The sequence below is a fragment of the Eurosta solidaginis genome, chromosome 5 (genome assembly GCF_040869045.1).
Source record: "Eurosta solidaginis isolate ZX-2024a chromosome 5, ASM4086904v1, whole genome shotgun sequence".
Classification (NCBI taxonomy): domain Eukaryota; kingdom Metazoa; phylum Arthropoda; class Insecta; order Diptera; family Tephritidae; genus Eurosta; species Eurosta solidaginis.
In genome coordinates, this window is record NC_090323.1 from 159,313,568 (window position 1) to 159,601,925 (window position 288,358).

The 288,358-nt window shown below is 36.0% G+C and overlaps 1 protein-coding gene across 5 annotated transcripts; it reads right to left on the reverse strand.

Moving 5' to 3' along the window:
- Positions 1-29,397: 29,397 nt before the first annotated feature.
- On the reverse strand, positions 29,398-226,112 carry bab2 (bric a brac 2). Of its 5 annotated transcripts, none has more exons than XM_067792379.1 (5): positions 225,747-226,112; positions 209,558-211,894; positions 37,979-38,039; positions 37,380-37,807; positions 29,398-36,422 (listed from the first exon to the last, which is right to left on the reverse strand). In XM_067792379.1, exons 2-5 carry the CDS (start codon positions 211,787-211,789, stop codon positions 35,478-35,480), a joined length of 3,666 nt encoding a protein of 1,221 aa, XP_067648480.1. In that variant the 5' UTR covers positions 211,790-211,894; positions 225,747-226,112; the 3' UTR covers positions 29,398-35,477. The 5 variants fall into 5 exon arrangements, with proteins under 5 accessions (XP_067648480.1, XP_067648479.1, XP_067648478.1 ...); XM_067792378.1 differs by having other exon boundaries at positions 225,570-226,112; XM_067792377.1 differs by having other exon boundaries at positions 209,558-211,855; positions 225,386-226,112.
- Positions 226,113-288,358: the final 62,246 nt, after the last annotated feature.

The following is a 288,358-nucleotide window of genomic DNA, read 5'->3' on the forward strand; positions in this document are numbered from 1 at the left end:
ATAAGTCGGGGAACACCAGCAGTGCTGAGACCAATCTACAGATCTGAGTAGGATCTATAGACAGGCTGTAAAAAAATTGCGGTAAGAATCTGTAACTTTTTCTCGAAAGAATGTTCTGAATACTTTAAAGCCAATATTATGTTTTCAGCAGCTAAACACATGTACCCCAATAGCCAGCCGGTAGACTCGGCGCTGCATAAAGCAATTAGAAGTATAGAAAAGCCTTTCCATAAAATGAGTATTCCAGGGCGTTTTCCAAGTTATTTTAGGAGAATTCTGCAGACACCAACTGTCACGATGGTTCAAAAAGCAAAACGCCAAGTCCACCAGGCATCATTGATCATAGTTAGCGAAAGCCTGTCAATAACACGGTGCTACAGTGATTTATACTTTACAAGTGACCTAGTGTAGGTTGTAGGCCTTGACGAGTGCATCATGATAATGTGTTTCACAATTGTCTAACATCCCCAAATTGTCAAGTTTATGTCTAACAAGTAAGGAAGGCTAAGTTCGGGTGTAACCGAACATTACATACTCAGTTGACAGCTGTGGAGACAAAATAAGGGAAAATCACCATGTAGTAAAAAGAACCTAGGGTAACCCTGGAATGTGTTTGTATGACATGTATATCAAATGGAAGGTATTAAAGACTATTTTAAGAGGGAGTGGGCCATAGTTCTATGGATGGACGCCATTTAGGGATATCGCCATAAAGGTGGACCAGGCCTGACTCTAGAATTTGTTTGTACGATATGGGTATCAAATGAAAGGTGTTAATGAGTATTTTAAAAGGGCGTGGGCCTTAGTTTTATAGGTGGACGCCTTTTCGAGATATCGCCCTAAAGGTGGGCCAGGGGTGACTCTAGAATTTGTTTGTACGATATGGGTATCAAAAGAAAGGTGTTAATGAGTATTTTAAAAGGGAGTGTGCCTTAGTTCTATAGGTGGACGCCTTTTCGAGATATCGCCATAAAGGTGGGCCAGGGGTGACTCTAGAATGTGTTTTTACGATATGGGTATCAAATTAAAGGAATTAATGAGGGTTTTAAAAGGGAATACCCCTTAGTTGTATATATGAAGGCGTTTTCCAGATATCGGCCAAAATGTGGACCAGGGTGACCCAGAACATCATCTGTCGGGTACCGCTTATTTATTTATGTAATACCACGAACAGTATTCCTGCCAAGATTCCAAGGGCTGTTGATTTCGCCCTGCAGAACTTTTCCATTTTCTTCTAATTAATATGGTAGGTGTCACACCCATTTTACCATTTTTGTTTCTAAAGTTATATTTTGCGTCAATAGATCAAAACAACTACCATGTTTCATCACTTTTTTCTTATTTGGTATATAATTATGGCATTTTTTCATTTTTCGTAATTTTCGATATCGAAAAAGTGGGCGTGGTCATAGTCGGATTTCGGCCATTTTTTACGCCAATACAAAGTGAGTTCAGATAAGTACGTGATCTGAGTTAAGTAAAGATATATCGATTTTTGCTCAAGTTATCGTATTAACGGCCGAGCAGAAGGACGGACGGTCGACTGTGTATAAAAACTGGGTGTGGCTTCAACCGATTTCGCCATTTTTCACAGAAAACAGTTATCGTCCTAGAGTCTAAGCCTCTACCAAATTTCACAAGGATTGGTAAATTTTTGTTCGACTTATGGCATTAAAAGTATCCTAAACAAATTAAATTAAAAAGGGCGGAGCCACGCCCATTTTGAAATTTTCTTTTAGTTTTGTATTTTGTTGCACCATATCTTTACTGGAGTTGAATGTTGACATAATTTACTTATATACTGTAAAGATATTAACTTTTCTTTTAAAATTTGACTTTAAAAAAATTTTTTTTAAAAAGTGGGCGTGGTCGTTCTCCGATTTTGCTAATTTTTATTAATCATACATATAGTAATAAGAGTAACGTTCCTGCCAAATTTCATCATGATATCTTCAACGACTGCCAAATTACAGCTTGCAAAACTTCTAAATTTCCTTCTTTTAAAAGTGGGCGGTGCCACGCCCATTGTCCCAAATTTTACTATTTTTCTATTCTGCATCATAAGTTCAACTCACCTACCAAGTTTCATCGGTTAATCCGTATTTGGTAATGAATTATCGCACTTTTTCCTTTTTCGAAATTTTCGATACCGAAAAAGTGGGCATGGTTATAGTCCGATATCGTTCATTTTAAATAGCGATCTCAGATGAGTGCCCAGGAACCTACATACCAAATTTCATCAAGATACCTCAAAATTTACCCAAGTTATTGTGTTAACGGACAGACGGACGGACGGACATGGCTCAATCGAATTTTTTTTCGATACTGATGATTTTGATATATGGAAGTCTATATCTATCTCGATTTCTTTATACCTGTACAACCAACCGTTATCCAATCAAATTTAATATACTCTGTGAGCTCTGCTCAACTGAGTATAAAAACCATTTTTCGTCTCCTGGGCGCACTCTAACAATCATAACGTCTTCATGTTTTAAACGATTTTAGATCGCTTTACGGTTTACGGCTTTATGGAAAGAAGAAGATTCAAGCTTTAAGATGATATATATTTGTTTATACATTATACAAAAATATTGGGACTTTTTCCAAAAGTTATCTAAGATTTACCATTTTTTCCCCGCTTTTCACAGTTTGACGTCTTTTCTATGTAACGTATCATAAAAAAAAAATATTTTTTTACATTCATTCTGAAAGAACTATTTAGCCAGAGTAAAAAAGTTCTGGCTTATCAAAATTGGTTAATAAATGTTTAAGTTACGACGATTATTGTAAACAAGGAAATTAATCAAAAAATTCTATCAAGGTCTGAACTCTGTTAGCTGCTGTGAATGAGATGTATGTATGTATAAATTGAAAATATTTTCATACCTTCCTTGATTTTTGCGTCACTTAGTTTAGGAAACACGGCTTTCAAGTGCAAAAACGCCTTGCTGTTTTTGTCAAGTCGTCTTCTTTCCAAAACCGTAAAGCGATCGAAAATCGGTTAAAACATGACGACGTTATGATTCTTAGAATGCGCGCAGTAGGCGAAAAACAATTTTTAGACAATAACTTGAAAATATGCGGGTGACAATCTTGAAACACATTATCATGATGTACACGCCAAGGCCTACAACGTATACTAGGTCACTTGAAAAGTGTTTCGAATTTTTTTTTTTTTTGTAGCACTGTGTAATTAGTCCCATTGCTCAGGCTTCAAGTAACCCTTCTTGAGAAACACGTATAAGATATTTGGAAATAGTGTTTGATGCTTGATAGAAAATTTTTCCTGAGGATAAATTGAGCCACCAGCGGTGCACGTTAGCGAATGCTCGCGTTGACGTAAGGTACGTAAGGTTTATTTACATCCAACCCATAGATGTTGTGGCAGAGAACATTGGAAAAACATACGAGACGAGAATCAATAAATCAGGACAGCTTAAGCGAAAGTCAGGTAGCCATAATAGTAAAGTCTCTTCTTATATTGGACTTACAAACCATCTTCTACCATGACTGCGTTTCTATGTGTATCTGAGAGGCAGAGTTAGTGCAAAGATACGGAAATGAAGGATATACGTTTGATTCAATTTTAAAATCTGGAGAGAGAGAGGGCGAGTATCACAGTCGTGGAAGGGAGCAAAGGGAGTGGGAAAGGTAAAGGAAAACAAGAGAGACTGGCAATGTGGTCCATAAGACAGGAAAGGCGAAGATGAAAGGAATGTAAAGAAAGTGAAAGAGAGGCGTGCGTCATGTTTTTAGATAGGTTGAATCCAGAGTTCGGGCAGAGCAATGTCTGCCGAGCTTACAACTTTCCCATAATTTTGAAAGTAATTTTAAGTAAGCCGCTTTGCTAAGCAAAATTATTTGGTAATGCCTTGAAAAAAAATGGAACAAGTTAAAGTATTAGCTATACACAAAATTTGATATAGGGGGCTGCGAAAGGAGGGTAAAATCAATCATTCGACCACAGTGCTGTGATGATTGCCTACTCCGCCTAGCACACCGAAGGACCTGGGGCAAGCAGCACCAAAAATGTATAAAACATGTTTTCCAATTAGACAATTTTTTCCAAGCAGGCTCGCCAGTATTTTGGCAAACACTCCGAAGGTATTTCTGTTATCTCTACTAAGAAATGCTTCTCAGTGAAAATTCATTTGCTTTGCAGCTACCGTTCACGGTCAGCATAAATCAGGTATGTCCCGTCCCGCCAACGAAGCAAATGGTAAAGAAGCTCGGCTTAAATCTATTCGGCGTTAAATTGCGCCAAGTATTTGCTTATTTCTTTTCAACCACTTTCAAAGTTAATGTGATAAACTTTATTATGTTCAACTGACAAAATTTCTAAATTCTTTTTAAGGAAAAACTCTACTCCATTTAAAAAAAAATATTGCCAATTAGATGATGAATACTGCTTAAATGTTATCAGCTTTTAGTAAAAGTGTTACCATTCTCACTTTGGCAAGTGATGTTACGTTTACAACTGAAGCATTCTCTATAAATCACCACAATGTCGCTATATTCATGCCTCGGCCCTTTAGATGATGGTGCAACGCTAAGGCTGTCCCTAATCTCACCAAACATGACGTGATGTGGCATTCTTCGCATATCTTTTGTAATTATATTATAGAAGAAATACATTGAGGGGTGTGGGGACATAGTTTATTGGAGTGTATGAACCTCTTACAACATAAATGCCTTCCACGAGAATCATCTCAGGTCCCTGACACTCTCGGACGTCAAAACTAATCAATATATATATTAAATATAATATCTCATTTCCATCCCAAGCAATGAATGTACAAATTTATATACAAATCACATTCATTTAAATTATTATTTTTTCAAGAAATAACCAATTTCTTTAGCACGCACGAACGCACAAAAAATAATCAAAATTACAACTAAAGTTCTGCACAGTCACAAAATTACATTTGGGAAATTTTCGCTGCCATGCTAACATCAGTACGTATACTACAACATAGATACTATTTATGTACAATGAAAATACGTAAAAATATGTCTTAGCATAAGTATGTCACAAAATTCGTATCAACCTCGGAGTAACCTTGAGGAATTCCCTTCAAAGACATCTGCACGCATATACAAAAGCACTCATTCATTCATTAAACAATGACATTCACTCTAGCATATGAGTAAAACGTCTAGCAAGATACGCATAGTCACAATACTAAGCACAAAAGTATATCTACATACATATGTGTAGAGATGTTATAGTGAGCTATTGGTATGAGCATGTCTGGTAGACTGTCTGCTGCTAAGACTTTAGCATTATTGTTGCTATGCTTGACTTCAGTTCCTTTTGTAGGATACTTGCTTAGAATGAATGTGTTTGCTACTACACAGCCATCTTCCCAAAGGCACCTACGTACTTCTTGCTTTTGCTTTTCTTACAAACAAACACCCACACAGACATTATTATTGCTTGTGTGAAGGGAATTCGATTGCTTATGTGTTTTCTGCCACAAAACAGATCTCAGTGCTATGAGCATTTACCAAATGTTGGCATGAATGAATGGCTATATGAATGAAGCATATTACTCTAACACTTAGGTCACAAGTAAGAATATAAATTTACATACACACATACAAATATATGTAATTACTTTGATAGTGAAATGCAAACACAATAACGTCTAACGTAATCTAAAAGCAGGAAACCCGAATCAAAATACTCAAGAAAACAAAATAAACACATATATATAAATATATATATTATGGTGGGTCGGTTTGTATGGACGAAAGTTAACCGATATCGCGCCATCGATTTTTCGATAGGATTTGGGCTCAGGAAAAAAAGTTTCACTACGCATACCCAAAAAAATAATTTTCGAACCTGCGAACTTTTTTTCGCCTTTGATTTTTAAGGTTTTTTTTATGACCTACTAAAAAAATATTTTTTTTTTTCAAAAAACTGTTATCGCCAACGTTTTTAGCGGACATTTTTGGGTCGGGCAGGGTATACATGAAAATCTTACAATCGAATGAAAATTATTTTAGTAAGTCATGAAAAAAACTTTAAAATTCAAAGTCGAAAAAAATTCAAAACAGGTAAGGAAGGCTAAGTTCGGATGTAACCGAACATTACGTACTCAGCTGGGAGCTTTTGAGACAAAATAAGGGAAAATCACCATTTAGCAAAATGAACCAAGGGTAACCCTGGAATGTGTTTGTATGACATGTGTATCAAATGAAAGGTGTTAATGATTATTTAAAACGTAGGGGGCCTTAGTTCTATATGTGGACGCCTTTTCGAGATATCGCAATAACGGTGGACCAGGGGTGACTCTAGAATGTGTTTGTACGATATGGGTATCAAATTAAAGGTATTAATGAGGATTTTAAAACGAAGTGGTGGTAGTTGTATATGTGAAGGCGTTTTCGAGATATCGACCAAAATGTGGACCAGGGTGATCCAGAACATCTTCTGTCAGGTACCGCTAATTTATTTATATATATCATACCACGAACAGTATTCCTGCAAAGATTCCAAGGGCTTTTCATTTCGCCCTGCAGAACTTTTTCATTTTCTTCTACTTAATATGGTAAGTGTCACACCCAGTTTTTTCCAAAGTTATATTTTGCGTCAATAAACCAATCCAATTATCATGTTTCATCCCTTTTTTCATATTTGGTACAGAATTATGGAATTTTTTTTTCATTTTTCGTAATTTTCGATATCTGAAAAGTGAGCGTGGTCATAGCCGAATTTCGGCCATATTTTATACCAAGATAAAGTGACTTCAGATAAGTACGTGAACTAAGTCTAGTTAAGATATATCGTTTTTTGCTCAAGTTATCGTGTTAACGGCCAAGCGGAACGACAGACGGTCGACTGTGTATAAAAACTGGGCATGGCTTCAACCGATTTCGCCCATTTTCAAAACAGTTATCGTCATAGAATCTATGCACCTACCAAATTTCACAGAGGATTGGTAAATTTTTGTTCGACTTATGGCATTAAAAGTATTCTAGACGAATTAAAAAAAAGGGCGGAACCACGCCCATTTTGAAATTTCCTTTTAGTTTTGTATTTTATTGCACCATATCATTACTTGAGTTGAATATTTACATAATTTATTTATATAATGTAAAGATTTAAAATTTTTTGTTAAAATTTGGCTTTAAAATTTTTTTTTTAAAGTGGGCGTGTTCGTCATCCGATTTTGCTAATTTTTATTTAGCATACATATAGTAATAGGAGTAACGTGCCTGCCAAACTTCATCATGATATCTTCAACGACTGCGAAATTACAGCTTGCAAAACTTTTAAATTACATTCTTTTAAAAGTGGGCGGTGCCACCCCCATTGTCCAAAAGTTTACTAATTTTCTATTCTGCGTCATAAGGTCAACCCACCTACCAAGTTTTATCGCTTTATCCGTCTTTGGTAATGAATTATCGCACTTTTTCGGTTTTTCGAAATTTTCGAAAAAGTGGGCGTGGTTGTAGTCTAATTTCGTTCATTTTACATGGCGGTCTGAGATGAGTGCTCAGGAACCTACATACCAAATTTCATCAAGATACCTCAAAATTTACTCAAGTTATCGTGTTTACAGACGGACGGACAGACGGACGGACGGACGGACGGACATGGGCAAATGAATTTCTTTTTTCACCCAGATCTATATTTATCTCGATTAGTTTATGCCATTACGGATTACCGTTATGCGAACAAAGTTAATATACTCTGTGAGCTCTGCTCAGCTGAGTATAAAAATGAAATTTCGCAGGCTCGAAATTTATTTGTTTGGGTATGCGTAGTGGAACTTTTTTTCCTGAGCCCAGATGCAATCAAAAAATCGATAGCGCAATATTGGTTAATAAATCGACCCAATCTAATATATATATATGTACATATCAGCACATGTTAGGAGATGATTTCAAATGGCAATTTGTATGAGGTCGATGTTGTGAGGAAGAAACGTGTGTAGTATTTGAGGACCATAATGCTCTTTTTTGTATATATGCCGTATGGTAATGAAGGCATCGTTTTGAGATTTACTGGTTACAATAACAACTAAATATATGAAAATTGTAAGAATAACAAACATACCACATACCATACAACATAAACATACAGCAAAGTACAAGTGTATATAGCACTTGAAATTTCTCACTTTCACTTTCGTTCTACATACTATTAGTATGCTCTATATTTTGCAAATTACTTATCTCTGGCAATTTCTCGGCACCCAATGAAGAAAGCAGAAGCAGACAGATAACAAACAGCAAGCAATGTGCTCAGCAGAGTAGTGCTACACATATACATATATGGATGTTATTTTCCCTATGCCATTCACTTACTTACATTTATGTTAGCAAAAAGGGCAAACCTAAATCGAGCACTTGCCAAAACTCAGACGACTCCTCATGAGAAGTTTGATAAGTTAAGCATTTCAGGGACTGCAGTTTCTACAAATGAAGTCAAGGTTTACGTTTGTACATACAAATATACAAGTGGTATTTGCTATATAGTTTGTGGTTACATTGCAGCATGCAACTTGAGTAGTGATTCTGTAGATATGTAAAGATATTTGTTTGTACATTTGCAGCATCATGCAACTTGTGCAATGTTCTTCTTCTTCATGTGTATTGCACGCAACGCCGATTGGCTAAGGTTACTCATACGTCATGGTGTTTTCTACTAGATTATTTTTATAGGCGTACAATCACATTTACGCTTATACAAACTTACATATATAATTCCACTTCGAAGTTGTACATTTCTTACTTACATTTGTGGTGATATGAATATTTGCATGAGTATGTCTATTTTTACGAAAATAATAAGAATGCTATTACTCAGCTTGATTCTAAGAGAATTTATAAACGAAAAATCAGATAAGTTATTGTAAGCTGTGATTTTTTGAGGTTAGGTTCGATTGCGTTGAGAGGGAGTACATGAGAAAATCTCATACATCCACTCAGAGATATCTTTTCCATTATGATTATCCTCGTAGAGCGCATAATGGGGGCACAATCTTCCAAACAGATACTTCATAAACATCCTCAATAATCTCTTTATTTTCCCCTATGAACCTAAGTAGGAATATAATAACCATGTTCTTTACTTCCCCTAAACCGTCGTCAAACCACCAGAGGATTGAGATAAGGTCAAAAGTCATATCGTAAATTAGCCTAATGACCACTTCAAATAGCCACAAACCCAACTGAAGTGATGACCACAATAAATCGCCATAACACCATTTCACGTGGTCACAAAGTCAATTGAAACAATGTCCATATGAAATGTTCACAACGTCAAATTTGAAATGGTTAAATTGTCAACGATATTGACATTATTACCTGCTTTAACTGTAACGTTTTATTGTTTACGCAAATTGCTTTATTGTGTGCGTTGGGATGGAAAAAGCCTAATGCGCGACAATTGCTATAGTCGCTGCAACCGTTTGTCCGTGAACTTAAAACCTCCCCATTTGGAACCGTCGCCCAGCCGAGGACCGCTTTCGCATCACTTCAGTGTAGCGTTCTATATTCCTCATTTTTTAAGATACTTCTGTTGCTCCCGTTTCCAGATCCCGCTTTTTGGTTCGGGTGTGATTTCAACGAAGTTGCTGATTTGTTGCCACTCGTCTGGGCCGATCAGCATTTTTGCTTTAAAATTTTTGAAAGTGATTTGGCCCACTCTTTCCTCGGGTGATTATCAGTTCTTTATTGCGAGCATTTGAAGAATGTATGTTAGGCATCACCCTCGTCTGCATCGCCATGAACGCATCATGTCTGGAGAACATTTGCGTATCGTATTCATTTACCTCGCCAAAGCTTCCGGTGCTCCATGATTCAACATCTGTTGTTAGTTTCTCTGTCCATTTTCCTTTGTTAATTTTTCCACCGTTATTGTCACAACCGAAAAGTTTCTTCCTGCGTCTGTCACCCGTATGCTCTTCTGGTTTCGATAACCTTCTGCTTTCCAGTGCTAATAGGTCGATGAGGATTGTTCCGCTAGTCACTTGTACGGCTGGTTATGATACAGTGCGTTAAACGGAAGTTCATTTTCATTTGCCCATTGTTCATTTTTTCACCGTTCTTGGCGCAACCAAAACGTTTCTTCCCTGCTTCCGTCAACCATTTTTTTGCTTCCCATAACCCCATTTTTTCAGGTGGTAAGAGGCCGATGCGGATTGTTCTGCTAGTCATTTGTACGGCTGGTCCTGATATAGTGCGATTACCGGAGGCTACTCTTAGAGCTGTTGTTTTCTTTATAGCTGTTGGAAGCTTATTCAATCGAATAAAAAGATATTTATTTTAATTAAAATTTTTGAATGCGACCCCTTTTCCTATATTTGGATCCTATTTTCGGGAAAAATTGGATAAAAAACTGGCTTGTGATGGCGTCCCCCAGAGTAAGTAAGCCCCTTACTAGAAGGCATGTCCGTCGCCGTCGCGTTGACTCCCATAAATCATAAGGTTGTTGTTACAACAAGGAAAATCGTTCCTTTCCTATCCAAACATGGCCGTAATAGCCTTGAGACAATCGCCTCGGCTTGCAAGTTAGATGCTCTAATAATTAGTGGTAGTCGTCGTCGTTCATATTCTTGTCCCTATATTTTTCTGAGTTATCCTGTAGAGAAATTAATGAATATCTCAATATTTTGTATGACACTCGAAGGGCTTGCGCGACAAAAACATCACCCTTAAGCCTCATTACACCCCTTGGCACTTTTCGTACTTGCACACTTACCTTCTTTCACCCCTACTTATTTATAATTTTTCCCATGACCTTGTCTCCGATATTCCCATAGCGCCATTTAGGTAAGTTTCTTCACCAGAAAACATGCACACACTTCCAGTCATTCAGCAAACCAATTTCCTTGCCGCACAAACACAAGCAATGATTACCTTAACACTGCACAACGGACATACGTACGTAATTTGGAACTAAATTTGTATATGTGTGCATGTATGAATGTATGTGATTACTTTAGAGGAACTCGTAGATTCACCCTCATTGCCATATTTAGCATAGACTTTGTTAAAATTTTACTTGCCGCACTGTCTTATGTACGTCTGTCAATTTTATCTTGTAGGGTGTTGAGCTGTTAAGTGGCAGTAAGCAATTGTTTTCTTTAACGAAAATCCAAAAACAATAACAACTTGCTGACTCACTTGTCTCGATAAGATTGCGTCGTTTGAGAATGTCTGTAGGCTATTCAAAAGCCACAATAGTAATGCTTAAAATGAGTTGACCAACAAAATCTCTGTCCGAGAGCGTAGACATGACCTTGACAAATTGCTGCAACAACAAAAGATGTATATTTCCTTATAAGTATGTTCAAATGTATTTATATTAGCATATAAATTCTAGTCTCAGCTTCGAGATTGCCAGACTCCTACTGAAATCTCTTATCAGTCAAAAGCATTCTGAATACGCTTTTATGTGTGTGAGTGCGCTTCAAACCAACTGCCTTTGCTATATTTCTCTGATGACAAAGTCAATGGTCAGAGCAGCAATTATAACACAAAGTTTTGCATAATGGGTCAAGTTGGGTTGTAAGCCCACGCACGAGCACTTGAGCATATTATATAGAAATGTGTGTGTATGCAAAGTTTATTAATTTATATGAACAGTGTTGAGCAATGAAATGTAAACTAATCAACAACAACTCTTGAGAAGTAATGCATAGTATAATAAAAGAAGCTTCTAAGGCAAGGCCTTTGCACACAAAATGTACAAGAAACTGTATTCCATTTCGGCATTGTATTGACCAAACGCAAATTCGTTACTAGTGTCTCCATCTCCTGCGATATTTTAATCCAATCTATTCTGCATGGAACTTTTTGTGCAGTTCCGGATGAGTATAGGAATATATCCATTATATTTATCATAACAGTGGCTGAAGATTATTTTTCGTTGTATGATAGACAGCACTACGCTTCCAAATTTTGTTAACCACGCTAGGCCATTACTAGGAAACGCGATCAATCCACCGGCAATTTCGTCTTCCGGTACCTTGCTATGTCCGGACACTTAAACCACTGCTAGCATAGGTACTGAAAATACGGTTAGTGTTGGGGTTGCATAAACTTGCACTCCCAATTTACAAACTGTCTATTATCCGTCTGAAAAAGGTGTAAATAATAAATTTCTAAGTGTGCTCCAAATATTTCCAATTCCTTCAAGACGATGTCACAGTTTGTATCGAAGGCTGCCTTAGGAATCATTGAGCAGGATACATGTAATCTATTTCCAGCGACCCAACTCCCGAAGTCTAAGACCCCTTCGGTTTTAATATCCTTAACAAAGAAATCGCCCGGTGATTAATTGCATATCACGTGAAAAGGCGTCATTTAATCGATTTTCAAGAGTTATCTAAAATCTTGGATTTTCCTTCCACTGGTTAAGAGAAATACTTCTGTATTTGGGTTTTTATCACTAATCCCTGCAGTCGCAGTCAAAATAGTTTCCTCAGGTATCCCAGCATAATCCTGCCAATCACGCTGGGACAAAAGCCCGTAGGCTATCACTCTACCTAAAATAACTCCAAGTAAAGATACCCGAAGAGGAAGATAAATAGGTATAGGGAGTAAAAGAGGCGGAACGGTGACAGAGTGACGGAGAGGTAAAAGGAAATGAAGACGAGGAGGGTTTTTTATTAGAAAGAGAGATGTAGAATGAAGGAAGAAAGCAGGGATGGAAGATGGTTAGGTAGAAGCAGAGGTATAATGCAAAGGAAGAGGGAGAGAAATACGGGGAGAGCATTTTAAGGATACACTAATGAAGAGGAAACGAAAGAAGAAGAAGGAGAAAAGATAGGAGGAAAGTATTATTCATGACCGATAACCCAATAAAATGGGAAATTTAAATAGATACCGCTTTCAGAAATAGTTTTTCTGCGACAGCAATGCGCCGGAAAAATAATCGAAATAGTATCGCAGTGTTTATTTAAACAATCCCAAAATAATACAAAGCAAAATATACCGAGACTTTCTAAAATAATCCCAGAATGATCGTTAAATAGTACGGAAACTAGCTCGAAAAAGCCCTGAAACTGATATTCAGATGGTATAAAACTGTTCGGAAATGTTCCCCTGTGATTCGGAAACAATTGTGGATTTGTCCGGGAGTGGGCCTAATGCAATTCTAAAATTATTCCGAAAACAAACTCGAAAACAATACTAAACAGTACTGATATAGCAGTTTAGTTGGTTTAGAGTCATATTAGTTAGCACAAATTATTTTTATAAGTTGGTACTGTTTTGTTTAAAAAAAAAAAAAAAGGTTGACCCCACTTAGAAAAATTTTCCTCTAATTGAAAAAAAACTTCTTTCTAATATTTTGATGTTGCTTTGCCCGGGCGTGAACCCGAGATCTTCGGTGTGGTAGGCGGAGCATGCGACCATCACACCACGGCGGCCACTTTGTTTATTTTAAATATATAGTAATTAAGCGTTTTATTAGTTAAATAAGTAAGAGAGCTCTTTAAGGTTAACTTTCCTGATAAAAGCACTCATATTTCACAATACTGTATATATAACAGTTAATTCACTCATACAATAACGCATCCGTCTTTCGGTTAAATCTCAGTGCACATTCATGAGAAATAGTCATATTAAATCATTTGCCTTTGGCAAAATCTGTCAACACTGTTGGTGGTGGTATTGCTGCTGATTTCGTTGTTTTTGTTGTTGCTCTTATTATCCTTACCATTCTCAAGCTTGCCTACAACGTCTCTATATTCTTGTTTACAAATCATCTCACACTTTTGGCTGCTATCTTGTCTTGGTACAGGAATTTAATGCTCGTCCACCAATTCAGTGATTCCCTTTGATTCATTCACTTACTCAAAGTCCCTACCTCGGCTGGCCGTTTATAGCAGCGACAAAACAATTTAACACCAGACAAGGAGTAAAATCAAATGAAGTTGTTCCAAGCGAAACCACAACGGAGATTATTTACTCGCAGATATACTATTTAGTTGAAGACGATGAACGGAGGACAGTGCAAATCATTGCTGGTCACACACACAATAACAAAAGCGTTGAATATAAGCAACAAATGGTTATCAAGTTAACTTAACGGTTTTGAGTTTATCTCATGCTATGCTTATTTTGTTTTGCTCTTATTCTTATTCCTGGGCATTTGCCGTTCACTTCATTACTATTTAGTTGGTTGTTGACTTCATTCTGCTTCATTGTTCTCGGCGTTTAGTCAAGCGATTGTTTCATTCAATTTACACTTACCACTGATGCTCTGCTTAAACTTTGTCCTTTTGCAAAATTGTCGTGTACTTTCCCCCACTCTTTAGCTTTGCATTAATATTTTTATGCTTAGCCTTTTTTTTTAGCTTGCGAAAAAGATTATGAACAACAAATTGTTTTTAGTTGGAGAAATTGTTTGCGGTCGTTTTAGGTAGAAGTAATGTATATGATGGGGCATTCCAAAGTGACGGGAGGGGCATTTTAACTAGACTTAGCCTCAGATAATTAAGATAATTTCTCTTTAACTAGTAACTTGCAATGTTTTTATTATTTGTTGTATATATTTTTATTTCTCATAAATAATTTTGCAATTTCTATGTCAAAATTTAAAAACCATAGTTTAGCAAGAATATGTCTTTATATAAGGCGATATTTTTCGCTCATTTTTGTCCATTTATATAAAAGAAGTGCTTAACATTTTTTTATTTTATTTTTATGTTCCCTTTTCTTATATTTTCTCAGTGTCTTAACATATCTGTTAAGTTTTACGCTTGTAGCTCAATGAGAACTTACATACAAATTAATCCCAAAATTCCCCCCGCCCCCCCTCCCCCTTGGTTGGTTTGATTTTTCTAAATATCTTATCCCGTGCGCCCCTAGCGAATCTTTTTGCACCGTGTCATCGGCTTTCATCGCCCTCTGAATTAAGTTTGAAATTTCAAGTATCTAGCTCATCGAGAAGTTACCTAAAAGCTGGTTTGGAAATTTTCAAGTTTACGGTTACTGTTTAAGTGACTTAAACTATAAACATGTTTCTTTTGTTTTATAAACATTTTTTTGTGTTTGTTTTATTAGCCATTGAGTGCGCTTGTAATTCTCAACTGGTTAGTGAAATATTCTAAAAACATAGTTTAAAATTTGTATCCCAAAGCGGGATTTTTCATAGCAAAAGAAGGTGGCTCGAAACGCACTCAATACTTTAGAGCCGAAGTTCTCACCCCAAATAAATACATAAACGGTCTAATGGCGGGGTTTTCACAGCGAAATGAGGAAATTTTTCACTCAGAACCCAAGTGCTCCCCCCAATTAAATAGATACAAAAATGTAACAGGTGTATAGCGACCTCTGTTCTTCTACAAGAACAAACATATAATATAAACATATAACATAACATACAGTCCACTTAAATAATAAATGGTATAAATATAAAAAACTATTCGCCCTCCGAGCCACCAAAGCTTAGATAGTTACTATAGGCGGACGCATACTAGTACGCCTTAATCTTTTTAGTTCTGTAAAGTATCTCTATTACTAGGCTACATGCCAAAAGGATGGAGAGCGGTTAATACCATACTCTTACGGAAACAGGGTAAGCCGAAGCAGCTTTCGGCGTCCAATTGAAAAATTAGCAATACATCTACTTATATTAAATACACTCTATCAGCAATTTTAAAGAAAGTGAGTTTTAGATGGTAACATTATATCTAACTAACCTTTAATATATGAAACTAGCAGACCCGGAAGGCGTTGTCCTGCCCTAAATTTGGCCTATCTGCAAACATTTTAGTAAGCTTTTTCCGTCTGACTCTGCCCTCCCCCCTTTTCACTTTTTCCTAATCCTTTTATTCACTCTTCCCTCCGCCTTTTTCGCCTCATCTATCTCCATCTTCGTCTCATTCTATCTCCTTGTCAATCTCCGTCTCTCTTTTCTCTTCTCTCAATTCACTTCTCATTCTTCTGCATCCCTTATTGCCTGTCCCAGAGGGTGGTATGTATTTTATTCCAGTCCCAGTCCCAGTCCTACTCCGAGTCTCAGTCCGGGTCCCACTCCGAGTCTAAGTCCCAGTCCTAGTCCTAATCCCAGTCCCAGTCCGTCTCTGGATAATATATTACACTGTACTAAAGCACCCATCAACAGCTTTCATTTGATATCCATATTGTATAAACACTGTCCAGGCATTCACTGGCCCACGTTTTGGTCTATATCTCGAGACCCTAGTCACCCAGGGGTATGGAAATTACCCTCTACTAAAGCACCCATAAACAGCTTTCATTTGTTATCCATATTCTATAAACACATTCTAGGGGTACTCGGTCCACGTTTCGGCCTATATCTCGAGACCCTGTACGTCGATCGCAACCAATCCTATTTAGTAACCACCGCGTGAGGTTTACGCAACTTGTGTGAAAGTTTGAACAAAATCGACCGACGCATCTCTGCAAACACCGGCGACCAATTAACACACATTTTAGCCTTTCTTTTTATATATATACGGGCCTGTTCTGGATTTCGATTCCCACCAATTTGGTGTTTGGATTGGTGTTCTGAATTTCGATTCCGACCAGACTTGGTCGATTTGAAAAGTTTTGCCTCTGAGCAGTCGGAATCGAAAGTAATTAGCTTATTAAGCACAGATAATTACATTATTTTTCCCACAAATAAGTTTTATTAAATTATTCATTTTATTTGGAAGATTTATAACAACTTTTTGCTGGACTATTTGTTTATTTAGTATAACAAATTTTAATTTGAAAATTCCTATCAAAAATTTTCCAAGCTAAACAAAGGATTCTGGTCGAAAGGAAACCAGATTTTTATTTTTCACACTTCACTATAATATTAAAACGAAGTGCAGATTTTCGTTGCTTTTGAAATTCGGCTTAAAAATTGCACATGCAACAACTAAAGACTCTCCTGAATTAAAAATTGGCATAGTACCTCTAAATCGCGGGCCTCCTCAGAACGGGGTGCAAAACAAATTCAAAATCGGTTCAGTAGTTTAGGAGTCCATTTGCGCCAAACATAGTGACACGTGATTTCTATATATTAAGATTAATGCCAACTTTAAAACTTAGCTCAAATGGTATTAATTAATTCCCATTTTTAAAACTTCTCTATCAGCAAAAATCTTTTTTTTCAAAAGCAAAACCCCCCTCGGCATACATTCTTATATCCAGCTATATCTAAGCATAGTAAATTATAACTTTAATCGCATGACATGCAATGAGTGCAATGGTGTAACAGGGCCCAGATAGACATAAACTGCCGGATATCAATATTATCAATATCTAAAAATATTTTGATTGCGCCAGGTCCGTCTGTCTGTGCATCCTTGATTTATGTTTTTGATAATACCTGCCTTGGGAATCAATATCATGGACTTCGATATGGAACTATAGCGCTTTGCCCACCATTTGCAAGGCATCATTCTCAAAACATGGTTCGACATAAACGCAGCACCCAAAAACCAATATTTTCTTTGCTCTGCAATAGCCTCTATCAACAATACTATTTATAAAAATATGTTCCATTCGAATAACAAAAACCTCGATCTGACTTAAGCTAAACTCCCTTAGTTTGGAATAAAAAAAAACTGATTTGAATACACAACGTGGTCTTAAATCTTCCATTTGAGTACTTTGTCTTATTAGCAATTTACAATATAGCTGCCAAAACGGGTTTTTGCAACAAGAGGGTAGTGAAGTTGAGCCGACGATAGTAGTAGTCGATTTCAGTACCAGATAGGAAAATCAGACAAACTGTTGATCATAGAAATTTGTTCTCGAATACACAAAGAACCATCACATATTAACTCGACGCCGTGGCGTTTGTACGCAAGAGAAACTCTCCATTAGATATTTAGGGCGATATTGTAATTTTTCTACTTTTAATTCTGGTTCTCAAGTAGAAAAAGTTCCTCACCTTTTCGAATTTCTATCCATTAACAGTGACATGGATGACGTGCGGATCGCCTTGCATCGTGCTTGACATACATTTTTTTGACATTGTATATATGAGTTAATAAATTGAATTGAACGTTACCGCGTGGATGCTCATGTTAAATTTTCTAGGAATTAGTCGACATTTGTTACTTTAACTTGCCGAAATGATATGAATGAGATCTTTTAATCATGTTGGTATCTATGCCTTCATCAAAAGTGTAGCACATATTTCGAAGATCACAGGAACTTGAAAGAAAGAAGTCAACTGATATACTGCTGGAATTTTTTATATAAATTAGCGGGACGGGACCCGAATGTTTTATTCCGTATCTGAACGGCATCTGCCAGCAAAAGGTCCCCTGTTCACCCCACTTAGAAAAATTTATTTTCCCACTTACTAATTGAAAAGTTTTTATGTAGAGATTTTGATGTAACTTACTTCGGGCCTTAAGCTCAGGACCTTCGGGCCACCACGGCCATCGCATTAACTCCTTCAAAGATAGGTCATACTTACCATCATATCTTTTTATTAGTGACCCTCAAACATATCAAGTGAAGAATTATTTGTTATATGGTGGCAATTGTTCACCGCCAACGACAGCTACATTTTAAAGCTACCGCTCTTTTTCATATCACAGAACCGGCACTTGTTAGTCTTTATGTGATACATCATGTACCAGAGTTTCTTTGCTTGCAGGGTAACTAGAATAGTCAAATAATTAGAATAGTCAAATATTTTTCAGAAGTCATAAACTGTTCTTCACAATAGTCAAAAGTACTTCAGAAAACATAATATGTATTTCAGAATAGTCAGTTTTAATTCGGCAACCGTAAGTCGCACTTCAGAATGGTTAATTGTACCTAGTACAGAAACCGTAAACTGTATTTCAGGAGTTGTACTTTAGAACCCGTAATGTTTGACAGTGGAAGCTCAACATATTTATGCTGAATCAGAAAATGCTTTTAGCGAACGGCAAACCAATTTTCTCCTACGTTCATTCAACACATTTTACGTTCTACGCAGTACAATCTATGGTTTCTGGAATATAATTTCCCGTTTCTGAAGTCTAATTGACTATTCTGAAGTCCATATTACGTTTTCTAAAGTACAATTGATTATTCTGAAATTACGGTATTTGAAGTGCAACTTACTACTCTGAAGTACATATTATAGCTTCTGAAGTACAATTGACTATTCTGAAATCAATTTTACGGGTTCTAAAGTTCAAATGGCTAGCCTGTAGTATATTTTTCGTTTTCATAAGAACAAAAGGAAAAGGTTTTGTTCAAAAAAGGGGAAACTTGTACCAAAAAAAATGTAATACTCTAGTTGAAAATATCCAGGCATATCTTTTAACTTTTCGTTTTCCCGGCGGAGGGCTTAAGAGCAGTTGTAAGGTGGTCAATAGCTGATTGGTTTGAATACAGCATAGTTTAATACTGCCTCATTATATTGATTCAGTATTGAGTTCATGCGAAAGGATTATATTCGAGCTTTATTTAACTAACTGTAAGGCGCGATAACCTCCGAAGAGATCTAAGGCCAAGCTTCCCTTCCAATTTGCGTCGTGCTCCTCTTGATTTTCCCTACAAATTGGCCTGACGGGACTCCGAACGGCATCTGCAAGGCAGATGTGTTTTCACTGAGAGCTTTTCATGGCAGAAATACACCCGGAGCGCTTGCCAAACACTGCCGAGGGGCGACCCCGCTTAGAAAAATTGTCTTCTAATTAAAAACCTTATTTCTAAAATTTTGATGTTGCTTTGCCCGGGGTGCGAACCCAGGGCATACGGTGTGGTAGGCGGAGGACGCTGCCATCACACCACGGTGGCTGCCAGCTTTATTTAAGCAACTAAATAATTGAAAATAAAACTATTACCGGCGATGGTTACTAGGACATGTTTCTGAATTTCACTTCTTCATCAGCTAGCTTTTCGGGAGCTGAGCGTTGAACTCGAATCTCCAACATTCATATCAGTGCAAGCCTTCAGCTGCTAAGCCATATGAATGTCCGTCCCGTTCTTCGCTGTACAATTGGTCTCTAAGAGTTGCCTTTTTGTTTATATTCCTTTTGATCACCATGTAGGCACATACACTCTGTATGTAGTTTATTCCTAATGGTGTGGATATGATTTTTAGGCGCGCTTTTAACCATCGCCGTTTGTAAACTTACAATTTTTCTCTAATATCGATTACAAAAACCATTGTATAAAGCAATATGAGCACAGCTCGCTAATTAAATACATAAAAGTACTACGTTTTTTTGTGTTTTTTTTTGTTTTTTTTTTTTTTTTTTTGCGAAAATAAACAATTTTTCTAAACTGCCAATGGCAGTGATTTGGCGAACATTTCGGGTATATTTTTGCCATTAAAATCTCTCATGGCGATTCAGTACCGTGAATTTGTAGGAAAAAGTAAAAATTTCCGACGCGAATCGATCAGAAGCTCGCGTCATATCTTCTGGGTGGTGTATCGCGCAAAGTTCATTCATTCAAAGATTAATTGGCACTTAAGCGCCTGCGCAATTTCGGCCGTTGCGCAGTAAGTCATGCCAGTTATCCGAGTTTTGCGATAACTTACGCCAACCGGAATCACAAATGTATCGGTGAAGTCTTCATCACATTTCAATTCATATTCTGCTTCCAAATACGAGTATCGGTAGATATTACTTTCTTGGCCAAATCTACTTCGTATATTCGCATCACATGACCTGGACAGCGAAGCATTCGGACTTTTATTTGCTCCAGTATCTTCATGTATGCATAAAGGTCATGCAGCTGGTGATTATACCGTCTTCGATATATGAAGTCAGCATTACATACAAGTCCATAAATCTTTAGAAGCACATTTTTTCTTGAACACGCTAACGGTCACCTCATCATCTCCAGACACAGTCTATGATTCCGAGCCAAACATATATCAGGACAGGCATGACGAGCGACTTGCAGAGCGTGACATTTTTCATGAAAAGAAAGCGTTATGTTCTATTCCTTAGTCCAAAGTAGCAATTGTTGGTTTTTTTTCTATGTAGGGAACAGTTTTACGGGCTCGAATTTGTATACATCAATCGTGATGTAGTTGCCAAAGCGCCATCACGGCCATCATGCAAAATACTTATTTATATACTTTTCATGAAAATGAAATGGTATATTAAGTTTGTCAAAAATCTCAAAATTGTAATCCGTTAAAGGAAAAGAAAATGATTAGGACAACGATCTTAGTTAATTCAGCCATGTCTGTCTGTCGTTCTGTGTGTTTGAACGCAAGATATTTCCTCAATTTTAGAAATATGTTGATAGGATTCGGTTAGCGTGTATATTTTAATGCCCGACTGGATCGGACCACTATAGCATATATCCTCTTGAAACCGACTATTCAGAAAACAGGTGTTTTCGTCATACCTTAATCAATTTATTATATAGAAGTTTCAAATTTCACCAAATGCTTTCGTTTATGACGAAAAAATCGTTGAGACCATATTATTTAGGTAAGGAACTTTTCGTCATTTCTCGCCTCATTTTAACAGCTTAAGGCTTAAAATTTCTGTATATGCACAGTTTGTTATTTGCACAGTACACTTTGTATATTAGCTTATGCCAAAGCTACACTTTTTGTTGTTGGCGGTTGAATGTAAGAATTGGTTTGGGGCAATTCGGAAAAGTGGCTCAACAACAAAGGCATGGTATGTGTTTGCAAGCATGAGTTTAACTCTTGTGGGAGTGTGAGTTCGAATCCCATTCACGGGAGATATGGCTTTGAAGAAATTATCAAGGTGTACTGCTGTCATCTTGTCCGCCCTGTTGTCAGGTTGTTTCTGTAATTGCCATTCAATTAATAAATAAAAAATTATTTAAAAAAAAAATGTTTCAATACTTTAAAAACTATCAAGGGCACTCCCGCTTAATAACACAGATTGAAATCATTGGCAAGTTCTTTGTATTTCTATAAATAAAGCAAAGACCAGTGGTAACCGACAACAACAAAAGCGTAGCTTTGAAACAAGCTAACATACAAAGTATGTACTGCGCAAAGAATAAACTATGCAACAAAGGCAATTTGGAAAAGTGTGCACACAACAAAGGACTGTCTTTGACTGAAGGTGTTTGTAACAGTTCAACCATTGCAAGAGTGCCGGTTCGAACCCCATCAAGTGAGAAAATACTTTCAAGAGATTTACATGTTTTAATCGAAACAGCTGTAGCCTTGTCCTTGCTCATGTTACAAAATTCATGAAAGGTTGTCTTATATAAGTGAAAATTAACAAAGCTTAATTTAATTGAAGGAATTTCATAAAAATTGGCGCTACTATTTTCGTGTTCGCTGCTGTATATGTATATAAGAACGATCATATGAACTGGCAAAAATAGGGGCCAACTTTTAAAGTGGCAGCATCGTTTCCATGGACTTTAAAAACATATCTGAGGTCACGAGCGATAAAAACCTAAGTCAACTCAATAAATATCCAACATACAAAACTTTCGCTGCCAAGTTTCATAGCAAAAGTATATAACAACCAGGGTTCGTATTTGCACACTCATATGCGGTACATTTGCATATTTTTCGCTCAGGCAATCAGAACAAATTTTTAGCACGCAACTCATTTGTGTGCTGACTCGAGTAAAGCACATTCACATGTATGTGCTTTGTATGTATAATATTGTGGCGAATGTTGACATCACTATGCTGTTAGTAAATAATCGCAACAACAAAACGCAGCAAGTAGCGACACTTACGTACAAGGCAACGAAGACTTTCCACACACATAGCCAGTAGCTCGAAGTGAAGAAATATCTCAACCCCACATGTAGGCATCAACCAAATAAGTTATTCACACATATACACGCATATGGCTATAAGAAAAGCTAAACTACAAATACACATGTACATATATAGCTGGTAACCAAGCCTGAGACACAACTGTTCGTGAAATTACTAGACCTTAGGAGAAATGGGTGAACGAGAAACCCGAGAGTATAAAAACAGTGCAAGATTAGGAATCAGTTAATAAATTTGATTTAAGCACGCTATTAGTTACGAAGTGAAGTATAATTGTGAAGTTCTTTCAAAGTAATATAAATAAAGACAAGTTTGCTATACTGAATATTGGAGTTATTTATTCGGTAGTTCAGCGATTCCAAGGATAGCAGAAAGTGCATAATAACCAGGATTTCCCTAAACTCGTTACACTATTTATGCTGTGTACAAAAAAAATTTGAGTGGTTTGAGCAGTTTTCTTTAAAAATCATGTACACCTAATTTATGCTGTCATTCGGAAACAATAAATAATAGTGTAAAAAAACTAAAAAAAACACGCTTTAATAGTTAACCGAACTAAAAAGTAGAAAATAATTTTCAATTAAAAAGAGTTTATATAACAGTAGTAGAAGGTCAAGCAATCATTTATAGTTAATCACTTCAAAATAAAATTAAAATAGAATTTAAGTTATTAACAGAATAATTTGACTACATTTCATATCTTTGCTCTCAGATAGTTGCCAATAGAATGATTTAACATTCAATTTCAAGCACCCCCCCCCCCCCCCCGCTTTTTACTGTGAATTAAATTATCCTGTTAATAACTTAAATTTTATTATAATTTTATTTTGAGGTGATTAACTATAAATGATTGTTTGACCTTCTACTACTGTTATATAAACTCTTTTTAATTGAAAATTATTTTCTATTTTTTAGTTCGGTTAGCTTTAAAAGCGTGTTTTTTTTTAGTTTTTATACTCAGTTGAACAGAGCTCACAGAGTATATTAACTTTGATTGGATAACGGTTGGTTGTACAGGTATAAAGGAATCGAGATAGATATAGACTTCCGTATATCAAAATCATCAGTATCGAAAAAAAATTTGATTGAGCCATGTCCGTCCGTTTGAGGTATCTTGACGAAATTTGGTACGTAGGTTCCTGGGCACTCATCTCAGATTGCCATTTAAAATGAACGATATCAGGCTATAACCACGCCCACTTTTTCGATATCGAAAATTTCGAAAAATCGAAAAAGTGCGATAATTCATTACCAAAGACGGATAAAGCGATGAAGCTTGGTAGGGGGTTGAACTTATGACGCAGAATTGAAAATAAGTAAAATTTTGAGCAAAGGGCGTGGCACCGCCCACTTTTAAAAGAAGGTAATTTAGAAGTTTTGCAAGCTGTAATTTGGCAGTCGTTGAAGATATCATGATAAAATTTGGCAGGAACGTTACTTGTATTACTATATATATGCTTAATAAAAATTAGCAAAATCGGAGAACGACCACGCCCACTTAAAAAAAAATTTTAAAGTGCAATTCTTACAAAAAATTTAATATCTTTACAGTATATAAGTAAATTATGTCAACATTCAACTCCAGTAATGATATGGTGAAAAAAATACAAAAATAAAAGAAAATTTCAAAATGGGCGTGGCTCCGCCCTTTTTCATTTGATTTGTCTGGGATACATTTAATGCCATAAGTCGAACAAATATTTACAAATCCTTGTGAAATTTGGTAGGCGCTTAGATTCTAGGCCGATAACTGTTTTCTGTGAAAAAGGGCGAAATCGGTTGAAGCCACGCCCAGTTTTTATACACAGTAGGTCGTCTGTCCTTCCGCGCGGCCGTTAACACGATAACTTGAACAAAAATCGATATATCTTTACTAAACTCAGTTCACATAATTACCTGAACACACTTTGTATTCGTATAAAAAATGACCGAAATCCGACTATGACCACGCCCACTTTTTCGATTTCGAAAATTACGAAAAATGAAAAAAATGCCATAATTCTATACCAAATACGAAAAAAGGGATGAAACATGGTAATTGCATTGGTTTATTGACGAAAAATATAACTTTAGAAAAAAACTTTGTAAAATGGGTGTGACACCTACCATATTAAGTAGAAGAAAATGAAAAAGTTCTGCAGGGCGAAATCGAAAGCCCTTGGAATCATGGCAGGAATACTGTTCGTGGTATTACATATATAAATAAATTAGCGGTACCCGACAGATGATGTTCTGGGTCACCCTGGTCCACATTTTGGTCGAAATCTCGAAAACGCCTTCACATATACAACTACCACAACTCCCTTTTAAAATTCTTATTAATACATTTAATTTGACACCCATATTGTACAAACACATTACAGAGTCACCCCTGGTCCACATTTATGGCGATATATCGAAAAGGCGTTCACCTATAGAACTAAGGCCCACTCCCTTTTAAAATACTCATTATCGCCTTTCGTTTGATACTCATAATGTACAAACGCATTCTAGAGTCAACCCTGGTCCACCTTTATGTCGATATCTCGAAAGGGCGTCCACCCATAGAACTAAGGCCCACTCCTTTTAAAATACTCATTAACACCTTTCGTTTGATACCCATATTGTATAAACGCATTCTAGAGTCACCCCTGGTCCACCTTTATGGCGATATCTCTAGAGTCACCCCTCTCAAAAAGCCGTCCGCCTATAGAACTAAGGCCCACTCCCTTTTAAAATACTCATTAACACCTTTAATTTGATACGCATATCGTACAAACAAATTCTATAGACACCCCTGGTCCACCTTTATGGCGATATCTCGAAAAGGCGTCCACCCATAGAACTGAGGCCAACGCCCTTTTAAAAAACTCATTAACACCTTCCATTTGATATCCATATCGTACAAACAACACATTACAGGGTTACCCTAGGTTCATTTTCCTACATGGTGATTTTCCCTTATTTTGTCTCCATAGCACTCAACTGAGTATGTAATGTTCGGTTACACCCGAACTTAGCCTTCCTTACTTGTTTTAAACTATTATTTATTTTTAATTTTTTAGTTCAAGTAATTTTAAAAGTTTTTGTCGGGAGTGATGAAACCTTGAAACGCCAGCGGTCCATGGATGAATCCAACCCCACGGCACCGAAAAGGGCCAAGACGCAGGGAGGCTGGACGCGGTCTTTCGACGAAATTGTCAAGGGTCGGCAGATCATTGGCATTATAGACGAGAGCAGCGAAGATGGCAGGATCCCGAAACAGCAGTGGAAGTGGATCGAGGCCGCGCTCGCTACGGTGGTCGTTAAGGTTAAGGAAGACAACCCTGGTCCACCGCCATCTTACACCGATGCAGGGTGGTTCCAGGACAATGCCAAGTTAATTGGCTGTGACGACGCCAGGTCGGTAAACCTCTATAGGGCCGCCGTCACGCTGATAGGGGTGGTATATCCGGGTGCGCGCCTCAAGGTAGTGGAGGCGCGTGATATCCCCTCACGACCAGGGGCTAGAGCCTGGGTTCCAGTGACGCCAACGGAACCAGCTTACATCCTGGAGCTGCTCCAGTCCAGGAGTACAACCCGACACAGGTTCGGAAGTCAACCCGGATAAAACCGAGCTTATCCTCTTCACGAGGAGGTACAAAGTACCAAATCTTACACCGCCAAGAATTGGGGGTAGGTTCTTAGCGTTTAGCGATCAAGTCAAGTATTTGGGAGTCATTCTCGAGTGACCATATAGTGTAGCGATCCAAGAAGGCAGCAACAGAGCTGTTCACCTGCAAGAGGGCAATTGGCACCTCCTGGGGATTCTCCCCTATGGTGACCGACTGGATTTACACAGCCATTGTGCGCCCGATTCTTCTTTATGGTGCCTTGGTCTGGTGGCCTGCACTAGCTGAAAGTACCTATCTTAAAATGCTTCAAAAGGTGCAACGGAGTTCGGAGCTCTGCATTACTGGGGCTCTCAGCTCCACTACAGATTCCGTTGTATACATACATGGATACATAGATACATAGATAGATACAGGCCAAGCTAATAAAAGCGTGTTAAAAAGGGCTCCAGTATGCTCTTTCGTAGATGTGCCATGCCTCCACTTCTATCATTAATGGAGGAATGCGTTTTCGCATTATGTGCAAGGTTTCAAATCTATGGCAATTTGGGGTGGTAATAAGTTCAATTGACCTTATGTCCGTTAACCTTATGTCACCCCACCATCACATTAATGCATTGTCATCGAGCCTTGATACGTGTGCAAAGTTTCAATCAAACTTATGGCCATTCAAAGTGGTGATAAGGCCAATTGACCTTATGGCCGTTGACCTTATGTCACCACACCATCACATTAATGCATTGTCATCGGCCTTTGATACGTATGCAAAGTTTCAAATTAATCAGACTTCTAGAAACCGGTGAAAATTAAGCTCAAATATTCCGTTACATACAGGCCAAGCTAATAAAATCGTGTTAAAAACAAATATCATACGTTCATTCATGATGAAATAATAAAGGTGATGTCAACAACATAACCTCACTTTTAAGCAGCTCTATTGCTTTCATGGATGTATTTTAGAGTAGCGAAAAAGGGGAAAATTTGGTACTATTACGTACTAACTTTTTGGTCTTAATTCAGTTTTTGTACAAAAAGAAAAATCGAAATACCCTGTGCAACCAGTAGCCTAAAAAAATATATCTTCAACTATCAAACGGATTGGGCTAACTTAAGCCAGTTAACTGGCATAAGAGGTGAAATTCTAAAACAGCAGAAAAAATGATTTCCACAATTTTTAAGCATTTCTGCCTTAATAATTCTCATTCAAAAAATTCAATAGTAAAATCCGATTGATTATATATACATATGAACTTTTGTAATTTTTCTGGACGTACGACGGAAAAGAATAAGGAAAAAAATTAAAATTTCGAGTGGGTAGCTAAGTTATATATTGTTAGGGATTCCTTTATGCGTTCAGCTTCGTCTTCACATTGGAACATTTGCAGTGGTAGTGTTAACGTTGATGCCGGAGCAAAAGTTCCCAATCTCAACAGCCTTTAAGGTTAGATGCCCCTTTCGTTGACTGAAATAAAATAAATGGCTTTGATATCCTCAAATAAACCTATCACTATTACTAGGAATTCCCGCCTAAATGTAATTTAGTTTACTAGAAATTAACACTATTGCCTACTTCTGAATACGACAGAACAGTAGGCAGGTGGAAACGATCTGTATTCGACGAAATTCTGAGAGGATAGAATTTAAGTTTATGCAATTTATGAGTTGAAGCGACTTCTAAAATACGTCGAAGCCACATTTTCATAATCGTTGAAGGCTCTGAGGTGTTGATTGTCCTAAATCCAGGGCCGTTTAGTTTCTGTGCTTGCTTTTTTGATAGCCCACAGAAGAAATATTATAAGGAACAAAAAAGTTTCACAAAATTATTCTGTTTTAATCCTAAAAATCTATCGTGCGGAGGTATAGGGCCTCTCTGGCTTCTATAATTAATCTCAATGTGGACATTTGCTGGGTCCCTGGGCACAGCGATATTGAAGGGAATGAGCTCGCGGATGAGCTGGCTAGGAAATGTTCCGATTTAGACATAAGTTAGGTTATCTCCTGGAGAGAATCGAGGAATATGAGAAAAGGACAACGAACTTGCAATGGACCAAAATGGTTGACTGCGAAGTCTCAAGGTCCTTATGGCCATGCTTGGATAGGAAACGCACCAGCTTCCTTCTCAAACTGAACAAATCTGCGGTAAGGGTACTTACGGGTATCATCACAGATCATTGTGCTATCGATCCAATTCCCCGAAGGTGGCGAAACCCAACAAGGTCCCTTTGCAGCAGCTGCCAGGTTGAGGAGGAAGAGGGGTCGATCTTCCACTTTCTCTGCCTATGTACGACGCTTCAAATAAGAAGGCTCAGATTTATGGGCTCACGGTTCTTCGACAGCCAGGTAGAGGTTGGGAAGTTTGACGTCGCGCTTCTTCTTGGGTTCATCAGGGAAAGCAATTTGTTCGTTGAGGACAACTTGGCGGTAATGGGGTTAAACGAATGTGCCGCCACCCTGCACTTACTGAGGGCACTCACAATGGACAAATATGTGTCCGAGTGAAAGTGTGGGTAACACCCACGCACGCGCTCTTAACCTAACTTAACCTAACCTAATCTTAAAAATCGGCAGTAATACTTTATGCTCTGCCTATTTCCTAAGTCATCTTGGGCTGTTATCTTTTGTTATCGCAGATAAAAAATAAATAAATGTAAGACGCGATAGCCTCCGAAGAGATTTGAGGCCGAGCTTCTCTTCCAATTTGCGGCATGCTCCTTTTTAATTTTTCGTACAAATTGGCGGGACTGGACCTACTTATTTCATGCCGATTCGTAACGGCATCTGCAAGGCAGATGATGCCTGACACGGAACATTATATGCATTCCACCGCTCTACGCCTTGCCAATAATATTGCATGAAGCTCCAGGAGATTTTGAGTGACTTGTACTAAAAGCAAAAGCACCTTTTATTCAAACGGGGCTTACCGGCACATTTGCATGATCAGTTAATACTTCTGAGATCAGTCACTAAAATCTTTTTTACTATCGGACTTACCAAAAATTATCCCAGTAAGTTAAAATCAATTATTCAGTTCTTTTATATTCACGATTAACTAAAAATATTTATTCACCTCATTTTATTTGTTTGCACGATTTTATTTGTCGTTTTATTTTTATTTACTTATTACTCATATTACAATAATTATCATTAAATTATTACATTGTATGCATTACATTATATGTATTATATACGTTACTAATAAATACTATATTTTGAAGTATTTGTAATGTAGATAAATTTAGTCATCACTAAGATCGATAGTAAATACAAAAGTCAATAAACATAAATAAATTTGCATAAAATATTTCTTTCAAATATGAGAGTGTAAATAAGTAAACATTTTATTGGTAAACTATTTTTGTTGCATATTTTGCGTGTGTGTGGGTGTGATACACACACATTATAAGTGAATTCATAAATTATTACAAGTGCGCTATTGCACAAAGCATGTATGTATGTATGTAAGTAGGTATGTACTTACATATGTATTCATACATACGTACATTTTTAAGCAGTATATGTGTAAGAGTAAATATATATTTATTTGTTTAAGTATACTTATGGGTATATTTGAAAAGCCTACATTAGTCGAGGTCACTTAAAACTACTTAAATATATTTACTTAAACTTTTTTATTTAACATTAAATTTTTATACAATTTTAAACATAATTTGTACATTATTTACAATAAAAATATATAAAATTTTTTTTACGACATCTTTAAAGACTAAGCTGCGTTTGAAGGGACTAAATTAGAAAAATTAAAAACTAAGACATTTGATATTTAAATTTATATATTGAGCCGAAAGTATTTTATTTGGTGTTAACACTATATTTTGGCTTAGCTTGTGAGTGAATTTCGGCAGAGCTTGTTAAATATAAAATTTTAGAACCAAAATGTATATGCAATAATATTTTGAAGTGGTGCGCTAACTGCGAATTTATCTGAGTCAAATTTTTTTATTACGTAAAAGCTTTTCTGTAAGTTTTCTTGAGAATATTGACTGTTTTTGAGCGTCACATTTCCGGTTGTTGGTTTTATTTTTAATAATTTTGATAATCTTAAATATCCAGATAATTATTTTCTTTTGCCACCACATGCAAACATCGCCCCTTTCTTTTTCCGTTGGAATCAAAACGTCTTTTCGAATGATGAGTTTACTTCGTAGCTCATACCGTAGCGACGGTAGTTCTTTATTCGTTTTGCTGATTTTCTAACAGTCTGCAAATTTTTTGAACTTTATTAGAACTTTTTTTCGTAATATCTGGCAAAAACTCGCTTCGAAATAGCTCGGTTTTATTACAAATTTCGCTGAAGATGGCACCGAAGGCCGAAAGGATTTTGTCTCCGTGTTTAATTTTACAAGGAATGTTGTAAAATTTTTCTAATTGAAATTCAAATTCAAATTTAAATTAATATTGAAATTGAATTTGAAATGGATGTTGAAATTGAAATTTATTTTAAAATTAAAATTGAATTTGGCTTGTTCAGCTTTTCAAAACTGCGACTTTTAGGCATGAAATGAGTTTTAATATTTTATTTTTTTTTTTAATTATATGATTCCAATTCCATTTGTCACATCCGCCACAAAACGCTGTCCTCACCGTCATAGCCAGATATTTAGTTATAAAAATTTCAAATTTATTAAACTATCGTTGGAGGAAAAGTTCCTTAGGTTTGATGAAAATCATATCAACATATCCTATTCCTCACTTAAGTATACTCTATGCATTAGAATTTGATTGGCGTTTGTTTTACAAGTGAGAAATTGCATTTTTTTTAACTTGTTTAACACAAACACGACAAAAAAGTTATGTGACATCCAAATACCTCAGATTAATGCAACAAAAAATCGATTTTATAAAGCTAGATATGTCGTTCTTCTTTTTTAACAAGAAAAACTATAGACAATACATTGTTGTGAGATATTCCACCTGGGATTTTATAGGAATAAGTCTACCAAAGCACAGAAACGCAGCCGAAATTGGATATCGTATTGCGGTACAAAATAGCACGTCCAGTAAAATGTGATAAAAATAAAATTAAAATAGTGCCAGGGTTGTAATGGAAGTGAGCTTTTTTCATACCACCCGGAATCGGTACCGAATTCGGGGTCGTAAGCAGTGTACAAGGTATACATATCTAGTTTGAAAAGGATAATAAAAATAAATGCAATCAAGAAATATATACCATTTGATATGATTTACTTTACAATCCGTGCTACTCTCCTTTCAGTGTAAAAATGTAGTGAAAAACTAGTTCAAAATATTTTCGATTTTACTTCGCCACGACTTCCTTATTAATCCATTACTTTCCTAACCAATAAACAGTTTATTCAACAGGTAGGTAAAAAAAAATGTTACCACTTGTACAGAGTATCTCAAGCAGTAGAGTGAGGTCATAGTGCCACCAGACATACAGATTTTCAAAATTATAGTTGATAAATTTTTTGCCCAATAACTCGCTATCTAAACCATTATCATGTTTTGCTTTCATTACAAAGTTGACAGTAATGGGGCTAACCGTTCCTGCATTACAAAGCGAAAGCTGTGATCTACACTATCGTCATCCTTGATCATTAATAAATGAACCAATTTAATTTTGCGAAGTATCCTGTCCATGCGGCGCTTTCTCAACAATCAAGTTATAGTTGAGAACGATTTAACAACGAATGGGTGAGTTCGCTTTCAAAACTTTGTTTAAAATTTGACGTGTTTCAGCATGTATTTTTTGAGTGACCAATGAATGGGCATTTACTATGGATTATTAATGAGAACTAAAATTAGAGGAACATTTTTTTAAGTTTCGCCCTCTATTTTCGCGACTTATGTACAGATTATGTATGACGCCGTAACATTTTGCGTAGCAGTCCCTCACATTCATAGTTACCACTATATAGTTAATTCATCAAGGCATTTAGGTTTACTATCAGTCACTGAAGTGAATGAATGCTCTTATATGACAGGAATTTTATTTCAAACGAGAAATAAAATAATTTAAAAAAATTTAAGCTAAACGGTTTTATTGAAAACAATACTTGCATGAAGTAATAATAAAACTAAAAGCTAGAAAATAATTAGGTAGGTCCTATGTACTAGTCACCACACTCCTCATCAATCTAGGACGTTGATCAAACAATTACATAAAAGCGTTGATCGCGTGGAATTTCTAAAAATGTGAACCTTATTAAGGTTCAGTTGGTCTTATATATAACTATCAATAGAAATTTGACGCGCCCAACGCTTTTATTTAATTGTTTGATCAACGTCCTAGATTGATGAGGAGTGTGGTGACTAGTACATAGGACCAACCTAATTATTTTCTAGCTTTTAGTTTTATTATTACTTCATGCAAATATTGTTTTCAATAAAACCGTTTAACTTAAAAATTTTTTTTATTATTTCATTTTCAAGTTTTTAGTCTTTATTTAATTGCATATTATTTCTCATTATATTTAGTTCATTTAGTGACTCATTATTAGTAGGACTCTTACCTGACAATTTGTTACAATCTAAGTCCTCAATACATAATCCTTCCAAGAACTTTACTCGACTTGGCGCCACGTATGCTTGTCCCTCCAAGAACTCCAAAGTATTTTGATGTCACTTCTACAGGACTGTATGTAACATTTGTTCCAAATATGAGCCAAATCGGACCACAAATACGAGTATTTTTAATATTTCAATCCTTGCGCCACCTGGCGGGGATTTTTTTATATGTCGCTTTCTGTTCCTGTATGTAATATGCGTTCCAAATATGGGCCAAATCGAACCAAGAATACGATTTTTTTTAATATCTCTATCCTTGCGCCACCTAGCGGCGATTTTTTTCACATGCGGCTTTCTATTCATGTATGTATTATGTTTTCAAATATGAACCAAATCGGACCACAAAAATGTTTTTTTTTTAATATTTCGATGCGCCACTTATTGGATTTTTTTTTCTTATTATTGCCTTATCATCGGGTTCTGAACTATATTCCAAGTTTCAAGCTTGTAGCTTATCGTGAAGTTACCTAAATTTCAGTTACAAAATTGGTGCCGGCCAGCCAGCCACCCTGTTAAGTCAAGCTAAATAAAACCGTTTAAAAATCACTCGTTGCTCACTTACTTAATTGGCGCTTAACCGTTTAAATGGTTATGGCCATCCAACAAAGCGCGCCCGTCGCTTCTTCGCTCCACCAACTGGCGCCAATTGGTAATACTAAGGGAGTTTAAATAGTTTTCTACCCGATCCTTCCTTCGGAGTGGGGGCCGCCCTCCTCCTCTGCTTTCTTCGCCTTTTCCGATAGAAACACTTTCTTAGCCGGAGCGTCGACTTTGATTCGCATAACACGGCCCAGCGTTATACACAATTCGCCCCTTAGTTTGTTAGTGAGAACTTAAGTAATGTTTTGCGGCACAGGAATCTTATAGCGCTTTCCTTTCTGTGCAAGGGTTGTAAATATATATTGTTCTTTTCTGAAAAGCAGGCAACGCCTTTACGGGATATTTCGCCCTTTTGTGAAAATTGATACCTGATCGCAATGCAAAAGCGTTACACTTTCTACCCTGCATAAAATAACGATTAGGCAGTGTAACGCTGGTAAACCAGCTGAACGTGACAATTTATTTTAGTATCGTCATAAGTTTTGAGCGAAGAAAATTGAAATGGAGGCAATTATTTTAAATTTTTATTGTTTATTGACAGCGCGCTTGTGAGAATCAGCTGATACACATGGTAGCCATTTATTTTATTTTCATGCATTACGAAAGTTTCCCCCTTTCAGTGGTAAGAGTAACTCTATTAAGGGTTTAGCATTTAATCTATTATACAATACCGAATTCTGTGCACATTGGAAGAAGAAAAACATTTTTTCTTTTTTCATACCACCCAAATGCCTATTGCAACTAACAATTATATTATTTAAAATTTTTTTTATTATTTTTGTTTTATTTTTGTTTTTATTTATTTTTTTTTTTTTTTTTAATTTAAAAACTAAAATGTATGATTTTTGCAGCACACTTACATATATCCTTCATATTAATAAAACGTACACTTAAAAATCTATTCATACATTTAAAAATGCTCAAGTCTATTGGTTTGAAAACTTTGTTTTTCTTTCTCTCAATTAATATAATACACACACACTTTTTTTATATTAAACTAAATACTACATTTTATTGAGGCGTAAATATACAAATATTGCAATTGTTGGAAAAACATATACGTAGAAAATAAATTCTTTTATATAATACATATTTTGTGTGTTTGTATGTGTATTTGTGTATTATATAATTGTTTTTTTTTTTTATCATATAACGAGATCTTATGCATGTATGGGAATAATATTTAAACAAATTATTTTTTTTTCTCTTCAAATCGAAGCATATGTTATAATTCTATAACTTTATTTTTTCTTTTTATCCCTTAATTGCTTTCCATTCATTTTCTACGCATTCTTTTCTTCCCTGTTAAATATTTTTTTTTTTATTTTTATATATTTTTTTCTTCCTTGCCACTCTTTTTGTTATGCTTTTACTACTAGCTTATTCTTTTTCTTACATATATATACTTTTCCTCTTTCTTCGACCTTTGCTCTTTTGTGTGTTCTTCTATTTTCTTTTTCTCGCTTTTCCTTTTCCTTCTTTATTTTATTTTTTATGTGTGTCTCTGGTGTAGTTATGTATGTATTTGTTTTATATTTTACAGATTTTATACACTATTTTTCGAACTTAAACAAATTTTTATGTATATCCTACTTGTATAGCATAATTATCAGTGCTTTAACCCTATGTTGCCTTAGCTTTATGTTCACGACTTATCTTTTTTAAATACTAAATCGTTTTAACTGCATTTGGTGTGAGCTCTTCAGCTCTACTTTTCAAATAATCTTATAGGCATAATTGTGTATATGTGTGTGTTTGTCTATGTATTAAATGTCATCCCTAAGTCTAAAAACTAACCCATATATATACGTTGGGGTTAAATAACAGTCAAAAATTATTATTCTTAAATATTCTTTAAAAATTCTTCGCCAGCTCCTAAAACATGCTCTGTTTCCTATTTATGTCTACATTTCTTCTTTTTCATACACAAATTAGTAAATTATTGCCTTGCCCTTAACTTGGAACGCTTTCTCTTTATTTTATTTCTACTTTATACTTACACACACACTCTCACTAAATCTTCCCCACATAATCTTCCCGCGTGCCCCACTATTTCTTATTTAATCTTCATTCTGCACCTCAGGTGTCGGTTGATGTTCCAATTTAATTTTCATAAGTGGTGATTCACGTGTCGGTGGATATGCTGCACCTGCACTAGCAGCACTTTCGGCATTACCAAAGAATTCACTTGGAAAGAAATCTTCAAAACGCGGACTTTTATTGACAGACTTTTGCAGCAAACCATTAGCGATTGCTTCAAAGTCAATACCTGGCGGTAACGTTTCAGCAAAACGTTTGTTGAATGTGTAATTGTTCGCCCCTTGCTCCTTATTTTTATAGTGAGCATAGACAGCTGCTTGATCTGCAGCAGCAGCAGCAGCACCAGACATTTTTTGTCCACCAACAACGCTACCACCATTACCGCTAGCACTACTACTGCTACCACCGCCAGCAGAGCCTACCGAACCACGTGATTGATTACCATATTGACGCGCTTGCATTGCTTCTTTCAATTCTCGTTCACGATCACGATCTCGTTCGCGATCTCGCTCTCTTTCACGCTCACGTTCCCTCTCTCGTTCGCGTGCATAATTGGCACTACTTTGCTGATGCAATTGGCTAACACGTTGTGCAGCTTGCGCTGCTGGCATTACATTCAAACCGGGTATACCCATTAAACCGAGCGCACTCAAATCGGGCATACTATCGGAAGTGCGTCGTGCTTCGCCTTGTTGTTTAGCATTCGCTGCCGATACTTGATCTTCAATTTCGGAACGTTGTAGATACGCAGGTGATTTGTACATATTCATTGTTTGTGAAATAGGTGATTGTTGTTGTTGGGACATTAATTGTCGGCGTAGCGTTTCGGTCATTGTGGATAGGGGACTGGGTGAATCGGGCGGTGCAAGTGCAGCATTTTGTGCGGCTAATTTAGCGGCGTTATGATAACCATTAGCTGCAGCAGCAACGACAGCTGCATTACCAGCGGCGCCAAATGGTGATGCCTGTGGATAAAGTACAGAGATTTGGGAGAAAAGAGGAAGACAATTAGGAAACTGGGAATAGACGTTATAAAATGCGTATGTACTAAATATAGTAAATATAGTGTAAAAAACCGTCGTCTTCAGTGCTGTCATAACCGTTACACTAAAGATCCGTATATGCGTTTCCATAGTCTATGTTTTACCTGCATTTAGTCATAGTCTGAGGTGTAGCCATAGTCTGTCTTGATCAAAGTCATAGCCTTAGGTGCAGTGAAAGTCGTAGTCATAGTTATAACTAATTGTAGTAAAATTTTCTGGGATTTTCGGTGTCGAAGTCATGGCTATACTGTGAGCCGTTGTTAGTTGAAGTCATAGTCATTGTTCTCATCGTAGTCATAGTCAAAGCCATTGTTCTAATTGCAGTCACAGTTAGGTGAACTCATTTTTAAGTAACTTTTTTGGCATATACATACGTTGTCTGGATCATAGCCCTTATTCTAGACTTAGTCAGTTAAGATCTTAATCGTTTTGATAGTTTTAGTCGTAGTCATGATTAAATTGCATTTTCGTAATCAAAGCAATTGTTCTAACCACAGTAATTTTTGTAATTTTAGTTACATTTTTAGTTGAAGTGTTTTAGTTGTAGTAAAATTTTATTGCATGCACTTAGTCGAAGTCAGCGTCATTTTTATAGTTCTGTTCATAGTTATTATCTTTATCATTGCTATGCTCTTAGTCTTAGTCATAGTTTTATTAAAACTGTGTTGATTTTCGTAGTAGAAGCCCTAGTTGCAATCGTAGCCGAATTTTTATAGTCGAAATCTTAGTCACAGCTCTAATTATAGTCATAGTTATAGTCATAATGATAGTCTCATTTGAAGTTACAATGGTAACCAGTTTTGTGGGTAGTTGTAGTCAAAAATGTATTTAAAAGTTCCCCCGCAAAACCTAAGCATACAAACTCCTCCCCAAACTTACAGCTTGCATTTGTCCATTTGCATAAACATGACCCAAGTCCTCTTTAATTTCACGATAATCTCTGAATACTACCGCTTTTATAACAGAACGTATCAATTCTTCTGGCCACATTCCTAACAGAATGCGTTGTGGACGTCCGCGTGCTTTAGGTCGTGGATCGGTACCGCCATCCAGTGATGGACCCAACATATTATGTACCCGATTCGCATATAATACGAATGTTGGATAGGGTATATCATATTTGCGCGCAGCTTGCGATAACGAAAGTCCCTCTTTCAATACGCTAAATATTGCTTCGGCCATTGCTTCGGGACGCCACGACTTGAGTGGCCCACGTTCACGAAATCGCAATTGTTGCACAAGATTTTGTTGATTTGTATTCCAACATTTTTGCCACATCGATTGCAATTGATATTGGTAACTATCTGCTGAGACGAAAGTGGGAGGACAAACAAAAATATTGCGAAATTTGAATTTCTTCTTAATTTTAAGGGAAATTAAGGACAGTTGTTTTATTATTGAAATAATGAAAAATGCATAGTGCGTTAAAGTTTTTAAAGTCAATTAAAATATATATATATATATATTTTTCAACTAACCGGTTACTGAAGAGCTTGAGGCACCACCCATCCAAGGATGTCCGCTTTCTATCATTTTAGCCTGCAAAGATAAAACAAAACAAATACATAGTTAGCTTTTAATTCAGAATTGATATGTTTTTAATATTGGATCAAATATTTCTAAAACATGTATTAAAAATAGAATATAAATTATTATCGTATAGAAATATCTTTTGTAGCCACAGAAGCATCTTAATATATAAAAAACACCTGTCACAGGTTTGAGGCCAATGGACTCCTAAACTACTGAACCGATCTTGAATTTGTTTTGCACCCCGTGTGTAGTTTGATCTAACTTGAAATATAGGATAGGTCATATCTCCGTTTATGGTCGCAATATTATTTTATTGCAAATTTTTTTATTTGTTTATACGTAATATTAAAATGTTACGTATACGCAGTGGTACTCATATATTCAGGTAGTGCGGATATACACACTTCCGTGTAATTGCTTGGTGTTTAATTAAACAACCTGCTTATCAATAAAAAATATTATAGCGAATGATATCAAGTATAGCACATCAGCAGGCCCGCGATTTAGAGGTACTATGACATTTTTTTAATACAGGAGAGTCTTTAGTTGTTCCACGTGCAATTTTTAAGCCGAATTTCAAAAGCAACGGAAATCTGCATATCGTTTTAATATTATAGTGAAGTGTGAAAAATAAAAATCTATATATATAAAAAGAAAATCTTAAATGTGTGTTAGTTGGTCGCCGGTGTTTGAAGAGATGCGTCGGTCGATTTTGTTCAAACTTTCACACAAGTTGCGTAAACCTCACGCGGTGGTTACTACAGGTACAGGGTCTCGAGATATAGGCCAAAACGTCGACCAGTGAATGCCTAGACAGCGTTATACAATATGGATGTCAAATTAAAGCTGTTGATGAGTGACTTGGTACAGAGTAATATATTATCCATAGACGGACTGGGACTGGGATTAGGACTAGGACTGGGACTGAGACTCGGAGTGGGCCTGGGACTGGAATAAAATACATACCACCATCTGGGACAGGCAATAAGGGATGCAGAAGAAGAGAAGGAATTGAGAGAAGAGAAAAGAGAGAAGGAGATTGAGAAAGGGATGGAATGATACGAAGATGGAGATAGATGAAGCGAAAAACACGGAGGGAGGAGTGAATAAAAGGATTAGGAAAAAGTGAAGATGAGGGGAGGGCAGAATCAGACGGAAAAAGCTTATTAAAATGTATGCAGATAGGTCAAATTTAGGGCAGGACAACGTCTGCCGGGTCTTCTAGTATATAAATATAAAAATGCCATTAATAAGTTTATGACATTATAGCAATTAGACGTGTTATAACACTTTGTGAATATCCTCAAGTACTGTAAACCGAGAAATGCTTCAATTCTCTGTATAAATGAGCTGAGTAAAAACCGAAGTAATACGGCGTTCTTTAAGTCTCTTTGAAATATTTTGTTTCAAAAATTCTTTTGAGTGATCTTTCAAGAAAGGCCTTATTGACTAGAATTTTATTAGTATAATATATCCCAATAAGCAACGAGTGAATTGTATTTTGCCTACTTTGAAATTCTGGATGAAAATTCTGTATTTAAAATTTTTTTAAATATTGTAAGATTGACGCGTTTTTTTTTTTAATAATATTTATATCTTATCGGGATTTCGGTTCTGATTGGGTCTTTTTGGAATTGAGATCGTAATTCGGGTCGTACATGGATGAAGAATGGAAGGAATTGAATGGTTTTTATATTTAGTACTTCGGGAATTATGTATTTTATCAGGTGTATGCATATGAAACCGGTATTTTTTATTTAAAAAAAACACATTTTTTTCAAGAGAATGGTAACGAATATTTTATTCAAAGTAAGCGCCCTCGCTAGCTGCACATTTTGACCACCTCTCAGGCAATTTATGGATACCCCGCCGAAAAAAGTCTTCGTTTTTTGAAGCAAACCAGTCATCGAGCCATTTACCAACATTTTCGTCAGAAGTGAAGCGCTGTTCGCTAGTTGTGTGCCCCATCGATGCAAAAATAAGTCGGATGGAGCCAAGTCTGGTGAGTAAGAGGGGTGGGGTAGCGGTTGCCAGCTGTACGACTCAACCAATTCCCGAGTCTGTTTTGTTCGGTGTGATGGTGCCTTGTCATCGAGAAAAATCACCTTGTCATGCCTAGTTTCATATTCTGGGCGTTTTTGGCGCAAAGCACAGTTCAAATTGGCCAACTGTTGTTGGTAACGTTGACCATTAACACAGTTTCGCCTGGTTTTAGAAGCTTATATGGGATTACACCACGCTGATCCCAGAAAACACAGAGCATTGTCTTTTTTCCGAAGCGATTTGGTCTTGGGGAATATTGTGCTGGTTGGCCATGGTCCATATACGATATCTTGTATTTGGGATTCACGAAATAAATCCACTTTTCATCGCCAGTAACGATCTAATGCAAAAACTACTTTCTTTTTTGTCTGGCGAGCAGCATTTCACATGTTGTTTTCCGATTTTCCTGCTGTCTGTCGTTCAGCTCATGTGACACCCATCTTCCGCTTTCATGATCTTTCCCATGGATTTCAAACGTGTGGAAATTGTTGTCTGGGACACATTTAGTTGCTCTACGAGCTGTCTTTGCGTCTGACTATCGTCTTCATCCCGCAAAGCCTGCAATTCAACGTTCTCTAACAATTTCTGTGGTTTGCTGCGGTCAGCGATTCTCACATCAAAATTACCACTTTTAAACTTGTTGAACCACTTATTATACTGCGTACGACCAAGAGCGTGCTCTCCGTACACTGCGACAAGCATTCGATGAGATTCTATCGCCAATTTACTCAAATGGAAGCTGAAAATGAAGGCTCCCCGCAAATCGTTGTTTGAAGGCACGTATTTCGACATTTTCAAGAGCGAAAAAAATACGATGGTGTATGAAACTTGAAATGTTTGGTATTGGATATTGTTGACAGACCATAAGATGTCAACTAGCGCCAATGTTAAGTTTTGACTTTTCCTACAATTGTGCCTACTGATCGCTAGATGCCAATACCGGTTTCATATGCCTACACCTGATAGTTAAGGCAGTTTTAATAATTCTAAATTCTAAGCTATTCAAAAATATCCACAAAAGTAATGCTAATGCCTTCCTATAGTACTTGCAATTCTATGTATTCACATACCAACTTCCAGCAAAAACTTTAATTACATTTGCGTGCTTTGGTTACATTTAAAATTAATGAATGAATGGACACTTAAGACAATAGTACATTTACCTATATAATATTTGCTATAACACACACACACACCTACACAACCAACATTAGTAAACTAGGTTTTAGCTTAGCATTGCAAAATAGCTGGCAGGCAAAACGCTTGAACACATTTTGTGAATTTCCTTACTTTTTTTCTTTTTTTTATGAGAAACGGAAGTTTTAACTACTATTAAAATTCACATCCGCTACCACAAATCCCATGCAATCTGGCATCTTTGCAAGGCAAAAATGAGTAACGAAAAGCAAACGAATAATATGCAAACAGAAAAATACATAAAAATAATGCAAAGAAAAAATATATATAAAAAAGAAAGATATTTGCAATCGCACGATTTAAGCAAGTCATTCCAGCGCCTGGCTTCAGCGCCTAAAAGGCTGCATTTCCGTTTTACTAAATGCTAAGCAATGTGAAAGCTAACTTAAGCGGCATAAGCCAGCGAGCGCGCGTGCCTCTTTCACTTTAAAAAACACACGTAAAATTAAAAAGAATAATTGTTATGCTTACAGCTCAATTGTTGCATTGTTTTTTTTTTTTTTTTGTTCTTTCACTCAGTTTCACAAAATGCTGTTTTGTTTGAAATTTATTAATAAACCCACAACACATTTGCATATGTACAGTGCACAGACATACAAGAAAAAATGGCAAACAAAAATTAATTCAGCAAAAAAGTCTTTGGTAAGGAATACTAGAGTGCAGAAATAAAGGAAATGGCTTAGTGAGGAAACAACTAATTGCTTTTAAATAAATCACTCGCTATTCTCGTCGGATAAACGAAAGCCAAATTGTAGGTGGTTGAAATTGTGTAAGATTTGTATAGATGGAAATAAGTAGTGGTAAACAGTGGACAATTTTGAGATGCTTAGGAACAAACTTGTATATTTGTAAACATATTTTTGCCTTTCGTAATTATACAACTCTATATTGAATGCTTTGCTAGTTAAGAATTTCAAATGTAATGTTTTCAAATTCTCTCCCAAAATTTAGGAAAATTTGGCGTGAAAGATGCACAATGGCCAAAATTGTTGAATCGAGTACTAAATTCCATTTTATGGTATTTTTATGTTTTGTTTTAATAAAGTTATCGATTCGAGACTAAAAAGTTATCGATATCATATAGAAAAATGTTCATTTTTATTGAAAAGTGGTTGATATGCTTTCAAAAATTAATCGATTCACTATCGGCAAGTTATCGATAAATTATGAAAAAATTATCAATTCGCCATCGAATAGTAATCCGCTTACTATAGAAAAGTCAAAGATTATGGAACAAGAAGTTATGGATATGTTATCAAAAGGCTATCTATCGTAAAGTTATCGATTCGTTATCGGAGTGCTACCAATTTGTTCGGTGTGTTATCGATCTGCCATCTAAAATTCAGCAATTTTGATGCTCGGGCTATTTTTTACTTCCAAGTCGGTTGCTACCTTGTAAAAATTCCTCAAATCACCTCTCCAATTTCGCGATAGAATTGAGCCATGCCAGTCTAAAATTTCGCATTATACATATAACTTGAATGGACGTCCTATCTCAGCATAAAGGCAATTCATTGTGAGCTACGATGGTGCGTTTATGAAATAAAATAAAAACTTTTGTGAAAGACAAATCTGCAGCTGAGATAGAAATAAAAATATTCACATCAACTGGTGGTGTCTCAGTAACCTCTCTATTAAAAACCCACTAAATGTAAAAAACGGTAATTTTTCGGAAATTTGGAGGCACACTCGAAGTGTTTTGCCTCAAGTTTAACTTCGCTCATTTCGAAAATTTAATTTTTGGTTTCCTTTATGTATGCTAATAACATAATTTGCACAAAAAATTTGGTTTAATGCATTGAAAAAAATTTCGAGTATTATACGCAACCAACTCAGATGCACAAGGAAGCATTCATGTTTGCAAACTGTCGTTCTTCCATACAATAAAAGGCAATGTATAAACGAGGCATGCCAATCAGTTGATTTGCAGCATTGAAATTGTAATACGGTTTCTCAGAAGTCCCCACTAGGGCAGCCAGTATCATTTGAATTGAGTTGGTGGATACGAAAATAGAGATTTACAAATTAAAGCTCCCTTACTACATTCAACAAAAGTATGGAATTCTTCAAAGATAGTTTTAGTAATTATTATAGCCACTACAATTTCTGCTTAAAACAATTACGTACGCCCACTGTGCAGTGACGCAAATTAAAAAAAAATTATCTACTTTTCCAACGTCGCTCTTGTTGCATGTTGATCAATGCTAATCAGCTGACATAGGAGAGCGCGCATACGCTTGAACAAATTTAAATATCTATGGATTTATATTTTTGTATATGCAAGGAATACTTGCCCTGCAGCCAAAACAACTAGTTGAAAACTAAGGCACAACTAGTAAGATCTGCAAGCCAATTTTTCAGATAAGTGTATTATTCTAAATTCTATAATTGTACGTTTTGATAGACTGCTTGGCATGAAATCGTTAATGCTTAACGAAAATCAACAATCAACATATTTTTCTCTCATTTCTCCACTTTATGATCAACTAACACATAATAAAATATATATAAAGTGCTAGACAATTCCCCAATCATTCGTTCGTGGCTGGAAAACAAGCTACATACCTAAAATAATATTTGAGCATGAGGCAAAATATAAAGAGCATGGATTCACTGTACGCGCCAGTTGATTTTTGACTTTTACATTGTTCGAAGTAAGCTTAACGTAAAATGAGGGTACGTAGCACGCAGGAAGTTAGACTAGAGACCTAACTTTTAAAAACAAAATATTTTTGATGTTAAGACGTTTTGCGGTTGGTAAGGGCGAATACAGGATATAAGCGTAAGGGTAAGTAAGTCTCTGCCCTATATATAGCAGCGTTAATATTTATATGCAAACGAAATCAGACAGCAAAATAATGGATGTTTATTAAAGGTATGGACGATTTATCGATGTGGGAAAGAGGTGTTATAAATTTGCTATCGATATTTGTTATCTATGTGTTAAATATTTTTATCGACGATTTGTTATCAAAGAGTTATCGATTTACTATCAAAAAATTATCGACTTTCTATCAAAAACTTATCGATTTGTTGTCAATAAGTCAACGATATAACGGAGTAACCATGACACTCCGATGGACGAGTAATCGATTTGGGAAAGAGGTGTTGGAAATTTGATATCGATGGCAAAGGTTATCGATGTGTTATAGATCTTTTTATGGAAGTTTTGCTATTTATGTTATCGAGAATTATCGATTTGCTACCGCAGTGTTATGAATTTGTTTTCGGCGAGATATTGGTCTGACATCGGAAACGCTAGGTATTCTGTGCAAGAATTATCGATTTACTATGTAAAAAATATAAAATTACTATAGAAAAGTTATTAGTTTTCTATCAAAACTTTGTCGATTTACTATCGCCCAGTTATCGACATGATATCAAATAGTAATCGAAAATTTATCGATTCAAATTTTTATTGGCACGTAATCAATTTGTTATCGAAATTTTATTAGTTTTCTATAAAAAAGTGTCGATTTCGTATGGAAAAGCTGCCGGTTTATTATCGAAAAGTTTTTGATTGTTAACAATTGGCTAGTTATCGATTTGCTTTCGGAAAGCTATCGATCTCTGACCGAAATGTTTCTACCTCGTCATTGGCTTGTTAATTGCGACTCACCTGATGTTAATAAAACAGATACCGATAAAAGTTCAAAATAAAATCAATGACACATCTGTAACCCTTCCATAACTTTATCGGCTAAACTGTAAGATGCCGTTGACTTGGCTATAACAAGCTCTCAAACAAGTTCAATATGAAAAAAAATCTTAGTTAGTGAATGAAAACTGGTAGATAATTACTAGGTGTTCATTTCCAAGATCAGCGGTGAGAGCCCTTAAAGCGATTTACCACTCTTTCCACCAAACACTTCGCTCATACCTTAGTACTAGTTTCCACCTTTTCAAACTAATTTCAAATGAGCAAGAAAATTATCACTATAAACGAGTCGTTTTTCAGACTAATTCGGTATTTGGCTCCACTGGGCACAAACTGAACTAAATGCATAGCTACTTTCTACTACATTATTACATAGTTAACTGCTTTTTGTGGCAGCAACAAATTGATGTTCGTTTCATGCTTTGGCAAAATATGCAATAAAATGTCTGTAGAAGGAAAGTAGTAAACTCTACTGTGTTGACCAGCCTGCATATGATGATCCACGCCGCTACCCATACGCCTCCTTGACCAATGAAGCAATAGAACTTTTTTTTTTCAAGCTTATCGAGCTTTTGAAAGCCACATAGGACTTACTTGCTGCTCTTTCTAAATATATATAATATAACAAAGTGAAAGAGCAAGATGTTCATAATTTTAAAGCTTTCGTTGTTTTTTTTTTTTTTTTTTTTTTTTGCACGAGCAGCAGCTGTGCGCTCAAGCTCCTTAACACATAAATATAGACAGGCAGTAATATTTAAGCACACTGAAAGAAATGGTGCTAGTTAACCCAACAAATCGGTTCTGTTGTTCTTGATTGAACGGAGATTCGGTGAAATTTATCGAATTATGGTTAATTCGACAGAGTTCTTTGTCAAGCGAACAAATTAGTTTAGTCATTTCAACAAAATTCTGTAAAATTGACAGATTATTAGGAATCTAACTGATTTTTCTGTCAACACAACTGATATCACTGGTCATTTCAACAGCGATCAACAGTCAATACATGAGCAAATTTCAAAGATAATTTCACACTCACTGCGGTCTCTACGTTGTACTTATGACGATGGTGCCACTTGTTAAAAAAAAGAAAATACCAAAATAAGAAAACCACCAAATCGAAAAAACACACAAAATGGGGTAACGACAAAAAAATAGTTTTTCAGTTATCACTACAAAACGAAAAACCCTTTTTTGAATTTACTGTGCAAAAAATTGTGAGATACGGGACACCTATTTACCGGGTACAATTTTGCAACTTCCCCCTCAAGCGAAATGCAAAATTGTGCCATTGTGTTGCAAAAGTTTTTTTGAACGAACAGGATTTTTCCAAAGTTAGTAACATTTTGTTAAAGTTTTTACGAATTTTCACTCACGCGAAGAATCTAATAAGGTAATGAAAAACATCCTTTTTAATGTTGATGTTTCCGACAACATAAAAGTTTGAGTTGTTTTGGAATCGTTTCAGCTTAAAGTGTTACGAAAATTAAACTTGCCGAATTACATTTAAAGTTACTCCAGTGGTGAATTACCTTCCTGCGATTTGATTCCTTACTTTTCTATGACTTACAAGTTCTCTATTTAAAATTTTAAGTCAAATATTTATACTAAAAGTTTTGTTCGAAACAATCAAGTGTGCCAACTACATGCGAGAGAAGAAATTTAGAATGAGCTGAGCTGCAACTGAAAGAATTGAGAGCCAGTTTTGTGACTACTATTTTCATTTCTATTTACAAAGCGAAGTTCATAACTATAAATCGAATAAATTATAAAATATAAAATTTGGTGAAAGTGAGTTTAATAAAACAAAATAAAATGTTAAACGTGTGCCAGCATATTTGATGGATGACCAATTGAAGTTCGGTTAGTACATATATGTAATACTCCTATATTGCTACAAAAGGCTAGGTACATTCCCAAACATCAGAGTGCCGATATATTGTTGTTTAAACGTTTTTGTTTTTGTATTCAATAATCGAATGTACCTAAATTTAAATTTTATCTTGTCACACTTATGCTGCTACAATCACAAAAATTTTATAGGCTGTCTTGTTTTGATTTCGAATTCAAAACACATTGCGAGCATTTTCTATTAGCCATATAGGAATATTACATATATGGGTTAGTAAGTACGTACATACATATTTATGTATATGTAGCAAGCATGCGTATTTATGTATTCACATATTTACGTATGTATGTATGTATATGGCAACATAAGTACTTTCGTACAAAGCTGTCGCAACCACTTTTTTGGTTCATTTGAATACTAAAACGGTCAATTACGAATCAACAATTTGTGCGCAGTTGATTCAACATCTTATTGCGATGGATAAAAATTGAGAGAAATTTCGGTTGAATTGACCCGTAATTCGGTTGATTTTACCAGCCTTTTTCTCTCAGTGTATGATTTTTTTTGTTCACTTCTCATTTAAGTCTAAGTATGATCACGTGCTTGTTATGCATATTTCATGTAGAAAAAAATTTTATTTTTTCGTTAGAGCTTAAGTAGATGAAAGCATAAAATGACTGGGTAAATGAAGAATAGCTTCGGTGCAAATTGTAAAAAAAAATGTCTTTTTTTTCGCAGCTAAAGCTGAGAAATTGCGCTAAATATTTGAAATTAGGCGGTAAGTAAGTAACAGCTGTAACACGTCTCGTTTACAGCGTGTAAACATGATTACTTGCCTGTAGAAAAACAACAATCAATGTCTAAGAGAGTGTGAGTGTGAGTGTATGTGTTCATATATGAACTTACATAAACAACATAGCGGATGAAGTTATATATACATTTTTTTTTACCAGATTGAAATATCCTTGTGGATTGCTATTGAAATACCTGGCATACATATGTACATACATATATACATATATATACGTTCATGTAAAGATGAAAGTTTGTTGCTTATTTATATTGATTACACTGTGTAAAAAGTCATAAACTCCATGAATAATTGATATGCAAGTCGGAAGCAGTTTTATAGCCAGCGCGCGAAAGACGAGTCTAAACAAGCCAAATAAAAACTTTGTATAATATCCCACTTAACATTTGGAAAACATAATAACTGAAAATGTTTGATAACATAAATAACAGTTCCTTATATGGAATACATACATATATACACGCGGCTTGGGGTGTAACTCTACCAGCAGCTTAATATTTCAACAGAGCTTAAGGTGGCAGGAGTGGCCGAGCTGTTGTAAGGCTCAACACCGCAGTAATATTCAGGATATATCCGAAAGGCTTCAGCTGAGTGCTACATGAGCTCCGATAAGGCCGGCAAACGGTCGTAGTAGCAAAGGGTAGCACCACAACGGTAACGGCAGAGCGGTGGTATGACATCGGCTTGTATCTGGCGGCGGCTACTTTCACGGTGGTATACTTTCGTAGTAGATGACTCCCTCAGAGAGATAGGCGCCTAGATCGTCGCATATTTGCACTTTAATTTACATCGTATTCCAAATGGAGACACACAAACTTCAGAAAAAAGTAAAGTAGCATAAATAAGCAAAAGCAAAACGAATGGATGTGCAAAGGAAAAGGAAATGAAAGAGAGGATGGGAAAAGTAAAGGAATGGAGGAAAAATAGGAAAGATAAGTGACTATATAGATAATTTGAATAAAAATGATGGCTAAAGATCGTAACAATGAAGAGAAGGCGAAGACAGAAGACATTGATGCAGACGAATATGATGTTTATCATTAAGATACATTACATTTACTGGCACTGTTATATTTTCAGGATGCTATTTCTATTGTTTTTAAGGTTACAGTTAGGGCAACGTTCAAAGTTGAGGCCACAGTAAAAACTCTTAAGGCAGCTGTAATGATTAAGGCCTACTTTTACCTTTTATGGCTTTGGCAGCTACGTTCACGCATTCAGCGGTGGTCTGTTGATGGTTATTGTTACTGCTACGCTCACGTTTATCGTCCTGGTGACACTAATGGTGATATGTTCACTAACAAGTGCTTTGAGGTTATAAATGCAACAGTTCCGATAACCGTTGCGGTTATAGTTAAGGCCATTGCTATGGCTATGTTATGATTTGGGTTATGGTTGTGGTGATGGTTATAATTGTGGTTACGGCTATATTTTCAGTTAAGGTTACGGCTACCGTTACCTTGAGCGTTCCGGCTTCTGCTATGTTTACGCCTATGGTTATGGTTCTAGACAAATTTATGGCTTGGGTGTATTAAAAAAAGTGTATACATCAAGCTTCAATAGCACGTGGGATTCAAGGAGTTGATAAGCGCAATACAGAGCATTATAGCTTCAAAGCTTCTGCACACCAACAGTCGACCTCACCTACGCGATGGGAATTCTGTTACAAACAAGAATGTATCACACACATATTTAGCAGGCGAGGCTCTCTAGACCCCAAGTTCCTTATGAAGTGGGGGACGGGATGTCCTAGAAGGTTTAATGTGGTCATAAAATTCGGTCCCGAGATGGTCGGGCTAGTACCTTATTTCTGTTTTGTTACCGGAACGTACCGGATCTATATCCAACAGAGGATCATCAGCAACGATATCACTCCCCAAAATCTTCGGAGAGTTTATTTGTCGCTAATACAACCACAACAAGTGCTTGCTACTTACGACTTTTTAATTGAATCTGGTCGGATTATAAGCTTCGTTACGAATTAGAAAAACTTAGGATATATTTGTTTATTAAGATTTCAAAAATTATGTTTAGAATGGCAATAATAGCGTAACATTACTAATGATTTGCATTGGTGCTTTTGAAACCAATATCTGGATCTTTCCCTTATCTACTGCTGCCCCTGCCGGAAACAAACAAAACTATATAAGAATGGCGTGGAACAATAAAAAAAAACATGTATAACTACTTTTCGCTCCCATACCCGCATTTTGCGCTATGTTAAGGATCAGCCAGTACAAAATATTTTCAAAAATAAATACATATCTGCAAGTCTTGGATGAGAGCTCACTGTTCCAGTGGCTAACACGGCAATTTTTTTGGAGACTAAAATTTGGAGCATGCATCTGGAATAACTAGACCGGTACCATATCCCGGATTTCTGCTTTAAAGGAAACAGTACCAAATACATACTCAAACACTCGTAATCTTCTTTCAAAGTTGCTTTGTCCCAAAATCGACATCAGACTTATGGCCCAATGAACGTTTTGATTTGAATTTTATTTAAATCTCCTACAAACAGCGTGACAAGAAACAAAAACTACCACTTTCTTATTTAATTCATATTCTACTAAATACGCATAACGAAAGCCTAAGCCATTTTCCTATTCGCTACAATTCGTAATAAAATCTATTAGTTATTCTCACATCATTTGAGTTAGCGCTGTTTTACATCAAAGGCCCCATAAAAGATTCAACAAACTATTTCGATATTAATATACCGATGGCCATATATATATATACATACATATATACTGTCGTGTTTATATGTGGATATCCAGAGTCAAACGTGTATATATACAGATAAAACAAAAAGTGGTAATATAAGAATAATTTCACTATTATACGCGAGCCTTCTATGAAACTAATGTAATTTTAATTTTTCTATTTTGCATACCCCCATGACGTATACGTAACTTTGGCAAGTGACTAAGAAGAATACCAATACATACATGTTGCATATTCAGCTTTACTTAGTAAAATATTTTGCATGGTTTGGCAGACATAAATTCAATACCTACCCATATGTCTTTATCTTGGCGTTAAAACTTTCCTAGCCTTCATTTTTTGTTATCTTAGTTATAAATTTATTCGTTAATTTGTATGTTTGTTGGTAGTGTATAGCTGATTACGTAGTTATACATATACATTGTTATAGTTGGGTTTGTAATGAATATTTATAGTGTAATGTATGTCTTCGCATATTAGATTACTTATAAGTTTTTTACTTGTTATATAATACAAGACTTTATTTATTATTCATTTTCGATTCCATCCAACACCACCTTTAATAGCAATCTTTCTTCATTTACTACTCATGCAAACGTTTGCTGTTTTAACCCCACGCTTTAGGAACGCCAATAAGTGCGCACAGTAAAAGGAGGCAACAACAAATATATATAGTATTACTACTACTGCACGCCATTCCAATTTATCTCAATACTTTTGTACTATAAAAACTATAAAATAACTTTTTTCCTCGCCATAAACTCACCAAAATACGCGTTCTACTTCACGCTCATACACCTTGATTTTACCTTCTTGCTAGATTCTGCCCTCCCAGTCTTAAACATACTCATCACAACAAATTCTTAAACTTTTAAACATTCCTTAACTCCGTGCTTTTTTAACTTTTTGTTGCATGCCATTCAATTACATGTGCATGTGTGTGTATATCCTCTCTTCTTACCAATTCCAGCTGTCTTCTTCTTACTATTTTCACTGTACGCCTGATAGTTTTAGCGGCATTTTCCACAATGGCGAGCTGTAGTTTTTGCCGAAGGATGTTTTTTGTCTTCGTTGACTGAAGGTTGTAGCAGCGCAATCTCACTACTACATGCGCATATACCTCACACTCACACTTCTCCACAATTTATTAGGACTCGCTGCTTATTCCTTTTGCGCCCTACCCATCTGCGTAAATATTGTAGACACTTTATACATTTTAGATATATTGTTTGCCATTGCGCTCGTTCCATTCATTAATTTTATAAAAAGAATTGTATCGCATAATAAATAATTAATTTAAATGGCGCCACACCCAACTCTGTTTTTTCGTGCAGTTTTATTATAAGATATTGCAATTTTGTGCGAGTGAAAGGCGAAGCAGTGCGGTGGTTAACATTGACATAAAATAAATTAAAATATATTTATAGATAACTGTTATATATGTATGTATGTATGTATGTATATATGTATGCATTAATGACAGTAAAAGTATCCTGCAGGAATATTAACAGTGCTTTCAAGCTGATTTTGTATGGTAGGTATTGGCCCAATAAAAGTCACTGCCATTAGCTTTGACAAAAGCTGTCCATTGCAAACTTTGGGTTACCAGCACAATTTTGGGAAAATTTCAAGAAACTTTTCATCCATCGCTATCTTTATCTATCCTCGAGCCATTCGAAACCGAACGAGGCTTCAGACAAGCTGACTCCCTTTCGTTCTATTTCTTCAACATAATGGTGGCGAAGATAGTTCTAGAGCAGAAATAAACCGTGATGGTAAAATCTATTTTAAGAGCATATATTTACTGGGGTATGATGGTGATACTGAAATTATTAGCCTTCACAAATGCGCAGAACTTATCTCCGTTTTCCAAATTTTATAAAGTGGCAGTGGATCTTGTGGTAAATGAAGACAAAGCGGAGTAGTTGTTTTTGTTATTGTTGTAGCAGTACTTCGCCCCATCCAATAGGTGCGACCGATCACAAATTGTCATCAATATCCTCTAACGGGAGTCCAAGGAAACTTGCTGTTTCAACAAGGGTGGACCATAATGAGAGGGGTGTTAGAGGCGTTGGTTCCACAATGTAGTTGAAGAGACGATTGGTGTCATGTGGGGACACCTTACAAGCAGGACATATGTTTTGTATGTCGGGGTTGATTCTGGATAGGTAAGAGTTTAGCCTATTACAGTATCCAGATCGAAGTTGAGCTAGATTGACTCGGGTTTCCCTAGGGAATGTGCGTTTCTCTTCTGCATGTTTTGGGTATTGTAATTATTGTATTGCACTCATTACAATGTAACCCCCAAGCGGAGTATTTGCTGTCATCCAATGAGTTTGAATTTTTTTTCTAACAAGTGATATAGTTAGACAAGATTGTTCTGCGTATATTTGAAGTTACTTAAGATTTTAAATTAAAAAGTTATTATCAATTTTCCATACCTTACTAATCGACTGCAACATTTACAGCAGGGTGCAAACTTATATAAATTTAACAGTCTATACGAAATACTACAAATGACGACTTTCCTTACAAAGTTTGTCTTATAATATTGCCTTCTATGGAAGATCAAGCTGATGATGCGTTTTTAAAGCACGGAAGTCAGTCATCGATTTAAATTAAATTTAATTTCATCCCCATCAAATTATTCAGTAGAGCAGATAAATGTTAAGTGCCGTTATACTCGCAATATCGGACGGTGTTATCATTGTGCGGCCGATTGCTAACTTACTCAAGGGGGTATAAGAATTGCAAAAACACGAAATTGTGTTGTATGACATTAAGCGCGGAGTGCTTTTTTTGCGGCATTTTTAAGCATTTTAGTTTTTTTTTTTATTTATTTTATTATTCAGGGGAGAAGTTTATTCAACACGCCACGCAACAAAAATGGATAATGCGAAGAATGTTTTCCTAAGCCCTTGTTAATCTCTTCAAAGCCTCGATCTCAGAAAAAAAGGCTTTGAAGAGATTTTCAAGGTGAGATCGGGACAGCTCTTGCCTTATTCGCCCTGATGTTACTATGTGCAAATTTTCCAAAAATATTTAGTAAATTTTTATTTTTAATAGTACTGCCCTTGGTAGAAATTTAGCTAAAATAAAAAATTTTTACATAAGGGGCTACTTACAAAACTGAAAACTATCTTTTTGATTCAGTGTTAGCTTCTCATTAGAAACTAAACTCATACAATTTCGACAAATTTTAGCATCAACACCAAGTTAAAAAGCTCTGCAATTTTGAGCTTCTTCCAATTTTCTATCTGCTCACCAAAGCAAATTTCATAGCCCAAAAATTCATTAAAAATAGACCACACCTCGATGAATAGAGGAAGGTGAATTTATGCTAAAAAGACGGGAATACAAAGTACTCATGAAGTTCGATGCCTATAACATACATATGTATGTCCAGAAAACTAATTCTGCTATGTTAACTAGAGCTTGCCCAGGGTTGAAATCAAACCACAACTGAGATAAATTTACCATAAGCAAATAATTTCGGAATTTTCGAGAAAACTTCGTAGAATTCTTACGGAGAACAACCGAAACCGATAGGGAAAAAATATCTTTGGAGGTTATCACGAATTGCATTTCTTTTTTATCGACGGGTTACACATATGTAAACGTTTATTGAAGCTCCATCGGTTTCTGTTTCATAGCAAACTGATGAGACGGCAATAATAAATAAATGCCACTTCGATAACAAATTGGTAATGAATGAAAAATCGGTTAGCTTTGGAAACCAAATCTATAATTTCGTTAGCAAATTGATAACTTTTCGCTTAGAAATCGAAATCTTTCTTGTAAGAAATCGATAACGAATCGATAAGTTTTTAGTGGCAAAGCAATAAATTTTCGATAACATATCGATAACACTCCGATAAAAAGTTTGTGACACTTCATTGACATCTCGATAACAAATTGTAATATTTTCGATGAAAAATCGATATAAAATTCGTAATTTTTTGATAGTAAATCGATAACTTTTTGATACCAAATCGATAAATTTTCGGTAGCACTCAGTTAACAAGTGGATAGATTTTCGGTACCTTTTTGATCGCACATGGATAACTATGCTTTGGAAATAAATTTAATGATATATGTAAAGTCTTTATTGTTGGAATAAACTGTATTCTAACTGAAAAATGTAAGTCGCTGAAGGTCCTCCCGACTCACAATAACTGAGAATCATGGTGTATTGTATGGTATTGGAGCTGTCCCCTTTACGCCGTTTATTTCAGATTTTTCACAAACAACACGAATACTTTAGAAAAAAATTTTTGTTTTTGTCTGAAAATTTACCAAAATATAACAATATATAACAACCCCTATAAACTAAAACAATACACCTGCTCCACGGCAGTGCTCTCCGGTTATTTATGTCTTATTATTTACAGTTGACACAAATAGTTTGTAAAGTTTTGTAGAACAATATTATTCCGATTATAAAACTTCACAAGCAAATCTCTAGTATTTCATCTAAAAGTTTCAAGTATTTCCCCAGAACTAAATCGCGTGCCAACAAGCTTGTTGAAGCTTTACAAAAGCAGTGATCCCCCAAATATTTCCATTGGAACTTATTTGACTACAAATCAAATATCACAGGGATGAATTAAAAAACAAACACGAACAACAACTGTGTTTTTTTACATGTTCACATTAAATATGCACTTAAACTTTATATGGACTGCTGAATTAGCAGCTTTATCTACGCTTATGAAATTGTTGAACAAAAAAATTAAATAAAAAAATATAAATGTAAGGCGCGATAACCTCCGAAGAGATAGGAGGCCGATCATCTCTTCCAATTTGCGTCGTGCTCCTCTTGATTTTCCCTACAAATTGGCCGGACGGGACCGGCACCGAACGGCATCTGCAAGGCAGATGAGTTTTCACTGAGAGCTTTTCATGGCAGAAATACACTCGGAGCGCTTGCCAAACACTGCCGAGGGGCGACCCTGCTTAGAAAAATTTTCTTCTAATTGAAAAACTTTATTTCTAAAATTTTGATGTTGTTTTGCCCGGGGTGTGAACCCAGGGAATACGGTGTGGTAGGCGGAGCACGCTACCATCACACCACGGTAGAGAACAAAAAAATTAGCGCTGCTAAATTTCATGAAATGTGTCTGCAACAGAAATGTGTCTCTTCATTTTACCTAAACATTATTCACCACTTCTATGACCGAAAATTGTGTGTGTCCACGATTCATTGCAACCAATTCAGCTATAGGTTATACGCTATTACCATCACAGGTGCGCGTCTCCGCTATTAAGTACATCCCGTTTTGTAGCGAGTTACTTACCACTGCCACATGTCTTCAGTATTTGCCGCTAGACGGGTCTTCTAAACATTATCTAAGTGATGATAAGCGTTTTTTTATCGCCCGCAAATGTAGATGTATATACATGTAAAAAAATACGGCTAATATTGTTTCCACGAAGGGGATTAAATCCAAAGATATGTATGTAACAGTGATTCTATCGTTTAACGATTACATAACATAGTATTTATACATAACATAGTACCCCCTGCACCTTTCTTATGTGTATATACATCCCTTTATAACTTGAGGGCACACTATTTAAGCCAAATGAAATCTGTTGTTTATTTGTATGGCCATGTTTATTATCACAATCATATCTGGTTAATATATTCTCTTCGAAAATGTATGGTGCAAGTTTTAAGACAACGCCGCAGTGTTTCGAATAAGTAATTAATTCAAAATATAAGCAAATCTAACATCAACATACACACAAAGCATACACTCACGCATTAAGGCGTATTTTATTTATGCACTTATATGTGTGTAATATGTGTAGCCCATAAGCGGTGAATAGATATTATCTTCAAAATATTTACCAATACCAAGAAAAGCATTGTTCGGACAAACTCGTATAGATAAAGGGGAATGTTGATAGCTCACATGCTCGTATATGATAATTGGTATGCTTTCTCAAATGTTGGCTCAGAGTTACACACTAAATACAAAGGGACCAAAAATAATAAATGAATTGATGTTACATAATGAGGGTACAGCATCCAAGAAAGCCTCGACCCGATGTTTAGTTGTGACAGTTTTTCAGTTATGGTGCTATATGTATCCTGTAATGGAAAGCTAAGCAGTGCCCTTAGAAGGACACTAAAATACAAACAACAAGAAAGAACGTCTAAGTTCCGTTGAAGCATCTCTCACGTGCATATTACAGATACATACAAAAGAAATTTCACGAACATAAAACGGGATACTCGGGTAATTAAGCTCCGCTACTTGATAGCTTATCCAACCCAATTGTCCAACTCACCACTACGAAGCCACAACTATACCGACATTAAGTTCCTCACGAAACTAGAAGGTGGGGGATTAGAATCCATTGGAAGCTATTTAGATTAGAAGTTCGTGGATGGTACAAGCTAGAACACTAAACGTGGTCTCATTAAATAGATTCGAAGATAGTCGTGCCAATACCTTAATGACGTTAGTTACCAGAACGTACCGGAAATATAGGGAGGCAGTGGGCCGTTTATACACAAAACCTTTATGAAATTATCGTAACAACAACAACAAGAACGAATAAAAAATAATATGAGGGCTAACCCCTCTTCCGTATGAAGCTACACAGCAGTTACGGTCATGAACAAATAATGTTTGTACCAAATTTTGCTAGTATGGTAATGAAAGTCGAACACTTTTGGAGTTAAAGATTTTGGAGTAAAACTTCCCAAATTAGACATTAAATATATAAATGTAAGCTGTGATAACCTCCAAAGAGACTTACGGCCGAGCTTCTCTTCCAATTTGCGTCGTGCTCCTTTTTAGTGTTTCCTACAAATTGGCAGGACGGGACCTACTTGTTTAATGCCGACTCCGAACGGCATCTGCAAGGTAGATGAGTGTTCACTAAGAAGCTTTTCATGGCAGAAATATACTCGGAGTGCTTGCCAAACATTGCCGATGAGCGACCCCGTTTAGAAAAATTGTCTTCTAATTGGAAAAACTTGTTTCTAAAATTTTGATGTTGCTTTGCCCGGGGCGTGAACCCGGGATCATCGGTGTGGTAGGCGGAGCACGCCACCATCACACCACAGCGGCCGCCATTACTACTAATAATATAGTCACATACTAAAACTATGTATATTGATATATTGTTAAGGTTAGACCCATAAAAAAAAACTTTTTAAGTGGACGTAGCGGTTAACCGCTTATTATTATTTTTTTGTCAAGTTTATATATAATAGCAAGAATATTGAATTTGATATCAGAGGCTTTTATGTATTTATTGCTTGCCCAATTTTTTATTTCCTTCTATTGAATATGGGCGGTGCCTTGCTCATTTTACATAATTTCAAAATTTACGATACAAATTCAATTCACTCACTAAATTGTATTACTTTCTCAGTACTCATTATTAAATTATTGCGTTTTTTCCACTTTCCGAAATTTTTGATATCGAAATCACGGTAGTGGTTATAAACTAAGTTCAAATAAGATCATTTAATAAATTAGTTGAGAATAGAATTATTTGCTCCTAACTTTTCGTCGAAAAGTAAATATATTATTTTCATCCACGTCGACGCCTTTGCCGAATTGCAATCTGTTATCTTCAACGGCTTTTAATCTACAGCGAGCACAAATTCCATCCTTTCGAAATTTTACTAAGATGCGGTTTTGCATGATCAAATTATTTCACTCACCAAGTTTCATTACGTTGCACGTATCGCATATATCGCATTTTGTCCTTTTTTGAAATGTTCGATAGGGAAATTGGAACTGCTACAAAAACTATTTTTATTTTTCGAGTTAAGAGATGGGATCTACTAAGGAATCTTCTGACTCCTCAATCACTGTTCCTCATGAAAATTCATATACATAATGTCTTGGATAATTAAAAACAAGTTTTAGAGTAGTGGATTAAAAACGCGTCTTTTGCAACCTCCCATACAGCGCAACTGAAATTGCCGTTTGAAAGTTATTGCGAAAACATACTCAACATACATTTATATTTGCTATAGCCGGCATGTCAAGCACTTCAAATTGAAATAAAGATAGGATAAATTTAAAAATAATCGTCTCCACCCTCCCAATATGCCTCACTGTGGTGTTTGGAGTTTGGTCCATTCCATTGCATGTGGTCATACCAAATCATTCCCGAGATGGTCGTTCTAGTATCTTTATGGTGCTTGTTACCGGAACATACCGGACCTACATCCGACAGAGGACCATCAACATCGATAACACACCCCAAGGCTTAATGGCTCAATCAGAGTCTTGTTCCATTGTTATTGGATTAAAGCTGTAATGCCCTGTTTAAGTCATCTTGATTTTTCCAATCAATTTCCAGGAAACTTTACCAAATGTTGCCAAATTTAATATTACGCTGAAAAGCAAATTTAAGTTCAGTAAGTCATAAACGTAAATCTTTTACGTCTTTCAAGCATAAACCGCAATCCAAAAGAACGCGCTTAGATTATATATATATATCGTGTAGAAAAAATAAGAAGACGTCGCGGAAAGCAACACTTTCGCATTACAGGTTTAATGACTACCTCTTAACTTTTGCTGATCGAATGCACAGTGGTACAGTTGGCAGCCATACTAGTACCAACAACATTTAAGTCAGAGCTATTTGTACTTAAATTGATTTATCAAAGGTTGGGACTATTTCCGAACTATCTATAGTTGAACAAGTTAAGAACGTGCTCAAAAGATCTGCAAAGGAGATTTTTGTCATTTTGTAGGACACCACAATGTTGAGAGTGTCAGCTCAATCCACTGTGGCGGTACAGAAATAGAACTGGTACCTTCTCTCAATGCAATAGTTCTGCGCTTGTTCAAAGCTTGTGCGCTTCGCTGCAGGGTACATGTACTGTATAAACAACACTAAATCTAGATTTAACTACATAGTTACCACGGACCACATACAAGTATGCTACCCACGACAGCCTTATTTATTAATACATACGCTTTAACATCTCCTCGTCACTATCCTAATTATTATCATATTTACTTCTACTTTGCTAAACACGTTAAATATTATACTAAGTGACCAACACACAGAGCTGTGACAAAGCAAATGCATCATGAATGTCGCTCTAAACATTATTATTATCACATTGACAATTGCTTAAGGAAGTTGTGAAATTCCGTGGGGTATATATGGGTTCTATATCTTTGTCATATGCAGGCGGGTGTACTTAAAACGCAATCGAATACATATATAAATGCATACTAATATTACTGCAGTTGACAATTTACTTAGCCAATATGTTAATCACAAACGGGCGAGTAGTAAACACGCATTTCACACACATACACACACAGGCACACACACAAACAACCGCAGCGCATTTGATAAACATAAACAGACATTCAGGTAAGGATAACGAACTTATGTTTAGTGTTGCATACTTCAAGGCGCGGATCCCGTGCCAGTTGCATATTTAGGCACTCAAATAGTGGTTGCGTAAACCTAGCTACTAAATATTAAATCAAGAAAACTTAGTGATTCTGATGTGAAAATATGTAAGCAAATTTTGTAATAGCAATCAACTTAAGACCTTTTCTGGAAAAAACGTATTGACCTATGCAATCGTATAGGTTTTTTTTTAGAACTTAGTTTTTTTGTTGTTTTTTGTGTAGCAGGGCTTCACTTTGTCCAATAGGTGCAACCAATCACTAATTGTCATCAATATCCTCTAGCGGTAGTCCGCGGAAACTTAAAGTTTTGATTGGGTTAGGCAACGAGATAAGGGTGTTAAGGCGTTGGTTGCACATTGCAATTGAAAATATGATTGGCTTCATGTGGTAACGCATTACAAGCGGGACTTCTCTCCTTTATGGGGAGTATTCTCGCTTCACTGTCTAGATGATGTTCTGCAGACATTTGGTGTTTCTGAATGCGGTGTTTTGATAGGCCTTCAATTTCCTACAGTGTGTTTTTTTTATGTTCGCCGACCAAACTGGAGACGCGTAGCGTTTCTTTATCTTTGCACCAAGTATTGCCGGCAAACGACTTGAGAAAATTTTTTACAGTTCTGGACTTTTGGTACACTTGTGGTTGCTTGCTCCCCAACATGTAGATCTTAATCGATTATCACACCAAGTATTTTTGGATGTAAGACAGTCGGTAGCGTAATGCTATCGACGTGGATGTCCCAAATCGACCATAGTCGACATTTGCCGTATCCATGTTGCAAATAAGGTCGACGAGGATTTGGTCGGTGACAATGCCAGACTTCGCGAGGTGAAAAAACTGGAAATACTAGCGATATGTTCGTTAATTTTAAAGCAAATCTCATGGTTGGATGAGGTGGGAGCTGTTGCCAATATCGTGCACTATGGCGCCTTTTGAGTTTTTTCTTTGCAAAAATCATAACTTTTGAACTAATGAAGATATTTTAAAGATTTATACTGCACCTAAAAGATAATTACTTAGACTTTGGACAGTTTAAAATGCACGGTACCACAGTAACAGGGTGCTTCACAATAATTCGTCAAAATTGAAAAATTGTAGAAATATACAAAAAAAAAAAAAAATTGTTAAAACCTGAAGGAAAAACTTAGAAATTTTTTTTATGAGGATGTATTTGAACATGATATCAGATAAACTTATGATTTGTATGAAGGAGTGTGGCTCTACCCTCTTATTATTAAAAGTTTTGTCTTAGTAGCAAGGTTATCAATCTCCACCAAACTTGATGGACGCATTACTTCTTTTAAGATGTTATACTCTTATAAAAGTGAAATGTGTACGCTACGGGATAAGTATATAAACATTGCGCATTGTATAAATTTACTCACATATTTTTGAAAAACTCAAAAACCAAATATTTTATTAATACTTAACTAAGAAAAAATTATTAAAAGTTGTTCAATATTATTGTAGATAAGCCAAAGATGAACAACTAATAAATTTTTGAGCACTGCCCACTAATGATTTTATTTTTATTTATTACTTTTCTGGTAGACAAAGCCTAAGCTTTAAAATAAATATATAAAAAGGGTGCTTCAAAATTCATCTTAAAATTTGATAAATTTTAAGAAGTTGTAAAAACGAAAATTATATGAAAAATAAATAAATAAATATATAAATGAAATAACTGTATTATTTATAATAAATTATAAACTTGTATTTATTGATTTCTTTTTTTTTTCAATAAAATAACAAAACTAAGTACTAAATAATTTGTTTGTTGTGTTAGAAAAAGGTGGATCATTTATTTAATCTTAACGCAGTCTTCGTCACTTGAAAATATATCTAACAAGGAAACCATTTCTGAGCTATAGGTGTCTGTAAGATCTTTTTGTGATCTTAAAGGCATCATGGATGATATGACTGGATCAGAAGAGATGGCCAATATGTTTAAGAGGTCCTCGTTTTATTTAACTCGTGAGATTTTGCAAGCGTTAGTATTTCTGTATCTTTTGTAGTCCTTGTTTACAGATTCTTGAGCTTCTTCAGACAATCCTCCTAATGGTAAACACTGGTATTCTATTAAATATTTTTCATGGGCCAAAATTGTATGTACCGTTGGTGTGAGCTTTTTCTCAGGATACTCTTAAAGCAGCAGCTCTGCAGTTTTCGATGCATATTCTCCAAATTTAGGTCCATTAACTTTTTCATGGGAATTTAAAATATATAGAATTACTCCCAATCGTTTGACAATATCTCAATCGACTCCAGTAATGCGAGTAGTCATTTCAGCGTGTTCAAAAAATCTTCTTAAGGAGTTTCCATCATTTGTGTTGCCGTATCCATACTTTGGGTAGTCAACTCTCAGGCCAATCTCTTTATAAAATGCATCTTGAACTATTTTCGTCGAAAACTTTTCCTTGTTGTGGTAGTGTATAAGCCAGTTTCAAAATGAATTCCATACACCTTATCCTCATATGCAAAGGAGGTATTCCATACTCATAATTTAGTTCGTCAATAATTGAATCATCAAGATTTTCAAAGTCTTTTTGACTCTTCCTACAGATTGGACATTTCAATGTAGATGATGTGTTTGTTAGTAAGTTTAATACTTTTCCATCGACCATTGTTAGAAGAAAATCATGCTTAATGGTAATAACATTCCCGTCTTCGATTTCAATTATTGTTGGTTCTAATTTTGCGATTTGATTTTTTATATCACTCACTGTAAGTTTTATGAGTTCCGAAGACTCCTTCTCATATTTAAGTAATATCGGCCGGCACAATTTAACTGATGACGGCCGTGGATTTTTCCAATATTCTGAAGCTTCATCTTCTAAACGGAGGGGAACAATAGAAGTCATAAATATATTACCACCTGTAATAAATTGAGCAACTCTACTAAAGCTGACATTGATGGTCTCTCGGCTGCCTTGCTAAAGGATGCACTTCCCTAGTTGTCCCGTTAGAGATCATGTTCAATTTTCACTTAGCTTTGGTGAGTTTATTGATGCTTGGAAATTCGCCTCGATAACTCCTATTTATAAATCTGGCAGTAAGACTGATGTCTGCAATTACAGGCCAATTTCAAAGCTTTCCACCGTTTCTAAGCTATTTGAGTGCGTTGTCAAGGAAAAGATTTATTTTTCAGTGAACCACTTGATCTGTCCGAGACAGCATGGGTTTGTTTCTGGTCGATCTACCGTTTCCAATCTTGTGGAGTTCAGTGAATATTGTATCTCTGCCTTTTCATCTGGTCTTCAGGTCGACTGTATTTACACCGACTTTTCCAAAGCTTTTGATAAGGTATCGCATGATGTTCTAATTCACAAACTGTACTGCCTTGGCTTTCATTCAACCTTTTTGCAGTGGCTAAAATCATATCTAAGTAATAGATGGTGTGCCGTCTCTATTGATGGGGTATCATCAGATCCCTTTTTGGCGACATCGGGCGTCCCGCAGGGTAGTATTTTGGGAACATTACTTTTTGTCTTATTCATCAATGACATTAGCTCATACTTCTCTTACGCTAGATTTCTGTTGTACGCCGATGATCTCAAAGTTTACTCTGTTGTAAATTCCGCAAACGATATGATTTATCTTCAAGCTGATATTGATAAACTTTACTCCTGGTGCATTAGATCTCATCTTTCATTAAATATAAATAAATGCTTCCACGTAACCTACTCAAAATCTCAACAGTTTTTTTAGTATCGCTAACAGTACGTTGCAGACTGTTGAAAAAATCAAAGATCTTGGGGTTGTATTTGATACAAAATTTATGTTCGTGAACCATATTGACCAAGGCCTATGCTATACTAGGCTTCATTCGGCGTAATAGTTCGGAGTTTTCTGACCCGTATACTTTAAAAGTACTCTACTCCTCATTCGTGCGTTCTCATCTTGAGTATGCTACCATCATTTGGAGACCTTTCCAACAATTCTCAATCAACAGGCTTGAGCGAGTTCAAAAAGTTTTTCTTAAGTATGCTTTACGGTCATTAAGGTTTACATACCCTCTTCCTCAATATACTGCTCGTTTACTTCTTTTGAATCTTAAATCCCTGGAAGCCAGGAGATCTATTCTCTCCTTGATTTTCTTGTTTGGCATTATCCACGGAGATGTAGACTGCGCTGACCTTCTTGTGGAAATTAATTTTAATGTTCCAAGGAGGGATCTTCGTAATGTTTGCCCGTTTTATGGTATCAACATTAGAACCAATTATGGAAGGAATGCGCCAATTGCACGCGCCCTGAACGAATTCAATAAGATTTCATCTTCTATTGAGGTTGATTTTTCTATGTGTAGGGACGCTTTTATAAATATTTTAAAGTCAGCTATTTAATTGTTTTTAATTTGTTTGTTATAATAACTTATTATTTATTGTAAACTATATATTTACATGTATATTTTGTTATCTTTGTGTTAATATTTTTTGTATCTACCATTATTGGCAGTCTGTAAGACCTGTATCTTCATAGACTGAATAAATAAATAAATAAATTGTTCCATCGTCTACATTTGTTCTTTGTTTATATGCGCTTTGTCCTGATGATCCATCACAGCCCCATTTAATTATTAATGTTAGACTTTTTGGCAGTTATTTCAACTTTTCTTCAGAAAAACTTTTCAAGAGTCGCATAGAGGTATGATCCATTAATTTTGGAGCTCAACTTCAGCTGATACTTCGGTTATTTTTGCTCTTGGAGGAATTGCTTCTCTCTTGACTTGAGTGATTTGTTTGTATCCAGGGAAAAGATCGGCATTATGTTGCAATAATTACTCACGCAATATATTATAGTTATGCTTCGATAACCCGAGTTCTATAAACAGCGCCAAATACTCTTCAGGAGTATATCTCCTAGGTAGCGCATTTGGGGGTGTGGGAATGCTGTTTTTGATCCTTCTCAGTCGCGGGGGACTTCCTAACGCAACTGCTCCTATCATATGAAACTTGGTGTTTTCTTCGTCCATTTTATATTTAATATCCAATGATTCTGAAAGATGAGTCGTGGCGATAGTTCTAGTATAATCTGACAGCTTCCTTTTCCTTGTGTAGGTCGAACATTCTTCTATGGGTTTTGTTGGTCTTCCTCTAGTTCGATTGGTTGATGTGCTAGGCATTTCTTCGTCCAAAATACCTTTATCAGCTAGCCAGCTTTCTTGCTTACTTATAAACCTTGAAGTAGAACGACCGCTTGCTTGCAATTTTTTTTTATTGGAATGCAGAGGAAGCTAATTTTTTCTTTAAAGTCTTCGTCTTCTTTGTTGCATGCTTCATTTGGTAATTCTCCGCTTTTGTCTTTGAAGTTTTGCACACCTCAAATAGTTTGGAGTTTTCTAGAGACATACCTTCTTACCTATACCTGCTCAACTTATACCAAAGTTGCTTCACTTTATTTGATATAAAAAGTGAAATCACAGCTGGACGCACTAGACCTTATGAGTTCGGGTAACCAAATATTTAGAAAATACCTACTGTTTTTGTTTTTATCGGCCTATTGATAAATCATTCAAGGTTCGAATCGAGCTCAAGGCCAGAACAATAATTTTTTTCTAATGTTAATTATTGTTATTTTTTAATTTTTCTAAATTTGAAAAATAGTATTTTTTTTTGGAATAGTAAGTAGAAAATTTTTCAGACAACCTGCCATAGCTGCGCAGATAGATCCATTTCGAAGGGTGCTAAGCCTTCATCATCAGTACGCTTTAGGCATGCTGCGCTAACCATTTAGCTATCCAGCGGTGGTTTGTTTGACTGGGAAATTTGCTACTTTTATTCCTTTTTACCAACTATATTTATTAAGTGTTGCGCCATCTGGCGCAAATCACTGATAATGCTGGATTTTTGTTTATTGTCAATTACTTTGTTTGACATTCCCAAGTGCTCATGGTTTATTAAAGCGTACTGATGATGAAGGCTTAGCACCCTTCGAAATGGATCTATCTGCGTAGCTATGGCATGTTGTCTGAAAAATTTTCTACTTACTATTCCATAAACAAAATACTATTTTTCAAATTTAGAAAAATTAAAAAATAACAATAATTAACATTAGAAAAAAATTATTGTTCTGGCCTTGAGCTCGATTCGAACCTTGAATGAAAATACCTACTGTAAATTTCACGGAGACCTTTTTTGTTTTTTTTTTTTATTTTCCATCAAAGTTCGAAAAAGTTCCTTAAAATAGGCTTTTCGAAAAACAGGTTGATCTGACAACTTTTATAAAAAAAAAACAAATTTTATATTTTGCTTCAACGAACAACTAAATAACCTTTCGATATAATACAAGAAAACAATTTTTTATACAACAAAAAGGAAAAAAGAACAAAAACAACAAATTTTTTTAAGTGTCAGCGATAACACCTTCTGGTGGGGAAGTTTTTGTTTATCGACACTAACGGTGCAATTTATAAAAATTTATTTTTGAAACTAAATGCACCAAATGCAACACCTGTTGTTGATGTTGTTGTAGCAGGGCTTCTTTAAAGGTTATCTTTATCTGTATGTAAGCTTTCATAAAACCGTGAATATATATACATATTTCTATATATATTAGGACGAATATTAGCAACACTAAGGGATACTATCATCTCTAATGCGATGCTAAGCAGTGACTTGCATGCACATCAATAATTCAATCAATATGTCTACACATATGTACATACACGCAGCGGAGAAGCAACGAATAACCACATGCATAAATCTGATATACTCCCGAAAGTATGCAATGGTTGTGAATGTGTCGCTCACACATACAAACACATGCAGATATCTTATCTGAGATGCTCCCAAAAGTATGCAAGTATAATTACGTTCACACATACACGCGCATATGAGAAGCTAAAAACGTAGTAATTTTATAGCTGATGGCCAATTAGTAGATCCTGGAAATGGAAGCACCTAGAAGATGCGAACGATAAATCACAGAGTATAAAAAGGCAGCAACAGTGGAGGCGCGACAATCAGTTTCATATAAGCAAGCTATTGGTTGTGAAGTATCAGTGTTATTGTGAAGTACTTTAATAAAGGTAATTTTGCATTATTAAATATTGGAGTTATTTTTTTCAACAGTTTAGCGATACGAGCGTTAATAGAAGGTTGCAAATAAGAGGAATTGCAGTAAATTCGTTACAATATGTATGCATGGGTGCATCTTATAGATACACTAATACACATAACTTTCCACCTATAAGCAATTATATGCAATTATAAACCTATCTCCTATTATATATACATATATCAAAAACATCTACTAGTACATAGAAGTATATGTACATATATTTAGTTGCGTTATACTAACATGGTTGTAATTTAAGGTATTCCATATTATTGATTTAGTCTCCAATTCTCGGTAGGTCTTTAACCATGCACATATGTATGTATGTACCCATGCAAGGATAAATGCGTATTTGTAATTTGTTAACCTATACGCTAAGCTTGTTTCATAAGTATTAATATTGTTATATGAATTCGCGTAATGCAATAGAAGCATAATTCGTTCTCTTTCCTATACACGGCCTCGCTTGCAGTTTTGTTATGCGTAGTTGTTGTAAATTATCCGTTAATATTTAGGTAGACATTATCGAAATTTTCGGCATAGTGTTTATTATTGTATGTATATATGTATGTAGATGCATATCAAGGCTTATAGTGAATAACGACGTTAACGCCAATTTCGGCAACATTCGACTTCTCAGATATTAATTCTGCATATATCATATACCTTCTATATATTATAGTTTCAAATAAGCTGAATAATATAAAAAATGGGATCTATAACGAAGGCTTTTTTCTGTTTTATAGTAACTGTTTTTTCAAGCCCGAGGCTTATCACCTTCTTACTTACGTACTTACAGAGAACCCATGGAGGTTGCACACGAGAGTCATCCATAAAAATTTTACACTAAGAGTATTTATATAGCCTAAAATACAGCTGCTCAGTCTACCCAGGACGGCAATGAAGTTAGTACCCTAAATTCAACTAAATTAAAATTCAATCCCCGCTGCAGTACTATAAACGTACCCAAATGTAACCCTTTTTACACTCAGTTGAGCAGAGCTCACAGAGTATATTAAGTTTGATTGGATAACCGTTGGTTGTACAGGTATACAGGAATCGAGATAGATATAGACTTCCATATATCAAAATCATCAGGATCGAAAAAAAATTTGATTGAGCCATGTCCGTCCGTCCGTCCATCCGTCCGTTAACACGATAACTTGAGCAAATTTTGAGGTATCTTGATGAAATTTGGCATGTAGGTTGCAGAGGACTCATCTCAGATCGCTATTTAAAATGAATGATATCGGACTATAACCACGCCCACTTTTTCGATTTCGAAAATTTCGAAAAACCGAAAAAGTGCAATAATTCATTACCAAAGACAGATAAAGCGATGAAATTTGGTAGGTGAGTTGAACTTATGGCGCGGAATAGAAAGTAAATAAAATGTTGGACAACGGGCGTGGCACCGCCCACTTTTAAAAGAAGGTAATTTAAAAGTTTTGCAAGCTGTAATTTAGCAGTCGTTGAAGATATCATGATGAAATTTGGCAGGAACGTTACTCCTATTACTATATATACGCTTAATAAAAATTAGCAAAATCGGAGAAGGACCACGCCCACTTTTAAAAAAAAATTTTTTAAAGTAAAATTTTAACAAAAAATTTAATATCTTTACAGTATATAAAATGGGGGTGGCCACGCCCTTTTTCATTTAATTTGTCTAGGATACTTTTAATGTCATAAGTCGAACAAAAATTTACCAATCCTTTTGAAATTTGGTAGGAGCATAGCTTTTATGACGCTAACTGTTTTCTGTGAAAATGGGCGAAATCGGTTGAAGCCACGCCCAGTTTTTATACACAGTCGTCCGTCTGTCCTTCCGCATAGCCGTTAATACGATAACTAGAGCAAACTGAACTTAGTTCACGTACTTATCTGAACGCACTTTATCTTGGTGTAAAAAATGAACGAAATCCGACTGTGACCACGCCCATTTTTTCGATATCGAAAATTACGAAAAATGAAAAAAATACCATAATTCTATACCAAATGCGCAAAAAGGGATGAAACATGGTAACTGGATTGGTTTATTGACGCGAAATATAACTTTAGAAAAAACTTTGTAAAATGGTTGTGACACCTACCATATTAAGTAGAAGAAAATGAAAAAGTTCTGCAGGGCGAAATAAAAAACCCTTAAAGTCTTGGCAGGTATTACATATATAAATAAATTAGCGGTATCCAACAGATGATGTTCTGGGTCCCTGGTCCACATTTTGGTCGATATCTGGAAAACGCCTTCACATATACAACTACCACCACTCCCTTTTAAAAGCCTCATTAATACCTTTACTTTGATACCCATATTGTACAAACACATTCTAGAGTCACCACTGGTCCACCCTTATGGCGATATCTCGAAAAGGCGTCCACCTATAGAACTAAGCCCCACGCCCTTTCAAAATACTCATTAACACCTTTCATTTGATACCCACATCGTACAAACATATTCTAGAGTCACCCTTGGTCCACCTTTATGGCGATATTTCGAAAAGGCGACCACTTATAGAACGAGGGCCCACTCCCTTTTAAAAATACTCATTAACACCTTTCATTTGATACCCATATCGTACAGACAAAGTCTAAAGTCACCCCTGGTCCACCTTTATTGCGATACCTCGAAAAGGCGTCCACCTATAGAATTAAGGCCCACTCCTTTTAAAATACTCATTAACACCTTTCATTTGATACCCACATCGTACAAACGTATTCTAGAGTCACCCCTGGCCCACCTTTATGGCGATATCTCGAAAAGGCATCCACCTATGGAACTAAGGCCCACTCCCTTTTAAAAGCCTCATTAATACCTTTACTTTGATACCCATATTGTACAAACAAATTCTAGAGTCACCCCTGGTCCACCTTTATGGCGATATCTCGAAAAGGCGTCCACATATAGAACTAAGGCCCACGCCCTTTTAAAATACTCATTAACACCTTTCATTTGATACCCACATCGTACAAACGTATTCTAGAGTCACCCTTGGTCCACCTTTATGGCGATATTTCGAAAAGGCGACCACTTATAGAACGAGGGCCCACTCCCTTTTGAAAATACTCATTAACACCTTTCATTTGATACCCATATCGTACAAACAAAGTCTAGAGTCACCCCTGGTCCACCTTTATTGCGATACCTCGAAAAGGCGTCCACCTATAGAATTAAGGCCCACTCCTTTTAAAATACTCATTAACACCTTTCATTTGATACCCACATCGTACAAACGTATTCTAGAGTCACCCCTGGCCCACCTTTATGGCGATATCTCGAAAAGGCATCCACCTATGGAACTAAGGCCCACTCCCTTTTAAAATACTCATTAACACCTTTAATTTGATACCCATATCGTACAAACAAATTCTAGAGTCACCCCTGGTCCACTTTTATGGCGATATCTCGAAAAGGCGTCCACATATAGAACTAAGGCCCACGCCCTCTTAAAATACTCTTTAATACCTTTCATTTGATACACATGTCATACAAACACATTCGAGGGTTACCCTCGGTTCATTTTCCTACATGGTTATTTTCCCTTATGTTGCCACCATAGCTCTCAACTGAGTATGTAATGTTCGCTTACACCCGAACTTAACCTTCCTTACTTGTTCAATTTAATTTCAAGTAATTTCACCATAATTCTATTTCTATTTTTAGATTTTACATATTTTTTATATTCGTTTAAGGAGCTCCATACCAAAACGTTATAATTAAAAAATAAATAAATGTAAGGCGCGATAACCTCCGAAGAGCTCTAAGGCCGAGCTTCTCTTCCAATTTGCGTCGTGCTTCTCTTGATTTTCCCTATAAATTGGCCGGACGGGACCTACATGTTTTATGCCTACTCCGAACGGCATCTGCAAGGCAGATGAGTTTTCACTGAGAGCTTTTATGGCAGAAATACACCCGGAGCGCCAAACACTGCCGAGGGGCGACCCCGCTTAAAAAAATTTTCTTTTAATTAAAAAACCTTACGGTGTGGTAGGGGAGCTCGCTACCATCACACCACGGTGGCCGCCGAAAACGTTATATTACATTTGAAAATTTTGTAGAAAACTTCGTTGTCTTACAACAAAAAATCATTAAAAATGAGAGTGATGTGTTTTACTTCGATATTTATTTATAGGTCTCAACTAAATTTCGAGACATCGCCCGAAATACAGATCTCACGTGGACAAAATTCGTTTGCATAAGAAGAGTATTAAACGAAAGACGCAATTGAGTTCCACAGAGGGTAACATATTTTCCACTTCGATATGCTCAACCATTTTCAGAAATATCGACCAAAATATGGACTAAGATAGTCTTAAAATCTGGATTCATACAAGTTTTAAGTTCTTGAGTTCGTATGGGAATTTTTAATCTTGATAACATTTTTTACTTTTTTGAGTTTAATATTTTGCTTGGAAAGCAAAAGTCACTTTTCGAGGTTTTAATCCGCTTGGTGGCTTCACATATTTGCATTTACTAGATACATTAGAGTGGTCATTAAAAACTAAATAAACGATTTTACTAGTCTCCCTCTTTCAAAGGAGAAAACCAACGTCAAAAATGTATCATTTAAATTTTGGCCTCGGTAGAAGATGGTAGTGGGACTTTGCACATTGGTCAAAGGTAGAGCCTTTTAATGGAGACTGAAAAACTAACATAAGTTGCTATCATGTCTAGTATCCAAAATTCATAATATTATAACAGATGGTTGGAAACTGTTGGGGGTTGTAGCATTTTACGTCATTGAGTCTTAATACGGTAATCTGAAGTTGGACTTCTATTTGACAATCCTTAAATGTTTCGAGTCCGGATCATAATTTATATCTAATACCGTCCATTAAAGTGTTATCGATTTTGGGTAAAAGATTAAAAAAAAAACTGCTTTAAATTTTTTAGTCTAAGCTTTGAACACTGTGCGACGCCGCTTAACCGCCTCGAAAAGGAACCAAATTTAATTTATATTATTTTTAATGTTGATATCGCCGTTTTATAGGATGCGACTTCAAAAAATTTTTTATTTGATATATAAGGACAACTCTAATATACATACACCTAAAACGAAGATATTTACGTATAAAAATATAAACTTCTGAGCAAAGAGAAAGGACACGAAAATAATAATAAGCGACTTTAATAATACAATTTATAACTGCTACGGTCCCTGTTAATTATCAAGTGCCGCAAAAAATTTAACGCTCCTCAAGCATAAAATGTTAATATATCTGTTGCGATTTGATTTTATGGTTCAAAAAGCCTGCATACATTCGTTATTTTCAGAAATATACATATATTTGTATATACCTACATATGTTAATATATTTGGAAATAAAGTACCAATAAGTTCACACGCCCATAGCTGAGCAAATCTCTCATGTTTGTATGTACACAGAAGCAATAACACCAAATCAACTAACAATATTTAAATAATTTATGTGACACTCTTTCACATTTAGAATTGAGCCAAATACGTACACTAGAGTGTCCCTTCGTTGTAAGGAGGGAAAAAATGTGATTGGATTTTCGATCTATCCTCCCAGAAAAAATGCGGAGGAACTTCCGCAAAGAACTTGAAGTCCTCAAAAAGGACGAAACATTTTAATATTTCGAGTGTTCATTTCCTTTATTCTATATATGTTTACTCCTTTTCAGAGCAATTTATATGTCCTTAATTCCTTGCTTTTTTAAAATGACAGCAAACTTAGGCCCCTATTATGAGCATTATTCGATATTCGATCTTCGCTGGCTATCGAACATCGAAAATCGAACTTGAAATTGGTATTATGACAACTCATCCCTGTCGAAATTTTCGTTGTGTATCTAATTTTCAAGCGAATAGAAATTTGTTGTCGATGCTGTATCGAATAGAAAAGGAATTGTTTAAAATGTAAGTTTTTTGTATTTATGTTCTACTTTTTTACTACTTAGTAGTAATTTTAAACTATTTAATTAATTTTATATAGGTCCAAAGTCGTGAGTACAAAACAACAGCTTGAAAGACTAGTTTCAATTATGGAACAAAATCCCCATATAGCAAAGGAACTGGCACATTATAGAAATGCAACTTTGCTTGATGCATCTCCTCGTAATTCAATTTTATCCATCTTTCACAAATAAAATTTTCCAAGACATTCAACACCTCTGATAGTACCACAGACACAGTCGGCTGGGCAAGTCCGAGTGCATTTTCGTTTCCAATGCTCAGTTGGTAGGATCCCTGAGCACAAAATCGAAGAACTATTGCCAAAATTAAAAAAAATATTAGGAATATACTTGGCTCTTGTGCATTGCTGCAGCAGTTTATCTATACTGGACAACAAGTCCATGAACGCTTCTTTGGATAGTCTGAAATTTTGAATAAATCTATAAACAAAACTTATAATTTCAACAGTTTAACAACTTATTTAGAAAGCTACACTTACGTGGTGGAATTCATTTCCAAAGGATTTGAAGCATCTCACCCGTCTTCTACTTGTGGCTAGCTCCAGTAAGCTTTCCTCTTCATCTAACGAATCATCAAACCACAATTCCGTTGTAGTCATACTTTAATTTTTAATATTTGAATTTAATAACTAGTTCTGCTTTTGTTTATTTATTTTATTTTATTTGACAGAGTATTGGAAATGTGCTATTGTGAACTTTTGAATTTATCGAAATTCACAATAACGCTTGCCTTCATCGAACGCGCGTCATAATACCGAATGAAAATTCGTTCGATCAGCTCTTTCGACTACAGTCGAAGATCGAATTTGTCTCATAATAGAGGCCTTAGAAATCTGTCCATTTATAACAGTGCTACAGACTATAATGTAATACATATAAATGAAAACAGTTTATCTTCATTCAGTGTAAAAGTTGGAAATTTTGCGTGCGATTGAAATCTTGACACCTTTTCTATTTTATAACATTTTTATTATTCAACCAATTTTTGTAATTTTAAATGCGTTTGAAAGCAAACTGTAAAGGTTATTGATAACGAGTGACAAATAATTCCGCTCACAATAAATAAATAACGGTCGACCAAAGAAATGTGAAAATTCGCCCTTTTTACTATTTGAAGCTCCGTGAGCAACCTTTCAATCCCTTTTGATTAGCCTAAAATTTTGCACGTACAAATTTTAAGGCTATTTCAGTGGAGTGAGATGAAACGTCGGAACACTTTAGAAATTAAGTGCCACCCTAATGTACACACGTGCCTTGTATATACAAAAATAAATTGAAAACGATTACCAACTATTTCACGTAAATAAGTCACACTTTTTTTTTTTTTTTGATTTAATATAATGAATAAATCAAAATTTTTGAAATAAACCAAAGGAGAGCTAAGAGAATTCTGCTTAATTAAATATCAAACTTGAGAGATATTTTGACTTTTTTCCTAATTTTCGAAACAAATTTATAGATTTATACATATATCTAAGATCATGTGAGCGCAAAACTTTAATTTAAAACAAGTAAGGAAGGCTAAGTTCGGATGCAACCGAACATTACATACTCAGCTGAGAGCTTTGGGGACAAAATAAGGGAAAATCACCATGTAAGAAAATGAACCTAGGGAAACCCTGGAATGTGTTTATATGGCATGGTTATCAAATGGAAGGCATTAAAGAGTATTTTAAAAGGGAGTGGGCCATAGTTCTATAGGTGGACGCCATCTCGCGATATCGCCATAAAGGTGGACCAGGTGTGACTCTAGAATGTGCTTACACGATATGGGAATCAAATGACAGGCGTTAATGAGTATTTTAAAAGGTAGTGGGCCTTAGTTCTATAGGTCGACGCCTTTTTGACATATCGCCATAAAGGTGGACCAGGGGTGACTCTAGAACGTGCTTGCGCGATATGGGAATCAAATGACAGGCGTTAATGAGTATTTTAAAAGGTAGTGGGCCTTAGTTCTATAGGTCGACGCCTTTTTGACATATCGCCATAAAGGTGGGCCAGGGGTGACTCTAGAATTTGTTTGTACGATATGGGTTTCAAAATAAAGGTATTAATGAGGGGTTTAAAAGGAAGCGGCCCTTGGTTGTATATGTGAAGGCGTTTTCGAGATATTGACCAAAATGAGGACCAGGCTGACCAGAACATCATCTGTCGGGTACCGCTAATTTATTTATATATGTCATACTACGAACAGTATTCCCGTCAACATTCCAAAGCTTTCGATTTCGCCCTACAGGACTTTTTCATTTTCTTCCACTTAATATGGTAGGTGTCACACCCATTTTGCAAAGTTTTTTCCTAAAGTTATATTTTGCGTCAATAAACCAATCCAATTACCATGTTTCATCCTTTTTTTCGTATTTGGTATATAATTATGGCATTTTTTAATTTTTCGAAATTTTCGATTTCGGAAAAGTGGGCGTGGTCATAGTCGGATTTCGGTCAAATTTTATACCAAGATAAAGTGACTTCAGATAAGTACGTGAGCTAAGTTTAGTTAAGATATATCGATTTTTGTTCAAGTTATCGTGTTAACGGCCGAGCAGAAGGACAGACGGTCGACTGTGTATAAAAACTGGGCGTGGCTTCAACTGATTTCGCCCATTTTCACAGAAAACAGTTATCGTCATAGAATCTATGCCCCTACCAAATTTCACAAGGATTGCTAAATTTTTGTTCGACTTATGGCATTAAAAGTATTCTAGACAAATTAAATTAAAAACAGCGGAGCCACGAAACTTTCTTTTATTTTTGTATTTTGTTGCACCATATTATTACTGGAATTGAATGTTAACATAATTTACTTATATACTGTAAAGATATAAAATTTTTTTTTTTAAATTTGACTTTTAAAAAAATTTTTTTTTTAAATTTTGCTAATTTTTAACTAGCTCACATATAGGAATAGGAGTAACGCTCTTGCCAAATTTCATCATGATATCTTCAACGACTGCCAAGTTACAGCTTTCAAAACTTTCAAATTACCTTCTTTCAAAAGTGGGCGGTGTCCAAAATTTTACTAGTTTTCTATTCTACGTCGTAAGGTCAACCCACCTACCAAGTTTCATCGCTTCATCCATCTTTGATAATGAATTATCGCACTTTTTCTGTTTTCCGAAATTTTCGATATCGAAAAAGTTAAGGTTATAGTCCGTTCGTTCATTTTAAATAGCGATCTGAGATGAGTGCCGAGGAATCTACATACCAAATTTCATCAAGATACCTCAAAATTTACTCAAGTTATCGTGTTTACGGACGGACGGACATGGCTAAATATATTTCTTTTTTCACCCAGATCATTTTGATATATCTATTTCGATTAGTTTATGCCGTTACGGATTACCGTCATGCGAACAAAGTTAATATACTCTGTGAGCTCTGCTCAGCTCAGTATAAAAAGTATCGCTTCGCAAATAAATACTTCCATAGCATAGACAAACATTTTTCTGAAAACTCTTCCACGAATTCGGCGACCAATCCAATACTCAGTGTGTCGATCAAGAGAGGTTTGTGTGTAAATATGTATGTGAGTGTATGCATATATGTACATATGTCAAACAAGCAGACAAGTGTAAAGCAATCGATTTGTTAATTTGACCAATTAACAATACCAAATCGTATAAAGAAAATAAAAGAACAAATAAAATATTCAAAAGTCTTACGAGTTTTTTTTTTTTAATTTTAACACCTACATGTATATATGTATATAGCACATACTAGAAGTTGTTATAATTTATTTATACAGCAGTTACACTGAAAGAAAGGATGCTAGTAAAATCAACAAATCGGTTTTGTTGTTCTTGACTTAACGGAGATTCGGTGAAATTGATCGAATTATGGTTAATTCGACCGAGTTCTTTGTCAAGCTAACAAACTAGTTTAGTCATTTTAACAGAAGAGAAATTGTCACTCTTAAGTTACCAAAATTCTGTAAAATTTACAGATTCCTAATCAATCTAACTAATTTGTTTGTTAACACAACTGATTTCACTGGTCATTTCAACAGCGATCAACAGTCAATACATCAGCAAATTTCAAAGAGAATTTTACGCTCACTGCGCTGTACTTATGTATGCTGTGTACTATATGTATGCACATATTTACTTATGTATATGGCGGTCGCAGTGGTGTGATGGTAGCGTGCTCCGCTACCCCGGGCAAAGCAACATACAAATTTTAGAAATAAGGGTTTCCAATAAGAAGAATATTTTCCTAAGCGGTGTCGCCCCTCGGCACTGTTCGGCAAGCACTCCGACTGTATTTCTGCCACGAAAAGATCTCAGTGACAACTCATCTGCCTTGCAAATGCCGCAACATAGGTACTTTCGTACAAAGCTGTCGCAACGACTATTTTTGTTCATTCGACTACTAAAACGGTCAATAACGAATCAACGATTTGTGCGCAGTTGATTCAACATCTTTTTGCGATGGATAAGAATTGGCGGAAATTTCGGTTGATTTTACCAGTATTTTTCTTTCAGTGTTGAATCAATTATTCATTTTATGTAGTATTCGTGAATTATTATGTTGTAAATATTATACAAAATATGGTAAATTTGTTTTGCCAATTTACTTTGTAAAATTTTCTTATCCTTTAGCTTGGCGCAATTCAATTCAACGATAGTAAACTGTGCTAAAGCAGCCAGCGTAAGAAGTAAAAGTTTTTTCATAACCGCAAATAAATATTTGCTTTCTTAAAATTTTGTTGCATAAAATTGCATATCTAACAATTATGGATTATTTTTTAAAAGAGAAAGAACTAGTAAACCTAGCTTGACGGTATGTTTCGGACGAAACTTCTAAATCGAAAAATGCTTAATGTGTAAATCTCTATCGAAATGGTTGGAGAAAACAGAAACATAAGAAAAGGCAGAATACACAATGTATATTGGAACGATTTTCCGTCATCCCTTGTCAAATTTGGTTTCGAGACAAACCGGTTTCGGCGTTGTGCCATCATCAGTGTCGATTTTCGTTCTAATCTGTTGTTGTCGTTTGTCCTGTATTTATAGATCGTACGTACATGAGCAGTTATTGTCAAAATTGATGCTTGTGTATATTTAGTTATTATGCCAAATAATTGTTTTCTTGAATTTATCTATATGAACTTTTACTAGAAAAAAATGTTGCTAAATTATTTTTGGAATTTTTTTCCAATTTCGAAAAAAACCCGGTGGAATATGTCCTCTTCCTTTTCTTTTTTCTTCTTTCGGAGAAACTACAAGGTCTCCAAGGCCTCGCCTGCTAAATAAACAGGACTCGCGGTTTGCAAGTGGCGGAAGCTGTAAATAGCACTGGCAAGCTCTTGAAAGTGACTACGATACACAGCATGAGGCTTCACCTACCACTGCGCCTGCAGAGATAGTCAAATGATTGTCACTATGCACCAAAAAAGCTCCAACAGTAGCAGCTATGCCGTGGGTGCTATGACTCAATCAAATTTTATATTGTAAACATGGAAACAACTCAAATCTTAAAAAATTTCCATGAACACGAGATGGCACTCTTGTGAATCGCCCAACTACTTATAACAATATTTATCACATTAACTGTTGTTAATTATATTAATTCATATGAAAAAAAAAAATTTGAAACACCCTTCGGAAAAAACATTATTTAAACCCAATGCAAAATTTTAGAAACCCATAAATTGTATTTTGTTGAACTCAAATTCATCGGGCTACAAAACTGAAAAATAATCATAGTACTCCAAATAAAAAGTTCGCAACTTTCGTAAAATTTTCTCTAATTTTCGAATATTCTTTAAAACGTTTTTGAAAATGATTTGTATAACTCAAGTTACAAATTCATAGAAGTTGTTTTTTTTTAAATATCGAAGATAAATTCAAGACTAATTTAATTTATGAAATTTGAAAAAAAAATTGCTACTACTATTTTCACGTTCGCTGCTGTATATTCTGATTTGCAGAACTCACAAGCTAGATCTTGTTTGTAAATGTACCAAATTTCGAATTGCTTATTTTACTACGAACATCAAATACAAATTAAAAAATAGAATACATTAAAACCTCAAGCAAAAATTATACTAATTCAAAGAGAAAGAAGGAAAATAATTATTTGAAGGTTGTGAGGAAAATTGCAAAAAAGTTTACCTTTACCAAAGTTCATTAAAATTCTGCTACCAATTTTAGTTTATAACCTACACTTTACTTTAGCACATAAGTCCTTATTATCCGTTCACCTCGCAACAACATGCAAATTTCATTTGCGCCAAAATGTTAATTTCAATGCCAGAGCAAAGGAAGCTTACAAAGGTATAATATAAATAGAAAAAAAGTGAAAATAACAAATTACAAATAAAAAATTGCATTTCAAAATTAGCAAAACTACAGTAAATGATATGTTAAATAAAAAGTGCTTGTACAACAAGTATTTTGTATGAATTAATGAAGTTATATACAATAACCATTTGTACATTTGTTTGTGCAAATGTGCTATCAGAAGGGGGAAATGCAAGAAATTATAGTTGTACAATGTTGTAGTTGGTTGTTGATTTGAATTCACATTCACTTTGCTTCATAGCTCGCTTCTTTTGCCACCATCACTTCGCTTCCGATTTGCAACGAAATTGTAGAGTAAAATAATTTGTATTTTTCTTTTTTTAGAAAAACTTTGGCATATAAATGCATACTTTTTAAGCACTTTGAATTGACTGTTTTTGTACTTTTTCCACTTTAACTATGTGCATATGCGAGTGAAGATAAATTTATACACACAAACAACGTCATGCATTAAAATATTTGTATGTTTGTGCAGAGTATTTCCTACACGTGTATTTAAGTGTAATTATTTATTGCATTGCAATTCGTATTTATTGCTTGTTGTTGTCGTTTTTTTTTTTTCTCTTTTTCGTTTTTTTTATTTTCAACCATTGACGGCTGTTGGCTTCCTGCCGTGCCATCTCACTCTTATTTTGCAAAACGTGTATTTACCTACACCGGCCTTCACAAAAAAAAAAAAACAGAGAGCGTTGTGCCTACTTGCTGCACTTGCTTGTGCCTGAATATAGTGTTTAAGAAAAAAATTAAATAAAATAATAAAAAAACATGCATATACAAATAAATATTACTTTTATTGCATGCAACTATAAAAATATGTAGCACAGGCTTGCTCTTATATTTATATGTACAGCAGCGAGCACGAAAGCAGCAGTGGCAATTTTTATCAACTATCATTAACTAAATTCTTCTTTTTTTATTTTCGATAATTTAATCAGAAACAATTATAAATTTTGTAACTGAAACTATGCAGAACAATTCAAAACAAGTAAAGGTGTCTAAGTTCGGGTGTAACCGAACATTATATACTCAGCGTGTGTTTCAATTACACATTTCATTTCAGATAAATTACTTTTCTACATAACACGTGGCACCGCCCGTTTAAAAAGACAAATATTTCCTCTTATAGTTAAACTTGATAAGTGAAATATCATTGATTCAAAAATATTTTTTGCTAAGTTACAGCTTATTATTCTAGTCTACGACCCTTTTAGAGTTGCCGTGGTCTTTAACCGATCCCGTCCATTTTTATTAGAAATATTTTCTACTATAGGGAAAATTTGTGTACCCAATTTTATTCCGATATGTTAATGTTTCTTCGAGTTATGGCTCCCGAAACATAGAAAACTGCTTAGTCATAAAAGGGGCGGTGCCAGACCAATTTTTTTAAATTTGAAGTTCTTCCTATTTATTGTTATAAATCAACTTGGAAAATGAAACAAAAAAACGCTCAAGAAGTTTTTTAGTTTTTCACTTGTATGCCAATCTTGAAAATTGTTTACATAAAAATGTATACATTCCTATTTTATTATTCATTTCCTTTATAAAATTACTTCCGAGATGAGTGGTGCATATATAAATTTAAACCTGGAGGTATTCCTTGAGCATTCCTTGGACCCAAGAAATCCGTATAAGGCAAGGTGTACGGATCATGATAAATGCTTTAAGGTTAAAGCTGAGATTTTTTTATTTGAAAAAATTTATTTTCCCGTATTTTAATTTTCTTCACAAAATTGCGTTTAAGATGAGGACTGCATGCATCAATTTCACGGGCATTTCTTGAGCCGGCCTAAAAAATATCAAAGAAATACTTGCAGGCTTAAATTTATGGTTACAGTACTCATGTAGGAAGCAAATTAATGAAGAAAATGGATGATAGAAAAATACTCATTTTCATGTAAAAAATGTTCAAGATTGGCATACGAGTGAAAAATTAAAAAATGTTTGAACGTTTTCTTGTGATCTGTGTGACGGCATTTTCAACGAACTTTTGTAAAGAATGTGAATAATAATAAGAGAGAATACAAAAAAACCTAAACTTTCGCTTAAAAGTGTAAAATAAGAAGATTTCTTGAGCGCTTCCCTATGATGTGTATACCGCGCTTATGGAAGAAAATATAAAACAACCCTCGGGAAAAAAATTTTTAAATTTTAATAAATTAAAATTTCGAGATAGCTGTAACTATTTCACTACTATTTTTGTGTTCGCTGCTGTATGTGTGTACATGTGTAGGGGTCTAATAATATTATTTCGATTTCATTTGAATTTATTATTAAATATATGTTGCTATTGTAATTATATAGCAATTGATTCCTGTTTAAATAGTAGAATAGCTATTTGTTGTAGTTAAGTTATTTTTGTTAAAATATATATATATACATATGTGCGATTAGAGTGCAAAGTTACAAAAAAAATTTTTCCAGAAATTTAATGTCAAGTAGGTGAGTACAAAGTACTCATAGAAGAGTTGGGAATTTGTGGGTGACTCTACTACCAATGCGTTCAAAATATATATTTACCGGAAGTAATACACAACTGGTTTCGAAAGCATTCTCTAAATTAAAGTGAAAGGATCATAAAATTGTTCTGAAATAGTGAAGAAATGAACACGTAAAAAATTTTGAAATGATCTCTAAAAAGTTGCGAAGATAATTCCGAAGCAGCTCAGATACACTCACAAATATTACGAAGTGGTTTAATCACTTGACAACCCACTAATAATTTGCTTTTTAAATATGACATTCTTTTCACGCCCTCTGTCATTAATTTCGGCTTTTCAGTGCATGTTCAAACTAAAATTAAAGTTTATTAGAGTTTAAACTTACCCCTTCAGCCGCTTAAACTAAGATGAGCAGTAAAATATTATGTTATCCACCAAAAAGGGCAAGGTTTAAATCTAGTAAAATTTAACTGTAGTTGAAAGTAGTATCGAAAAACCGGACTTATCACTTGCTGTCTAGAATGATTCCTAGATATTTCATACTGTGTTTCTTCTACAGACTATACAGCCTCGTTTTGACTGAGACCGATTCCGAACCATATGTGTACCTCCTATTAAACAAGACCACATGTGCCTGCTCCGCCTTTACGTTTTACCAGATGCCCAGATCAGAGGTGCCCAAAAGAGCTTCGTAGAGCATCATGAAACTATTCGGCCTCCAGAGTAACTGAACATGTTCCTTCATGCTCTGATGACATAACCACACCGACAACATTCTGATGTTGCATTTCTCAAATAGTTCAAATATTATGCCGATATGGCAAGAAAATTATTCTCAACATAATTACAAAAAAGTTACAAAGGATTTGCTGACCTCGAATAATTTCAAAATCTTAACCAGCTCTGAATGATGTACAAAACAACTCCAAAATAAACCCAGAAAGCTCACAAAGTACATTCGAAATGGTCCCGCATATATCCGAAGCGATCACGAAGTAGTACCCACACCATAACGAAAAGAGACCAAAGTCATACTCAAAAAATCTCACACTGATTGCTTTATCGAATCCGGATACTTTTTCATAAATGGTACTTTTTTCAGCGGGATACTCTTTATTACTGGGCACTTTTTACTACCGAGTTGGTATAAAAGTAAATTTATTTCGCCTTTAGAACAATTTTTTCCACCCACACTATGCCCGCTTCAACTAATAGCTTTAATTCGTAAGAACTTCTAGTTTATAACAACAAATCAGCTATGCCGCATAAATGATTCATTTGCAGCAGTTCAGATGCTACAACGTACTCATATACAATTATATGTTCATATAATTCCATTATCGGTGATGTAGACTTGACCTTTGTTTGCGAAACTAACCGGTACAGAAGAGCAGTGTTATACAGAGTTTTTTTTTTTTTGTTAATACTGGAATTGCGCAGGGATCTTCGCCTGCAAGGTCGGCGGGCGTTGGCCATGCAGAAGTGCTTGCCATTTTAATACGGGAAAGTCAAATAACCTGGGCTATAGGGTCGTTCAAGCGCTATAAGTCTCCGGGCCCGGATGGAATCATTCTTGCGCAACTTCAAAAGTCTTTGGGTACTTCCTGCCTCTGTTTGGCCATCATCTACACTAACTGCCTCAGGCTGAACTATATCCCAAAGTCTTGGCACACGGTTAGGGTTATTTTCATTCCGAAGGGCGGCAGAAGCTCTAATGTATCACCTAAGTATTTCAGGCCAATCAGTCTTTCGCCGTTTCTTCTTAAGACGTTTGAGCGGTTGATTGACCTGTACCTACGGGAAAGGATTCCTCGGCTCGGATACTGTCGGCTTCACAGCATGCGTACTGCAAGGGCAGATCGACGGAAACGGCTCTCCATTCGATTTTAAATGGGTCCCTAGAACACAAAGAGTATGCTCAGGGTGCCTTTCTAGACATCGAGGGGGCTTTTAGCAATGTCTTACTCTGTACTGTTGGTACTTTCTGATAGGGTTAAATATTTGGGGATTGTTTTGAATAAGAAACTGTCCTGGAGACCCAATGTGGAAGATCGGGCCAGGAACGCCGCCATTGCCTTGTACTGCTGCAGAGGGGCTATCGGAAAGTGATGGGGACTCTCACCAGGAGTAGTACACTGGCTTTATGAGATGGCGGTCAAACCGATTCTGCTATATGGGGTGCTGGTCTGGTGGAAAGCACTGGACACGGCGAGCACCTCCCAAATGTTAGTGTCAGTGCAACGGACGGCGCTGACTGGTATCAGTGGCGCTCTGAGAACAACACCTCACTTGGCACTGAATGTCATGCTGAACATACATCCAGTAGATACTGCGGGAAAGGCAGCCGCGGCCCGGTCGTTGGTCAGGCTTCGTGATATGGGATATGGGCTTTCTGACTTTTGTCAAGAGCTAAATGTAAGCCGCAAGTTTAAGTTGGCTGATCACTGCAGTGTATTCCAAGGGGAAGTTGCTGCGATTAAGGACGCGGTGGATGGAATGATATCCAGAGCAACTACGGTTAGGAAATTCAACATCTACTCTGATAGCCAAGCGGCTATCAAGGCCTTGAGCTCAACCACAGTGCGATCGAGGGTGGTCTGGGAGTGCCTGATCTCGCTTGCGATTGCATCGAATTATTTTACAATTAACATTATCTGGGTCCCGGGCCATAGTGATATCTCGGGTAACTGTCAAGCTGATCTCTTAGCCCGCATCGGTACAACTGAACCGCATGAAGATGGCTGTAGGGATTTCGGGATTCCGCTGACCACCTGTGGATTGCTCCTCCATAGCTGGGCCTCGAGTCAGCTCAGCAAACGTTGGGTGGACACCACGTCTTGCAGGGTAGCAAGATCTTTCTGGCCGAAAGTGGATGGCAGGAGGTCTGCTGAAATAATTTGGTTCACTAAGGCTCACCTATCAATGGTCATTGCGGTTTTGACAGGGCAGTGTCCGATGGGTATCCATGCGGTACGTCTCAATATACTGGAAACTCTATCCTACTGCAGCTGTATGGAGGACGATGAGGTGGAATCACCAAATCACTTTATGCTTGATTGCCCAGCTTTTGCCAGAACTAGGCGAAAGCACTTCGGTCGCGACACACTTGGATCTCCCGAGGATTTATCCAAAGTTGAGATCGGTATCATTCGGAGCTTTATCGTTGCTACTCAACGATTCTCTAAGTAGATATATCTAAGTCACCGTTATTTTTGGTGTATGTGGTATCACAACGGACCTTCATGTTGTCCAAGTGAGCTATCCTTATCAGGGCAGCTATCACCTAACCTAACCTAATACTGGAGTTCGCATAGAAGAGCTTTTGGCTGCCTCAAATTGTTTTGCGAATAAGCCCATTAAATAGACTTACTCTCAGCCACAAGTCTCCTCCCCTTTCCCTTCTATATGTACATATGTACCTACAAATTTCTATTTCAACAATAATTTTAATAAACTAAAATAACTGCACTCAAGTGCCAAATGAGTTTGATTAAAAACTAGTAGGCATTCAAAAGCAACAATTTCACTTACCCACATAGTAGGCATAAAATGCAATAACTTGAGCTTACGAAAACACGCTTGCATACATGAACACGTACATACATATGCACATAGACAACCCTATTCTTGAATCCATCGTATACTCGATTTTCGTAAATTCTACGAAAGTACGTTTACTGAATCCATCGTAAGTTCGAAATTCGTAGAAAGCCTTCACTGAACACACTCGAAAGTTGAAATCGTAGAGTTTCGAACAAATTTTCTACGACGCGTATCAGTTTGCGGGAAAAAGTAAAATCATTAAAAATTCAGAATAAAAAGGGATATTAAACAAATAAAATAAAAGTATATTATTAAAAGTGATATGTATACTAATTTGATTACAATCTATTGTTATAATGGGTCAAAAATTGTCACAACTCGCCAACAATGTTCCTGCTTACTTGACCTATTGCAGCAGCACCCTGAAATGGCGGCTAGGCTTTACAACGTGCCCAACGGAGGAGGTGAACAAATTTTGGGAAAACATTGCAAATAGTATTGCGCCACCAACAAAAGATGCAACTATCTGGAAAAAAGTAATTATTTTGTAATACGTATGCATATCGGCAACTTAGCTTCACAGATTTGGAAGAACGCTTAAAAGAATTAAATTAAAATTAAATTACTAAAATATTTATTTTAATTTTTAAGGGTCTTATAATAATGACTATTATTGCAAAAACTATAAAACATGATTACACCCTGAAACCTATATTTTTCGTAGAACTCCCTTTTACGCTACGTTTCTCTTCGTTGGTCATATCTAAGTATATCAATTGTGGACATAGCCGCGTTTGGAAAATTAGTAAGGCATCTTTCAAAACTGTGGAAAATGTGGTTTGACACATCGGAAAGTCAAAATCTTTTCCAACTCCGTGCTGATAGCTACCTTCCGCAAAAAAAAAAGGTTTTACCGATGCTAAGCGAATTATAGGACTCATTGAACATGTCCCACCGAACGGTGTACTTCCTTCATTTATAACACCGAGCACGTAGGTAAACGCAGCCTGGTTTAGGCGGAAAGTTTTTATAAAACACAATTTTTTAAAACCTTTATAAGTTCATTAAAACACGGATCCTTTCACATACATAGCCTCTTCTAATTACAAGACTCCTCGCAATTTTTAAATCACGCCTTTCTTGCTCATTTTCTTCTAACAAAGCTGCAAATGATATAGAATCCATTTTGAGCACTAAACTTTTTTTTTTAAATGATATAATGCAATTTTAAACTTCGAATAACCAAAATTTGACATTATATGTTGGCAGCACTTTTTTCGGTTTCACATGAGTTCAGTGATAGCAAATTTTTCGTATTCGTAGGGGAGGGTTGTATTCGTAGATTTTCTACGATGGATTCAAGAATAGGGCTGAGAGTGAATTCAACTGAAAAGTTCTACTAGACGTATACGTTACCTATGAATTTCAGATACCTGGGTGTATTGTATATATAAATTTATATAAACAAATGTGTTGCTACAAATAAATTTCAAATGTCCAAAACTCAATAAACACACACATTTTTGCTTTCGTTTTTGTGACATACACACACTTATCATAAAAATTAAAATGAAAAATTTATTAAAGGACATAATTCAAAGGGCGAGTAGACAAAACGCATTTGAACACTTGGCTATGCAGATATGTGTGCGTGTATATGTGTATGCATTAGAGTGTGACTCATTTTGAGACTTTCTTCTAAAAAGCCAGATTTTAGCCTAGAAATATTCGCGATGTGATCTCAAACTTAGATGTGATCTCAAACTTATTGTAAAAACACTGGAATATGAAAAATAGACTGAAAAAAGTCACCACAGACCAAAATTTCAGCACAAGTTATTAAACAGCTTTGAATTGTACCGGACTTTAAGTTGATCCGCTTACTAAATGTGGAAGTCGGAGGGTTTTGAGAAAGTGCTATCAATTTCGAAAGTGCTTTGCTGGATATAAGTGCTGTATTCCGGAAACTATGACCATTGAGGTGCGAGCCCGACTATGTGAAGAACTATTAGATATTTCGATATGTTGAAGTTCGCTCACCCATTTCCTCTGCATGGAACTTAGTCCCACAAGAGCCTTAGCTGCATAACATTTGTGCGTATACAAACGTATTTGAAATTGGAATCACCTGATGGGTAGAAAGAGCTCCACATTTCGCTTAAAAATCCCTTGATTCCTTCAGCATGGTATTAAGAGTATGGGGCTCGTCTAATGAAGAGAACTGGTTCACTTGTTCATTAATTTATCGCGTTTGGAAATGAGGCTTGAAAGTGATGTGGCTCGTATTCTCGCAAAAATCGAATAAGGCTCAAATTAAGTTAACCTTGGTTGGATTGTAAAGCTGCTCTTTAAAGACTCTGACTAAACAGCAGTGCGACGAAAAGAAGTCTGGCAAGACTTGACCCCGATCTCGATCGCGTCTCGTTATATAAGTATGTAATCCAGGTCTAAGGTCTGCTGAAAGAGCCCAGCTCAGCAGACATTATTCCTTTCACCACTGTGAGATAACTCTAGGCTCTTACCAGCACCCCTAAAGTTCCGTCTGGCTTATTTAAAGCTGGGTCCAATAAGATCCTCAACCGGTGCATCTCAACATTTTGAAAACCCCTTTTTGCTGCGGCTGCATGGAAAATTTCGTTTGTTTTGAAGCTATCGAGCAATATAATATCGCTTACTACAAAAGCTCAAACTGTATTTTATGTGCACAGTAAAAAGTGGAATCTTACTTTTAATACCAGTTAATAGCAGTTGCTATTGGACTTAAACATTTTTGGTATTAAATTTGTGGTATAATTCTAAAAAGTTTTATTTTAAGATCATGAAATAAAAATTTTAATCGAAAATGGTTGTGAAACAAAACTTTAATCAATGCTGACTGTCTCGTTTTACTATTTTTCAGTTTTAATATTATACTTCCTTGCATTGTTATATATAAATGCCAAACTAAAATTTTTACTGTGTACTTCGTTGATATCACCAAATAAATTGTCTCCTAAAGATATGCAACATGAAAAAGCTACTACTGAACTTTTATCTGGAACTCGTTGGGCTCAATCGTCTTATATCCCTGCATTTTTTTGGATTTACTCTACATATTTCTTCAAGGTTATTAAGTAAACTGGAAGAGAAGCTCGGCCTTAGATCTCTTCGGAGGTTATCGCGCCTTACATTTATTTTATTTTATTTATTAAGTAAACTGGCGCCAAAAAATATGCTACAAGAAAATGTTGCTTAAATCTGCACTGGTATGCTCCCAACCGAATTCATTGGTATCTTGCAATGGTACTTCCCAATGGAAACCATGCAGAGCATCCCAAACTACTGGTGCACCCTTTTTGCTGCAGCTGCATGACAGATGACTGAATGGCGTCTTCCATTCATTTAAAATATGCTTTACGCGGAAAATCTGTTCTCAGTATGTTCTTGGTTCGTTCGTGATTTGCTTGTTCATTTGTAGTGTCATTCAAATTTTTCGAGCCTCTTAGTTTACATAAAGTTTTAGATCGAAATTTGGCCTTAGGCTTGAACTTTTAGTTGCAATACTTGAAAATAGCATCTTCTATCGCGACTTTAGGCATTCAAATTTTGAATTATGGCCGCAAACCGGGTTTAAATTAGCTAAGAGGAGTTTTGATTCACAGCTTACTGAAGATGTTCTACCTATTCGAAAATAAGCTGCACCCTAGTTTGCATACGTCCTTTCATAAAGCAAAGCAACTTACTTAGTATCAAAACACTTACTAACATTCCTATGATTTATGCTTTCTGCCGATTTTTTTTTTTTTTTTTGTTGGGTTGCCAAAGGCTCAGCTGGTTGCATTAGCTGCGTTCAAATAACCAACAGCCCATCTACCAACTTTTGTGCAACTCTGATTGCAATATACACACACATAAAACAAATATAAGAGCTTCTAACCACCTCACATTTGAAGCCACAAAATGTTGCAATCAGCCAGTTACAATGTCTCGTTTTCAAGTTGCAACAATGTTGGGCATTTTAAGGTATGCATTAGGGGGGTAGGTAGGCGCCTAAAGCAGCTGAACCCAACTTCACCTCTTTCAATCAGTAAAAACAAAAAATAAACGTATGTACATATGTATAGCAACGCCATCGACATCACTTAAACCAATGCCTGGTGTATGCCCCTCGAAATAATATTTAATATTTAGAGAGAAATAAATATTAAATGAATGTGTTACTTAGAAAATCTAAAGGTATGCATAAAAGCAATAGACTGATGCATGCATGTCCTACTGCATATCTACATGCCCCCCCCCCCCCCCATCTAAGCTCTTGCATAAAATCATGACCAACTACCTTTTGGCATTGTGCAGCAGTGACAAGTGTTTTTGCAATGGCAGCAATGGAATGTCATCAACCTCTAACAAACCACCCACAGCCTACCGTTATTTGTACGGCTCGACAACCTGTCGTTTTGCTAGCTATGTTTTTCGTTAGTTGTTCTTAATCACATATGTAAGTTTATAAACATGTGTGTTTGTAATTTATTTTTTTGTTGACCATCGGTTGCTCACCGTCACTACTAGAGGGTGAGCAGTGTGTTATAGTTGTTGGCAATAAATATATTCGTACATCCTGTACTATTTTAATAGTATTGGTGTACTCTTTTTTTTTCTAAAAGTAATACAATCACAGGCATCACCAGCAGCGACGTACTTAATATATATTTGCATATTTAACGCCGCCTAGAAAAAAAACAACAAATGGCAAACGCATTTCGTCAGCAGGCTATGTTTTAAACTAGCAAGTCACCACAAACTTTGATAAATGGATATGACGAGGACAGAAAGGATAAGTACGTGTGTAAATATATTACAATACAAAAAGACCTTAAAGGAAATTCGGAAACGAATTTTTTCTTTTACGTAGCAATTGGCTGCTGTGTAATCTTTAATTTTACATAATATTTTAAGTTTTGTTATATTAGACAACTTATCTTCGTTCGCTAATCATTTTACCGAAAACTTCACAGCGAAATTCGCTAATGAATTTTTATTCGCACAGCGAATTTGATTAAAAATGGTCAGCATTTTTATATTCGTAGTTCTGCGCTTTACGAAATTTGATAACGATTTTATTTCACAAAAAGTTTGACAACCGACTTCTTTACAATATAAAAATGGTCGAACCTCACCAGCGCTAATTCGCTTTTAAAGTATCATGACATTGTTTCTAACCTTGAAACAAATTTTTCAATTTAATACCAAATATGTGTGAGTTTTATGTGACTGATTGAGATGAACTGAATACAAATTTCCGTTCGTCCATAACCTTACAAAAATACGCTATCGAATTTTTATTCGCTTAGCAAGTTCGTTGAAAATTTTTCAATTTGATATTAGATTTTTATGAGTTTTATGTTATTGATTGATCGGAATCGAAGACAAATTTCCATACGTTCAAGAGCTTGGCAAACGTTCGCCAGCGAAATTCGCCACCAAATTTTTTTTTCGCTTAGCGAATGCAGTATTAAATTCCAAAAATTCGAAGGCGAAAAGCATGTTTTCTTTCACCAAAAGTTTTACAGCCAAATTTTTTTTTTTTTTTTTTTCAATTAAAAATGTTTAAAACTCACTAGTGTAATTTATATCCGAAAAATCGTTATAGGCAATTCCCAAACAAAGTTTCTAACTAGAAATTAAAATATCAATTTGATTTTAGGTTTTTATGAGTTTTATGTAAGTGATTGACAGAACTGATAACAAGTTTCCGTTCCTCGAGAAAAAGTGTTCAGTGCATTTTTTTTTGATAGCGCGAAAATCTTTCTCAAAACTCATCAGCGAAATCCGGTAGTACTTTTTCTAAAAAGAACCACCACAGGATGTTCACAAGCAATACATCTACCTAGAAATTAATATGTTAACTTGATCCTAGATTTTTATGTGACTTATTGACTTTCCTAAAATTCGTCAGCGAAATTCGTCACCGGATTTTCATTCGTGTAAAAGTTTGTCTTTAACTTATTAACGTATTCGCTTTCAATTTGGTCGTCCTTACACTTTTCTAAACGTTCGCCAACGATATTTGTTACCAAGTTTTCATTATATTTATTTATTTATTTTTTCTTTTTTTTTCTATTCTAAAAGATTTTGCCAGCGAAATTCGGTAGCTTATTTTGTTTCGCCGAAATATAAATGGCATAAATAAATTTGAAACAAATTTTTGTTCGCTCAAAACCTTTGATATTCACATGCAGTTTTTTAATATGCCTACATGATATTTCGCAAAGAAAAAATATCTTTGAAAACTCTGTTTCGACTGATTGACATGAATGAAAGCAAATTTTCGTTCGCCCAAAAATTTTCTAAAAGTTCGTTCACGAAATTCGCCACCGAATTTTTATTTTATTTATTTTCACTTTTTTTATGTTCTTTCATACTCCCAGAATTTATTTTTTTTTAATCGCCAGCGAAATTATAAAGCTTTTTTTTCGCCCCAACATAAGTGACAAACATATGAAGTTAAATCTAAAACAAATTTTTTTTTCAGTCCAAAAGCTTTCATAAAATACGCCTGTGAAATTCACCACCGATTTTTCATCCTTCAAAACGATTTCCTAAAAATTCGCTTAAATTGGTCAGCGAATGTTTTTTAATGACAATTTTTATTCCACTCGAAAAAAGCTTTGAATTCGATTGTTGTTTTTCCTTGCTTTTTTGTGATTAAGTTTCTGTTGTTGTTGCATTCAAAATTGCTTGAGGGCATGTAGTGCTAACATGCCAACAACCATACAATCTTACACGACCCTTGCATTAGCCTATCCCTCACCCACCAAGCCTGCATATCTTTACTAATTTACTTTTATATTTACTATTTCTATCTATTTTGTTTAAAAATGAAAGCTTACATGCAATGCATTTCAACCCCATGCCCCCACGCACTCCTATACACTCTTCTGCTATATAAAAACCCTGCATATGGGCAAAAGCTCCTCATAAATTATGTAAGACGAGTGCAATTTCTTATTTAAAATGCCATTAAATTTTGTGAATAGAAATTTCTCTTCACATTCAGGTATAAGGAGTGGTATATCGGTTAAATAAGTAGGTATAAAATTATTTATGTGTATGCAAAAAGTTCGCAACTGAATTGGCGAGTGATGAATAGAAGTGACAAGCAAAAATGTGTGTTAACGAATTTACAAAAAATATATAACTGTGAAAATGTGTTTTTGTGTGCGTAGTTTTGCAAATTGAAATCTGGTTGATTGGATTTTGACAGTCGCACTTCTTTAAAAGGCCGAGCATGAGACAAAAAAAGCAAATATCTGTGTTTTCAAAACACGTTTTGGACTAGCTAAAAATTTTTAAACTCCGAATGGCGCGCTTTTTATATGGGGTTATATAGTTTTTACCAACAATGCTAAAATCTGGAAATTGAAGAACTGTCCATCATTTGCTACGCACAAATCTTCACTTGAATGAAAAAAATTTAAATGTTTTCTTAGTTAATATAGCTTCTGAAGAGCGAGCTTCGATTTGGTATGTGATTGAGATTGTTGGTAACTGTGAATTAGACGTATATCATAGTACAGTAAATCAATAACCGCGCGATTTGATGAGATCTTCCAGATATGTGCTTATGTGCCAACCTTAGCACCCGAGAATTGCTCTTCAGCAAATCAAGAGGAAGTTGACTATGTAGTGAGAACGCTTTCTCGCTGCGGTATCAAGCTAAGGTCTAAAGCCATAGTATCTTTATCAACCTATAATAGGATTGTCTCTAATAATCTTGTTAAAGAACCCGTTTTTCAGCGCATCACAGGCCTGTTGGCATGTTCTTTTTAGAAGACCAATTATTTCAACGCATTTGAGGTTTATTACCATTAATTTTATACAGTGGCAATTGGTCACCCCCAATGACAACTCCATGTTAAAGATACCGTATTACTCATATCATAGAATCAGAACTATAAGGTGTGCTTAATATTTGTGATCGATATGTAAGACATAACGTACCAGCTCACCACCGTGTCCTTTCTAAAAAACACTTGTTTCCATTCAAAATAGATGCAACACGTGATTAACTTATCACTCAACAGTTGCGTGTTAAGAGCGCAATCATTTATGGCCCTTTTTGGCAGACTTGATCATGTGTTTTTCCGGGTGGCGTATTCAAAGCATTTGATAAAAATAACCACAGAGTTTTGAAGTTTTGCAAATTTGTTAATAACAGGTGTTTCAACTATGGAGTCCTAGAAGAATGTTGTAATTTCAACACTTTGTTTTAATTTTATTTCTGAGCAAGCTGCAGCATCCGAGTACGTTACTGTCTAGCCCAAAAATTGTTTTGGCCACATATAAAAAGTGGTATACCGTTCCCGCTATCACTCTCTATCCTATCCTCGTCCATTTTATCTTCCATTTTTTATTCCTCTCATTCTCTTATTCACTTAATTCCCAAAAACTTCTCATTCTTCTTCTCCGATCCACTCCCACTTTCAATGAGATTACCACTCCCAGTCCAACATTCACTTTCACTTCCACTTCTACTCTCAGTCCCACGTCGACTTCTACTCCCACTCCCACTACCACTCCCGATTTCACTCCCACTCAGACTCATGCTCCCACTTCCACTTCCAGTCTGACTTCCACTCCCACCGCCACTCCTACTTCCACTTTGTCAAGATATACTCTATGTTTCAATACACCGTGAAAGCATGTTGATCGCAAAAGAGCCCATATTCCCCTATAACCGCATACCTAATAACTCGCAAAATCAGCCTAAACACACATTCACATATGCACACAAATACACATACATACACATACATAGCGCCTTTAAAACTGTCTCTGACGACGCAGCACTAATCATCGCAGGAATGTGTCCTATAGACATATTAGCAAAAGAAGCAGCGACGATTTATCGGGATCAAAGCTCAAGTAACGGAGCACGAGAGCGAAGCGTGCAGAACTGGCAGCTCAGGTGGAATGCCTCAACAAATGGTCGTTGGACACACCGATGTATCCCAGATATTAATATATGGATATCTAGAAAGCACGGCGAGGTGGATTTCTACCTCACACAGTTTCTGAGTGGTCACGGATGCTTTAAGGAATATTTGCACCGATTCAATCACGAGCCTAACAACATATGCGATCACTGCGGCGGCGATACAGTAGAAGATGTTTACCATGTATTTTTCGAGTGTCCTAGGTTCTATAGCTCGAGATGCAAACTGTGCAGAATATTTGGAGAGGATTACACTCCTGAAACAATTGTTGGATGCATGCTACAAAGCAAGGTAAAATGGTCAGCGGCGTGCGATGTAATAGCGGAAATAATGAAGTGTCTACGAAGTCTTGAAAGGCTACGGCGCAGCAGCGAACAATGAACAGTCGAGTTGTGTGGGTGGATAACAAATTGCTAAGGTGGAGGGGATCGAGCTGAGCACGTATTGAATGCAAGGCCTCCGTACAATTAGCGGCGTGAGAATGATAAAATAAGAAAATACCGTAATATATGTAGGTAAATGTAATAGCAAACCAGGCGACGGATTGGAGACAAGGCCTCTTCAACCGTTCGAATACTGCCCAAGGTGAAGGGATAAAGCACGGATTGGAGACACGGCCTCTTCAACCGTGCGACCAAAAGCAGTCAACATACACGCAACGACAAACCTACGGATTGGAGACAAGGCCTCTCCAACCGTAGAAACAACGAGTATGAGGGTAAACGTCTCACATGCAATCAGAGTTTATACTCGGATTGGAGAGAAGACCTCTCCAACCGGTGGAAGTACGAGGAAAGCCCCGTTACGTATTGTGGAAAAAAAAAACAAAAAAAAAAAAAAATTCTATTTATACATATATAATTTATTTACACATATATACATATGTAAAAAACAAAACCCTACAATACAAGTAGTCGAACGCACAAGCATGCCACAAGCACTATATGCACAGTGTTTAAGGTAGGCTTGCAAATATTCGTAGAAGTGGAATGCGTCAAGCACATTCAGGTAGTAATCAGGGCGTGTCAGTCCCAGCGTTAACCATACCGCGGCACTATCTAAGTACAGCAACGTGACCCCGACAGACGTAGAGCTTAGTGCTCAACCTACCTCCCGACGGAATACTTGACGGTAGTACCGGGGGGTAAATGGTACTCAGACGGTAGGAGGTTTAGTGCGGTTAAAGTCCCACACTGACTATGAGGCTTTCGATGCTTCCTCCTCGTAAAACAAAAAAAAAAAAAAAAAAAAAAAAAAAAACACATACATACATGTCAACATATAATTTAAATGCAGGTGAAGAATATATTTACCAAAGTTTTGTGGAAAAGCTCAAGAGATCTTCATACACATTAAAAAGAAAAAAAATTGCTGCAAAATGTATGCATACTTGTGTTAGATAAATATCGCATAATGTAAAGTTTTGAATGGATGTGTGTATATATATGAATAAATATGCATAGGTAAATTGCCTAGGACTCAAAGCTGCGAGCTTAAGTAGGTCTGTACACCGCACCCGGTACACTAAAAATGCAGCGCGATATTGCAACCGTAATATTCTAAAAATATATATTTACTTACTTTCTGTGCATGTATGTATATATATTGAAATAAATTATTTATATACCTAAGGTGTGTTTATATATAAGAAGTGCAGTAGATATGAATGAAAAAACGTAAAGAACTTGCAAAAGCAGTTGGGTGGTGTTGTTGCCAGTATCCGCTCGTCAGATCACGTGCAAAAAAGTTTTCTATGCAAACAATAATTCATATAACATTTCTTTTTTATACTAAAACAAAACTTTATGTTTACACAAAAACAACGAACTGCTTACATGTATACATACACCTGTACTATATGCGCAAGAATGTAGATACCACCATATGTAGCTATGTATGTACATATGTACATTAACCTGGGTCGATTTGTATGGGCGAAAGTTAACCGATATCGCGGCATCGGTTTTTCGATAGGATTTGGGCTCAGGAAAAAAAGTTTCACTAGGCATACCCCAAAAAAATAATTTTCGAACCTGCGTAAAAAATGGCGAAAAGTCGCTAACGTCTTTACAACAGTTTTTTGAAAAAAAAAATTATTTTTGGGTTTTGGGGAGTGTTTTGGTCGAAAAATTTACCCTTTCGCTTTTTTTTCGCAACCTCGAAAATATTTTTTTGGGTATGCGTAGTAGAACCTTTTTTCCTGATCCCAAATACTATCAAAAAATCGATGGCGCGATATCGGTTAATAAATCGACCCAGTCTAATGTACATACATTTGAATTTGAAAGCATTTTATTTATTTTGCTGCATCGTTTTCTCCAGTTATTCGTTTATTTTTCATCAACTGGACATAAATTATTCAAAGACACAGTAAATGCGTATAATAACTGATGAGGTTGGTGCGCGAAAAAAATGCGCTCAAAAAATTTTAGTGGCATGTGGAACAAGGATATTGTTGGGTTTTTCAACCAAATAGATTTAAATTAAAAATAACTTTATATATAACAAGAAATATTGCTTAACTGAGTGGTGTAAGAATAAGCTGATAAAGTGGCTTTTTGTGACTTTTTTATACAAAAAATATGCAACTATTTGGCGCGATTTACCTCCGAGGAGATTTGGGCGAGCTTCCTTATCGGTTTGCGTCGTTCTCCGTTTTGATTTTTTCCCACAAATTAGCGGAAGGTTACTACATGACTTATGCCAACTCCTGCCAGCAGCTGCAAGGCAGATGATATTTCGCTTACAAGCTTTTCAATGCAGAAGTACACTCGGGTGATTGGCCAAACAACTGCCAAGGGGCGAGCCTACCTAGAAAAACTGTTTTTAATTAAAATTTTTGTTGTTGCCTTTGCCCTAGGCTTCAACCCAAGACATTTGATGTTTGCTGGCGGTCACTACTTTTTTCTAAAACACCAAGTTTATTTGACTTGTTGGAAATGGGTCCGTATCGCTTCGGTTCTCAAACCGTTGGTGCATTATCTCTTATTTGTTATTTTTGCGATTTCAATAAATCGAAGGTAACTTTGGTAAGAATGCCGTTGCGCCAATCACTAATAGTTCTATCATAAACATAATTTAATAAAATACGAAAGAACCATCATCATACTTCTTCCGGAGGCAGAGTCCTTGTATGGTGCTATTGGGTCGGATTGCTGTATACAAACAATTTGCACTGTCGAACCATCAACAATGCCCATACAGGTTTGCCTTCCGCAATTCATTAAATTGTGCAATCGCAATGTTTATCCCAGAGCAGAGAAAATTTCTGCATTATAGGAACTAATTTCTGATGAGCACTGATTATGTATTCATTACTTTGAGAAAAAAAATTTTCCGAAGAAAAATTGTACGTACACTGGTAAACCTGCTCTAGCTTCACTGCGGTGAAGCACAGCCTTGTATTTCTCTATGCTAATTTCTCTGCATCTGCCTCTTCTCTCAATGTTCTTTGTAGCTTTTCTCTTGCCCTTACTCTCACTATACTCTTGCTCTTACCTTCTGTCCTCCACATCAATATGTTTTGGTCTCCCCGTCCGCTGTTTTCTTTTTTTTCCTATTCATTCTGATTTTCTATGTCTTTTTAATTGCCGTCCTTAATTCCTCTACTCTTCTGCTCCTCCTCACTTTTACTTTGCCATCCATCCGTTCTCTTTCTCTTTTTCGTACTTTCTGCCTATCCCTCTCTTTGCCTTACTCTCTTTTTTATGACTTCTCTCCTGTTCTTCAATCTTTTTTCCCTCTGAATACCTTCTATCGGATATATATTGGAGCGATCATTCCTTGTCAAATTTTGTTTGGGTTTCGGTATTGGCGTTGTCCGATCTTCAGTGAATTTTTTCGTTTGAGCCAAATTTGACAAGTGATGGTGGAATAGCATTCCAATATGCATAATTGCTATAAGTATTGGCTGGTTTTTGTTATTTTTCTGGAGTCCCCTATTTTGCTCTCTCTTGCGCTTGATTATGATATGTATATACTCACTCAGTGAAAGTAAACTATGCAGTCTTTGTACTTATGTTTTTGCAAAACACTCACCTGAAAAGATAAAGAAATAAATTTTTTTAGTTTGAAAAAGTTCAAGTTCACTACATAAGTTAAAACATATGTATACTAAACTATCACTTCTAAGCCCACTTGTAAAATATTATAAATTAGAAAATTACTTCTCAGTGTGTATGAATATTACCACGGCATTGTACATAATTCGTAATTATTGGCATTTTTCGGAATCAACTGGAAAATTTACTGTGTCTTATATGCCGAGCAATAAACTATGAAACAGGTTTATTATTATTTTATTAATTACCCTGAAAATAATTCCAATATTGTATCTAAATATTATATATATATATATATATATATATAAAATAATCAATACATAAACCCGAAGATCCCTCGAAATTTTCCAGAAATAATCCAGAGATAATCCCGAAAAACATTTCGAATAGTTGAAACATTATCTCAAAATATTTCAGAAATGAGCCGTAGCTTCCCTCAAAATGATTTTGAAATTGCCCAGGAACCGTCCCCATATTAGCAGAACATCATAGTTACAAAGTGCTAGCTGATGAAGAAGTAAAATTCAGTAACATATCCTAGTAATCATCGCCGTTTGTAAGTTGTGTAATTTTTCTCTAATATCAATAACAAAAACAATTGTATAAAACAATATGAGCATGTCCCGCTAACTAAATACAGGTGTTCCCAAAATATAGATGAAACAATGCCGAAAACAATACAAAACTAATACAGATATAGTCTCAAATAGTCAGGAAACTATCTCAAAAACAATTTCGAAATAATAAAGAGATAGTCCCTAATTGATCTCGTAGGAGGCGGTTCTGGTAACTTTCCAAAATTTCTAAGACCACTATTATTTATATGACCGAATCACTCAGTTTATGGCGGACGCCGTGGTGTGGCGGTAGCGTCACCGCTTCGATGGCTATTAAAATCCCTTCATGAGCTTGCGATGTGATTGTGTCACAAAAACAAATATTGATAAAATAATAATACTAGGACGTTGTGGTTCATTTTCCAATGCCAATTAATTGAAAATTAAACAAAAATGTTGATTGGGTTAAAACATAAAGCAGAGTGTTTGCGTCATTAGCTTTTAGTGCAAACAGGAAGTTACAAATAAAATATTATAAATAATTATAAACAGCAATTCACCTTGAGAAATTTATTTAATATTTAAAAATTTATATAATATTTCGTTCCCCTGTAGCTACGACCATTTATACAATCAAACAGCTTTCTCGGGTTAAAACCAATTAAACCCAGTGTAACAGATCACAGCTGTCGCATTGACTCTTACGACATCTATACGAGTGTCACGCCGAGTGAAGCCGATAGAAGGACGAATGAATGACGATAGAAACAGACAGGTACTTACGTTCCTCTCGATATACTTCAACTTACTTACGTATTTCAATCACCTTACTATTGGCATATATCGGCAATTTATTTTCGAGATGACGGTTCTATCTGGTTATTCTGGTCGTACTGGTTATTGGACTAGATATCGATGTTTGATTTAATAGTCGTCGCAATTGAAACTTTCCAAAGCTGCTTGAACAATGGCATAATCACATTATACTTGTATGTGTGTAACAACTTTCTACTATAGATATAAATATAATTAACATATTTGTTTTTGTTTTAAAATAAATATATTTTTAAACAAATATTTTTTATCACGATCTTAGCGCATTCTTTCGACCTACACGCGCAACCCAAATTTCTTTTTTATTTTATTTATTCGCCCTTAAATAAATCAACATGCATATATATTCGTAAGTACATATTTATTATTTGTTAACTTATTTTATTTTCATTTGAAAGCATTGAAGGTTATATAAAAAAACCGTATTCAAAAAATTCCATACGCAAAAAAAGATCAAATAAATATTTACTGCTCGATTCATTTATACGAACTGAAACCATATTAAAGCCAACAATTGATAAATCTTAAGTATAAAATCTAAATGTTGCTCGAAAATAGGAGAATTTTTTAAGAAAAAGGTTAAAGTAACAAATGGAGGAAAATTGATTTTGTGTGAATTATACGGCCAAACTTGTTCCTGCTTTCCTGTACACAAAAGGAAAAAATACTTAGCGCGATTTACCTCCGTGGAGGACAAATTGACGACTTAAGACGGCAGCTGCAGCTAAATTTCACAGAGAGGCTTTTCATGGCAGAATACATTCGTAGCGTTTTCAGAACCACTGCGGAGGGGCGACGCTGCTTAGATAAACTCTTTTCTAATTTAAACTTTTTTCTTAATTTTTGATATTACTTTGCGCGGGACTGGAACTAAGAACCTTGGACTTGGTAGGAGGCGCACAAAGGTTGAACTGGCCGGTCCATGAGGACCTCACATAGACTGATTGAGTCCGTAGTGTTGAGGCGCACAAATACTATATACACATTTTCAAAATGCTACTACAAAAAAGGTGCATTCGTATTCGAAGTTTTGTTGGTGTTGTGCACCTCTAACTTACTTGAGGCAGAACCCGAAGGAGACCTTGGACATGGCCGCCATTGGACTGGAGACTTTAGTGAGTTTATATATGTAGTTTTAGTTTAAGAGTCACATGTTTTTCTACAAAGAGCAAACAGTGCATTACTCAATCAGCGGTGATTTTGTGTACAGTTGATATTGATATTGTAACGAATTTGCTGCAAATCCTCTTATTTGCAACCTTCTGCTAAGTTCGAATAACTAAACTTTTGAATAAATAACTCCAATATGTAATAATGCAAAATGGCCTTTATTAAAGTACTTCACAATAAATAACTCTACTATTGCCCGACAGATAGCGTGCTTAATCGAAAACTGATTGTAGTGCCTCTGCTGTTGAGGCTTTTATACTCTTTGATTTCCTCGTTGCATCTTCTAGGCCCTTCTGTTCTAGAATCTACTAGTTGGTTATCTGTTATAATTATAACTACAGATGTATAGCTCTCATATGCGCGTGTGTTTGTGAGCGACACTTCCACAATTATAATTGCATATCTCAGATAAGACATCTGCATGTGTTCGTGCGTTGCTTCTCCGCTGCTTGTACGTACATATGTGTAGACATTATGAATAAATTACTGATGTGCATTCAGTCACTGCTTAGCATCGGCTTAGAGATGGCAGTACCCCTTAGTGTTGCTAATATTCGTAACAATATTATAGTGCGATCGTTGGAGGCTACTCGCAAGCTTACAGCATTTCTTCTTTTGAGTTGTGTCGGTGGGGTGCAGTAACTTGTATAGGTTGAGGTGATGTTCATCAGCAGCTTTCTTCTACTTTCATTTGGTCCCCCAATGTTTGACATGAGACAATATTTCCGGATAAATTTTCGAAACCAACTTGCAGCTGAAGTATACATAAGCCAAATCATTATTTTTTATGTATTTTTATGGTTAATCTATCCGCAAGCTGCGTCAGGCTGTAAAGACTGCGTATCTTACGCTCAGTAGTTCAGAACCAAGAATCCTTTGACAGCTCCATTGGTATACCTTGTTGCTCTACTGTTTTGTTTTGCATCACGCTATTGCATTTTTTTTTTCACTGACACTGCCCATCAGCGATTTCGAGAACTTTTCACACTTACGCACTGAAGTGGTAGAATATGACTTTCACTTACTCAACGTTCACAATATTTATTTGCAATTCACTAATTTATGCTTAAAAGGCTTATACTGTTTTCACACAGACGGCTTATTGAATAATAAAGGCAGTTTTCTACATTAAGACGCTTATTGAGCTCAATCTTCCCTACAAAATTCGAATCTATTATTATTTCATTAGTAGCTAATCGAATGCCTAATGAAGTCAAAAGCACAATGCAACTCTGTTGGCAGCGTTCCGATTCCGTTTCCGCTTCTTAGTTTTTGGTGTGTTCAGTGCTTAAAAATGTCATTTGTCAAAGCAAATGTCATTGTCTGCATGGCGGAACGATACAAGGTGGCCGCATCGAACAGCTGATTATAACTTTTTTTATTTGATTTGATACATCAACTACCGGCGCAGTACGATTTTGACATTTGTCCATCGAATTTACAAGTACATGGAATTTTGTTTGTTTGTAGGTATGTCACCATGCTCCCACCTTGTATCGTTCCGCCATGATTGTCTGTCTCATCCTTCATACTAATCGAGCAGTTACTTCTGTGTGAAAGCAAAAAATTTACGATTTCATTAGCAGGTGAAATGAGATCATTAAGTTTCTGTGTGAAAACAGTATTAGACTATCGCAACTTCATTACCCTAATCACAAAATGAATATTAACGTAGACCAATTCGACGACTAGGTAAAATTTCATACTATCTCGGCAGCCAGTTCGAAAACAACCTATCTGCAAAAATGTTTGAAAAAGCCCTATCTCAGAATTCGGTTAAAGCACGCCCCCAGCTCATGTCAAGACTGATTGAATTCAAGCATAGAATTGGCATTTTGCAATAAACTCTGAGATAAGTCCAAAATAGGGTGATCTTCCACTCAGCAGTCGAGTTCTTGTACAAACACAAATTGAATTTTCGACCTCATGTCTACTACTATCAAAGGCTTTATAAAATGGTCAATACAGTACCGGCGGAAAAATAAACACAAATTCTCAGTACCCAAGTTTCTCATCTTTGTTTGGAATGATAAACGGTGACTAGATGCGGCAGTATGACACTTGAAGTGTTTAAGACATAAAATCGACAAAATATATATGTTATGACGAGTAAACGCTCAAATAATTCGATGGCTAGGTCATATTAAAGGAATCGCCGATGACGCACCGGTTCCGAAAGTATTGTTATCGAAAACCATATTTGAAGCCATTTGGTGGATGAGATACCTACTGAGTTCGAAGTGATAAATGGAGGGAGCCTTGATCCCTTCCAACCTACGAAAATTATCGCGAAACAGGGATGACTCGGTAACTTTTAGCACAATATCCAAAATCGACAAAGCAATTAAGTGCAGATTAAAGATATTTATGATAAAGTACGTTTTTCTCGATTAGGTCTGATCCATGTTTATACCATGTAAAAAAATGTTAAGCAACTCACTAAATAATTTTTTTTTTTACTTTTCTAAACAATGACTTGGCATTTTATTTAAATTGATCAATAAAATAAACAGGTTTTAGTAGCTTAGGCATCTAAACATACAGTGATACATATTCGCTTAAACGCACTCTTAATTTTAACTTTACCACTTTGGCTTTCTTGGCGGTCACCGTGGTGTTATGGTAGCGTGCTCCGCCTACCACACCGAGAGCATCGTCCAATAATTCCTTATAAACTTTAGAACTCATTTTGGGAGGTGCGAGGCAAATTTTTGGTTTCCCTCTCGATGAAAATGCCGCCCACACCATAACGCTGTCACCGCCATAGTGTTTTATTAACAAACGGACGTCATTGTTAAGCACATTGGTGGAGGCAGTATTTCCATCTAGAGGAAATGCAAAAATTTGCCTCGCACCCCCCCCCCCCCCCCCCCCCAAAAATTAATTCTAAAGTTTATAAGGAATTATTGAACGATGCTCTCGCTTGATTTCCAGATGACAAAATGGATGAAGACAGCATTTTTCAACAGGATAACCCTGCCATTCATGTTTCTAAGGGGTCTTTGAAATGGCTTGCAGAACACAACATTCCACTTATGAAGTGGACTGCATGCAGTCCCGATTCGAAGCCGGAAGAAGAATTTTGTAGAGCAAAATGTATGGCCAAACGGTTCAACGACACCTCTACAGGACTCCATTAGAGTTGAAGTTGGATATTAAAGAAGCTTGGAAGATTTAAGCGGTATGCTCCTGCAAAATTTAGCCAAGTCGATACCCAATCGAATATATGGAGCCATTGATAAAAATGGAGGACAAATGAATTGGTAAAAATTTAATAAAGGAATAACTATTTAAAAATAAATTTGCTGCGTTTAAACGAATATGCACTTTTTGGTAGTAGTATTTTTGAATATGTGATGATAAGAGTACAACAACAACAACAAAAACAGGTTTTTTAGGCCAGTCAAATTTCCGTTAGATTAATAAAGAATATGGGCTAGAATTTGTTGTTATGAATGCATAAACAAAAGAAGGCCAAAGTATTAAATTTAAAATTAAGATTGCGTTTAAACGAATATGTACCACTGTAGATTACAAAAACAAACAAGTAAGGAAGGCTAAGTTCGGGTGTAACCGAACATTACGTACTCAGCTGAGAGCTTTGGAGACAAAATAAGGGAAAATCACCATTTAGCAAAATGAACCTAGGGTAACCCTGGAATGTGTTTGTATGACATGTGTATCAAATGAAAGGTGTTAAAGAGTATTTTAAGAGGGAGTAAGCCCTAGTTCTATGAGTGGACGCCATTTAGGGATATCGCCATAAAGGTGGACCAGGGCTGGCTCTAGAATTTGTTTGTACGATATGGGTATCAAATGAAAGGTTTTACTGAGTATTTCAAAGGGAGTGGTGGTAGTTGTATATGTGAAGGCGTTTTCGAGATATCGACCAAAATGTGGACCAGGGTGACCCAGAACATCTTCTGTTGGGTACCGCTAATTTATTTATATATGTCATACCTCGGGCAGTATTCCTGCCAAGATTCCAAGGGCTTTTGATTTCGCCATGCAGAACTTTTTCATTTTCTTCTACTTAATATGGTAGGTGTCACACCCATTTTACAAAGTTTTTTCTAAAGTTAGATTTTGCGTCAAAAAACCAATCCAATTACCATGTTTCATCTCTTTTTTCATATTAGGTACAGAATTATGGAATTTTTTTCATTTTTCGTAATTTTCGATATCGGAAAAGTGGGCGTGGTCTTAGTCGGATTTCGGTCATATTGTATACCAAGATAAAGTGACTTCAGATAAGTATGTGAACTAAGTTTAGTTAAGATATATCGTTTTTTGCGTAAGTTATCGTGTTAACGGCCGAGCGGAAGGACAGACGGTCGACTGTGTATAAAAACTGGGCGTGGCTTCAACCGATTTCGCCCATTTTCACATAGAATCTATGTCCCTATTTAATTTCACAAGTATTGGTAAATTTTTGTTCGACTTAGGGCATTAAAAGTATCCTAGACGAATTAAATGAAAAAGGGCGGAGTTACGCCCATTTTGAAATTTTCTTTTTACTTTGTATTTTGTTGCACCATATCATAACTGGAGTTGAATCTTGACATAATTTACTTTTATACTGTAAAGATATTGAATTTTTTGTTAAAATTTGACTTTAAATAATTTTTTTTTTAAAGTGGGCGTGTTCGTCATCCGATTTCACTAATTTTTATTTAGCACACATATAGTAATAGGAGTAACGTGCCTACCAGATTTCATCATGATGTCTTCAACGACTGCCAAATTACAGCTTGCAAAACTTTTAAATTACCTTCTTTTAAAAGTGGGCGGTGTCACGCCCATTGTCCAAAATTTTCTAATTTTCTATTTTGCGTCATCGATTTATCCGCCTTTGGTAATGAATTATAGCACTTTTTCGGTTTTTCGAAATTTTCGATATCGAAAAAGTGGGCGTGGTTGTAGTCCGATTTCGTTCAGTTTAAATAGCGATCTGAGATGAGCGCCCAGGAACCTACATACCAAAATTTCATCAAGATACCTCAAAATTTAATCAAGTTATCGTGTTTACAGACGGACGGACGGACATGGCTAAATGAATTTCTTTTTTCACCCAGATCATTTTGATATATAGAAGTATATATCTATCTCGATTCGTTTATGCCATTACGGATTACCGTTATGCGAACAAAGTTAATATACTCTGTGAGCTCTGCTCAGCTGGGTATAAAAACAGCAAATTGAGCGCTGTCACCAGCAAAGCAATCAGCAAAATTTCAATGATCAAACAAATAACTCGCAAAACAGTTTTACCAAAAGACAAAGAAAGATACCATAAAATGGGATAAATTTAAATATTAGTTCATATGTTCCAAAAAACAAAAATATAAACAAAACATAAGGCAAACAGGTATAACAGGGATACGGATACATATTACATGCATACATACAAATTACACAACTGTAAATAAGAATAATTCTTGGAAATAAAAAATTTATAACGGCAATGGTATATCACATTTTATTTTTCTCTTATATGCTATGCGTAAAGTAAGATTTATAATTAGCAATGCAATTTATAATCCACACGCATTTAACAGTTAAAATAAATTTTAAACAAATTCAAAGACAAGAGAATGCAAAAATATACGAATGCATTGAAGGGAATTGAATCACGTTTTTTTTCATTTTTCTTTTCATATTCTGTAACTTTAGAGCATACGAAAAGGAATCTGCTACAAAGCAAAATTTAATTTTTAAGGTGTGTAAACAAGCGTTACCGTTATGCCAATAAGTTAACACAATGTCGAGATTTACGATTTTATATCTGCTATTTAAAAATGAGATGGTCTGTTACTTATGTACATACATATATACATATATCAGATTACGGAGAGTAGTGATATTTTGTAATGCAAAAAATATGCAATATTTCGTCATCAGAGGACGTTTTACAACAGAATTGGTAGATATGACGTTCTTCCGGCAAATTCAGGGACACGGTGGTCTTCAAACAATAACATGAAATTAAAATTTTAAATTAAAAATAGCGCGAATAAATAATATATAATTCTAGCCATCTCAACACCAGATTCGGACGGTCTAAAATCATCAACGCATTTCATTGCCTCATTTCTCCCAGCTCCTTTTTGCATGGGCGGCGTTAAATAGTCTTAAATCGATTTTAAGTCAATTGACATTAGTTCTCTTTCGGATTCGGAATTAATAACAAAAGCGAATTAATGTCAATTGACGTTAGTTCCATTGACACTATTACACGTCACAGGTTTATCCCAATTGTTTAAAAAGCTCGACCACAAATTATCTAATGGAACGAAACCTCAAAATCTAGGAGAATTAAGCAGGGCTGCCACAGGGCAACGTCCAATCCCAACTTCTGTTTAATTTCTAGTTATCAAAGCTACCTTCCCCAACAGGAGGAGCAACTATAATTTCTATAATGTTTACAGGACTAGGGCCCTTCAAAAGATGAACTTGTTTCCCAAATAAATAGCTATCTCCCCAGTATATCTGCTTTCTTCACCTTACGCAATCTAGCACTCTGTTTTTACGACGTCGATTGCATTACGCTACCGACTGTCAGTCACCCAAATATCTTGGCGTAACGTTCGATAACTCGCTCACCTTCAAGGCACATGCCTCCGAAATCGTATCTAAAGTACAAAGCTGCAGCAAAATCCTCAAGTCCAAAATACTGCACTCAGAACTGCCACGGGATGTCTTTTCATTACCACTGAACATAAAAAAAGTAAAAGAGCTCAACATAAAATAGCATAATGAACTGCTGAGCAAACAACTGTTTGACCTAACCCACCTCCAAAAGCGATTAGAAACATCGCCGTAAGCACTATGATGGGATGCGGCACTTGCCCACTCAGCTTCTTGATCCAACTAAGCATAAGGAAGCCCTGAGCTTGTTTAATCCACACAGACTCGGTAAACACCTTCGCTGGTTTACGCCAACTGAAGCCTGCTATCAATATGCACTATCCAACCCTTGCAAAATAGTAAGCTGACTACCAAGGGAGACAAGAGTCACTCTGGCCCAACAACAACAACGTCGCTACCTACACTGAAAGAAATGGTGCTAGTAAAATCAACAAATCGGTTTTGTTGTTCTTGACTTAACGGAGATTCGATGAAATTGATCGAATTACGGTTAATTCGACCGAGTTCTTTGTCAAACGAACAAATTAGTTTAGTCATTTCAACAGAAGAGAAATTGTCGCTCTTAAGTTAACAAAATTCTGTAAAATGGACAGATTCCTGGTCAATCTAACCGATTTTTCTGTTAACACAACTGATCTCACTGGTCATTTCAACAGCGATCAACAGTCAATACATGAGCAAATTTCGAAGAGAATTTTACGCTCACTGCGCTCTCTACTTTGTACATATGACGATGGTGTCACTTGTTTAAAAAAAAATACCAAAATAAGAAAACCACCAAATCGAAAAAACACACAAAATGGGAAAAACAACAAAAAACTAGTTTTTCAATTATCAATACAAAACGAAAAACAAATTTTTTTTGAATTTGCCGTGCAAAAAATTATCAGATACCGGGACACCTATTTATCGGGTACAATTTTGCAACTTCTCCTCCAAGCAAAATGCAAAATTGCGCCCTCTTGTTGCAAAAGTTTTGTTTGAGCGAACAGGATTTTTCCAAAGTTAGTAACATTTTGTTCAAGTTTTTCCGAATTTTCACTCACGCGAACGAATTTAATAAGATAATAAAAAACATCCTTTTGTAATGTTGATGTTTCTGACAAAATAAAAGTTTAGAGTTGTTTTGGAATGGTTTCAACTTAAAGTGTTACGAAAATTAAACTTGACGAATTATATGTAAAGTTACTCTAGCCATTTGGTTTTTACAAGTTCTCTATTTAAAATGTTATGTCAAACATTTATACTAAAAGTTTTGTTCGAAACAATCAAGTGTGCCAACTACATGCGAGAGAAGAAATTGAGAGTGAGCTGAACTGCAACCGAAAGAATTGAGAATCAGTTTTGTGACTACTATGAATTAAATAAATTATAAAATATAAAATTTGGTGAAAGTGCGTTTAATCAAATAATAAAGTGTATAATGTTTAATGTGTACCAGCATATTTGATGTAAGCCCAATTGACGTTCGGTTAGTAAGTGTCACCGTGGTGTGATGGTAGCGTGCTCCACCTGCCACACCGTATGCCCTGGGTTCGCACCCCGGGCAAAGTAACATCAAAAATTTAAAAATAAGGCTTCTCAATTACAAGAAAATTGTTCTAAGCGGGATCGCCCCTCGGCAGTGTTTGGCAAGCACTCCGGGTGTATTTTCGCCATGAAAAGTTCTCAGTGCCTCACCTGCCTCGCAAATGCCGTTCGGAGTCGGCATAAAACATGTAGGTCCCGTCCGGCCAATTTGTAGGGAAAATCAACATGGGTACGACGCAAATTGGACGAGAAACCCGGCCCTAGATCTCCTCAGAGGTTAGCGCGTCTTACATTTATTTATTTATATGGCAATATAGGTACTTTCGTACAAAGCTGTCGCAACAACTTTTTTTGTTCATTTGACTACTAAAACGGTCAATTACGAATCAACGATTTGTGCACAGTTGATTCAACATCTTGTTGCGATGGATAAAAATTAACAGAAATTTCGGTTGAATTGACCCGTATTTCGGTTGATTTCACCAGCCTTTTTCTTTCAGTGTACCTACCTTGACGATTGAAGGTTGATGAATCCAACACGAACTCTGTAGGCCATTATTGAAGGAAAGTTATCTTAATCGTTATCTTTTATAAATCGTTACTATCATTACAAAAAAAGGCACAATACGGCGTTAGCCTATTTCTTTATTTGCTTTCATCGCTTTTTTAATCGAAATTAATATTAAAATTGCCTTTTGCAAAGCATAAATTGAATAAACTGATTGCTATATCGATAACTTATGTTTTATTCATGAGACGATTTTTATAACTCACTACATTAAATTAATTTGTATTGTGGTTATGGCCTATTTTTAATATCGTGTTTAATATATGATAATAATATTAAAAATACAATTTTAAAGCAGCGATTAAGAAAAAAACAGTGAGACCTTTAGGCTTCGAACACACTGAGCTGCACTACACTACGCTGCAAAATATTCTTATGAAGCAATTCACACCTTGCGGCAACACCACTGCGCGGCGCAGCCAAGACCGGCAATCTTGATCTTACTTACTTACTAAATTGGCGCTTAACCGTCTAAACGGTTATGGCCGTCCAACAAGGCGCCCCAGTCGCTCCTTCGCTCCGCCAACCGGCGCCAATTGGTCACGCCAAGGGAGTGTAAATCGTTTTCCACCTGGTCCTTCCAACGGAGTAGGGCCGCCCTCTACCTCTGCTTCCATAGGAGGGTTCCGATAGAAACACTTTCTTGGCCGGAGCATCATCTTTCATTCGCATAACATGGCCTAGCCAGCGGAGCCGCTGCGTTTTAATTCGCTGGACTATGTTGATGTCTGCGTAGAGCTCGTACAGGTCATCATTAAATCTTCTTCGGTACTCGCCATCGCCAACGCGTAGAGGTCCACAAATCTTTCGAAGAACTTTTCTCTCGAACACTCCCAAAGCCGCTTCATCTGTTGATGTCAGGGTCCATGCTTCTGCCCCATATAGCAGGACGGGTAAGATAAGTGACTTGTAGAGTATGATTTTCGATCGCCGAGAGAGGACTTTACTTTTCAATTGCCTACCTAGTCCAAAGTAGCATTTATTGGCAAGATTGATTCTTCGCTGGATTTCAGTGCTGATGTTGTTGCTAGTGTTGATGCTGGTTCCCAAATAAACGAAGTTTTTTACTATTTCGAAATTATGGCTGCCAACAGTAGCGTGGTAGCCAAGGCGCGTATGCGCTGACTCTTTGCTCGATGACATCAGGTACTTCGTTTTGTCCTCATTCACCATCAAACCCATCTTTACCGCTTCTTTTTTCCCAATGCAATTTTGATCAAATAGGCAAAAAAGGTGAAGCGTCGCTGCCGCTACATATCGCGCCGCTCAGTGTGTCCTTAGCTTTAATCAAATCTCGTCGATACAATTTTTATTTAACTACGAAACTATGCAAAGCAATCTCAAAAACGAAACGTTAAAAAAATACGAAAACTTCGAACTGTTTATTTAGAATTTTCTAAATTTTTTATATATAGTATGCAATTTTGTAGCCCTATCAATTGTTGCTCAAAAAAACTCAACTCATACTTATTTACTTAACGATTTAAACGAATCTCCGTCCAAAAAGTCGCGCCAGTCGCTTCTTCGTTGGGTTGGCCTGGTCCTTCCAGCAGAGTGGGAACCGCCCTCTTCCCCTGCTTCCATAGGTGTAAACCGATTTAAATACTCTCTTAGCCGGTGTATCATCTTTCAATCGCATAACATAGCCTAGCCAGCGTTGCCGCTGTGCTATAATTCGCTGGACTATGTTGGGATATGCGTAAAGCTAGTACAGCATATCGTTAAATGTTCTTCGTTGCTCGCCATCGCCAACGCGTCGAGATCCTTTAATCTTTAAAATAACTTTTCTCTCGAAAATTTCATCTGGCGTTGTACTGGTCCATGCGTCTGCTTCATATAGCAGGACGGGTACGATAATTGACTTGTGGAACATCATTTTCGTTTGCCGAGAGGTAACTTTACTTTTCAATTCCCTACCTAAACCAAAGTAGCATTTATTGGCAAGAGCGCATAGCTTTATTTTGTGAATGGAAAACAAAGTGAAAAACAGTTCGAAAAAAAATTTTCAAAAATCAATGCGAAGCTCGAGCGGCCTATAACTTTTACATTGTTGGACTAAAGTTATTAATTGGGCTACAAAACCACATACTAAAAAATTGCAGAAAACTCTAAATAAATTATTCGAAATTTTTTGTAAAATTTTATCGAATTTTCGCATATACTCCAAAGACGTTTTTGAGTTTGTTTTGCATAATCTCATCTATAAAATTCACAATTTTTTTTTATTAAATTACTGAAATTACCTAACAACAAAGGAGAATTTAATACAAGAAATTTTATTAGAAAATTTCCAATGCTACTTTCGTGTTTGCTGCTGTAGATACAAACGTTTATATTTGTTATGAAAATGTTCTAGGACGGGTGTCAATTAAAAGCTTTTTTTTTTTTTTTGTTTTTTTAAGGCAAACAACTCCAATATACTTCCAAGAAATTTGTCTGTGATTATTTGGCAAGAAAATTTTGGCTTTGTTTATTAGCACACTAGCTCCGAACATTTAAACAGGTATCTTTCAAGTCAACTGCCTCACAGGATTTATTTAATAATTTGGGAATACTTTAAACAACGTGATATCAGAAAGGGCAAGGCAACAGCTGTTTCGATTATATCTTGTACATCTTTTCAAAGCCTTTCCTCTCGGTAGTGGGACTTGAACCCGCACTCCTACAATGGTTGAAGTGTTACAAACGCATTCAGCCACGTTATGCCTTCGTTTTTTATCCCAATTACCTTCCTTGCATATTTTATTCTTTTGCACAGTACATACTGTGTATGTAATCATGTGTTAAAGTTATGCTTTTTGTTGGCGGTTTCAACGAAACTGGTATTTTTGCTTTTTGTCCTATTTATAGAACTAAAAAGAATTAACCAATGTTGTCTATTTGTTTTATTATGACAGGATGTTCAAGATGGCAACTTTTAGCATTTTGGCCGTGATTTGCCGGGATGTTCAATATGGCGGCGCATTCGACAGGCTATCTTTAGCAGGACGAGAACGTCATAGTATATGTAAAAATCAGGTGATCGGTAGTATTTGTCGTTTTGCCGTTTTTCTTGCTTGTCTTATCCACATTGATCGCATGAAAATACGGTACTAGTTCAATTGCGCGTCTTTACATACCTTTTGAACACGCTGGTAATTGATTCAGTTGTTGCTGTTGTTGTTGTAGCGATAAGGTTGCTCCCAGAAGGCTTTGGGGAGTGTTATCAATGTGATGGTCCTTTGCCGGATACTGATCCGGTACGCCCCGGTAACACAGCACCATTAAGGTGCTAGCCCATTTCGGGAACGATTTATATTAGTACTTTTTTGGAGCTTTCTGGCCGGCTTTCCTTTAAAATAAAACAAATGTTTACTTCTTCATCCTACGCGTTTCGACGCTGTATTGCAACCACTTTTAAAAAAATTTTTTTTTAAAGTAAAATTTTAACACAAAATTTAATATCTTTACAGCATATAAGTAAATTATGTCAACATTCAACTCCAGTAATGATATAGTGCAACAAAATACAAAAGTAAAAGAAAATTTCAAAATGGGCGTTGCTTAATTTGTCTAGGATACTTTTAACGCCATAAGTCGAACAAAAATTAACCAATCCTTTTGAAATTTGGTAGGGGCATAGATTTTATGACGTTAACTCTTTTCTGTGAAAATGGGCGAAATCGGTTAATGCCACGCCCAGTTTTTATACGCAGTCGTCCGCCTGTCCTTCCGCATGGCCGTTAACACGATAACTTGAGCAAACTTCGACATATCTTTAATGAACTTAGTTCACGTGCTTACTTGAACTCACTTTATCTTGGTATGAAAAATGAACGAAATCCGACTATGACCACGCCCACTTTTTCGATATCGAAAATTACGAAAAACGAAAAAAAATGCCATAATTCTATACCAAATACGAAAAAAGGGATGAAACATGGTAAGGTAATTGGATTGTTTTATTGAAGCGAAATATAACTTTAGAAAAAACTTTATAAAATGGTTGTGACACCTACCATATTAAGTACAAGAAAATGAAAAAGTTCTGCAGGACGAAATAAAAATCCCTTAAAATCTTGGCAGGTATTGCATATATAAATAAATTAGCGGTATCCAACAGATGATGTTCTGGGTCACCCTGGTCCACACTTTGGTCGATATCTGGAAAACGCCTTCACATATACAACTACCACCACTCCCTTTTAAAACTCTCATTAATACCTTTAATTTGATACCCATATCGTACAAACCACATTTTAGAGTCACCCCTGGTCCACCTTTATGGCGATATTTCGAAACAGCGTCCACCTATAGAACTAAGGCCCACTCCCTTTTAAAATACTCATTAACACCTTTCATTTGATACCCATATCGTACAAACATATTCTAAAGTCACCCCTGGTCCACCTTTATGGCGATATCTCGAAAAGGCGAACACCTATAGAACGAAGGCCCACTCCCTTTTAAAAATACTCATTAACACCTTTCATTTGATACCGATATCATACTAACAAAGTCTAGAGTCACCCCTGGTCCACCTTTATTGCGATACCTCGAAAAGGCGTCCAACTATAGAACTAAGACCCACTCCCTTTTAAAATACTCATTAACTCCTTTCGTTTGATACCCATATTGCACAAACGAATTCTAGAGTCACCCCTGGTCCACCTTTATGGCGATATCTCGAAAAGGCGAACACCTATAGAACGAAGGCCCACTCCCTTTTAAAAATACTCATTAACACCTTTCATTTGATACCCATATCATACTAACAAAGTCTAGAGTCACCCCTGGTCCACCTTTATTGCGATACCTCGAAAAGGCGTCCACCTATAGAACTAAGGTTCACCCCCTTTTAAAATACTCATTAACTCCTTTCTTTTGATACCCATATCGTACAAACACATTCTAGAGTCACCCCTGGTCCACCTTTATGGCGATATTTCGAAACGGCATCCACCTATAGAACTAAGGCCCACTCCCTTTTCAAATACTCATTAACACCATTCGTTTGATGCCCATATTGTACAAACAAATTCTAGGGTCACCCCTGTGCCACCTTTGTGGCGATATCTCGAAACGGCGTCCACCTATAGAACTAAGGATTACTCCCTTTTAAAATACTCATTAACACCTTTCATTTGATACCCATACCGTACAAACATATTCTAAAGTCACCCCTGGCCCACCTTTATGGCGATATCTCGAAACGGCGTCCACCTATGGAACTAAGGATTACTCCCTTTTAAAATACTCATTAACACCTTTCATTTGATACCCATATCATACTAACAAAGTCTAGAGTCACCCCTGGTCCACCTTTATTGCGATACCTCGAAAAGGCGTCCACCTATAGAACTAAGGTCCACTCCCTTTTAAAATACTCATTAACTCCTTTCTTTTGATACCCATATCGTACAACCACATTCTAGAGTCACCCCTGGTCCACCTTTATGGCGATATTTCGAAACGGCATCCACCTATAGAACTAAGGCCCACTCCCTTTTAAAATACTCATTAACACCATTCGTTTGATACCCATATCGTACAAACGCATTCTAGAGTCAACCCTGATCCACCTTTATGGCTATATCCCTAAATGGCGTCTACCTATAGAACTATGGCCCACTCCCTCATAAAATACTATTTAATGCCTTTCATTTGATACACATGTCATAAAAACACATTCCAGGGTTTCCCTCGGTTCATTTTCCTACATGGTTATTTTCCCTTATGTTGTCATCATAGCTCTCAACTGAGTATGTAATGTTCGGTTGCACCCGAACTTAACCTTCCTTACTTGTTTTTTTTTTTGTTTTCGATCATGAGCAAATCTGGCTTTTTACCTGTTTTGAAACGGTTTAAATTTTCCTATTTTTAATTTCGACAAAATAAACGCTTCTTTAACACGTTTATATAAGCTTCACTTGGATGTATGCTTGTTTGTAACTCTCTAGGCTAGGCGCGTAAAGGAGAGTTAGACCCATCTAGCGGCAATTATTGAAGACTCGCGGCAGTGGTTAAATAACTCGTTACAAAACGAGTTGTGATTACTAGCTGAGACATGAACTTATGTGCTACGCTGCTATCAACATCAAATTTTTATACTCAGTTGAGCAGAGCTCACAGAGTATATTAAGTTTGATTGGATAACGGTTGGTTGTACATATATAAAGGAATCGAGATAGATATAGACTTCCATATATCAAAATAATCAGGATCGAAAAAAAATTTGATTGAGCCATGTCCGTCCGTCCGTCCGTCCGTCCGTCCGTCCGTCCGTTAACACGATAACTTGAGTAAATTTTGAGGTATCTTGATGAAATTTGGTATGTAGGTTCCTGAGCACTCATCTCAGATCGCTATTTAAAATGAACGATATCGGACTATAACCACGCCCACTTTTTCGATATCGAAAATTTCGAAAAACCGAAAAAATGCGATAATTCATTGCCAAAGGAGATTAAAGCGATGAAACTTGGTAGATGGGTTGACGTTATGACGCAGAATAGAAAATTAGTAAGATTTTGGACAATGGGCGTGGCACCGCCCACTTTTACAAGAAGGTAATTTAAAAGTTTTGCAAGCTGTAATTTGGCAGTCGTTGAAGATATCATGATGAAATTTGGCAGGAACGTTACTACTATTACTATATATCTGCTAAATAAAAATTAGCAAAATTGGATGAAGAACACGCCCACTTTTTAAAAAAAAATTTTTTTTAATTCAAATTTTAACAAAAAATTTAATATATTTACTGTATATAAGTAAATTAAGTCAAAATTCAACTCCAGTAATGATATGATGCAACAAAATACAAAAATAAAAGAAAATTTCAAAATGGGCGTGGCTCCGCCCATTTTCATTTAGTTTGTCTAGAATACTTTTAATGCTATAAGTCGAACAAAAATTTACCAATCCTTCTCAAATTTGGTAGAAGCATAGATTCTGTGACGGTAACTGTTCTCTGTGAAAATGGGCGAAATCGGTGGAAGCCACGCCCAGTTTTTATACACAGTCCACCGTCTGTCCTTCCGCTCGGCCGTTAACACAATAACTTGAGCAACAACCGATATATCTTTACTAAACTTAGCCCACATATTTATCTGAACTCACTTTATCTTGGTATAAAAAATGGCCGAAATCCGACCATAACCACGCCCACTTTATCGATATCGAAAATTACGAAAAATGAAAAAAATGCCATAATTCTATACCAACTACGAAAAAAGGGATGAAACATGGTAACTGTATTGGTTTATTGACGCAAAATATAACTTTGGAAAAAACTTTGTAAAATGGGTGTGACACCTACCATATTAAGTAGAAGAAAATGAAAAAGTTCTACAAGGCGAAATCAACAGCCCTTGGAATCTTGGCAGGAATACTGTTAGTGGTATTGCATATATAAATAAATTAGCAGTACCCGACAGATGATTTTCTGGATCACCTGGTCCACATTTTGGTCGATATCGCGAGAACGCCTTCACATATACATCTAAGGGCCAGTCGCTTTTAAAACCCTCACTAATACTTTTAATTTGATATCCATATCGTACAAATACATTCTAGAGTCACCCTGGCCCACCCTAATGGCGATATCTCGAAAAGGCGTCCACCTATAGACCTAATGCCCACTCCCTCTTAAAATGCTCAGTAACACCTTTCGTTTGATACCCATATCGTACAAACATTCTAGAGTCACCCTTGGTCCACCTTTATGGCGATATCTCGAAAAGGCGTCCACCTATAGACCTAATGCCCACTCCCTCTTAAAATGCTCAGTAACACCTTTCGTTTGATACCCATATCGTACAAACATTCTAGAGTCACCCCTGGTCCACCTTTATGGCGATATCTCGAAAAGGCGTCCACCTATAGAACTAAGGATTACTCCCTTTTAAAATACTCATTACCACCTTTCATTTGATACCCATATCGTACAAACACATTCTAGAGTCACCCCTGGCCCACCCTAATGGCCGACATCTCGAAAAGGCGTCCACCTATAGAACTAAGGATTACTCCCTTTTAAAATACTCATTACCACCTTTCATTTGATACCCATATCGTACAAACACATTCTAGAGTCACCCTGGCCCACCCTAATGGCGATATCTCGAAACGGCGTCCACCTATGGAACTAAGGATCACTCCTTTTCAAAACACTCATTAACAGCTTTCATTTGATACCCATATCGTACAAACAAATTCTAGAGTCACCGCTGGTCCACCTTTATGGCGATATCTCGAAAAGGCGTCCACCTATAGAACTAAGGCCCACGCCCTTTTAAAATTCTCATTAACACCTTTCATTTGATACCCATATCATACAAACAAATTCTAGAGTCACCCCTGGTCCCCCGTTATGGCGATATCTTGAAAAGGCATCCACCTATAGAACTAAGGCCCACGCCCTTTTAAAATACTCATTAACACCTTTCATTTGATACCGATATCGTACAAACAAATTCTAGAGTCACCCCTGGCCCACCCTAATGGCGATATCTCGAAAAGGCGTCCACCTATAGACCTAATGCCCACTCCCTCTTAAAATGCTCAGTAGCACCTTTCATTTGATACCCATATCATACAAACAAATTCTAGAGTCACCTCTGGTCCCCCTTTATGGCGATATCTTGAAAAGGCATCCACCTATAGAACTAAGGCCCACGCCCTTTTAAAATACTCATTAACACCTTTCATTTGATACCCATATCGTACAAACAAATTCTAGAGTCACCCCTGATCCATCTTTATGGCGATATCTCGAAACGGCGTTCATCTATAGAACTTAGGCCCACGCCCTTTAAAATACTCATTAATACCTTTCATTTGATACCCATATCGTACAAAATAAATTCTAGAGTCACCCCTGGTCCACCTTTATGGCGATATCTCGAAACGGCGTCCATCTATAGAACTATGGTCCACTTCCTCTTAAAATACTCTTTAATACTTTCCATTTGATACACATGTCATACAAACACATTCCAGGGTTACCCTAGGTTCTTTTTACAACATGGTGATTTTCCCTTACTTTGTCTCCACAGCTCTCAACTAAGTATGTAATGTTCGGTTACACCCGAACTTAGCCTTCCTTACTTGTTTTTAATATAAAGACATTAAGGCAATAAAAAAGTTCTCCTATTGATCGTATGTGCTATGTTTTAATCAAACTTTATGAAGGAAACCACGGAAACAACCAAAAATTTAAGGTTTTACAACGAATAGGGTCCTAGTGAATTGCCTAATTGTTTGTATACCAATATTATTACATTTTCACTGGCCTCAAATGCATATTTCCAAATGAGTCATTTGAAAGCGTTTACATTGGCCTCATTCGCATCTCGCTTAACCTTCCCTGCATGACTCGACTGCGAGGACACCAATCCATAGCAAGAAAATGCACTGACGTAATTGATTAAGCTATAGTTCAATAGAAAAAGAAAAATTTATCAAAAAGCAAGGTAGTTGCTGGTAGAAATGCCAGTTTGGCTTTTAAAGAACTAGTAAAAACGGCTTTTTATAACTCTGGTGCAGCACTAAGATATGTTACGTCGTTTATCCATTGTGTTTTCGCCGGATTTGTTTCAGTAATAAAATGTGTCGTTTTGAGAATGCGATTTTATCAGAAAATTCGCGGCATTTGGTATCTTTCACCCAAAATTTTGTGTAAATGTGATTTAAAACAAACAAAAAATATTTCTTATTTTGAATATTTGTTCTTTTTTTCGATGAATTTTGGTCTCAAATGAAAATATCAACCGATGCATAATACATCATCAAAACCTAATAATATTTGTTTCTGATTTAATTTTGTTATATTATTTAGGTATGTATAAGTAAGAGCAAACTAATCAAGAGAGCAAATATTAGAAAATTATAATAGCTAATTACCAATTCTTTATCATTTTAAATCGACACTGTCACATAATCAATCCAACCTTATTAATTTGTATTCAAAACAAAATTATTAAAAGTAAAAAAAAAAAATTATTTGAATCAGGAACCGTTAAGAATATGGATTTTACTAAAAAATTCAGGTTTTTTTAGCTCAAGTTTGTGGGCCAGAAAAGATAGTTACTTTGGACTAAGATTATGTTTCTTTTTAAATTAAGACATAAGGATTTATGTCAGCTGAGTGTAATATCACTCTATCTTGGCTGCCAGATCGAAAACACCCTATCAGAATATATTTCGAAAACACTCAAATTCAACATTTGCTTCAACAACGCCCTATAGCTGAATTCGGTAGGAGAACGCCCTATCTAATATCTCGCCACAGCTAATGTCAAAATATATTGAATTTAAGCTCATATAGGACGTATTTGAAACAAAATCTGAGATAGAGCATTATACAACCGAGTTCTGAGATATGGCGCTTTTGAAATAAAGCGTTATTCTAAACTTTTTTGAGATAGAGCATTTTCTAAACGTTCTAAACGGCACCCAAAATAGGCTGATATTTTACTAAGAAATCAATACACAAAAATAAGTTCGGTTTTATTCGAGCTCATTAACTTTAACATTAAGTACTTAAGCTAAAAAAGGCGTCCATGTTATATCTAAATTCAAAATAAAAATATCAAAAAAGAACAGCTTCACAATTGCTATAAAAATATAAGAAAAAATTTGACGCTTCAGTAAAATTTGAAAAGGCATCGTTATTTGCGCTGCCTGCTTACAGAGAAAAATAATTTTTAAAAATCTCAAATAACTACGGCACATGTAGGAATATAAGCGATAAAAAAAACATTTTATTTAAATATCAAACAACGCGAAAAAAACTAAAACAGTGAATAAACAAATAATCAGCAATCGAAAAAATATTTCATAGAAAAAAAGTTAATATTTAAATTAAAAAAGTTAAGCAACTAAACAAAGAAAAACGAGTCGAAAGTAGGTATGCTGTCTATGCGTATGGAGCATTCCACGATTGGTACGGGGAAAATCGTATGCAATTTTTTCAGTTTTCGTCCTTAAAACTATAGTTCCTTGAGTTAAACTATTTAGTGCATTAATATTGTTTAGTTCATATCTAAATTAAAATAATAAACTTGCTTTTAAAATATTTGCTCGTGCGTGATGAAAAATTCAAAATAGGCATGCGTTTGTACGGGACAGCAAAAATTACCCAACTTTGTGGTGACAGTGAGTCCGGGTAGACTCTTGAAAATGCAAAATCCATTCAAATGTATATTACAATTAAAACATTGCAAATAATGGGGTCAAAATGCCGATAAATGGCGCAAAGATCGATGTATTTAAGGGATTACATGCGAAAATGGGAAGCTTGCTAACGATTTTTTAGTGGCTTCTCATTGATCTGGGAGTATGCAATTTAGAATATTGTTCAGATGGCAATGCATACTAAGAACCAGAATGTGATATTTCTTAAGGAATTTTGCAAAAATTTTTCACAAACATCAAAGTGAGCTATAAGTTGTAACCCCGCAACACACTTCAATGCTGGCGCTAATATCAAGATAGAAAAATTTACGACGTCTTAGGGACTTGGTATTCGACATACGAAACATTACGATCAGTTTTTATAGCTTCTCAGAGCTATGAACTTGAAATTTTTAGCTTTGAAATACTTAGCGCAAAATGTTCCGCTATGTGGCGCACGTAATTTTGATAGTCGGAAATACTTACCGCAGGAGTAGGGGACCATCTTAGACCTGGCACGTAGTTTTCAACCAGATAGCAATGCAATGAAAGAGGAAAAGTTGCAGATGAAAGAGCGGTCTGAGTAATATGGAATTTTTTGAAAATTAACAGTAAGTGCCTTAATTTCAAGCTTAACAATCTCAATTACACATTTCTTATTGACAATGCAACTTTTTAAAAAACTAATCTATTTAAAACAAAAAAACTTTTGATTGCAAGTCATGCACTTTCCTAACATCTTCAAGCGTAAAATTGAACTACAGTCATTAATTAAAAAATGAATTTATATTCATGCATACATACATACATATATACACCCCTACAATCAATTTCTTAACTCAAACTTTAATATGCATTTAAAAAAAATTAAAATGAAATATCTTAAGCTGAAAACTTTTTTTTTCTGAGTCACAATACAATTTAAAGATAGATGATATTTTATTTAATGCACACTAACAGCATCATATTTGTTGGTGTATGTATAGTCACACATGCATATGTGTATATACATTAGGGTGTACGCCATTAGTTATATAATTTCACAAGTTTACTACGAAAATGTTTTTATATCTCCAAATCCGATCGAAAATTGTAGAATTTTTGTATTATTGGACCTTAGCTTACATACCAAAAAAATAGGACTTCATACCGATGCGCTGTCAAGATACAGGGGAAGCATTGGAAATATGGGATACTTGGGAAATTTTACCGCATTAACCAAGTTCATTTTACCGACACATGTATACCCCAAACTGTTAGTCAATATTCAAAACAATGTATCAATTTACTTTTATTTTTAAGTGATAAACTATTAATTTTAATTTTGAATATATACATACATACATATATTTTCCTTATAGAATTATATGAGAATCTATAACTTTTAAGAACAAAAAAACAAAATTGAACTTGGAACAATTGAGATAAAATGTTCAGCGAAATAAATAAGAAAATTTCGAAAAATTCACTCATTCAGAAATTATCCAAAACTGGACTTTTTTATAAACATTTTTCAAAGAATTTTTTTTTTGTATTTAATTAGCGAGACATGCTGATATTGCTTTATACAATTTTTTTTTTGTTATTAATAGTAGAGAAAATTGCAAAGTTTACACGTGGCGTTGGTTAATAGGGCATGTTTTCTAATTTCACTTCTTCATCAGCTAGCTTCTCGGGAGCTGGGTATTGAAAACGAAATCTCCAAAATTCATACTTTATGCTAGTGTAATGCCCCGCTTCTCGCTTTGCAATTGGTCTCTAATTATTGCCTTTTTGTTGCTACTACTTTATTCATCATTTAGGTACCCACTAATTCTATATGCCTTTTAATCCTAATTGTGTTGAATATTTATAGGCGCGCTTAAGAGCTTAGTAATATTAGATTTTTATAGTATTGCTTTTATTAACAGTACTTCTGCTGTTCATTATTATATCTAGATTGTGACGAATACTAATGACACTAAGTGATACTCACATCACTAGTCTGATGCTAAGTAAATGAAGCCACAACGACAGTAAAGCAGGCAGTCACTTGTATCTACATAAACGAATCAATCAATATGTCTACCCATATGTACGTACACTCAGCGGAGAAGAGACGCACAAACACATGTATATATCTTATATGAGATGCTCCCAAAAGTAGGCAATTATCTGTGGAAGTGTCACTCACATATACACGCGCATATGGGAAGCTATACACGTGTATCTGTAGTTCTAATTTTATAGCAGTAACTAAGTTAATTCTGGAAACGCCTAGAAGTATGGAACGAGACAATCCAAGAGTATAAAAGCGGCAACAGTAGAGCACGGCAATCAGTTTGATTTAAGCAAGCTATTAGTTGCGAAGCATAAGTGTTATTGTGATGACTTTGATAAAGGCCATTTTGAATTATTGAATAGGGGAGTTATTTATTCAACAGTTTAGTGATTCGAACGTTTGTAGATGGTTGCAAATAAGCAAAATTTCAGTAAATTCGTTACAATATTATTATCTGAATTTAATTAGCGAGATATGCTCATATTGCTTTATACAATTGTGTTTCTTACTGATGTTAGAGAAAATTTTTTGTAGGAACAAACAAATAAGTATATAGTTAATAATGGGCACCCTAATGCGCTACGCTGCATATAATAATAGTAAATTCTAGATTACGAAGTAATTTTTTTCCTTTCGTTTTTAAACAACGGCTTTTTGGTGGCTTTCGGTTATGTTTCATGCAGTTTAGCAAAGCGGCTCGCTCCGCTACAAAATAGCGTCAGTTGAAACCAAATTAAAGTCCTGCAGTTTTCTACAAAAGCGTTAAGAGCAGTGAAATTTTTTAGAAAATGAACATAAGATTTTGTTTTGTTCATTTAAATCCAGCAAATAATATTATAACTCCATTCACCTTAAGTGAATGTAATATCTTGGAAGTGAATAATGCGATAGATAACTTAAATTCAAAATCTGCAAACGGCCCGGATCAATATGTCTACCATATGTACGTACACTAAGCGGAGAAGAGATGCACAAACACATGTATATATCTTATCTGAGATGCTCCCAAAAGTAGGCAATTATCTGTGGAAGTGTCACTCACATATACACGCGCATATGGGAAGCTATACACGTGCATCTGTAGTTATAATTTTATAGCAGTAACTAAGTTAATTCTGGAAACGCCTAGAAGTATGGAACGAGGCAATCCAAGAGTATAAAAGCGGCAACAGTAGCGCACGGCAATCAGTTTGATTTAAGCAAGCTATTAGTTGCGAAGCATAAGTGTTATTGTTATGTACTTTGATAAAGGCCATTTTGAATTATTGAAAGGGGAGTTATTTATTCAACAGTTTAGTGATTCGAACGTTTGTAGAAGGTTGCAAATAAGCGATATTTCAGTAAATTCGTTACAATATTATTATCTGAATTTAATTAGCGAGATATGCTCATATTGCTTTATACAATTGTTTTTCTTACTGATGTTAGAGAAAATTTTTTGTAGGAACAAACAAATAAGTATATAGTTAATAACGGGCACCCTAATGCGCTTCGCTGCATATAATAATAGTAAATTCTAGATTCCGAAGTAATTTTTTTCCTTTCGTTTTTAAACAACGGATTTTAGTGGCTTTCGGTTATGTTTCATGCAGTTTAGCAAAGCGGCTCGTTCCGCTACAAAATATCGTCAGTTGAAACCAAATTAAAGTCCTGCAGTTTTCTACAAAAGCGTTAAGAGCAGTGAACTTTTTTAGAAAATGAACATAACATTTTGTTTTGTTCATTTAAATCCAGCAAATAATATTATAACTCCATTCACCTTAAGTGAATGTAATATCTTGGATGTGAATAATGCGATAGATAACTTAAATTCAAAATCTGCAAACGGCCCGGATCAATATGTCTACCATATGTACGTACACTAATCGGAGAAGAGACGCACAAACACATGTATATATCTTATCTGAGATGCTCCCAAAAGTAGGCAATTATCTGTGGAAGTGTCACTCACATATAAACGCGCATATGGGAAGCTATACACGTGCATCTGTAGTTATAATTTTATAGCAGTAACTAAGTTAATTCTGGAAACGCCTAGAAGTATGGAACGAGGCAATCCAAGAGTATAAAAGCGGCAACAGTAGCGCACGGCAATCAGTTTGATTTAAGCAAGCTATTAGTTGCGAAGCATAAGTGTTATTGTTATGTACTTTGATAAAGGCCATTTTGAATTATTGAAAGGGGAGTTATTTATTCAACAGTTTAGTGATTCGAACGTTTGTAGAAGGTTGCAAATAAGCGGTATTTCAGTAAATTCGTTACAATATTATTATCTGAATTTAATTAGCGAGATATGCTCATATTGCTTTATACAATTTTTTTTCTTACTGATGTTAGAGAAAATTTTTTGTAGGAACAAACAAATAAGTATATAGTTAATAACGGGCACCCTAATGCGCTTCGCTGCATATAATAATAGTAAATTCTAGATTCCGAAGTAATTTTTTTCCTTTCGTTTTTAAACAACGGATTTTAGTGGCTTTCGGTTATGTTTCATGCAGTTTAGCAAAGCGGCTCGTTCCGCTACAAAATATCGTCAGTTGAAACCAAATTAAAGTCCTGCAGTTTTCTACAAAAGCGTTAAGAGCAGTGAAATTTTTTAGAAAATGAACATAAGACTTTGTTTTGTTCATTTAAATCCAGCAAATAATATTATAACTCCATTCACCTTAAGTGAATGTAATATCTTGGAAGTGAATAATGCGATAGATAACTTAAATTCAAAATCTGCAAACGGCCCGGATGGTTTGTCAAAAAATACAAAAAATCATCTAGCTATGCCTGATGAGTTAAAGGTAGGCTCCGTGGTACCTGTACATAAAGCCGGAAGTAAAGAGTTATGTTCAAACTACCGGCCAATAACGAAACTCAACACCATTGATAAAATATTTGAAAGCATACTTCTTGATCGACTTATAACATTTCTAGCACAAAATAATATAATTGACAAAAACCAGTTTGGCTTTGTAGAATGCTCCAACACCATGGCGGCGTGCATATCGTGCACAGAGTATATCTACGAAAATATTGATAAAAAGAATTATGTGGCTCTCTTGATTTATCAAAAGCTTTTGACTCAGTAAATATAAAGATAATGGTTCGTAAGTTAGCTGAACTGGACTTGGAGGGCAAGGAACTGAAGATATTTGAAACCTTTTTAACCAACAGAAGACAGTTAGTACAAATGAATAATACAACGAGTTCCACTTTGGAATTTAAAACAGGCGTACCGCAAAGATCAAAACTAGCGGCAAATCTGTTTATAATATATATTAATAATGTACTAAGACTAAATCTAAAGGGTGTTCCCAGTTTTATGCTGATGATGGAACCTTCATGTACTCTGCAAGTACGTTGAAAAAATTAATCACCAACATTAGGACAGATTTGGATGAGATAAAAAAATGGTTTGATTGTAATTTATTAAAAATTAATTTAGAAAAAACACATTTCATTATTTTTAACAACTTCAAACCCATACCGAGCATTACAGATTTTGCTGGTTTCGCATTTGATAACAAAATTATCACGAGGGTAGACAAGTTGAAATACCTGGGAATATGGTTCGATACGAATTTAAATTGGCACGAACATATAACTAGATTGAAACTTAAGTTAATACCGCTAAATTTCGCAATATATAGAAGTAGAAATAATATACCCAGAAAACAATTGTGGCTATTATACGATGCGTACTTTATGTCACGTTTAATAAAGCCAATCTGGAGCAGATATGCAGAAAATAAAATAAATGAGTTACAAATACTTCTAAAAAAATAATAAAAAATATCCTGTTACTACCCAGAATAACTCCCACTATCAGGCTTTACGAAAATAGGTTAGACGTTAGAAAGTACAGAATTCTACAGACACTGCTCATTGTTTTCAAAATCAAATACAATTTGATTAAACATAGTCTTGATTTAAATTTTGCAGGAAATCTAAGCTATAACTTTAGAAATACTCTATATATAAAAATTTGTTTTTTCCGTACTCAAAGAAGCACAAATTCAATGCGTAGCTATGACGACAATGTTAAACCCTGTTCCAATTATTTGCATTTCAAGGGGCAAGTTAAAGGCCTCTTGTTACTAGATTATAACTTTAGCCTGTAAAATACAAATATAGATAATTTATTCTTATTTTTCTTTTATAAAAAAAAAAAAAAAAAACACAGTAAATAAGTATGTTAAAATAATTTGGCGATAGTATATTTAAGCTGGCACAACACACTTGTTAGTATGTACTAAAATAATTTAAATGTAAACTAGTGTACTTAACGCAGTTGACAGCGTAGAAAGCAAATATGCATACATGTTAAGCTATCTTCTCACACAAAGTGTATTTTTTTCGAGAAAATATTGTATTATATTTAAAATACGCCATCAATAAAAAAATTTTGGGAAAATGAACACCCTAATATTAAACGGTGCGTACCTAAACCGCCATAAAGGTAAATACAAAAAAATGCACCCAATCCCTACAATTGTGTAAAACAAATTAAAAGTAATGTAATGTAAATGAATTAAAAAAATGGAATAAATAAAAATTAAACGCACTGAAAACGCACAGTCACCATGATTATACGCCTTGGGTGCAATAAAAAATAAAAGAGAAGAAAATTAAAAAAATACATACAATTATAAATACACATACACATATGTACGAACATCGGTACAAATGCATACAATTTATAATTCAAATTGTAACACACACATGCATAGCCAACAGACACCTACAACTCCACTTTGTAAAAAACTAAAAAAAAAAACCAACGAACGCTTAATACATATAATAACAAATAATGGAAAGCATTAATTACAACAAAAAAAAGTTCATTAAAAAATAAATAACGAAAAACAAAATTACTGTGCAAGAAAATCTAAAAGTCATAGGTACATGGCAACGAAAAAAAACAATGGTAACGCAGAAAAAATTAAAAAAACAAAACCAGCAAATAAACTTGAATTTACTTAATTTATAAAAAAGTAGCAACGAAAGAAAATAATAACAAATAACTGCTCTAAATAAATTTGACTACACATACATATACTATTTGATATGTGTGTATGTAATTATAATAATTTTAATTTTCATGCATTTCACAAATGCCGCAATTGTGCCATACGCTAGCAAGTGCAGCAAAAGACTCCATAGGCAGTTCGGCGTTTATATCGGCGGTGCATTTAAAAGCGAGTACCCAGCAGGAAAAACACTTGTTGCAGTGGGTAGTTGCAAGAACAACGATTTAAGGAATTAATTGCGCCTAGGATGTTATGTTGTTGCGCTTAAGATTTTGATTGAGCAGGAAAAAGTTGAGCAAGAAAAATATGAGGATCGCAATCTCTTTATTAATATTTTTGAACTCAGGCTGATTGTTTTTAAATAGTATCATGGAAACTCTTTCCACAAACCCGAATCATGATTTGGATATTTTTCTGGGTTAGGTTTGTTTTTGGCGTTACTTGACAGGACGGACATAAGCAGTTGTGATCCCTACATTTTAGAAACTGCAATCGTGAACAAAACAAGTAAACCAAAATACCTTCAAGGTTTTTTTTATATCATCAACTCGGGTACTTACATACATAGAAGCTTAACTTTTTGAGGGCTTAAATCGTCGAAGATTTTGATTTGCGTTTCGGTAGCAGCCACAAAATTTTAAGGGAAAAGTGCTCAAATCAAAGTCAATCTACTAAGGTACGAAATTACTTTCCAATAGGCCAAATTTGGTTTGAAATTACTAAACAGTAGCAAAGCTAACCCTTATTCCCATAAGCTTCAAAAAAAATCACACGAAGTAATTTCGGATGTTTAAACAGAAAACAGCAGAATTTGGTGCTAAAAAACGTTCGACAAAAGTTCTGCCTATATTTATTTAGTATCAATGTACATATAACTGTTCCCGAATTTATTGGAGGTTTTTGGCCGGTTATTTGAGGATAAAATAACATTGTTTTCGCTTGTATATCATGTGAAAAGGAACAATATCCCTGATGAATATATAGACAATTCAAAGAAACGCGTTTAAATAAAAGAAGCTCGTTTATAATAAGTAAACGCCTCTATTTTTTTCCACTTGTCAACCGAAAATCTGCAATAATCCCAAATTCTTACTTTTTTCTGGATGAAGCTAAAACATAACAGATCTTTTGTGCCTTCCGTCGTTTTCTATAGAAATTTCTAATGCATATCCATTAAAAATTTCTACTAAAGAACTCCTGACGTAAATAAAGGGCCTATCAGAAAAATATTTGTTTTTGGGCTATTTGATTCAGAATCATAGTTTAGTAGTAACAATAACTTAAAAATTTTGGAAACATGGAATAAACAGAAGCACGATCTGAAAAAACTTTGGCAGTGTAAGGACTTTAAAGAACTATCTTTATGGGAATGAACTCAGAGCATTAAGAAAATGTATTTTACAGTATAAAGGTAAACCAAGAATTGAATAAGGTAAGTGCTTTTTTATCGAATTTCGCTGAAGTTTTCTTAATTACTAACAAAATTTATTTCAAAATAACTCTTTATAGCAAGAAACTCCGTCACATGTTGTATAAAAAAGTTTTTCTCACCTAAAGTAAAATTTTTCCTAACGAGTTGCCCAATTCATCAGTCGATTTGAACGCTACGTTTGAATGCATATATGTAATACACTATACACATATGTTTGAATGTCTATTTTGCTGTACGATCATTCATTTAATTCGATGGGGTATATCATTATATATTTTTCTTACAAATTGATTGGAAAAAATTTTTAGCAACACATACATACATACATATGTATGTGAGTACGTACCCTGCAAAAAATCGTGCGATTAATCCCTAAAAAATTGGTCTCCAATTGTTCTCTTTTGTCTACATTCGGGCATAATTGATCCCCTTTAGTCCCTTTCGGGTACAGTTGGGATTAGTCAGTTTGAAATCTATGTAGCCCATTTTAAGAAATATTAAAAAAAACGGCAACGAAATGAATACAATAAAAAAGATCATAGGTGACTGATTCGAATTATTTAAGAACAACGCGGAGCTCTATAAAAAATGTAAGGCGCGAAAACCTCCGAAGAGATTTTAGGCCGAGCTTATCTTCCAATTTGCGTCGTGCACCTTTTTAATTTTTCCTACAAATTGGTGAGACGGGACCTACTTGTTTTATGCCGACTCCAACGGCATCTGCAAGGCAGATGAGTTTTTTTTTTTATTATTATTGAAAAATTATTATTTTGGAACGAAATACAGGATCATACTCAACAGCAAACTTGGCTGCTTGCCGTCTGATATATGTATATATTTCATGTTCTTGTAAATCTTTATCTGTCTATCTTCTTCTTCTATAAATCTTATAAAATAAAGTCGCTAAATGCCATGTATGCACATAATTTCACACAGAATGCTACGATTTTAAAACGGTTTTTTGCATTCGAAAGCTTAGCTACGTGGTATGGTACAGTTAATATAATTTGAAGGTATATATTATAGGGGCGTGGCAAATTGCCAAAATGTAGTAAAAGATCATAAAATTTTTGTTTACACAGCTATAACTCATAAACGGATGGATGGATTTCAAAAATTCTACTTTTCAGTAAAACTTTGAAATATTTACCTTCGATCTGCATCAAAAAAAATACTTGATTCCTTTTTTATATCAGCCAAATTGTTTAAACAAAAGTAACATTTTTATCAAAAAATGCGTATGTGTGTTTGTTCGCTGTGAACTGTCCGCGCTAATTGCTGCTTTTGAGTGAGGCTTGATGCGACACATACATACGTACATATATAGCATTCGCTGCGTTATTTAACTTCGGGCGTAGGGTTATAGGTTTGTATGGTTGTACATCACTACATAGTATAAAACAAAGTCGCTTTTTCTGTCCCTATGTCCCTTTGAATGCTTAAACCTTTAAAAATACGCAACGGATTTTGATGCGCTTTTTTTTTTAAATAAATAAAGAGTGATTGAAGAGGAAGTAACGGATGAACATATTTGGCTGAAAATCGGTGGAGGGGTAGCTTAGAACCAGGAGACAGACATAGGCTAATTTTTATCCCGTTCGGGATAGGGTCCTGAGATCAAAACGTGGACCTGGGTAATCCTGGGATATGTTTGTACAATATGGGTATCGAATGTAAGCTGTTTATGAGTACTTTGATACGGGGTATTTTTCGCACCCGCGGGTAACTAGGGTCTCGAGATATAAGCGAAAACGTGGACGCGGGTACACCTAGAATGTGTTTATAGGATATGGATAACGAATGAAAGTTGTTGATGAGTGCTTTACAGGGTAGTTTTCATACCTATTTGTGAAGGGTATCGAGATATTGGCCAAAACGTGCATCAGGGTAACACTGGGATGTGTTTTAGACGGAAAAAGCTTATTCAAATGTATGGAGATAGACCACATTTAGGGCAGAACAACGTCTGACGGGTCTGCTAGTTGTATATAATTATAGAGCTGGACTAATTTTTCCTTTGAGGAAAATCAAGTATTATCGTTTTATTAAAGATCCTTTAATTAAAAAAATAAACACCAACCTCTGCTACTACTAACTCAACGTACTTCATTTTTATACAAAACTTATTTTTAATTTTTACAGGACCTACAAATCCCTATTTGAGTTCTTATTGAACCGAAAAGGGACTGGTGTTGATATATTACCATATGGGTACAAAAGGGATTGGTCGTAACGATCCCTTTCGGGTATAATAGGTTCAAATATTCTCTTCATAAGACATGCTCAAACAAAAGGGAACAGTTCAACTCATACAAAGTGCTCAACACTGGCATTGTTCGCATACTCCTTTGCGACTCATCCCGGAATCATCTTAGACTAATCGCATTTTTTGCAGGGTACACATGTACGAACTTTATAATTGTACTTATACAAATGCATGTTGTTGTGTTTTTATTTCTTTTCTTAATTTTATGTGCGTATGTACTTAAATAATAAATTTTATTTAATGAAAAGGCAGGAAAAAAGTATATACTTAGTTTTAATTATAATGTCGACATTACTTTTTAAGTATATTTGTAGGCAGGCGAGCTGAAACTCTACAAGGCAACCAAATTTGAAACAAATGTATAATTACATATATAGGTATACACATATACATACACACATATATATTTATATAGATATTTATATTAAAAACGTTTTTAGTTTTTTTTAACAAAAAAAAAAAATGCACTAAAGAAAAATTACAGCTAAGTGCAAATGTAATAAATGGGTCAAACATTTATTGATATAAAGGGCGGGGCAATGTGTTTGTTTGTATGTAAGTAGCCTAAGTAGAATATACCTCATTTGCAGGCTTCCAACACTTAGTAAAAATAATTCTGGTAATTAAATTTTCTTTGCTGCTCACGATATATAATTAGCTTCATTATTAGATACATTGTTTTTATAGGAAATACTTTTGAGCAATCAAACTGTTGTTATAGTTACTTACATACATATACAAGCTTTTATATTTATATAAAGGGCCCATTACTGATACTTAGCATAGACTTCACTTGACTTGAGAACTGTCACTTACAGTTCTGTTAAATGAACACTGCATGTTACAGATTACTCAAAACTTAGCAACACTTAACTTGACTTAGAAGTATGTTGAAGTGAGGTTTACATTTTGAGATGCCATTTGTTTTCTTACATTTGATTTTGACATTTTGTCATACAAACTGACATTCATTGATTATGATGCAAAATTGTATGCGCTAAGTGTAGTATAATCGTGGCTAAGTTGCCAAGTTTACGCCAAGTCTAGTCAAGTCTATGCTAAGTATCAGTAATGGGCCCTTCAGAGCTCTGCATTCTTAATACGGTAATAGATAGAGCTTACGATTTCTTCTCGAACACAAGCAAAAATTTCGAGACTCGAGAAATCGAGAACTCGGCTTCTATCTCGAAATACTTGTAAATCTCGCGAGCTGCTTGAAATTCAATCTCAGTAACTATGCACTCCGTTTTTCTTAATTATGATTTTTTGTTGATTAAATTTCCTTTTCAATGATACTTCACTCAAAACATATTTACATATATAATTTTCTTCATAATATAAAAATTTTTTGTCAATACATTGAGAACTCGGCTTCTGACGAAATTTTCGAATCTCGAAATATTCGTAATTCTGGCGAGGATCTGGCTTGTGCTCCAGAAGAAATCGTAAACTTTAGAAAAAACTGCCAGTGCATAGACTAAATTAAATGTCGAGATGCTCGCGAGATGTACGAGTATTTCGAGAATCTCACGAAAAGCTGGGACTCGCGATAAATCTCTTCTCGAACAAGTTCGATAAATCGTAAACTTTAGTAATAGATGATCATAAAATGTTCTTTAAGTAAATTTCGAAAAGTCTAGTAATACTTTTTGACTAAATCCTAATTGTCGTGCTTGGAGAATTTTCGAATTTAAATGTTAATAAACCTTTCCACAGAAGTTCTATCATCGAAGTGACGAAACTTCAGAATCAAATTCAGTTTAATCGGATATCATAAATCTAGGTGTTGCAATTAACTGTTATTGTTGTAAATTTAAACCAAAGAAATAACACTGAAGAGGTACTGTTACCAACTGAGAAAAGTGGCACAAGCCCGACGAGTCTCTAGTCAAGCTATCCTATAAATTATGACTTCCACGGGCCTGTTTGCCGAAACGCAGGCCATCAAAATAGCATTGCGACTTTCTGAGTGTTTCAGCCTATCTAAGCTGTCAAAGACTGACGCTATTCTCATGTCATATGACAGCAACCCTGTGGTCTCTTTAGAGCACACACGTTGTAGGTTTATCTCAGCATATTGGCTAATGCGGATATTAAACTGGTATAATGACATCTTCTCTTATCCCATCTGGTCATTTCAGATTTGACGTTGCCTTGTCTCCCAGTTCACCCTCTTTATCTTTTAAAGGCTTCTTTAGAAAATCATCCTTCGCATGTTTATAAATTGCAATCTATGCAAGAGACTTTTTAGCGAGCTCGCACGCATGGACCCTGTTATACAGAGGCAAGCCAGGCGTGGGAATTTAGTGAGTGATTGCCTCATTGTCGGTCTGATTGCCACAGATCGATTCCTATCATAACGAGCCATCTAAGATCATAATGTACCCGCAATACCTTTGCACACTATTATGGTCTTTATGGCCCTAGTTGACATTTTAACGATATCGTAACTTCCAAAGGAGATTGGGGTGGAAAATTCCACTGCCACACGATCTTAAGAAATTACGGACGTGTTGGAAGGGTTGTTGTTGAGATCCACCGCAGCTCTTTGATAGTTTGTATGTTGATTGACATTCTATTTTTGTTGTCTTGGCGTCGCATATTATTGTCTTTAAAATTTGTAGGAGCTCACAAGTACTAAACACCACATAAGGGGTGGGAGGATCAACTCATCGTAGTTCTGACTAAGGCTGCGCTGATCTCTATCTGGGTTTCAGAAATTCTACGAGGATGGTTCTTAGGTAGAAAAATATGTTTTCTGGAAACTAGACCAGGGACCGATCTATTCGAAGAAATTCTATTCATGGTTCGATGTATCTGTAATTTGGTATATAGGTAGCCCTTTTCTTAAATTAGTATTAACGGTAAAATCGAGCAAGGATCGACTGGGAGTGGGACTGGGCTGGGACTAAATCTTGGACTTGGGCTGTGATGTAGCTGAAACTGCAGCTAGGACTGGGAATAAGGGATGTAGAAGAATAAGGAGAATTAGAGAAGAAAAAAGAAGAAGGAGAAAGAGACTGAGAAAGTGATAGACGAGGATAGAGAGATAAGGATATATGGAGCGGAAAAGAAAGGGGGGAGGTGGAGAGGCAGAAAAAGAAGCAGAGAAGGAAAACGGCCGAGGAGAAATGAATAAAGGGATAAGGAAAAGGGAGAGAGAGAGAGAAGTAGAGTAAGAAGCAACAACTTGCTAACAGTTATGCAGATAGACCACAGTTAGAGCAGAACGCCATCTGCCGTGTCTGCCAATATACATATATACATATGTTATTTATTCCTCTTTATATTTATTTCACATTTATTGCTATATAAAATTTTATATTTATTACCAATATGGCCCTCCAGCAAAGACAAAGAAACACAATAACAAAAAATTTTAAATTAACGACAACAAAATGCATACGAAAATCAGTGAATATTAAATATTAATGGAAGTATTCTTCATGTAGAGGTACAAATTGGAAAAACAAGAAGAATTAAATAAAATAAAAAAGCAATATATGCACACATACATACAAACAATCTTATACGCATTTGTAAATAAATTTGAGGAAAAGAATAAAAATAAGATGAATACTCGAAGACGCTTACGAAATTATAAGATGCCAGCGAAAAATGCACCAAAAGAAGTAAAGAAATGCATTGAGCCCCACGCACACAAACACACACACACACACACAGATAGAAGGACCAAACATTGTTCTGTTGCAGCATTCGTCATTGTTTGCAGTTGTTATTCTTGTTGCTCCGTTGTTTTTTGCTTTTTTTTTTTTTTTTTTTTGTAATCATAAAGTAATAAATATTTATAAACGTGCAGTTACATATTCACTCATTCCGTTGTACATATACAGTTAAACGCATACATACATACGAAAATATATGCACACAGATGAGGTGTACTCAGAGCTCTGTTGTGAAACATCAAACTGGTCTGCGAATGTACTGGTTTACAACTGGAAATCTCTGATTAAACTCAAACGAGCCAGAAAATGGAGGGATTTTATCATTTTCTGTGAGCTAAAGCTTTGAAGGACACTGAAGCGTCCAGGGTCCAAGTAAAGCCTTGAGACGACAGGTCCTACAGTCGCAATGTTAGTACATATGAGTCCATTGTGACTTAGTTTCCATCACACTGAACAATGAAAAACTCTGGCAATTCCTGTAAAAAATGAGCAGGCATTTGTCCTTATTTTACGTGCCAAACAATGCAGGTTTATAAAGATGGGAATAAATGTAATAAGCCAAGTGTTAACCCTTTTACGATATATTTTCGTTGAAAAAACTACTTGAGGAGTTATTGTAATAAGGCAATGCTGCTCAAAACTATTTCTAATGCAAACAAGTAAGGAAGTCTAAGTTCGGGTGAAACCGAACATTGCATGCCCAAATGTACACTTGAAATGCTGTTGTTGTTTGTTTTGTGTGCTTAATAGTGTTACAAGGCTGCGCAATAATACATATACATATGGTTCTATTCTGAACTAATTTTTCTTCGAGTTATGGCTCCCGAAACATAGAAAATTGCTTAGTCATACGCGCCCATTTTTTTAAATTTGAAGTTTTTCATATTTATTGTTATAAATCCACTTGGGAAATGAAATATAATTGTTATAAAGCTCTTTTTGAAAAGATATAGCTAATTTTATTCATCCACGACACTTTTAAAAATCTTTTATATAAAAGTGGGCGTGGTCCTTAACCGATTTCGTTAATTTTTCTTCAAAGCATTTCTTATAGTAAAAGCAACCTCTCTGCCGAATTTTGTTACGATAGGTTTAACGATTTTTGATTTATGATTAATAATATTTGTAAAATTTATGTTATCACAAATGGGCGGTGCCACGCCCATTTTAATTTTTTTTTTTTTTCAAATTTTTATTACGAGTCTCCATATCAGTCCACACGTCAAATTTCAACATTCTAGGTGTATTATTTACTAAATAATCAGGTGTTTTCAGTTTTCCAAAATGTTATATATAAAAAGTGGGCGTGGTTATCATCCGATTTCGCTCATTTTCAATACCAATCTATTCTGGGTCCAGATAAGCTCGTGTACCAAACTTGGTGAAGATATCTCAATATTTACTCAAGTCATCATGTTAACGGACAAACGGGTGGACGGACAGACGGACGGACATGGCTCAATCAAATTTTTGTTCGATACTGATGATTTTGATATATGGAAGTCTATATTTATCTCGATTCCTTTATACCTCTACAACCAACCGTTATCCGATCAAAGTTATAATACAAGTACTGCTGGGTATAAAAAAAGCTGCCGGACGATAACACTGCGGAACAAATTTCCACTTTTCAAAATTTTCCCAGGAAATTTTTATCACATTAGATGTAATTTTGTGCGCTGATTTCATAAATCATTTTACTTTTTCTGTAACAGCTCTAGTTTTCGAGATATTTTCGACTACCCGAAAACTTATCCCAGAGGAGTAGAAAAGTGCAAAAACAAAAAATGCAACAATTTACAAAAGAAAACCTCAATTTTTTTAATACTTCATTTATTATTTGCCTTTGTTCTTTCATTTTAAACTATTGGCTTTTGTATTTGTTGTGTATTTGTTGTTTCACTTAACGAAAATTAAAAAAAAAACCTTAAAAGAATGTCAATAAGAAGGACTCAGCGAAAGTGATCGACATTATTTTGTTTTTGTTCTTAAACTTTCGTTAAATTAAACAACAAAATCAAAAACAAATAGTTTAGAATGAAAATGAAATTGGAGTTTGCGTCATTCGCTTTTGCACTTTTCAATTACTGTTCGTTCGTATTGGCTTTGACTAAGAGTATTTAATGTGTTTTCTTATAACATCTCCAAATTTGTTCGTGACTTTAATTTTAAAATTAATACAATTAATTCTGATTCTAACAATGGCCATAAAAAGACGGCGTTGTTTGAATGATGCAGATAGTTTCTGTGTTGTTTGTGGTGAATATACCTTCAAATATTTCGTAAAGTCATCACGGACTTTGTTAAAACAGGATATTTTAATTACATTGGAGTGAAAACTTGCGATGAAGAGAAGCCATGGGTGCCAAAAACTGCGTGCCAAAATTGTGTTGTGTCTCTGCGACAATGTTGGAATGGAAAAAGATCAGCTCACAAGCTCACAAATTTAAACACCAGTGATTTGGCAGGAACCTACGATTCATCATGATGATTGCTATTTTTGTGTGGTAAACATTACTGGAATAAACTCGGTATACAAAAACAAATCGTCCTATCCGACATTGCCTTCTGCTCAGCGACCATTTCTGCACTCAAACGAATCATCAGTACCGAACAAATAAATTGAAGAAGAAAATTATGAGTGCGTCTCTCAATCGGATTTCATACCAAGTCAAAATAGTGATCCTCAACTATTTAATCAAAAAGTATTAAGCGATTTAATAAGGGACTTAAACTTATCGAAAAAGTATTCTGAAATTTTGGCCTCTCGTTAAAAAAAAAAAAATCTGCTAACACCAGATACAAAAATTACATTTTATCGTACTCGAGGAAAAGATTTTTGCCATATATTGCCACTGGGGTCAGTTTAAAAAATAAAAAATAAATGTAAGGCGCGATAACCTCCGAAGAGATCTAAGGCCGAGCTTCTCTTCCAATTTGCGTCGTGCTCCTCTTGATTTTCCCTACAAATTGGCCAGACGGGACCTACATGCAAGGCAGATGAGTTTTCACTGAGAGCTTTTCATGGCAGAAATACACCTGGAGCGCTTGCCAAACACTGCCGAGGGGCGACTCCGCTTAGACAAATTTTCTTCTAATTTAAAAACCTTATTTCTAAAATTTTTGATGCTGCTTTGCCCGGGGTGCGAACCCAGGGCATACGGTGTGGTAGGCGGAGCACGCTACCATCACACCACGGTGGCCGCAACAGGGGAGAGTTTGGTTCACTGTAATGACGTTCAAGGTCTTATGCAAAAAATGGGTCTAGAAAAATATAAACCAAATGATTGGCGTCTTTTCATCGATAACAGCAAGAGAAGTTTGAAGTGTGTTCTGTTACAACAGGGATGGGCCTATTATCGGCTCCTAAATCAGTTTCAGAGCCAGCGAGTGCTAGGTGAGCCGTTTGTGTGTTTTGGGGTGTTAGGGGAGTAAAAAAATACATTGGAAGTATCGTACGCTCCGCCTCAAACGATATTCATCGCAAGAAGGTTGCGAAAACACTAAAAAACTGAAATGAAAATATTATCTCTCAACCTCGAAAACCAATTCCCAAACTGTGTTGCAATAGTACGAAAACAAAAACATACATTTTTTGGCAAGAAATACGAAGAACGGAATAACCATAGACTGAAGTCGACTTTATGTTAAGCAGCGCATTATTAATTTTCATTTCGCCTTCACGTACATTTAATTATATGCAAGCCGATTCATTTTGCAATATATACTATGGTTCCCAGACCGAAAATGTCGAAAGAGGGACAGATAATAACAAATTGGGGGATTTGGTGGTACAACAGATAGAAAAAGGGGTATCTTTCGGGGGACTAATAACACTAATTATATTGAACAAAATCATTGATTTATTCACTCATACAACAAAAACAAAAACAATTCATAACTAAATTCCATGAGATCAAACAAAGTTACATTACACTCTTTATACATAAAAACACATATGTTTATATTCAGCATTTAATATGGCACAAAAATATTTTCATATCAAAATCCCATTTCTATTCCCCAAAAAATGTACGTACATTCATTTTGTATATCAGTTCATCCTATTAGTGATGGCAACACATCGTAAAATTCGATTTTTTCATCCGCCCGTAGTATATAAACGTAACCAAAAAGTGAACGTTTGCGGGCGAAAATGGGGGACCTAAGCTACTTTCCGTAGCAAGTGGAACAAAAAGTCAAAATGGGTGATGCCCCTCCCCCCCCATGGGGGACGTCTGGCAACTCTAATATATACACAAAAGTATTTAAAAAAGTATTTATAAAGTAGTTGCATTAGAGGAAGTAGTAGTAGAAAAACGTACTAATGCACGTTTCGTATACAATCGTGAGAAAGCGAAACCCTTTTCAGACTTGTTGGCAGTCTTGCCGTGAGCCTAGAAAGAATTGTATCAGTTTACAAATAAAAAAAGATACCAATCGCGTAAACAACGATTAATTTTACGAGTTTTATTATAAGCATAACTGCTTACATTTATAAATTTCAAATTATGGAGGAATTTTAAAATTTGTTCAGCTCACATACATATGTATGTATATCGTTAAATCCACACTTCAAAAATTATTGAATCATGTGTTGCATGTGTATTTAATTTACGCCGACCTTTTTTCTAATTTTAAAACTTTTCTAAATTTAAAAATTACAACTGAAAATTCAGTTCGTGTTGTGAATCACAAAAGCGACATTACATATTTGTGGCCTTTAGTGCGAGCGAAGCCGCCTGTAAAGGCTAGTTTATCCTAAAACGCTTAATAATTTGAACATAATAAGAGCGGTGGCAGCCCTATTTTCCACATATGTATAAGGCCAAATACTCTATATTTATCAATCATATGTGTGTTTGCATATTATTATCTTCCTGTGTTCTTCGCCCCACATGCCTGCACTTGATCGTCCCTCACCTAGCACTTAAATGTGCAAAGCGTGCCCGTATGAGCAAAAGGCTCATACGAGCCGTTTTACCCATCCCTGTATTGCACAATGGAAATAAATTTGGATCTGTAGCCATTGGTCATTCAACTGCTATAAAAGAAGAGTATCAAAGTATTTCATACATTCATAACATAGTTGGAAAATTTGCGTTGATCTGAAAATGGTTAATATCCTTTTAGGACAACAAGCAGGTTTTACAAAATTTCCGTGTTTCATATGTATGTGGGATAGCCGTGACAGAAATAACCATTGGATTCAAAAAGTGTGGCCATTGAGAGCGTCATTGGCTGCTGGTACCCCAAATGTGATAAATCCACCCTTGGTAAACCCTGAAAGCATTACATTACCACCGCTTCATATTAAACTCGGTATAATGAAACAGTTCGTTAAAGGGCTAAAAAAAGATGGTCAATGTTTTGCTTACTTATCAAAAAAATTCCCTGGGCTGAGTTGAGAAAACTTAAAAGCAGGTATTTTCGATGGCCCCCAGAAAAGACAGCTGATCAAGATCTAGATTTTATTGGATCGATGAACGATCTTGAAAAAAGTACTTGGAAATCTTTCGTTTTGGTAGTGCAAAATTTCCTTGGAAACCAAAAATCTGCGAATTATGAGCAATTGGTGAACGATATGCTGTGTAATATGAAAGAGCTAGGCTGCCTCATGAGCATTAAGATTCATTATCTGCATAGCCATTTAAATCCCTTTCCTAAGAATCTTGGAGATTATAGTGAAGAGCAGCGTGAAAGATTTCACCAGGATATTCGTGTTATGGAAGAGCGATACCAAGGAAGATGGGACACGCATATGATGGCCGATTACTGCTGGAGTCTTTGTCGGGATCTTGAACAAGACCCACAGGCAAGTGTCTGACAATGAGGTTAGTGGCTTCTTATATCGTGGCGAAGACCATATATGAAAATCAGTCTTTATAAAATGACAAAAGGTCTATTTTTCTGCAAATTTTTTGCACGATATCTGTTAAAGCCACTATGACTCAAGTTTTATAATAGACCAACGATCCTGCTTCAGTTGGAAGTATGCACTGACGAAATTTCAACTTTTATAAAATGACAAAGGTCTGGCCGTCACGGACTCTTATTCTATAATCAGCACCCTTAAATTGACTTAAAACGACTAAAAGAAGTCTGGGAAATTGTTCACTATTGACCAGTATAATCGTTTGCAATTTTAGCGCCAGTACACCCGCCTTTAACGTCCAAATGCAAGTTTTCGGTTTATCGGTCGAGCTAAGAGCAAAGAGAGAAAGTCGTTTTACTTGCGACTAGTATGGAAGTAGTTTGCTAGATGTTGACTTCACTTCAAGGTAAAAAGATAAGTCAGTGCTAATGTGCATTTGCATCCAGATCATAAATACAACTTTGAGGCTGGCAAGCAAGCAATAACAGCAACAACAAAAAATAGACGCAAAACGCATTTCTTCAACTGAACGAATAATATCTTATGATACTACTTTGTTGTTATGAGGCTTATTCATAATATAGGTATGCATGTATGTATATAAGTACGAGTTTGTAGATATGTATGCAGTAAACGCACCGTTGTTTGTTTTTGTAGTTTTTGTAATTTTAATGCATTTCAACAGATGTGTTAAAATTCGTAAAGTAATCAAAAAAATATTACAAGAAAAATATATATAAATGCATAAGAAGTTACAAAGAAATTTTTGTTTGAGTGAGTATGAAAGGGGATGAGAAAACAGAAGAAAATTGTAAGAAGAGGGCAATTGAATATGTGGTGGTGCAGCAGATACAGGAGGTACAAACAATATGCAAACAAAGTACCAACGGTTAATGCAACTCATATGTAGATACATATGTATGCATGTATGACTTATATGATCATCAGCATTGCAGAAGCAGCAGCAAAAACAGGAAGCAATGCACAAATGCGGCAGCTAATAATGCGACCGCCGATGCCTTTCAAAGATTTGGTGTGTGGAGTACAATATAGCAGTGAAGCTGTGGAATGAGCATCTGCAGATGATGAAATGTGGCTTAAAATTGTATATTAAGAAAACGTAATGCATACAAACTAGAGGTTTACGCCGATCACTTTATCGGCGGCGGCGGCGTATCCTCTATTATATACTGGCGGCGCCGGCGTACGCCGGTGTTCTTACTTTAAAAAACTTGATTTTTCTATTTAAAAAAATAATATTTGGGAAAGGTTTTGTTTGTATGTATTTAAGGAAATCAACATTTTAGCCATTTCGGAAAGATCCGGGGTTTTTTCCTCACAATCTCGCAGATCATTCAAAAATTTTCAGGAGTAGCTCCTTGCGGAGGGATGGTCCCTCGATCACTTATTCCAGAGAGGCTTGGAACCTAACCCCGGTCTTTGGAATAGGTACTAGTGCGTCTGCTGAAAAGAAAAGGAGATACATAAAATGGACACACTTTTGTCTGTATATCTCGTGTAAAGCGCAGTTTCAACTGGGGTTAACTCCTGATAATAGTTGCGAACACAATTTCTTTAAATTATTTGTGGCTCCTTGACGGTCACGCACAAAGGCGACTTACGGTTGATATTAATGACTCTCGTGGCACAGGGCGCCTCCAGTTTTTTCCGCTGTTTTTAAGAGCTACAATTCCCGATATGCGAACATTAGCAATCCCGACCACCAGTCGCTACCACGCCTCCTGACCCTCACACCATATGCCAGCACAGAAGCTATAGGATTGCGACTTCGAGCTCATACCTTCGTCGACGTCACTTTCCTAGAAGCTCTAGGTGTAGCTCCGCGCTATACTGCCGAGCTACGCCAGAGAAACACCTTGAAACGTTAGGGAGTGAGTATTCGGCCAAGGATGCTGCCCTCGAAATCATAAGCAGTCTAAGTGGATGTCATTGCGTAACGCATGGGTGAAAATCGTATAATCCTCGGCACACCTACATAATTAAAATTCTACAAGGACCCTGGATATAATTTTTAAAATGTAGACCAAAGTTTGCAGACGTTTGCATTTACAACATTGATTTCAATAGTATTCGTTAAATCAAAGCGATATGTTCACTGCTGTTTTCCGGCCTTATGATATAAGAGCTCATTATGGATGACCGCGTAGCTTCAGTTTTCAGACTAGTTCGACTGTCCACTACATTACGGTAGGTCATTAGTTCGCCTGTCTTGGGAAAGCTTTTGCTTCACCACTTTGAGTGTTCTTGCGAAGGACAAAGCCTCACCTGGTAAATATACATATTGTAAAGAATTAAGGGAAATTCGGCTTATTTGCAACCTTCTGCTAACGTTCGGATCACTAAAGTGTTGAATAAATAACTCCAATATTAAATAATTCAAAATGGTCTTTATTAAACTACTTTCAAAATAACACTTCGACTTCTCAACAGATAGCGTGCTTAAATCAAACTGATTTCCTTGCCTTAGCTGGCGCTGCTCAGATATATGCATGTGTTTGTGCGTTTCTCTCCGCTGTTTGTATGGACATAATGATTGATTTGTTTATGTGCATATAAGTCACTGCTCAGTATCGGCTTAGAGATGATAGTATCCTTTAGTGTTGCTAATATTCGTCACAATATGTATTCACATTTGTAACAGGAGCCGTGTAGGTGATATTTAAACTTGGTTGATAGGCTATAACCAATGTGATTCACTCTAAGGGACTAGTTTTGGATAGGGCCGCCAACTTTAGGATATGTTAAACCGGGAGACTTGGGTGTTCAAGGATAAAGTGTGAAAATCAAAATTTACATTTCAGACGCTATTGTATAGTTTCGCTAATAACCAACATATGTTTGAATTTAAGCCCAAGTGATGTTTCAAACCCTTCTCAAACGTACATATATCCTCAACTTAAGTATGAGGTAAGAATTATTTCAAAGCAGTGTTTATGCCCCTAGAACCAACTAAAGGATTTTTCATCACTGATTTCGGTTATTCTTTCAACCAATCGCAATACAATTTTTTTTTTGTTTAAATCGGCACCTTTTTTGGGTAATTTGCTTTTTTTAACAACATGAGGGCAATTGCTCATTATAAATTTTTTGAAAAAAATATGCAAAGTGAGGATAAAAATTTGTTATAAAACTTTTCTTTTAGTGTTTTGTTTTAATAACTTGGTGAATTGGGTGATGCAAAGTCCGTGTTAAGCTGACATCGAAAGCGCTTGTTTTTTTTTAACTTTTGAACAGTTAGAAAGAGTTAAATTTCGCAACTAGTTTCTTATACCTGGCCATATTTCGAACATATCAGACCAATTTTCGACATGAACAATAAGTGGCCTAAACAGTCTTAAGCGAGAAGAAGAGCCGGACGCTGCCGGTGCGCCGATTTTTTTGACATTCGGCGGCGGCGTGCGAAAAACGAGGAAAATCGGCGGCGGTGGCGGCATATATCTCTAATGCAAGCACACATATGCAGATTGGCATACACTTAAAGGAAATCGAACAAGTAATTCTATAAATAAGAACAAAAACGCCAATTGTTTAGAAAAAATGAATAACAAACAAAAAAATAGATATCAATCGAGTGCTTTAAATTGAAAGAACAGTAACTTCAAACATTTAAATAGATTGAATTGAAAATGCTAACAAAATGTGCAACAAATTAATAAACATTCCTAGCTACGTATGTACATATACAGGGTGTAAGGTTAATGTATGTGGCATATGTAAGTAAAACAATTGCTATTCGTATTTGTTTTTACAAATTTAACTTGCTCACTATTCCAGGAGGTCGGATGTAAGTTGTTTGAAATATGAAGACTAAACAGAGATTGATAGGTGGAAAAAGGCATGTAGAGATAGATAAGATTAAAAAAAATAAAAATAAATAAAAATTGTTATTAAGCTATTACCCGAAACAAAATTTCCAAATATTCTGTTGAAATTTGTGTTACCTATAAATCAAAATACAACGTCATGAATCTATATAAATATTGTTTTTCATCATCTTTCAACATTTAGATTGAACTCTTTTGTATAAAGATGTTGAGTTCCACCCTCCATTTCCCCACTTCTCATGTCAATCTAATAATGCTTGAACTTATTAAATTATTGAAAAGTAATCGATTCTTATAAATCTACAATATACATATGTACATATAAACAAAATGAGCCCCTACAAAATCGGAAATTAACTTCTACCTTCCTTACTATCCCATCCTTCACTCCAAAAACTTTTTGATTTATCAAGTTACTGTATTATTAACGGTTCTAGCTTACTCTGCAACATTGAAATCGTATCTTAAGGTATTAAGTTGGAAAGTTGGTACTAGCCGGTGCTGTATTAAGGAGTGCACCGGTTAGGTCACGTGCAGGGCTTCTTGTTCTTTGAGTTCATCTGCATTAGATATGGACAATTTATTTAAAGCAAAGTGCAAATTCCGATGGCATAAAAGTTTGAATAAAATTTTGGTTTTGTTGTTGCTTATAACATACAAAAAACCTTCGAAATCTTGGGGATATGGGCAGATCATTTGGAACGCTTTGGCACTAGTCCCTCATTCGGAACTGTCGAAATTAGTCACCCATTACGGCAGGCATGCCTTTCGGTAACACAGCTTCGCATGACTATGCTTAAATTACGTTCATTGAGAAGGTTAAGCATGAGTTATTTCGTTTGGCCGGAATTTCATCTTGATCTCTCGGTAAATAAGCCAAAAGGAAGCTAGCAGCGAACTACAAAATTTAGTTAGAGAAAAACATGCACTGCTTGTCATCACATCATAGAATTTATGCCACCAACACATCCCAATCTTAGATCCAGACAATATATCACCGGTAGCGATGAGACATCGTGCAATTAAGAAGGTAATCTAGATTAAGCTAATATAACTGCCCTGCGCACTAGGCAAAAGGGCACACTAATTGCCCTCCATACCACTGCTGAGGGTTACTGCTACTTTTCCTCAAAAATCCCCAATCTTAAGGCAAACTGTAAAATTTAGTTACACGTTTTGATACCACGGGTGAGGCTTTGGGACTTCTAACCTCAATTAATGGCCCCTGAAACTGAACCAACAACTGCAAGGTGTGCCACACTCTCTATCTCATAATCATTCCCCCATGATTTCATTGTGTTTCCATTAGCTATTGACTCATTATCGTTCCAACAAGCGGCCTTATAGATAGACAGATCGGATCCGTGACATGATTTCATTTTTAATAATGCGGAACGAGTTGACAAGCTGTGCAAGTGGTGCCTGCCCCAATCGCCGCTAGATTGGATTGTGCCAAAGCGTACGTTTTGTAAGAGAATCATATAGGATTTCTTTGAAGCATTTACTTCAGCCCGGAAGATATAACAAACGATTTTGGATCTGAAAAAATCAGTTGTCCAAAAAAGTCACCGGAATACCAAAACACTTCCAGTATCCTACAGACAATCTCCTTTGATAAATTTATTTATAGACTTTATATGTAATGAATGATTCTGGAATGGTGCTAAAGTGACATCGTTAATACAAAAATAATTTTACTGTATAGGCGAACTCATCGCTATATATACCAGAAGATGGTTCGTTACCAGAATGACTACAAAAACAATAAAGAAGTCATATCGTAACTCTGCCGTTGTAATCTTGAAATAAATTCCGAAATGGTTGCAAAGTGATGGCTCAAAATTTTCCCGAAGTTATCGTGAAAACTATCTTTATATGAAGGGCGATCGCGATAAACGTTGGTGTTCAATCAATTACAAACTATGATGGGTATGTGCCAAAAATATTACATTATCCAAATTCTGAGTTCAAAGGAAGAAGAAACTTTGTTTGGTCCATCCATAATCCACTAAATGTACTAAGTTTCCACTCCAATTTCTCCCAGGGATGGGAACAGCCCGATATGAATCATAACGAAAATTTTGAAATAAATTAAAAATGTTGTACTACACGAATGTTGAATGGTAATAAATGCAAAAAATATGAATTAAAAATAAATACTATTAATTACGCGCACACAAAAGCGAAACAAAAATTATATATTATTTGTACAACAATAAATTGTGAGCGACACAAACAAATGGCGCGACAGAGTCATAGCCGACAAGCGGGTCATTGTGCGTCTCGAAATGGATTGTTGATGTTGTAGTTATGACGCACCTCTCTAAGTTGGTTTAATAAGAAGAAATGATGGTCGAGATGTATTTTGTTGACTCAATGTGAAGTCAACAAGAAAACTGCATTAAGTACATTAGGAAGGGCCGAAAAAAGTAAAACAACCGATTTTTTTCGGTCTCATCCCTTCAAAAATGAATTGAATGAACACTGTGCCTCACAATTGGAGGAGGTTAAAGCGCGTCGTACTGGGACCGGAATAATGATGATTATATGGAAACACAACTTAACAGTATCCAATCTGAGCTAAAATCTATACGAACCATCGTTTGCAAGCGTGATACTGAAACAAATCGCAAATTAAATTTTTAAAGACCACCCTAATCTCTACGGGCATCAGTGCTATGCATCAACGAAAGAATTAATATTTTAATAAATATGGATATATGTTAATACATATGTATATAACAACAGTTTGTACTTATTAGTTATGTATATACGTAAATTAATTTATTTAATTTACATACATATACAGACAATTGTAAGATAGCGTCACACCGTTACCATCATATTAATTGTGCACATTAAGGGCATTACACAAAAAAACAACAATATTAAGCTGTAGTTGTAGTTGTTGGACGTTACAAGCTCAATGCTGTAAGGTTCGACGCTCTCAATCCCAGCCCACTGCGGTAATAGCAGCCCATATTCAAAGTTTAAATGTAATAAAAATAATTAAAAATAACAAAGTGTTATATAAGTAATAGCAGGGGGTAACTTACGTACGTCATCCACTTAAAACCCAACTTACAAAGTATCAGGGATCGATAATAATTATTTCTATAAAGAGTAAAGAACTTCCTAAAACCTATATTTTTCAGATCACGTACGGATCGTATTAAGAACTGGTCATGTTATGTGAATGTACGAAGACTCTTCAGCAAAAAACGTATTTCTTTCGCGACTCTCATTTGTAAGCAGAGAAACGGGAGCAGCAGCTGGAGGAATACTTGATGTCCTTGGTGCTACCGTTTGACGTCAGTTATCGTGATACAGAGATAGCTAGCGCGACTTGTTACTATACGTCTAAAATTCCTTAGCAAGTTAAGAGTTAATTAATGACGATAATGGTGTTACAAGTTGTTCGAAAGATTTACGGACCTCTATGCGTTGGCGACGGGGAGTAGCGAAGAATATTTAGTAATGAGCTGTACGCAGCCATCAATATAATCCAGTGAATTAAAAATCAGCGGCTACGCTGGTTAGCCCATATTATGGGAACAAAATATGACGATCCGGCTGGGAAATTATTTGTATCGTAACCCGCTTATGGAAGCAGAGGAAGAGGGCGGTCCGCACTCTCTTTAGAGTGACCAATTTGCGCCAGTTAGCAGAGCGAAAAGCAACTGGCGCGCCATAACCGCTCAAACGATTAAACGCCACTTAACTAAGTAAGTAAGTAATGATGTTACAAATCTGATCTCATTATTAAAACGAAAATGTATTTTTGTAGCAGCAGAATTCTATGTCCGCTATTCATATTAATTTGAAAATTTTAATATATAACACTATGCCAATAATTTGAATCTAACCACTTAATTTAAATTTCAATTATAGGTTGTGCGTTCCACTTTTCCAACTTTGTTTGGGTTTTGATCTGGGTCACATGCAAAATATTGTAGGTCTAGCTCAAATAAACTTAAAGTTGTAACGATTTGAAAAAAGAACTCGTAGAAGTCATGAAAGGCATCATAATATAATGCTAGAACTAAACCCGAAACTAAAGCTTAAACGATCCTGAGATATGAATCCAAAAACAATCGCGATGTTATCTCGATAAGTTTTTCAAAATATCTTTAAGTGATTCGGAAAAATACCGCTATAGTTCTTGAAATTATTTCGAAGTTATCTCGAAAATCATGCCATGGTTCCACAATTATCCCGAAACTATCTAAAAATAGTCTAGAAACCGTACTTGAATAAACAAAAAACACTGTTTGCTAGATGTCAACTATTAATAGCAACTTTTATTTTGTGAATTTGTTTTTCGTTATATGTTTTACTTAAATAAATCAGACTCCCTGAAGAAGATGTTTAAAAAGCATCGAAGCACGTGGGAGAATAGAAAAAATTTTAGTTTTCGTCTGTTTTATATCAGCCGAAAAGCTGTTTTAAACCAAATCATTAAAAATTATACAGTGGCCTTTAAAAAATCAACAACGAGCATGAACTTCACCGATATGATAGAGATATGGTTAACAAATAATCTAAAACTGATCTCTTAACAAATCCAGAGATGTTTCGAGATAATTTCGAATGCCGTAATGACCTGAAAAGGTCTTGAAACTACCCCGAAATATTCCTGAAAACAAAAACGAAACTATCACAAAAATAATTCCATAATAATTCCGCAAGTGTCTGAAAAAGTCCAGAAGTGAACAAGTAAGGATCTATAAATAATTGAGCCTCAACCTATTTGACCAAGATACCTAATATTATTGGTTCAAGCAAAACAGCCTCAGGCTAATATAATTTGAGCTACAACGAATAAAAAAATTACCACTGTTTCCAAGGGGACATGTGGTCCCCGACCCCTTTTCCAGAAAAATATTTAAGTCTTTAAGGCCATTCTGATGTGATTGAATTAGAAAGCCAAACATCTAGACGTTCAAGCACAAAACTTTCGCATTTATAATATTGTGACGAATATTAGCAACACTAAGGGATACTATCATCTCTAAGCCAATGCTAAGCAGTAACTTCAATTTACATAAACAAATCCATCATTATGTATATACATATGTACATACAGCAGTGGAGAGATACTCACAAAAGTATGCAATCATCAGCAAAGTAGTTCTCACACATTCACATGCACAAAACTGAGATGCTCACAAAAGTATGCAATCATCGGTGGAGGTGTCACTCACATATAGACGCGCATATGAGAAGCAATAAACGTGCATCTGTAGTTTATAACTGGGTAAACAAGTAGTAAATTCTCACGACTAACATTTAGAATAATTAGGCGATTCACACGGTCTCTTATTCGTCGTATGCTTCAATAAAATTTTAAATGAATGCGACACTCTTGTTAATTGCCCAAATAATACGATGATGTAGCTCCGATTTAATCCTTGAGTAATCCCGAAATGGTTCCAGAAAAATAATCCGATATTATCCACAAAACAAACAAAATGAGCCGGAAATGGTCCTGGAAGCTTCCCAAAATAGTGTCAAAATTATTTCATGAATAGTTGTGAAATGACTCAGCAAATACCGCTGAATATATTGCGAAATATTTCCAATGAATAGCCACGAAATGGTCCGGAATAAGGAACATAAAGTAAGGTGTATAAATGATCAACAAATAGTCCGAAGTTGTCCAGATATGTAATTATCCCAAAAACTGCCCACTTTTTCAAAATTGTCTATACGAAAGTTTACTTAAGGCATGACCTATGAATTGTATATGCTCCCCTTCTGCTTGAATTTGCAAAATTCAAGAAAGGTGCAAAACTATCTTAAAGGTAATGAGATATTTTTGTTCATTGGGATGCTTACTTTTGTGCGTGTGTGTGTGTGTGCGTATGAGTGTTAGTGCATGTGCAGATGGGATTTAAAAACAACAGTAAAATGGGAAATATACGCGTCAGCGTTATAAATTTAATTATTCCAAGTATATTTATTTAGTTTATTTTTAATTTTTATTAAGGCGCATTCATACTAACATAATAACATTAAATTGTTTACACGAGTATAAGTAAAAATATACAAACATATGGATTTAGTATGAATGACAAGAAAGCAAAATATTCCTGGAAAATTCCACACAGACACAAAGTACGCGCCAATCAGGGCGGAACTAAAGATAATAAATTAATTCTTATAATTAAATATTTATTCAAATATATCATGTGTATAACATGTACATAAAGGTATTCACATACGTGTGTCCTTATATATATGCATATGTATATATTTTTCAATAAAAATTAAATAACCCAATGACTCGCGTTCGCATCACAGAAAAAGCGGGCATTTCCTACCAACTACCAACACCAGCAAATTGATAAAACAAAAAGCGTTCAGTCACATGTGGTGTTTTAATATGTATAGAAGAAAAAAATATAAAATAAACACAAAAGTTATTATGATTTGACTTCTTTGTTTCGTAAGCATTAAGAGATTGCCTTCAATTTTTCTTAACTTTTATTTTTAAATGTTTTAATTAGTTTTGAATTCTTAGTTTTTTCTTTGCTGTTTTTGCTTAAATTAAATTGTTTTACGTACGTGTTATTCGTTTATATTAATTTCATTTCTTTTTAATAATTTTTAATTTCTTTTATAACCACTGCTACAAGCTTACGTTGTTGTTATTATGAAGTTAATTAATTAATGTTCACCGAACAGCCGAAAAACGTGTTGATCTAATCGTTGCTCGCATATATATACATGGCTCCGTTAAACATATATACATATGGGGTATTCCATCGTCATGGGGGGAACAATTGACACAACATTGTATATATATATATATATATGCATATATGCATTTGAAAGAAGTTCTATAAATATCTATTGCGAATTTCTAGTCCTTATTCATTTAGGCGTGTAAGACTTACTCACAGGTTTGACGAAATAAAGAAGCTAACATATTTTTAAGTTTTAGTTTTTGGCATCTAAAAATGTTTATTGTTATAGTATTTTAGAATCTAACCGCTAATGCGTTAATAAACTATCGTACCACGCAGACGTCGTCCTGCTCCAAAATTGATTTGACTACACTTAAAGTAATCATTGCTTCGCCTTTTCACCCTCTATCCTATTTTTTCTACTTTATCTTCAATTTCCTCCCATTCCCATTTCCGATCACACTCACACTCATTCTCCCACCTCCACTCCTACTCCAAATTTTATTTCCACTTCCACTCCTTCTCTCTATATCTGTCCCACCTAAATTTCCTAAATTGACTATATGAAAGATGTTGAAGTTAAAGGTTTCAGTCACTTCATGGAATTACTTCAAAATATTTGAATCATATATATCTTCGACAGAGATGGAAGGGCCGTATTGACCAATTTGAAAATTTCTTTTCCATAGTCGGTTGGTCCATACTCGGAACGATTTATTCGGAATAATTCTTTACCAAATTCTCTCTAGAAAATGGAGAAAATGTGCCTACTAAAAATAAATGTATCTCAAAAAACTGTAGATAGGTCACACTATAAGTATGAAATATAAATCCATCCTTAACAATAGCTGAAAGGATACAAATCCCCCATTCCAAATGTTTCTTAACTTCGCCAGAAGCAAAATATAAAAGTTTTTGAAAACTTTCAGTTCTGAAAAAATAAATGGCTATCCGAATCAAAAAGAAAACTGTGATTTTCTCAAGCCTTTGAAATTTTCTTTCTGTTGTTTATTGAGTGTACATTAGGGTGGGCAAACAAACAAACAAAAAAACAATTTTGTCGGTTTCCTTTTGGTATAGTAAAGATATCGTTCAGAGCATCCAAAAAGATAGCTTGTAAAAATTCCACATTTTATTTTCCATAAAAAAAAATTTCGTTGGCTCACCCTAATTTACATATAATTTTAGAGCCCGTAAAATGAATGACGATAAAATCGAAATTTCTTTTAATCTATTGATGTACATACGAGCGTAAACATCCCTGCAAAAAATCGTGCGATATATGGCTAAAAAGAGCAGTCTGCGATTGATCTCGTTTGTCCACATTGGGGTATAATTATCCCCTATAGTCCCTTTTGGATATATTTGGCATGAGTCGGTTTGAAATTTATTTAGCCAATTGAAAAAACAAACAGCAATGAAATTAATAAAATTAAAAGATTAAATGTGATTGAATTGCATTATTTAAGAAAAATGAGGACCTCTATACCGAACCTAAAATACTAGGACCATATGTTCCATTGTCGTAATATTTGTTTTGTTTTTATTGTTCTAAAACACTAATACGAAAAAAAAATTCAGAATATTGTATTAGAGTTTAGAAAATTATAAAATCCATAAGAAATTCTGTCCGGATAGAAAGAGGACTTGTCCGACAGTACCCATAGGCGAACAAAAGAGACTTGTGTGACTCTGGCTGTAGAGGCATGAAGAGAATATGCGCGACACTACCCGTATGTATACAAAAAGGGTATGTCGGACACCTCCCCTTGGGGTTCAAAGAAGAAGTGTCGAACAGTACAGAAAAGATATGTCCGACAGTAGCCGTTGGGGTAAAAATATGGCTTGTCGAACATTACCCAAAGGGGTACAAAGAGGAAGCGTCGAACATTACAAAAAGGATCTATCCGACAGTACCCGTAGGGGTATAAAGAGGACCAGTCCAACTTATATAAAGATATCAGAACTGGCTATAGTCGCATACTCCTTGTCAACTAATCCCGGATTCATCCTAGACTAGTCGTATTTTTTGCAGGGATACTTATAAACACGTGTTATTTCTTTAACTACACACTAATATTTGATAATATAGCTCAAGATAATATTATTGTGAAATGTGAACAAAATCTTATTAAATCTGAGCAAAATTTATTTCTTATTATGAAATTGGTGCAAGCTGTTCTTCTTTATTTTATTTATTTGAAGTTGTCATAAAAAATGTTTACATATATACAAATTGTGTAATTAAGGGATGATGGTGTTTATACCAAGAATCATTTCTTGTTCAAAGTTGCGTAATTAACTTACGGAAATTTCGTTCAACCTATAAGAAAGTTAACTTATAAGAAGGTTAATCATTCGAATCAGACTATTAAGCGTACGTCTAGGACGCTTTCTTACTTCAAAAGGTAAGGATGTAAAAGATACGGGATGAAAAACTTAGCTACTCTCGCATGTTTTGAAATAATGTTTAGGTTCCCATATTAGATTGGCTGTAGATTTTCTTAAAATGATATAAAGCCTGGAAAAGGTACAGCATGTTTTGCTATGTTTGAGACATCAACTGTACAACACGGAATAAAGATCTCATTAAAATACTTTTAATATCAATTACACTGAAAGAAATGCCGCTAGTAGAATCAAAATATCGGGTTTTGTTGCTCTTGACATAACAGAAATTCTGTAAAATTGATCGCATAATGGTTAATTCAACTCAGTGTTTGGCAAAAGAAAATTTTATTTGTCAATTCAACAAAAGCTAAACTGTTCAAACTAAAATTTGCTTGCAAAAATTATAGATTCTTAATCAATCTAACTAAATTTTCTGTCAAAAAAACTGACTGCGTTGGTCATTTCAACAGCGAACAACTGCCAATGCAACATCTAATTTTAGAAAGAAACTTACGCTTACGGCGCTCACTACTTTATTTTTATAAACACAGAAATCTTAGACAGAGAGAAATATCCTCCACTGTTATACTAATGCTGACGGAAATAGGTTAATTTAACAAAGTCCCTTGGTATTCTTAGGGGATAGTAACATGTTTATGTTAACAGGAATACGTGTGATGCAATTTTTTTGTTGATTCGACTGTTGAAGCGGTCAATTCAGAATCAACTATTTATGTGAAGTTGATTCTACAGTTATTAAAAATGGCTACAAATTAAAACAAATTTTGGTTGATTTTAACAGCTTTTTCTTTCAATGTATTTCTTGTCAAATTTTAATTTATTCCTTATTGGGCGAGCAAGATTTTAGTTATATAAGACGATTTTAATTTCAAGACTAATATCTTTCTTAATAGAGAGTCTAGTAGCATTATTTACTTAAGACATTCCGCTTTACAACCATTTCTACGACATATGCTCTTTCTGCAGCAATCATAGGTATTTGTAATAGACGAAATGTAATTAAAATTGTTACTCAGCTAATAAGAACAAATAATATAAAAACTCAAAAGCAAACCCTATAAAGCAAAAAACAAACACAAAAAAAAAGAATTAGATCTTAGTCTACGCAACGTTGTAGATGTGGATGATGACGATGTTGCAGTCATATGTATGTGGCACTAACAATATATATCTTAGATATACAACAAAAGCAATAATGTGATATTAATGAATGAATCGAAATGTGTACGTAAATTAGTAAGCAACCAAAAAAATGTATCAAGCACAATATATGAGCATACATATGTATGTATGTATGTAGTTTAAAAAACAGGAAATTGAAATAATATTATGATGTAAGCTAGAAAATTCAAAATAAATAGATATTGACATATTAGCTTAAGTAAAACAAAAAAATATAATAAACAGCTTATTAATTTTGCTTGAACAAGTGTGACAACAGGCAGTGTTGCTAGATACAATATTAACATACATACACACACCACATAAATGATACTAAAAATTCAATACAAATTATGACCTAAAAGCAACTAAGTTTATTGGCGGGATATTTGTGTATGTTTTTATAAAAGGGAAATTTTTTTAAAACTACTAAAAAAAAGACTCGAGATATTTGAAAAAATGTGGAGTGTTTTGCAACAATAAAGTTAATCAACTTGAAAAGCAAAGTAAATATTTTTTTACGAACTAAAGTCTGGTTTAGTAATTAATATTTGTTTGAGATGAAATAAACAAAACAACAAACATAATCAACAAAGTTGCTTTAAATAAATAATATTTATATTCATATTGCAATGTAGTTTTTAATGCATGTCCCCACGACTCTTCAAAGCAGCTTTCGTAACATTTTAATTATCACACACATAAGGTAGGCTCGTATCTAGTACGATATATCTGATCTGACGATTAAAATGTAAGATAATGTTATCCATTGTGGCATCAAATCGAATATGTATAGTCATTTTCGGCTAAACTCTCTTTATTGATTAATTAATAGCACATCCAGGATTTGGCTGAGTGGATGAAGTCATCTGCCTTTACACTAGTATGAAGTATGAATGCTGGAGAAAACGAGTTCAATACTCAGCTCCCGAAAAGCTAGCTGACGAATAAGTGAAATTCAGAAAGATGTCATAGTAACCAGCGCCGTTTGTATACTTTGCAATTATACCCATCTGTATTTGTACACAAGTTATTATAACTTTGATTGGATAACGGTTGGTTTTACAGGTATAAAGGAATTGAGATAGATATAGACATCCAACCATAAAAATCATCAGTATCGAAAAAAAATTTGATTAAACCATGTCCGTTCGTCTGTCCGTCCGTCAACGCAATAACTTGAGCAAATATTGAGATATCTTCACCAAATTCGGTATACGGGCTTATCTGGACCCAGATAGATTGGTATTGAAAACGAGCGAAGTCGGACTACAACGTGGAAGTTTTTTGATATCGAAAGTTTACACAAATGGAATAATTCAAAAACGAATACCGCCAAGCAAATGAAATTCGGTAGGTGGATTGGTTTCATGACGCAAAACATAAACAAAATCGGTTAAAGACCACACCCACTTTTCCTAAAGGTCTAACCTTAACAAAGTTTGTAATAACTCTATGGTATTTAAATATATTTGACTGATATTCTACCAACAACAGCGTTTCAAGTGCACAGCTGGGTATTTAATGTTCGGTTTCACCCGAACTTGGACTTTCTTACTTATTTTTCTTTAATATCAATAAAAAAATAATTGTATTGAGCAATATGAGCATGTCTCGCTAATTAAATAGAGATAACTTTTTATTTTATCCAATTTTATTTTATATATACTGGCATATTGCGATGGATCCATTTCGAAATGGAATGTTTCCTTCCTTCTTTTCAGTTTCTCTTAGAAAAACATAGTAATTGAATATCTTATAACTTTAAACGAGCAATTCTGTTTGTATAGCGGAACGATCTCGGGAACGGCTCAACCGATTTAAATGAAATTTGGCACAGAGATAATGCATCACCTTTTAAGACTTTATACTTTGGTGTTGCCAATCAGAATGTCTCACAAGGTTGCCACCTATTCGAAATTAAAAAAAATTGCATGAGATATGCCGGTATGGGTATCAAACGAAAGGTATTTCACTCCGCATTACAATAGGGACATTTTGGAGTAGGTTTGCCATTTAGGGTTGCCACATATTCGAAATAAAAAAAATTGCATGAGATATGCCGATATGGGTATCAAACGGGTATGGGTATCATTACAATAGGGACATTTTTGAGTAGTGTTGTCATTTAAGGTTGCCACCTATTCGAAATAAAAAAATGTATGAGATATGCCGATATGGGTATCAAACGAAAGGTATTTTACTCCGCATTACAATACGGACATTTCTGAATAGGGTTGTCATTTAAGGTTGCCTTCTATTCGAAATAAAAAAAAGTTGGTTGAGGTATGCCGATATGGTTATCAAACGAAAGGTATTTCACTACGCATAACAATAGGGACATTTTTGAGTAGGGTTGCTATTTAGGGTTGCCACCTATTCGAAATTAAAAAAATGCATGAGATATGCCGATACACCTATTCGAAATGAAAAAAAATTTGCATGAGATATGCCGATATGGGTATGAAACGAAAAGTATTTCACTTCGCATTTCAATAGGTACATTTTTGAGTAGGGTTGCCATTTAGGGTTGCCACCTATTCGAAATAAAAAAAATTACATGAGATATGCCGATATGGGTATCAAACGAGAGGTATTTCACTCCGCATTACAATACGGACATTTTTGAGTAGGGTTTCATTTAAGGTTGCCACCTATTCGAAATAAAAAAAAAATGTATGAGATATCCCGATATGGGTATCAAACGAAAGGTATTTCATTCCGCATAACAATAGGGACATTTTTGAGTAGGGTTGCCGTTTAGGGTTGCCACCTATTCGAAATGAAAAACAAATAGCATGAGATATGCCGATATGGGTATCAAACGAAAGGTATTTCATTCCGCATAACAATAGGGACATTTTTGAGTAGGGTTGCTATTTAGGGTTCCCACCTATTCGAAATTAAAAAAGATTGCATGAGATATGCCGATATGGGTATCAAACGAAAGGTATTTCACTCTGCATTACAATAGGGACATTTTTGAGTAGGGCTGCCATTTAAGGTAGCCACCTATTCGAAATTAAAAACAAAGAAACGTTGCCAGCACAACGAAACGTTGCCGAGCAAAGCTCGGCCGCCCAGGTACTTCAATTATTATAAGCCGGTGTTAAGCTCAGAAATTCTTAATAATAAATATAAATTGAACCCATCATTAAACAAACAAACATAAATTTTATTTTAGTTTATTTAATTTTGTCCAATTTATTGACATGTATTTGCATATAAAACACCCCAATAATGTTACAACCAACAAGAACCTAGCCGCATAAGCCTGAATACTTTATCACGTGCTTTGTTGTTTACCAGTAATAAAAATTATTTGATCATGTTTGCTGTATCTGGCTGTGTATTCCCAACAAAAAAAACATGCCCTTGCCTGAACTCAGACATTTTAAGTTATATGTGGGGTGTTTGTGTTTACTACAAAAGCAAAACACTCAAAAGTTGTGCCTAATATCGTAGACACGAACCTCTGTGCTACGGTGCTATAAACATCAAATATCTAAGTGGATTGTAGATACTAAAACGGCACCATAATTGCGCCTTTTTTGTTTTTTTTTTTTTTTTAACTATATTTATTTCTATTGATTTTTTGGCGCTACTTTTTTGAATTCTGTTCTATCGATAAAAATACAATTCTTATACCTTAGAAGTATAGTTTGGTCGTAAAAGGGACGCGAAAGTTTCAACTTGCCTATTTATATAATAGATATCGGTAAGTGAGTCTACATAGTCAAATGTTCAGCCCATTTTTTTTTAATGCCGCTGTTTTTGTTGCTTGCAGTGCACATTTGCTTGATCTTAATATGTATGTTAAACGTGTGCCCAACGTTGTCCCCTACAAATTTGCGCGTGTCAAAATAAATACACCGAAACATTTACAAATACTATTTATGTTAACTAACAGAACACGAAATAAATGATAGCGTACTGCAAATATTTGAAGAAAACACAAATTATGTACTATAAATAATGTTTTCAACATAAAATTAATGTTATGCGAAAAATGGACGATAGATAGTTTGTGTTCGTGTGGTGAGTAGGAGCATGCTAACATGATTATATCAGTGGTCATAAACAATAACGGCCTAAGTTCCATGTAAAAGGATGGGATATATATTTTTTCATAGTTATTTACACAATTAGGTGTAGGGCCGCATTGAAATTGATTACAAGCATCATGCATGAACGAAACAAGGAATATTTCGTCTTCAAGGGGCTACTCTTTGAAAAGCCTCCTTAACTATATAAGCTACAATGTATGTCCTATAAGCGCCCATGTAAGACATTGACTTCTGACACGAACAAATTTATTTTATTTATTTTTTTATTTTTTTTTTCAAAAAATTTGCTATGATTTCTTCTTTTTTGGCACTACCCGCATTTTTAAAGCCACGTAGGAGCTTGGAGAGAAATTCCTACTAAAGACGGAGGAGCTTTAAATAGTATACAGACCGTGGAGGCATACTGCTTAAGTTAGGTTAGGTAGTAGTGGCTGCCCCATGGGCACACATAGGCCAGTATCAGTTGGCACGTTGTGGTACCACAGAAAGACAGCACCAGGCATACTGCTTACATGTGTATGAATATATACCAGAAGAAATCAACAAGTTAGGTTTAGTATTATTTAAATACATTCGGTAAAATTGATCGCATTACATTTAATTCAGCCGATTTTTTTTTTTTTCAATAAGACGAATTTATTGTGTAATTTCTACTGAGGAGGAACTGTTGGTTTCAAGATATCAGTGTTGTGTAAAATTAAATATACACAATCAATCTAAGTGACTTTCTTGTTAAGTAATTGGTTTTAATGAGCATTTCAACACCGAACAACTGCCTTTATCGGGCAAATGCATCAACTTATGTCAAAGTGAAACATATGCTCAAGATTTTTACTACAATTTTCCTATGTATACAGCTATTTCTGTCATATCAGTTATGTTGATAGAAATCTTTTATTTTAACAGTTTTCATTTTTATTCTTAGGGTGACATTAATAATTGTTAAGTTAACAGAGCTATGGCTTACGAATGACCAAATTTTATTTTTGTTTATTTGAATTTTAAAGCCGTAAATTCAGAATCACATATTTCATTGGATTTTTTTCTCAGTGTATTTGTTTTTGTTGTATTTCGTTTTTTAAATTCTTATCTCTGCAGAACTCTTTCCCATTTTTGGTTGGTAGGCATATTGTACTTAACAGCTTCAAGGCCTTTATTTTGCTCCATATATGTAATACTCCTATATTGCTAATAGAAAATGATCGCAATGTGTACGAAATTCGAAATCAAAACAAGACAGCCTATAAACTGTTTGTGATTGTAGCAGCATAAGTGTGAAAAGAAAAAATTTTAATTTAGGTACATTCGAAACAAAAACAAAAACGTTTAAACAGCAATATATCGGCACTCTGATGTTTGGGAATGTACCTAGCCTTTTGTAACAATATAGGAGTATTACATATATGTTTTGCTCCCTATTTCGATAAAAATCTCAGAAACCAGTTGATTTACCCGAATGTAATACATCGCTCCCTACATAACCCACTTGCGTTAATGTACGAACGGTTTTAAGTATGTTCTATATAGATTTGTATTTTCGATAATGTTTCTGAAATTATTTGAAATATAGAGGTAAAAGACATAGTCCACCGTATAGAGCATTAGTGCCTTTACTTTGATATCCGTATTATTCAAATAGCTTTTGGCTCCATTTCTGTTCCTTTTGCAGTCCATAACTCTAAACTTTTGTATTATTGAGGTTTCGTGATACTTAATTGTAATCGGCGTCCTCGAAAGTCGGTTCGTTATCGAAAAGTGTAGAGTCATTACCGAAAGTTATCGGTTATTAATCGAAAAGTAGCCGATATTATATTAAAATGTCATCAATTTGTTCTCGAAAAGTTATCGGTTTGTTATTAAAAAGTTATCGATTTGTTATCGAAAAGCTATCGATTTGGAATTAAAAAATATCCATTTGTTATCGAAAAGTTATCAATTTACTATGGAAAAGTTATCGAATATTTATCGAAAAGATATGGAAACTTGATAGAAAAGTGAACAATTTGTTATTAAAAAGTTATCGATTTGTTACTAAAAAATATCGACTTGTTATCGAAAGTTATCAATTTATTATAATAAAGGCATCGATTATTTATCGAAAAGATATCGAAACTTTACCAAAAAGTTATGTTATCAACACATTTTCAATTTGCAGTAAGCAGTTTGTGACCGAGCTGATATCGAAGTTTGTTATCGTGTATTATGAAGACTGTCTAAACATAAAAATCTATATAAGTAGAGAATTACACCCGTTAAGGTGGAGTTGCCCATTCCTATTTATGTATCAATCTAGATGTATATCAGCGCCAACGTTAAGAACGAAGAAATGCAAAAACGTGAAATGACAGCTGCTCTTGGAATATTTTCTAACACAACAACAATGACAACAACTTTGGTGCTATGTTTGCTTCCTACTTACTCGCAAAAAGGTGTAAATATGTGCGCAAGCATGACTGCTAACAAAATTGGTAAACAATGTTAAACTAACTTATTAACTAACTAACGGTATTCGAAGGCGAATTTGCTAATATAAGTAACAAAAAATTAAAGAAGCAATTTCTATGAGTAAATAATAAATAGACATTGTAGTAAGTGAGGAAAAACTAATGTGAGTAAAATAGAACAGAGGTGCAGCGAATGCAATGTTTACATAGAAATATTTGCAGTTTTATTTTTTCACTATTTAATAGGCTTGTTTTTGCTGTTGCTTGAAGAATTTTCTACAATAATAAATATTTGCATGCTCTCATTGCAGCAGAATATTTTTTTTTTTTTTGTCTTTTTCTTCGATATTTGTTTGAACAATTTATAATAGTTAAGAGCGTAGAATTTATGACAACTTCCTTAGGCGCACATTTTCACCATTTATGTACCACTTAAGCTTTTACTTTGCTATAAAGTATGTAAATAGCAGTACCAAATAAGTAGCTAAAGAAGCAATCGAAAAAAACGCTTAACAACGCATTTATTTACTTATGTAGTAAGTGCAATAAATTCCCATGGAAATTGACTATTGAAAATGTAGGCCAAATAGTTTAACGATTCCTTTTTTTTTTTGGCGAAAGAGTAAAATACATAGCTACATATATATAAATATGTAAGCAGTTATATAAAAAGTACGTAAGCACATCAAAAACTCTTAAAGTAACAGTAAATAAAAAATAAATGTAAGGCGCGATAACCTCCGAAGAGATCTAAGGCCGAGCTTCTCTTCCAATTTGCGTCGTGCTCCTCTTGATTTTTCCCTACAAATTGGCCGGACGGGACCTACATGTTTTATGCCGACTCCGAACGGCATCTGCAAGGCAGATGAGTTTTCACTGAGAGCTTTTCATGGCAGAAATACAATCGGAGCGCTTGCCAGACACTACCGAGGGGCGACCCCGCTTAGAAAAATTTTCTTCTAATTGAAAAATCTTATTTCTAAAATTTTGATGTTGCTTTGCCCGGGAGTTGAACCCAGGGCATACGGTGTGATAGGCGGAGCACGCTACCATCACACCACGGTGGCCGCCAGTAACAGTAAAGTGTTTGAAATTAGCCAATGACGCAATTATAGCACGTTAAAACAGCATTGCAATGTATGTTCGCCTCTAAATATGCTACTACTGAACGGACATATTTTACTGTTCTTCTCCGTACATGCACTCAAGCAGGATGTACTTGAATAGCACCTAAAGTAGGAAGTGTTTGGCCATCAAAGCACACTTTTCGCTGTAGCATATTTTCAGGCGCAAAAACCGTGTAAATGTTTCATTTTATACTTATGTATGTAAAGTTGCTAATTTTTTGTGTAGGTGTAAATGTTGAATTGCTATTTAATCGCAAAATTTTCTACAAAATTACATTCATACAAACAAAAATATAAATTGCTTGCGAAAAATATAGACGCCGCCACTTTGGGATAGTAATTGCGTGGAAAAATGCATATATAAATGTTGTTGTTGGCGAAAATGTTATTTAAATGTGTTCCAAGGAGTTAAGCTGAAATTCTTAATGCAGTTGAATATGTAAAGGCTTACAGACATACATTGTTTCACAAAACATTAGTGGCGTACGTGCAAAAATCATATATATTATTTCTAAGTGCTGATTTTATGTACGGGTCCCTTTTTCGCTCATATTTGGAATCCAAATCTATAAATAAAAGTTTGGTTGTAAAGTTGGAGATTCGGGCTATTAGCGAGCTTTGGGCAAAGAAAAAAGAAATCTATTTGTACTATGGCACTATTGTGAATATTTGCACTGCATTACCGGCAGTTGCTGCCATACGCTAGATGGCAGCGCACGCTGTAAGTTTGAATTGATTGACAGCTGATTTTTGTTGATATTTGACAAGAAACTTTTATATTAGTTGCGCAAGATGCGCACGGGTCCGGCTATTATTTTATATTTGCTTATTTCAAGTCCGCCCTAGACTCAATCACGCTAGAACGGCTTTCGGGATTTTGATGAATTTCGACATCCCAGATCCTTATATAGTCTACCCAAAATATACATTTATTTTAGTGGTCCCAACCCCCTGAAAACGGTTTCTTTTAAATCACCTTTGTGACACATTAAGCTAGAATTTGGATCACGTTTGGAAACGGATATCTATTATTCAGGAAGGATTTATTGGTTATGTTTTTTTAAGAGGTGCCTCGATCCTTGGGAGGAGTTACTTTTTAATTACTTTATAATCAAAACAACTTTTGGTAAATGTACCTAGAGCCGTGACACTGAGTGTATGCTCATATAGACCGACATCAAAGAATTTTGGGAAACATTTCAGTGGCAGCCCCTCTCCACTGGGAATAGTTTCAGTCATATAGATCAAGGTATGAGTCATTTAGAAAAAGTGAGCAGTGCATTTTACCCTGATTTGAGTCGCTATAAATGGTGGTAAAATGAGGGGTATTTATCTTCCCCTCCTTCCTCCCTCTCCTATTAGATAATTTTCTACAGCTTGGTATAGCTCTCGGCCTATTTCACCTATATCAAAGATGTTAGCGGTCGTATATGTCAAGATCTATGCAATTTGAAACATTTAGCATGCGTCCTGCGCTCCATTCCCCTTACAACCACTTTTATAAATCGTTATAGCTATCCCATTATAAGAATCGAGTTATAGTCATGGAACTATGTTCGAACTATTTCCGGAACTTTTTGGGTGACTTCGCGACTGTCTCGATATCATTACGTGGCTCATTTGGGAGTGTTAATAAATATTCTATGGCTAAGACTGTTATTGTGAAAAGTTTATCGTTTTCCATTTTTTTGGGTGTAGTTGAGCTTTTACCACATTAACATATTCCAGATTTCCAGGTTCTTGTTTTTTTTTTTAGTTTTCATGAATTTTTTGTTTATGTATGAAAAGATTTTGCTTAAAAGGAAATTTATTTTAATTTTGCAAAAAAAATATCAAAAATAGATAACCTTTTAGTGACTTTTGAAATTCATACTAAACTTTACCTTAGAATGAAAATGTATTTCGAAGCTTAAGTCTAGGACTAGATTTGTATATTGCCATTTCTTATCATTATGCTACTATTTTCTCCACAACTGTATTTAAATGCAAGTATATACATATTTTACACATTTTGCACCAGAAAACACTTTCAACGCAGCCAACCGAAATGAAATCTCTACAACCGGACTTACGTTCATACCAGCGAACACGTACATAGATACATACCGCTCTAAAGAACCAAACACTTCCATGCTTCAGCGAATTTGAAAAGGTGCATAGAAATACAAAAAGACCTTGCGATAGAAGAGAGAGACAGAGAAAGTAGCAAACATTAAATGCTGTGCACCTGGCTAGTGTCCGTTGCAAGTTTGCTGGTCGTGGTGCAACCTAAACGTTTGCAACACTGAAGCGCTTTTACGCAGCTATGGGAAAGTTGCAATCACTTTGATTTGGTGGTGGGTGAGTGTTTGTGAAAAAGCATAAGTAAATGCTACTAACCGTTTACATCAAGTAGCAAGTAACATTTAGATAGAGCAATTTGTTACTACTTTTTACCACCAACAGCTTCCGTAAGGTTTAATAGTTGTTGTTGTTATTTCAGTAGCCATCACCGTCTATGCATGTAAATTACACACGGAAACGGACGCTCAATGTGCCTCCAAAGTGGACGAGCAATATCTTTACGAATGAGTAAACTCTTTGCCTGGCACACGGCATTTCTGCCTTTTGCGCCCATTGCTATGAGTTGGTTGCAACTTTTAGTTAAAACTTGGTGCCTTTTTTATTTTGGCTCAAACTTTACTTGAAAGCGCGTGGCAATGCAATTTGTGTTTTTGTAAGTGGTAATGTAAATATGCGTTTTATTAGCAACACGTACAGCAGGAGAGCAGCAACTGTAGCAAGTGACTTATTTCCAGGAGTTGGACCTACGAAATTGTATGTACAAGAAGAAGTTGCGAAAAATTTCGCAAAAAATATATTAAATCGTATTTATTTTAGAAATGTGAAAGTTTTCGAGTTTGGATGGGTAAATATTTGTCTTTCTAACTCAATGAAACCAGAGCTGCTAAACAGATTTGCATGAAACTGGGACGAATCTGCTGGCGATATTTTCTTGAAAAATGGAAATCGCGTTTCCCTTATAATTTCATTTAACCGTCTTTGTGGCGCAATGACGCCAGAACGACCAGACGTAATTGATGAAATTTCGTACACAGATAGCCAGTAGCCAAGGAAGATGTACTATCTATTTAGACCCAAAGAAAAGTAAGCAATTTTGAAAAAGTGAACGGAACCAACCACTTTTCACTTGGCAGGATCATTTAAAACTATTTTGGAATCATTTATGGATCACTGTTTTGGGAATTATATCGGAAATTTTTCGAAATAATTTTGGAACTGCCTTTTTAACATAACGGATTATTTTTTTTTTAAATAGTTTCCAGACGGATTTGTATACTTTTTGGCATCCTTGCGACCTCCGTACTGTTTCGAAATTATGTCAAGGCTAATTTTCGGGTCGGGATAGTTTCTGAACTTGTTAGAATAACTTCGGAACTATATCGGAATCGTTTTGGGAATAAGTTCGGAACAAAATCATTATGATTTCCCCGAGACCTTCGGGGAGTGTCCTTATCGGTACAGCAACAACAGCTCAGATGTTTTTCCTTGGAAGATATGCAAGTTAGATTAAAGTACATATTAAATCTTAGTTGGAAGTATGGAAGTGAATGCATCCACTTACCTAGCCGGGTGATTTCGCAGTCCCACCCGCCACTCTTAGAAAATCGTAGTTCGTACGTTTAATTAACCTTTTTATATTTATAAAATATGAGCTTTGTATCAAAGAAATATTCACCTTTAAGTGATAGAATTTCAAAATATCTTAAATTACTAGCTCAAGAGATATTAATTAAAGTTTGTGGCAAATTCGAGCCCACACGTCACTTGTGAAAACTCAATATTTAGACTCAAAATAAAATTGCAGTTTTCATTAAAGTTGCTTCAGAAAGGAAGTTAGGCTTTTAAAAATGGATCTTCTATTATAACACTTACTTTTGATTCAGTAGTTGCGAATTTCTCCTCTCTGCATTACAAAGAGGCAATGAGCTGCATCCACCAGTGTGATTGCCTCTTGGGAGCAACTCTCATTATTTACTGTATTCATACCGTGTAATCTTTGAAGAGCCCCAAATCGAACTCGGTACTGTCTTAAAATTATTGCAAAAAAGTTTGAAATGATCAGGCACAAGATTCAGAAATTATTCGGAAAAAATCCTAGTCTTATCCTGAAATAATTCCTAAAGTCGGAAAAATTTTGAAATTGACGCATTACAATTCGAAAATGATCCCTAAAAAGTCTTATCCTGAAAATAGTTACTAAATGATCCCGCAATAGTCTCAAATAGACTAACTTGAAAAAAGTATTGAAAATATCTCACAAGTATTCTGAAACAATCACAAAATTGTACCAAAAAATAACTGAAGTGATCAGAATTATCCCTAAAATGGTGCCGAGAAGATCTGCCACAGTTTTTAATTTATTACTTTGAGTGCAGCCATGTACACAGTTCACAATATATTCTTAAAGTTTTTTTGTTAGTGTCTAGATTCTCACAGTCTATGACATATTCAGGTGAGCTACCATTATGTTTTGAAAAGGAACTGTTCTTTCAACCCATTGCAATTCTACCAGAATAGTCTCTATACGGTGACAATTGAGAGATTTTTAAATTAGAAAAATAATTTTTTCTAAGCGAGGTTGCCCTCGGCAGTGGTTTGTCAGACGTTCAGAGTCGGCGTAAAACATGTAAGTCATATCTCGCCAATTTAAAGGAAAAATTAAAAGGAGCACGACGCATATTGGAAGAAAAGCTCGGCCTAAATCACGTCTTATATTTTTAATTTTTTTTTTTTTGTATATACGAACAAAATCTTAATTGGATTAATAACATGACTTACTATCAAATATTAATAAAAAAAATTTTAATTAATAACTTGTTGATTAACTTAGTTGACGGCAGAAACAAGCGCACCAATTAAGTATTCGCTGAAAGAACCTGACTTTATTCTTCGTTCAAAGATTTGCTACAAAAGCAACGTATATTTACTTTTTAATCTATAATAAATTATTAAACAAATTCGTTTTCTTTATGACTTTATTGGACTTAATTTCGGTCGGACAATCTTATCTTAACAAGTATTAATAATAGCGGTATTGTTGTGACTCTTAATAAGGGATACGCCCGCAATACAAGTTCGTATATTAAATAGCTAGTTTATATGATACTTTTATTTGTGCTGTTTTATTTGTTAAGCATATATATTAACGCTTTCAGAACAAAGTATTTTATAGTATACGCACTTAATTTTTAAAATAATATATTATTTATATGATATATTATATGATGATTGTCATGTGCTTAAAACGATAAGAATTTTAATTATATAGCGATAATACATATATACAAAGATATTGTTGCCATGTATATGAATAATATATGTACGTGCGATTTACGGAATTTTCGAAATTTAACGCTAGTATAACAGTACTAATCATAAACAGGGCAACCCAAAATATGCATCAGCATATTTTTTATATGACTCGAAACCACTAAACCAGATATGCATACATTTCACCAAAAAAATATATAAAGTTTGAGCTATACTTTCTAAAGCATATACTAGCATATTTTGTCATAAATGCTATATGTATTCATATATTGCAATAAATGCTTATTTATTTATTAAAAGAACATTTTGCAAAAAAATTGTATTTACTGCTTATTTTTAGCAGTTAGAGCTAGTATATGAGCTATAGTAATGCAACAATATGGCCTTTGTGCATTAAGTGAAAGATATAAGTAACAAGTAAGAAAGTCTAAGTTCGGGTGAAAAAGAAATTACATACCCAGTTGTGCGTTTGAAACGCTATTGTTGCTTGCTTTGTGTGAGTCTTCTTTGTGTGGTCTTTAACCGATTTTGATTATCTTTACTCAGTCTATATATTTTGACAAGGATAGTGTGTTTGCCTAATTCCAATGTAATATCTTTAACGGATTTTGATTTAAAGCTTGCTAAACTTTCAAATTGTTTTAAATTTATGTTTTGCGTCATAAAGCCAATCTACGTACCAAATTTCATTAGCTTAGCGGTATTCGTTTTTGAATTAACTCATTTTTTTCACTTTTCCCAATTTTCGATATCAAGTGAGTGTGGTTATCGTCCAATTTCGCTCATTTTGAATACCAATCTATTCTAGGTCCAGATAGGCCCGTATATCGAATTTGGTGAAGATATGCTGATGTTATCGTTTTAGCGGAAGCACAGACGGACGGACGGACATGGCTTAGTCAATTTTTTTTTCGATACTGAAAATTTTGATATATGGAAGTCTATATCTATCTGGATTAAAGTATAAAGTACAACTAACCGTTATCCTATCAAAGTAATAATACCATGTGTACAAGTACAGCTGGGTATAAAAAGCAAGGAGAGGTAAGAAAAATCTTGAAAATGTATGAAAAATTTTTATATTAAATTTTTATTTGCTGAAACCAACGTAAGTTTTTAGCTTCTTTGCCAAATTGATATAAACCGGACTCAGCCGATGATTTTTTGCTTTTTTATTTCTAATGAAAAACTTTGGCTTTGTTCATTTAAGTCCTTAGAAATTATTCCATAAATCCAAGAAAATTAAATCAGCCAAATGGTCGCTACCAGAGTTGATGACCCGTTTTAAGGTGATTCCATCACGCTTGATAGAACTTAGGCGACAGGTCCTATCGTCTCTTGCCTCAAGAGTTCTCTTGCCTCAAAAGTTAAAGCTTTATATTCACATAAGCCTCGACTTCAAAAAAAGATTATAAATAGAAGTATGGCTCACTTAGAAAGAGGTGATTTGACCGGACAATGCAAACTATCGAAACAAGAGACTTATCCATATATTGTTAAGCATAAATTTATATTTTAATGACATTTCATTAGCGCTTAAAAATAGGTATTTTTCACATTTTGGGTTGCCCTAGTCACGAAGGAATGGATTATTTCCACCATATGTTTCAGATGTATGTATAAGTAATTCCCACGAGAGAGATATGTAGGTTTTCAATTACCCCTCATCAGAAATTCTTCAGATTACATCTTGAATTCCAGAAAGAAATGAAAAGTCTTTATTACTACCGACTAAATAACGTGGTTGAAAAGTTACCTCATTTTGAAAGCAGACCTTTTTTATTAACTTTACTCTGTTTTTCTGATTCCTCGTAAACTGTTTTTTTTTTATTATATATTATAATTAATTTGCTGGTATAAATTTACAAACCATTTTTTTTTTTTTTTGGTTACTTATTTATATCTGAGTCCAACTTTATGCGTATAATAATAATCCTATTATTACTCAAATCGAGGTTATTGATTTTATACAATCTTAGAAATTTTTATTATTTAGTAAAGTAATAAAGTAATTTGATAATGATTTTAAATATCGCTCGGCGTGCTTTGCCTTTGTAAATAGGTACTGCTTTGAATTAATGAAATTATTTGCGTTATTAAGCTGATATGCAACAGAAATCATGGTCCAAAAGTCGAAAATTATATTTGTTCCGTAATCGCGTAATATCTATCTTGAATAATTAAACGTGCAGAGGAAAGAACTTATACCTACTGTTGCCATATCGCACACGAGTGCGAGATCAAAGCAAGGTAGGACTGAAATCTGAAATTTTGAGATATAAATGCATTGTACTGGATTCCCCAATACCAGCCAATCTGTATACTCTATCCTTTGATTACACAGGGAGGTCTTTGTAAAAACTAAAAATTGCATTGGCACATATGAAGGTGAGTTGTTTGATTTTCCTAAATATTGTGTATTTTTCATTTGAATATGGGTTATTATTCTGCAATCTTTGAGGAAGTAAGAGCTCTCGATTTGATACCAACATACCAACCACAGAAAACTGTTTGAGAAATCTATACCTCCTAATTTGACATTCAACATTTTTCTCAAATTATTCTTTAACCTTTGAGAATTGATCTCTAACATAATTTTCAAGTAATTCCAATCATTATTGTTATTAAAAAATCACTTTTTGTAGAAAATAATATGGTCCTCACGTTATACTTCTGTTGACCAACAACATTGGAGATTTAAGAGGCACAGTACTTCACTAAGTAAAAAATATACCTTATTTTAATCAAACTTTTGAAAATTGGTTGTTAACGCTTTAGGTACTGGTTTTCTTCTTTTGTTGTTGTGTTTGGTGAAGAGAGGTCATATTTTTATGTAAATGGGTTCACTTCCGAGACTTTTCGTCAGCTGCTGTTTATTATAAATAAAGTGTGAAAGTAACACTATTCTATTCTCGAAAGACATAATCTAAGCAAATGTCAAATTCGTATCATATTCAGGAAGATCAGGACATCAGATCCGGGACCATAGTACCTTAGGCCATTGAAGCTTACAACATTTGCCCTCTAGATAACTACATTACCACTTCCAGAGAGAGTTAATAAAAGATATTTTATATGTGTGGAGACCAATATATAGTCACTAATTATAATGGAAGGGTTAGTATAACTTTTACTCCGGCTTAGAACTTATTACGAAACATTTTATTAAGTTTTGCTGTAGCTTTAAAATCATACCCATCATACTACTGTAGGTACAGTTCTTTACCGGATTATTGCGCTGCTCAGCTTCGACTGTGGTGTAAATGATTTCAAACTCATCATCCACGCCCATCAAATAACTTTAATACTTATGAGCAAAGGCTGGCAAGCACGATTCAAGCTAATGCATGACGATATTGTCTGTGTAGAAATCAAGGAATATCGGCCTTAACGTACAGAGTAAGACGAAGAAAGTGTTGCTCATTTCACACTCGTATATCTCGTAGTACGATATTGCCAGCATTGATAAATTAATGCCAATGATAGTGGTTTATATTATGCTGAGCTACTAAGTGGGCTAAGTTTTATTGAACAAACAGTATTTGCAAAGTGATTGGGAAAGAAATGTCTATGGTTTCAAAAACGTGGTAGTATCCAATCATTGTGAAACAAATGTGCTTAAAACACCGTAAGAATACATTTTTTTTATTTCGATTCGATACGCAATTTAAACTAATCCTACCCTCAAATCTCAAAAGATAAATAAATGTTATAATAAATTTTCTCAAAGTAAAAGATACAGTGTTTATTTAATATAGGCCTTTATCGTTTCTCAAATGCGACTGTAACGAAATGAATTCGAGGAAACGAGGGCTCATTATGAGAACCTTTAATTGATTGTATTTACCTTATCAAAGTTATAAAACAAGTTTGAATATTTCAGAGAAATGCATTCAATACATTTTGTTGATGATCTCGTTGTACACTTATGCTCGAATTTCCCTTCTGAAATGCTTATCAAATTGTAAACAATTTGAAAAGGGCTTGAGAAGATATTTCGTCGAAATTATAAATGGATTATACAATTTTTTTTATTTCATTATATCACACGTTTTATTATAAACACACGTAACAAAAATTTTCAGTTTCTGAGATATTGTGATATAATATTTTAATGACTCACTGACGACCTACTGCCAGTCTTGTGCCGTATCGTGTCATACGATACGTGTTCGAATGCCATTTTTGAAATCACAATAGCTCCGAAATGGTGTATCGGATTAGTGAAATATGTGAAGTAGAGGCAAAGGGTGCTCACTAGATCTATAATATATTAATATTTTTTAAATAGTTTCATAACCTCATTTTTATCGCTAGATTGAAAATAGTTTTAGATCCGTGAACGTATGTTACGATTGGCCCATGGTATTATACCCGGGAAGATATAATAGTAATTCTTTTTTCACCTGTTATTATAGAATCATTTAATTATTATTAACTATATTATATCTACTTAAATCAGATATCGTTTCGGGCAATAACTATATGTCGAAAAAAGTGATTTATTCGATTATGCCTGATATCACAGATAAATACGTATTAGTTGCAGCTACATATAAATTTCAGTAATTATAAAACCCGATATTTTATTGAAATCATAAAATATATGTCACCATCTCTAATACCAATCGAGGCTGATATTTTCTTCAAGCATGATACAGCAAAATTTTTAACAAATATATTGACTTAACTGTGTCTGCATATATAATATAAGAAATTTGTTGTGAAGTCATGTCAAGCTATGCATATTTGTCAATACATACATACATATATATCTAAGTTAATATCTCATACATTTATGCACTTATGTAAATACATATGTGTTACATCTTATATTAATTAAATATTTGCATTTGGGTGAAAACATATTTACTATAAAGATGCGTGTAAGTATTATAACATGTCCACACGACATCACTACATTCCTGATTCACTCAAGTTTCCCATTTGTCATTAGCATACATTTACTTAGAGAGCTACGTGAACTTTTATTTTTTTTATTTTTATAATCGAAGATAATTTATTCTGAACCATATAGTGAATTACGCTAAAGTCTATTATAGACAAAAACGCTAGCAAACAACTCGGACCGAAATGTCTAAACCTTTGTAGTGAAACCTCAAGATATGGTCATTTGTAAATTCACAATATTTTACCTGAGCTATTATAGAAAAAGTGAAAAAGGAAATTTAAATACATATTGAAGCGTCATACTTTGTTCGGCAGTTAGAGAGCCATAACCACTAAAAAGTCTTAAGCGGCAAAGATTTCGATGTTATATTTTGGATAAGAGTCGATTGCCTATCATATGGAACAACTGCTGAAACTAAAAAGCGCTATAATAAACCGTTAGGAAGTTATGGCAATTTTCGGCTTAAGCGACAGTAGTAAATATTAAATATTTTTTTAATAATACAAAATCGTCTACTGAAAAATTTTCAATTTTTCGCTTACGTAATTTAGGCAAATAAGGTTCGATATAATAAAATTTCACCATCCCCTAAACTCTAACCTTCGCTAATGCTAAAACTCCATCGCCATTAGGTTGGGTTAGGTGAACTGGCCGGTCCATGAAGACATCACATAGACTGAATGAGTCCGTAGTGTTACCATAAGTTTGTTTTAACGACCAAACTGAAAAACCCTATCAAAAACCAGAACCTATGTTATAAAATAACTTCGTCCTCTTGGAAAATACTAGAAGATCTAGGACTTAAGCCACTTGCTGCTTCTAGATCTGACAGCTGTATCACTCCTAATAGCTGGAGTCTTAGCCTGGCAAGCGCAGGGCAAGCGTCATGAGTATACAGTCCTCTCTTTTTAATGATAGAAGCAACCATCGCCATTAGATATGCGCTAAACTACTTCACCCTGAAAGTTCATTTACACAAAAATGCAAGTTTTCTAGGCGGTAAACTCCTTTTTTTATTCTCTGTGGTTGACCACATTCTTGGGGCAAAGACTTTCTCTGAAGCCATCCCTAGCGAAATTTTCGGGCAAGTAATATACTCGAATATTTCAGTGCTGTGACTACCTCCGAAATGTTACTTTATGCGAACAGAAAATGAAAAATTATTGCATGCTTTAAGGTGAAACGTTTCTCTTTATTATTAACGGTCTTCAAGTTCTTTGTACAACGTTGTTTTCTGAGGCTATCCCAAGCTAAACTTTCCAGCAGATAATCTACTAGAACATTTTGACCTTCTATCAGTCTCTATTAACTCAATTTATGCGAACAGAAATTTAAAGCTTTTGCAAACTGTCTCTTTCTATGTTCTAACACGTTATTTGCGTAAAGATTTCCTCTGAGGCCATACCTAGTGCATTTATGCGACAAGTAATTTACTACTTTATTCTAAACCTCTATCTACATAGCTCTAAAATATCACTTTATCCTATAACTTTAAACAAGCAATTCTTGTATATTTGTATATGTACTCGTATATTTGTATGTTTGTATAGCCGAACGATCGCGGGAACGGCTCAACCGATTTAAATGAAATTTGGCACCTTCTAAGACTTTCTACCTAGGTGATGCCACTTAAAATGGTTCACAAGGTTTCCACCTATTCGAAATTAAAAAGAACTTCATGAGAAGTATTTCACTCCGCATTACAATAGGGACATTTTTGAGTAGGGTTGCCATTTAGGGTTGACACCTATTCGAAATTAAAAAAAATTGCATGAGATATGCCGATATGGATATCAAACGAAAGGTATTTCACACCGCATTACAATAGGGACATTTTTGAGTAGGGTTGTCATTTAGTGGGGTAGTTAGACGAAATAGTACTCTACTTACTAATATTCTATTAAAGCTTTAAAGGAGAAGATTAAAGTTAAAAAGCTTTGTAAAAAAATATTACACATGATTCGACTTAATTTTCTTAATTTCACACACGCTAATAAAATTGGAATGCAATATCAAGACAGCGTGGCAACTTCTAGCAAAATATATTTAAATGCATATCTTTGGCAAGTATGAAATGAATAATTGCAACTTCTCACAGATTACTATTAGAAAGACTTCTCATCATAGCAAAAAGATATATCACCATGGTAATTTGCTACCGTTGAACACTAGAGGTATATGTTCAATCTGAAAACGACATCTAAACATTTAAATACTTAACAACAGATGGCACATTTAATAAAACTAACTGATAGTTGTCATAACTGACACTTAACATTCGTGATATTTATAAGTCTTTTGAATGTAATAAAATTGTGAGACTTTCGATTTCACTAATAGTCAAAACAATCCCTTATACTATCGGCTGGAATTACCCATTTCAAATTTTTCATTCCAGTTCATTTTGCGGTACTGTTTGAAATGTTTTTGAAATCTATTTTTCAGGAAATCAAATATTGGTAATTAAATATATATAATATACATATGTACATATAAAAAAAGTAGTTTTATTAATGATGACATGTAGAACAAAGAATGTTATGCGGCATACTCGAAGATTGTCGAGCAAAGCTCGGTCGCCCAGGTACTGCAAACCTTTTAAAAAAAATTTAAAACAAATAAAGTTGTCTAAGTTCGGGTGTATCCGAACATTATATAGTCAGCGTAAGCTTCAATGGTACATTTCCTTTCAGGTAAATTACTTTTCTACATAACATGTGGTACCGCCCGTTTCAAAAATAATATCTCCCCTTTTCCTCTTACAATAAAACTTGATAAGTGAAATATAATTGATTGAAAACTGTTTTTTGCTGAGTTGTAGCTTATTATTCTAATATACGACCCTTTCAAACTTGTTTTATATCTAAGTTGCCGTGGTCTTTAAGCAATCCCGTCCATTTTTACTAGAAATATTTTCTACTATAAGGAAAATATGTGTACACAATTTCATTACGATATATTAATTTTTCTTCGAGTTATGGCTCCCGAAACATATAAAATTGCTTAGTCGTAAAAGGGGCGGTGCCACGCCCATTTTTTTAAATTTGAAGTTTTTCCTATTTATTGTTATAAATCCACTTGCGAAATGAAATACCATTGATATAAAGCTCTTTTTGCAAAGATATAACTTATTTTATTCGTCCACTACCCTTTTAAAAATCTTTTGTATAAAAGTGGGTGTTGTCCTTAACCGATTTCGTGGATTTTTCTTCAAAGCATTCGCTATAGTAAAGGCAACCACTCTGCCGAAGTGTGTTACGATAGGTTTAACGATGTTTGACTTATGATAAATAATATTTGTAAAATTGAATTTATCAGAAGTGGGCAGTGCCACGCCCATTTTAAAAAAAATTTCAAATTCAAATCTTACTTACTTAATTGTCGCTTAACCGTCTAAACGGTTATGGCCGTCCAACAAGGCGCGCCAGTCGCTCCTTCGCTCCGCCAACCGGCGCCAATTGGTCACACGAAGGGAGTTTAAATCGTTTTCCACCTGGTCCTTCCAACGGAGTGGGGGCCGCCCTCTACCTCTGCTTCCATAGGCGGGTTCCAATAGAAACACTTTCTTGGCCGCAGCATCATCTTTCATTCGCATAACATGGCCTAGCCAGCGCAGCCGCTGCGTTTTAATTCGCTGGACTATGTTGATGTCTGCGTATAGCTCGTACAGCTCATCATTAAATCTTCTTCGGTACTCGCCATCGCCAACGCGTAGAGGTCCATAAATCTTTCGAAGAACTTTTCTCTCGAACACTCCCAAAGCCGCTTCATCTGCTGTTGTCATGGTCCATGCTTCTGCCCATATAGCAGGACGGGTACGATAAGTGACTTGTGGAGTATGATTTTCGTTCGCCGAGAGAGGGCTTTACTTTTCAATTGCCTACCTAGCCCAAAGTAGCATTTATTGGCAAGATTGATCCTTCGCTGGATTTCAGTGCTGATGTTATTGCTAGTGTTGATGCTGGTTCCCAAATAAACGAAGTCTTTTACTATTTCGAAATTATGGCTGCCAACAGTAGCGTGGTTGCCAAGGCGCATATGCGCTGACCCTTTGCCCGATGACAGCAGGTCCTCATTCACCATCAAACCCATTTTTACCGCTTCTTATTCCAGTTTGGAGTAAGCAGAACTAACAGCGCGGGTGTTGAGGCCGATGATATCAATGTCATCAGCATATGCCAGTAATTGCAATCAACAGTCTCAATATCAGTCCACATATCAAATTCCAACTTTCTAGGTGTAATATTTACTAAATAATAAGGTTTTTTTGTTTTTCCAAATAGATATGTATATAACTATAAAAAGTGGACCTGGTTATCATCCGGTTTCGCTAATTTTCAATACCAATCTCTTCTGGCTCCAGATAAGCTCGTGTACCAAATTTGGTGAAGATATCTCAATATTTACTCAAGTTATCGTGTCAACGGACGGACGGACCCACATGGCTGATAATTTTGAAATATGAAAGTCTATATCTATCTCGATTCCTTTATACCTGTACAATCAACCATTATCCAATCAAAGTTAATATACTCTGTATGCGAAGCACCCTGAACGCAAGGAAACTTGAATTTTCAATTGTTTCCATTGATTGAATTTTAAAAATAGGAAATATCAGATTTTTCAAAAATAAACAAAATAAAAATAAGAATTCATGAATTTTGCATACGATTTGGGAGATTGGAATTAGAGATTGACAGCGCATGGAAAAACGTAAGTTTTTGAGCTTTTCAATAACGCATAGCCATAACGTCCAAAGTCAGCTTTTGATGAAGCGTAAACGCCAAAAATACGCAAAAGTCGAATGTGTTTGGGCCTTAAGAGTTCGAACTGTTGCCCCAAAAAGACTGTTGTCCTTTTTTCAGCTTCATTAAAAATTTTGCATATTATTTATGAACACCCTAATAAATAACATGTCATTTTTAACACCATGAAGTCACATTGCTTTGACATTTCCGTCTTACAAACAAATAATAATCGTCGTGTAGTCAACAATCAAACATAAAATCGACGTAAAGTCAGTTGAAAAAAAAATTATTTAAAGGCTTGCAGTCAAAATTGGTAACTGATGCCAAGTGCGGATGCAGCCGATTGATAAGAATGTCAAACTCATACAAAATACATTTTTTTATATAGATATGTATGTAACTTGTTTGAGCACATGTACCTTTGAGGGTAACAAAAATAAAAACAAAAGCTTAATTATAACACATTATACCATTGTCGATTGTTATTTCTATAATTGAAGAAATATTATGGCAGCTATATAAATAAAAGGTGGTGCAAGACAGTTAAGTATGTGTGCATATTAGGGTTATCCCACCCATAAGTTTTCAGTGTCTCAAAAGCGGATGTGCACGCAATATCTCCTCCATATGGCTCACAACAACCTCACTTTGGCATCATTTGGCTTTCAGCAACAAGCAAACCGTTTTCAATAGAATAAAATAACAGTTTAATAAAACAAAAACCCTAACAGATTTAAGAGGGTTTTTCTCCTCACCCTAACACATCACAACTACATATATAAATATATATAGCATCTACATATATAAAATTTATTGTATTTAATGAGCAAAATTGTTTGGTAAGTCTTTGGAGAAGGAGCAGTTGCCACAGCGCGTAGCAGGAGGAATAAATACTACAATAATTGTAACAATAAAGGCAACAAAGTGTACGTACACAAACAATAATAACAAAACAAGTAAGGAAGGCTAAGTTCGGTTGTAACCGAACATTACATACTCAGTTGAGAGCTATGGAGACAAAATAAGGAAAATCACCATGTAGGAAAATGAACCTAGGGTAACCCTGGAATGTGGTTGTATGACATGTGTATCAAATGAAAGATGTTACTGAGCATTTTAAGAGGGAGTGGGCCTTAGGTCTATCGGTGGACGCCCTTTCGAGATATCGCCATTAAGGTGGACCAGGGGTGACTCTAGAATGTGTTTGTACGATATGGGTATCAAAGGAAAGCTGTTAATGAGTATTTTGAAAAGGAGTGATCCTTAGTCCATAGGTGGCCGCCGTTTCGAGATATCGCCATAAAGGTGGACCAGGGGCGTCTCTAGAATGTGTTTGTACGATATGGGAATCAAATGAAAGGTGTTACTGAGCATTTTAAGAGGGAGTGGGCATTAGGTCTATAGGTGGACGCCTTTCCGAGATATTGCCATTAGGGTGGGCCAGGGGTGACTCTAGAATGTTTGTACGATATGGGTATAAAACGAAAAGTGTTACTGAGCATTTTAAGAGGGAGTGGGTAATAGGTCTATAGGTGGACGCCTTTTCGAAATGTCGCCATTAGGGTGGGCCAGGGGTGACTCTAGAATGTGTTTGTATGATATGGGTATCAAATGAAAGATGGTAATGAGTATCTTAAAAGGGAGTAATCCTTAGTTCTATAGGTGGACGCCTTTTCGATATATCGCCATAAAGGTGCACCAAGGGTGACTCTAGAATGTTTGTACGATATGGGTATCAAACGAAAGGTGTTACTGAGCATTTTAAGAGGGAGTGGGCATTAGGTCTATAAGTGGACGCCTTTTCGAGATATCGTCATTAGGGTGGGCCAGGGGTGACTCTAGAATGTGTTTGTACGATATGGGTATCAAACGAAAGGTGTTACTGAGCATTTTAAGAGGGAGTGGGCATTAGGTCTATAGGTGGACGTCTTTTCGAGATATCGCCATTAGTGTGGGCCAGGGGTGACTCTATAATGTTTGTGCGATATGGGTATCAAACGAAAGGTGTTACTGAGCATTTTAAGAGGGAGTGGGCATTAGGTCTATAGGTGGACGCCTTTTCGAGATATCGCCATTAGGGTGGGCCAGGGGTGACTCTAGAATGTGTTTGTACGATATGGGTATCAAATGAAAGGTGGTAATGAGTATTTTAAAAGGGAGTAATCCTTAGTTCTATATGTGGACGCCTTTTCGAGATATCGCCATAAAGGTGGACCAAGGGTGACTCTAGAAAGTTTGTACGATATGGGTATCAAACGAAAGGTGTTACTGAGCATTTTAAGAGGGAGTGGGCATTAGGTCTATAGGTGGACGCCTTTTCGAGATATCGCCATAAAGGTGGACCAAGGGTGACTCTAGAATGTTTGTACGATATGGGTATCAAACGAAAGGTGTGACTGAGCATTTTAAGAGGGAGTGGGCATTAGGTCTATAGGTGGACGCCTTTTCGAGATATCGCCATTAGGGTGGGCCAGGGGGACTCTAGAATGTTTGTACGATATGGGTATCAAACGAAATGTGTTACTGAGCATTTTAAGAGGGAGTGGGCATTAGGTCTATAGGTGGCCTTTTCGAGACATCGCCAATAGGGTGGGCCAGGGGTGACTCTAGAATGTTTGTACGATATGGGTATCAAACGAAAGGTGTTACTGAGCATTTTAAGAGGGAGTGGACATTAGGTCTATAGGTGGACGCCTTTTCGAGATATCGCCATTAGGGTGGGCCAGAGGTGACTCTAGAATGTTTGTACGATATGGGTATCAAACGAAAGGTGTTACTGAGCATTTTAAGAGGGAGTGGGCATTAGGTCTATAGGTGGACGCCTTTTCGAGATATCGCCATTAGGGTGGGCCAGGGGTGACTCTAGAATGTGTTTGTACGATATGGATATCAAATTAAAGGTATTAATGAGGGTTTTAAAAGCGAGTGGCCCTTAGATATATATGTGAAGGTGTTCTCGCGATATCGACCAAAATGTGGACCAGGTGATCCAGAAAATCATCTGTCGGGTACTGCTAATTTATTTATATATGCAATACCACTAACAGTATTCCTGCCAAGATTCCAAGGGCTGTTGATTTTGCCTTGTAGAACTTTTTCATTTTCTTCTACTTAATATGGTAGGTGTCACACCCATTTTACAAAATTTTTTCCAAAGTTATATTTTGCGTCAATAAACCAATCCAGTTACCATGTTTCATCCCTTTTTTCGTATTTGGTATAGAATTATGGCATTTTTTTCATTTTTCGTAATTCTCGATATCGATAAAGTGGGCGTGGTTATGGTCGGATTTCGGCTATTTTTTATACCGAGATAAAGTGAGTTCAGATAAGTAGGTGGGCTAAGTTTAGTAAAGATATATCGGTTTTTGCTCAAGTTATTGTGTTAACAGCCGAGCGGAAGGACAGACGGTGGACTGTGTATAAAAACTGGGCGTGGCTTCCACCGATTTCGGCCATTTTCACAGAGAACAGTTACCGTCATTGAATCTATGTACCTACCAAATTTGAGAAGGATTGGTAAATTTTTGTTCGACTTATGGCATTAAAAGTATTCTAGACAAACTAAATGAAAATGGGCGGAGCCACGCCCATTTTGAAATTTTCTTTTATTTTTGTATTTTGTTGCATCATATCATTACAGGAGTTGAATTTTGACTTAATTTACTTATATACAGTAAAGATATTAAATTTTTTGTTAAAATTTGAATTAAAAAAATTTTTTTTTTAAAAAGTGGGAGTGTTCTTCATCCAATTTTGCTAATTTTTATTTAGCACATATATAGTAATAGTAGCAGCGTTCCTGCCAAATTTCATCATGATATCTTCAACGACTGCCAAATTACAGCTTGCAAAACTTTTAAATTACCTTCTTGTAAAAGTGGGCGGTGCCACGCCCATTGTCCAAAATCTTACTAATTTTCTATTCTACGTCATAACGTCAACCCATCTGCCAAGTTTCATCGCTTTAATTGCCTTTGGCAATGAATTATCGCATTTTTTCGGTTTTTTGAAATTTTCGATATCGAAAAAGTGGGCGTGGTTATAGTCCGATATCGTTCATTTTAAATAGCGATCTGAGATGAGTGCCCAGGAATCTGCATACCAAATTTCATCAAGATAGCTCAAAATTTACTCAAGTTATCGTGTTAACGGACGGACGGACGGACGGACGGACGGACGGACGGACATGGCTCAATCAAATTTTTTTTCGATCCTGATTATTTTGATATATGGAAGTCTATATCTATCTCGATTCCTTTATATATGTACAACCAACCGTTATCCAATCAAACTTAATATACTCTGTGAGCTCTGCTCAACTGAGTATAAAAAAATTAAACAAAAAACAACAAACAAATGCCGGCGAAGGGAAATTGTGCTACATTAATTTTGTTACTTTTAATTGCATGCCATTGCGCTCAATTTCTTTGCAAGTCATTTTGTTGCTACAACAACAGTAACAAAGCATTGACAATAGTAATGACTCTGCTGATAGAGTCGCGCAAGATATGCGTACAGTGTTTGTCATAATTATACGTCTGTTTTGATCTCCCGTGAACTGGTGTTGATGATTTCTATCCTGACTTAAAAACTTGACAAAAGTTTTTTTTGTTAAACAGAAATTTTTCGTAAATGTAATTACCAGGTTTTTGATCTCGGGTTGAGCGGTTTTATGATGTTTCTCGAACATGGAATAACTCTGGTTTTGAACAGCATTTAACTGGGTTTGACGAAGCTTTTCCTGACCTAAAAACTAAAAGACTTTTATTTGGAAGTTATGTTTTTGAACATGGTATTATCCAGTTTTTATTTTCGGTTTTTCAGTAATATTTTTCGAGCATAAAAATTGGAATTTTTCGAAAATGGAATGACACGTGCTTCTATCTCTGGTTCGCCGGTTTTCACTATGATATTGAAGTTATACTTTTCGAACACTGGATAGCCCGGTTTGTGAACTCCAGTTAACTGGTTTTGACGTCGCTTTTCCTGACGTAGAAACTAAGAAACGTTTTTTGTTGAGAGTTATACTTTTCAACAATAGGTTAACGTGATTTTTGATTTCCTGTTTTTTTCTGATGTGATATTTTTCGAAAACTATAATTTCCATTTTTCGAAAATGGAAAACCCTGTCTTCGATCTTCACTTTAAGGGATAGAACATGCCCTCACTGACCTAAAAATACTAATACATTTTTTACTTTAAGTTATGTTTTTCGAACATGGGGTAACTTGGGTTTTGATCTCCTGCTTTTTTTTATTTTATTTTAAGAATATGGAATTGACATTTTTCGAAAATGGGATACCCAAATCTTGGGCCACCGGTTTTTATTGCTCCTTTTCCGACTAAGAAACAAAAAAATATTTCGAACAGGAAGTAAAGTTAAGTAACATTTTTCGAACATGGGAAATTTTTTGACAATTTGTTAATTTTTTACTAATTTAAAAATTTATATTAAAATAAAAACAAAAATGTCAATTGACCAGATAAGAAAAACTAGATACCCCTGGAATTTGAGAATATATTTTTGGCTTGGTACACATTGGTGTTGCAAGCACTGTACATTTTTACTCTGTTGCAACTCGCTTGAGCGACATACATACATACATACATATCTACAATAAATTCATTCATTTTTACTTATTTAGTTGTCCGCAATTATTTAATTTTTTTATTGCAGATAAATACTAGGTACGAATAAATAACATTATTTATTCCTCTGTATTTGTAGTTCTTAATTTTAATATATATATATATGTATGTATGTCAGAGTATTTTTGCAATTAAAGTAGCAAAGTAAGTTTAAGCAAGTAAAGGTGTCTAAGTTAGGATGTAACCGAACATTATACACTCAGCATGAGCTTCAATTTAATTTCAGATTAATAACTTTTCTACATAACACGTGGCACCGCCCGTTTAAAAGGAAAATGTCTCCCCATTTCATCTTACAGTAAAACTTGATAAGTGAAATATCATTGATACAAAACTATTTTTTGCTAAGTTATAGTTTATTATTCTAGTCTACGACCCTTTTAAACTTGTTTTCTATCTAATTTGCCGTGGTCTTTAGCCGATCTCGTCCATTTTTACTAGAAATATTTTCTGCTATAAGGAAAAATGTGTCCCCAATTTTGTTACGATATATTAATTTTTCTTCGATTTATGGCTCCCGAAACATAGAAAATTGCTTAGTCGTAAAAGGGGCGGTGCCACGCCCATTTTTTTAAATTTGAATTTTTTCCTATTTATTGTTATAAATCTACTTGGGAAATGAAATACCTTTGATATGAAGCTCTTTTTTGCAAAGATATAGCTTATTTTATTCGTCCACGACGCTTTTAAAAATATTTTATATAAAAGTGGGCGTGGTCCTTAACCGATTTCATTAATTTTTCTTCAAAGCATTTTGTATACTAAAGGAAACCTCTCTGCGGAATTTTGTTGCGATAGGTTTAACCATTTTCGATTTATGATTAATAATATTTGTAAAATTGATTTTATCACAAGTGGGCGGTGCCACGCCCATTTTAAAATTTTTTTTCAAGTTTTTATCAAGAGTCTCAATATCAGCCCACACTTCCAATTTCAACTTTCTAGGTGCATTATTTACTAAATAATCAGGTTTTTTGTGTTTTCAAAATGTTATATATATAAAAAGTGGGCGTGGTTATCATCCGATTTCGCTTATTTTCAATACCAATCTATTCTGGGTCCAGGTAAGCTCGTGTACCAAATTTGGTGAAGATATCTCCATATTTACTCAAGTTATCGTGTTAACGGACTGACGGATGGACCCACGGACGAACGGACGGACGGACGGACATGGCTTAATCAAATTTTTTTTCGATACTGATGATTTTGATATATGTAAGTCTATATCTATTTCGATTCCTTTATACCTGTACAACCAACCGTTATCCAATCAAAGTTAATATACTCTGTGTGCAAAGCACGCTGAGTATAAAAAGAACTACAATAATTATAATAATAATACAATACAAACAACAATTGTAGAATTGCGGCGGCTACCCTGACCACATACGCACCCCGCTTCATATTGCTGTACGCTTCCCGTCATCCTACAAGTTGATATTTTTTTGTAAATTTTATTATTATGTGCTTTTTTATTGTAGCGCTTCGTTGCCTCTACGCTGCCAGAAGGGCAAATACCTATAATTTTCTTGCAACAATTACGTACAGCGGATAACAACAAACGAGCAACTTTTCTAGTTCTGAATATATGTAGGTACATATGTGTCTAAGCAAATGCTGTGTAGGTGCTGGTAGCAACTCGCAATGGAAGCAGCACATTTTCGTTGGCGGCATACGGAAAAACGAATGAATGCGACAATAGTTGATTTCAATTGATACTAGGGTGATTCACTCGATTTTCTTACAGGTTTTTTTTTTTTCAAAAAATTTTAACCTTTTTTTGGAAATATAAATTTTTCCTATATCGAGAAGCTGGTTTTTACGATATTTTCCATTACTGTTTAATTAAAAACCGATTGTTATGAAAGCGCCAGTTTTCGAATATAGCATAGACTGGTTATTGAACTCTGTTTGGCCAACCAGTATTTACAGTTTCCTTCAAGATTTAGTAGTTAAAATTTTATTTTTTTCAAAGTGTTATTTTTTGAATCCTGAGTGATTTTTACGGTAAAGTTATTAATACGACGTATTTTTTTAGTATCTGGTAACCATTTTCGGGCTTTGATCATTTTAGATCTGTTAATGTGAGGATAACGCAACTGGCACTTAAATTTGTCGTCATGATAAATTCGATTTCATTTTTTAAATATTTTTCACATTATTGAGGAAGTGTGGCAACACTGCGAATGGATATAAAAGAGACTGTCCAAATATGGCGCAAGAAGGTAATAAGAGGCAAAAAGCTTAGAAAGAAGCATAAAATAGATCTTGAAAAGTTAGTGGAAGAATTTAAAAACTTATGGCCATATTATGTATGATGCCGTGACACTTTGCGTCGAAGTCATTCACATTCATCACTATATAATCCCAAAAATTTCACAAAGGCACTAATGTTTACTGTCACTCACTGAAGTGCATTAATGCTATTATATCATACGAATTTTGGTTCATACGAGAAATATTACTCGTTGCGTCAGGGGCGTAGCGACGGGGGGGTTTAGGGGCTTAAACCCCACCCCCCTCGCCTCAGGATCATGTGATTTTTTAGGTCGATACAATTCAAATATTTGATGTGTTTATGTCTATGTTAATAAATTTCTTTATAATTCTGCTACGTATTTACTTTGTTGGTGATATTATATTTTTAATATGCAAGCATATGTATGTACGAAGTGAACACTTATATATTTTAATAATATTCTGTTTCATAGTTATTCTGCAATTTATTAAATATACAAATGTACATGTTAACTTTTACTATAATTTCACAAAGAAGTTTCTTTGTAAAATTGCCTAACGACCATCTACATACATATCAGAGAACAGCAAAAATCGAACACAACACCGTTCGACATTGATTTAAAATCAACCAACTTATTGCATGAGTGAATATAATAAATGCAGGCATTTGCGCGTTTGCCTCAATAGCGATTTAATTCGTCGGAATGAAAAGGCAAATATTTTTAACATTTAAATAATGTTATATTTACAGCATTTTTTTGAAGTACGCATTTCCTATTTTGAAATATAATGCAAATTCGATATTATTTTCCATGTGGAAAACACATTATTATAATGTAATATCTATCAAAAATGTAAAATTCAAATTATTTGATAAATGAAAAAATAATGTGTTTTTCACATTTTAAAATATAAAAAACACATTAGGGTTTTTTTCGTGTAGATATGACTTTTTTAAATTAAATTTTTTTCTATTCGATCAGTTTCTTTCTTTTGAATTTTATATACGTATACGTAAGATCTCATGCATAGGCTCAAAAAGCATGAATTATACTTATTCCTGAAAGAGGTACTTCGGTTTTTTTTTATCAATTTATCTATGATTAATATTACAGGAATGCGATTCTGTGGCTTTTCCTATTGTTCACATGTTGTTGAAAATCTTGTGTACGCTTCCAGTAACAACGGCAACGAACGAGAGATCTTTTTCAACTCTTAGGTTGATTAAAAACTATTTGAGAAACACGATGAGTGAAAATCGATTGAATGGCTGTGCATCACTGAGCATCCACCGTGATCAAATTGTTTGTTACCGTTGATGAAGTTTTAGATGAAATGGCAAATAAAAGCCGACGCATGCGCTTAAGACAACATGTTTTTTATTTATTTAACTGAAAAAAAAAATTTGGTTTTTGGATGGCAATCAGCTGTTTCTTGGTTATAAAGAAAAGATATGGCGCTGTCAGATCGATTAATTTTAACGGGTGAACTCACTGCCTGTTAAATTTATCAACAGTATAAACTGGCATTGCAGAAAATGAAATTTTGTTTAAAGGATAAAAGATATATTTTAGCAGGCAGTGGAGAAAACGTCCCTTAGAAACTAAAAGACGATTTTTTTAAAAGTGATATTATTCGAACATGGCATAACCCCGTTTTGATCTCTGATTAACCTTTTTTAGAAAGATTTTCCTGTCTTAGAAGTCAAAAAACATTTGCTTCTGCAAGTTACACTATTCGAGTACGGAATAACCCGTTTTTGATCTCACACTAGACTTTTTTTCTAGAAGAACATGGAATAACTTTTTCATCTCCGATATCTTCGATTAAAAAGGTCTAACAATGGTTTTCCTCATTTAAAAACTAAAAACTGTTTTTTGGAAGCGACATTTTTCGAACACAGGACATCGTTTTTGATCTGCGATTTCGACATCACTATAACCAGAGTCTGGTCCTGGATAAAAGCATGGATAAACATATATGAATAGTATCTGCAGAAACTACCTAATAATCGACACTCAGTCGTCCCGCAAACGTATGAATAATCTATTAGCACCTCCACAACGAATCTGATTATCAACATCAACAATTCCGAAACAACTATTTCTAAACCATCCTAATATGAATAAATACGAATCTAGTACATTGTTTTCAATATAAACAAAATAACAACAATAAAATAAGAACGCTTGCGTTAAAAAATATATGATTGCAATAAGATAAACAAATTATAAAAAAACAACAAACTTACAACAAATGAAAAATGGTAAATAAACAACAACCCAGGTAAATATATGGCGGAGTTATAAGAAAGTAAACAATTACTCACATATGGATAGAAGCAGGCAGAACAAACAATAATGTAAATAAATATATTATGGCAATTGAACTCAAAAACTCTGGCGAGAAATCGGACTGAAAGTAGTAAATTGATATCAACAATAAGAAGTAAGATTAAAGGAAAAATTGTATAGAATCGAAATAAAGTGGAGGATCATAATTATAAAAGTACGTACACATAAGAAAATCTCCATTAAAAGATAGCTACCACCAAAAAACCAAGAATTCAAAAACAACCTTTTGTAATATCAAAGGAGCGAAACAGGATACGCACAATAAATATGCAACCAATGCAAACAAACATTCGTATACTTTACTGCTAGAATTGTATCAAAAGCCACACATATTTATATATATGTACGTTTATTTAAATGTTCAACTACAATTTATGGTATAATCATAATAATTTGTAAAAGTTGGCGGCAACAAAAAAGAATTCACACAATATTTCTTGATTTGTGGTAGAAAGAAAAAGTGCCTGCCTTTGGAAGCTTTAAGTTGCCTGTTGTATGTGTAGAGGTCACGGAGATAAAAAAGTTAGAAAAATTGTTATTAACAACTTTTTGTACACATACAAATGCCTATGCTGGAACACAATACAGCAGAGAGCAGCCCTGATGAGTTTTTACAAATCCCCAAAACCACTAAGTCGAGTGTTTTGGCGCTATGTCGTTAGAGCCGCTGTGAATTCTTCTTTAAGTGTCCTCGCACTGGAAACCTGATAGGTTTTAATATCAAATTTAGCCCACCTAAATAAATAAAATAAATGCAAGGCGCGATAACCTTCGAAGAGATTTACGCCGAGCTTCTCTTCAAATTTGCGTCGTGCTTCTTTTTAATTTTTCCTACAAATTGGCGGCACGGACCTATTTGTTTTTATGCCGACCCCGAACAGCATCTGCAAGTCAGATGAGATTTTTATGGCAGAAATACACTCGGAGTGCTTGCCAAACCCCGGCGATCTGGTTTAGAAAAATTTTCTTCTGAATGAAAAAAATTATTTCTAAAATTTTGATGTTGCTTTTCCAGGGCGTGAACAGGGGATCTTCGGTATGGTAGGCGGAGCACGTTACGATCCGACCACAGTATCTATTGAGTTGTATATTCGATAAGAAAGTACCTCCACTGATCAACAAGAAAAGGTGTTGATAAAAAACGAAAATTCTAACCTGACCTATAACAATCCAGATAAGAAAAGAGCCAGACAAAAAAAAATCGAGCTAAGATAAAAATTCGAACAAAAAATCACTACTTAATATGGAAGTATAACATAATCCCGACCCACACAGTCACAAAGTACATAATCCAAAAACACCACTGGTTTGCTTTCGGTTTTACAGTCAAAGAAAACTAGAAAAACACCTTTTTATTTCTTCTTGGTCTCCTTCATATTGAGTGGTGTATAAGAGGTAATTTGAAGAGAAAGAATGCAATATGTTTCGGTCATATTAAATCGTTCTCTATATGGTGGGGCTTATACCTAAATGTTGCTTGCTGTCGGAACGTACAGGCTCTATATCTGGCAAATAACCATCGATATCGATAACGCTCCCCAAAACCTTCGACATTATCACTACAACAATAACAGCAACATACCGAAAAAATTTTATTTTTAAAACACGTCATAAAAGCATTGCTAAAGTTGTTTAAGCAGAGATCGAAAGTGTGAAAAAAATTATTTTAAGTTTTAAATCTAGAGAACGTCATGTAAACCGGCTAACTTAAGGTCGAAAATTTCAGTTCCAAATATGACTCATGACATATATCAAAAAAATGCGATTAGTCGGAGAAAAAAAATGTATGGTATAATGTGTTAGATTATTCGAATTCCAGGCTCGAATTCGAGCTCAAGGCCAGAACAATAATTTTTATAATAACTGCTTTTTGAATATCTACATAATTATAATAAAAATTATTGTTCTGGCCTTGAGTTTAATTTCGAACCTGGTAGCCTTTATCAATAGGCCGATAAAACAAAAACAATTATTCGAACTCTCGCCTAGGTATTGCCACTAAAGAGGTCTGAAGAATGTCGAATATTTTAAATTGAGATAAATTAAAGAAAGTGCTCTAATATTATATAACGGTTTATTCGGTATTAGAGAAACGTCGTTTGAATAAAATTTTACATATAATACTTTACATTCTTCGAATTCATGTTATGGTGTTGCTAATAAGAGTGTCTGCTGGATGCCACCTGCTTGAAATTGAGAAAATTAAAGAAGGTATGCCGATATAAAGTTCAAGTAAAAGGGAGCGTAACCCATTTCGATGATATACGGTACATTCAACTCATAGTTACTTGCAATGGCTTACCAAAGTTGCCACCTATTTGAAATTATTAAACAAAGTAAGTTAAGATTTCTCAAAATGTATATTAAAGAAAGGGTAATTTTGCGTAGTATTTCTTTTCAAGTATTTCTAGGAGGCTTGTGATTGGCACCTCACCTTCTATTTTTTCCGCTACGACATCAAGTAAAATGTCCGACTTAACTGCTTTTTGAAAAGCATTTGGCTGAATTAAAAGTTCTAAACTAAATCAAAAGGTTTTATATCACAACTAAGTGGCAAATTGTTTATGGTGCTTGGTTACGCATTATGTGGATCAAAAACTCTTTCCCCCTTTATTTGAGGGTGGCAGGCGAATTAAGGTGCATCAAAAACCTTATTTTTTCGGAACCCCCTACCTATAATTACTTATTTAAATTTATTATGTAATGAAGAGCGGTTTTTATAAGTACATAATTGCCAATCAATTATCAAAAAATTATCTAAATTATTTTTCATCAATCCTCAGAAATTCGGCCCATCTGTATCGTAATTGAAATGAATAACCAAACAAAAAATTATATGTAACAAATAAGATGAAAATAAAAAACAAGTTAAAACAAAAAAAAAGTTAAACAAGTATTAAAATAAAAGAGCAAAGAAAAAAAACAATAAAACAAAAACAAATAAATTAAAAAGTAAATCAAAAAAATAAAAAGCCAAAGAACTCGCTTTTATGTAATAACAATAAAGCTCACTTCAACTAACAGACTGACTGCTTCAATGTCGATTTGTCAGCTAACTTGTCTGATTATCTGACAGAGCTATCAGCACCAAAAGCACAACAAGCAAACAAGCCAAATAGTATGTCCGTCAGCCGGCCAGCTAATGGAAGTCAAGTCAAGTAGCCGTCACAACCGACAAACAGCCCAAACAAAAATGTAAACAAAGCATTTGTAAAGACTGAGATGAGACAACGTGCTGGAATGGATGAAAAACGCTGTAGCACAAAAAAAAAACAACAATAACTAAATTGGTAGTATTGCGCGAGAATAAAGAGCAAATCACGAAAAAAACAACAACAAAAGGCAAACAAAACCGCACAGCATCCCAAAAGCTATTATATATTTTGTCAGTTTTCTGAATATATATATGTATGTTTGTTTGTATGTGTATATAAAATACTTGTATGGAACTTGCTATATACATACATAGCTGCTTTCACTTGAACTTTGCCGCATCTCAGGCATCATCAAAGATGCTTGCGACGACGACAGCGACCATAATGACGTCACCAAAGCTTTAATGCTTTTGTGGGGTTTTTGCTTCTTGTTTGTTGGTATTGTTGTCATTTCAATTTTTCTTTGAACTTTATGTGCTCCCACTTGTTTGTGCTTGTGTGTGAAGGGGTTGCAATAGCAAGTGGCGTCAAATAGCAACGTCGCAAAATTGCTAATGCAATACTTTTTAGGGTTTCTTATGTTTGTTTTTGTAAAGGGGAGCACACAACGGCGCTCATTCATGTGTACGGGTATAGCTGTTCATTAGACCGACTGGCAAAAATAAACATAAACACTAAAATAGATATGTTGGAGCGTTCTAATACGATTTCTTAGTTTGCGGCTTCTTGATGTAGAACTTTTAATTCCTGTAAAAACTCGGTGCTTTTCTCAGAATAAAAGTCCTTATTAACTAATCATGTACCTACATAATAAGTTATAATATTAAATAAATAAATGTAAGGCGCGATAACCTCCGAAGAGATCTAAGGCCGAGCTTCTCTTCCAATTTGCGTCGTGCTCCTCTTGATTTTTCCCTACAAATTGGCCGGACGGGACCTACATGTTTTATGCCGACTCCGAACGGCATCTGCAAGGCAGATGAGTTTTCACTGAGAGCTTTTCATGGCAGAAATACAATCGGAGCGCTTGCCAGACACTGCCGAGGGGCGACCCCGCCTAGAAAAATTTTCTTCTAATTGAAAAATCTTATTTCTAAAATTTTGATGTTGCTTTGCCCGGGAGTTGAACCCAGGGCATACGGTGTGATAGGCGGAGCACGCTACCATCACACCACGGTGGCCGCCATATTATAATATTATGTTCCATATATTGAGATCTCGAGAATTTGTGTCTTGAGATGTGGGCTCACATTGCACCAACAAAATAAGTAAAAAGTTCAAGAAGTGATTAAGTAAGTTTTTTTAACAAAATTTTAAAACTTGTTTAATTCAGATACAGAGGCTAGATAGTATCTTCCTTTTTCTCCTAGATCTTGAGAACATATTTTAAAAAAAAATTTTGAGCTGGCGAATTGGAGGCGGATGAAGGAGCTGTACCTACTTTTCAGGGAATATTTCCCAAAAAAAAAAAACAAAAAAATATAAGGCGCGATAAACTCCGAAGAGATTTAAGGTCGAGCTTCTCTTCCAATTTGCGTCATACTCATTTAGTTTTGTCTCACATACTGGCGGACGGGACCTGAATTTATTATGCCGACTCCGTCCGGCATCTGCAAGTTAAATAAATTTCCACTCAGAAACTTTTCATGGCAGAAATACACTCAGCCTGTTTGCCAAATCACTTCCGAGGGGCGACCCCTATTAGAAATATTTTTTTCTAATTGAATAACGTTTTTCTTAATTTCTCTCTCGCCTCTTATAACGAGAGACATACTTTTTTCCACTTTTTTTTCGGACGGTCTAATACACGAATATATAGCTCGTTTTCCTTATCGTAGCTCTCGCTTTTCATTTTTTGTGAATGAATTCACATGAATGAAGCGCTTTTTGCTACGGGTACAGTGTGGCGCTATGGCCGTTGCGTTATGAAGTGGTGCGCGCGGTCACAAAATGTACAAATGTACTAATACATACATATGTATTACGAAACGTTGCCGCAAGTGTGAACTTGTTGGAAGCAAAACACCAAACTTTAGCGCCATTACAGACACATACGTGCAAACACAAACATACTTATGTACTTAAGCATTGGAACAAGAAAAGTGTGCTAGCGCTCGTTCAAAACATAAGATGCTCGCACCTTAGAATATTTCAAATGGCGACGTCATCCGTTCAGTAAATAAACAAAATTGTTACCAAAAAAACAGTATTAGCTTGCATTGAGTAACAGGCGCGCAGCAGCAAGTGTAAGATGAGTAACTCACACGCGACAATTGTTCGATTGTCGCCGGTTGTTGGGCAGATATAAAGCGTCGACAACAATCGTCGCCAACTATGGGCAATAAGAAAAAGATGGCCAACGAGTTTTTAACAGTTTTGTTATTGCTAATGTGATGTGGTAGTGCGCTACAAGATTTTTACAAGCAGCAAGTCGGCTATTAGCTTTAGCTATGATAATACAAAAGTGTAAGGAATATGTATACGAGAATGTTTCAACGCCCAATCAATCTTGAGTGTAGAGAGATTAAAAGAGTATGATTTTATGAGAAATTTTGCGAGCGAAATTGGGAAAAATTAGCAGGCGCTAATAAAGGGTCAAATAGGTTCGTTGTTTGTATTTCAGTACTTTTGTTTTAATGGTGAGCGTTTTTGTTTTGGGAAATATATTGCTGTGTATGACTGTATGCATCTGTATCCTTCCCTGCGGTAAATATGTACGAATGTTGGTACCTAAGTAGAGTTATCATGCTTTTCTAAGTTTTGCTCCAAGCTCCATTCTTGCCCCTTATACTAAACACTCGCAATGATTTGATTTCTTTATTCTTTTGTCGTCTATGCAACTTAGAAAACTTTGTTGATACCTAACTATATATTTATGTACATATATATATTAGACTGAGTCCAAATAAGAAGTTTACAAACACCGCGCCCTAATTTGGAGCATATGTTGAAATTGTTAAACGGTTTTATTTATAGTTCTCGTTGTTTTGGCCTTTTGAAGCTCAACCTACGATTCCTTGTAATGTACTTTTGAAGCTGTAGCCCGTAAAAGGAAACGACTATAAAGCTCCCCCCAGCGGGTTAGGGGATCAGAATATACCCGCGGTAGGTATGCCTGTCGTAAGAGGCGACTAAAATACCAGATTCAAGGGGCTGTGTAGGGCAACCCTTCAGGTTGCCAGCGCAATATATAGCTTCTCCAAACCCAATTGTCAACCTCACCGATCCGCGGCGAATCCTGTTTCACTAACAGACGGGGCTCTGACGACCCCAAGCTCCTCATGGAACTTGGGGGTGGGGAGGGATGACCTGAAGGCTTAATGTGGCCACATAAATCGTTCCCGAGATGGTCGGGCTAGCACTTTAATGGTGCTGTGGTACCGGAGCGTACCGGATCTGTATCCAGCAAAGGACCATCACATCGATAACACTCCCCAAAGCCTTCGGGGAGCAGCCTTATCGCTACAACCACAACAACGACAACTACAAAGCTCAAAATGGCATTTGAAGGAATTTTAGAGTTTCTTAAGACAAATATATTGATATATCAATTATAAAAATTTGAATCATTTTTGGAGCCTGCACTAAATTTTGGAGCCTGCACTAAATTTTGGAGCCTCAACTCTGCGGCCGTCCCAATCTAATATACATACATATACATAAGTATTCTTAGGTTTATGCCCTTACAAACGCTCATGTAATATAGATGTTCATTGCTCTCGCTGCATTTGTTATTACATTACCACTCTATTAAGTCAATAAGTTAATTCTTTGCATTCTAAGAATTTCTTTGTCTTGATAATAATTTGAAGTCAAATAGCTACAGTAGCGCAAAATTTACAAGATTTTAAGTAAAATATAATAAACTTAAAATGAAGTTTGTTTTACAAAAATAATCCCACAAGAGTCGCTCAAAGCACCTGTAGTACACTGAGAAAAAAAATATATTAAATTTATTCGGAATTGTATTTTTTGTTGTTAATTTCCCATAAGTTTATGTCGTTTTTACGCTCTAAAATGTTTTAATGGCATTTTTTTTCACTTACAAACATTCATAAAGGTTAAAATTACATTTTTCTGATCCGTTTCAGATTAGTTCATGTTGTTTTGACATAAAAAAAATGATAACATATTCGAAATAAAATTTTCGCGTGCATACATATTCCACATCAGGTTCATGTTGTTTTGACATAAAAAATTTCAATGCATCCGAAAAGACGTTTTTTTCTGGCAGTTACAACAAAAAAAAAAGGGTTGAAGTGACATTCTTGTTTTCAATGTCACACTGAGTCATGTTTTCATAACATTAAAGAATGTTCAATTCACATTTCTGATGCCGATTCCACATCGAGTTTTGTTATTTAAACATCAAAAAATTTTGAAGAGACATGTTTCTGTTAGTTCTACATCAGGTCATGTTATTTTAACAATTCAAAATGTTGAAATAACATTTTTGCTGTCAATTCCCTTTTAGTCATGCTGTTCAAACATTAAACAAAATTTTAAATGACATTCTGTTGTAAATTTCGTATCAGTTTATGTTGTTGTAACTTTAAAAACTTTAATGTATTCAAAATTTGGTTATCAATTATAAAATGATAGTAGTTTTAAAATGAAATATTTGTTTTCAATTTCACGTCCATTTATGTTCCTTTAAAATTGAAATATATTTAAATGACATTTTTGTAGTAAATTTCAAATGGTGCTTGTATCACATAAATGAAGCAAAACATTTTTAGTGTCTTTTCTACATTACAGTATTGTTGATTCTACTACTCCATAATGTAAAATTTACTTTGGTATTATGTCAAATACAACGCTAAGTAACGTTGGACTCTTTTGTGACCAATAAGTGTTAATTTTACAGCGGCTTCATGCTTTTTTTGCCCTGGAAGTACCGCCACGATTTTTTTCCGTGGAATTTCTGTAATTTCAGCAACACAGCGAAAAATGTTCAAAGGAATATGGCTGACCATGTTAAATATGGTAGTTACATAGCGCCATCTAGTTATCAAATTATGTTTGTATATGATCCTGTATGAGGCTTTGCTATGTCTCCAGATTATTCCCCACTTAACCAGACAACGAGGGCGGTCATGTCACTCACTAAGTCCTCGACATGCCAACGTTTTATAAAAACTAGCTAAAAATGTTCCTACGCAGCATGAGGTTCGGAGAGGCACGAGCGCCTGATGGACTACTTCCAAAACTAATAAGGCTTTCCCAAGCTGTTGCTGCATATGTATAACAAATGCCTGAAACCAAGGATCTTCACCGGATTTCGGACACTGTGCATGCTCGACACCGTTTAAAAAAGGTTTAGGAAACCTTCTTAAAACCCGACTGAGTTTATCGGGCGAGGCAGCGTATTACCAAGCAAAATTGATATTCATATACACTGAACATCAAAAATATCATTTAGGTGGAATGAATGCCCAACGATCTGAAGTGATTTTTCAACGTTTCCCCATATTTACTTGGCATATTGAAGGACTACCTAAAAAATGAGTGGCTTACGTAAGACACAAATCAAAGCCAGGGAAAAATAAGTATATCAGCGAAACAGCCCAGAGATCGGTGGTAGGTCCCGACCTCTTTTTTCTGTTTGTTTTTTTTTTTTTGCTTTGTTCGCTTGCAAGTGTGAAAAACCATAGTCATGTCACGCACCAAAGCCTATTAATGGCAAACATAGGTCAGCCAAGCCTTATTTAGGAAAGAAGTTTATATCTTATAATGATTTTAATTGACCAAATTTCCAACTGAACACGGCTGCTTCCGTGAATATCTACCCAGATAATACAGGGTGGTATATCCGATAAACTTATATTGTGGGCATACCAGACGACGTAAACCCCTCCTCCTTCGAATAGGACCACTTTGCAAAATGTCATACGGTAATATACCTATCTTTCTGCAAGCTCAAAGTAGTTTCGTCTATCAACATATAAGAGAACAAATCATAAAGCTAATGCGCATTATTAGGTTGCTCCCCTTAAAAATTATCAACTCCGGTTTATGAACAACATACAAAAAATTAGAACAACATGCTTTGCATTGTGTTGGCCTTCGCATTGGCACACACTCAAAACGAGCAATACAACAACCGATAGATCGATTCAATCATTTTAGAGTCTCACAGCTCCAAACAATATCGTCTAATATGGATTATGTGAATTTTGCACAACTTACATTAAAATCATTAAAGAAATCTAAATCGAATCTGAAACTTAAACACTGTACAGTTAAGTAAATCAGACATTATCCAGGCACGCAGACAACCAACTGAACTTTTCAGTACATTTTAGTGCGTCGAACTCAGTTTACCGCCACCCATCACCATTGCCACACTATTTACATATATACGTATGTATGTATATGTAAGTAAACACAAGTCGGTGCTGACTTTCTTAGCAAACACTTGCATATATTTTCGCGGATTTTAATCGTCTACTTTTTTAATTTATTTTCAATAAATTAACAAAGAAAAATATAATTCCAAAGTAAGCGGCAATACTGACAGATGGTCTTTGGATCTCTTTCGGAGGGTGGATGGCCAATATCAAATGTATAATGGGATACAAGTTAATGAATGCAATTAAAATTTTCAAGTCAATAGTCGGATATTGCAAAGTGAGGAGGAGGTTGAGGGGTGTGTGTATCTATAAAATTAGTTCTTTAAATAATTTTCTGCTGATACACGAATGAGTACGCGAAACGATTTATTTAATATGATGGATGACTGAAGTTTATATTTGTAATATTTATTTAATTAAAATTAATTTAATAAATTCAAATTGGCAAAACACAAAATTCTTTTTTTCTTTAAGATTTATATATATGTGACCTGGAATCATAAAACGACCCTATTGTGCGAAAATACCGTTGTTCACTTTTTGAGTGATTATTATATATTATTTCTTGGTTTTTTCACAAATCGCATTTAAAACCAAATCCGACCACAAATACGATTTTTTGAAGTATTTCGACCCATGCGCCACCTATCGGAGTTTTTTTTTTTTTGTTCTTATTATTGCATTGTCGTCGGGTTCTGAACTAGTTATATTCCAAGTTTCAAGCTTGTAGCTTATCGGGAAGTTAATTAAATATTAATTACAAAATTCGTTCACAACGGCCAGCCCCTACACAGAGTCAACGCGTTTTTCTCGAAAACTTTTTTTCGCACAATAGGGTCGTTTCATGATTCCATGTTACATATATTTTTTTTACATTAAATTATTTACCTAATACGAAAGCTTAATAAAGGATTTCAGGATTTTGTGTAAATGGTAAAGCATCATAGCATTGCAAACTTCCGTAGCATATCTTTTACAGTATACGAACAAAATACACGGTTATGCATTTGCTACGTCATTGCGAAAACGCTATATCAAAAGCCGTAGCTTATTTTTTCAATATTGAAAAGCAAATCATCAAATGTCAAAATAAAATAATAAATGCAAAGAAAAAATTTAAAATGAAAGAAGTTGTTCACGATCCGTAGCTTATGACGTTTCCAACGTCAAATACACAAAATTCTGAGCTCCCTTAATATAATAATGCATAATTGTAGCAAGATTTCCAGAGCAAATTCAAAACTTTTTAAACAAAAAAAAATTCAAATACATTACTAAAATTGTAATTGTATTTGAGCGCCTTTACTTGTGTATGTTTATATGTGTATAAATTATAAAAAATTTTAAAATGCTCGTTTTATAAATTTTCGCTCTTGAACCCGAAGTGACAATGAGAATATGTAAATAAATTATTGTATATTTTTTAACGCTTTGCTCGAAGTCTAGTTTACTACACGGCCACAAATTTTTGTTTATTTTATAAACCTAACAAAGTTGACTGCTGATTTTAAACTAATTTTAAAACCACTAAATGTTTTCTAAGATATCTTGGTTTTAATTTTAGTCCAGACATTTGAAAAATATAATTTTCGGTGAAAAGTTTAAAATTAAAACGAAAAAGAGTAACCCAATATATATATTTGAAATTAAATTTTAGTCCATAAGTTTGAAAAATTGAAATTTTCTTGACTAACATTTAAAACAAAATGTTACGAACTCGTTTTATTTTAAACATTGCACGGTCTGCATTTAAAACCAAAAAAAGTTTGGTTATATATGGGGTATTCCATCCCATTTCGACCAATTTTGAACCCGACCCCTTTAGAATTGGCTGAAAGTTTTTCTTCTTTTTCTAGCTTACGAAAGACGTTTTTCAGAATTTTTTAAAATTTTTTCATCCAACTCAAAAAAAGTTATGAATTTAAAAAAATGCCGTTTTTGTTTTCAAAATGCTATAACTTTTTCAAAAATTTACCGTTTGGGATCTTTTTTTTTAATTTGTTTTTAAATGTACTTTTCAGAAAAAATACAAAAAAACTTTTAAAGTTTTTTTTTAATTTTTCAGTTTTTCGAGATTTTTCGAATTTCGCCATTTTTTTTCTCATAAAAAACTTCAATTAATTCTGCAATCATCCCCATTAATCCCGGAGTGGGCCGATTTTTTTGTATATTTTTTTTTATTTAATTGAAAAAAAAAATTTTCAAAAATAAAAATTTTGTTTATCAATTCTATTGATATAACAAAAAAATGTAAGAAAATGATTTTTAAGTATTCTTTTCTTTATATATTATGGTAATCTACGATTAAAATAACCAGGATTAATGACTGACACAGTAAACATGTAAGTTTTCTAAAAATAATGTAACAAATTATGAATTTATTTTCTGGCGTTTAAATATTTTACAAATTCTTTGTTCTTCTGAATTTGTCAGGAATTATGCTATGTAATTGTTGGGTTCCTGTAATCGATTTTGTTTTCAAAAATCTTTCATTCAAATCTTTTACTGCTGTATTATAATCATCTTCTGGGGAAAACTGTATATGAGTATCCCGTCCTTACTTGTTTTTTAATTAACAATGTATTGAAATTTACGTTTTAATTTAATTCAAAGGTATAAATGCTCATGAAGTTATATTAAATTTATAATTTAACAAGATATTTATTTTATTGATTTTATGAGAAATTTCGTAAAACTTTTAGAAATTTTCGAAACCTTTTAATACTCAGCTGAGCAGAGCTCACAGAATATATTAATTTGGTTCGCATAACGGTTCCTCGTAACTGCATAAACTAATCGAGAAAGATATAGACTTCTATATATCAAAATGATCTGGGCAAAAAAAGAAATTCATTTAGCCAAGCCCGTTCATCCGTCCTTCCGTCCGTCTGTCCGTAAACACGATAACTTCAGTAAATTTTCAGATATCTTAATGAAATTTGGTATGTAAGTTCTTGGGTACTCATCTCAGATCGCTATTTAAAACGAACGAAATCGGACTATAACCACGCCCACTTTTTCGATATCGAAAATTTCTAAAAACCGAAAAAGTGCGATAGTTCATTACCAAAGACGGATAAAGCGATGAAACTTGGTAGGTGGATTGACCTTATTCCGCAGAATAGAAAATTAGTAAAATTTTGGACAATAAGCGTGGCACCGCACACTTTTAAAGGAAGGTAATTTAAAAGTTTTGCAAGCTGTAATTTGGCACCTGAGTATGTAATGTTCGGTTCCACCCGAACTTAGGCTTCCTTACTTATTTTCAATGAAGTTAATGCATTTGTTTAACTTTGACTTGGACCGAAATCATGGTACTTCATTTTTATGAGATTGTATAGGAACTATTGGAAATTTAGGTCTTACCAATTGTTAAATTTCGTGTATTGAAAACTGATAAAAAGCTTTTTTAAATTTTTTTTCCAATGAATTTTCACAAAATTGGCTTATATCGCTTTAAATTTGTTTTCTAATGTTTTCAATAGACAACATTTAACTCTTAAGATTTATATAAAATGATGTTGTTTGTTTCTTTATTTGCAAATTGTTTTATTATTTTTATAGTAGAAAATATGGAATATGTATTAAGATAACAATTTTTTTAAGGAAATATTCTAGGCATTGCAAGAATTCCAAAATTTATTTTTTAATATGTATTCATCAAGTGTGTTAAACTTTTTAGTTATTAAATTTTTATTATATATGTTTCCAATTTTTTTTTTTTTATTTAACAATTTTTTATTTTCATTTTTATATTTTTTTCACACTTTAACGGTTTTTTGCACTGAGCGATCTGGTTTAATCTGAAATCTGCCCAGTTTCATAATTATTTTACACCAATCGTAACATTATTTTAATTTCCTGATGGCGGATTATGTCCTAAATCCCTTTGAAGGTAAATCGCGCCAAGGACTTATGATTTATTTATCGAGAGTTTTATTTAAAACAAAAAACTCTTTCATTAAGGAGTTAGTCAATCATTTAGTATCTTTTCATTTTAACAGATGGGAGTACAAAAAGATAATTAAATAAATATTTGTAGGAAATTACACAATATAATGTATCACATGAACAAACAGAAAACTGCGCCATTCTGATTTGCAGCCACTGTATATAAAAATAAATGACAATATTTAATATAAGCCATGCGCCTAACCTGTGTGACCTCCTTTTGTTACAGTCTGCATATATGCCGCCCGTTAGCCTACCTAGAATTTTACCCTTAAACTAAAACGAATACTTTGTATTGCATAAATGCATTTTTATTAAAAAATTACAACATAATTGTTTATTTATGCACTTTACAAAGTAAGCAAATTCGCTGCGAGAATCGTAAATATTTTATAATTCCTTGCAAGGGAACACAAATTAATATGAAAAAAATAAAAATAAAATTTGCAAAGAAGCTTAAATAAATATACTTAAATTGTGTAGGTAATGAAGTCTGTTGAATTACAATTGAATTGCCTGCATTATTTTTCCACGGCGCGCATATTTTTCTATTATAAAGACGTCGTGTGTTTTATTGTTGCTTTTCTTTCATTTATTTTGTTTTTATTTCAGTCTTTTCGCAAATTAGTTAGTAATTTAGTATTATTGTAGATTTTGTTGACATTTTATAGTAATTTTTTACATACTTAGTTGCAATTATATATGCAAATATGGAATTGATAAATTTGCATAGAACACACAAAGTGCATAACGCACTTGCAAAACCACACACACATAAATCAACAAATGCAGTTACACGCATTGGCGCAAATTTGCAATTTTCCATGGGATCCACTTTGTACTTCACCTGTGCACCTCAGAATGAGCCCAGCTGCTACATCGTTGAGGCTATTTATATGTATGTGCATATGTGTAAGAGCAGCTTAATGCCCGATACATATATCCATAGTAACGATGGGTCGAATCTTTGCACCCCCACCCACTTTTGTATACGAAGCCTATCAACATATACATATATATATATATTAACGTGGGTCTATTTGTATGGACGAAAGTTAACCGATATCGCGCCATCGATTTTTCGATAGGATTTGGGCTGAGGAAAAAAAGTTCCACTACGCATACCCAAAAAAAATAATTTTCGAGCCTGCGAAATTTCATGTTTTTGACTTTTTTTCGACTTTGATTTTTAAGATTTCTTGCATGACCTACTAAAAAAAATAATTTTTTTTTTTTTTTTTCAAATAACTGTTATCGACAACTTTTTAGCGGACATTTTTGAGTCGGACAGGGTATTCATGAAAATTTTACAATCAAATGAAATTTTTTTTAGTAGGTCATGCAAAAAATCTTAAAAATCAAAGTCGAAAAAAAGTCAAAAACATGAAATTTCGCAGGCTCGAAAATTATTTTTTTTGGGTATGCGTAGTGGAACTTTTTTTCCTCAGCCCAAATCCTATCGAAAAATCGATGGCGCGATATCGGTTAATGAATCGACCCAGTCTAATATATATACTTAATAAATATAGCGCCTTCCATGTGTATGTGCATTAGGCTGGGTTGGAATAAATAATTGCTAAACAAAACCTCTCAATTTGAAGCATATCTTTGCATGGTTGGACCCATTCTTGACTGCCAGTTCAAAACCACTCTATCTAGTAAATTTTAACAAAACTGTCTTTCTTCCAAATCGATTGATAATAGTTTTTTCATTAATGTACTTTTTTGAAACAAACTCTGAGATAGGGCGTTGTTGAACTGAGTTCTGAGATAATTTTTGGAAAAAGTCTGTGGGATTCTTGAAAAGAGAACTATTATGTAGAGTATTTTTCAAAAAATGGCTGAAATAGGGTGCTTTCTGACAACAAGCAAGATAGGGAGATATTCCCCTGAGAAATCAATATGTTGAGTGCCTCGAAACATAATATTTTTTTCCTCTTTTTTTTAATACTTGAAATTACATCTTTTTACGATACCTCGAAAACGTAAGCTTCCAATTTAGAGACACTCTTATCCATCTTTTATATTTCGTAAGGCGTGCGACTTACTTTAATGTACATTACTCGCATGTGCAGTGCATAAACAAGTTAAGTCAGTCTAATAGTCAGCCTTATTGTTAGATCGGTTAGACGATTTGTCAATAAGCCTGTCGTTCAATTTTTGTATTGGCCTATAAATTTAGTTGCTTACTTAATCTTGAAATAATTTAATGTTAATGACAAAATTACACATTTATTCATATGAATACATACAAACTCTTGAATATATATACAAATGCGCTTATTAAGGCGGTGCGATTTTTTTCCTCTGAAGAACTTTGCTTAAGACACTAAAAAATCGATTCAACCCTGCGGGGAAATTTATTAGATACTTTTATAATTTTTTTTTATATTACTAATGTTTTTAGTCCTGAACACTTAAAATTAGAAAAAAATCAAAATCAAAATCTGTTTTAGACCCACATTGTCTTAAGCAAAGGTGTTCGAAATGGTTCGTGATATCGCCTATGCGGTGTTTTAGGGGTTTCGGTGCGCAAATATGCGACCCACTCTAATGTGTAAAAATGGGCTCTGCTAAAAGTCTGGGATAAGTCGCATGGGTCGAAATTTTTCCTTTTGTCTACGCATTTCCACATTTTAACCGTTTATTTCTGAACGAGTACTGTCGAATAGATCCGTTTTGTAACCCTGCAGGAACGGTCGCACAGATGCTCTTTCTACCCCTATATACTAAGACTTACGAAATGTTCTGAGGAGCTTTGCTTAAGTAACTACTTAGTATGGGTCTAAATACGATTTGGAGCAAACGATTTCTAAATGGCAGTTTAGTTTTCAGGTAATTTAGCCTGATTCTGTTTAGCGATCGAGATGCTTAACGAACGATACCTGCGTTGGCGATATCTCTACCATTATGTGCTTAGGCTACCGTTTATCATCTAGCTTTACGTTATTTATTAACTGCATGAAAGCAATTGTCAAGTTTGTTTTCGTCCTTTCCTTTTGACACTTTGTTTTTGCTTCCGAGATTACATAAGAGTTTTATTTTTACCTCAGAAGGATGCCACTTATTTGGAGTTTACTTTAAAATTCAAGGAGATATGGTTATATGGGTACCAAACAAGATGTATTTCAAGTAGTTTTTTAATATAAATATAATCGTGACTTGAACTTACACAAGTTTGATTTTGAATTTGAAACGTTTTCCATTTTCAATGTCCCTGCCAATCGGTCCACTGTAATGTGTACTGTCCAATATTTTCAAAACAAAATTTGCATGCAAGCTAAGTTAATATTGACATAAGAACACATGATTTCTATTTATCCAGCAATTTATTTAAATTATTCTTATGAATTAAGTAAATTAAATTGCTCATTTATGATTTAAACATCAATTTCTAATGATGCTTTTGATGCATTAGTGCCTCATTGTTGATATGAGTAAATATAAGGCTATATGCAATATAACATAAATTACATACACCAGCGAGCAAAACAATAGGGGCAAAAATATTTGTAATTATTCAGTTATTTCCACTTTTTTGTTCTCGATAGCTATAAGAAAATTAGAGTAAAAAATTGTTAAATATAAATGCGAATTTTGAGACTTCAAAGTTTTACTCTGTTAGAGTAAAATAAATGAAGCTACTAAAGTTTTCTATAATTATAAAAAATTTGGAAATATTGATAGAAAGTTTTAAAAACTTCTCTTTTTTTACACCAGGGTTATTTATATAGTGGATACTTAACTCCCACTGAAGCTTACTTGTTAACAAGTAAGGAAGGCTAAGTTCGGGTGTAACCGAACATTACATACTCAGTTGAGAGCTGTGGAGACAAAGTAAGGGAAAATCACCATGTTGTAAAAAGAACCTAGGGTAACCCTGGAATGTGTTTGTATGACATGTGTATCAAATGGAAGTGGGCCATAGTTCTATAGATGGACGCCATTTAGGGATATCGCCATAAAGGTGGACCAGGCCTGACTCTAGAATTTGTTTGTACGATATGAGTATCAAATGAAAGGTGTTAATGAGTATTTTAAGAGGGCGTGGGCCTTAGTTCTATATGTGGACGCCTTTTCGAGATATCGCCATAAAGGTGTACCAGGGGTGACTCTAGAATTCGTTTGTACTATATGGGTATCAAATGAAAGGTGTTAATGAGTATTTTAAAAGGGAGTGGACCTTAGTTCAATAGGTGGACGCCTTTTCGGAATATCGTTATAAAAGTGGACCAGGGTTGACTCTAGAATGCTTTTGTACAATATGGGTATCAAACGAAAGGTGTTAATAAGTGTTTTAAAAGGGAGTGGGCCTTAGTTCTATGGGTGGACGCCTTTTCGGGATATCGCCATAAACGTGGACCAGGGGTGACTCTAGGATGCGTTTGTACAATATGGGTATCAAATGAAAGGTGTTAATGAGTATTTTAAAAGGGCGTGGGCTTAGTTCTATAGGTGGACGCCTTTTCGAGATAAAGCCATAAAGGTGGACCAGGGGTGACTCTAGAATGTGTTTGTACGATATTGGTATCAATTTAAAGGTATTAATGAGAGTTTTAAAAGGGCGTGGGCTTAGTTCTATAGGTGGACGCCTTTTCGAGATAAAGCCATAAAGGTGGACCAGGGGTGACTCTAGAATTTGTTTGTACGATATGGGTATCAAATGAAAGGTGTTAATGAGTATTTTAAAAGGGCGTGGGCTTAGTTCTATAGGTGGACGCCTTTTCGAGACAAAGCCATAAAGGTGGACCAGGGGTGACTCTAGGATGCGTTTGTACAATATGGGTATCAAATGAAAGGTGTTAATGAGTATTTTAAAAGGGCGTGGGCTTAGTTCTATAGGTGGACGCCTTTTCGAGATAAAGCCATAAAGGTGGACCAGGGGTGACTCTAGAATTTGTTTGTACGATATGGGTATCAAATGAAAGGTGTTAATGAGTATTTTAAAAGGGAGTGGGCCTTAGTTCTATATGTGGACGCCTTTTCGAGATATCGCCATAAACGTGCACCAAGGGTGACTCTAGAATATGTTTGTACGATATGGGTATCAAATTAAAGGTATTAATGAGGGTTTTAAAAGGGAGTGGCCCTTAGTTGTATATGTGAAGGCGGTTTCGAGATATCGACCAAAATGTGGACCAGGGTGATCCAGAGCACCATCTGTCGGGTACCGCTAATTTATTTATATATGTAATACCACGAACAGTATTCCTTCCAAGATTCCAAGGGCTTTTTCTTTCGCCCTGCAAAACTTTTTCATTTTCTTCCACTTAATATGGTAGGTGTCACACCCATTTTACCAAGTTTTTTTCTAAAGTTATATTTTGCGTCAATAGACCAATACAATTACCATGTTTCATCCCTTTTTTCGTATTTGGTATATAATTATGGCATTTTTTTCATTTTTCGTAATTTTCGATATCGAAAAAGTGGGCGTGGTCATAGTCGGATTTCGGCCATTTTTTACACCAATAAAAAGTGAGTTCAGATAAGTACGTGAACTGAGTTTAGTAAAGATATATCGATTTTTGCTCAAGTTATCGTGTTAACGGCCGAGCGGAAGGACAGACGGTCGACTGTGTATAAAAACTGAGCGTGACTTCAACCGATTTCGCCCTTTTTCACAGAAAACAGTTATCGTCCTTGAATCTAAGCCTCTACCAAATTTCACAAGGATTGGTAAATTTTTTTTCGACTTATGGCATTAAAAGTATCCTAGACAAATTAAATGAAAAAGGGCGGAGCCACGCCCGTTTTGAAATTTTCTTTTATTTTTGTATTTTGTTGCAAGATATCATTACTAGAGTTGAATGTTGACATAATTTACTTATATACTGTAAAGATATTAACTTTTCTTTAAAAATTTGAATTAAAAAAAATTTTTTTTAAAAAGTGGGCGTGGTCGTTCTCCGATTTTGCTAATTTTTGTTAAGCTGACATATAGTAATAAGAGTAACGTTCCTGCCAAATTTCATCATGATATCTTCAACGACTGCCAAATTACAGCTTGCAAAACTTCTAAATTACCTTCTTTTAAAAGTGGGCGCTGCCACGCCCATTGTCCAAAATTTTACTAGTTTTCTATTCTTCGTGATAAGTTCAACTCACCTACCAAGTTTCATCACTTAATCGGTATTTGGTAATGAATTATCGCACTTTTTCGATTTTTCGAAATTTTCGATATCGAAAAAGTGGGCGTGGTCGTTGTCCGATATCGTTCCTTTTAAATAGCGATCTGAGATGAGTGCCCAGAAACCTACATACCAAATTTCATCAGGATACCTCAAAATTTACTCAAGTTATCGTGTTAACGGACAGACGGACGGACGGACGGACATGGCTCAATCGAATTTTTTTTCGATACTGATGATTTTGATATATGGAAGTCTATATCTATCTCGATTCCTTTATACCTGTACAACCAACCGTTATCCAATCAAAGTTAATATACTCTGTGAGCTCTGCTCAACTGAGTATAAAAATTCCACAAAATGTTTTCAAAGTAGTAGACACAGAGTTTTAAAACGTTGTTGAATTTTCGAACTTTTTCGAAAAGATTTTTTTGATTACATGGCACAATTTTTCTTAACTATGTTAATAGCTTTATTTTATTTGACGAACGAGACGCTAAACGAACGATACCAGCGTCGGCAATGTCGTCTACTAATGGTACTCTGAGGCTTATCGTTGTCGTTTATCGTCTAGCCTTATGTTATTCGCCAACTGCACGAAAGTAACTGTATTTTTGGCACTTTGTTTTCGCTTTCACAGCAGCTGCTCGTGATAGAAATAATGTAAAAGTCGAATTTTATCGTTTTTCCTATCATATCTTAATCGTGCTACAAACAGACGAACGACGATCGTTATGGATACGATAGCGTCAAAGGTAACAATACCGTAAACTTTTTTTCAAATTAACGAACATAAAAAAGACTGAAACTAAAAAGGTATTATTTGAAAAATACAGATTAAAATTTTGATCCGTTTATTTCCACAAGACTGTATAACTACAACTTAGCTGCCGATTTTTTTTGTATCTATGCCTAAGTAAAGCGTAACTTATCTTAGATGACAGTTTAGAAATGCTCTACTCATGATTTCTTCGAGGGTGACCCTAATTCAAAACTATTTTCAAAAGTTTCTTATCTTAGCATTTTACTGTTCTGAGTTTGTTTCAAACCGGCCTATCTTGAGTGCCATTTCGCACCCTGCTCTTTATTGTGACTTCTTTGAGGACAATCCTAATTCTAAACTCTTTTCAAATCATTTTCTATCTAAGCATTTTATTGTATCTGTATTTGTTTCAAAACGGTCTATAGGTGAACTCCGTTGAAAAATGACCTATCTCACATACCTTTTTTTATAAACATCCTTTCCCAACTGAAAATGTATTGAATTAATATTGGGATAAAACTTTTTTGAAAATAATTCTATTAGGGCGTTTTCGAAACGGCAATTGATATTGCAGGCCGATGTGCCACCAAATATTATATCTAGTCTCTTTAAGATAGGAGCTCATTTTTCTAAATTTTGTGCCAGTCTGGAAATATTTTTATAAGAATTGGTTGCCGAGTCTCCCTACATTAGAATCTCAGAATTTGAACTACATTTAAGATGCCTCTATATAAAAATCTGTCTAAAAAATATCCTTTGTTAGGCTTCTGAGTTCGTTCGCCTATCTCTGATTTACAGCATAAGAGAAAGAAAAAATAAATTAGAGAGAAATAAGAAACATATAAATTAGGGAGGGTCAAATTGTATGTGGAAAAATGGGGAAAAAACTTCAGGTGCACATTCAGTTTCTGAATCTATTGGTCATACTGAGTAATATTGTTCATGGGACCATAGGTCTGAAATGAATTCCGAGCCTCCCTAATTTTGTTAGAAAATTTTATATCCCAATCCGAATCCGAATTTGACATTTATTTTCATGTATTTTATTTGTGAGAGCCGCTATTCGGATTGAGATACAAAATTTTCTAACAAAATTAGGGAGGCTCGAAATTCATTTCAGACCTATAAATAAATATTACCTAGTATGACCCATAGATTTAGAAACTGGATGTGCCTTTTCAACAATAAATTTGACCCACCCTAATATAAAGGCTATAGGCTTCTGCCATTTAGCAAAACTATTATACTCTCTAGAACAATTGTGGCTACGCGACTTATGGAAAATTACACTGATCTTCCATAGCTCCCAGAAAAACTTGTTATTCAAAAATTCCCCTTATAAACAACTACTTAAGTACTAGTATTAAGAAATTTATAAATAATTCTTCACTTACCCTCTCTTCTTCGCGTATCATCTCAGCAATTTCCGGTTTAATCTCCATTTCATCATGATGTCCCACCGACGAACCACTACCTGCTCCCGCGCCTCCATTTCCTGCTCCTGCACCTACACCAGCAGCTAGCGAAGCACCAAGCGCCGAAGCCATAGCCGCATGTGAATGTGCCGCTGCGTGTAGTGGATGTTGAGCGGCAAATTGTTGCGCAGCAGCTGCAGCATGATGATGACGATGATGTGGATGATGAGGATTATGTGGATTAACGCCCAAAGCAGCTGCTGCAGCCGCTGCAGCAGCAGAATGCGAGTGAACATTCATGGAAATGCCGCCAGCATTAGCCACAGATGGTGAAACTGACATTGCACCTTTATGACCAGCAGCCGAAGGCATTGATGGTGGTGAGCTGCTACGACCATCTGATGGACGATATGGATGGCCTGCACTGTGTGTAGATGATGTTGGTGTTGGTGGTGCGGAGGGTATTACAGCGCCAGGTGTTGGTGTGCGGCGCATATCGGCAGTTGCAGATGCCGAACTTGCTGCTGCGTTGGAGGACTGTGAATTATTTTGTTGCGCATTCAGTGCAGCATTGTTATTATTACTGTTATTGTTGGAATTTGGTGAAGCGAAAGGATTGCGTACAATAGTTGAAGTGGTCATGGCAACGGTTGGTAGGGGTTGTGACATTGCATTTGTTTCGGGTGCCTCAGCAGTTGCTGCATCGGAAGCGCCACTATCAACGGCATTTGAGTTCGACACTTCAGCTGCATTAGCTGTTTTGGGCATTAATATGGCAGCGCCAAAACGTGTATCGGTAAAAATGCCATCTCTTGAACGTTTGCGCTGGCGCTGTGCGCTTAAATTTAAATCGTAACCTGCGGCATGTGGATACATTACTTTGCCCAATGTGGCATCTAGCATGCGTTGCCGTTTCGGTTTCTGACAACCATCTTCCGTGCTAGCTCCCTCCTCATCACTTTCAGCTTCTTCTTCATCATCGAACACAGTCATGCGCTGTTCGGGAACCATAGGATGTGGTGAAACGACGCTATGTCCGCCACCGCCAGAGCTTACCTCCGCAAGGCCACGTATCTTTAACATTTCAGCTACTTTAAGCAGGGGATTTATCTGCTCCTGACTCACATTGATCTCACCTTTATACATAAACTCCATTATGGCTTTCAGCTCTTCCCATCGTACATCACGCATTATTATAATTGGATGTTGGCAAGGATTATCATAAAAGAGTGCCTGAAAGTATGGCGAGCAAGCGGATAATACCATTTTGTGCGCCTTAATAGACTGACCTTCGCAGGCGAGTGTTACATCAACGAAGGACTCATTTTGCAAGAGCTCGTCGAAGACATTTGTCAAATTTGTTTGATAGTTGTTCCAACGCAAACAGAACTGTTGCTGTTGTGGATTGCTCGCCACTGCCGCTGCGGCAGCCATTTGCTTTTTAGATTTTAAACCATTTGGCGAAATAGTTTTGCGTGTAGTGGAAGATCCCATTGGAGGTTTCATCAATTTCGTTTCAAATCTGCCCAAAGTTGTAGGCATCCCAGCAGGTAGGGGCATGTGTATAGACGTCGCATCCAAACCTCGTCTTTGCTCGAACTCAAATAAGGCAGCATTCATACGTGTCAATATTTCTGCTGATGCTGAATCCAAACTACGCCTATGATGATCTGGTGAAGTAGGTAATGAGCGCGACTTTGGCGCTATGTCGATTCGCATATCTGAATCTTCATCGAGCGTCGAACTCATGCCGACAACTTCGCTGGTGGTGTATGGGCGTGGCGGTGGTGTTATATCACCGCTCACTACGGCACCCACAACTTTCGTCGTTGTAGAGCTACTGTTATTTGTATCTATTGTGGTTTTTGTTTGAAGATCTGTGTCATTATCAAGTTGTTTCTGTGCTGCTAGAGACTGCTCCATTGCTTCGGTTAGTTGTGCGCTGGATTGCTGCTCAGTTTGCTGCGTGTTCATTGCGCTATATTTTGTTGGTGGAGTTAATTCACTGCTTTGCGCAGCTGGTGTGATTGAAATTTTGGCCTCAATAATATTTTTGCCACTATGAAATATTGGTGATGTTGTGTCGCATGCGCGTGCATTTATTTCACTATCACCACTTTCGGAAACGGGCGATTGATAGCCTGCGATCATTCGCTCAGCTGCTTCGGTGTGTTTTTGTGTATAGTCTATAATGTCTTTTGTCATATCCATTGCCACTCTTTATGTTTAAATTTTTGGTGTTTGTTGTCGTGCTAGAGTTTAAAGTTTTTCACACGCCTATTTTAAGTGGTGCACATTTTGTTATTTTAGTCCACTCTGGAGATTATTACAAATTAATGAATAACGAGAAACTTCAAAATAAATGTCATAATCATTGTGTACAGAAAAAGCGTGATAACTTATTCGTCAACTGCCTGACAGAATGTTCAAGATGGCTACTTTTTAGCATTTTGGCAGCGGTTTGACAGAATGTTCATTATGGTGGCGCATACGGTCGGCTATCTTTAGCGGGTGTTAGAAAGAGATGCAGGATAAGACCACGATAGTAATTTAAAAAATCGGGTGGCCCAATCTATTTCACGTCTATATAAAAGATATCACACTTATCCCATCAATAATGATCATAATATCGTTCCAAAGCATTAGCGATATTACGGAAGCTTATCGGAAGCGGAATCGTAATCATATTCTACGAATGTGTTGCATCGGCATCGAAATAGAAACCGAAAGCGGAAGTCAATGTAATTATTATGCAGATAAGTTGATAAAAAGCTAGCCCCAAATATTAAAAAATTTTAATAAACATTGCTTGTGCAAATCAGAATGAGAAATATAAATCAATTGAAACATTCAACATTTCGGAATCTCAAGTGAAGCTCCGTAACATTCCTAGTATGCTTATATAAGATAATTGTTTTTAATTCAAATATGTTTGGTAAGTTTTAAAATTTCAGGATTTATGCATTGTCATTGCCGTTGTCATTGTCGTTTGAATATTTACTTATCTAACTCAGAAATATGTGGCGGCCACCGTGGTGTGATGGTAGCGTGCTCCGCCTATCACACCGTATGCCCTGCGTTCAACTCCCGGGCAAAGCAACATCAAAATTTTAGAAATAAGATTTTTCAATTAGAAGAAAATTTTTCTAAGCGGGGTCGCCCCTCGGCAGTGTTTGGCAAGCACTCCGGGTGTATTTCTGCCATGAAAAGCTCTCAGTGAAAACTCATCTGCCTTGCAGATGCCGTTCGGAGTCGGCATAAAACATGTAGGTCCCGTCCGGCCGATTTGTAGGGAAAATCAAGAGGAGCACGACGCAAATTGGAAGAGAAGCTCGGCCTTAGATCTCTTCGGAGGTTATCGCGCCTTACATTTTTTTTTTTTTTAACTCAGAAATATACTTGGATGTACTCCAGGTCGCAACGGAAAACGGCCGAACACGTTCTATGGTCGTGTTCTGCGCTCGACAGACAAAGACTATAGCTATTTGGGTTGACACGCATCTATTTAGAAGCACCAAATAGATTAGGTCATAGAAGCTTTCTATTATTTTAAAAGAGTACGTAGTTTTGTTTTTTTGTTTTCTTGATGTTTGATAGGGGCCTTCAGTTTGGTCGTCGAACAAACTTGTGGTAACACTATAGACTATATCTCATAATATTCGACTATTTGAATAATCTAGTAGTCGATTGGAATTTTTTTTTTTTTATAAAATATTCGATTATCAATATAATAATAGATTCGTGTTCGTTTTTGAATGAGTTCTGCGATTCGTAAATATTTTGTAAATTTGTATTGTTAAATTTTTTTCATTTCCGTAATTTTAAAAGTTATGAAGAAAGTTCGAGAAGTAGATTTGTACTGTTTTAAAGCACTTCGATTAAATAAAAAAGTATTTTATTGGTAAATTTGATAGCCTTGTTTAATATAATTTTATAATTTTAATTGATCTTTAGGCCAGATTATGAGTGAGTCTATCATACATATCCATATTGTATTCTTGATGATAACTTCAGGTTGAAGTCGAAATATCGAACAAATAAATATATTTTGAGTACTACTAAAAAAAGAAGTTTTATTCAATAATCTGGCTTAAAGCTCAATTCAAATTATCAAATTATAAAAAAAAGTATTGAAATAAAAATTGAATTACATAAATAACAAAAAATTTTCATGGCATACAAATTTCGGACGAATAATTTTTTTTCATTACAATTTTATTATTCGTTTTATTTTTGCTGTTTTTCTAAAGTTCGTAAACTTTTTTTCAAAACTTTTTTTAAAAATTCATTGCATAAAAACTGCGATAGAATATTTTTGTTCTTATTCTTCCGCCATATTTACGAAATTTTTTTTAAAGGATTTCGAAATTTTATTTGAAAAATGGAAAGCGGATTTTTATTTTATACAAACTAAATTTTTATAAAAAAAAAATATTTAAACTTTTCATAGCACACAAATTTTGAGCGATAATTTTTTTCGTATTCTATCGGAATATTTTCGAGACTTTTGGATAAATTTTCAAAATTTGTTTTAAAGGCTTTCCATTTTTATATGGAAAGTAGTTTGTACTGTTTAGAAACTAAATTTTTATAAAAAAATTATTTATACTTTTCATTGCATACAAACTTCAACGAATAAATACATATTCAGAATTCTACCAGAATTTTTTGTTCAATATTATTATTCTTTTTATTTTGGCTATTTTTCTTATGGATTTTTGTTTGAAAGAATTTAACAGAAACTTTCCGGGCGAAAAAGAAAAAAATTACTACTACTAATAGAACTAATAGCCACTACCATTATATGAACGGTGGCGCATCGGCAATCACGCAACTGTTAGCAGACATAAATTTGGAAATAGTAAAAGACAGCGTTTATTTCGAATCGAGCAATAACACAAACAACAACATCAGCTCTGAAATGCAGCGAAGAATCACTCTTGGCAATTAATGCTACTTTGGACTAGGTAGGCAATCGAAAAGCAAAGTCATCTCTCGGCAAACGAAAATCATGCTCTAAAAGTCACTTATCGTACTCGTCCTGCCATACATATGGTGAAGAAACATGGACCATGACAACATCAGATGAGGCAGCTCTGGAAGTGTTCGAGAAAAAAGTTTTACCGAAGAAGATAACATGATGAGCTGTACGAGCTTTACGCAGATATCAACATAGTCCAGAGAATTAAAATGCACCAGCTCTGGCTAGGCCATATTTTACGAATGAAAGACGATGCTCCGGCTAAGAAGGTATTTTTATCAGAACCGGCTTACAGAAGCAGAGGACGAGGGCGGCCCCCACTCCGCTGGAAGGTCCAGGTAGAAAAAAGTCTAAATTCTCACGGTGTGACCAAGTGGCGTCAGTTAACACAGCGCCTTGTACCTCATAAAGTAATTCGTTTTTTAATAAAACTTGTTATTGTTTCGTTAAATATAACGCTCAAAAACAAAAAAAATAAGTTTAGCTAATAAAATAAAAATGAAAAATATGTATGTCTACAAAATTCAATTAAAACTTTCTCAATCAAAGATTTTTAAGTTAAATTAAGCTCACTACAGCAAAGAAATAAAACAAATATGTATATCTAATTACGTGTCTTTAAGTGAATAAATTTTGCCAAAGTTATTAAAATTATTTATTGAATAGTAGCAACAACAACAAGGCCAACAATACTATCACCACATAAGAAACACAACAACAACCAACCACTTCCTTTCTGCGAAAAGGTGTGAATTTTCTATCAACTGCAAAAGCGTCAAGGCTAAGTTGCTGTCTGGACTAAAAACAAATTCATATACATACAAACAACGGTACATATGTATGTATGTATTGGCCACCTTCACCACCTCAACCAGAAGTAGAATACACCACAAAATCTAGCTCGAACCCAACAAGTAAATTCGATCTACGCACATTATGTTGCTCTATACAAACATACATACATGCAAACATACAAGCATATATTTATACTTTGAGTGAATTATTGCTCGTTCGTTAGCTGGTTGTTTGGTGGTGTTTTTGTTGCAGCTGTGTATTGCTTCGTTATTTATTAATTTTATTTTAATGTTATTTATATTAATTATGTATGTAGCGTAATGTATTAATACATACATACATACATACAGCAATTTTTTGTGAATTATAAAAAGGGTGTTCAGAGATACAAAGTAGAGTAGAATGCATTAATATACACAAGCCGGCAAACAAATCTATATTTACGCACACATCCCCGTACACACACACACATACAAATAAAATATAATATTCGTCGTACAAATAAATAAAATGTAGAGACACATAAAAATAAATTGCTACTGCTTAAGCTAAATTGTTTTTGTTGTTGTCATTGCTGTTGTTGCTGCTACTATGCCATCATCAAGGAGTGGCGCAGCGCGCGGTGGCACGCAGTTGTTGTTGTCTGTTCGTTAGTGTGAGTGTAGCGCGTGTATGCCAATAATTTCTTTTATTTATTTATTTTATTTATTTAATTTATTAATGCTGCTGCCGGCGCTGCTGTTGCTTTTTTGCCATTTCAAGCATTTCAAAGCGGTCGACCAGGCGTGGCGCGATTATTTCCAAAGCTGCTTCATATAATATATTTTTATTAATATTGCTTATATTTGTTTTATTACTTTTGCCTGCCTTTTGTCTTTTGTTACTTTTCTTATTTCTGCTATATATTTTTCGAAAGGGAGTCCTTTGTCTGTGCGCGTACTTATGGGCATTAGGGTGTTTTTTTTTTTTTATAATTACTCGTACCAATTTAATCTGAGTCATGGCAGTGCTTGAACCCTCACCATGTTAGAGAACTTCTGAAAATCTCTCAAACTACTATTAGATTTTAATAATATTTGGGTTTTTCAAGACCTCAAAACAGAAAAGTTCGTGCTAGAAAGTTTTCGTAAGTATATCCGTAATATGAACATTTTCATTATAAAATTTGACCTTTCAAAACAGCCTGACTAAAAAACTATCTGCGAAGATCTACACACAGCCTTTACTCTGTCTAGTTATGTCTTATGATAGATAACTCTGTGTAGTGTCCGAAAAGGCTGCAGTACGGAAAACTTACGATGAGCACTAATCCGTATATTATGTATGGGTCCTAGCATGGCGGAACCAGTAACAACAGGTGACCGTCGAAAATCAGCCCAGCGATTTGACATTAGTCCATCTTTTTAAAAAAACAAAATACATGGAATTTGTATTTATATTTGTATATATGTTACCGTTCTGTCACCTTGTATGGTTCCGCCATGGGGCCTTGTTACATTATTTCATGTGTTGCCCCGTGTGAAATCTGTACTAATTTCCTAGTGCTATTCCATATTCTGGCTGGATAGAATCCTCGATCAGGGCTTCGTAGATTACACAGCCGCAAAAAAAAATTGTCGCATCTGTGTCCGGGTGAAAAGTTCATGCAGGCGACATATTAAGCATTCCAAAATTATTTCGAATTCTTGCTCGACAATAATAAGTCTATTTATATCGTAAACTTAATTCAGAAAGGTCCTAACAATTTTAAAATTTCACAGGAGAAGCAAAAAACACTTTTTTTCACTGCAAACAGAAATCGATTTTGAAAAGTGGCGTAATTTTCTTTGTTATTGGTTCTAACACTTTAAAATTTGTCCTGCAGGTGTATTTTAGTATATCATACAAAAATCTGCGATAAATGCAATTTCGAAAAATCTGTTGGTTAGGACTTGAGCAATCCAAATTGGATTGGGGCAATCCAAAAAAGTGGTAATGGCCTTGCTTTGCATTCTGTGGAAGGCCCAAAATATTAGATTTCATGGCCGGGTCTCTACTAAAAAATTCAAGGCTTTGGTTGTTTTTGCTTAGAGGTAGAGAATTATACTTTGATTTTTAAAAATTTGTTTTTCACAAATTTTTTTTAATCTAAAATTAAGAATCATAAGAGATAATTTTTTATGATTGAAAATAAGCCAATTCATTAGAAGGGGACAAAATGCTAACTTGACAAAATTGTTCCTGTCAATTCTTTGAAACAGACCCCAGACCAAAAAAAGCCAATAAAACACTTTTTAATTAATTTCAACTTCAATTACTTTTAGTCCCGAATTTCTTTAAAATATGAACTAATCGGAAAATCATTTAAATATACTTTTAAAAATTTTGGAAAATTCTACAATAGTCTTTAAGTAAAGTAAGGTTTTTTATCAATAATTTTACAGATCCAGTGAACTTGTTCAATTCAATGGAACATGGAGTCTTATAACTACAGCACAGTAAAGCTATAATTAGCAACGTCTATATACCAAAACGGAAACAAATAAATTAAAATTTTAAGTTAAAAATGTATTTGTATGTAGTTATTAGCGCCGATCAGTCGCAAAATCGCGAGGTAAAAGGCCTCCTTAAACAAAATTTAAGGAAAATCCTTGTTTTCTCAAAAATAACAAAAAAATATTTATAAATATTAAATGGTTAAAGAACAAAGAAACCAATGTAATAAAAACAAAACAGACCGAGCAACGGGACATTCATATGGCTGAGCAGCTAAAGTCATCGACCTTTGCACTGATATGAATGTTGGAGATTCGAGTTTAATGCTCAGCTCCCGAAAAGCTAGCTGATGAAGAAGTGAAATTCAGAAACATGTCCTAGTAACCATCGCCGTTTGTAATCTTTAAAATTTTTCTCTAATATCAATAACAAAACAGAGTAAGCAAACAAACATAGACACCAAGTGAATAGAAAGTAACGCCATAGAACAGTGGAACAGAAAACGCAAACAGAAAACAATAATTTGTAACATATTTAGGTAAATTGAATTGGCGTTGGCGTTTTAGCTCATCAGCTGGTCAAATAATCTGAATGAATGTTATATATGCGACCTTCAAACTCTAACGTTGTGTATGATTAATGAAGTAATTTAAATCAACAAAAAAAGTTAAAAGTATGTTTGTTTTGTTTTAACTTAGTCATTTTCCAAAACGTTATTAAATTATTTATATTCTTATGACTTTGTAAAAGTTTTTTATTCGTTAGTTTATATGTATATATATTATATATATGTTTTGTAAGTATGTTTATTTATTTATTTCATATTTATTTAATTTGTAATTATTTATTTTTTTCAAATTTTTTAACTTATTTATTAGTTATTTTTTTTTATTTATAAAGTTAGTGTTTGTTTATTTATTTTTTCTCTCTACTAACTTTTTATTTATTTATTTATGTATATATTTATCTTTTTATATTTTTACACACTTTTCTCAGATTTATTTATTTTAATATCAAGGCGAAATTATACGAGGTGATCAGAAAGGGAATTCAACCTAATTTCCCGTGCAAAAGAAAGTCAAGTAAAAACAAATTTTTAATTGATTCCGATTGACTGACATATTGCTATACGAAAGCGTTGCTTGGAAATTATCAAGAAGAAGTAATCAGCTGATGGGATAACTCCACCTGAATCAGTGTTGCCAGAACTATTTCAGATTGACAAAAATAAAGAGCTTAGTAGGGCTAAATAAAAAAATTTAAGGCTAAGAAAGAAAGTTAAAAGTTTAAGGCCACTTTCTACGCGTTTTATTAATTTTTTTCATAAAAGACCTAACAGAATAAAAATTTTAATTAATTTTTACTCCAGCTTTATAAATAATAAAAAAACATTGGCAGATGCAATCTGTATTTTAATTTAAAAGGGTTACAATAAAACTCTATTATAGTCTATAAGTTTTCGTAATATGTTTGAAGTAAATCGTGTTTATTTGCAAAATAAGAACGCCGATAAAACTATTTTCAATAAGGAAATCTACTTTTAGTCTTTTAAAGAACCCACGAAAGATGTAAATTCTCCATTCTACACTGTCTGAGAAACTCTTTTTCAAATTTTTAGTATATGTTTTACACCGATTTCAAACGATAAATGGCAAATAATTTTTTGGAGTGAATATTTTCATGACACTTTCTGGGCTGGCCGAACCACTGCCGATGTAACCCCCGGTTAAATAGAGTTTTGAAGTAGGCTATATATAAGCCTTATATAAAAGGTTCTAATACAACACAAAGTTTCTTTTAATAAAGCCTTATGTAAGTAAGCTTCATTTTTATGATTTTTAATAATCGGGGATTGCCCATATTGCTTTTTTTTTTTAAATGTGTGAAAACATTTATTTGAAGCAATTTTTTAATTTTATAATTTATTTAATAATTTGGGAAAAATTTAAACAACGTGACATCAGGACGGACAAGGCGACAGCTGTTTCGATTATACCTTGTAAATCTCTTCAAAGCCTTTTCTCCCGGGAGTGGGAGTCGAACTCGCACCCCTACGATAGTTGAAATGGTTGTAAACGCATTCAGCTACGTCATGCAAGGCAATTGGGAAGGACTTCACAACAGGCATGACGTAGCTGAATGCGTTTACAACCATTTCAACTATCGTAGGGGTGCGAGTTCGACTCCCACTCCCGGGAGAAAAGGCTTTGAAGAGATTTACAAGGTATAATCGGAAAAGCTTCATTTTTGTTTGTCCATAAGCCTTATAATAAAGTTGTTATATTCCAAATATCTAAAAAAAAAATCTGAAAGCTGAAAGCTTAAAGCTAAATCGTAACTTTTCAAGCTAACTGAAAAAAAACTAAATCTAGCTTAAAAAAACTAAAATGGAAACACTGCACCTGATACTGAATTCGCTTTGAAACAAATGTTTCCGAAATTTTTGTTGTGTATTATTATTTTTATTTCTTTTTCTGCTGTTGTTTTTGTAATTTTTTTTTAATTTAATTTTTTCGTTTTGACATTAATTAACTGCCACTGATCACTGTTTAACAAAAAAACAAATATTTTTTTTTATTATTAAATTTCTGAACTGTGTATATCATATTAGTACAGCCATAGGTGAAGTATATGCTACCCTTCGTAACCTGAGCCAGTCAACACTATTTACGCGGATCGTATTAGACGGAGGCATACACACCTAGTAGTTTTATCTATCAACAAATAAATTTATAATTAGTTGAGCGATTTACCTCTGAAGAAATTCAGGCCAACATTTTCTTTGAATTTGCGTCGTACTCCTGTTTCATTTTTCCTACACAAAGGCGGAGCGGGACCTACATGTTCTATGCCGACTCCAAACGGCAACTGCAGCCCATTTTTGGTAGTGCTCTAAATTTTCTAGATCTTTAAAACACTATTTTAGATCCAAAGGAAGCTGTATGAAGAGTTCTACAAGAATATACTGATTATGTCCATAGTGTCACTGAATCTTACGTGGCCATTTTTTTTAATTTAAAGCTGTTTTATTATTAATGAAGACAAAAAATTGCACTGAAGATGGCACCACGCCGAAAACGGTTGGTCCCCAAACAAAATTTTACAAGAGATGATAGAAAATGGAGCCAATATATATTATAACGAAAGAATTAGGTGTGTAATGGAATAAAATTGCTGTTTGAATAAGATTCGAAAAAAAACATATTTTGGGCATATCTGGTGGAAGTTTTATTCTAATTATCATAAATAAAAAATGCTGTTTGAATAAGATTCGAAAAAAAAACATATTTTGGGCATATCTAGTGGAAGTTTTATTCTAATTATCAAATCAAACATATTTTTTTGAATTTATGGTACACATTTTTTTTTTTTTTTTATCAAATCTAAATCTACAATTGGCTCTAATCCCTCTCTTGCATATTTCCTGCAACAATAAGATTTATTTGGTTTTCCTTTAAACTGAACTTTGCTGTAAAAGCACTCCCTCCATATAAATCTTCACATACATCTGTCTACATCTTTTTACATAGAAATTTTATTTTGATATACATATATTCTGTCGTTATTAATACTAGGTTCAAACACACACCAAATTGGCAATTTATACTGTTTGGGCAATTTATTACGCAATTTGTTATATAATAAATTGTAATAATAAATTGCCAATTTAAAAAAAATTGCGTAATAAATTGTTTCAAACTGCAAATGCAACATTGTAAAGTGTGTTTATTGAGTATACTTAAACGTCAATTACGCATGCCTGAACTATATGGTTGGCTATCTAATCAGCTGATTTTATGTCTTTCATTTCACTGGAGTTGGATTGTCAAAAGAAGATGGCAAAATCAAAATGAAACAAAAACATTGAACACATTTTCTTACAACACACAAAAATTTCAAAGTTTTATGTTTTCATTCCATTTCATTTGCCTAATAATGTGCGTGTTCATTTTGACAGTCTGAACAAAGGTATGTTCTTGCTGTAGAGATGAGCCAACCAGCTATCAAATTACTATTGTGTAAGCTAAATCGAGTTGTATGAACAGCACTCAATTCAAATCGAAATTTCCTCAATTTATTTTTCTGTTTGAACATAGTATAACACAGTCTCTCCAGTTTACCAACTCAGTTCTATTCAACTTCAAATAGTTCTTAAGCTACCCTCTACTACTTATTTCTACCGCAACTTTTGGAGTTTTCAATTCAAAAACATATCCAAAACAAATATTTACGCATACAGAAATCTCTTTCTCCCCCCTCCAGCCAACGCATTGAATATTGTATAATTGCTATCAACACGTTTGAACAATAACTAACTGTACATATATACAACACTATTTACCACTTAATACGCCAACGTTCTATATATTACTTTAAACATACCCTTTATCACTATCCTTTTTATCTACTTTCCTGTCTATCTCTGCGTTTTTTTTAATTTCTTATACTTTCCTTCCGGATATTCTACCCCTACCATTAATATTAATTAATTTTATGCCTCCCTTCATTTATTTCTACTAAGCAGACCGCGTTGGAAATCCGACTTTCACACAGTTTTACACTGCCTCTTGGCGCCATTTCAGTCACCAAAATTGAGAACAAACCCAAAGGAACAAGAAAAATACAACACAATGAAGCTAGTTGATGCTTTTATTTACCAATTCTTGTTCTTAGCCATGCAGCATGTTTAATTTCATCTTTTATACAAGGATGTATGTATCTATATACAGAAGGAGTATTCCACGGTTGATAGGGCACATATAGTAGGAAGTGTTACACATTTCGCCCTTTAATAGACCAAACTATAACTTTATCAAAAAAAATGTTGTGGTGCATTAATAGATATTGTACGGTAAACGGTCAAACAAAAATAGAAAATTGAAATATTTTATATTTATGTGGGAAAAAATGAATTAAACTATGTTTGTATGGGACAGCTCCAGCGCAACGCGATTCTTCGTAATTGCAAGTTTAGTAAAATATAAGCGAGACTGATTATTTAAACAAGCAAATTTGGGTAACCAGCTTTGATTAAGGTTTACTACAACAATAAATATAGTTATCGTTATAACTATTCATTAACTCCGCACAAATTCGTTTTTTCCGGGCACGTTCGAAGTTTAATTTCAATTATTCTCTAGTCGCCTATTCAAAACTGCGCTAGATAATGTGTTTTATCATATTTTGGTTATTGCGAACTTTTTTTTATAAATTTTTTTATTATTATATTAGTTTTAAAGTCTTATTGACTTATTTCTTTAAATATATTGAGGCAGAAAATTAGATTAGAAAGTCGACTACAGTTTTGATATTTTTATAGTATTTTGTTATTCAGAAATATAAGCAATATTTTTTGCAGAAACTTAGGTGTTAAGGGAGTTTTTCTTGCATTCATTTAATTTTTTTTTTTTTTTTTGTAAATTTTCAAACTTTCTTTATAATTAATTTTTGTTTTTACTCAAAAAAAAAATTATAACTTTTTTCTTAATTTTTTTATAATGTCTTTCATCAATATATTAACTTTAAATTTTGCTTCCTCTGTACATTATTTTAAATAATTTAGGAGAGCAATTAGGAAATCGACCAAAACTTAAAATTTTGTTTTTAATATTTTGATATTCAAAACTATAAGTAAATTTTGTGTTCAGAAACACAAGCAATGTTTGTTGCAGAAATTAATTAAGATTACTACTTTGTTGTGTTGTGTTTTCCTTTACCCAATTTGTTTAAGTGTTTTTTTAATTTTTTTACAATAACAAGTACGTACAAGGCTATCAAAAATCATCAATAATTGTTTTTTTTTTTTTTTGATTTTTGATACAAATTTATTGACCTGCACATTTATCAGAAGAGCAACAAAAAAATCGGCTGAAATGTGCAATATTATTTAATATTTGAATCTTTAAAAATATATAAAAATTATGAAGATTATTAGAGCTCTCGGTAATCGACTAGTCGATTCTACAAACTTCGATTATTCGAATTGTCGATTAGCAAAAGATTTTTAGTAAAATAATCGATTATCATTGATCGATTAGTTGTTTGACAGATTCGACTATCTAATAATTTTTTTCATTTGTCAATGTGTTTTAATGTTTTTATTAGAGAATACCAATTTTTTATGCAAAATTTTTTTATACCAAATATTTTGTACAACTTTTTTCATTTCATTATTGAATGTTATTTTACTTCATTTGCTGTTACTTTTTTGTTTTTTTCAGATTTGTATACCAATTTTTTTATATCAATGGTTTTATACCGATTTTTATACCATTTTTTCCTATGTAATCTTTTTGTCAATATTATATTACTATTAAACTCGTCTTTCTATAGGCATTGAAGTGAGATAGTCCTGACTGATAAATTAAAGTAATTAAAAAATTGGCCGAAATCTCAATTGTTATATTTATTTATATTTTTTACTTATTATTATATAAGTTTTAAATTTTTATATTTGATTATTCAGAAATTAAGATTTTTTAGATTTTTATTTCATATACAATTTTTATATTACTATAATTTTTTTTTTTTATCATTATACAAGTTCACTCATGCATTTTTCAGGTTTTTTAATACCAATTTTTTTTAATTAAAATTTCTTTTTATACAATTTTTTTATTATTATATTTCTTTAAGCACTTTCATATGTAAAGTGAGGTGTCATATATTTTAAATAAATCGACTGAAGTTTAAAATATTGTATGGAATACTCGACAAAAATATTTGCCCAAGACCCAAAACAAAAGCATCCACCGTCTACAATGTCCCTTCAACTTAAATTTATATATTTGTTCATATGTATGTGTATATCAGTTTGCTTTCACATTACTACAGGCACACACTGTGTTGAACAGCTCCTTGTTTTTGGGTGGCTAGGGTGAGTGTGTATGCGTGGATGTATATTTCCAAAGAACAACGTCTTTTCGCGTCTACGAAGAAATGAATGTTGAATACATACACACACATTTATATGCACAAATATCAGCCAAGTCACTACAATAACCGTTATATTAATGAGGCAACTAAGGACATCCAACTGTCCTCGGCGCACAACAAGGCTGGTTGTGATGCTGTGTTTGGAGGTAGCAGCAACCAGAGTTCATGTCATTTCTGTGTTTTGTATGTATGTATATGTGCTTGTATTTGTTTTGGTGGGTGGAAATGTGGCACGTTGGATCCTTCTTTATGAAGAAGCGCGTAAACACGGTTGTAGACCGTATACAAAAACAACTAAAAACAGCAGTAGCTATACTAACGAAAACAACAACCCTAACAGTAAAGCGGGCGTTAATATTTAACAACAAAATATACAAAAATAAGTAGAAAAATCAGCGAAAACAAAAGGAGACTGCGAAACGACAATGGCAACGAAGAAACGCCACAACAACAATGTTAATTTTGTTGTTGTTTTTTTTTTTTTTTTTTTTTTTTTTTTTTTGTTATTTAAATGTAATTTTTTTATTTTTATTTCTTTTTTTAAAACATAAAGAAGCTTGGGTGGCGGAAGCAGGCCATACAATGTTGGCAAACTGAAGTATAATAAATTAATAAATTACAAATTTGTTGCGCTGCAATGTTGGAAACTTTTTCACTCTGTTGCTGTTTGTTGTTGCTACTGCTTTAGCTTGGTGCTGGTGCACATCTTTTTATTACTGCTGCTTTTGCTTTTTTCTGTGCGCATTAATTTAAATTTTATTTATTCGTCTTGCTTTTTTTAATATTTATAATAATTTTAATTACTAATGCGCGTGTATTAGTGTATATGAATATAATTTCTGTTGGAAATCGATTTTCGTTGCAAACGTAAAGCAGATATGTAAAAAAACACTTTTCTACACTGTTTTTCTTAGAGATACGCGAATTTACGATTTAACTTTTTTTGTTTTAAATCAATTTTTAGTTATATTTCAAGTTCACCTCTGCAAAGTTTTTTATTGAAATTTTTAAAATTGCACTGTTTTAATTTTAGCAATTTTTAATCTAAATATTTTCAAATCCGTTATTATTTTAAACGTAAAAATCCACTTTAAAAAATTCCCATACACGCATTTCACTATAAATACTTGCTGCTGTCTTTACGCATTGTATTTAATTTAATTTAAAAAAATCGAATGCATTTGATGCGATTAATCGTTTGTAGTATGCGCGCGACAGATTGGACGTTCATCAAAACAACTAATATGTCATAATGTTCATTCCACTAATCACTTCTTCATAATAACAACACTCTCTCGTCGGCTTTCAATTGAAATTCTATGCAAACGAACGAACGACACAACACAACAGTTGAATGCGAACTGAAATCGCGTACGTGAATAAAACTCAACATTTGCGGTTGTACACATTGTATGTGGTACTTGAATGGTTAAAATGCTGCTTACAGGGACGCCAGCAGCGCTGCTTTTGAAAAACGCACACACTCATGCAAGAGCACAAAAAAACAGCAGCGTCTGACTACCATCTGTTTTTGGGGAGCCGTTTGTTGGTGTAACACTCACAAAACTCAGCTGATGCATTTGTTGGTATGCGTGACGCTACCGGAAGGCCACAACTTTTCATTGTGTTTGTGCGTTCGCTCTCTCTTTTACCATACTCTCGCGCATACATGCACAACACCACAGACGTTTGAATTTGGTATTGTCTGTGGCCGCTGCTGTTTACACTTTGACTGCATCGTAGAGTTTTTGGGGGTGTGTATCAGCAACTTGTCGGCGAAAGAGTGGAAATGACGATGGAGGCGAATTCGCCGTTATTTGCTCTCTGTTTCATTTTACAGTGTTTCGTTTAGTTGTAATGTTACCACCAGCGTTGCTGGTAGACAACCAGAAAAAAAAATATTTTTGATAATGAAGTAATATTTTGGTTTGCTTTTACAGCTCACAGAGAACAACAGACATTTTAAGAGCATACAATTATTAGTGGAAATAAGAGTGCAAACGTTTGAGATTTTGTTAGTAAGCAGAAAAATTTTGTTATAACTATTTAAACACTTCGTATGTAGTTTTCCTATCCGACCTTAGAAATGTAACATTTGTAATTTTAGTGTATAGATTTCTTATAAAAAACAATTAGTAGTATACAATTACAAAAATGGAAATCCTATTTTTAGTTACCTGCTTGATGATTGATAAACATCAATTAAACGTTTCCGGCAATCATATGCGTCAGGTTTCGAGTTTAGATATGTACTAGCAAAGTTCTTGAATGTGCATTTCATTAGGAAGGTGGTCTAATAGCGTTTTCTTTTCTGAAATAAATTGTTCCCTAAGTAAATGGTAAATCCTTACTAGAGTTATTCCTACCCCACCAAATTTTGAACATTTATAATGCATGCAAAGAACATAAATGGCTACCCCGTGTATGAGCTTATTGTCACAAACTCGCTGTCAATGATAATAAAAATTCATTAGCAATTATTTTCTTCATTTCAATTTTCTTTGCTAAAAATTTGTGAAGTTACGAAAATAAATTCTCGCGATCAGCTGGTTTAGCAGAGTTGCACTGCCACATCGCCATTTTATGCAGGGTAAAAGTGTAACGCTTATGCGTTGCGAGAACGCAACAACTTTCACAAAAGAACGAAATACCCCGTAAAGGCGTTACCTGCTTTTTAGAATAGAACAAAATATATTAACAACCCTTGCGTGGCGTACAAAAAGCGTAACACTTTTGCCAGAAAAGAAAACGCTATAAGTCATTTCCAACTCCTAAATGCATTGTTATTTGTAAAGAAATGTATGTATATCTTTATCTTTTGGCTATTGGACTCTAATGGCCAAACCACAATCAAATTTTTCATATAGATGCATTTAATGCAATCTTATGCCTTTGTAAATATAAAGGAACCTCAGACGTAGCAATTGAAGTTTATTCCGCCTTTCCCATTAACATACAAAATTTCGCGGTGCACTGCTACAAATATTCTCACTATACAAGAGATATACTTCCTTACATAAGTCATGTTTTTGTTTACATGTATATACATCGATATTTGCGGGTAAAAAGAACGCTTAGCATCACTTAGATAATGCTTAGGAGACCCACCTAGCGGCATTTATAAATAGCTCGCTACAAAACGGATTGCACTTAACAGCGGAGACACGCACTTTTGTCATAGTGTACAGAGGTTCGTGTCTCCTCTATTAGGCACAACTCGTTTTGTAGCGAGTTATTTAACCACTGCCGCGTGTCTTCAATAATTGCCGCTAAATGGGTCCAACTCTCCTTTGCGCGCCTAGCCTAGAGAGTTACAAACAAGCATACATACAAGTGAAGCTAATATAAGCGTGTTAAAAAGACTAACCCAATAGATAGGATAGTCCGAATGCATATTATACATATTTAAGTCGCAGATTGCACTAAACTTCAAAAGTCCTATCAATAAATGAAGCTAAACTGCACAGATTTATCAATATTTTCCGTCGCTATTTTTCCTTGCTCTGTATGGCACAAAATCGTTTAGGTGGAAAATTTACTTGGAGCAAAAATGAAAAAAAAAAACTTGATTATTAAATTAATGTTTCACTGACATTAGTTAGATTAAATTACCAGTTGATATATCTGTGAACAAATAATTTCATTCCAACTTACCATGCCAACACGATTTTGTGCGTCGTTGATCTAACTACAACCAACTTGCTCGAATTTACCTCCTTAGTTATGGTCGGTTTTTGGATTGCAATCAAACAGATGTCGCATACACCGACATTAAAAAAGCTTTCGACTCTATCAATTATGAGCTCTTAGTTCAGAAACTTGGTATAATGGGTTTTCCTAAGCATTGCCTGGCTTGTATTGCAAGCTATCTAAAAAATAGGGCTCAAAGAGTTTTATTTAAGAACAATCTTTCGACGTCTATTGACGTAACTTCTGGAGTTCCACAGCCATACTTTTTACCCTGTTTATGAATGACTTACCACCCACAGGCTATCTTACGCTCTCATGCTCTTATGTATGCTGATGACGCAAAATTTTATTTCACACACCAGCCCTCTGAGTCGTCCTGTGTTGATCAACTTCAGGTCGTTTTGCACTCATTTCAAAAGTGGTGTACAGCAAATTTACTTTCATAACGTTTCACCGTGTAAAACCAGTTCTGATATCTTATATACTAAGTGATACACCTTTGGAACGTATATTTATTGTTTGTGATCTTAGCGTTATTTTTGATACGAAATTAAGTTTCATCACTCATATTTCAACTACAATAAACAAAAAATAGGTGCGCTCGGATTTATTAAACGATTGTCTAAAGATTATGATGACCCTTACATCAACAAAATCCTTAATAACTCGTTGCAACGTCCTATTCTTGAGTATTGCTCATGTCTTTGGTCTCCTACCTAACAAAATCATACCGGATTGAGTACAGAAACAGTATTTTAAAATTGCATTGCGAGGTCTTAACTGCGAATCAAGTGTTAATTTTTCAATTATAGGAAAAGGCTTCTTCTAATTGACTGGGCATCTCTATTAAATCGTAGAATATTGCTTGGTGTATTGTTTATTCATAAGCTTATTATAGGCGAAGTTGACTTCCCTGACCTGATGTCAACTAAATATTGCTGTTTATGCTAGGACTTCCAGGCACCTTGTGTCTTTTCGTTAGTCTCTTTATCGCCAAAAATATTACCGGAAATAACCCTCTGCGCAATTGGTGCTCTCATTACAAAGACGTGTACAACTGTATTAGTTTCGAATGTTCGATGGCCAGTTTACAAACTACTATACTCTGATGCTTCGCCTAATATTTTAATATTTTTATTACTTAACGAGATGGTAATTTTGATTAATGTTATTTCTATGTACTTCGGTTTAATTCTTTATTTGAGTTTTGGCTTTGAAATTACACATGAATCTGTTATAATATAATTACTAGACAAGCGCTCTGTGTTTGTGTCATCTTTAAATTTAATAAACATAATATTAAAATAATATATTAATAATATAAAAATGGCAACCGTTTTAATTTATTGCGAAAGGTTATCAAAAAAAAACTGATTACGAAAAATTTGCAAAAGAAATCATTCTTTCGGAAAGGTAAAAGTTTTATGAGTTAACAGAAATCGTAAAAAAAGATTACAAAATGTAAGTAAGGTGTTGAATTTTATTCTATTAAGTTTGCGTTCCCGGAATGAAGATCAAGATTTAAAAAGAATGCAGATATGCTAACTATAAGTTATTGGTAATAATTTATATTTCAATATAGCCGTGGCTTCTACCATCAGTGAATATTAATGTAAATCAGCTGAAAACAAAATCGAAATTCATTTAATCGCCGTTTCATGAAGCTCTCCACTTCGGCAACGTTGCTAAAATGACGCGTTTCCGAATAGACGATTTTGCCTTTTTCCCAAATGTTGTGTTATAATTTTGTCCTTATAAAATTTATTTAAGTAAACCTTCCATAAGTACCCATATTATTTCCCAGGAATGATATACAATTTGAATCTTGATGCCTTCTAAATCAAAGTCGCCGGAATGACACTCAAACGGCAACAAGCAATTTAAATAAATAAAAATAAAAATTTTATCGTACAAAGGACAATTCTCTGAGTCTAGGAAACGTAGTAAACGTCGAAAATATTCCACGTTTTCTAGACCAAGTATGCAGAACTCAGAGAACGCACCACCTACAAAACTTGTATCCTTTCGCCAAAAAGTTAACATGAAATGTATATGTTATGCATACAAAAAGTTTACAAAACTATTTCCCAATTGTATATTGTTGTTGCGTGTAGAAATCTTCTGAAAGTAAAATGGAAAACTTTCTACGTCTTCTATGGATTCTAGACATGGAAAATACTCCTATTTCAATAAGCCTTAAGCTCGAATCGAACCTGACTTTATTTTCATTTACTGCACTTTTAAGAATATATAAAACCTTACGACCTGGTACCCTGGGTCCGAGTTACTTGGGGGCCTTTTTTGATGATATGACCATGAACAATTTGGTCCGTACTACATTACAGTAGTAGTGATTAAGTAATCATTTCACACATTTCTATAGTATAGAACTTCAAGTGATACAATGCATAAACTAACTACTGACGAAATTCTTTCTAGAGACTTTTCCTGCAAATATTTCGAAAATATCTTTAAAATGTATCTCACGTAATGCATCTATATTTGAGCTCAGAATTACTTTATTTATGAGTTACTTCTCCTCCAGACATGTACGACGCCGATTTTTAATCAACTTGATTTAGGAGAACGATCTTCCACTTGAGCAATTCGTCGCTGGTGTCTGAAAATTGTTTAGCAGCCTCTTCGTATGTATCGAACGCAACTGTTTTTAAACGGGTTTGTCAGGAAAGAGTCCTTGCAATAATCAACTAAATATAATGAGAAATAATAAGCAATTAAATAAAGACTAAATAAAATAATTAAAAAAAAAATTAGTTAAACGGTTTTATTGAAAACAATACTTACATGAAGTAATAATAATACTAAAAGCTAAAAAATAATTAGGTATGTCCTAGGTACTAGTCATCGCACCCCTCATCAATCTAGGCCGTTGATCCGACAATTAAATAGAAGCGTTTATTTTATTAGCTGTACAAATAATAGCAGAGAAGTGAGAATATTAACAGCAGTTCACAATGAGATCGCATGTTTTTGAACAGATTCAATTGTGGAATCATATATTTGCAAAATGTCATGCCAAAAGCTAACGTATAAAGCTGTTTCGAGAGCGATTAGATTTTCTTTCCTAGTCCCTATATTTCATTACCACGTCTTTTTGTGTAGCGGCATCCCGTATTATTGATGAATTCAAATCCAACTTTCATGGATTTTATAGCAAGGGGACGATATGACCAGCTAATACTTTTATGATTGTAAGATACTTTGCGTGATGATAAGTTGCTCATTAATATCTTGCATCTTATCGTTGAGCTCATAAAAAATGATTGGAAGAAAGCACTGTTTATTCAGAAAGTCCTCTTAATGGAATCTGCGCCTCAGTGATAAAAGTTTAAATTTTTTTATCGCGTTCCCGGAATGACGTTTTGATATTCAGCCCATTTTAAAATCAAATCTATGCGCAGATGGTCCTAATTTTTTTTTGTTAAATACTTACTATGATACAGGATTTTAATCGTCTGTTCTACTTATACGCTCCTCTCAATCTATATATATCTATATATATAACAATCAAATTCCCTGAGTGTGTGTGTGTGTGTGTTCGCTATGGAAACGTATTTCCCACACTCCAATCATCACCAAATTTTGGTTATGGGTTCCTTCGATCAACGGGAAGGTTTTAGGCTAAAATAATTTCGATATATAAAAGGGGCGTGGCACCCATACAAATGGAATCTTTGGAACTGCATAACTTTGAAGGTATACATACCAGAACATTGAAATTCAGTAAGGAGCTATATGAGGTCAATCTCTAACACCACCAAGAAAATATTGAATTGGGAAAAAAGGGGCGTGGCACCTCCCATAAAAATGGAATATATTATACTGCATATATCTGGATGTCGTAATGGTAGGATAATTAAAATTGGTAAGGAGCTATGTGACGTTAATGTGACTATGGCTGCCGTACAAACTTAAGTTATTTTAACACCTAAAGTTTGACTGCATTGTTGAGTTTGGCTGTTTATGCCTTTTGGACGTTTAGTAATCTGCCGCAGTTAAACACATTTTTTAGTTTCAGTCTATCTACATCTTCTGTAAAAATCAAATTCTGTGTGTGTGTTCCCTATGAAAACGTATTTCCGTACTTCAATCATCACCAAATTTTGGCTGTATGTTTCTTCGATCAAGACGAACGTTTTTCATATTTCAGAATTAAGAATTTTAAATTTAAATGTGTTTGTTTTTTGGCTATGCGAACGAACTATGATCGCATTCAAAAACAATTTCCTGGTGAAGTGAGGAAATATAAATCGATCGACACAGTTACAGATGAAGAAAAAATTGTGAATTATCCAAATGAATTTCTATACTGCTTAGAACCAAAAGGAATGCCTGCGCATATATCAACTTTTAAAATTGGCTCACCAATCATGCTTCTTCGGAATTTAAGCCCACCATAATTGTGCAATGGAACCAGACTTTGCGTTTAGAAATTATTGCCGAATGTAATCAAAGCAACAATCATCAGCAGTAAAAGCAAAGATGAAGATGTGCTCATACCACGAATCCCAATGATTCCTACAGATTTGCCATTCTATTTTAAGCGTTTACAGTTTCCTGTACGCCTTGCCTTTGCAATTACAATCAACAAAGCACAAGGACAATCGCTTACTGTTGCAGGCTTAAATTTAGAGAGTCCGTGCTTCTCCCATGGCCAGCTATATGTTGCTTGCTCTAGAGTTGGAACACCAAAAAATTTGTTTATCTTTGCACCGAACGAATAAACCAAAAATATAGATACAAGAATAAAATGTTTTAACAGAAAATTTCACCAAATATGCGTACAAAATTCAATTCAATTTACAGAACAATAAATTAAATTATCAACAGAAAAAATAACGCAACATCCATTCGATCTCGGACGTTACAACGTACGCCGGGTAAAGCTAGTGAGTTATAAACGCCATTCACAATAACTATTTTTGATTAAACTATTATACATTATTATGACAAAAAACTGAAAAGAATTAAACATACCGTCTCACATTATAGCTATTTCCATCCTGCCAGAGATTCATCAGATGTCTTCGTATTTTTAAATTAGAAATTATATCCTTTCCGAGCTGAGATTCGAACCCGAGTTGGCCGTATGGAAAGAGCTGTAATGTCAGCCAGCATGTTTTGTTCTTTTAAGTTTTCTCTGTCACGATTCAACATAACAATAAAGACAAATATAATAAAAGCGTCTATAAACTATTGACATTTACGAGGTTATAAAATTTAAGAAGTTATATAACGCCAGCGGGTTAGGGGCTAAGGATATGCCCGTGTCAGGTATGCCTGTCGTAAGAGGCGACTGAAATGGTGGGCTGCAATAACATCATACGCAATAAGGCCATATGGCGTTATTTCAATTTTTTTTTTAGAAATAACAGCATATGGCGTTATTTCCAAAAATAAATCCGTATAAAAATTTTTTCAAATGAGTAATAAAGCCATAATTTAAAATAGTACCCTCTCAAAATCAAAATCAGATGGTTGCGCATCCGGTCCAAACCGAACTCCTGTCTTTAACGAATGATAGAAAGAGACGGGGGATGATGAAAGCAGCAATATAGTTAGGTAGAAAATCAGGTGATCACAGCTGTTTATAATTTTGACGCTTAAGCCTAAAATATCACATTTGTGGATATGAAAATGTTCGTGTTTTCTGTTAATTGTCAAGTATAATCATTAATCTCGATTGAAAAAAATGTTGTGCCAATGGAAAATAATTTAATTTTCGAATATGTGCTAAGACCGGGATTTAGAAAATCTTGTAATTTTTTATATATAGCAGGAGAAAACCAAATTTTCAAATACAAGGACTCTCGTGAATTAGATTACGGCCAACTTGTTACTAATAAATTCAAAAAGTTTTAGTTATTATTCCCCGATTTTTTGGATAAACTAAAAAAATATTTTATATATACATACATATAAGCGTAACTTGGTAGATTAATTAAGGCAGCGTTAGTTCGCCTGCCGCGTGGCGCCGCGCAGCGTGGGTTTCGCGTCCAGCGCCGTTACCTGCCGCACTCCGGCGCCCCGCCGCGCTGGCAGTCCGTTCCAAACTGCGTTATCTTCTTTCATTATTTCATTATCAAAATTATTGCTTCATTTCCAATTGCAACGCGAAATAAAGCCATTATGTCCTTATTGCGTATGGTCTATTGCACCCCACCGACTTAAATATCCAAATGATTCAAGGGATTGGATGGGGAGGGATAGTCTCGAAGGTTCAATGTGGTCATATTAAATCATTCCCGAAATGGTCGAACTTGTACCTTAATGGTTCTTGTTACCGGAACACACAGAATCTGAAGTTTAAAAGCCTTTCACGTCAATATTTTGAGATAATATTTTAGGTGAAGACCCCATAAAACTTGTTTTTGGGAGTTTTGACCCTAATTTTTTCTGAAACCTGACGAGAGACTTGAATTTGTGCTCGAATCAAAACTTGGTATCTTCCCTACAAAAACTATAGAGGCTGATTTTGAGCAAATTTTATAATTTTGTAGATCTAGTACAAGGTTTACTAATCGAAAGATTAAACCTTTTTTTCAAAACTTTAAGCAAACTTTAGCAGGTCGGATTTTAGAGAAAGATTTCTCGAAATCATGACGTGATTCAACTCCAGATTCAAGCGCACAAAAATACGTTGTTGTTGTTGTTGTTGTTGTTGTTGTTGTAACGATAAGGACACTCCCCGATGGCCTTCCTTTGCCAGATGCATATCCGGTACGTTCCGGTAACACGCACCATTAAAGCACCAGCCCGACCATCTCGGGAACGATTCAGTATGACCACATGAAACCTTCAAGGCCATACCACTCTCCCACCCCCTAAATCCGTGAGGAACTTTGGGTCGCCAGATCCTCGGCTGTTAAAGTAACAGGATTCATCACGGGTAGGTGAGGTTGACAATTGGGTTGGAGAAGCTATATTTTGCACTAACAACACCTTAAAAGGGTTGCGCTACACAGCCCCTTGAATCAATTTGGTATTTGAGTCGCCTCTTACGACAGGCATACCTGAAATAGCTCTGATATTAAAAAAAAGAAAAAGCGTAAATTTTGCAGGATTGTGTAATGACTGTTGTACGCGCATCTTCTTGTTCTTATGTTGTCTTAATAGCAGCAACGAAATCTCATGGCTTTCTAATAAAAGATAATGGAAAACACTACCAACAGACATACAATACTAAAACGTGCTATCAAAGAAATAGTACTCTCTTCATATGAAATATAAAATCAAAAGATGCAGATTTACTACGCAAAACGTTGCAAAATTACAATTGTGCCCTAAAAATTTATGTATTATCCTGTGACTAGAATAAAAGCGGTGTACTTTCGGGTCATAGAATTCTTTGGTCACTCGATTGATACTTTCTTAATGAATCCCAAACCAACGGATCCCATTCGACTTTCCCGAAGCATGCCTTTTTAAAGGCTTTCTTTATTTGTCTAGGATATTCAGCACCGAAATGTACACCTTGATTGATTTTTATAAACGGCGATATTTTGGTTTTGCTCAAAACTTTGCATATATTTTTTATTGCTGGTAAATACGATCAGACTGTCAGAGAGGTATGAAAAATGATCTTTTGCGTTCAATTAGTAACCATTGAGCCATTGTTTTTTACGAATACTAACAATTTTTTTAATTTTTCTTACTACTTATAGACAAATATTATAACCAAATAAAGCCTATGCGCAATCGCATATATACACATACATATTTATTCGCGTAAGCTGCCTAGTATATTGATGTGCAACTATTCTGTGTGTACATTAGGCTACGCCATGACTATGTCGGAAGTCTCAATTGAATTAAAAGTTGGATTACCCGCGGAGCAGTTATTCCTTATTTTATTTTATTTGGAAAAAATTTAAACAACGGTATATCACAACGGACAAGACGAGGGATGTTTTGGTTTTACCTTGTAAATCACTTCAACGCATTTTCTCCCAGAGTGAGATTCCTTATGCCGACACTGTGTTCTTTCACCCGAGGGTTTGCCAGATCATGTTTTTTGCAAAAACTTGCGTTCACCTCAAGATAGGGCCAAAACTTCTCTGGTAAGGGAGGTGTAGCGACTTTCATAATGGAACAAATAGCTTTGTCGGTGATATAGAGTTTACTTATTTCGATTTTATTATTCTAGTGAATAAATATAATACCACAAAACAATACCAATAGTACAATTTGGAAAATATATGTAAATGCTTAAAATTTCCTATTTCAAGACATATTTAGTTGATCTGACTGGGCGTATGATGAACATCAAGCTACATACAAAGCAAAATATGTACATATATATATGTAGAGGGGGGCTCTTCAAAACTGAAACTTAGTAAAGGCCGTGCCACAATCAACTCTTACATATAAATGCGTTCAACGCAATCTTATGCATGCCAGTAACATCGCCACAGTCACTGCGTTGGTAAATATAAAGGAACTTCAGACTTAGCAATTAAAATTTATTTTGCCTTACCCATTCACATACAAAATTTGTGGAGGCCTTTAATGTATCTAAGTACCTCTTCAGGTTTTTTATTCCATACCACATGAGGATTAAGAGTCACACCACCTAGATGGGTTGCCAGAGCTTTTATGGGTCCACAATTGAAAAAATTGCCGTTTGAGGTGATCATAAGGTCAATTGACATTATGCCCTTTGAACTTATGTCACCCCACTATCAAATTATTGTATTGTCATTGCTCCTTTATATGCGTGCAAATTCGAATTAATCAAACATCACTTGGAGAACGACAAGTTAACTTTTTAACTCAGAGTTAACTTCCAATGAGGGGTTAAACTCATACATTTTTGACAACGTTTTTAAATTAACTCTGAGCTAAAAAAAAAGTGGGCCTAAGACAGACAATAAATCCGTACATATTTGTAATAATTTTTCCGCATGAAAAGTGGTAATCTAATATATTTCCGGAATAGTTTGTTTAGAAACTTGCTCTTTGAAGCACTCTAATAGGCGCCTACATATTTATGTACAATGTGCATGTCTCATAAGTAAAAATTTCATTTGTATGCAAATTCGCAGTTGCGCTAAATTCCCCCACAACTTACCCAACCACACGAAATCTACCTGGTGCATTGAGCATGCAAACTTACGTACATATCTACTACTACATGTGGGCATATAAGCAAACATTAAACAACAATAGAAAAAAACCAGTTGCCGGGTCCAACAGCGCCCACTTTTGCACAGTTGCAATTCTGTTTGAACCACCAGACCGCAGCCAGCCACCTTCAAGACATTTCCTCAGTGGTAAGAAAGAAAGAAAGAGAGAAGCGCAACGAGACGAACCACATATTAGGTAGATGGTTTGTAACGAAAAAGGTCTTTCACTTCCACATTTCGTCGTCCGCAATGGCTGTTACTATTATCGTGATCGTTGTACTTGTTGTTTGTTCGACGATGTTAGTTTTGTATAAAAAATAACAACACTTTAGCGTTTCTTGTTCTTGTTGTTAAGCTTAACATGCAAGCTATTCGAACGGCTGCCAAAGAGTTGGGGAATACGTATAAGAAAAGGCAGCAACAACGTCTAAGCCACGCCTACCATAAATAGTGTTGGTTGTTGTTGCAGCTGTTGTTGGTAATATTTTTAATCAATTTGCTCTTGTCGATACAGACAAATGCGAAGGAATGAATGCAGTTTTTTATGTGCGCGCTCTGTAAAACCCGGAACCTACCACAGCCGGCCGGCATGCTATGATGCTCCCATTGAAGCAAGCAATAATAATCATACATATATCAAAGAGTATTCGCCTCACACAACCCAAACATTCTCACACACACTAAAACTTTTCGGCGCTGATATGGTGTTGCCTCGTGCTCTCGTGCCCTCTTTGTACAATAAAATGTTTGCTACATTTGCTATGCTCATTTGTACTTCGTCGCATGTACATTCGCTCTCACTCATTTACTCTTTAACAGCATTACGGTTTTGTAGTTGGGGAACTGTTAAAAATGAGAAAAAATCATTTTTGCATATTAACACTGCAAGAAAAAAAATACGAGCAACAACACTATTAGTGTGGTTCCCACATTGAGTGGAGAGAGTGCGCAACAACAAAGTGATAGCGTGACGTCACAATGTAGGCGGTGCTAAAAATGAATGTGCGAATAGCAAAAATCGACTAGTAAGAATGGCGAGTGTGAGCAGTAGTAAAGTAGGGGAAATGTGTCAGGCCACCGGATATATATATGAATACGGCTGCCACTTTGTGCCATTTTGGCCAAAAAATTACAAATGTTAAGAAGCGGCTGCAATTATTTTATATGAAACTAGCAGACCCGGCAGACGTTGTTCTGCCCTAAATTAGGCCTATCTGCATACATTTTAATAAGCTTCTTCCGTCTAACTCTGCCCTCGCCCCTCTACACTTTTCCCTAATCTTTGTATTCACTCCTCCCTCCGTATTTTTGGCTTCATCTATCTCCAACTTCGTCTCATTATATCTCTTTCTCAGTCGCCTTCTCTCTTTTCTCTTCTCTCAAGTTTTTCTAATTATTCTTCATATCTTATTGCCAGTCCCAGAGGGTGGTATGTATTTTGTTCCAGTCCCATTCCGAGTCTCATTCCCAGTCCCACTCCAAGTCTCAGTCTCAGTCCCAGTCCTAGTCCTAATCCCAGTCCCAGACCGTCTCTGGTCTACTTGCCGCAAAAAAAGTTTGCAAATACTAATATAGGCAAATTTATATAACAAATTTCAGGCAAATCGAATTGGACGTATGTAAATAGGTATGTGGGTATTATTAATTCGTGTCTTTATTTCGGCTTCGCATGCATATTTATCAGTTTTGCCAGGTTGATGCGATTAAATCGAATATCACAATGAAAATTACTTTGAAGTTCTCAGCAATAGCTTTCATTTGATATCCATAACACACACACATTCTAGGGGTATCCGGGTCCATGTTTTTGCCAATATCTCGAGACCTTAGTCACTCAGCGGCATAAAACCTACTCTGTACTAAAGCACACATCAACAGCTTCAATTTGATATCCATAATGTAAAAACACATACAAGTGTTACCCTTATCCACCTTTTAGCCTATATCTCGAGACCCTAGTCACCAATAGGTATGAAAAGTACCCTGTACTAAAACACTCACCAACAGCTTCATATTCCATAAACACATTCTAGGGGTACCCGAGTACACGTTTTGGCCTATATCTCGAGACCCTGTTCTTTGCTATAAACCTCACGGAGCCCGAGACCTTTCCAACGAATGCAAAACCGTGGAAATCGGTTAGTGCGTTCTGGAGTTATAGCGTCAGGAAGGAAAACCCGACCTATTTTTGTATTATAGATTTTACAGGAGAAGAAAAAAACACATACATATTTATGTATATATAATACTTCTACATATATGGCTTGTGCAGCCAGGGTATGCTCGTAAACATCAGAGTGTCTATATATTGTTGTTAGACGTATTCTGTTAATAAGTCCGTATCTGGGCGAAGTCGTGAACTAATTCGTATGTGAGAAGAAATTGTCATCTGTGTGCTTTTGGAAAATTGTTTAAAGTCAAAAACTTTGTCCCTACCTGTAGCTCCAGAACATCAGTAAACTAGCGCAATTTATTATTACAATATAGAGGTATGTATTTGGAAGTTGACTGTTGAATGCACAGGCAGCCTGGCAGGCAGACATGTGTTACACACATTTCTTTGGTTCTTTGCATGGTAAGGAAACATAATATATTCCCCGTGCTTATGTCGCGTGGAACTTGCCAGTGGAAGAGATTGCTTGAGAATATATTCTCCAATTTCCATATCCGAGTTGTCGCACTATTATCTTCCATTTAAGGAAGATAAAGATAATCTTCCTTGGCAATAGTAGCATCTTCCAAAGCCATTGGATTAGCTAAATGTAAACAAATTGCTCATTAAACAAAAAAAATTGGCTTTTCGTATTTATTAATTTTATTTTATTTTGTTTTGCCGGCTTTAGGTCCTGGGTAAATAAAACCACAAATTTTGTTTTTCAACCGATACATTTCGGTTACTCAACAGTAACCGTCTTCAACGCGAATTTTTAACACATCTGCACCGTGCGACGTGGAGCCGGCAAAACTAAATAAATTAAAAAACAAAAAGGTCACCAAAACACTATAATTATTTATTTTATGTTGTTTTATTTATTTATTCATATGTTAATATCAACAGAACTATAGGCGTTCTCAGCTTGATCAAATTTAGCAAAATGGCATCAGTAATCTTGTAAAAGTTAACTGTTGCTTATGAGTTTTTAAATAAATTACATATGGCAAAACATGGTTTGACAATTGTTTGAGCCTTCTCTTTGACATAACGTAAGAAACGTAAAGGCCGAACGAAAATGATAGAGAATAACATTGCTTGACGAAATCGCCAAGAGGCGAATCATTAGATGGAGCTTTCGTTCGAAATACAGAATGAAGTCCTAAGCTAAATTTTAGTTCGTATCTCTTCTGCCGAATTTTTTTATTTTTATTTATTTATATATAATTTTTTTTTTCAATTGCAACCTTTTCAATCGCCCTCCTGAGATAGAATTTTATAAACGACGCTGGGATACGGCCTTATAAAAAGAATGTCTGTGATACGTCCCTTTCAACCAAACTTTTAAGTCACGACCTTTCTATTAGAATGTTCAAATCAATCCCAGAGTTTTTATAATATATAGGTAACTTCACTAATGGATAGCGCGGTTTGATGTCCCACCTGTGACAGTTATAAAACCGCTTATGATTTACATATATACCAAGACATTGGGAGTTTTTTTACATAACAGTACTGTAGAGTACAATGTTAAGTATCTCAAAGTATCCGTTAGAACCTGATGTCTGCAGCTGGGTTTATAAGAATGTTTCAACAAAAATGAAGTATTGAATACAATTGTCTAATCCGTGACGATGGGACATCTCTGAGGTATATTATTTCAAAGTTTTGGTAATATTTCATTACAATTTTTGGTCTTAAACAAATATGAGGTATGGCAACCCGTACGTATATATGAATGATGCTATTGCAGATGTTGTTGTTGATAAGTGGTGACGGTGATGCAATGGGACACTTGTGGGTGGCATACAATCTTAATAAAAAATATGTTGTTGTTAGCTTTGTTGTCAAACGATACCACGTGCTCGTATTACAAAAGTAGCAACAAAAAGACTTAAACAAAAATTATATAGCAACAACACAAACAACATCAATGCATCGACCAATGCAATGCTTTTTTACATATCTACAATATATTTATAAACATACATACATACATGGTTGTATATATATAGATAGGTATTTGTTCTTGTTATTTTTGCTGCTCATAGTTTCATTTGTTCGTGTGTAGTTGTTGTTGTTGTCATTGCGTAAATATTCATATTTAAATTCGCCTATATATTTAGTTTAGTATATGCAAATGTTGCAGCCCACTCACCGTTGATTGGTAACAAAATCCGCCCCTAATGTGAATTCATAATATCAATAAATTTTATATTTTATTACACAACCACTGTGACAGCAAAAACAACAACTGTAAATGAGTAAATATAATTTGCACAAATTTATTGAGCGAGTAAGCATCATCTAATGACTGACTTTTGCATTTTCGCTAAATTTCTTGTATGATTGGCAACAATCAATTGATTTTAATTAAGTTGATGTATACGGTGGGATAATTCGGTTTTAATTTTGTTTATATTAATCTTAATTTGTTCGCATTACAGCATTACTTAACAGTTACTGTAGATTCATAAAAATTTACCCACACAAAAAAAAATGGTTTGTATATTTGTACTAGACCCATATGGGTACCAATATGTATTCCGGGGCTCTGATTTCAAATTTGATTGAGATTTGTCGGGTGCAGTGTTTGCATTTGCTACTCCAGAGCTGCAGTAGCTACGAAAAATATGCTCTGCTACTGCTCCGGGTCTGAACAAGAACAAAGCATAGAGCAGAGCGTAGCATACAAAAGTGATGCTCTGCTACGAGCTACGTTGTTGTTGTTGTTGTATTAACGATAAAGACACTCATGGAAGGCTTTGGGCATAAATATACTAGCCCGACTATCTCGGGAACGATTAATGTGACCACATTAAACCTTCTAGGCACTCCAAACGGAATTTTATTTGTAGCAGAGCGGGAACAATAAAAAAAATGTTATGTATTTGCTCTGCTCGGTAATGTTATGCCTTTGTTTATTCTCTTGTTTTTGTTGTTTGAGCTGAAATGGCGTTTTGATGTTGTTGTTTTTGTACTTCTGGTTTTATTTATCTGTGTTTAAATTGTCGTTGTAGCTTCTTATTTTATTGTTATTGATTTTGGTCGGGACACCAGCCTCTGTTCCAAAGTTGCATTGCAAGTTGTTGTAGCCAAGTAGTAACGCGAGAAAAGACAAAGTTTTGCATAACAATGCCCAACGTAGCAAAAGGTATTACATTTCTTTTAATGACTGCCGCTTCGCTCCAGATAGCATTTCGCTTGTAGTTTTTGTTCTGCTATTTGTTCCGCTCTCAAGGACGACGTAGCTCGTAGCAGAGCACAAAAAATGCTATCACTTTTTTATGCTACGGCTCTGCTTCATGCTCTGTTCATGTACAGAGACGAAGCAATAGCAAACAAAAACCCTGAAGTAAATTAGGCTTGTTATGTGATAGCGGGTTGGAGGAGGAAACGATCGAGCAAGTTTTGTGCTCATGCCCTGTACCTCGCCAGACTAGGACTGCAGCTGTTAGGTGCGATGCAGATGCCATATCTAGGAGCAGCAAGGGGCATAGGTCCTAGAAAGCTTTTAGTATTTGCCAAGAGGACGGAGTTATTGTGTCATAAGTCCTGGTTTTTGGTGGCGTTTTTCAACTTGGTCGTTGTGAGGTCCTCACGGACCGGTCAATTCAGCCTAAGCTTCACAGCTGAAACTATGCAAATCAAACTTAAAAGCGATTTCAAAAAAATTCTAAAAATTTTACGAAACTTTCGAACTTACTACTTAGAGTTTTCTAAATTTTGTTTGAGTATGCAGTTTTGTAGCCCGATCAATTTAACTCTAATAAAGTATAAAGTATGAATTTCGTATGGCGGCCGCGGTGGTGTGATGTTTGCGTGCTCCGCGTACCACACCGAAGATAATGTACTCATGCCCCGGGCAAAGCAAATTTCAGAAACAAGTTTTTTGAATTAGAAGAAAACTTTTTTAAGCGGGACGCCCTTTGGCATTGTTTGACATGCACTCCGAGTGTATTTCTGCCATGAAAAGCCCTCAGTTAAAACTTATCTGTCTTTGCGGATGCCATTCGGAGTCGGCATAAAAACAAGTAGGTCCCGTCCCGCCAATTTGTAGGAAAAAGTAGAAGCACGACGCAAATTGGAAGGGAAGCTCGGCCTAAAATCTCTTCGGAGGTTATCGCGCTTTACATTAATATAAGTTTCGTATTGATTTCACTGGACCACGAATTTCAACTTTTTCTCTTTACCAGAAACGCCGTTATGAAATTCGTATGTAAAACCACCCCCTGATTTCGAAAATCGAGTTCATTTTTGATTCTATGGTACCGTTTTTGAGATATTTGCAATTTACCGTTATTCGAAAAAACCAAAAAGATAATTACGTATATCTCACGAAGGTGTTAAGCAATTGCAAAACGGAATACAGAATCGGAAAGACGATAAAATTTGCTATAAATGCATTATACATTGTTTTTTGCTCAACCAGATAGTTTTCGAGATACTAGCTTATCATTTCATATCTTTGTTTTTTTTTTATGAAAAAATATGAAAAAATTACTTTTTGCGAGGGCAGCATTCCCAAACCACAACTTTTTTTCCAAATAGTTTTCATTTGCGTAAAGCTCTGTTTAATTGGAAAAAAGATAAGCTATCACCGAAGAAAATCGATGCAAAACTACGTAAGTTATAAGCGATCAAATAAAGATACCCAGGTTGGGCAATTTCAACGTATACCTCAAAACGTATGTATGGTATAAAGAAGAGTGAAATATCTAGCTATGCTCTGTTTCTATTTAGTTAAAAGTTCAATTTATGAATGAAATTACCCATATTTTTAACTTTTTTTTTTAATTTATTTATGTTTGTACTATATTCTAACAATCTTTATCTTAATTTTATTTTACTATGTAGTCGAAATAATTATGTGTTCGACTTTGACGCTTATTCAGTTTAGGATCGGTTTCTCTTATGAGAAACCAGCAGTAATCACCCATCATTGCGACGTCCCAGAATCCTTGATATCGATTTTCAATTAATTTCATTTGCTGATGAAACCTTTCGCCATGTTCGTCACTTTCGTCGCCAAGATTTGCCGGAAAAAAGCTCAAATGTGAGTGCAGAAAGTGAATTTTTAAGGACATATTTACGCCTGGAAAGAAAATATTAGTTAGGTAAACAAGTTATAGAATTTTGGGAAATTAATTTTAATAGGCCTTTAATATTTACCCATTTTCGCATAATTATTGATTAAGTCATTCACTATCTGCTCGTAGTTAGGGCTTTTGTGTCTACCGAGAAAAGAAGCAACGACCTTTTCAAAGGATTCCCACGCTGCTGCCTCAACTGATGAGAGTAGTCCTTTGAATTGATTATTGTTGAACAACTTTTTTATTTGTGGTCCGACAAAAATACCTTCCTTTATCTTGGCTTGAGCAATATCTGGAAAAATTGTTTTCAAATAGTCGAATGCTTCGCCTTCTTTGTCCAAAGCCTTAACAAAGTTTTTAATGAGACCGAGCTTGATGTGCAAGGGTGGAAGTATGATTTTCTCTTTCTTGACAAGAGGGGTGTATTTAATGTTATCCACACCAACGGTAAACTCGACTCTTTCCGGCAGCAGTGCTTGGTGTAGCCACTTTGTAGACCGCATAGCATTGCAACGACTTTGAGATCCGAACATATTTTCCAATCATGCTCTTCATATTTGATAAATTTGAGTAGTTTTTGCATTTCCTCGTAGGATTCCTTTGTATTTACTGCATGTGCGATCGGGATAGAAGGCTTTTTGTTACCAATATGCAATAATACAGCCTTCAAACTCAGTTTATTGCTGTCTATGAACAATCGCCACTCTTTTGAATCATATATTTGACCAAACTCTTTGAATAAACCAGGAATGTCGTTGCAGTAGCATATACTGTCTTTCTTGGTATAGTGTTTGGAAAATGGTTCGTGACGAGTTCTACAATATATCACCTTAATATCGGATGACACAAATTCAAATTGTTGCATACGAGAAGTGTGGATCTCGGCCTTTTCATTGGATAGTTCCAAATCTCTTATCCAATCATTAAGTTGTGCTTGTGATAGAACGTTTCTCTCGTTTCCCATGCGAAATTCAGTACAACTTGATTCCCCGCACTCAGATATTACTGTTGACAATGGAACTGGATCCGCAACTGCCGTTGAATGTAGTACTGGTAATGTCACTGTAGGTACGCTGGCATAGGTTACTCTTCTTGATCTTCCAACGCCAAGTACTTTTGTTTGACAAATATAACACTCTATTGAATGGCAAGTAGGTTCTCTCCATATCATTGGTGTATCAAATTTTATTTGTTGTCCTGATTCCGACTGAATCAATTACACTCGACACGATGTACACAAAGTGTTCGGTGTCCATGGTTTTTCAGCATTTTTAGGCTCAATGCCAAAATACTTGTAGTATAAAGTTTTTATATGATCTGAGAACACTCGTCGTCGCCTTATGATAGTATATTGGCCACACATGAAACAGAACATATCTGGATCGTTATTACACTCAAATTCTCGCGTCCTTTTACTCATTTTATTTTTTTTTTAATAAATCACGGTTTTGTAATTTGGCTTATGAACTGAACTATCTCCGGAGAGCCTTGCAGATGTTATGAAGTTTAAAGGCGCATTAACTCATATTTATACTCGGAACAAGAATAAAATTGAAAAAAATTAAATCTTACCTAGACAGAAAGGTTCCTTTTTATACGAAGTCGGGAAAAGAAAATACTACCTGCTTCAGATGTAGGCTTTAAAAATTTTCTGTGTCTAATAATTTTGAAAATCTACCTGCATACTTACCCATAAGTGACGGAAATACATGTTTATAACTACATGCCTACAGCAGGTTTCGAACCCAACCACTCTCCCTTTCGATGCAACCTCTCTACCTACTATAAAACAATTCGAGTATTAAAAGTACTATTTGATTTATTTAAAGAAAAAGTATTATCATTGCTATGGTGTTATTCGTTTATCCGGATTCCCATTTGCACTTTATACCTTTAATATATGTATGTATACATGCAATTGCTTGACCCGTTCGTGAGATATATTTAATTAAATGGAGCCATCTTTTTGGTTTTTTCGAACGGTAAATTGCAAATATCTCAAAAACGGTACCATAGAATCAAAAATGAACACGATTTTCGAAATCAGGGGGTGGTTTTACATACGAATTTCATAACGGCGTCTCTGGTAAATTTTGGCCGTCGACCAGTGTTTTTAACAATTTTTTTTGGGAGAACATCTTAAACAATTATCCAAAAAAAAAAAAAATTCAAAAATCAATATGAACTGCGAGATACCCAAAATTGGTATTTTGTTAGACTAAAATTTATTAATTGATGATTTAGCGACCTTTATATTCTAATATATGTTTTTGCTGGCTCAAGGTCCAAATTAAAACACAAACGTTTCGTCTTTTTTGTCAATATATTTCGGTTAAACTTCGGTAACCATCCTCAGGACACTATTAACAATATAAAAACATCACAATATAAAACAATGTACAATATAAAAAATTTTTGTAAACAAAAATTCACATACATGATAAATATCCGATCCGTCTAATGTGTCTACTGTTGTCGCTTGCTCTCTAACAAATGCCTGTACAAATGTGCGCTGTGGTCTATGTCCGTTTTATAATTCATTCGTATGTTTGTAGGTACGTTGATTATGTGAAGCATTTCCAATGTTAAACGTTTCCCGTAGTGTTGTTCTTGTTCAAGTATAGTTGCTCTGTCAAAGTTAGGAGAATGCCCGGTGCTTTTACAGTGGGACATAAGGGCTGTTTTATGAAAGTTTGTGTTGTGGGACTGTTTGCAGTCAGACTTGTGTTGTGACAGTCTGGTTTTTAACTTTCCTTTTGTTGTACCCACATATATGCTATTACATGGCTCATCTGTTTTACCGTTACATGGAATTTTGTAAACAACGTTACTTTTTTCGGGTGTTGGAATTCTCTATTTAGTTCTATTAAATATATTCTTTAAAGTATTAATTGGTTTATGAGCTATTCTCACTTTTCCTTTATTATAACAATCAGATCTCGCTACACGTTCTGACAATTCAGGTACATATGTTAATGATTTGAATATTTTCGCTCTTTCTGAGTTATTTTGATGGGTTTTTGTTGAAGATCGCCTTAATAGAGAATTTATAACCGATTTCGGAAAATCATTGTCTTTTAGTAATGATCTTATTTCTGTTTTTATCTCTTTGTGGTATATTTCGTCAGATGTTTGTAGCATTCGATGGATACAGGCCCTTGCTGTATTCATTATCATCGTTTTGGGGTGCTTTGAATTTAAGCTGAAGATTCGTCCAGATGCGGTTGGCTTTTGATACCACTTTAATTTTAATTGATTTTGTCTTCTAATGATTATTGAATCCAGATAAGCTAATTTTCCGTTTTCTTCTAGCTCTATCGTGAACTTTATATGCTTGTCAAACGAATTTAGTGCGCTCGGTGTGTCTTGTACTTCATTTTCGTTAACTATGGCAAATAAGTCGTCAACATATTTTGTCAGTAGTCTTGGGGGACGTCGTAATCCTGTTATCGTTTTTTCTAAGAGTTCCTCCATTATGATATCCGCAATCACTGGGGATGTTGGTGATCCCATTGGTAGTCCTTTTAGCTGCGTGTATACCACATCGTTAAATTTAAAATACTTATAAATAAAATATAAAATTATAAAATAATTTTTAAAAATACAATGGAATTTAAAGAACGGATTAATAACACGCTAATTTGTGACGACGAAAAACTTGTCTCCTTTGATGTGGTTTCACTTTTTCCCAGCATACCAACACAGCTGGCATTAGATGTAATTCGAAATAAATGGTCAACGATAAAGGAACACACCAAAATACCAAAACAAATATTTATGGAAATTGTAACATTTTGTATTCAGGAAAATAGGTATTTTAAATTTAACGATGTGGTATACACGCAGCTAAAAGGACTACCAATGGGATCACCAACATCCCCAGTGATTGCGGATATCATAATGGAGGAACTCTTAGAAAAAACGATAACAGGATTACGACGTCCCCCAAGACTACTGACAAAATATGTTGACGACTTATTTGCCATAGTTAACGAAAATGAAGTACAAGACACACTGAGCGCACTAAATTCGTTTGACAAGCATATAAAGTTCACGATAGAGCTAGAAGAAAACGGAAAATTAGCTTATCTGGATTCAATAATCATTAGAAGACAAAATCAATTAAAATTAAAGTGGTATCAAAAGCCAACCGCATCTGGACGAATCTTCAGCTTCAATTCAAAGCACCCCAAAACGATGATAATGAATACAGCAAGGGCCTGTATCCATCGAATGCTACAAACATCTGACGAAATATACCACAAAGAGATAAAAACAGAAATAAGATCATTACTAAAAGGCAATGATTTTCCGAAATCGGTTATAAATTCTCTATTAAGGCGATCTTCAACAAAAACCCATCAAAATAACTCAGAAAGAGCGAAAATATTGAAATCATTAACATATGTACCTGAATTGTCAGAACGTGTAGCGAGATCTGATTGTTATAATAAAGGAAAAGTGAGAATAGCTCATAAACCAATTAATACTTTAAAGAATATATTTAATAGAACTAAACAGAGAATTCCAACACCCGAAAAAAGTAACGTTGTTTACAAAATTCCATGTAACGGTAAAACAGATGAGCCATGTAATAGCATATATGTGGGTACAACAAAAGGAAAGTTAAAAACCAGACTGTCACAACACAAGTCTGACTGCAAACAGTCCCACAACACAAACTTTCATAAAACAGCCCTTATGTCCCACTGTAAAAGCACCGGGCATTCTCCTAACTTTGACAGAGCAACTATACTTGAACAAGAACAACACTACGGGAAACGTTTTACATTGGAAATGCTTCACATAATCAACGTACCTACAAACATACGAATGAATTATAAAACGGACATAGACCACAGCGCACATTTGTACAGGCATTTGTTAGAGAGCAAGCGACAACAGTAGACACATTAGACGGATCGGATATTTATCATGTATGTGATTTTTTGTTTACAAAAATTTTTTATATTGTACATTGTTTTATATTGTGATGTTTTTATATTGTTAATAGTGTCCTGAGGATGGTTACCGAAGTGTAATCGAAATATATTGACAAAAAAGACGAAACGTTTGTGTTTTAATTTGGACCTTGAGCCAGCAAAAACATATATTAAAATTTATTAGGCTATAACTCTGGCAAAAAAACAACCATTTCGTTTACCGAGGAGATATAAGGTCCCCTTAAAGGACTATCTCGACTATTCTTCCGATTTGCGTCATGCTCCTTTTAATTTTCCCTACGAATTGACGGGGCGGAACCTACTTGTTTTATGCCGACTCCGAACGACATCTGCAAGATAGATAAGTTTTATCTGAGAAGCTTTTCATGTCAGAAATACACCTGAGTGTTTTCCAAGTTGCCACCCCTCTATGAAAAACTTGTATGTCTAACTGAAAGAACTGTTTTGTAAATGTTTGATATTATTTTTTCCGGGACTTAAATCCAGGACCTTAGGTGTGGCTAGCGTAGCACGCTGCTACCATACCAAAGCGGCAGCCGCTAGGTGGCACATTGATCTATATGTTTTAAAAAATTGTTCTGGTCATATGGAATCTAGCGATCATTTTTAAAATACTTCCCATTGAACTACAAAAGTAATACCTTACACCTAGCTGAGAACACGATAGCAACGCATTGAATATGGCAAAAAAATCCAATGGGTGGGGCGCATATCGGAGCGAGATATTTAGAATTTTCTCACTAAAGGGGGGAATCTTGCGATCAAGTTTCAAAAAAACTTTCCATTGAGCTACAATTTTGAAGCCAGACACATAGTTCAGATGACCGAGACATCGGATAAAAAGGAAAAAAAATCCGCTAGGTGACGCCTGTATCAAGATAATAATATTCAAACAAAATTCGAAATCTTCCAACCATTTTTTATATACCGCAAGAGTTTGCACATGTCTAAGACACTTTCCTTTACTTTCAGAAAGTGAAAAGGAGCTAAAAAATCGTTTCAGATGAAAACATCGTCGTGGTCGGTGATATCTTTTCCGAACACATAAACTGCATTCGTGATCAGTGGCGGATTTGAATATTCGCCGCCACTAGGCAATACATAACTTGCCGCCCTTATTTTCACAAAAATATATTTAACAGAATGATTTCGATATTCAGTGCTTTATTATAGTGTAGTTCGTTATTAATGAAATACACAACGAAACCAAGATAATCGATATTTGCATTAATGAGGTATTTAACCTTAACTTTTTTCCAAATATTACTCATATGCATTTCTTTGCGTCTTGATTTTTCAGCTTCGAATTCGCAAATGGTATCATCACAATCGATAGATAAAAACAATTCTGATTCTTTCATCAACAACGCAAGAGCATTCAGTTTGTCTTCGCCCAATGAAGATCTGATGTAGTTTTTCGTGCATTTTAAAACAGAAATGATCTCTGCGCCACAATTTGCAAATTTAGGGTAAGAGATATAAAACTTATCCTGTCTTAACATTTTCAAAGTTCCAGCGGAGAAGAATTTGAAATGTTCAATTCGATTCAGTATGCCTTCAAAAAGACCATTTAATTTCAAAAATTTTCCTCAAGATCTTGGGTGTATTAGTTGCTCAATATAGTGGATTTCTTACGTAATTCGTTGCTTAGATGTTTCATATCAGTGGTAAGAGAAAATTTAGAATAGGTTTTTTGATATGCCTCACGTCTTCGTGTCAATTCTGCCAAAGTACGATCCAAGATAACGTCGAACGTGTTGACACGTACTTGTGACGGCCACTATATTCAATACCAGATTCCCATTTTCACCATGTCGTACATTTGGATTTCTTCTACGCATCCTTAGTGTTTCGATTCCTGAAGCGATGAAATAGAGAGAGCTTTCCCTTCACACAGATCCAATTCTTCACGAGTATCAAACACAACTTTGATGAGTCCGTTGAACAAAGTAATCACTTCGGAAATAATCATATTCACATTTTGTTATTTCTTGCTCACAGCATTGAATGACATTAAGAACAAGCTCCATAAACCTTGCATGAATGCAGTCTCCAAAAGTTCCAGTTGAAGTGAATTAGAAGTCTTATGCAAATTTTTACGCCTGTTACGCAGCAAAATAATTTACAGGTTTATTCTAATTTCGAAATGCAAAAAAAAATAATGAGTTATTTATTATAATTTGCCGCCCCTCAAGTTTGCCGCCCTAAGCTCTAGCCTATGTTGCCTGTATGGCTATATGGTAAATCCGCCTCTGCTCGTGATGTTTCCAGAAAACTCTAAAACCACCAAATGCAAACTTCGACAAATGCAGCTTCGCACGGCAAAATATGAAATAATTTTGAGACTTGCCGCACCGCTCAACCACCTCCTCAAGAAGAGCCAAAAATGGTTATGAGGAAAGCAACAGGACGACGTGTTTGAGGCTCTCGAAACTAAAGCTCCAGCAAGCAAATTCTTTGATGCCCCGACTTCACCCCATCGTTTCTACTAGATAAAATTGGACGCAAGCGGTGAAGGATCGGGCATTGTGCTCCTTGAACGCTACAACGACCAGGAGTCATATGCTAGTAGAAGCCTCAAAAAAATGGAATTCTGCTACCGAAGAAGAAAGCTTGAGTGTACTGAAAATCCGCAAAACTAGACCATATTTGGGGGGGTACAAATATACCGTCACCGATCTGCATTTACTAAAATGACTTCAAAATTTGCAAAACCGACGCGCTTTCCAGATGCTCGCTACCAAATACAACCCACGGGGAAAACGTGCACTTCACCGTCAACACAAACGCTCGCCACTTTAAAAAATGCACCGTGTAGCAAAAATCTCAGTTAGAACGTCGATTGCCAACTAGCTCACTAGTGTATCCCCTATTTATTTATGGCGTCTAGGCAGCCCGGTTTTTCAGTAATAGTTCCACTCAGTTTGTCAGTTAAACTAAGCTTAAACTTATTCTGCAGTTTTTCAGTTTACTTTAACTGAAGTTGAACTTAAGTGGCCGATCTGGCAGGGTTAAACTCTAGTTAACCTATCGGTGATTTGCGTTCATTCGAAACGGCGTCGAATATACCCAACAAGCATTTGGGCTTGAGTACCATTAGAGCCCCTGTTGATAGGTAGGCATATTTCTAAAATCTCAAGAGTTGTTTCGAAACAGTGGCTAAACTCGACCGTACTCCGCGAAAGAGAGATTTTTTATAAAAAAAAAACATGCTATTACTTAAGTTGAGAAAATTTAATTCCCAACTTGTGGTTCTCTAACTGGACTCGAATGTAGGATTCCAATCTACAGCATTTTCAAGAAAATAAAATAAAATATATGTATATAATTTATTTTTGATTAATTACGCTTTATTACTGCTATCAACCAGGTGTTTATTTCTCACAATAAACATCTGTTTGTTTTGATGGTACCACCTTGGAGACTTTGTTTTCAACTTATTTTTAACTCGATATCCAATGTAGCGATATCAACTGGAGAAACGTGTTGAATATTCACTTGAGAACTGTACATTTCTCCCAAGGGCTAGATATTAATTTTAAAATGCTAATGACGTTGGAGATCAACTCGAGAACTATAAATTTTACAAAATTTCTCAAAGGTTGAATAGTGAATGGAGAATGAAGTTGGATATCAACTTGAGAACTATCTGGCTTAAGAATAACTGGATAATGGTGTTGGATATTGCCTCCGGAATTACATATATATTTCGCTGGAGAAATATCTTTTAAATGTTTGTTGGGTAAGCAAAATACATCTGTTGTCGTATCTACAAATTATCTAGATAATAAAAAACCAATGTTGCCGTAAAAAAAGCCTACCCCAAAGGAGGCCTTTAACTGTGGCTGAAAACCTGCTGAGTAGTTTAACTGGAGTTTAAATTTGACTAGAGTGTAAGCAAACTTAGTTTGAGCTTAGCTTAACGAACTACTGAAAACCCGGCCCTTCATTAATGGAATTTGCAAGTTGAAAACAAACATTCCTTTTAAACTGTAATTGAGGAAACACACAATTTTTAAGGTTCTTTTTCTTAACAAACTAAAACTGCAAGCAGTTTAAAATTTTTCAAACAAACCCAAAAAAATTGTTCGCAGTATCTCTAATATGGTCTTTAATTGAAACATTGGAAATGGGTGCACATGAAGTGTCTTTTACTTTGGGCATCAACGCTATTCCAATGACTTAGAGCGCTGATGGACACCAAAAAAAGCTGTGCAATTACTTTACTATAGTGGAAGTGTTCACATCCTGTATTTTTTTTTTTTACTATTAGTGTGTGTTTTGTTTTTTGTCTTTATACAACCCGTCGTTTCGTGGTTATTCACTTTGATGCGGATGCCGCTGCGGTGTTTCTGGTGGCTGAATTCTCTTTTTTTAATCGATTTTACATTAACGAGCACCTCAATTTGTCCATGGCATACACTCTGATTCACTTCTTCATAATTCCACTTTGAAGTCATTGCTTTCATATCCATCAACTACGCATCTTGAAGCGCCATTTTCTTTTCTACCTCATTCTACTTTGCAACTTTTCTTATGTGTATTTTTTTTTGGTATGTTTTTTTTTTTTGTTTTTGTGATCCACTTTTATTATTTTTCGTTGTTAACTCTTTGAGAAGGAAACAGTTTTCATTTCCTATTTGAATGTTGAATTTTTCCTTTTTAAATTTGTCCTTCGTTTAGGTTTTTTTTTTTTGAGCGGAAACATGACTGACCGACCACCATTGGTTTTTCTTTAACAGCAGCAAGTTTAAACTTTCAGGGTTTATTTTGAAGGTTAATTTTTTTGTAAAGTTTCTTACTCGAATTATGGAAATTCATACAACACTGTTGTTGTTGTTGTTCTTGTTGTAGCGACACGGATACTCCCCGAAGGCCTTGGGTAGTGTTATGGTAACAAGCACGATTAAGGTACTAGCCCGACCTTACCGGGAACGATTTGGCATGACTACATGAAACCTTCTAGGAAATACCCCTTCCCACCCACTAGATCCGTAGGGAATTTGGGGTTTCCAGAGCCTCAGCTGTTAAAGAAACAGGATTCGCCACGGGTAGGTGAGGTTGACAATTGGGTTAGAGAAGATATATATATTACGCTGGCAATCCCTTAAAAGGGTTGCGCTACACAAACCCTTGAATCAATTTGGTATTTTAATCGCCTTTTACGACAGGCATACCTGCCGCGGGTATATTCTAAGTCCCCTAACAACGCTCTCGCCTATTACCTACCCCATCCATTTGTTTGAAGAAAATTTTCCTAAGACGCACTATGTGGGATGCTATTCATTGTTGAGGCAGATTTAGACTCAATTTTAGAAATGTACTCCAGTCTATATTATCTCAAAAATAGGTAAAGTATCTCAAAAATATTATTAAGGTGAATTTTCACTAAACTTGTATTGTTGCTTAGTCGAAAGATGAATGAAGCTAAAAACCCACATTAAGTAGATCACCACCTTTTCCTAAACATCTTTTCAAAGTGTATTCCACTATCAAATAACGCCGCAGTCACGCATTGGGACAGTCGAACTCTTAGCATTACCTCCATTTGGCCTTTACTATATATGCGGAGACTTGCTTTTACCTCCCTTTGGATTATCATCGACCTCGTCCGTTGTCTTTGTTGTTTCCAGATTACCACTATTTCGCTGCTCTTTTTAAATTGCAGATTTTGAGAAACATATTTCTTTGCTATTGGTGTTCATCTGTCTTTAAGCTTGTCATGTCTCGTCGATGCGGCTAGTCTGCCTCACGGTCCTTACACTCAGTTATTTCCACATCTTAAAATAAGGCTTATTGTCCTCAGCTGATCGCAGGCTGTTCATTTATGTCGTACCTTCTTCCTCTACAAACCGGTTGCTTTCTCATGGCAAATTTTTTCTAGTGAACTGTCTTCGACCTCTTTCTAGCTTAATCTCCCTCTTTTTGCTCGTAAATAATTTAGGAGTGCTCCAGATTGGCCATAAGATCATGTGTCACACAAGGCGTGCTCAGTGAGGTATTAAAAAAATTTAAAAAGAATCGTCTCTGTTATTGTGAGGCCGCCGTTTTATCCCGCAGGGACCTGATATCGGGAATACTCCATACAATTACTGCCGAACATACTCTTGGCTGCAAATAATTCAATAGGCGCAGTCCCCATAACACCTCTGGATTAAGGTTCTGATAGTTCTATATATCGCAAAAAGCGTAAGCACAAACAGCTCAGCCACTCCGTCACATACTCGGGCGGTATGGAACTTGTCTATAGTAGTTTCGCACAAAACGCTCGCTAGTAGTTTTTAGGATGCCGGTTCCGTGTTACTAGGTATGGATGGCGGGATCGTCCTTCTTGTAGATTGGGCAGAGAACACCTAAATTCCAGTCTGCAGGCAATTATTTGGTCGATCATATTTTGCATTAGATTGGTGCTTGCCCTTTGCCGACACTTCGCAAACGTTTGAACAGCTCGACCGGTATTCAGTCGTTTCCTGTGACCTTTTTTAAATGGTATTGGTGTTGTTACTTCGATATATTCGGGTGACGAAACAAATTCCGACGCCAGTGATTTGAATGGTTCGTCTATCTTGCCTCTATCGATTCCAACCCGCTACATAGCAGTGAGATAAAGTGTTTCCTCCTTTGCTTTGTACGTCGGGAAAAACATTGCGGCATCTGCTTCAGCATTATTTCAAGCACTCAGCAACTGAAGCTCCTGGCACTCATGTGGCTCGACATCACGTCCCTTTCTTCTAATAAGGGGCATTTCTTGCCTTTTCCTGTCTTAATAATGCTCACATACACCTTGCTGCGCTATTACGAAAACGTGCTCCTGTAGGCAGTAATGTGCATTTCAGCAGCTGCGTGTAGTGAATGGCATGAATGAAATGTGTTCGGCCTGCTCTGTAAGATCGAACATTCTTCAAGGTTAGCAAGAGTGAGAGCTGTGTCTCTTTAGTTGGTGGCTTATTGACAAAAAAACTTGAGTTAGCGAGCAGAGCCCCTTATCTCTATATTCTCAAAATATAAATATGAAAGTCTGTACGGGGTCGGAGCATCACGCCTAAACCAAACCGCCGAAAGCGCGTATATGTACACAGTACACAGTTGCCCTCAGAACGGTAATAGGCTTGGTTTTTTTCACAACAAATGTCGGCAAGTGGACCAGGGGCCGACCTTTTCTAAATCAAATAGTTCATGTTACGATTTGCTAGAAATTCCCTGATTATCTCAGTTCAGAAAAACTTTTCTTTCCATCAAGTGGACCAGGGACCGATTTATTCCAAAAAATATTATTTTTGATGCGATTCTATTAAAATTCGGTACAGAGGTACGTCTTTGACATATATTATACATATTTGATAACCTTTTCATTCCGGGAACTGGACTAGAGACTGACCTATCTTAATATATATATTTCTTGTGCTGAACTCCTCCTAAACGACTGGACCGATTTTGATGAAATTTTGTGTGGGTGTTCAAGTCCGTTCTGTTTCTTACCTTTCCAGGAGGAGAACCAGGACACCTCATGAAAAAAAGTTTATGTTGGTTTATGTTGCGATTTGCTTGAAAGGCGTACTTGCTTGACTAGCTCATTATTTTGGGAAACTTTATTTCCGGAAATTGAACCAGAGACCGGCCTATTCGAAAAACTCATATTAAGGGAGCGATTTGCTTATCATATGCTAACCCTTTTATTAGACATGGACCAAAATATGGATCAGGGTTCCATTCTGTTTTAACAATATGAGTAAAAAATTGGATGTGTTAGTGAAGGTTTTATAAAGGGGCCCTGTTGAAGAAGACAAGGGAGACAGAAATGAGAGTTACACTAAAACCCTTAGATGGAAAAAAGGAAAAAGGAAAATAAGATATAGGAATGCCAATTGGAGTGGGAGGGAAGAGAAAGAGAAAGAAAAAGGGAAGAGGAAGACAATAGAGAGAGTGAGGAGTGAAGGAGGGCAAATAAACTGGGAATAGGCAATGGAGATAAGAATGAAGAAAGTGCTTGGGAAAAAGGAAAGAGGGGGAGGAAGATGACAAAAAGAGGAAGTTGAGAAAGAGAGTGAAAATGGAGTGAAAATCGAGAAAGTAAAAGGGAGAAGATATGAAGGAAAGACGTGGATCAAAAATGAAGAGAGGAGGGAGACGTAAGGAGATACTAGCAATGTTTTTTGCAGAAGCTAAAAAATTCCTGTTTACTAAAAGAGTAGATACATCGCAGGGAGGAATATTATCGGGCAGGAGAACATTACAATTAATTATCTATAACTCGGGCAGGACAAAGTCTTCTGTGTGCTCTAGTCTATACTATATTCAATATTTTAACGCCCATATAATCCTTAAAGCCTTTCGCACCGTAGCACTTAAATGGCTCGAATAAAAAAAAAAAACAATCAAGTTTATGCGAATGTCCCACAGCCAATGGATTAATATAAAACAATTTAAACAACTTTTAAAAGCACAATTCCATTAAATTCACTATGACACACGCATCGAAAAAGCTTATGAAAAGAAATGGCTGCTCCCAACAATAACAACTACTGCAAGCCACCAGTGAGTTCGATTTATTTTCACAACATTTTTTATCTCGCATCTTTTACACCGATGACTGTACTAAATTGCAAAGAAAATATAATACAAATAGACATTTGCAGAAAACTTCTATGAGAATCTAGAAAAACTGTGTTGAAAAAATGCCCGACCATTAGCATTTACTCGCATGACACCAATGGATGATAGGCCTACAGCTCAAACAACGCAAAATACAGTTGCAAAAAAAACTCTAAAGAAGTACAAGGCCAAAGAAGGAAGAAGAAAGGAGCATAAGGACCCTGCAGAGAGTTTTCGTTCGAAAACGAAAACATAAAATTTATAGAGATCTCAGTCGATATTATGTTTGAAGTTGCCATGAATGGCAAAGTTTAATTAGTCTATTTTAGATAAGTGAAGAAATGATCGCTTCTCATGTTTTTCTACTTGGCAAGAGCTTTTGGATAAATCATTGGTCTAATATAGGGCAAACGGAATATGTGGTCCCGTACTTACACTTCGAAAGGGTTCTTGGGGCCACAATTGAGTTGGAGGGTTGGTGCCAGGGTGCAGAAATGGCAGAACATACTATACACGTGTATACCGATGGTTCCAAATTAATGGAAGAGGTCAGGTCTGCTGTTTACTGTGTCGATCCAGAAATAAGTAGATCCTACAGGCTGCCACATTACTGCAGTAAGATTAAGGCGTAAATTATAGCCGTGAAGAAAGCAACAGAGATAAGGGAGGAAGCGTGCTTAAGCTGCAATTGCATCAATATTGTAACGAATTTTCTGCAAATCCTCTTATTTGCCCTTTTGCTAGGTTCGTATCGCTAAACTGTTGAATAAATAACTCCAATATTGAATAATGGAAAAATGGCCTTTATTAAAATACTTCACAATAACACTCAAACTGTGCAACGAATAGCTTAATAACCAAACTGATAGCTTAAATGAACTGACTTTCAAAATAATACTGCCAGTACTCGCTAGATATCGTCTTAGTCGAAACTGCTTGACAACTCAAAACAAACTGAATTCCAGCGCCTCTACAATTGTCGCCTTTTATACTCTTTGATTTCAACCTTCGCATCTTCTAGAATCTACTAGTCCAGCAGCTCTCAAACTTCTCAGCTGTAACTACAATTGCACAATTTTATACATCTTCTAGGCGCTTCCAGAATCTACTAGTCCAGTAGCTCTCAAACTTCTCAGCTGTAACTACAATTGCACAATTTTATAGTTTTTCTCATTGCATACTTATAGGAGTATCTCAGATATATGCATGTGTTGGTGCATTGACTCTCCGCTGCTCGTATACGTACATGGTACATATATGTAGACGCAGTTATTGTTTCGTTTATTATTGATGTGCATTCACGTCACTGCTTAGCATCGGCTTAGAGACGATAGCATCACCCCTTAGTTTTGCTAATATTCGTAACAATATATACATTAATAGTCAGGCGGTGATTAAGCATTACCGTCACAGAGTTAGGTTAGGTTAGGTTAGGTTAGGTGGTAGCTGCCCTGATACGGATAGCTCATTTGAACAACACGAAGGTCCGTTGTGATACCACATACACCAAAAATAACGGTGACTTAAATCTAGCTACTTAGAGAATCGTTGGGTAGCAACGATAAAGCTCCGAATGATACCGATCTCAACTTTGGACAAATCCTCGGGAGATCCAAGTGAGTCGCGACCGAAGTTCTTTCGCGTAATTCTGGCAAAAGCTTGACAATCAAACATAAACACACCATTAAACAAACATACTTAAACAAACATACACAAACATAAAGTGATTTGGTGATTCCACCTCATCATCCTCCATACAGCTGCAGCAGGATGGAGTTTCCAGTATATTGAGACGTACCGCATGGATACCCATGGGACAGTGCCCTGTCAAAACCCCAATGGCCATTGATAGGTGAGTCTTAGTGAACGCAATTATTTCAGCAGGCCCCCTTCCATGCACTTTCGGCCAGAAAGAGCTTCATTTGACATTTACCCGGGATATCACTATTGCCCGGGACCCAGATAATCTTAATTGTAAAATAATTGGATGCAATCGCAAGCGAGGTCAGACATTCCCAGACCACCCCCGATCGCACTTTAGTTGATGTCAAGGCCTTGATAGCCGCTTGGCTATCAGAGTAGATGTTAAATTCTCTAACCGTAATAGCACTGGATAGCATTCCATCCACCGCATCCTTAATGGCAGCAAATTCCGATGGGAATACAGTGCTGTGATCAGCCAACTTAAACTTGCGGCTTACATTTAGCTCTTGACAAGCTCTTGACCCCTCACCAACCTTTCCGTCCAGCTTCGACCCATCCGTGAACAAGTTAACTGGTCCCATGCCCCAGAAAATTCCTCTTCCCCACTCCTCTCTCGGTGGACGGACTGGGGTGAAGGTTGTATAGGGAGCAGTTATCGGCATACAATAGTCCGTTCTGTCCGGGATAAAGTTGAAACTTGTAAGAAGGCTAGAGTGTCCGCAGTCAGAAAGCCCATATCCCATATCACGAAGCCTGATCAACGACCTTGCCGCAGCCGCCTTTCCCGCAATATCTACTGGGTATATGTTCAGCATGACGTTCAATGCCCAGGTAGGTGTTGTTCTGAAAGCGCCACTGCTACCGATCAGCGCCGTCCGTTGCACGGACATTAACAATTTGGAGGTGCTCGCCGTGTCCAGTGCTTTCCACCAAACCAGCACCCCATATAGCACAATCGGTTTAACCACCATTTCATAAAGCCAGTGTACTACTCCTGGCGAGAGTCCCCTTCTCTTCCCTCGATGTCGAGAAAGGCACCCAGAGCATACTCTTTGTGTTCTAGGGACCCCTCTATTTGCTTTAAAATCGAATGAAGAGCCCTTTCCGTCGATCTGCTCTTGCAGTACGCATGCTGTGAAGCGGACAGTAATCCCCGAGGTATCTTTTCTCGTAAGTACAGGTCAATCTACCGCTCAAACGTCTTAAGAAGAAACGACGAGAGGCTGATTGGCCTGAAATCCTTAGGTTATACATGAGCTTCCGGCCTTCGGAATGAAAATAACCCTAACTGCGTGGTAAGACTTCGGGATATAGTTAAGCTTGAGGCAATTAGTTTAGATGATGGCCAACCAACGGCAGGAAATCCCCAAAGACTTTTGAAGTTGCGCAGGAATGATTCCATCCGGGCCCAGAGACTTATAGGGCTTAAACGACCCTATAGCCCAGGTTATTTGACTTTCCCGTATTGGAATGGCAGGCACTTCTGCATGGGCAACGACCACCGACAATGCAGGCGAAGATCCCTGCGCAACTGGGACATCGGGAAAATGATTGTCCAGTAAAAGCTTTAGGGACCCCTCGCTACTCATCGACCAGTCCCCACCATCATCTCTCAGATACATTAGAGGAGCGGGATTCCTAGGGAGTATTTTTCCAAGCCTCGCGGATTAATTGCAGCCTTCTACGTTTTAGCAGAAGCATCGCGCCATGCATCTCGCTTGGCTATCCATATTTCATATTTATAAATACCCAGACTCACCTTATAGAGCTCCCAGTCCGAGTGTAATTTACTCCTCCTGACCCTGTTGAAGAGCCGCCGACTGGACGCTCTTAGGTCGTCAAGAGAATCCGACGACCAGGGTGGATTGCCCTTCCCCCTGTAAGTTTTCAATGGTCAGGACAGTTGAAAGGCGCTATTGCTTGCCGAGGTGAAGTTTTCCACCAGAACGCCAGATTCGGACAGGTCCGAACTAACGGTAGGCGCCGAAGGCAATAGCTCTCCCAGCTTCCTACAAAACAAGGCCCAGTTAGTACTTTTAGGGTTCCTAAAAGATATTTTACCGGGACGTTCTTCGTTCACCGAGAACTGAATATATCGGTGATCAGAGAAGGAGTGCTCGCTGAGAACCCTCAAGCCAGATATCCGAACTTCCAGTTCTCTACTAACCAGGGGAGGTCCAGTACCTCCTCCCTTACCGCAGTAATAAAATTCGGGTCATTCCCCCTATTACATATACAAAGCCCCTCATATACAACAAAAGTGAATAAAGACTCACCTCTAGTGTTGGTATCCGAGCTTCCCCAGATGCTATGATGGGCATTAGCATCGGCACCGATGATCACGGCAACACCTCTCCGTGGGGCATGTACGCTGAGACCACCCACATTTCATTACTCCCTCGCTCGAGGCAGACCGTGGTTACGCCAGCATTGCTGAAATTCGAGAGAATAAAAGCTTTAATCTCTTTTTTAACAAGCACTCAGGATCTAGGCCGACCTGCCTCCCCATGCACCAAGGTGTTGAATTTTCCAGTCCTTAACCCAGAAATCTTACTGCCGTTACTACTCAGCCACGGCTCCTGGACAAGGACTATATCCACTCCGCCATTTTCAAGGCAGAGCAACAAATTTGCATAAGCCGCCTTAGATTGCTGAAGATTGATTTGACGTATTTCGATCAAAACCGCTCTTCTTCCGCACCCCATCATTGGCGGACTGGTGTTATTCGTGTCCATTTTAAAAAGTCTTCTTCAAGGCCGCTATCCGGAGCCGATTGTATAGTCGCCCTTCAACGGTCTCGAGGTTATGTATGCTACTCAGGGAGGCCACGCGAGGGTTGACGCATTACCTTATGAGTAATGCCTTCAGAGCCAGACCGGACGCGAAGCGGGGTAATTTTCAAACTCACCTACACCACCAACTTAACGACGACGGAGCCGGAATGTACCTTGAGGCCCGCCACGAATTTAACAGGACGTGGGCAGGTGCAGAATTAGCCTACCAGCCTTTTCGGTAGGGTTTCACCCCGACCTACTAAGGTGGCAGAATACCGCACGTACCAGCCCAAATTCATCAAGTCAAAATTCAATGTCAATAATAAAAAGCCCTAAACAATCCAGTTCGTCACCGTTGTGTACCGATCTTGACTCTTAGAGATTCCTCCCTCCCCTGAACTCGGCACAATGACTCAGGGGTGCTGGTTTTATCGAGTTGTCCTCTCTAGATCCGCCATTATCAGTAGAAGCAGGGGCACCTCGTGCCGGACGTGATAACTAATCACGCGTGACATTCGTCACTACGGCCGGTCTAAGACTGATAACAGTCCCTGATCCAGAACCTGGAACCACTTATGATATCCAAGCCAAGTATCTTAGCCCCCACCCTCACAGGGCACTTAATCAAGAAGCGTTCTGGAATCAAATGAAGCATTACAGAAATTTCGCTCAGGACGGACCATTACATCTATACTGGGTTCGAGGTCATAAAAGGATAGAAGGTAAGGAAATGACCGATTATTTGGCAACGGAAAGTGCACCTCTTTCTGAATCGACGATAGACGTCCCAATCCGTTTTGGGAAAAATCAAAAGGAGACAGGAGTTGCATATGATCCACCAAGCTGTAAAAGCGTGGACCGAAGCGTGGGTCTGCATGTTAGACTCACAAAATGACTCATACCTCTGTAGAGACAAAGACTTAATGCTGACGATGGGCATACTGACTGGACACTGCCTTCTGGCTTCACATGCTTATAAGTTGGGCCTCGTCAGTAGCAGCAAGTGGAGGAAGTGTGAGCTGCAGGAAGAAACGAATGAGCACGTTCTGTGTGTCGCCAGGTCAAGGCATCTAGGAAAGTGGCACCGTCCAAGGCAGGAGCTGCATTGGGCGGATGTCACAAACATATATATTCTGTGCTGGCAAACGGTGCAAAAGGAGTTAGGGATTAAGAGTCTGTTTCCCTGACCTACACGATTGCTACTGGAAAAGAGGTGAGAAGAAGGGGGCAGGGGCTGATGCTCGGCATTGCTACCGACTCTACTACGTACATTTTAGGTGTGAGTGGGAGCAGCCGTATGAGTTGGTGGCGCCGTGGGGCGCCAGCAGCAGCGGATACTTGTTGTGGTTTGCTGAGCAGTGGCATTTGGAATTTTGGGTTCTGACTCACGGCCCAAGTTTCACGTCTCTAGCTCCCCGGGAAGTTACTTAAAAATCGATTGCAAGATTCCCCTCGTTTTTCAAGGATCTGCAGTTATCTTGACTAGCGCGCCACTTAGCGGAAATTTGTTTTCTATAAATTGTATTGTCTCTAGGCCTCTAACTAAGTGCCAAATTTCAAGTATCTAGATAACCGGGAAGTTAGTTAAAATGGATTGAAAGATTCCCAAATCAAAACTAATTTTCTTAATACCTCGATCCAGGCGCCATCTAGCGAAATATTTTTAATCAAATATTGCATTGCCACCGGGTTCTGACTGACGGCCCAAGTTTCAGGTCTCTAGCTCACCGGGAAGTTACTTAAAAATCGATCGCAAGATTCCCCCCGTTTTTAAAGATATTGCAGTTATCTTGACTAGCGCGTCACCCAGCGGAAATTTATTTTCTATAGGTTGTATTGTCACCAGGCCTCTAACTAAGTGTCAAGTTTCAAAGTCTCTAGGTAACCGGGAAGTTAGTTAAATATGGGTTGAAAGATTCCCAAATTAAAATTTGTTTTCTTTCCATCTCGATCCGCGTGCGCCACCTAGCGAATTTTTTTTTTATCAACTGTTGCACTGTCACCAGGTTCTGACCCACGGCCCAAGTTCCAAGTCTCTAGCTCACCGGCAAGTTACTCAAAAATCTATCGCAAGATTCCCCACATTTTTCAGGGATTTGTAGTTATCTCAATTAGCACGCCACCTAGCGGAACTTTTTTTTCTGTAGATTGTATTGCCTCGAACTATGTGCCAAGTTTCAAGTCTCAGGTAGTGCCAAGAGTTTCTAGGTAACCGGGAAGTTAGTTAAAAATGGATTGAAAAATTCCCAAATCAAAACTAATTTTCTTAATATATCGATCAATGCGCCACTTAGCGAATCAAATATTGCATTGTTACCGGGTTCTGACTCACGGCCCAAGTTTCAGGTCTCTAGCTCACCGGGAAGTTACTTAAAAATTGATCGCAAGATTCCCTGCGTTTTTCGGGATTTTCGTTTATCTCTATTCGTCTGCCACCTGGCGGCATTTTGTTTTCCACGAATTGTAGTGCCATCGACTCGCAAACTATGTGCTAAGTTTCAAGTCTCTGGATCACCGAGAAGTTAGTTAAAAGTCGATCGCAGAATTTCCATTTTAAAATTAATTTTCTGTATATCTTGATGCATGCGCCACCTAGCGGATTTTTTTTTCACTTGCTTGTAATGTCTCCCAGATCTGAACTATGCTCTGAGTATCAAGCGTCTAGCTCAACGGGAAGTTACCGAAAAAGACTTTCGTGGGTCAAAAATTCGTATGGGAGTGAGGGGCAAACATGACAGCGAATTAATATAAAGGTATAAATAAAAATATTTCTTTTGCATATTAAATATATTTTTTTCAACAAAAGAACGAAAATAGAACACACAAAAGTATGTTTAATTATCTTAGAGTTTACTAAAACTGCATTTCCCGCGCCTTCAACTCAGAGAAAGTAGATATAATTTTACTTAAATCTAATTTTTGCGCAATTTCCTGCTTTATTAGCAGTGCTAAACCTAAAAGCCTTTCTTGAGTCATGGTCGAACGCAAGTACGTTTTGATTAATTTCAGTATCGCAAAGCTACGCTCGCCACCCGCAACCGGCATTGGTATCGTCAGCAAAATACGTATAGCTACAACTAAATTGGGCATGAGACCAGACATGTTGTGCTGTAAAATATGATTAAGAACATCAAGAGGGTTGAATGACTCTGGGACTCTTCGTGCGATAGCTTGTAATTCATCACATAAATCTGTAGCATCTATATCTTTCGATTCATTGAATGTTAAAGCTTTTTCTATATTCTGGCAACTTTTCAAAATTGTTCCTTTACTCTCATTTAACAAATTCTGGACATCGTTCAAAAATCCAAAAACAGAGTACATATTTTTCAGTTGCAGAAATCGCTCATCGATGGAATTGATAGCAATATCCAAAATAGAAAAATAAAAATTTATTTTGAATTTTTGCTTTTCATCTACAATTTGCTGTTTTGTCCTTTTCCGTGGTGTTTTCGATGATTCAAAATTAGTAATCACACCAAGATCCTCAGCGACTGTTTTCGCATCAACCACAATGATCGCATGTTCTCTAAAAATTTCTTAGTTACAGAAAGCTGCTCTGTACACGTTTGTAAATTCATTTCTTCAGACTGAAGAAGTTTACTGCTAATATTTATTTCGAACAAAATATCGTACCAAACAATCAATGACACAACAAAATTGTAATTTGAAATTTTGCTGGCGAGAGATTCACTTTCTATTCGCTTTGCATTTCCGGTTGAACCTTTCAAATTACAGTCAACGGCTATATCTATGAGGGCGTCGTATACATTGCCGAGTTGATACCGAAGAGGTTTTAGGGCGTTAATACGACTTTCCCATCGCGTAGAACTTAGCGGTTTCAAAGTTAAATTCGGTACGTGGCGTAGTAAAACTGACCAACGTTGGGTGGACGCAGAAAAAAAATTGTATATAGCTTGTGCAAGCATGAAAAATGATTTTGCTTCCAAACGAAAATCAGCAGCATCATTGACGACGAGATTTAATAAATGAGAATTGAATGGCACGAAAAATGCTCGAGGGTTTGCCAAAAGGAGTTTTAGTACAAAAGTGTTTATCGAATTTGGTGCCACCTAGAACTTGGTGCTCTAGGCGGGTCGCGTAGTTCGCGTTATGGTAGAGTCGGACCTGCCTACGACTCGAGGACATGATTCCAAATAAGAACTTTTAGACTGTGGCGCAAGCAAAACCAAATAACAAAGATGTCGAAAACTTAATATTTAAAGTAATAAAACCCGGAATACAGTCCTAAAGGGTATGCGCGGTCAATTACGTAAAAAAACTAACGGCTACGCACTCATATATTTAATAGAATACTTATACATATGTATGTATTCTATATATGTATGCATCGACAGTTGCTTGAGGACGTGCCTGCGTCATACCCCAGTCGTGTTCAGCCTAACGCATGACCATAGCGCACAAAAATGTTGAATTTCATGGCAGTTGCTAGGGACATCCGAGGCAACTTAGATATTTTTTTCTTGCTGGCCCACCAACCAGCGTCGGCTCACTAAACTCAAGTCAACTGCACCAAGGCAAAGGCGTTGCAAAAACCCGAAACGCAAAAAATGTCGAGTGGAGTAAGGAGCACTGCAGATTTGCATGTTATCCTCAGACTTGCCATATAGCCATGCATGTGTTTGTCGAGCCATATATTGAACCGCATATGTCGACCATCACCCAACTCCCTAACTTCTAATCGGCCTACTGAGAAGAACACCAGCAACGAAATCGTCCACCTCATCATCATCATCATCATCAGCTTCATCATCATCATTCGATATTCTAGCGGATGCTCCTAGGACAAGTTACAATGCATGGTCACCCATAGTGCGTTTTGTTGTTGCATTTGTTTTGAAATGCGAAAAAGAAGAGGATGCAGCTGCAATGACGATGGCGTTTGAGGCGTTTTCGCGTAAATATAACGGTATGGAAAATCGAAAAATTTCGAAACAAACATTCGATTTTTTTCCGCTATAGTTTTATTTCCATTTTGCTTGTTATGTCGCTAACTCAACAGCATTATGACCAAAGGCTTATGAGTGGAAATATATACACATAGGCAGCTAGAAATATATGTGAACATATTAGGGTGGTACTTATTTTTCTAATTGTCACATCGATGGTAGTAATTTAAGAGTGCAACCTCAGGAGCTGAGGTAATAAGTCTTTTTGTTGTTTAAACAGCTAACACACATCCCCAATACTTAGAGAGTGTGATGAATATGGAGAGTCTTTGTCCGATAGCAGTCCGGTACTCTCCGTTGCTAACAGCTTCGACTGTCACGCGCCTTCGAGTCCGCAGATTTTAGTAGCTCGTTACGTCGTGCATGCCTTACCGCGAGAAAAAGTTACGCCTTTAATGCGGTTAGATTCAAAACCTTCAATCACTGATCCCGGATTTTGAAAAATTGTTATCCAAGCTGTCCAAGTTAGCCTTATGGTTCATGTTTTAGAATCAAAGCATACCGTAGGTATAGCATTACAACAGGTTGGTAATAGGTTTATCGAGGAATCTCCAGTGCAGCTCACAGTGTTCGCGCATTTGATGTTTGAAAACCTCATTTCCTATACCAAGCACCGCATATACCAAGCCGATAATAGTTCTGATAATAAACGTATAAATCCTAGACTCCCAGGATTATCGAATAATTTGCCACCTTTCGAGTTTTCGAGGTTACTTTCTGTTTCGCTTTCTCGTACCGTATTATAGTTATAGTCGTTAGGTCTCCTTCTAAGGCGCACATAAAAACTGCCCTCTGGTTCCTTGTTTATTTAGAGAACGCAGGGCAGACCTTCCACGGTGGGCCGACATTTCGGTTGAAATCTGTTCAAGCTGCCAGAGTCTTGGACTGCTGCGGCATTTCTTATATATATTCCTGAACAAGCGGAGTCGCTACTTTAGATTAATGTAAAGCCTCTGAACAAGCCGAAGTCTCCTTTTAATTTTCCTTCAGCTTTCCTTCTTTTCTTGGTATACTATCACTAATTTCCTACGCTTTCTGCTTTGCAGTTTTAAGGTACATGCTTCGTTTTTTATACCAGGTAGCTTGTCTCAGGGTCTTAAAATCAGGCCTGTCGGCTCCCCAAATAGCTGCCCCCCATATTGTGGGCTTCTTCCTTCTAAATCCTATTGTGAAGTCGGACTGCTTTAAACAAGGTTTTATAAGGCCAGTGGGGTCGACGTAGAAATCTGTAGAGAATGAATGTGTCATATACATATTTAGCAGGCGAGGCTCTGGCGACTCAAATTCCTCATGCAACTAGGCGGTGGAGGGAGGTATGACCTGAAGGTTTAATGTGGTCATATTAATCGTTCCCGAGATGGTCGGGCTAGTACCTTAATGGTGTATTGTTGCCGGAACGTATCGGATCTAAGTATATCCGGCAAATGACCATCAACATCGATGAAACTCCCCAAAACCTTCGGAGAGTGTTTTTGTCGTTAATACAACAACAACAACAGACATTCCTTCTTGGTATTACAATACTGTTTCGAAATTAAAGACGTGAACTTTTTCCGGATAAATGGCGATCATGGGCTTTTACACACGGCTCCGTCCTTCAATTACCCTTGCCAACAAGTGCTATTCTGAGCAAACTCAGCGGGCAATCGAGAAGTCCTCTCTACTAATCACTTACCGTACCTGCCCGGCCCTAATGTATGGTGCAGAAGAATGAACAATGACAACACCCGATAAGGTGGTCCTGGGAGTATTCGAGAGAAAAATTCTGAAAAAACATGTTCACCCTAATGTATACTTACTTCAATTATGTTTGTCGTAGTTGCAAATAAATTGTTGTTGTCTCGTTGTTTTTTTTTTTTTTTATTAGCCACGCGTATTGCATTGCGCTTGCCATTCTCAGCTTCCGGCGCATATGCGACTTCCTCTTCCTTTTTAGTGCTCGATGCTAGGCATTACATGTAAGTGTGTGTGTGTATATTTGTATACGCACAAGAACGAGCCTACTTCAATTTGAATCTGCAGTTTTACAAAGGATACCATTGATTCTATAATGTTTACTTGCCCGGCCACTCGTTCAGCCATCCATATATCTGCAGCACATCTCCACCAAGTCACGGTGGTCATATCCTTTTTAAGTATGGACGATGTGTGTATATGCAGACTCGTATTTAGAAGGAGCCTACCGTACTGGCATCGTTGATGCGTCTGCATTTCTCTCAACTCGTGCGTTGGTTCTTTGCTAACTATTTTCGATTCTTTTCTTTTTTTTTTGGTTTTTGTAGGTTTTATTGCTGTTGCTGTGTCATTATTATTGGCGGCCTATGTATGTATATCGCCGTTGAGAAATCGACGGAAGAAACATGGCGGCCTCGGCTTATACAGGAAATGCAAATTCTGCAAAAGATTTTTAAAAATGATGTGCCCGAACTCATTGTTTTGTTCATTTCCTTGCCAGGTTTTCTTTCATTGTGCCATTCGCCATTCGATGAATTCGTTTGTTGGTTATTTCGACGCTTGCTTGTGGCAATAATGCAAATAAATTCAATCGAGCTCTAAGTTTGCACTCTCCAATCTAAAGCCGGGTTGTTTATGCGCCTTCACGAGTTTTTGTTGCAAAATGAAGTTGCATAGAGGGTGTCGATGTTTGAAGACGTGTAGTTTAATCAAATTCCCTGACGGGTTCCCGGACGAATCCTGAAAGCCATCCTTAAATGATACCGAAAAAGCCCCGAAATGACCCTGACGGGATCCCGAAAGGATTCCAAAAACAATCAAGAAATGATGCCGGAAAGGTCCTCAAATGATCCCCTAATAGTTCCGAAATGACCGTGACGGGATCCCGAACGGATCCCGACAACTATCCAGAAATTATGACGGAAGGGTCCGCAAATGATCCCGTATTAGTCGAGAAAAAGTCCCGAAATGACCCCGACGGGATCCCGGACGAATCCCAAAAACCATCCAGAAATGATGCCGGTAGGTATCCCAAATGATCCCGAAATAATCCCGAAATGACCTCGTCGGCATCCCGGACGGATACCGAAAATTATCCAGAAATGATGCCGGAAAGGTCCACAAATGAGCCCCTAATAGTCCCGAAATTACCCTGATGGGATCCCGGACGGATCCCGAAAACCATCCAGAAATGATGCCGGAAGAGCCCCCAAATGATCCCGAAAAAGTCCCCAAATGACGTCGACGATATCCCGGACGGATCCCGAAAACCATCCAGAAATGATGCCGGAAGAGCCCCCAAATGATCCCGAAAAAGTCCCCAAATGACCCCGACGAGATCCCGCACGGATCCCGAAAACCATCCAGAAATGATGCCAGAAGAGCCCCAAATGATCCCGAAAAAGTCCCCAAATGACCCCGACATACTCCAGAAAAGGTTCCGAAATGGCTCCGAGGGAATCAACGACGGATCGCGAAAACCATACAGAAATGATTCCGGAAGGATCCCAAAATGATCCCGAAATAGTCCGGAAATGACCCAGATGGGATCCCGCACAGATCCAGAAATGACCCCGGAAAAGTAACAAAAAATCCCGAAATGGCTCCTACGGCATCCCGGACGGATCCAGAAATGATATCGGAAGGGTCCCCAAATGATCATAAAATGGTCCCGAAATGACCCTGATGGATCCGGCAAACCATCAAGAAATTATGCCGGAAGGGTCCCCAAATGATCCCGAAATAAAACAGAAAAAGTCACGAAACGACCCCTAGAGGATCCCCAAATGATCCCGTATTAGCCCCGAAAAAGTCCCAAAATGACCCTGACGGGATCCCGAAAGGATTCCGAAAACAATACAGAAATGATGCCGGAAAGGTCCTCAAATGATCCCCTAATAGTCCCGAAATGGCCGTGACGGGATCCCGACAACTATCCAGAAATGATGCCGAAAGGGTCCGCAAATGATCCCGTATTAGTCGAAAAAAAAGTCCCGAAAGGACCACGACGGGATCCCGGACGAATCCCAAAAACCATCCAGAAATGATGCCGGTAGGTATCCCAAATGATCCCGAAATAGTCCCGGAATGACCTCGTCGGCATCCCGGACGGATCCCGAAAATTATCCAGAAATGATGTCGGAAAGGTTCCCAAATGATCCCCTAATAGTACCGAAATTACCCTAATGGGATCCCGGACGGATCCCGAAAACCATCCAGAAATGATGCCGAAAGGCTTCCCAAATGATCCCGTATTAGTCGCGAAAAAGTCCCGAAATGACCCCGACGGGATCCCGGACGGATCCCGAAAACCATCCAGAAATGATGCCGGATGAGCCCCAAAATGATCCCGAAACAGTCCCCAAATGACCCCGACGAGATCCCGGACGGATCCCGAAAACCATCCAGAAATGATGCCGGAAGAGCCCCCAAATGATCCCGAAAAAGTCCCCAAATTACCCCGACGATATCCCGGACGGATCCCGAAAACCATCCAGAAATGATGCCGGAAGAGCCCCCAAATGATCCCGAAAAAGTCCCCATATGACCCCGACGAGATCCCGCACGGATCCCGAAAACCATCCAGAAATGATGCCGGAAGGGTCCCCAAATGATCGCGAAATAGTCCCGAAATGATTCCGGAATAGTCCCGAAAATGTTCCAAAATAACCCCGACGGGATCCCGGACGGATCCCGTAAACTATACAGAAATGATCCCGGAAGGGTCCCAAAATGATCCCGAAATAGTCCCGAAAAAGGCCCGAAATTACCCCGGCGTAATCCCGGACCGATCCCGAAACGCATTGGAGCGAATAAAAAGTTAGATAGAAACATACAGGTAAAGCTAATAAAAGCGTGCTAATAAAAACAATTGATGGAGGGCGGATGGCGGAAGTAGAGGAGAGGACCACTGATCGTTCCTCCAAAATTGTCTAGATCTCGTTCTGTATGTACCAGATACCAAAAACTATTGATTTAGGAGAAAATTTAGATTGAGTTATAACAATTTATGGATTTTACACCAGAGGGGGAGATAAAGGGGGCGGGCGGAGGGTGTCACTGCTTACTTTGTAAGCCCTCGACTTATTTGATACCTTGAGTCTGTGATATTGGTGAAGGCCAGTATACGTAAAGTTATAATGTGTAAAAATTATGAAAAATAATTTCTAGAAGGGGTCGTGGGACCCCCACCCCTCTTTCCATGTTCGAAAAAAATTTCGCTAGTAGACTATTGTCTGTGTCCCAAATTTCATCAAAATCCGTGTAGCCATTCTGGCGTGATTCAGTCGCAAAGACGAAAAAATATAATAATTAAATTATAACTGTTCCTGGGGGGCGCGGACCACGCCCCTTTTGAAAAATATATAGCTAGTAGATCCTTCTAGACTATTGGCTATATGTGTGCAAAATTTCATCCAAATCGGTCCAGCCGTTCTTGCGTTATTGAGTCACAAAGACAAACGTCTGGACAAACATCCAAACATCCAAACATCCAAACATCCAAACATCCAAACATCTAAACATCCAAACATCCAAACATCTTAACATCCAAACTTTCCCATTTATAATATATACTAGCCTTTACCCGCGGCCCCGTCCGCAAGGAGAAAATGAAATATGTGGGCTATTCACGTTAGCCTGCTTATAAAGTTATCTGTTTAAAATTTTTTTTCTGTCTAATGCATTTTATTTTTGTAATTGAGTAAAAAAAAGAACTTTTTGAGCTGATAACCTGATAGGATCCCAAAATGATAACGAAATTATCCAGAAAAAGCCACGAAATGACCCCGACGCTATCGCGGACGGATCCCGAAAACCATCCAGAAACGCCCCGGAAGTGTTTCCAAAAGTTCCCGAAGTAGTCCCAAAAAAACCCGAAATGACAACGACACGATTCTAGACTTATCCAGATAACCACACAGAAATGATGCCTGAAGGGTACCAAATTGATCCCGAAATAGTCCCGAAAAAGTTCCGAAATTACCCTGACGGGCTCCCGCACGGATCTCAGAAACCATCCAAAAAATATCCAGGAAGGGTCCCTAAATTATCCCGACTAACTCCAGAAAAAGTTCCGAAATGGCTCCGAGGGGATCCACGATGGATCGCGAAAACCATACAGAAATGATTCCGGAAGGATTCCCAAATGATCCCGAAATAGTCCGGAATTGACCCAGATGGGATCCCGCACAGATCCAGAAATGATCCCGGAAGGGTGCAAAAACTATCCCGGAAAAGTAACAAAAAATCCCGAAATGGCTCCTACGGCATCCCGGACGGATCCAGAAATGATCTCAGAAGGGTCCCCAAATGATCCCAAAATGGTCCCGAAATGACCCTGATGGATCCGGCAAACCATCAAGAAATTATGCCGAAAGGGTCCCAAAACGATCCCGAAATAATACAGAAAAAGTCACGAAACGACCCCTAGAGGATCCCCAAATGATCCCGTATTAGCCCCGAAAAGGTCCCGAAATAACCCCGACGGGATCCCGGACAAATCCCGAAAACCATCCAGAAATGATGCCGGAAGGAATCCCAAATGATTCCGTAAAATTCCCGCATTGATTCCGACATTGATACCGAAAATCATCCAGAAGTGATGCCGCAAAGGTCCTCAAATGATCACTTAATAGTCCCGAAATGACCCTTAAGGGGTCATGGACGGATCCCATAAACCATCCAGAAATGATCCCGATATATTCCCGAAGAAGTCCCGAAATGACCCTGACGGGATCTCGAACGCACCCCTAAATGACCCTGACGGGATCCCGGACAGATCCCAAAATCCATCAAGAAATGATCTTGGGAGGGACCCCAAATTATCCCGAAAAAGTCCCGCAATGATTCCGAGGGGATCCTGATCGGATACCGATAACCATCCAGAAGTGATGCCGGAAAGGTCCTCAAATGATCACCTAATAGTCCCAAAATGACCCTGACGGCATCCCGGACTGATCCCAAAATCCATCCAGAAATGATCTTGGGAAGGTCCCAAAATTATCCCGAAATAGTCTCGGAAAAGTTCAGAAATTACCCTGACGGGTTCCCGGACGAATCCTGAAAGCCATCTCTAAATGATCCCGAAAAAGTCCCGAAATGACCCTGACTGGACCCCGAAAGGATCCCGAAAACTATCCAGAAATGATGTCGGAAATGTCCTCAAATGAACACCTAATAGTTCCGAAAAGACCCTGACGGGATCCCGAACGGATCCCGACAACTATCTAGAAATGATGCCGAAATGGCCCGCAAATGATCCCGTATTAGTCGAGAAAAAGTCCCGAAATGAACCCGACGGGATGCCGGACGAATCCCAAAAACCAGCCAGAAATGATGCCGGAAGGGACACCAAATGATCCCGAAAAAGTCCCGCAATAATTCCGACGGGATCCTGAGCGGATACCGAAAACCATCCAGAAGTGATGCCGAAAAAGTCCTCAAATGATCACCTAATAGTCCCAAAATGACCCTGACGGCATCCCGGACAGATCCCGAAATCCATCCAGAAATGATCTTGGGAGGGTCCCAAAATTATCCCGAAATAGTCTGGGAAAAGTCCAGAAATCACCCTGACGGATACCGGACGAATCCTGAAAACCAATCTTAAATGATGCCGAAAAAGTCCCGAAATGACCCTGATGGGACCCGGAAAGGATCCCGAAAACTAACCAGAAATGATGCCGGAAAGGTCCTCAAATGATCTCCCAATAGTTCCGAAAAGACCCTGACGGGATCCCGAACGGATCCCGACAACTATCCAGAAATGATACCGAAAGGACCCGCAAATGATCCCGTATTAGTCGAGAAAAAGTCCCGAAATGACCCCGACGGGATGCCGGACGAATCCCAAAAACCATCCAGAAATGATTTTGGAAGGGACCCCAATGATCCCGAAAAAGTCCCGCAATTATTCCGACGGGAATCTGAACGGATACCGAAAACCATCCAGAAGTGATGCCGGAACGGTCCTCAAATGTTCACCTAATAGTCCCAAAATGACCCTGAGGGCATCCCGGACAAATCCCGAAATCCATCCAGAAATGATCTTGGGAAGGTCCCAAAATGATCCCGAAATAGTTTCGGAAAAGTCCAGAAATTACCCTGACGGGTTCCCGGACGAATCCTGAAAGCCATCCTTAAATGATCCCGAAAAATCCCCGAAATGACCCTGACGGGATCCCGAAAGGATTCCAAAAACTATCCAGAAATGATGCCGGAAAGGTCCTCAAATGATCCCCTAATAGTTCCGAAATGACCGTGACGGGATTCCGAACGGATCCCGACAACTATCCAGAAATTATGCCGAAAGGGTCCGCAAATGATCCCGTATTAGTCGAGAAAAAGTCGCGAAATGACCCCGACGGGATCCCGGACGAATCCCAAAAACCATCCAGAAATGATGCCGGTAGGTATCCCAAATGATCCCGAAATAATCCCGAAATGACCTCGTCGGCATCCCGGATGGATACCGTAAATTATCCAGAAATGATGCCGGAAAGGTCCACAAATGATCCCCTAATAGTCCCGAAATTACCCTGATGGGATCCCGGACGGATCCCGAAAACCATCCAGAAATGATGCCGGAAGAGCCCCCAAATGATCCCGAAAAAGTCCCCAAATGACCCCGACGATATCCCGGACGGATCCCGAAAACCATCCAGAAATGATGCCGGAAGAGCCCCCAAATGATCCCGAAAAAGTCCCCAAATGACCTCGACGAGATCCCGCACGGATCCCGAAAACCATCCAGAAATGATGCCGGAAGAGCCCCAAATGATCCCGAAAAATTCCCCAAATGACCCCGACATACTCCAGAAAAGGTTCCGAAATGGCTCCGAGGGAATCAACGACGGATCGCGAAAACCATACAGAAATGATTCCGGAAGGATCCCAAAATGATCCCGAAATAGTGCGGAAATGACCCAGATGGGATCCCGCACAGATCCAGAAATGATCCCGGAAGGGTCCAAAAACTATCCCGGAAAAGTAACAAAAAATCCCGAAATGGCTCCTACGGCATCCCGGACGGATCCAGAAATGATCTCGGAAGGGTCCCCAAATGATCCCAAAATGGTCCCGAAATGACCCTGATGGATCCGGCAAACCATCAAGAAATTAAGTCGGAAGGGTCCCCAAATGATCCCGAAATAAAACAGAAAAAGTCACGAAACGACCCCTAGAGGATCCCCAAATGATCCCGTATTAGCCCAAAAAAGTCCCAAAATGACCCTGACGGGATCCCGAAAGGATTCCGAAAACAATACAGAAATGATGCCGGAAAGGTCCTCAAATGATCCCCTAATAGTCCCGAAATGACCGTGACGGGATCCCGACAACTATCCAGAAATGATGCCGAAAGGGTCCGCAAATGATCCCGTATTAGTCGAAAAAAAGTCCCGAAAGGACCACGACGGGATCCCGGACGAATCCCAAAAACCATCCAGAAATGATGCCGGTAGGTATCCCAAATTATCCCGAAATAGTCCCGAAATGACCTCGTCGGCATCCCGGACGGATCCCGAAAATTATCCAGAAATGATGCCGGAAAGGTTCCCAAATGATCCCCTAATAGTCCCGAAATTACCCTAATGGGATCCCGGACGGATCCCGAAAACCATCCAGAAATGATGCCGAAAGGGTTCCCAAATGATCCCGTATTAGTCGCGAAAAAGTCCCGAAATGACCCCGACGGGATCCCGGACGGATCCCGAAAACCATCCAGAAATGATGCCGAAAGGGTTCCCAAATGATCCCGTATTAGCCGCGAAAAAGTTCCGAAATGACCCCGACGGGATCCCGGACGGATCCCGAAAACCATTCAGAAATGATGCCGGATGAGCCCCAAAATGATCCCGAAAAAGTCACCAAATGACCCCGACGAGATCCCGGACGGATCCCGAAAACCATCCAGAAATGATGCCGGAAGAGCCCCCAAATGATCCCGAAAAAGTCCCCAAATGACCCCGACGATATCCCGGACGGATCCCGAAAACCATCCAGAAATGATGTCGGAAGAGCCCTCAAATGATCCCGAAAAAGTCCCCATATGACCCCGACGAGATCCCGCACGGATCCCGAAAACCATCTAGAAATGATGCCGGAAGGGTCCCCAAATGATCGCGAAATAGTCCCGAAATGATTCCGAAATAGTCCCGAAAATGTTCCAAAATAACCCCGACGGGATCCCGGACGGATCCCGTAAACTATACAGAAATTATCCCGGAAGGGTCCCAAAATGATCCCGAAATAGTCCCGAAAAAGTCCCGAAATTACCCCGGCGTAATCCCGGACCGATCCCGAAAACCATCCAGAAATGATCCCGGAAGGGTCTCGATATGACCCTTACGGGATTACAAATAAGGTGAAGTTATTATAAAACCATGTTAATAAGGCAGCAGGCGCATTGGAGCGAATAAAAATTTAGATAGAAACATACAGGTAAAGCTAATAAAAGCGTGCTAATAAAAACAATTGATGGAGGGCGGATGGCGGGAGTAGAGGAGAGGACCACTGATCGTTCCTCCAAAATTGTCTAGATCTCGTTCTGTATGTACCAGATACCAAAAACTATTGATTTAGGAGAAAATTTAGATTGAGTTATAACAATTTATGGATTTTACACCAGAGGGGGAGATAAAGGGGGGCGGTCGGAGGGTGTCACTGCTTACTTTGTAAGCCCTCGACTTATTTGACCCCTTGAGTCTGTGATATTGGTGAAGGCCAGTATACGTAAAGTTATAATGTGTAAAAATTATGAAAAATAATTTCTCGAAGGGTCGTGGGACCCCCACCCCTCTTTCAATGTTCGAAAAAAATTTCGCTAGTAGACTACTGTCTGTGTCCCAAATTTCATCAAAATCCGTGTAGCCATTACCCCGGCGTAATCCCGGACCGATCCCGAAAACCATCCAGAAATGATCCCGGAAGGGTCTCGATATGACCCTTACGGGATTACAAATAAGGTGAAGTTATTATAAAACCATGTTAATAAGGCAGCAGGCGCATTGGAGCGAATAAAAATTTAGATAGAAACATACAGGTAAAGCTAATAAAAGCGTGCTAATAAAAACAATTGATGGATGGCGGATGGCGGGAGTAGAGGAGAGGACCACTGATCGTTCCTCCAAAATTGTCTAGATCTCGTTCTGTATGTACCAGATACCAAAAACTATTGATTTAGGAGAAAATTTAGATTGAGTTATAACAATTTATGGATTTTACACCAGAGGGGGAGATAAAGGGGGGCGGTCGGAGGGTGTCACTGCTTACTTTGTAAGCCCTCGACTTATTTGACCCCTTGAGTCTGTGATATTGGTGAAGGCCAGTATACGTAAAGTTATAATGTGTAAAAATTATGAAAAACAATTTCTCGAAGGGTCGTGGGACCCCACCCCTCTTTCAATGTTCGAAAAAAATTTCGCTAGTAGACTACTGTCTGTGTCCCAAATTTCATCAAAATCCGTGTAGCCATTCTGGCGTGATTCAGTCGCAAAGACGAAAAAATATAATAATTAAATTATAACTGTTCCTAGGGGGCGCGGACCACGCCCCTTTTGAAAAATATATAGCTAGTAGATCCTTCTAGACTATTGGCTATATGTGTGCAAAATTTCATCCAAATCGGTCCAGCCGTTCTTGCGTTATTGAGTCACAAAGACAAACGTCTGGACAAACATCCAAACATCCAAACATCCAAACATCTAAACATCCAAACATCCAAACATCTTAACATCCAAACTTTCCCATTTATAATATATATTAGATTAGATATTAGATATTAGATTAGATTAGATATTAGATTAGATATTAGATTACCTAGCCTTATCCCACTAAACAAAACAAACAACAAGAGCGTTTCACGTGCACAGCTAGGTATGTAGTGTTCTGTTTCATCCAAACTTATACTTACTCACATCTGCACAACTTGAAAGCCTTAGAACCCCTCTACGACTGTTTAGCAATATTTTACGACTATTCACGTTTTTTAACTTATCAAAGCTGTTGTTTGTTATTATTGCTGTAACATTGATATTTTTCCGTTTTTCGAAGGAAGTATGCAATTTCGAAGTTTGAAACTGGCAGCTTGGTAAGTTTTTTTTTTAATTATTTTATTTTCTTATACTTCTTCATTTTGTATTGGTGTGAACTTTCACATCATCATTAGCATCATTACATAATTGGCGCTTAACCGCTACATATTTAGCAGCCGAGGCTCTGGTGACAACCCAAGTTCTTCGTAGAAGTAGGGGGTGAGGGTCGGGATAGTATCTTAATGGTGCTAGTAACCGGAACATATAGGATCGGGAAGTGTCTTTAGCGCTGCAAACGAAACAACAACAACGAACCTGATACCCTAAACGCAGATGACGGAAATCGTGTTCCGGAACCCGAATACGAAGAACTGGGGCAATATCCCAGCTAAGGAATGACAAGACGTCGGATAACGTTGACCTACTCGCCGAGCTGTTCAAATACTGATGCGAAGAGTTTGTAAAGATCATCTACCAACTGCTATGCAAAATATGGTCGAACGAGTGCATGCCCCCAGGTTGGAATTTAAGTGCGTCCAATCTACAAGATAGGCGATGCTGAAAACCGCGATAATTACTACGAAATCAGCCAGCTTAATAACGCGGATAGGTTTCTATCGAACTGATTGGAGCTTATCAATGCGGCTTGAAATTTGGAAAATCTTCTATCGACCAGATCTTAACGATGCGCCAGATGCTAGAGAAGGCTCACGATAAGAGAATCGACAATTACCATCTTTTTTACGACTCCAACCCGGCCTTTGACAGCGCAGGGTAGGCGATTAAAAATTCTCTCTCGAGGAACAAAAATAACATTCTATCAGTCGCTCATTATACCTGTACTGGTGTATGGTTCGTAAGCATGGGTGGTTCGAGAAAAAAGCCAAGGAAGTATTTTATTCCTGAAAGGAGTGGAAGGGGGAAACTTCGACTTAGTTGGGGCGGGGCAGCTGGAGGAAGACTTGAGCTCCCTTGGTGCTCCCAATTGGTGCCAGCTGTCGCGAAACAGGGATAACTGGTGGGACTTGTTACGAAACGGCCAAAAGCGCTTAGGCGATTAATGATGATGATGATGATGATTCTCCTTCATATTTGATGCTTATTCGAGATTTGAAAGAACCGCAGCATTTTATGATTAATAAAGTCACCATTGAACCCTGTATTTTCTTGCGCGAAAACTATTAATTTAAGAAGACTCAAAAGCATTCAACTGATTTCCGAATGCACCAGACATAGGGTGTGGCTGAAGTTATAGCAGAGAAGCAGATGTAATCGCTGAATCCTTTGAAATCATCATATGGGTTGTAGAAAAGAGTACATCTACAACAGCAACAACAATAACTATGATGTGCCCGTTGCACGTTCTACAAAATCAACCAGTGAACAATATAACAATCAAGAAGCAACGACTAAAACAACAAAAGAAAATAATACCGTAAATTACCATTTTTGGTTACAAAGTGCCGTAAAGAAAATAGCAACGCACACAATTACACTAAAAACTAACACATCGCAAAATTCAATAGAATCAACGCATTCAGCGCACATACAACAACAAGCCAATATCAAAATTATAGCCGAATAATTTAGATCGAGAATGGGAAGGTGTGGGAAATGGACAATACAAGCGAGCACTGAGATGACGTGGCAACGCATTAAAATTGGCTGCATACGAAAGAAAATAGCTGAGTGAATTCATTTTCATAGAAATAAAAACCCCTTAACAAGCGATTTTTTCCTTTTTTGGTAAATTTTATCAAGAATTGATTTAGGGCGATTGGTAAGCGCGATTTTTTAGATGTTTAGCCAGCCCATACAGGTAACACCCCGCTATACTCCTACATACTGTAATACCTGCAAACTGGAAATCCTTAACACAATTGCGTATTTTTTTCGATGGGTAGAATAATTTTGTAGAATGATTGCAAAATAAAGTGCAATTATAATCAATTATAGCGTTTTATGTATTTCGAAGACAATATTCCTCCCTTGGGCAGATGATGAGAAGACTTGGCCGAACTTCATATCACCGGCATTTTGGCGGACCACTGACACGACCAAGATTTATATAGAGGGGTAAAATGTGGACACAACCCATGGAGGAATGTAACGTTCAAAGTGACGAGTCTGACGTGGAAAGCTAAACGTAGGTTCGGCGATCTCGGTGAGAGTGCGACAACTGAAGAGCGCAGAGAAAGGCATGGAATGGGAAAGTGTTCGAAGCAGAGAAGAAAAGAAAGACCCACCACTGACAGAAATAACCATAATGCAGTGCTCGGAAGTCGTGGTTGATCAAAATGATCGGCAGAGCGTGCGCTTGCCATGAGCCCGAAAGACTGTGATATCTCAACGGCAACTTGCTGAAGTGCCAAAAACCGCTTTTAAGACGTAAAATGGATAGTAAAACTGGCGCAACTTTAGGATCATGGGACAGGCTATACACAACAACCAGTCAACTGCCTCTAAAGCTGTTAGAAAAAGTGAGACGGAAACTCGCAAAATCGAACATACATGTATTTCGCAATATTACAAACTGAAAGCGAGAAAAATCGTGATAGAGTTCCAACAGAGAGAGAGAGGCACGTTTGTGGGGTAACACTGTAACTAAGGTCTTCCCAAAGAGGATGAAAAATTCTACGAAACAGTCCCTGAATAAGGCGCCAATCAATCGCAGCTATTCCTATGGGCAGATGTCTTTACAAAGGTTTAATTCTGTAGAAAAGGAGCTATTTAATGCCTGGAAGATGCGGGATTAACATAGTAAACATACTTTTTTATTCGATTCATGCAAGGTTAGTTTTTAAGTTGCAATAACACTGAGACCTTGAGATGACTAAAGGAGACAAGGCACCAACGCAAGGTTTGATGTGATGGATAGAGCGCTGATCACAACAATAAACCAGGAGACGCGCTTTTGTTGCTGCAGCATTAAACGCAAATATTCAGATAATATAATGCGGAGGGTGTGTTATACCGATAGTTTGTAAAAATTCCCTAGGGCAATTGCTGTATTTATCAGCGCCTTAGGGAGTTAGTTCCTTAGGACTCTATTTATAATTCACATAGAAGGAGACCTCGATAATCTGAAATGAAAGATGCAAAAAGAAGTCGTAAGCACAACAGGAGGTTTCGAGAGATTTTGTTTGTTGATTTCTGTGGTGCTCGGCCGAAGGTACCGGGCCCAAGGAGCGCTCTAGGCGTCATTTTGATGAACATTCTCCTGGAACCAGTTACATGATGTACCCTGAGTGTGTTTAATCAAACCATTTGGTAAGATTAATAAACATTCTATATATTGGAGGGGGTCAGCTGAATGAATTTTTGTATTGACTGTAATGAAGTATATAATACTAATCTAAATAGTAGTTTCTTATCACAAAACGGATTTTTACTAATTTTTAATTTTTCTTGCTTTTTTACGTTATTATCTGTCTTCTATATATATAAAATTTAAATTATGTATGTATGTAGGTATAGATCGAGTTGCGTCCTAAACGGATCGAACGATCCCAACCAAATTTGCACAACCCATTAGAACCCTTCCAAGGATGGTCATAGGCTAAAAACAAGTAAGGACGGGACTGTCTTCGGCTATGCCGAAGACTTCATACCTTTCATGAATGGGGCTGAACAATAATTTTATCCCGTTCGTAATCTCCGAATAATCGGAGGTATAAGATAAGAAATATCTAGTGAACAGATCTACATACCTAAACGATTTTTAAGATAAATATAAAATAAAAAATAGGTAGGTACTTTGTGTGAGGATGCAAAGCTTCACGTTTTTTGTGGTCTGCATGTAAAAACTACGACTACGAATCACGTATTTCAAAAATATATGAAGTAAACGTAACTATTTGATGAAACTTGATGAATTTTGAGCTTCTAGCCGTAAAAAAGGGGTCAAAATTACAGTTTATATGAAGTATATAATATATATACCACCGATCTCTATGATTTTTTCAGACAACAATATATGCTATATACGTAAGCATTCGTTGAAATTTGAAGCCTCTAGCCCTTAAAATAGGGCAGTAATTACGAAAAGTTTCTTATCTGAACAATCGGTTGTGGGTGATATATACTATATATACGACCGATCTCATCAATTTTTTCAGGCAACAATATGTGCAATATACGAAAGTATATGGTGAAGTTTGAAGCTTCAATCTGTTAAATTGAGTAAGATATGACAAAAATCCTCTTTTTCTGAAAAATCGGTTGTATGGAGGATATATGCTATAGTGGTCCGATCCGGCCAGTTCCGACAAATGTCTAATCGGACACCCAAATACACCCGCTCACCAAATTTTATCAAGATATCTCAAAAATTGAGGGACTAGTTTGCATACAAACAGACAGACGGACAGACGGACAGACGGACAGACGGACATGGCTAAATCAACTCAGCTCTTCAACCTGATTATTTCGGTATACTTAATGGTGGGTCTATCTATTTTTCTTTAAGGACTTACAATTTTGGGTTTCGTGACGAAATTAATATACCATTTCATTTTCATGAAAGGTATAATAATATCGATATATAAAAGGGGCGTGCCACCTTCCATGCAAAATGAATATTTGGTACTACATAACTCTGAAGGTATTCATGCTAGAACATTGAAATTCGGTAAGGAGTTATATGAGGTCAATCCCTAACACCACCAGGAAAATGTGGGGTGGGGGAGAAGGGGGCGGTACCTCACATATAAATAGAGTTATCATACTGCATATCTCTGGATGTACTAATGGTAGGATAATGAACATTGGTAAGGAACTATATGAGGTTAAGTCCAAACAGCTCCAGTAAAATGTGGAATTGGGGAAAAGAGGGCGTGTCACCTTCCCTACAAATGGGATTTTTCAGAACTATGGCTGCCATACAAAGTTAGGTTTTTATAGGGTATGTGTCGCATCATGCCTCACTCAAAAGCAATTTGCGATCACATTTGACAGCGAACAACCACACGAACTGCATTTTTTGTAAAAATGTTTCCAATTTTTGTTCTTTTCTAGTCATGCAGGGTGGCACTGAACATTTTAAGTGGCTACAATTTCACAGGGCAAAGTGAGAATATTAAAAATGTTTGCCCCTGAAAGTGGCGACATATTCGTCTAGAAAAGAAATCACCATTTATATACCTTGAATCTTACCAAGGAACATGGAGTGTTCGTTAGACCACTGATCATATAATTAGAACCGTGTGTGACACCGTGAGGTAAAGCCATACGATGTCAGGTACTCATGTTAAGCATGTAATATTTAATTGTACTTCGTTAATTGTTGTTGTTGCTTTCGCAGTATCGTCATGAATTTTACGGCTTTGCGTCGTTGTTTCACATTTCAATATAAAAAATAATGTAGATGTTTTTATAGACGTTGTTGTCGTTTGACTACTTTAATCAGATTTGTTGAGCCCCCTGGATTTAGAAAAACAATAAGCACCTTCGGATACTACAGAATTCAAAGTTTGGTTCTTGGAAGTTGGTATACCGCAAATGGATACGGTAACATCATTGAATTTTGTTGATATCCAGGCCATGGACAAGTGTGTCAGTTTGACCAAGAAATAATAAGGAAGTTCAGAGTCTTGTGCATTTGTATAGGAAACGTATCCCTTAGCAAATAAAACCAATAGATCGTGGGCAAATTTTAATTTTTAAAATTTATCTTTCACATTTTGTTTTGTATTGACAAATTTGCTTTTCAATGTAGCAAAAATAAACTACGGAATTTGATGTTGCTAAATTTAAAACAAAACAAGTAAGGAAGGCTAAGTTCGGGTGTAACCGAACATTACATACTCAGTTGAGAGCTATGGAGACAAAATAAGGAAAATCACCATGTAGGAAAATGAACCTGGGTAACCCTGGAATGTGGTTGTATGACATGTGTATCAAATGGAAGGTATTAAAGAGTAGTTTAAGAGAGAGTAGGCCATAGTTCTATGGATGGACGCCATTTAGGGATATCGCCATAAAGATGGACCAGGGCTGACTCTAGAATGTGTTTGTACGATATGGGTATCAAATGAAAGGTGATAACGAGTATTTTAAAAGGGAATGGGCTTTAGTTCTATAGGTGAACGCCTTTTCGAGAAATCGCCATAAAGGTGGACCAGGGGTGACTCTAGAATATGTTTGTACGATATGTGTATCAAATGAAAGCTGTTAATGAGTATTTTGAAAAGGAGTGATCCTTAGTTCCCTAGGTGGACGCCGTTTCGAGATATCGCCATAAAGGTGGACCAGGGGTGTCTCTAGTTGTACGATATGGGAATCAAATGAAAGGTGTTACTGAGCATTTTAAGAGGGAGTGGGCATTAGGTCTATAGGTGGACGCTTTTCGAAATGTCGCCATTAGGGTGGGCCAGGGGTGACTCTAGAATGTGTTTGTATGATATGGGTATCAAATGAAAGATGGTAATGAGTATTTTAAAAGGGAGTAATCCTTAGTTCTATAGGTGGACGCCTTTTCGAGATATCGCCATAAAGGTGGACCAAGGGTGACTCTAGAATGTTTGTACGATATGGGTATCAAACGAAAGGTGTTACTGTGCATTTTAAGAGAGAGTGGGCATGAGGTCTATAGGTGGACGCCTTTTCGAGATATCGTCATTAGGGTGGGCCAGGGGTGACTCTAGAATGTGTTTGTACGATATGGGTATCAAGCGAATGGTGTTACTGAGCATTTTAAGAGGGAGTGGGCATTAGGTCTATAGGTGGACGCCTTTTCGAGATATCGCCATTAGGGTGGGCCAGGTGTGACTCTAGAATGTTTGTACGATACGGGTATCAACGAAAGGTGTTACTGAGCATTTTAAGAGGGAGTGGGCATTAGGTCTATAGGTGGACGCCTTTTCGAGATATCGCCATTAGGGTGGGCCAGGGGTGACTCTAGAATGTGTTTGTACGATATGGGTATCAAATGAAAGGTGGTAATGAGTATTTTAAAAGGGAGTAATACTTAGTTCTATAGGTGGACGCCTTTTCGAGATATCGCCATAAAGGTGGACCAAGGGTGACTCTAGAATGTTTGTACGATATGGGTATCAAACGAAAGGTGTTACTGAGCATTTTAAGAGGGAGTGGGCATTAGGTCTATAGGTGGACACCTTTTCGAGATATCGCCATTAGGGTGGGCCAGGGGTGACTCTAGAATGTTTGTACGATATGGGTATCAAACGAAAGGTGTTACTGAGCATTTTAAGAGGGAGTGGGCATTAGGTCTATAGGTGGACGCCTTTTCGAGATATCGCCATTAGGGTGGGCCAGGGTGTCTCTAGAATGTGTTTGTACGATATGGGTATCAAATGAAAGGTGGTAATGAGTATTTTAAAAGGGAGTAATCCTTAGTTCTATAGGTGGACGCCTTTTCGAGATATCGCCATAAAGGTGGACCAAGGGTGACTCTAGAATGTTTGTACGATATGGGTATCAAACGAAAGGTGTTACTGAGCATTTTAAGAGGGAGTGGGCATTAGGTCTATAGGTGGACGCCTTTTCGAGATATCGCCATTAGGGTGGGCCAGGGGTGACTCTAGAATGTTTGTGCGATATGGGTATCAAACGAAAGGTGTTACTGAGCATTTTAAGAGGGAGTGGGCATTAGGTCTATAGGTGGACGCCTTTTCGAGATATCGCCATTAGGGTGGGCCAGGGGTGACTCTAGAATGTTTGTACGATATGGATATCAAACGAAAGGTGGTACTGAGCATTTTAAGAGGGAGTGGACATTAGGTCTATAGGTGGATGCCTTTTCGAGATATCGCCATTAGGGTGGGCCAGGGGTGACTCTAGAATGTGTTTGTACGATATGGATATCAAACGAAAGGTGGTACTGAGCATTTTAAGAGGGAGTGGGCATTAGGTCTATAGGTGGACGCCTTTTCGAGATATCGCCATTAGGGTGGGCCAGGGGTGACTCTAGAATGTTTGTACGATATGGGTATCAAACGAAAGGTGTTACTGAGCATTTTAAGAGGGAGTGGGCATTAGGTCTATAGGTGGACGCCTTTTCGAGATATCGCCATTAGGGTGGGCCAGGGGTGACTCTAGAATGTTTTTACGATATGGGTATCAAACGAAAGGTGTTACTGAGCATTTTAAGAGGGAGTGGGCATTAGGTCTATAGGTGGACGCCTTTTCGAGATATCGCCATTAGGGTGGGCCAGGGGTGACTCTAGAATGTGTTTGTACGATATGGATATCAAATTAAAGGTATTAATGAGGGTTTTAAAAGCGAGTGGCCCTTAGATGTATATGTGAAGGCGTTCTCGCGATATCGACCAAAATGTGGACCAGGTGATCCAGAAAATCATCTGTCGGGTACTGCTAATTTATTTATATATGCAATACCACTAACAATATTCCTGCCAAGATTCCAAGGGCTATTGATTTCGCCTTATAGAACTTTTTCATTTTCTTCTACTTAATATGGTAGGTGTCACACCCATTTTACAAAGTTTTTTCCAAAGTTATATTTTGCGTCAATAAACCAATCCAGTTACCATGTTTCATC

Excerpts from the sequence above, each read along its gene's own strand:
- bab2 (XM_067792379.1), bottom strand. The coding sequence starts at position 211,789 with ATGGATATGACAAAAGACATTATAGACTATACACAAAAACACACCGAA. Across the intron at positions 38,040-209,557 it reads TGATACGCGAAGAAGAGAGG|GCTAAAATGATAGAAAGCGG; the intron begins GTAAGTGAAGAA and ends TTATCTTTGCAG. Across the intron at positions 37,808-37,978 it reads CTCAAGCTCTTCAGTAACCG|CAGATAGTTACCAATATCAA; the intron begins GTTAGTTGAAAA and ends CTTTCGTCTCAG.